At 39.8% G+C, this 277012-nt stretch overlaps 6 protein-coding genes and 1 non-coding gene across 10 annotated transcripts; 2 read left to right on the top strand and 5 right to left on the bottom strand.

The window, feature by feature from the left end:
* Positions 1-71921: 71921 nt before the first annotated feature.
* Positions 71922-103840, bottom strand: tmtc3 (transmembrane O-mannosyltransferase targeting cadherins 3). 3 transcript variants are annotated; one of them, XM_065956930.1, is made up of 15 exons: positions 103697-103840; positions 103005-103218; positions 102042-102260; positions 94517-94616; positions 92493-92608; positions 92093-92265; positions 86442-86694; positions 83514-83662; positions 83206-83326; positions 82880-82991; positions 80957-81060; positions 78575-78744; positions 77235-77461; positions 74378-75163; positions 71922-73823 (listed from the first exon to the last, which is right to left on the bottom strand). In XM_065956930.1, exons 2-15 carry the CDS (start codon positions 103191-103193, stop codon positions 73804-73806), a joined length of 2739 nt encoding a protein of 912 aa, XP_065813002.1. In that variant the 5' UTR covers positions 103194-103218; positions 103697-103840; the 3' UTR covers positions 71922-73803. The 3 variants fall into 3 exon arrangements, with proteins under 3 accessions (XP_065813002.1, XP_020492863.2, XP_065813001.1); XM_020637207.3 differs by adding an exon at positions 103313-103415 and having other exon boundaries at positions 71922-75163; positions 103697-103819; XM_065956929.1 differs by having other exon boundaries at positions 71922-75163.
* Positions 103841-103952: 112 nt separating this feature from the next.
* On the top strand, positions 103953-149490 carry cep290 (centrosomal protein 290). The gene is made up of 51 exons (XM_065956634.1): positions 103953-104462; positions 105369-105446; positions 105538-105607; positions 105713-105759; positions 106290-106430; positions 106614-106667; positions 107431-107451; positions 107576-107722; positions 107971-108153; positions 108431-108520; positions 110583-110705; positions 111439-111459; positions 111596-111719; positions 115568-115740; positions 116048-116210; positions 116344-116444; positions 116540-116606; positions 118096-118205; positions 119850-119925; positions 120094-120233; positions 122546-122710; positions 124238-124387; positions 124488-124603; positions 124702-124804; positions 125384-125614; positions 126208-126381; positions 126518-126629; positions 129414-129619; positions 129906-130057; positions 130338-130449; positions 131035-131490; positions 131627-131791; positions 132433-132540; positions 132665-132799; positions 132910-133179; positions 134112-134219; positions 134454-134653; positions 136055-136268; positions 136490-136627; positions 137153-137374; positions 138835-138957; positions 139057-139199; positions 139850-140005; positions 142324-142447; positions 143695-144450; positions 145428-145562; positions 146219-146305; positions 146827-146877; positions 147390-147463; positions 148211-148305; positions 148493-149490. Exons 1-51 carry the CDS (start codon positions 104355-104357, stop codon positions 148735-148737), a joined length of 7563 nt encoding a protein of 2520 aa, XP_065812706.1. The 5' UTR covers positions 103953-104354; the 3' UTR covers positions 148738-149490.
* rlig1 (RNA 5'-phosphate and 3'-OH ligase 1) lies at positions 149485-154169 on the bottom strand. Its single transcript, XM_020637202.3, has 7 exons — positions 153944-154169; positions 152808-152925; positions 152632-152727; positions 152313-152429; positions 151083-151280; positions 150629-150798; positions 149485-150424 (listed from the first exon to the last, which is right to left on the bottom strand). Exons 1-7 carry the CDS (start codon positions 154031-154033, stop codon positions 150239-150241), a joined length of 975 nt encoding a protein of 324 aa, XP_020492858.2. The 5' UTR covers positions 154034-154169; the 3' UTR covers positions 149485-150238.
* Positions 154170-154785: 616 nt separating this feature from the next.
* On the bottom strand, positions 154786-158950 carry lyve1b (lymphatic vessel endothelial hyaluronic receptor 1b). 2 transcript variants are annotated; one of them, XM_065956715.1, is made up of 6 exons: positions 158772-158950; positions 158102-158258; positions 156933-157087; positions 156397-156780; positions 155582-155660; positions 154786-155292 (listed from the first exon to the last, which is right to left on the bottom strand). In XM_065956715.1, the coding sequence occupies exons 1-6, from the start codon at positions 158854-158856 to the stop codon at positions 155097-155099; spliced, it is 1056 nt and encodes a 351-aa protein (XP_065812787.1). In that variant the 5' UTR covers positions 158857-158950; the 3' UTR covers positions 154786-155096. The 2 variants fall into 2 exon arrangements, with proteins under 2 accessions (XP_065812787.1, XP_020492850.2); XM_020637194.3 differs by having other exon boundaries at positions 156948-157087.
* A 3423-nt stretch (positions 158951-162373) lies between these two features.
* On the top strand, positions 162374-168989 carry LOC136179702 (paramyosin). Its single transcript, XM_065956924.1, has 8 exons — positions 162374-162652; positions 163992-164132; positions 164773-164973; positions 165162-165349; positions 167491-167704; positions 167852-167950; positions 168260-168327; positions 168743-168989. The coding sequence occupies exons 1-8, from the start codon at positions 162386-162388 to the stop codon at positions 168900-168902; spliced, it is 1338 nt and encodes a 445-aa protein (XP_065812996.1). The 5' UTR covers positions 162374-162385; the 3' UTR covers positions 168903-168989.
* A 153-nt stretch (positions 168990-169142) lies between these two features.
* On the bottom strand, positions 169143-257949 carry eif4g2b (eukaryotic translation initiation factor 4, gamma 2b). The gene is made up of 30 exons (XM_065956632.1): positions 257878-257949; positions 256062-256183; positions 255836-255969; positions 255722-255738; positions 255489-255567; positions 253148-253197; positions 252516-252617; positions 250871-250984; positions 249601-249720; positions 246757-246769; positions 183681-183789; positions 181962-182027; positions 180835-180960; positions 178469-178571; positions 178159-178290; positions 177869-177935; positions 177089-177240; positions 176833-176943; positions 176072-176254; positions 175294-175435; positions 174762-174925; positions 174526-174639; positions 174083-174211; positions 173768-173872; positions 172647-172862; positions 172286-172544; positions 171961-172165; positions 171484-171692; positions 170726-170847; positions 169143-170613 (listed from the first exon to the last, which is right to left on the bottom strand). Exons 1-30 carry the CDS (start codon positions 257947-257949, stop codon positions 170548-170550), a joined length of 3603 nt encoding a protein of 1200 aa, XP_065812704.1. The 3' UTR covers positions 169143-170547.
* Positions 174303-174482, bottom strand: LOC114920419 (small nucleolar RNA SNORD97). Its single transcript, XR_003808745.2, has one exon. It is a non-coding gene; the product is annotated as a small nucleolar RNA SNORD97 (small nucleolar RNA).
* Positions 257950-277012: the final 19063 nt, after the last annotated feature.

Here is a 277012-nt window from a genome sequence, read left to right as displayed (position 1 = left end):
TGTCCGGGATTTTGCCAAGGTATAGTTAAAAAAAAGAGATAAAAGAGTAGCAACTTCCTTCCAAAATGGCTGCACCAGAGATAAACCCCCGAAATACATTAAAGTGATATGCCATGATTTAAAACATTGCCTCCAACATTGGTTCTGGTTGGTCAGGACTTTTGTTCACGCTTCTGTTGGTCTTTGGTCAAATTTGGGGCACACACACTCTGCAAACATTTGCTTTTGACAAAATAACTTAGCTGCAGACATGTTGGATGACTGTAATTACCTAAATGCCTCTGGGAAAGAAATCTACAAGTTTCAAACTGTTTGTAGCAATTTGAAAACAAACCAGTTGAACTAGTAGTGGCCTGAAGCATTTGTGAATTTCTATCTTTCAACACCACATTTTTTAAAGGTTGTGATGCTTTGGAAAAACGTTCGTGAGCTAAAGTCCTATAAAGACAATTCAGAGCTCTTGGTTTCATTTTGGGGGAAAATTAGCACCATTTTACACATTTAACACCATTAAGTTATCAAATGTTGTCTACTAAATTAGATTTAGCTAAATGGATAACTTGGATTTTCTGAAGAACGTTTTTTTCCCCACCTCTCCCATTTTTTTCCCATCCTTGTGTAACCATAAAATGCAGGCCCTATTAGATCCATCAAGACTATGACTATGTACTTCATGTTTTAATGAAGCAATAACCCCTCAGGGAGTATTTTAACCCACATCTTTCTGCACACTTTTCAATGGTGTCAATATCACACATTTAAGCACAGCCAAGAGTATATTGCTTTAAGACATATCCAGCGTAAACAAACTGATTGGTATCAATGAGTTTTTATAGTTTGAGACTATTAAAAAAGTACATGTTTTTGTTGAAGGGCAGTTTACTTCGACAGCATTGGAAGCCGTTTTCTAACCACCAATTTGATCACAATAAGATGTATTCATTCTTTGGACATAATACAATATTGGCTGATATCCCAAAATCTGCCACAATACCATTTTGGTTTGATTTAGCGGCATGCGATACATTTTAGACAATTCCATCTACCCAAAATTGGCTTGATCATCTTGAAGTCTGCTATAATTCTTCACTTCAGACTAGGTAAATTTGAAGCTTGTTCCAAAGGCAACTGGACAGTTTAAAGAGCTTGAAAACGTTTCACTTCTCCTCTGAAAGGCTTCTTCAGATCTAAACTTTCTGGTGGACGGAGCTCAGCTAACGACTCTGATGTGAGTCATCCTTGACCAGAAGAATGCTAATGATCCAAAGAGGCTTACATGTCTAGCTCCGTCAACCAGATAAAAACACTGTCTGTGGACTCAGTTAGCTATCATTTTTAGCTTATTATTTGGATTTGATAATCACATTAACATCAATCTTAGCAAAACCCCAATGAACACACCGTCCACTTGTTGCGAGGGTTTTTGCTACCAATTTTAGAACTGCAAAAATGTAGATAATGCTTTGAAAAAACAATAAGTTATACTTGAGCTTGTTAGTTGTAGTGTGGCTTTGCCAGACCACTACCATGAAATGCTGATGATTTTCTCTAGGAAAAGCTTGTGGCAACAACACTTCCTACTTTGATCATAGGGCTGAGTTCACAGAAATTGTCATATAACTCAGTATTATACTATTTTTACACAGATTCTGAATACCAAATTATCAACACATCAACTTGCATCATCACCACAACATGAAACCCATTTATTTGGACAGGGGAATATAATTATAACATATAATGAACTTATGATAGAGCTGGGATTTTTTCAGCACAATTTTGAGGTTGAACAACAGTAATGTTTATAACTTCTCCTTTACTGAAGGGCACCAATGTAGACACATTTTAGTGTCTTGGTCATGAAAGCATTGTCAAAGGGTCTTGAGTTATTAGACTGGCTGAATTTTAAAGTTTTAGATGTGTTCTTCCCTCTTCATACACACTGGTACACTAAGTTCTCGAGAACAATCAATTACTCTTCAGAAGGACCTACACTCTATGGCTGAAAGTGAAGCCTTCAGGTCCAGTTCGGTACACATTTATTGGTATTTCCAACGTCAAAAGTTGGGCAGGGTAACAACATAACTGATACATGCCGTCCTACTTTTTGATACCCTTCTGTTGGGGTGCCAAGCGTACCGAACCAACCCTAAAGGATGGCACTTGACACACTGCAGTCTGGGAATCTTCACTTCCTGTTCCACAGCAGTAATAAACAACAACACAAAATACACCATATACTTTGGATTTGGAGAGAGTCATTTCAGGGCTGATTTTTTTTTTTTTTTTTTTGCGACTATTGTCAGCGTGTAGCTCCGCATCATGGGCCACCTCTGAGATGCAGACCTTCCTAGCAATAGTTGATTTGTGTTTAATTTGTTGCGTTCTTCTTCTTTGTTGACTATATTGGCCGCTGTGAATTAGTAATGTGTAGGGGAACTGTTGGCTGTGGAAACTGAAGCGAGATCAGGGTTTACTGTACCAAACTGTCCTGAACCAAACCAGATCGCTTGTTTGAAACGGAGCTTAAGTGTTTTTAGCTTAATTGTTTTTGATGGTCATCAGGAGTGATATCACTGAATGCAAAAAAATAATAATAAATGAATGGATGTCCATGAGAAAATTACTCTACTTCTCACTTGATTTATCACTTTTCCCATTGAGTTTCTGGTCTCAATTAGCAGTAAGATTTTTTTTTTATACCCAATGATGCTCAATTTGTACATTAAGAATAATGTAGATAATAGAGCATGTTTTGTTTCATGATGTTACTACCTTGTGTTTAATCAGCTTTGTATTTGTGCTTTAATTAGAATCCTAATTGACAAGCTAGCCCAAATGTTTTTCCTGTTATTCAAATGTTAGCGGTCTTCAACACTGTAACACTGTCGTAAGTAACAATACAGCCGCTCCTTTACCTTGAGTCACCGCCACAGCCTGCTTTTTAAATCATCTTGGACTTAAGACAGTGATACATCAGTTCAAGCACACCTTCAGCAGGTAGACCCGGTGAAAGGAGTAGCAAATCTGTGCTGGGCTTGGCTAAAGAGACACCAAGCAAATTATTTTCAGCACATAGCCTATCATTGTAAACACTGACAGTTGCTCTGACTTGAGGAGGTGGAGCCCTGTGGTTGGTGTGCGTGCAGCACAAGCTGGCTCTGCTCTAAAATCAGAGAAGAGCACGTAGAGGACTGGGATTCAATTTTCAGCCTACATTACTTTTGTTTACTAGCCACTGTGGCCGGTAGGTTAAACAAATTCACCTGACACTGCACTAACCACTAGCATTTGGCGGGTGGCAGATGCTTATTTCTAAAATTGGTCAGCATCAACTATGTTTTACACTTAACACCCAAATTTGGCAGGTGGCAGATGCTAATCTCTAACCCTGGTCAGCATCGACTATGTTTTGTCCCTGCATCGATGCAGAATTGCCACATCCGCATCGTAGAAATGATTAATTTCAACACCCCTGCCTACATCAACAACAATATCCACATCTGTGATTGAAGTGTTGTGCTCTAGTGTCAACACAGAAAAATAAAGTTTTTCTGGCTCACTGCGAGCCATTTATCAACAAGCATCTGTGTTGTGATTTGAGTCAGCTGCTCGTTAATACAAGCACCACACATTCATGTGTCCACCTTTAGTGCAAAAGCACTATGTTATTCTCTGCAAAGGGATTTACATAGCAGCGAATTCAATATGGGATGCAGTGTGGTCAGTGTGGGCACTCATACGATTGTTTCACTTGGCCTGTTGAGTGGGATATCCACAAAAGGTGTTCATCAACCATTTTGTTGATGCGAAGGACGTACATCACACTGACTTCAGTTATGATTTCATCTTTGCTATCAGGAACAACAGGAAGGCAGTGAAATGTCCATTGGTCATAGACACAGTACAATGAATGTGCAATTGTGTGACTGTGAATAGGCTTGGCTTTATAAGTGCCATGTGACATGTAAGATAAACAAGTCAACTAACTTTAGCCAGGGACATGTCCTGTATATGTACAACTGTGGCTCAGCTGTTTCCCAGGGTCAAACAAGTCCCCTTTATCATCCCATGCATGTTTAAGGAATCCCCCCAGAAAAAATGATTGGTGCAAAGCGCACTTATTCTACTATGTTTGATTCAATTCCCCCTTAAATAGTTTTGTCCTGGCAGCAGGTTTAGTTCTGTAACTTCAAGCTCTTGAATGTGGATCTTAGGTTTTCCCCCTGTGACTGTAGGAAGTAATGTAACTAGAAGTTATAATAAAGGTCATAGTTGTAAATAAATAGTGCAACAAGCATTTATATTTAAAAAACAACAACAACTGAACACAACTTCAGCCTTGTGGTAACATGTTAGACACAGTAGGCTATATCACCAGAATATGTGAGAAAGTCCTAAAAACAAAAAAGGCAAGTCATGAGGTAGTACCCATAGTAACAGATGTGTCAGGGCAGTTGTATGATGGAAAATAAAACATGCTTGTCAATTAAGATGTTTCCCTTGTTAACAGAAACACTTCCAACACTATTAAGAAATCTTTCAGAATATAACACCCAAGGGATCTGGGGATTGTACAGGATATTTTCATACCCTACCCTAACTCACAGCTCAACACTGAGGAAATGACCAACGTCCCCAGACAGCCTCGATGGAAGGAGTTCTCCTGCTTTCGTAAACATGGCCTAGAGGACTCTCTCCTGACACCAACTTTCGTAACCTCGTTGGTTTCTAACTCACAGTCAGGAGCTTCAGCTTTCCCATCCTGACCCTTAGACGGCCTCGATCTGCACTAACAGATAAACAACACTTATTTAGCAACCACAACTGTTTTTTTTTTGTTTTTTGCGAACATAAGCCAGCTGAACTTGGGCCACAGTGTGCTGGCTCATCAGGCGAGTGCATTTGATGGATCAGTCCCTGATGTAACAATGAATGTATCTGAGATGAGTGTTTTAAAAAGGGGGGTTGTTTTTTATTTTAGAAAAATGTAATTTCAGTTGTGCTTTATCTCTGCCGCAGATAAATGTGCCAAAGTGTTTCTACACCAGTTTGGGTTCAGATGACTGTTCTGAAAACAGCAAGATCTGACAAACTGCAGGTCAATTGGAGTAATTTTGCAAAGGGCTCTCACTATGGATCCAGAAAAAGTCATGTGTGACTGTAGCGTATTAGCCAGACAAATCAACAAAATATAGTTAACACAATGACTGTGCTGAGAAAATGACCAGTCCTTTTGTTCCTTGAGTATTCATTTATAAAATGTAAGTAAAAAGGGTGATTTTCATTGGTATTGAATGGTTTTATAGTTTTCTAATATCTATAAAACAGTGAATGGAACCAAAATCACCTGTGTCACCCTTGGGAAAAGAGGCAGCGTAAACTATGTTTAATCCAAGAGGCAAACTGGTGTGGAAAAATTAAGCCAAAGCAGAAGTGCAAAAAACTGCAGTTTCTTGAGTGTCCATCTGAGCTGCTAAAGCCAAGGAATTAGGTTCCCGTTTTCACAAAAGAAAAAAAACTTGTTTAGAGCCATTTCATTTTTGGATCCCACTGTACAATGGTAAATTAGTTTTTTAAATAAACCATCTGTTTTGATTTTTACTAAGAGTTCCTAACACACTGGGTGTGTTGTAGCCAATATGGCAACTGCCATCCTTAGTTTTCAAAACGCCTCTTCAGAAACCAAAAGGTGATGTCACTGAGACTACCTTTATGTTTTAAACCGTCAATGGTTTCAACTGTGATGAGCTGCAGTCAATTCACCTAGGTGCCTATAAAGGCTTGTTGCGTTAGTCTAAATCTGTGGAAATTGCTAAATATACTAAAGCATCTTGCTTATGAAATTGTGTCACTATTACATTTTTGAACATTTACAGACATTGAATGTTAAGTGGGCTGTGTAAGCTCTATGATTTATCACACTATAAATGTCAAACCAATGATAAAAACATACCCGCATGTCCCATCCAATCAAGTGCAACAAAACTACTCTGCTCCTGCTCAACCTTCATGGTCATGTGTGCCATTCCAGGCTGGTCTACCATGGCATCTATGGTTGAAGATTACAGCTTGTCATGGAAAAAAAGCACTGATGATATGCTGCGTCCATTCACCCCAAGAACGGTTAACCAGTTTTGATAGACATCAGGCATTATTAAATGGCTTCCTTTTACACATACAGAGCAGTGTCCTGTCTCCCCACATCTCAGCCTCCACACTTAAAGCCAACAGTACGGCTAGAGTCGCGCTACCCACTCATTGTCTGGAATTTAAGTTTGTAAAAAAAAAAAAAAAAACACTTCATAAAGTTTATTTTCCAAACAGTATAGAATAAAAGGAAAAGGTCCGCACACTGTTCTGCTCCCAGTGGGCAATTTTATTTAAACAGGGATTTTTTTCCATCTTCAAGATTGTCCTCAGGCTTGAGCTTTAACAATAATCCACATCAAGTTTATCAAGTCAATCAGAGTTCTGCCAAAACCTCACCAAAAACTTAATGAGAGTTGCAGGTTTGGACATGTCATTGAATAATAAACAGTCCACGCTTCTGGCATTGCGTGCTCTGAGGAGAACAGTTTTGATACTGATATCGTAAGCCATAACAATAAAGTTGGATTTGAACCCAGTGTTTTTCCAAAGAATGCCAGTGTCTTTGACGTTTACTGGGATCATAAACTTAGGCAGAGTATCTGAGATGCCAACCACCCTTTGCTCAAGATCCTCTTACATATTCAATTTCACAATATGTTTAGAGTTATGTTGATTTCTTACTTCTATGACATTGGGTTTTAAAGTAATATTGGGTATCTTACATCAAAATATACTAATACCTTTGGGGAAATTACTTATGAACTGCCAGAAGACAGAGTGAATTATTCAGAGTCAGATCAGACGTGTGTAACTTCTTTCATGCACTTGAAACTTTGTAAGTTTATAATCTTTTAAGCAATGCATCAACAAGTGTCAGCATGTGTCACACTGATTCGAATTTTGGCCAGCTCTGTTTGTGCCCGTTTTTCTCACATTTTGTCCTCATGAGTCATGCTAGTGAGAATGGTATGTGGGTGTGAGTTTTTTCGGGTGTGTCCAGGTGTGTAGGTGCACAACCCACTGTGTGTGGGAAGGCAGGCAACAACAAAGTCATTTCAGGCAAAGGCAGTGACAAGGCAGCATGAACGCTCTGCTTACTGTTCTCCTGTGGTGATGCATACATTATCAGCAACACAAACACAAAAAAACGCATTATGCATTCTCTTGAATACATGACAAAGCTCTGTTTCGTCATAAACTGTCTTTTTTTGTGTCCCCTCCCATTCTATCGGTGAGTGTGTGTGTGGGAATCAGCACAGGACCCTAGTCACAGGTCAGGGGCTCTAAGGTTACTAATAGCCCACACCAATAGACTTGTGATCCACGTCTTGCCCTTTATGGGGCTCTTCCCTGCGGCCAGAGGAGAATGCTTTCCCCCCCAGGTGGGGAGTGCGGGCCCGGCCAGCCCCGTCCCGAGAGGACGTAACAGGAGGCTTATCGGTGCGCCGGCCTGTGCTGTAATACTCCTGTGAAAGGTCTGTCAGGCCGCCTCCCAATATTGATTTTTCTGAGCAGGAGGGAAATCGAGAAGGCCCCCCTCACAAGCACAGGAGCTGCGGAGGAGGACACATGTAGAGATAGAAGGTTCAGAGGGGGGAGGAGAGGTGAGTGGTGGAGATAGTAAGAGGAGAGAATAGCTAAGTTTACCCAGCCGTAGGCCATACAGGTTTAATGCTTTGTCCATTTGTATGTATGTATGTAAACAAAGCACTTGGCCAACCACAACTACTTTCTGCTACCATTAGAGACTGAACACAGGTTGTAGATAAACGAAGTGTAATTACTTTTATGATTAACGACCTCAAACAAGTTGTCAAGACTGAACAAACCACACTGTCTGTGTGGTTTTAATTCATTTTTACCTTTCCAACAATGCTGCTGATGTTTCAACTTCCTTTGATCGAATGTCATTGTTACCACAATCTTGGAACCTATTGGAAATCAGCATCTAACAGTGTCTGAAAGACGACACGTCTCTAGGAAATAATGCACATTTCTCAAAAGTTCTGGTAAAGCCAGTGGTTAGCATTAACCACTTTGTATTTAAACATCAACATAAACACTTTCATTGTCATTTTTTGGTGTTTAATATCCTGGAGTAATAATCATTCCTTTGTTGAGCCTCAGTTCAACAGAATAAAAGTTAAAATGTCTGTTTGTTTGTTTTGAAGAGTTTTGTTATCATTCAAACCACAGAGTAGAATCGAGCCTAATTTACTTCACTTACTATTTCACACTGATATTACCAACACATTTAAGTGTTAACCCTTCAGATTATGGTGCCCAAAAAATGCCAAGTTGGATCCTTATTATTATTATCATTTAAATGTATTTTAAACTCACACATATGGAGAATCAGATATTCTTCTTTATCATCTCAAGCATGCACACACCACAAGAAGTAAAAACATGGCACATCAAAAACTATTATTAAAATGATTGCCCCGCCTGAGGACCGCACCAACTCTCATAAACTAACGTAAACAATGCAGCTGGCGGCTAAATTTGATAATTCATACATTTTTTATAATGTTTGGTGCAGAAAGGGAAAAAAACATTTAAAAAAACATTTAAAAAAACATTTAAAAAAACGAGGGTGAAGAAATGGATGGGGGAATTCAACAAGAGCTGAAGGTAAGATTTTTACCATCTAATGCATTCCAGGTGGCCAGAACATCCATACGGGTTTTATCTTGCCTCCGGTCTCCAAGACTACCGTCTTCCTTTGTCTCTTGCAGTTATCGCAGTCATGCCCGACTTTCACCAGATTCTTTCATGTCGTAACCGTCATGACGTGTTTGATAGAAATCGTTCTGAGCAGCTCAGGGAGGTTAATAATAATAATAATAATAATAATAATAATAATAAATTTGATTTATATAGCGCTTTTCTAAATACTCAAAGACGCTTTGACAGGAAACAACAAAAAACTAAGCAAAAACTAAGAGAACAATACAACATAGAAGTAGTGTCGAGGGAAGAGGATGAGAGTCAGTGGTTGTAGGCAGTGATGAAAAGGTGAGTTGTTAGGGATTTCTTGTAGGAAGTGAGTGTGGGGGAGTCTCTGATGTTTTTAAGGAGAGAGTTCCAGAGGGTGGGAGCGGCAATGGAGAAGGCCCTGTCCCCCCAGGACCGAAGGTTGGTCCTGCAGGGGTGGACAGGAGGTTTGCATCCAGGTTAAGATTGGCTCTTTGTACCACACAAACAAAAAAATTATCTGGGCAGATAATCACCACAGCGATGGTTGGAAAGGGGGATTCGGACCTCAAATCGTCATAATTATCCTGTAGTCTGAGCATAACTTTACTGAAAGTAGTATCAGAACAATCTGCACACATGAAAGAAAAATGAATTCTATTTTATCGGTACCATAGTTTAACACATGATGCCAATGGGGTACAGATTCACTAGATTATCCAAATAGATGAAGTATATAGATTAAGTTTAACTGGATAAATCACCCTGAGATATAGTTTACTTTGAAGATAAGGGTTGCCTCAATCAAGTTCAAGATTAAGATATGGTTATCAGTTGAGCTGGAAATTTAACTTAAGGCAAAATGTTGTGTTGCTCGGAAGAATAACGTGCAACTTTAAATTATAAATAAAAGAGCTAATGTGAATATTTCTCGTAAAGGAAATCTGGAATCAAAAACATTCAACATTATATATAAATTAAGGTTAACGTAACTCGTAAAGCTAGTTGGCTAATAGTGATGAGATTAATTTGTCACAGTGATTTCAGGGAACTTTGACTTTATGAGGCGTCATATGGAAATATGATCTTATCTTAACTGTATTAAATTAATTCTATTTTTCTTCAGGGATAAAAAGTAGTTTGATGTATTGAATAACAGTGGGAAGCGTTTATAGACTCTTACCCTCAAAGCGATAACTTTCAGATCCTTGTGTCTGCACAAGGACAAAATGCTATTCTCCCAGCACCAAGCAGTGTGAGAGAAAAGACATATTGACCTTTAAATATACCTAAGTAAACCTACTAAGGAATTGAATTGCTTCTAAAAGAACAATAAACAATTCAAAGAAAACAGCAGCATACATTTAGTGCCACAGTCATTCAAGTTATTTGTGCAGTTATCGTGCGAAGTGTAGCTCAGGTCCATCTGATACAGATCAGTTTGACAGGAGAGGGGGCCACTGTTTGTTCATGATCCTGACAGCCTGTGAAGAAAAAAAACTGTTAAAAGCTCCGGTACCTCTTGCCTGATGGTAGGAGGGGAAACAGTTTGTGAGATGGATAGCGGGGGTCCTTTAGGGTCTGTTTTATGTGTGGTTTTTTGTGCATTTGTAATCTTATTGTGTATAAATCAGAAGTAAAATAAAAAAAATAAAGTAATAATGAATGCTGCTATATAACCATAGGCATCACAAAACACAAATAAGACAAATACCAACGCATGAGGATCAGAAATATACAGTAGCCAGAGTAAATGAAATGGTTAAGCAGAGAGAGTGGGAGACGGAACAAAAAACTGTCGACACAGAAAGACGGACAGACAGTGATAAAGGGAGATGGATGTGTGGGAGGAAGCGACCGAGGGGGGAGGAGGTGTGGGGATGAATTGGTCAGACAAGGGGGCCTTGAGAGCTCTTGTTCTGTGTCACCTCGGTGCAGAGCGAGAGCGCGCGACGATTCCAGCCCCCGTCATCTGATCTAAGGTCACCGCTCCACAGTGTGACTCAGTGGCTCCTGAATACTGCTTTCAGGCCTCTTCAGCTCTACATGAGGATGAATCACTTAACTTCAGCCTTTTATTTCTGGAGAGGATCCCGTTTCTATGCAGCCGAGGTTCCGCTCCGAAGGGAACAGTGGTCAGCGCCTCGCCCCCACACGAGGGCTTGATCGGAGCTTTTATTTTAATCAGAGTCAGATAAGTGAATCACATACTGTTGTACAATACTGTATGCTTTGTACTGGCTTTCTTGTGTCAAAGCCTTGTATATGGAATTACAGAGGTATACAGCATACTGTATTGCTCTACAATGACACAAATACAAGCATCTCAGGCACATTTTGTTAAGTTACCCAAACATTTGATTATTCTGTATCCTTGAAATGTCTTCAACTCAAATTAAATGGTTCTGTCAAAGCCAAATGTCTCCCCAGAGACACTTTATTTGCAAATGCATCGACAAAAGGAGTTGGATGGGTGTAGCCATATTATCTTGACTTAAATAACGCGCCGCTTCCCTTTCAGTCCCCCTTTTGACTCATTTCAAAGGGGAAACATGATAACACTGAAAGCCAGCTGACAAAAAATGCACACAAAAGCGTTCTCCCTCTTTTAGTATTATGACATGAAAGACACCTGTTCTTTCTCAGATGTGGCACAAAAAATGTGTAATGAATACTGTAGATAAGCACATCATCTGGTAGATTGACTTTGAGGTGCTAACTTCTATAGTGCATCCTACATTTTGAAGAGTAGCTTTCTGCTAATTAACTGAAGACCACTTAACAGAATTGAGTTTGTTGACTACACATGTTGATATTTCATGATTTTAGGGAATGATCGGAAATGTTACACGACCCACAGTTGGAGCAACTCTGCGGTATGGATGGACATGAAACTCTCCATGTTGACTTGTTAGAACAAAAGATTGGCAAAGGTGTGAGAATACATATGGTTCTTACTAGAGCCTGATCGATTAATCAGTAAGCCGATAATATTGGCCGATATTAGTAAATTCAGTGATCATTGGTATCGGCTCATTTTACAACAGATATTAGCCGATATTACTAGATGTATTCGCCAGTCAAATAGCATTTCATTTGAGATTCATTGCGTTAAGCTAGCAGTTCTAGTTCACCAGTGGTTTTTGAATTACAAGCATTGTCACTCTCCAGTGTCAAGCGGTGATGCACACGTGTAGTTACTTTCCAGTTGAGGGACCATCTTGTCTTCATTAAACATCTTTTCCAAAAGTGTTTGATAACTGTATTTGAGGGATAAATGCAATAAGTGTGTGTGTGTGTGTGTATTTATATCTGTATGTATGTGTGTGTATATATATATATATATATATATATATATATATATATATACACACACACATTGATCAAATAAAGAAATTGGCTTCTATATTGGTATCAGATTTTTTCTCTTTGTTTTTTTATTGTTTTTATTAGGTGCAATATAGTGACAAACTGGTGATATATACATAACAAACAAGGCACAAAAAAACAGACAAGGTCAGGACAACGACTCAAAAATGCAGTAAAAAATGAAATAAAACAAATAAAGACAGCAAAATACTAAGACATCAATAGACACACATCAGACTACAACCAGTAAAACTACAAAACTATATGAAATACATAAAGGATACAAGAAGTGAAAGTAGCGATAGAGAGAAAGAGAGAAGGGGAGGGAGAGAAGGTGCTTTGTAAGGGGGACTTGAGAGGTAGAAGAGAGTTGAGGAGTTGAGCAGTGTGTGTGGTATGTGTTGAATATGTTAAACAATGTTGTGGTGTGAGAGGTGAAAGTTTGTGTAATGATTATGTATTAGGGGAAGTTGACTGCAGCCGGGGTTTTGGGTTTGGTTTGAGGATTTGATTTGATTGGAGGGGAGGATGGAGGGAGAGGCGAAGCTAGTATTTTTATTTTCTTTGGCCGGGTCCTGCAGCAGCAGCCCCCAGACCCCCAGGAGGGGACTTGTCGCTTGCAGGACCCGGCCTGTTCAGCGGGCACACACGAGACCCAGCAGAGTGAGGCACCCCCCCCCCCCCCCCCCCAAATGCAGTAGCTGTGATATTAGCCTGTTTAAAGAGCACACATGATTTTTTTCTCTTTCTAATATCGATATCAGTATCGGCCCTAAAAATCCTGTATCTGTCGGGCCCTACTGCTTAGATAAAAAAAAATAAGAAGCATGCCTTGATACACAGAACTTTGAAGCACAAGTCTTAACAATCCTAATAAAAGAAGTTCTGCTTAGGACCCCACTTTGGACATTCAGAGAAACAGAACATGTGATGAAGGCTATAAGGCAAGGTGACTCATCACATATCCAACTGAATCTTCTATGGTTATTCACAAAAGCTTGGAATTACATGACTTCAGACTTAAAACTTCCCATTTGCTTGAAATACCACCCAGTGTTTGATACTTGTGGGATAACATTCACATCCCAGCAGCCATCTTGTTTGCTTATGGAAATGCATCAACACTGTTTAGCTATTAATGTATCAAAACCAAGTTATATTAAATTAGTTGGTATTTAATCTGCAAATTTGTGTAAACAGGAGGTTGGCGAGACATATCTGAGCAAACAAACATGATGTGAAAGATTCCTCTGGTTCCCAGGCTAGTTCCCAGAAGAGACAGGTTTTTATGGAAAACACATTCAGGCATGTTAACATGTGTTCTTTAAATGTACTTATTTTCAAGTAGTGATGTTGGTTAATCAATTTTACAAGTTCCTTTGGCAACAGATTGTAAGTGAGCCAACAACATCTCAGTGGGTGAATACAATGATGAGAGACTTGCTGTCTGCAAATGTTCTCCACTTTTTACTTGTCTTCACTTTGAAGGAAATGGTGTTGACTTGTGTTTATTCCCAGGAGAATTAGCCTTACCTCCACTATCTACATCACATGCCTAACCTCTACAAAAATGTGTCAGAGGTTGTGGTTTGAAAAACATACACTGGAATCAGTTTCTATTTTCTTGCCTTCTTAACCTTAACATGTCTGTATTACCCATTGTTGTAATAACATATGCAACACACTAATAGTTATATTGGGAGGACTTTGTTTAAATCCCACACTATGATCAGAGACAACATCCTCACATCAAATGTTTTGTATAATAGGCAACTATGAAAAGGTTGGGGTTAGAAAAAGTGTATTTCACACAAACAAGGGTGGGTTAGATTCAGAGCAACATTAACTCTTTAAGTTTATTAACTTAAACTGTAGAATATTTAGAGAAGTTTGAGACCAATGCCTCACGTCCTCCTCACACATCCTGCCTTGTTGCACATGGTACATAAATCATGAGGTGAAGAGCTGTACCATGTCAGGTTAATTCCTAAGATATTTAAAATGTCCCCATAGGGGATTCCCCATGATCTATTTTAAAGATGTAAGCCCCCACTTTTCTTTCCAGGGCAGTTTTTAAAAAAATGGAATTGCCGTTTGAGTAGCAAGGCGAATTTCTCTGCTCCATGACACACATACACACACAAACGCACGTACCAGTGCTTGTATAACATTGGCCAAAGCACATGATGACCCTCTGGAGCTTAAGAATAATGACCCATGGAAAAAAATAATCAAAAGCGGCAACTGTAGAAAAAATATAATTAAGTTCCAGGAAAAATAACTAACACAAGTTCAAACAAGGAGTGTACGGATTTTGACAACAATGCTCAAATTGATTGTTTTTGTTATCACAATCGAACAGCTTATGTGACGAGACATAAAATCAGTCTGTATCACTGTGTCAGGGCCAAGCCACTGTTCCAAGGCTCAGATGCCTATGGGCATCAAAACCAAAACACAAGCAACCCCCTTCTGTTCTAATACATTTCATTCTGTTTGCCCATTTCATGATTTCAACCATGCAAATACTCTTTATACAACTTAACATCCTGTGGGATGAATGAGCCTGCTAAATGAGTTTTCTTTTTGGTCAGCTTTCAAAACATATGCATATTAAACCTTTATTTTCAAATGTATATTGTGGATTTCTAAACTTTGCATCGTGCACAAGCCAGAGGACTTTCTGTTGCATTCAGATCTCACTTAAGATGTTGATGCCAGGACAGATTTATTCTTACGTTTGTCTTGTGTCTAAAGGTTGGCTGCTGGCAATGCCAAGCATGCATGTTGAGTCTGGAACAAAACACTGTCACATAAACATAACTCTTTGTGACAATCTGTGACAAACAGGGAATGACAGAAAATAAGAGGAGAGAGGGGAAATAACTGATGACCACAGCTGAGCTTTGTACTTGATGTCCTTTTGAGGCACTTCTGGATTCTTCTGGGGAGGACAGTCTCAAACATGTATGGATGAACAGCTGTAGTAAGTTGGAAAACAATTAACAAGGAAATAACGCAGAACTAGCAACAACTTAAATAGTACAGTATAAAATGCTATTACAATATATAAAATAGAATTTAAAAAAATGTAAAATATAAAATATAAAACATAAAATATAAAAAATAAAGATAAAAAACACAAAATGTACAAAAGGTGCAATGTAGGAGCTGTGCAGTGGACTATGAGAAAAACCTTGTGTGTAACTACTCACAGAGTTAATGTAAGAAAGATACATTTTTAAAGTCCAGTGGGCGTTAATGTAACGCATAAAGAACAGTCAGTCAAACAATACACATGTTAAGCTGGCCCTGGTACTGAAAGGTAATTCTTGACAGCAAACTTTTACCTAACTATTCAAGTTTTTCAATATGATAATATTGATAATATCCAGTTCCCAAAGTTTCATTTGACCCTCCTGAAATGACTGCGCTGATTGATTAGAAGTCCCTATTATAGACTCACCCTCCTGACATGTTCCCTCCCAGCAAATTCCTTCACATTTTCAACATGTTTTTGTAAATATGCAGGTCAGACTCTTGGTTAGCATGGGAAGTTCTTTTTTCATCTTTTCATGCCTGACAGACGAAGCAACAAGGATTTTTCACAAAACATGGGATAAGAACGCCGTGATTAGGCCAGATAACCAAACCATGATCCAAAACAATCAAAGACATTCCAAGGAACTGTTAGTGTGGTAAAGAACAAACTGTGGGACAAGAAGTTAATTCATAAGGGAAAGAGCAGAGAGAGACATGAAAGAAAGACAAAGGGCAGAAGATAAAAACATTCAATATTGTAAAGAAGCCAAGTGCTAGAGCTTAGTGTTATCACTACATATATTTAGATTTGACTACGAATGTAACGATACACTTTACTCACAATGGCCTTCATTTATCAATCTGGTGTAGAAACCAGCGCAGATTTGGGTGTAGAAATCATCGTACGACAGAGTCCACGTGGGACCTATGAAACGTGCGTATCCGGCTGATCACAGCGTACGGAAGACCGGGTGTTGATAAGTGTGGCGTCTGGAAACGATCATCATTTAAATACCACGCCCCTATATATTCACGGATTAGCCGTCCTCGCCCCCAGAGTTTACGGCATGGAGATACTTAATATGGCAAAAAAGAGAAACGAGATATGACCTGAGTGACACCATAACAGAGAAAAGTAAAGAGGAATAGCATCGTGTTGTCTGGCAGCTAAAGAGCTTCAGAAGAAGTGCGCCTGCATGAAATCTCAACAGCGTTGTTTTTAAATATAAAAAATATATAACATCCGTGATATGTAATGTACACATCCGTGATATGTAATGTATTATAATATAATTTTTTTAAATACTTTTAGTTTAAAAAACCTGGTCAGACCAAACGATTGCTCCAATGTAGCCTAGTGTTGCGGGTCTTAAAAGAAGCAGCTCCTGGAGCGGACCGGAGGACGCCAGCCGTACCCCACCTGAAATTATCCCAGATCGTGGAGCGAGTGGCTTCCTTCATCGGTTCAGCCTCAATATTAGGCACAAGTGGTGCAGGCAAACCTGCATCTGTGTCGGATAACGTCGGCGGCACTAGCAGCTCGCCATTTATGAGACTTTAAAAGAGAAGAGAAACCTGAAACGTACCTGCATCACATGAATAAAGTGTTTGATCAAACGCTGTGCAATGTGCACTTCTCATCCAATTAACCTACTTTCCAAACATAAGAATTTAACACTTACATAAAAGAAGGTCTTACAGCCCCCAGATTTCTTTATTCATTATTAAGTCACATGTAGTCACTGGCCTATGTGCGTCTGCTGTGCACAATTACGCATGTGGCACATCAGCGTATTTATTATTTGAATCTCCGGACATACCAATTAGTTATGATCTAATGTTAATGTTCTGTATTCCTAAATATTTCATATTTCAGAGGCTAAAAGTTGTATTTAGTATCCTCTGGAAGTTTGTCTGTCCTTTTAAAGTAACTGTTTTTAGTTTTTCTGTTTTAATTTGTCTCAGTATTTTCTGCAGTGATATTCCTGTGCGCTGAACATTTAACATGTATTTACTGAAAGCAGCCTCTCTAATCTTTAATCTTTAAAATAAATCGATTAAACAAACAAAAATTAATCAAATAAAACACACAACTAAAGAAATCACCTGACAGCTCGCGCTGCTCAACATTATTTAAAAAGCAATGTAGCCTACAGAGATCGTTTGAGGTGGAGCGTAATATAAAATACATTTGAGATATCTTATCTAACAGTAAATCTGTGAACCTCTATCTATCCGTCTTAACAAGCACTGTTATAGTATGAGCTAATTATTCTCCGACACAGACAGATTCGCCGCACCGCAAGTCCACAGAGTTGAAAATGTGCGTACACGAACTGAGACCTGGCGTGGGAATTGAGCGTACCCTCCGCTCCAAATTGATAAGTGCCAAACTTTGAGTGGAAATGACCGTACACCCATTTTTCCATGGGTCACCATTTTATTAAGATGTTCAGATTTTTCTAAACATATGAAAATCTGATTCACTTTCAACTCTCTTACAGTTAACATAGAAAATATCCTCCTCGCTGTGTTGCCTCAACCAGGGCCTTACTGTGTGAAGTTTTGTATGTTCTCCCAGTGCATGTGGGGGGGTTCTCTCTCCGGCACCACTTCCCAGATTCCAAAGTCATGCATGTTAATTTGTGACTCTACATTGCCTGTAGGTGTCAATGTGAGTGTGGCTGATTGTCTGTCTTTATCATTGATTGGCTGTCCAATGACAGCTGGGATCGGCTCCAGACCCCCACGACCCTGAATGGGAAAAGTGGTAAAGATAGTGGATGGAATGATGGGAAAAATTACACTGATAATGTCTTTAAAAAATGCAATTTTGACTATTACAAAGGATTCTAAATTGAATCCCAAATGAAAAATAATGTTTTTAATCCTTTTATATAATTAATACAGAAATCTATTCAAATAGCGGTACAGCATGGGATTCTGACTTTGAGCCACAGAAAGCTTTTAAAGGACAATGGCTTTTCTCGGCAACTGACATTATGTCCTCTTATTTAAGTTTTCATTCACATTTTGAAAAGTTATTACAACCGGCTCTAACTTGTTGATTATCAGCCCAATAATCAACAAGTGGGGGGGCTGCAGAGTACTTCAAAGATTCAGAGTTGCATTTCACAACATTATTTTACACACATTGTGTAGTGGTTGTATCTGCTCTCTTAAAGCTATTTGATGTAGCAAAGCCTGTCAACATTTAGTTTGTTACCTTTTTTTTTTTCATTTTTAATTTCAGTTTAATTGAACTGCTTAGGGACATCAACGTAACATGTTGTTCCTAGAAAATCTGTCATGCTTGTGGGGGTGGAAATAAAAAAAATTTAATCGAGAAAAAAAAAAAATATAAATAATTGTTAGTTGCAGCCCTACATCTTTATTTCCTATTTTAGGAAGAAAATGTGACTAGAAGAAGATAATGCAACAGGACACAGAATGTGTTGCATCTACAGGCTGTCCCACAGCACCTGTTTGTTAGCGAACATGCTCGACACTGCATGAATCAGTTACTATGTCTACCATTTGGAGCCACAAAACACACGTCAAAACAAGAGATTTCATTTCCTGACATTAAAGGAGAAATTATTACAGAGTAGGTCTGTAAGTAAACAGAAGAGCATACTCTTAAAACAACTCATTTTTGTAACCTTGGTTTCCCAAAGAGGCGTGATTTAACATCTTTCTCTCTCCTACAGTTAAATAAATACTACAGTGCATTACATTCATTCTATTATCGTGTGCCTCTCTAAAGCCCTGACACTGCAGAGCTAAATGTCTGGATCAACAAAGCAGCAGTTAAAACGAGGAAGCCACATTCACACATTCTGTTTTGTCACCTCAGGCTACAAAACTTTTATTTTTTTAAGTCAGGTCTCTGTGTGAGTCAGTGGGTGAGTCAGAGTGAGCAGCTGATAACAATTTAGAACATAGAAACGCCCTCGAGCTGCACGGTGACCGAGAGCTACTCAGAATGTCACATCACTAAAATCCATCATCAAGAGATCATAGCACTTTAATCTGACGGGGATTACATCGCAGTGGATTAAATAAGCAATGTATTGAAAAAAAAGTCTCACTGATGTCGGAGACTGTGAACTCAAGAGTTCACTTACGGGTACATGCACTGTTGGGCAACTTACAAACGTCAATCAACTCCAGTAAAGGTTATTTTTCTCACGAATGTTTTTAGCTACTATGTCATAAAGAACATGCATATATTATGGTATTTTATGGTGAATAATTGCATTATTTGTTTTCACTTATTGTTCATATTTGCTGTACGGTTATACTTGTGAACACATTCTTAATTGAATGTGTGCTGCAACAATCCTTTTTTAATCAGTTTTAATTTGTCACATTGAAGCTAGTTCACCAAATCTATATAATAAATAAAAAATATCATAATTGGGGTGATGCGGCAAAGTTGACCTGCCTGATGATAATTGCACACACACACTATCCCGGTGGGAATTATTTACCTTGTTTCCATTTAACCTGGCAACACTATGCAGGCAACAATCCTCAATTTCTGACTCAGCGAGTATAACACTAAGTTCTGCCAATCACTGTTTTTTTGTCTTTGCTTCTAGTAATATTCTGACATTTGTTGAAAAAATGTTCCAAGAAACATCACTCTCTCACCTCTTGATGGATTTTTCCTAATTTCCCCAACATGAAGTGATGCCAATAGTTGTGCAGTTTGCACCTGCATCAGTTGATCCAAGTTGGGTGTGACTGGACTTGATAGAGTGTGAGTGGCACTCCCTCCTGTCTCACTTTCACTTTGTTGTTTTTAACTACATTTTTCTGAGAGAGACCAGACCATGCTCATTGTTACCTATGTGGAGCTTTGTTATGATGGACCTGGGCTCTGATGATGCACAGGTAGGTTATTCTGACATTCTGGTCGTTATATGACACAGACTGAATGGGTTTGTGTTGAAACAACTGATAACTATGATGCAAATAAATAAGACAACGTTTATAATGAGTACTCACCAGTTCAACAGCAACAGTGCCAGCTCGGTTTCGGACTTGCAGCCCACTGTTCTCCGAAGCTCTCTCCAACGTGTAAAAGCCTCTCCAGTATTTACTGTAGTCTGGTCTCTTTTTCGGTCACTCTCTTTGTTCTTTATTTTATTTCTAGCTTCATCTGTCAACGTGCTTTTACTTTTAGCCTGCATCAAGCAGTACAGAGACGGGCTTACTCCTAATATTTACAGTCTAGGCTAAATCCAAGGACTTGTAAACTTGTGCCGTAAAGCATACATACCTCCCTCGAGAGAAAGGTACTTAGTGGAGTACTGAGGCAGCGAGCCGCTGTGCGGACGTTGGAGAGACATCATTATCCCTGTTGAAGCAATTACGCCGTTAGACGGATTTACAAGCAAATATTTTAAGGTTGAAAAGTTACATATTGGGGCTTTAAAGACACAATAATGAAAAGTATAATTGTTTGATTCAAAATGTAATTGATGTACACCCAAAGACCCTGCATTTATCTGTAGTCATTTCTTATTTTTTCTTTAAAACTGCATTATTGCCAGGGTCCGAAATTAACAAGCGCCACATGCGGGTAGATTTTCCGTTTGGCGAGTACATTTCAGAGGGCTGTCCGCCACAGGGCGGGTACATTTTTTGATCCAAAAGTCCTAAAAACTAAGCTATGAGTATTAAGCGTGTTTGATGGAGCTGCTGCTACCTTTCCCTGCTCCTCTGTCTGCTGTCATGACTGTCTGTGAGCATCACGGGGCACGCTGAGACACACCAACATACACTGCAGCGCAAATGCACGCACACATACACACATATTTACTTTTTAGTAAAGTAACTACCTACGGCCTTCAAATAATACATTAAGAAAAAAATAAAGGCCAGCAAATATATATTCTTTTTACAATTTCTCAATTTCCTGATCTGATGAAATGATCGAATCTGTGACTTAAATCAGTTATTGATTAAAACAGAACATAATGCCTTCTCAATTAAATGTACTGTAATAGATGTGTATGGGACACAGAAACACATTTGTTATTTTGGCCGGTAAAATTTTTTTTCATCTACCTGCCTCCTTGGCCGGTGAGTCAAAAAGTTAATTTCGGACCCTGTGTATTGCAGAAAAACTAAACGCATTGCAATGTCAGTTTTTTCCCTTTACTGTTCAGCCATAGTTGTTACTACTCCAGAACATTCTTTTAAACTTAGTGTCTGCACAGTGTTATCGTTGGATATTTATTGCTGGGCAATTTGACAGTTACACTTGGTAAGGTATGCTGGGCTGAGGTATTGTCATGAAACATGATCTCAATAAAAACTATTTGGGAGTTTTTTCAGTGACAAAATTTGTGATTTCTTCTTTCAAATTGTAAATCAGATTCATCAACAGCTCTGTGGAGAAGCTTCAAAGATTCAGACAGTAATGATGAAAAGTTTGTGATCTGTGAAAATGTTCACATAGCTAGCCATCCTTTCAAGAGAGCTTTAGCTACATCACATATTTAGAAGTTGTTTTAAGTCTCTCCAGGTGATGTATAAGGGAAGTCTGTGGTTTTGGTTGGCATGTTATGAGTCAGTATTTGTATTATTTGAACACTATAACTGTGAGACTGAAGTATAATAAAGTAACTAAATAGTTTTAGTCTTGAGGAATATGTAGTTTGAATATGAAGCGGTGACATTCAACAAGCTTATATCACGCTACATGAGGAATAGCAAACTGTGGAGCGTTTCTCAATGTGACTATGTGCACTGTTACCATCGCAGCCTTAAACAGAAGAAATGTGTGTTCAGTGTTACGCATTTTGAGTAATGTTTGAACCTCCAGAGGTATGTTCGGAGTATTAAAAAGAGCAAGTTGCGGCATTGGTGGTTGTGTGGTTAATACAAAACTATTTGACTCACTTTGAAATGACGTCTTACAGAATACAAAGTCAAAAGTTTGGATCATATTATTTGTGTTATGAATGACAGAACAAGCCATACCTGCCTGCATGGATTACAGCTTGTTTGAGCTGTGCTGTAAAGGGGAAACAACTTAGCTGTAGCCAGGCAATGAGCACACAGGCAAACAAACATGTTCTTTTGACTTTTGATAAAAGAATGGATCCCACTTTTATTTCTCAACACTTTATATCAATCTTGTTTCAGGACTAGCTCTCCCTGTGTCCCTCTTCTTAAATTGCACACTATGCTCCATGCATAATCCCATTTATTTTTATATTTTTTTTGTGTGGTCTAAAAATGAAAACAATTTTTAGACTGCCGTTGTGAATTAAACAAGCATTGATTTGTTTTTAAAATGCTGCAGTCTTTTACGAACAAGAAAGGCCCTTCATGCTTCTGCTGAACATGAACTGGAGTTACATGCTTATCTTGTGAGTTTATTTTTTCATGTAAGAACATTTTGTTAAGCCAATTTGACGTGCAAAGAAAACAGGAAGAGCTACTCACAGCTGGGAAAATGTTTAAGAATGTATGCAACTTAAACAACACAAGGAGTAGCTTTAAAAACATCTGTAGATTAACATTTACCTCCTTTTCAAGATAGGTTTGGATTTTTCTTCAAGTTAATTAAGCTGCCTTACTTTCAAATATGTGCTAGTTATTGATGTAAACATTCCTCTGACCATTAAATGATCCATGCTGTGCGACAAAACTGTAAGAAATAGGGGACAAAATACAAAGTCAATTTTCTGTGTAAAAAAACAGTCTAAAATTGGACCAAACCTAATGTGAGGATTCAGCAGTTTAATTTGCACTGATCATGTGGGTTTTCTTTAAAAAAGTAGCTTTGTTTTAAAAAGAAATACAGAGTTTGTGCCTCAAGATTAAGCTGTTATTTTCTTGGCTGGAGGGAAATCCTGGTAATTGCAAGTTGCTCTGATTGTTGCCAGAATAAAACTCAGTAAACAGTAAACAGTTGACTATTCATGGGAAAAAAAACATGTTCACACCAAGAGTGGCTTCTCTCTTCCTCAGCACCGTAATCATTTCAACAGATATATTAATTTAACTTTTATTCTTACATCTAAAAATATCCAAACCCATCTTTATCCAGATTTTCACTGATTGATTTTTACATTTTTGAATTCATCGGTAGATGTCTCATCATTTACAGTTGGTCAAAAGTAGATTAAAAGGTTAAAAATGCGAAAATGGTCTGCAAATATTGTCATGTGTGGAAAACACAATATTTGATATGCACAATATTTCTTTTAGTTATTGTTTATTTGGCATATTTCTTGTCTGACATTTTGGCCGTTGATAAGTTTTTCTGCCGGACAACTATGTGATACTGTCTAAAAGCCGATTAATGCTGGCTACTGTAAACCCTGATACCAACATGGTGAACTATCATGATCATGCTATCACAGTACTATCACTATAGTTGAACAATGATTGCCCTCATGGCAAGTACAATGATTGCCCTCATGGCAAGTGCAATGAATTGGTTCCACTTTTACACGTTTGACCCAAGCCATGTTCATCACAGCTGAAACAACCACTCTTTTTGACCCGTATGTGATTCATTGCGTTTTTCTGGCAGGGCCGGTGAAAAGTTTTGGGTGGTTTCAGATTTATTCTGAGACAATTATTAAACTATTTTTAGGTCACAGGTAAAGTGATAGTTCGGTATTTTTGGAGTGGGCATGTATGATGTTCTTGTCAATAGAAAGTATACTATCGATCAGAGATGTCAGGCAGTGTGGCCCCTCTATTTAGAAATTGGCAGGAGTGCAGGGATGAAAGGTAGACTATACATTGTACAGATGGGTACATTAGCTCCACAGATTTTTGCTTATTTCATAATTTCCCAACATAAGGGTAAATGCTAGCTGCTAGCCCCTTTATTTTAGCACTTTGGCTCACCACATAGCCTACAAATTCTTCTGTTGGCAGCGCACTGAAGGACAGGAGAGATATCAAGTTTCCAGGGTGTGCAGGTGTGTAAAGTGGAAGCTCATATCCACGAACTAGGGCTGACGCTGTGAAAGAATTCCCACCGTGGTGATCCAGGGTGGCTCAATAGTGTATGCTTATTTATTTATTTAGGGCTGAGCTGACCAACATCTCTGGTGGCTAACTTACTATTGTCAAGTACCTCATATAACTCCACTTAAAAAATACAGAAATATCGCTTTAATTCAACATACAGCAGCCCAGTTGGGAGCTTTCTATGGGGCGATAAGAAGACACATTAAAACACCCTTTTACCACAGTCAGTAATTCTATTGATTTAAATTCTGCTCTATTGCAAAATCAATGTGCACCTCCACTCTATTAAACAACTAAAGGGGGTCATATTACTTATGAGGGAAGCTCAGATTGCTGGTCCAGAGGTAAAACAAAATACTGAATGGGACTTGGTATGGGAGTCTATTATGTGAGCTTAGTCCCACACATTTGGTGAAGTATGGAGTTAGGAGAAATGAATGATGGGAATCCAGGGAGGTAGGGAGGGAAAATATAAAGGGGCCACTGAGGAGTTTACGCTGTAATTAGTTTACTGTCACTTTGACCACCATGAAAGGTTAAGAAGGAAAGGGAAGTTCTGTTTATGCTTGCCCTCCTTGCTAACTTTCCTTACACTGGACACTGGATAAATTTAATTTCTTATTCTGATACTTCACCCTCAGCAGCACACATTGTAGGACAGCAAATTATGAGCTAGGGTGTCAACCTTAGCTCATAATTTGCAATGTTACCTTTGCAATGTTGAAGGTTAACATAGTGGAAGGACACAGCTTTTAAGTTAAGAGGCTAGATTTCATACAATCAAAGGTATACTTGTTCTTATCCTGAAGACAAACTCGAGTTGTACTGAACATATTTTTAATTTAGTTTAATTTAGTTTTTAACCATTATCCATCTGAGAAAAAGACTCAGGGTGTAGTCACACCAGGAAAGTCCTTTAGTTCACTTTCTTTGTTCCGGACCAAATACAATGTTTCTTTTTTGGTTTGGTGCGGTTCGTTTTCACATTGCACTTTTCGCAAGAGGCCCAGAATTTGTATACAAAACCGCAAGTGCAAAGATCGTTCAATCATTGGAGAAAAAGGTCTGGGGCAGGGTGAAGCGGTAATCGCAAAGGGAAAGTAAACAATTATGGAGATCTTGCGTGCTGCACTCGTTGTCCTGGTATTGAACATTTTGAGCAGCAAGAGCGTTTGATAGGCTACTTTGACAGTGCCACATAATAATGGAGTGTCTGTAAAAACAGAGGTTAGTAAGGCAGGATGTGGCGCAGGGGAAAGTGAGGACAATCAGAGTGCCGCGGGGGAAAGTAACGAAAAGTGAAGTGCCAGGAAAACGTTTCTGCAGCTGCTGTTATGTTCATAGTCTGTGTGGTTTAAAAGTGTTGGATAATGAAAGAAAGGAGCACTGAAACGGACAGGATTATTCTTCCTCTTAGATCCTGGGTGAGATCGCTTATTTTTAAAAAATATTTTTTTCTTCTGGTATATCAGTGATCAACCAACTACCTTTGTTGGATTACTTTTGTTACTTTTTTGGATGGACTGAGACGGCCGCGTCAGCGGATGGCTTCCTTCTTTTTCTGTGGATTAAAAAGAGACGAAAAAGACCATTTAAACTGAACCTTCGTAGATAAAATTGCATATTTTGTTTGTTTGGAACTTTTAGTTTATTTTGAATTCATAAAGGGGTAAATTAAAGGGATATTTTTGTTAGAATTACATTTTTTATTTCATGCAACAACACTGTGCAGCTAACCAAACAATTATTTTCCATAATGTGCGTGGCAACGGGAGCCTGTTACATCCATAAAGGCATATGATTTTTAGAACTGGGTCGGACCGAGGTCCGGTCGCTTTCACATCTCAAACAAACCGTACCAGGGTTCATTTGGAAGCGAACCGAGACCATCTCTTCGGCTGGGTCTCGGTTCAGCTGTTAATCTGAACCGAGACCAGGGTTTTAGTTGGTTTCAAGCGAACTAAACAATGTAGGTGTGAATACACCCTCAGAGACTCAGTTCTTCTATTATTTCCGCCCAGTTTCTACCTTTTCATCTGAAGGTTCATAATTCATTTTTGGGGGGATTTTGGACATGAACACTTAAAGGCAGGGTTGATTCTCTTTAAAAAGAAATAGCATGATTTTGAAAGTAGCATTCCCTCAATGCTTCGTCCACACCCACCCCCTCCCCTCCGTGCTCCCTCAAAAGCCACGCCCCTCACTTACATGTGCAAGCACCACAGGTCCAGAAGGGGACCTCAGCTCATGCTTTGAGTGTGGGCTAGTGCACGGAAGGGGCAGAGTACGAGCAAGGAGACAGGGAGGGGTGATTGGTTCATCAGATCAGTTTCTAGTTTGATTAAATGTTAGTTGGAGATAGTGTTTCCAACATGGCAACCACCATAGTTCAGCTTCAAAATGCCCCTTGAGACTTTTTTTTTCTTAAAAAAAAATCATTGGCATTGCTTTTGTTATGCAAATAAACTCTGAAAATTCACAACTAATTTAAAGTTTGACCTGCTGTTTTGCCGTTAGGTCTAATAACCCTCTGGGTGTACAGCATGCCCCTCTGCTCTAAATAGTTTTATTTTCTTTAAACTAAATTCCTACAGTTGTTCTGGTCTGAACTCTGCTTTTATATTTTAAACTTGACTGGGCCATTGACCATGCCGCTAAATATAACTAATCTCACTGCACACAAGGGAGTCATTTGAAAGGGAAGTTGCAACATCAGCCAACCCTGTTTCTTACTGCTGCACTGTGCCATGGTTTATATTTGTCAAGATGTGTAACGTTGGTTCCAAGTAGAAGATCTTTATCTCAGTAACTTTTGCCAAAACAGAAATACACATTCGCCGTCCAGATGTATTACATACTGACAGTCTATCCGTCATGGAGGAATAAAGGACCTGCAGCCAAGACATAAAATGCATTTCAGCCATCATATTATAGGGCTTAAATCCTCATAAGTCAGAACTGAAGCTATGGTTATTAAAAGTATGCTCATCTTAACATAAATATGCATTCCTAACAGGCCAATATGAAAGAAGTATGCAATGTGCAACAACCCTCCCCCATCCACCATCACACTCTTACTACCATCCAGGTGCAAAGAGAGCTCTCCAGACTCTCCAGAAGGTGCCAGAACTGTGGAAGACCTCCTGCATTGTCAGGATACCAAAAAACAGACGTCCCACCGCTCACATTCGATAGGCTGGTTCTTCAGCATCTGAGGACCCTGCTCACTGCTTTCCTGGACCCGCTGCAGTTTGCATACCAGCAGCACATCTGTGTGGAGGACGCCATCATTTTCCTGACACACAAAGCCCTGTCACACCTGGAGAAGCAAGGCAGCACTGTGAGAGTCATGTTCTTTGACTTCTCCAGTGCTCTTAATACCATCCAACCCTGCCTCCTGAGGTACAAACTGCTGGATATGTATCTGCACCTTTACACCACAGACTGGATCCTCAATTACCTCACTGACCGGCCGCAGTACGTCAGAGTGGACGGCTGTGTCTCTGAGGTGGTGACGAGCAACACCGGTGTACCCCAAGGAACAGTTCTGGCGCCATTCCTCTTCACCCTCTACACCTTAGATTTCCGGTATAACTCTGGTTCCTGCCACCTCCAAAAGTTTCCCGACGACTCCTCCATTGTTGGGTGCATCATGGATGACGAGGAGGAGTACAGAGGACGGATAGAGAGCTTTGTCACATGGTGCAACAACAACCACCTGAAGCTCAACATCAGTAAGACCAAGGAGGTGGTAGTGGTCTACCTGACGAAGAGGAGGTCCCCTGCCCCAGTCATCATCAACGGGGGATGAAGTGGAGAGATTGAACTCTTACAGGTACAGTGGGGTCCACATCAATAGTAAACTGGACTGGTCTAACAACAATGGTGCCCTCTTTAAGAAGGGACAGAGCAGGCTGACTCTGCAAAAGACTCCTGAAGACCTTTTACCAGTCTGTAGTGGCCAGTGCAGTCTTCTTTGTTGTGGTATGCTGGTGGGGTGGCAGTAAAACTGGTGAGGTCAGCACGCTCAACAAGCTGGTGAAGAAGGCATGCTCTGTTGGTGGCCTGGAACTAGACAGTTTGGAGATGGTGGCTGAGACAACTCTGTCACTTTATCTTATAACTGGTCACTTTAAATTTATCTTGCCATTTAATATGTCTCAATGTCCTGTATAGTTTTTAGTGTATCATTAAGATTTTAACTGGTATATAGTTTACTCAATTCTTGCAAATAATAGTTGTAAATACATTGTACCTTTATCTTTATTTTTATTTTTTTCCTATATATTCAAATTGTATTAGTACTCATATGCATGTTCTTTTATTGCTGCAACACTTGAATTTCCCCACTGGGGATCAATAAAGTCTTATCTTATTTTATGAAGTGCAACATATTTAATTCAAGACTGCATAGAAGGTATAATTATCAGTTTCTAATATGTATATCTGCTGTTCTTAATGTTTGACAATACCTTTGATAGGAGATGTACCTCCTGAATCCATAATAAATCTAAAAATCTTTTTTTTCCAACTCTAAATAGACACCAATAAAATTTGACCTTCATCTGAGTACTTCAAAATGGTGTGACAGCATGGTCATCTTACCCAGATGTCCTTCCAACAGGTAAAATCTACACATTCTGAATGAAAAAGCTGTGCATAAAATAATTTTCTTTAGTTGGTGCGATAAATTTGGACATTTGCGATGTGTTTATTGCATATGCTCGCTCACAATAACAATGAAATTGTATTTAAGTATGTAGCCCTAATTTCTAATGTAAAATTCAACTAAGGATTTATATTCAAAATAACTTAAAGGAACAAAACTATGAACCTCTTGAGTGAATAACTTTGATTATAGGTCCATGCATGGCCTCTTCTTCCATTTACAGTCAAACTCAATTATGAGCAAAAACATTTCTAGAATTCCCTTTGAATTCTTACTGAAATACAAAAATGTGTTTCCTTGAAAAGATAAATGTGTTTGAAAACCTTTTTTAAAGTCTTAAGTCTTAAAGGATTTATTTGAAGGGGTCTGTGAATGCTAAGCTTTCTAAGGATAGCAGTATTCTGTGATCTAAATTAAAGTTGCAATGATTTCACACTAGGAAGAAAAAAAGGACATAAAACATAAAGAGTTAAGAAAATGAAAGCTCTCCATATGGCAAGGCCAAAACAATGAGTGGAGTTTACTTTTTTACAACTTCCATAATACTGCAATATCACTATTAGATGACATAAAATGTTATGCCCTACTCAATACATTTTATTGGACATTATTTGTACCCGGGGGGTAACTGCAGAGGCAAGTAAAGCGATACACTTAACAAGTTTCACAATCAAGGAAAGTAACTGAGGAGAAATAAATATTGATTATCCAAACATATTTTTTGAAATTACAACATACAGTAGTGCTATACATATTTTAATCAGCTGATAAAAACAAGATAACATAACTAAGTAAATTGTGCTATATTGGTGTTCACAAATTAGTTAATACAAACGTTCAAGCAGTAAACAACAATGTTGAAATACTGAGTTGAGAACAAAGGCTTGCATATTTAACTCATTTAAGTTACACTACAAAACAGAAAAATTAACTACAAGGATTATTACGGCTCATTTTACAAAAAAACATAGCATCAGTTTAAGGAGAAAAAAACAAGCATTGTATCATTTACTCATTAACCATTTAACCTCATTTTACATTATTGTATATATTTTTTTATTTATTTAAATGATGTAAATATGTTTGATCTGTTTTTAACTACTACTTTTATTTTTAATAAGTATATTCCTGTCCCCTGTTTTCTGGAGCTGCTGTAATGCACAAATTTCCCCCACGGGGGATCAATAAAGTTTATCTTTATCTTATCTTTATCCTGGCAGCACTGTTTTGTATGTATTGGAGCTTCTGTATGCTCATGCCAGGGATCCCGATGAGAAGTGCATTGCAGTAGTCGAGCCTGGAGGAAACAAAAGCACGGACGAGTTTCTCAGCTTCTTAGGGGGTGAGTGAGGGACGGAGTTTTGCAATGTTCTTGAGATGGAAAAATTAGGTTTTGCAGATGTGTTTTATGTGTGAATCAAAGGTTAGATGGGGGTCCATTTTTTACGCCTAGGTTAGTGATGAGTGGTGAAAGATGGATGTCTTAATCAGAGAAGGATATGGTGGTTATGGGAGATGACTGAATTTTGTGAGGTATACCGACTAGGATGGCTTCGGTTTTTGAGCTGTTTAACTGGAGGAAGGTAATCAGGTCCACCCCTACTCATCTATGTTTTACTGTTCCTGGTTATAGCAGGATTTTATAATGTTGTCCATGACATACTCATTTTTTCTTTTTCTTCTTTCATTGTATGTATGCTGAGCTTCTTCCTCCCTTTACATGTCATTTGTAAAAGTACAGATTTAGTTGGACTAGCATAATAAATCAGCTAATTTGAACAACATGTGTATGTACTGACTAACAAATGAGCGACTTTGGCAGATAGCTAGAATTCATCATGTTAATTTCTCAATCAAATGCATTCACCTTTCTGCTCTAAAATGTAAAATTCTATGCGTTTCCTCAGTTTCCTCAAAATATAATTATCTAATTATCTTGCTGATTGTTCCAAAACCAATTCAGCGTTATTGAGACGTCAAGGATTTTATTTTATTACAGACATTAAGTTCCATTTGTCCTTTTCAATTATGCAGGCTTATCAATATTCCTAAGACAAATGCTACAAATATAGTCATGTGAATCCCATCTTCATTTAAGATCAAAGCCTACTTTAAATCTAAACAGAGTACAAGCATATCATAAATACAAATATGTAAAAGAAAGCATACTTTTCTTAAAGTGCAAGAACAGAGTGTAAACCAACAAAAATGTTTTACAACACAGTTATTTTTAATTCTGCTTCAGAAAATCATTAAAGCTTTTTTATTTGAGGAAGCCATCTGTGATCACAAAACTTTTTTGTACTCCTCCTTGCGCATATGTCTTTTCTCTTAGCTTCTGACATGCTCTGCATCCTGCCCCAATGGATTGTTTTGATACACTATATTTTATCAAGGAGGTTTATCTGCAAACATGTCACAACTGACCTGTGTGAAACATTTCAAGAAACTACTGCTAAACACACATGCCATGTCTCTTTACACAGGTAAAGAGATGGGGGAGGAGGAGGGGCAGGATAAGCATTGTGCCTTAAGATGGGGGGTTGTGCTGATAATGCACAGACACATTACTTCTAAAAGGACAGCAAGGTGATTTGTGAACAAACCTTAAAATAAGTTGCAAAACAAACCACAGTTAACAAATACACTATCTTACCTATGTAATATTTATACCTAATATATATATATATATATATATATAGCACAATAAAATGTAATATTTATATTGCTTTACCTTATTCTAATGATAATAAAAACTGAATTTCAGGCCCTGAATTCTATGAATAAATGTTTTTTCTGTCATTTTTGCTCAAGTTGTGAGAGACAATTATTTGTTCATTAGCTGTTTTATTGATTATGATCGTTAAAGTTTCTCTGGGCCAGTCTGTGTCATATTTAACTATTGGTTTGTGATAGTGATTTGTTAACTGAATAAATTGGCTGAAAGAGCTCACTCCACTGTCAAACAAGTTTATCTTTATCTGCCACACTTTATGGAAATAAATCAATATTAATAACAAACTAAATGTTAGAATATGGTTTCCTGAAATAATGACCCTCACTGTACTTTAAAGGCAGGGTTGGTAATTTTGTCCAGATACACTTTTTAATATTTTAGTTGAAATTGTCTTCAGATACTGACAGACATTAATAATTCATGTGCTCTGAAAAAGGAACAAAGAAAATCCATCATCTGTAGCAGTTGTAAGACTATATAAACACCAACCAATGTCTGCCACGAGTACCAATCTAATGAACCAATCATGCCTCCCTGGCTCCCTGCTCGTTCATTACACCTTGCATGCACAAGCCCACACTCAAAGCATGAGCTGAGGTCCGCTTCTGGACCAATGGCGTTCGTGCATGTAAGTGAGGGGCGTGGCTTTTGAGGGAGCACAGAGCGGAGGGGATGGGTGTAGACACAGCACTGAGGGAATGCTACTTTCAAAATCATGCTAGTTTTTTTAAATTTCCAACCCTGCCTCTAAGAAAGAGTCAGTATTTTTTTTCTAAAGAATAAAATAAAGACTTCTAATTAGGGAGCGGGCTTATTTTCCAAAGCCAACGACAGTGAGCAGGTGAATTTAGGTTTCAGTGCGAGGGGTGCGGATGTAGCAGTACAGAAGAGAAAATGTAATCATATAGTGAGGCGAAATGAAAGTGAAAAATGAAGCCAATGCGAGTGCAAAATCCTCCGGATCCTCGAATGTCCGCTTGAGGCTGTCTCCAGGAACACCCGAAGTCACATAAACATGACTGCCAGAAATTAAGTTTTTACAGCCTAAATCAACATGTTTACAACCTGATACAAAAAAACTAAATTCAAAAGTTATTGTCATCACTGGCACACACTGTATGGGTGTACATTTTTTAAAAATGGCTCCGTTTTGATTTTGAAAACGATAAGTGTAACCTGCAGTAAGGCGGGTAGCTGACATGATTGACAGGTGGGCGTGATGTAGTGGTTCATCAATAGGCTTAAAACCCACATGGGTCTGGCTCTCAGCCTGTCGTTGGGTCAACTGAAAGTCAGGCTGAGACGGCATTTCCAGCATGGCTGACGTCACTCAGGCTTCATCCATTATGGGAGAAACGCCAAGCAAATAGACCTCTTTCCAAAACTGGGTTGGCTTTCATTCAGCTGAGTTAGCCTGCTTTCTGTTGGACAAGCAAATGCTAAACACCAGTGGTTAGCGGCTAGCTTTCTAAACTATTTTCTTTTCCATTAAAACAAATGTAAAAGGCTTATTCTCAGGTAACTTGCAGTGTAGCTACAGGCAGTAAATTAAGTCCTGCAGTAAGTGTGCACCTCTTGTGGTGATTAGTTCAGGAGGAGGGGCCCAGTTTGAATGTTGTTTTTACAAGCTGCACTGAACATTTCTACTGACTCCACATTTCAATTAAATAACTTCAATGCTGTTTGTGCACTCAAAACAAACATATGTCTAACATTGATGAATTCCAAGATGCACAAGTGATAATAAAGGAGGAGCCATTTGGGAACAGAAGGAGTCAGTTTAATTGCTGAGCAGAGCCAAATAATCTGCTTTACTAAAATCAGGTGAAATTCTAGTGATTTTTAAGTGTGGCTACAAAACTTGCCTCCCAGCTCAGTGCTTACCTAGAGAAATGTCAGAAAGCACATGCATTGTTGTTTTTGGAAAAGAAGTACTTAGTTTGGTATGGCCATTATATAAGGCTAGCATTTTGTACAAATGACAGCAAGGTCAGTCAGCCATGACCATCTAAGGCACAACAATGATTTCATAAAAAAGAAAACAGCAATACGACAACTGAATGGCACGCCTGAAAACAGGGTTTTGAAAACATGTGCTAGAGTGCAGACTTTTGAAAAAAGAAACTCTGTTCATTCCTAAAACAGACCTTCGACACATGCCCATTGCAGTTACAGACAGTCCCCATGCGTGATAAGGCTATTCATACATGCATAAAAGTTCCAATCAATAGCCAGATGTGAGAGGGTGGACTGCAACAACAATAGCAGACCCCTGGCTGTTTGTTCTATTAAGCCGTTTTCACATCTGCACTCCGGATAATATCTAGATAATTACAGGGGGACCACTCGTGCGGAAGTAGCGGCCGAAGCAACAGAGTCCGCTACACAACGTTATAATGAGAATATTTGCCTTTATATCAATGCTATGTGTAGTCCAATGGAATGACAACATCCACAAAAGAGAGGAGAACAACATACTGACTAACAGAAAACATAAAGCAGCCGTTTAATTATGTGCACAGAGATCGTAGAGGTCGTGTGCAGACACTTTAGGCAGTCACTGTATATAAACGTCATTCTCTTCCCATTGGCTCTAGTTGAAATCTCCAGAGTATATGCTGCCGCGTTCAGACATCAGCTCACTTGTACTTTCTGTGGAAAAATTACTCGGGGTCTGGCCGGAGAAACTCCGGGTAAAGTCTGCGCAAAAAATGCGGCTGTTTGCGTTCACACATAGCCTAAAGCCCCTCCGGGTAGCCTAATCTTTGGAATTTTTCCAGGAGATTTCCGTATGTGTGAAAAGGGTTTTAGGTACACCAAAAGAGATCTATGAGATTGAAATTGGCTGAACTGTCCCAGTTTATAGCAGCATTAGACGCTCATTATGCTGCTTCAAAATTACCAGAAATCTATAAGGAGCAGGTGTCTTTACAAACAGAATGTAATCTTATTACCTCTCAACATATCACCAGGCTTCTACTCTTTTCAAGGTCAAAGTTTTATGAGCAGGGAGATAAAACTAGTAAACTACTGGCTCACCGATTGCGTCAAATATCTACATCCCAGTTAATCCCACAAGTGAAAACAGATTCAGGTGTCACATCAGACCCATTAGAAATTAATAAAACGTTTATGGAATTTTATAAATCACTGTATGCTTCTGACCATTCTCATATCCCTGTAGAACTTGAGTCTTTTTTTCAGTAAGATGACCCTTCCTGTTATAGATCAAACTATGAGTGAGGAGCTAGAGCGCCCTATTACAGCACTCTAACTTGAGACGGCTGCCAAATCTTTACAGAGTGGCAAAAGCCCAGGTCCGGACGGCTTTCTGTCGGAGTTTTATAAAAGATTTTGGAAACAGTTAGCCCCATATTTGTTGGAGATGTTTATTGAAGCTTCTGTTTTTGGTGCGCTCCCTCAAACTTTAAATCAGGCATGTATGTCTTTGCTTCTGAAGAAAGGCAAGGATCCACTACAATGCGGCTCCTATCGCCCTATCAGTTTGTTAAATGTGGATTTTAAACTCTTATCTAAACTTCTTGCTCTTCGTTTAGAGGGTGTCCTACCATCAGTTATCTCACATGACCAAACTGGATTTATTCGCAACAGACATTCCCTTTTCAATCTTAGAAGGGTATTTAATGTAGTATATATGAATGTTGAATGTTCTTCCAATTTTTTCTTCCAATTTTTCTTCCTCTTTCCTTCTTCAGTAATCTTAAGTAGATAGCCTTATTATAGATTTTATCTGGAACAAAAAACCACCCAGGTTTCGATATCAGATCCTACAGCGACCCAAAGAGTTAGGTGGAATGGCTCTGCCAAACATTTTATTTTATTATTGGGCAGCGAACATAAGGAACTTGAACTACTGGCTTTGCTCTGAGAATATTGAGAACCCTCCATTGTGGCTGGTTGTCGAAGCAAATTCAGCTCATCCGGTGACTTTTGAAATCCTTACTATATTCGCCTCTTTTGTCTTTCACTTCCCCTTATTCAAAATTTTTTATTGTTGCCTCCTGCCTTAAAATTTGGACCCAATTCAGACGCTTCTCTGGGCTCCTTTTCTTTCCGGGCTCCAGTCTCAGCGAATCATGTCTTTCCTCCGTCCTTGTTAGACAGTACATTTTCTATGTGGGCTAGGCTGGGCCTAAAAACTTTTAAAGATTTATATATAGACTCAACATTTGCGTCTTTTCAACAGTTAGTTGAAAAGTTTTCATTACCTCAAGGCCATTTTTTTAGATACCTCCAGATTCCATCTTACGTTGTCTCCAAAACGTTTATAAGCTTACAAACCGATAACTAGCATGTATACATATCGCTATTTAGCTACAACCTGTAGATATCATGGTAACAGTTGAATACACATACTCATACTAAACATCGGACTGCAGACATCCAGGTTTGATCAAAATATGGTAATATTACTGTACCTTTTGAGTCGACATGGTTCTTTATCTTTTCACAGCGTCTGTACCGTCTTCCACACCCTCTGCTTGTCAACAAATGCACATTGTTTCAGATGGGAAGCGTAACCATTTTACGACAGTGCAGTTGCAGTCAGAGACCTGCTGTTGGCGCCAAAGCGCACCAAAACTGAAAAGTTACATATTGGGGCTTTAAGTCATTTTCTGGTTTCAACCACAGGCAGCTCAAGACAGTGAAATATCAGGTGGGCCAAGGATTATATATAAACATTGCCGAAGTATCAGTGATGTCACCAATTGGTATCTGAAGGGCCCATCGCTGACAGTTGCCATATTGGAAATGCAAACTCTATCAAACTTACGGTCAGCTTAACAACAGGCATAGAGCTAGAGCTGAGACGGGCCTGACGCCTCCTGACATACCGCTACAATGTGGCTGCTTGTAGTCGGATCGATCATGCCCCTCATCATGCATAACTCGTATCCGTCATAAAATAAAAATGGGTGGGTTTAAAAAAACAAAAAAACATCAAGCATGTGCTGATAAAGAAATTAACTAAACAGACCAAAATATTTTTTTTTGTACGAGCCTGTAAACATGCTTATTTCTACTGTCATTACCATTTGTAATATGGAGTGTGTATCAGATTTCTGTTTTTTTTTCAGAACCAGCCTTAAGTGGACCCTCAATGCACATTGTTTAGCACTTCTGCATTGGCTTTATTTTTTAACGGTGTTCAAAGTCATGTTTATTCTAAATGGCCAGCCTTATGATGGTTACTTCTAATCAATCCAAAGCTCACTGTCTTGAGCTGCCTGTGACGCACACTTACTGTGAGCTGCAGGTTAAGCCACTAAAAGTAAATGTTGGCCACACTTTCAATCTTCTGCCTTGTGGACTTCTACAAGTCTTTTCACATGCCTTCGTGTGAACAGATCTTGATGCTGTATTGTCAATCTGTATCACTGATGATCTGAGAAGTGCTGTAATGTGAAATAATCGCTTCTGAAAACTGCTGTAAGCTAAACATTGAAGGAGCACATGGGTCAATTTTCGCTTCAACAGAAAAAGCAGACATGACAGGATCGAGCAGTGAAAAGTTCCATCTTATTGCTGCTGCTCATGTGGTTTTAATATTGTGTCAAGAGTAGGTAAGAGAGCTATTACAAAAACTGTTGGTTAGCTGTGCTGGCAGACACAGGCCTCTCGTGTGTATGACAATCATTCAACTAAGTGGTGGGCCGTTGTGGAAATATACACCTCCCATGGGGAATTTTACTTTATCTCCTCTGTTGATGTTGCTTTGCCACATTTGTCAATCAAGCAACCAACCCTGCATTCTGTTTTCTCCTCTCAATTACATAATTACCCATATCAAATATTTTCATACTGTTGACACCTCGTGCCTTCACATGTTTCACTTGGTCTCCATTTCACTGTGTTGTCTAGTAGATATTAAAGCTGATTCAGGAACAGTCAGAATGTGAAGTTTCTGCTGTTGATGATCTATAAATAAGCTGTGCAGACCTGACTACAGTAAACTGTTCTTCAGGTAGAAACACAATCAAGATTTCCACTGAAATTAAAAGTAAATATCAATATTTAGTAGTACTAATTACAAAACTACTCTTGGTTGATGTAGGAATAGTTTAGTCTAAAATTATTATTAAGTTTCATGTTCAACAGACTCACAGTTTTGCCAGCTGCATGCTTTTAGAAACATTCAAGGAATGTATCCAGGGGTTACAATGTTAATCCTGGATATATAAATATTATTTTAAAGTAATTGTTTAAGTGCTTCCCTGTCACACACACATTGTTAAAGCAAAATCCAAAACTTGTGAATCACACTGAATATATCATGGAACATTAACAGATTTCTCTTTTTTACTTGATTCATTAATCATTGAACAAGAGAGGTCCACTGGTCTCTTCTGCCAACAAGTCCACATCAAGACAGCAAGAGGAGAAAAATAGGATATACAAATGTTATACTAAAAGCTAGAGCAAGGGTGGGAACCTTTTTCTACAGAGGGCCATACTGACTCAGAAAAGCAGAGCAAATGGTCACTAACTGGACAATTGAATCAAAACATTAAACACATAGTGATGAATGAAAATAAATTGTTTGTTTTAGTGATTTTTAAATTTCAAATTTGAATGTTTCTTTATCCGGCTGCTGTGGCTCAGTTGGTAGAGTGGGTTGTTTCTCAACCGGAAGGTAGAGGGATTGATCCCCATCTCCTGCAGCCACATGTCTGATGTGTCCTTGGGCAAGACATTTAACCCCAAGTTGCTCCCGCTGCTTTGTAGGTGGTGCATGAATGGGATTTGTTACGTCTTATGGTCACTTTACATAGTAACCTCTGCCATCAGTGTGTGAATGTGTAGGTGTCGTGTTAAAGCGCTTTTAGTAATCAGAAGACTAAAAAAACGCTATACAAGCTCAAGTCCATTTACCATATCCCTTTGTGAATATGGTACACGTGACAGATTGGCTGACAGAGGGCCTGGTTACATCTCTCAAAATTCAAGCCCTGCTGTAAGAAAATCTTGAGTCTTATTTTTATAGCTGAATGTGTAAAACTGGGACACTTGTCACAACTTGTGAAATTTTAAATGTGCTTATAACTTGCCAATTGTCTGATATGCGCTACTGCACAAGCTACTGATAAGACACATTATATTCCATTTTAAATATGGGCTTGATGCAGACTGTGTCACAATTGTCAAAGTTGAATTTTTGAAGAGTACATTGAACCAATACATGCAGAACACATTAATATCCACAGACCCTGTGATTATGAACAAATATATAGTCATGTTCATGAAATTTGAATTCATTCTACTCGAATCACATTGTGTTCTGTTGTTACTTGTCTGTGTGACTGTTGTACCTTGTGCCATTTAATCAAAATTTAATACCAAATGCAAAACAGGCCCTGAATGAAGAAAACATCAGGCTAATATTTACTATTCATCAAAACAACACATTAACATTTCCGTTTTAAGATGCAACTGCAAAAAAGACTATGAAAATGAATTACAAATACAAGATATTTATAAATAACATGAAAAGCAATACCCTGCCTATATCCATGTCATTTAACCTAATGGGAAAAGTAAAGCAGGTCACCTCTCTTTGCAAGACCATCAAAGTCAAGTGTCATGTCTGATGTTGCTATGCACAGCACAGAGGACGTGTTCATCAGTCAGACGTGATCTGTACCTGGACTCATTGTCGTTCATCACAGAAAATGTTTGTTCGCAGACATACGTGGAGCTTAACAAAACAAGAAGCCTCTGTGTGTGCCTGTATAGGTTGGGAAACTGTTTCCTTCAGTAAGCTGTACAAGTTTTTCCAGTGTGGATGTAGTGAATTTTCTCAAAGAGCAGGTTCACACTCTTTGTCAATCAGTTGTACTTGTGCATCCAGGGGCACTTTTGAAATGAGAGAGGTGACAACACCAGCTCCAGCTCTCCTTCAATCTTACCGAAGTCGGAGAAACACCGGCCAAACTCAGCATGGAGGTCTGTAAGAGTAGCGGCGTATCTGTCTGTATGGCCAGAAGGCACATCCATGGCAGCCAGCGTTGGGAAATGTGCGTAACACTTGTTGGTCAGTTATCGGGAAAACAGGGTCAGCTTGGCTTTGAATGCTTACACATGTGAATACAGCTTGTGTACGAACACTTTCTCTCCCTGCAAATTTAAGTTGAGGTCGTTCAGATAGCCAAATATATCCGTCCCGAAAGCCAAGTCCCACACCCAAAAAAAACCTCACATTGGTCTACGTTTTTTAAGGAAGCTTTAAAATCCCTTACCGTAAGACAGCCACTCAGACTCCAAAGTCTTGCTTTTTTAAGTTTGTCTGTAAGGTTTATGATCAGGGTCCGAAATTAACTTTTTGACTCACCGGCCATGGTGGCAGGTAGATGAAAAGATTCAATGGCCAAACATATTTTTTTACCGACCAAAATAACAAATTTTGCTTTTGTGTCCTATACACATTCATTTTTTTTTGTTAAATACAGTAAATGAAAGCTTGAGAAAAACAGCAAAGCTGCTTTCCAGAAACAACATGCTATCATCAGGCCCCACAAGATCTCAAAGAAACTACCAAAACAAATCAAGAAAAAACTCTTCACAGAAAAGTTTATATCCATTAGAAAAGATGACCTACATTTTTCACATAATCTGGCAAAAATAATTAGGTTTTATAAAATGTCAATATTGTAGTGTGTCTTAGTCTTAGAATTTAGGACTGTGTGGCTAAAGAGTTCTCATAGAGAGCTCTTTTATTTGGTTTTTAGAGACTTACGGCCTTATTTACTAAAGGTATGAATGTTTTTAAAAGGTGTATGAACTTAATATAACTCGCAAATGTGCAATCTGATCAACTAAATGGCAAGCATTTATTTTTGAGTCTCTTTCAATTATCTTTAACAAACACCATGATTAAACTTGAATTTATTGTGGCCTATGTCTAGCCAAACCAAACTGAACATCCCCTGCTGCTACGCTGTGGGCCTGCTCGGATTGGGAGACCTCATCACTGCTTTTATCCCATCTTTGATCCCTCTTGCCAGGGCATTTATGACCATTGTCCGACCAGACACAGTGATAACCAGAATGTCTGGTGCTTCTCTCTTCTTCCATCTGTTGTTCTTCTTGTTTTACCAAAGACATTGACGCTCTCGCTTGTACTCTCCGATGTCACTTTTTTTTTCGGTATTCTGATATCTTTGCTGTAACTCCAAAATATGCTTACTTGCCTCTTACTTTGCGCATCAAATGTGAAAATATAGAGAAAGCCGTAGCGGGAGCTGTGTGTTTGTTGTGTGTGATTTGGTTTATGACAAAAGATTACAGAGTGTTCTTTTTTTTAATGATTTTAAGAACTTTAACTGAATGGTATTTACTGTTATTTGCTAAAGTTTACAGTGAAATTTAAATATGGCGGTGGGTCTCTCTGGATTGGCTTGATTGAGTTCAACCAATCAACTGAGACTACGTATGGACCAATCACCAAGCACTTACAGCACTCAAAGTCCCTCTTGTGCTGGGACAGTACCTACTTTAAAGCAGGAGGTTAAAAAGTTCCTCCAAATGGGGTCCTAGGAACTAGAATAGTACATAGTACCTGCGGTGCAGAATCAATAAAAAAAGGGGGAGGGTTCTAACTGTTCCGAGAACTATGAAAAAATTCCTACAGTCCGAAAACACCTCTTTCCCCTGAGTAAGGCGCTGACATGTGGGATCACAGGCTAAGCAAACAAGTCTCTAATTGCACAGCTATGGATAGAGGTGGGGGATATGGGAGGGGGGTTTCCTTTTTGCAAAATCACAATCACGATTTTATCACAATTTCTTTCATATTTATCTTAAGACTAATTTGCAAGTTACTGACCAGTTCAACCAAACCTATTCCCTGTATAATGTCTTTAAATGAACAAAAACTGTGCTGACAAGTTTAGTCTATTAAAAAAACATCTTTGTGGGAGGTCTGGAGGTCTAACCCAGAACATTATTAGTACCAGAAACGTCTTTCACTCGATTTGATCAGTATTTATGCACAATGTGAAGGTTTTCTGCAACACTTTGAAATTATGAGTTAGTAATGTGTCCTCTTTTTGTGTTCATCAGGAACATTTTCACGCAGTGATGCGTTGATTTAAAAACATGTAGACTTCAAGTTCTTGTGTTTCTGTTCTATTTAGCCCTGCAGAGTTCCTACAGCTGTAGCTTCATATGGGCTCTGCAGCCTTTTTCTATGGGCTATGTTGTCTTTTATGACATCATTGGACTAATTTCAGTTTTGTTTATATATAGGCCTATAATCTAACACAATACAGAATGTGTTCATTCTGTGACACATGATCAAAGTAAGATTTACTGAAAGAATAGTTTTATTCATAGAGGGGTTATCACAACAGGTGAGCTTCGGGTGGAGAGGCTTCATAGTAACTTTTAAAAACTGAGAGAGCAGAAAAGACCGACAGCAACATTTGAAACACCGGGGTTATAGCTCTCATCACTGACTGTCTGTCTGAGCTCCGCTCTGTCTGTGTCTCAGCAGACTGTTAACGTCTCTCCGGCTCATTGAACGGTTTCTTGTTGCGCTATCTGAGATGTAAACTTAACTGTGCAAACTATACAGATAAGTTAACTGTTGCTCACGCCGTGTCAGTTTGGGACTCATTGTCGTTCATCACAGAAAATGTTTGTTCGCAGACATACGTGGAGCTTAACAAAACAAGAAGCCTCTGTGTGTGCCTGTATAGGTTGGGAAACTGTTTCCTTCAGCAAGCTGTATAAGTTTTTCCAGTGTGGATGTAGTGAATTTTCTCAAAGAGCAGGTTCACACTCTTTGTCAATCAGTTGTACTTGTGCATCCAGGGGCACTTTTGAAATGAGAGAGGTGACAACACCAGCTCCAGCTCTCCTTCAATCTTACCGAAGTCAGAGAAACACCGGTCAAACTCAGCATGGAGGTCTGTAAGAGTAGCGGCGTATCTGTCTGTATGGCCAGAAGGCACATCCATGGCAGCCAGCGTTGGGAAATGTGCATAACACTTGTTGGTCAGTTATCGGGAAAACAGGGTCAGCTTGGCTTTGAATGCTTACACATGTGAATACAGCTTGTGTACGAACACTTTCTCTCCCTGCAAATTTAAGTTGAGGTCGTTCAGATAGCCAAATATATCCGTCCCGAAAGCCAAGTCCCACACCCAAAAAAAACCTCACATTGGTCTACGTTTTTTAAGGAAGCTTTAAAATCGCTTACCATAAGACAGTCACTCAGACTCCAAAGTCTTGCTTTTTTAAGTTTGTCTGTAAGGTTTATGATCAGGGTCCGAAATTAACTTTTTGACTCACCGGCCAAGGTGGCAGGTAGATGAAAAGATTCAATGGCCAAACATATTTTTTTACCGACCAAAATAACAAATTTTGCTTTTGTGTCCTATACACATTCATTTTTTTTGTTAAATACAGTCAATGAAAGCTTGGGAAAAACAGCAAAGCTGCTTTCCAGAAACAACATGCTATCATCAGGCCCCACAAGATCTCAAAGAAACTACCAAAACAAATCAAGAAAAAACTCTTCACAGAAAAGTTTATATCCATTAGAAAAGATGACCTACATTTTTCACATAATCTGGCAAAAATAATTAGGTTTTATAAAATGTCAATATTGTAGTGTGTCTTAGTCTTAGAATTTAGGACTGTGTGGCTAAAGAGTTCTCATAGAGAGCTCTTTTATTTGGTTTTTAGAGACTTACGGCCTTATTTACTAAAGGTATGAATGTTTTTAAAAGGTGTATGAACTTAATATAACTCGCAAATGTGCAATCTGATCAACTAAATGGCAAGCATTTATTTTTGAGTCTCTTTCAATTATCTTTAACAAACACCATGATTAAACTTGAACTTATTGTGGCCTATGTCTAGCCAAACCAAACTGAACATCCCCTGCTGCTACGCTGTGGGCCTGCTCGGATTGGGAGACCTCATCACTGCTTTTATCCCATCTTTGATCCCTCTTGCCAGGCCATTTATGACCATTGTCCGACCAGACACAGTGATAACCAGAATGTCTGGTCCTCCTCTCTTCTTCCATCTGTTGTTCTTCTTGTTTTACCAAAGACATTGACGCTCTCGTTTGTACTCTCCGATGTCACATTCTTTTTTGGTATTCTGATATCTTTGCTGTAACTCCAAAATATGCTTACTTGCCTCTTACTTTGCGCATCAAATGTGAAAATATAGAGAAAGCCGTAGCGGGAGCTGTGTGTTTGTTGTGTGTGATTTGGTTTATGACAAAAGATTACAGAGTGTTCTTTTTTTAATGATTTTAAGAACTTTAACTGAATGGTATTTACTGTTATTTGCTAAAGTTTACAGTGAAATTTAAATATGGCGGTGGGTCTCACTGGATTGGCTTGATTGAGTTCAACCAATCAACTGAGACTACGTATGGACCAATCACCAAGCACTTACAGCACTCAAAGTCCCTCTTGTGCTGGGACAGTACCTACTTTAAAGCAGGAGGTTAAAAAGTTCCTCCAAATGGGGTCCTAGGAACTAGAATAGTACATAGTACCTGCGGTGCAGAATCAATAAAAAAAGGGGGAGGGTTCTAACTGTTCCGAGAACTATGAAAAAATTCCTACAGTCCGAAAACACCTCTTTCCCCTGAGTAAGGCGCTGACATGTGGGATCACAGGCTAAGCAAACAAGTCTCTAATTGCACAGCTATGGATAGAGGTGGGGGATATGGGAGGGGGGTTTCCTTTTTGCAAAATCACAATCACGATTTTATCACAATTTCTTTCATATTTATCTTAAGACTAATTTGCAAGTTACTGACCAGTTCAACCAAACCTATTCCCTGTATAATGTCTTTAAATGAACAAAAACTGTGCTGACAAGTTTAGTCTATTAAAAAAACATCTTTGTGGGAGGTCTGGAGGTCTAACCCAGAACATTATTAGTACCAGAAACGTCTTTCACTCGATTTGATCAGTATTTATGCACAATGTGAAGGTTTTCTGCAACACTTTGAAATTATGAGTTAGTAATGTGTCCTCTTTTTGTGTTCATCAGGAACATTTTCACGCAGTGATGCGTTGATTTAAAAACATGTAGACTTCAAGTTCTTGTGTTTCTGTTCTATTTAGCCCTGCAGAGTTCCTACAGCTGTAGCTTCATATGGGCTCTGCAGCATTTTTCTATGGGCTATGTTGTCTTTTATGACATCATTGGACTAATTTCAGTTTTGTTTATATATAGGCCTATAATCTAACACAATACAGAATGTGTTCATTCTGTGACACATGATCAAAGTAAGATTTACTGAAAGAATAGTTTTATTCATACAGGGGTTATCACAACAGGTGAGCTTCGGGTGGAGAGGCTTCATAGTAACTTTTAAAAACTGAGAGAGCAGAAAAGACCGACAGCAACATTTGAAACACCGGGGTTATATCTCTCATCACTGACTGTCTGTCTGAGCTCCGCTCTGTCTGTGTCTCAGCAGACTGTTAACGTCTCTCCGGCTCATTGAACGGTTTCTTGTTGCGCTATCTGAGATGTAAACTTAACTGTGCAAACTATACAGATAAGTTAACTGTTGCTCACGCCGTGTCAGTTTGGGACTCATTGTCGTTCATCACAGAAAATGTTTGTTCGCAGACATACGTGGAGCTTAACAAAACAAGAAGCCTCTGTGTGTGCCTGTATAGGTTGGGAAACTGTTTCCTTCAGCAAGCTGTATAAGTTTTTCCAGTGTGGATGTAGTGAATTTTCTCAAAGAGCAGGTTCACACTCTTTGTCAATCAGTTGTACTTGTGCATCCAGGGGCACTTTTGAAATGAGAGAGGTGACAACACCAGCTCCAGCTCTCCTTCAATCTTACCGAAGTCAGAGAAACACCGGTCAAACTCAGCATGGAGGTCTGTAAGAGTAGCGGCGTATCTGTCTGTATGGCCAGAAGGCACATCCATGGCAGCCAGCGTTGGGAAATGTGCATAACACTTGTTGGTCAGTTATCGGGAAAACAGGGTCAGCTTGGCTTTGAATGCTTACACATGTGAATACAGCTTGTGTACGAACACTTTCTCTCCCTGCAAATTTAAGTTGAGGTCGTTCAGATAGCCAAATATATCCGTCCCGAAAGCCAAGTCCCACACCCAAAAAAAACCTCACATTGGTCTACGTTTTTTAAGGAAGCTTTAAAATCGCTTACCATAAGACAGTCACTCAGACTCCAAAGTCTTGCTTTTTTAAGTTTGTCTGTAAGGTTTATGATCAGGGTCCGAAATTAACTTTTTGACTCACCGGCCAAGGTGGCAGGTAGATGAAAAGATTCAATGGCCAAACATATTTTTTTACTGACCAAAATAACAAATTTTGCTTTTGTGTCCTATACACATTCATTTTTTTTGTTAAATACAGTCAATGAAAGCTTGGGAAAAACAGCAAAGCTGCTTTCCAGAAACAACATGCTATCATCAGGCCCCACAAGATCTCAAAGAAACTACCAAAACAAATCAAGAAAAAACTCTTCACAGAAAAGTTTATATCCATTAGAAAAGATGACCTACATTTTTCACATAATCTGGCAAAAATAATTAGGTTTTATAAAATGTCAATATTGTAGTGTGTCTTAGTCTTAGAATTTAGGACTGTGTGGCTAAAGAGTTCTCATAGAGAGCTCTTTTATTTGGTTTTTAGAGACTTACGGCCTTATTTACTAAAGGTATGAATGTTTTTAAAAGGTGTATGAACTTAATATAACTCGCAAATGTGCAATCTGATCAACTAAATGGCAAGCATTTATTTTTGAGTCTCTTTCAATTATCTTTAACAAACACCATGATTAAACTTGAACTTATTGTGGCCTATGTCTAGCCAAACCAAACTGAACATCCCCTGCTGCTACGCTGTGGGCCTGCTCGGATTGGGAGACCTCATCACTGCTTTTATCCCATCTTTGATCCCTCTTGCCAGGCCATTTATGACCATTGTCCGACCAGACACAGTGATAACCAGAATGTCTGGTCCTCCTCTCTTCTTCCATCTGTTGTTCTTCTTGTTTTACCAAAGACATTGACGCTCTCGTTTGTACTCTCCGATGTCACATTCTTTTTTGGTATTCTGATATCTTTGCTGTAACTCCAAAATATGCTTACTTGCCTCTTACTTTGCGCATCAAATGTGAAAATATAGAGAAAGCCGTAGCGGGAGCTGTGTGTTTGTTGTGTGTGATTTGGTTTATGACAAAAGATTACAGAGTGTTCTTTTTTTAATGATTTTAAGAACTTTAACTGAATGGTATTTACTGTTATTTGCTAAAGTTTACAGTGAAATTTATATATGGCGGTGGGTCTCACTGGATTGGCTTGATTGAGTTCAACCAATCAACTGAGACTACGTATGGACCAATCACCAAGCACTTACAGCACTCAAAGTCCCTCTTGTGCTGGGACAGTACCTACTTTAAAGCAGGAGGTTAAAAAGTTCCTCCAAATGGGGTCCTAGGAACTAGAATAGTACATAGTACCTGCGGTGCAGAATCAATAAAAAAAGGGGGAGGGTTCTAACTGTTCCGAGAACTATGAAAAAATTCCTACAGTCCGAAAACACCTCTTTCCCCTGAGTAAGGCGCTGACATGTGGGATCACAGGCTAAGCAAACAAGTCTCTAATTGCACAGCTATGAATAGAGGTGGGGGATATGGGAGGGGGGTTTCCTTTTTGCAAAATCACGATCAAGATTTTATCACAATTTCTTTCATATTTATCTTAAGACTAATTTGCAAGTTACTGACCAGTTCAACCAAACCTATTCCCTGTATAATGTCTTTAAATGAACAAAAACTGTGCTGACAAGTTTAGTCTATTAAAAAAACATCTTTGTGGGAGGTCTGGAGGTCTAACCCAGAACATTATTAGTACCAGAAACGTCTTTCACTCGATTTGATCAGTATTTATGCACAATGTGAAGGTTTTCTGCAACACTTTGAAATTATGAGTTAGTAATGTGTCCTCTTTTTGTGTTCATCAGGAACATTTTCACGCAGTGATGCGTTGATTTAAAAACATGTAGACTTCAAGTTCTTGTGTTTCTGTTCTATTTAGCCCTGCAGAGTTCCTACAGCTGTAGCTTCATATGGGCTCTGCAGCATTTTTCTATGGGCTATGTTGTCTTTTATGACATCATTGGACTAATTTCAGTTTTGTTTATATATAGGCCTATAATCTAACACAATACAGAATGTGTTCATTCTGTGACACATGATCAAAGTAAGATTTACTGAAAGAATAGTTTTATTCATACAGGGGTTATCACAACAGGTGAGCTTCGGGTGGAGAGGCTTCATAGTAACTTTTAAAAACTGAGAGAGCAGAAAAGACCGACAGCAACATTTGAAACACCGGGGTTATATCTCTCATCACTGACTGTCTGTCTGAGCTTCGCTCTGTCTGTGTCTCAGCAGACTGTTAACATCTCTCCGGCTCATTGAACGGTTTCTTGTTGCGCTATCTGAGATGTAGACTTAACTGTGCAAACTATACAGATACGTTAACTGTTGCTCACGCCGTGTCAGTTTGGAAAAATATCAGAACAGTTGCATATAACTGGGATGGAGTTGTTTTTGCGGACTTACTTGCTGTTTCATTTTCATTTTCACCGCCACGGAGCAGAAAGGCAAGGCGGCTACGCGTATTTGTAGGAGCATAAACTGCAGCATGATAGAATAAACACATTAGCCCGGCTCTATGAACTCTCTGCTTTGGCAGATCGTCAGCACGTTAAAATCCTTCACGATCTAAGATTGTTATATCGCACACCACTAGCTATGTACATATGGAAAAATGACATCACTTTCATAATCTTATATATTAAGCCAATTTTAATGTTAATTATAACACCCAGATCCCCCGACAAAGACAAAACTGACTTTTAGGGAAAAAGTATTTTTTGCTATAGAACTGAGTCCCTGTCTTTAAAAGCTTTTTCTTTTTTGCAACATCCTAGTGCACCGGCGCTTTGCCTGCAAGCGCCGGTGTACTCACCCTGGAGCAAACATTCTTTCAATAGTTCTCTAAAAGAATTTGCTTTTAACCAAGCCACACTGTACATGCAAATCTTCTCTGGACAAGCTTCTACGAGTAACTGTTTGTGGGTGAAAGTGCTTGTGTTTTTTTTTGTATTGAGAAGAGAGCACATTAAGTCCTGCCAACACCACAGGGGAAAAAGGGGAGTCACGTTCTAACTTTGGAGGAACAAAAAACATGCTTGAAAGCTGCTGTGAGATGTTTTACCAATTGTGTAAAGAACCCCAAAAAAGTTTTATTATGAGCATTGAAAATGTGTTCCATACCACCCACTACAGGACTAATCACAGCTAAGCAGCGGAGTCAAGTGGTGTTTTTATAGTACATTGTTTGCTAGTTTGTAAAACAAAAATCTTGTTTTTTTAAGTTGACAAACAATGAGTCCATCATTTCCCTCTTCAAAATGAATCTCATATAACCATTTAAAAATGTCCAACCTATCAAGGCTAGGAGTCGTGCATAATTTGCAAAAAATAGGGATGGGCTAAGTTGACATGCAGGCAGATACATTGTAGACTTAGAGTCATCCTCAACTCCATATCTTTGCCTGTTCCTAGAAAAGGATTAAAAGATATTAATCCTGAATTGCAATATTTTTTTCTGTCCTAAACTTCTGGTCAGAAGGTGCACACATTATGTACCAGTCAGGGTGACTTACCCTGCGCAGCAAAGGGCCACACAACCTTCGGTCAAATCCCCATCCATGTCAGTCACTCAGGCTGACGGGTCTGACCATCATCATACTGCTGATCTTCATCCAGGTGGTACGCCCCCCCTAATCTCACCGTGTATAACAACAACTGCAAAGCCCCTGAGTACCTCTAAATTGGGGCCTCAAATATCAGGTTTGTGTAAATACCGAGGGGAGTCACTTACTGATTCTCTGGGGCAAAAACTGTCAACCTGTTTCAAACAATCCCCAGCCATATTGATTCTATAACGTCTGCATTGATACATGTATCTGCAAGGAACACAGAACAATTTATTGCCATATCGATTTTTTTGAGCACAGCCCTAGTACCAATGTCAACCTTTTATTTACATCAAACGACAGGATGTGGCAGCAGGCCTTCCCTCAGGTCACATGATTGGCATCACATGTCCTATGATCAGTAGCGGAGCGAGTGTGGGGGCAGAAGGTGCGGCCGCCCCGGGCCCACTGTTGTCTCAAGGGGCCCGCTTTGAGCCAAATTTAACATGCATTTTGTTATTTAGTTGAATTTTCTAATAAAGTTAGTTTGACTAGGTCTGAGTCTCTCTTTTCTTTTGCCGCAATCAAGACACACAATGTATTTTGTAGAGCAGAGAGGGGCCCCCCTCCACTGCCAAGGGGGTTCTCAACTTTGGCAGCAAACGGCACCAGCGGGGTGCTGTGGCCTGTTTGTAATGTCATTGATTCCACCTCTTAGCACCCCCTTTGCTGGGCCCCCCGCTGCTGTCTGGAGTTTTAAAAACCTAGTGGTCTGTCTGCTTTATTTCTGTTTACCTCGCAGTTTTTCGTAACATTAAAAGTGTAAAAAACTAAATAAAAAATGTTTTCTCATTGACAACTCAACCTGACAAGTCTCCTCCCGTTGCTAGCTCCACTAACGTAAACACTACTAGCCAAGCAAATAAACATGTTAGGAGGAGCACCCAGCTAGCTGCAGGAAAGCAACAGTGCTGATGAAAACTTAACTGGTGAGTTAATGTGTGTGGGTTTTATTGTATTGTCTGTGTGGCTGGATGAGCGTCCAACTTCACTGAATGTCAAACTGTAGTTGCCTTCTATCTTTGGTTTCCCGTCCGGCTAATGAAGTCTGCTTTACTTGTTTAATAGGGGGGAAATATGCGCACAGACATATCAGCACTTGTTCTGCTTAAACATCAGCAGGTCACTCACTGATAAGTCCCTGTCTCTGTAATAGCACCCTTGGTAATCTGCAGCGGCATTTCTCTTCGTCCCGCCCCGTCTTGTATCTCCATACAGCCGATATTATACCATAAATGCTATACTATATTACTATATAGGCTACAGCATATGCGATATAGCCTATAGACAGTTTAAGGGCCCACTATTGGTCCCCGCCCCCTCTGCAATGAGCCATAGGCTCCGCGCCTGCCTATGATGTCACTATTGCACATGCGCACATGAATTGCGATGTTAAAACCATATACTATTCAGCCCTATACTAGATTCATCAAAAGTTAGGGTGAGATACTGTGGAAAGGCACAAAATATACAGATTATACATATTATTTAAGTAGGCTACTTCATGTGGGGTCATTTTATTTCAGCAGAGCATGAACATCGTGTGTCTCTGTCCTGATCACAACTCTGCTCTGCTCGCGTGTTCCTACCAAAGGCGAGATTAGTCTTTGACACAATCACACTGACTGACACATGTCCTGTATGGTTTGTTTCAGATACAGCATCAGGATATGAATTTTGGCTGAGCCTGAAGAAGTTACAACCGTTTTCTTTTCTTAAACCATATTCTCTTGCATTCTGTTAAGTATCTAAATAAGAACGATACCAAGACAGCGTAATTCCCCAGCTGACTTTTAACATCTTAATTGACAATGGTGCATAAAGCATGCTGCTCAAAGTGCAAAAACACTATGGATGGTGTAGAGCAATACACCCATTTTCAATAACACAGAGATAATTATGCCATGTCAGTGAACTATGAGGGCAAAAAAATTTCAATTAATCGTGATATTTATTTGAGGTCATATCGCCCAGCCCTAAGAAAGAGCTTGTTGTTCTGTTTGTGCTTTTAATAAAATTCATGAGCAATCGGAGTAGGCTGGAACTTTCAAAACTATCTTCCTCAATATGAAATGCTTTTATGGCTATGAAAAAATATATCTCTCAGTCAATCTAATCAGTCACTGTTGATGAGATGGATAAAGGAAAGATTGTAATTCTTGAGGAGTGCTGCGGAAGTTCGAAAAGTATGTCATGCAGCAGCAGCAAAGAGCGCCTGCCAAGCGCGCTGCACCGTAAGAAAACACTGGTTTTGCTGGTAACGCTATTCTAGCGATGGGTCTCTGTGTGATCAGACCCTTAGTGAATCATGTCCAACTGTCTGCATGAAAGAAGAAAGTTGAGAAAGGCCGGATAAAGTTCAATGAATTAATTTAGCTAAATAAAACATGAATAATGCCACCACCACCAACAACAACAACATCTTCAAGTTTAGCAATAGTCACACTGAAGCTTCATAGAAATCAAACAAACAGAAATAAACTAGTTATCAGTGTTGCTTTTCTTAATAACATTAATTGCAAAAGTTGTCTTGTGAGTTAGCTAGCTTGCAGCAATGAATGCTTGAGACAAGTGCCCTGGGTGATTCTATCTCATAGATATAAACCTCTTTGTCTTTATGGAGGAAAGAATAATGACCCATTCAAATAGTGTGACCCAACTCTGTATGCCTGTCTTTTTCTCTGTCTGTCTGAGTGCATCTGGTGTGTGTGTGTGTGTGTGTGTGTGTGTGTGTGTGTGTGTGGCTCCCGAGGCTTAGCTGATAGCTGAATACTGTCTGTGTCTATCTAGTGTAAGTACAGCTTTTGAAGTAATAGGCTGCACAGTCAGCAGGGACAGAGCCTATGGGGCTTTAAATAAATTTGGAATTTCCCCAATATTTCATCTGTCAACAGGAAAGGCGCTTAATTCACTGTGTATGATTTATGGTTATGCTACAGCGTTAGTGTTACACCCCTGAATAAGGAGAGAAATAATCACGAGAGTGATTCAGTTGTGTTTCCTCATCAAGAGCGTTTAGTGTAATGAGGAAAACACCGCGATTTCTCCTGGTATGTGGGCGGAGACAAAAGCAATCGCTCCCAGATAACCTAACTCAGACAAGTCAGTAGATCACAGATACACATCAACAAATTTTACTTTTAACAATAAAGAATGAACTAAATCATATCTATTAAATATTTCAGCATCTTTAACCTTTTCTTTTAACATAAAACTGATATTTAAGCATTTTAACTTATTTATACTTTTTAATCACTCTCTATATAACTTCTTGTGACTATGCAATGTTTTTATCCACAATCAATTATTTAACCCTGTAACAGATCATGAACTCTGTGTTTTATTCTTAACTGTAAGTGCATTCCTTTTTAACATGTCACATTAGCCTGTGAAAAAGACTAGCATATCTACTGTCTGTTCCCAGGCATCTGTAGTCCCTATGCTTCCCAGCATGATTTCCTGTTTTCATGGTGGAGACCTTTTAAAGGGTTTTATGTTCTCACCCATGCTTTTTTTTTCCATAGGCCAGCTGTTCAATGTATGTTTCTCTCTTTGCACATGTTGTAATCACCCACCTACAGCTTGAAGCCTATTCATGTCATACTGTTCGAAACCTGCTCCCCCAAATTTGCTGTCAAGGCAGTTTTCTTGAATTTAAACATTGACATCTCAACAGTGCCTGAGCATATTTTTACAATTTCAACTGTGTCGGCTTTCTTCCTCATTTTTCAATATGAACTGCAAATATAACTCTTTCCAATCTCTTTCAATATAAGCTAAGGTAAGAACCTTGAAACATTAGATTCACCCAGTGCGGAAGGCCTGCTGCTTTTCAACTTTATAAAGAGTCATGTGTTCTACTAAGAACTTAATATTGTAGGCCCATTCTTTGAGATAAGTACTACAATTGGGTGCATTTGTCATGTCTTTGACATAGCCATAGTATTTTTTCTTGTTTGGTCTCAAAAATCAGTTAAGAGAGAGAATGCGTAAACACAGAAAGTAAGCTATTATTTAGGGCATATATCTTGCAATACTTCACACTCTGTGGTCAAGTTGTTTGATACACGTTTTCATCTAAAGTTCAATTTAGTGCTGTCAAAATTTCTGGTACTTAGGTACTTTTCCGATACCAGAAAACAAGGTAAATTGAACCCTGGTCCTGTGCTTGTTCCGTCTGACTTCAGTGTTTCCCTTGCCCGCCCCCCTAACGCCCCCCTGAAAACTGAAAATCTGGACAGCGTTTTTGAAAATCATCGCTAAGTGAAGCTCCACTGAAAGCAGTGTTCAGTGGACGATAATCACAGTCTATTTCCAACAAGTTCTTCACAATAAAAGTTCCCAGCTTATATGTCGTTGTAGTGCTTTAAGTGTGGAACGTTCAAATCAGGAAATGGCATGTTTTCAGCGGTAATAACTTGAAATAAAAAAAACAGGAGAGAAACAAAAAATTCAAACATCACAGATTCAGTCAAAAGCTGCAACATTCTGAAAACACATGAATTAAAAACATCTTTCTCTGGTCTAATAAACTGAACACACAGTGACTTATAATTATTACCAATACATTACCTATATAATGTATTTATTTTGGCTTACCATGTAAAGACATCGTATGTTGACATTGATGTGTAAAGCACTTACCGTACTAAATAATAAAAAAGGACACAAGGCCACAAGGCCACAACCCCACCGCAGTCATGGTGTCTAAATTTTGACACTGATGGAAGTCTTAAAATCCCACTGTGGTTTCCTAGCTGAAAGATTTGTTGGTTAGTTGTGTTACAACAGTATTTAAAGGTTGTAATGTTAGAAGCTTAAGAGCTGTCGCATGCAGCATCCTCTAATGTAAGACACACTAACACTAAAACAAGTACTGTCATGGTTAGTTTGGCCTGCCCCTGTAAAAAATGTCTTGGTGGTTTAATTGAGCAATGTGAGCCAGCTTGGGTTTAGCCCCTGTGGTTTAAATAGGCCTAACAATATAACTTATAATATAACTAGCTGCAGTACAGACCCTGGATTTTACATGGGCCAGATCGGACTTAAGATAACCAATCATAAAGGATTATATGAATCTCTAAATAGAACTAGAAACTTAAAACAGGAACCTTTTCACTTGGTGGTCCTGAGAAGTAAAAACTATTTTTACGCACTTCCCTTTAAAACACACTCTTCAAAAGACTTCCAAAGAGGGCCATTGATTGGCAGTAGCCAGTAGAGCAGACTCGAGGCTGCTCTGGACTGATTATCTTCCCTGATAATCTTGATGTGTGAGAGGTATAAAGATCCAATCGTAACGTCACTGATCTGCTCAGAGATCGTCAGGGAAGCCCAGATTTACATCAAACATGTTTGATATTTAGGATATATGTTGCAGCCAGAAACTCAGGCGGGCGCTGAAAGGTCGTTTCACTTGTCTTCACTTTATCGAAGTTTTAACAAAGACTCAGTACCTTCATTCACTCTGCCTACGAGTCTCTTCCGCTGCTGAATCATAACTAAAACTTTCTTGCTAACTCTGGAGCGTCACAACAACAACTCTTCTTCAAACCCCTGCATGTCACTGTTTTTCACTCACAGACTCCACCTAGTGGTGTAGATTATGCAGCGCATTTAATTAATAGCATGTCAACATGAACTGCTTAAATAATGTTGCAGTTCAGAAAAATACATTAACATTAGCAACTTTGAAGATGAATTCAAAAACATTATAAACTAAAGAATTTCAAAATGACAAGTACAACAAAAATTAGTCTGTGGGGTCCCTGATAACCAAACAACAAACATCAATGTTCTCAATTGACCTGTCACATATAAAATTTACATTGACAAGCCTAGAATCTTTGATATTTATGTAGGCGAGAGCTTCACAATTCTTTCTAAAATGTGAATCACGATTTTTCTCCCTGATAATTAAGATCACGATTCTCTCACATGATTCTGTTTTTTTTTTGTTTTTTTTTGTTTTGAGTGAAAACTGTATCATGGGGTCTCCCCCAGAAAGTATTATACATGTCTTTTCCTGCATTCTGATTAATTTGTATGCACTAATGTGTGCCTTTTCTGCACAACTTTATGATTAAGATCTCGTCTTTTAGTCCTTTTTTTGTATTTTTCAAATCTCTTTCAGTGTTCATTAGACACATATTCACACAATGAAAAATGTATGTAATGTAAAAACATGTTGACTGGAGAGCTGAAGTGTTCCTGCAATATTCCAGTCCTGCAAAATGTCTAAAGCTGTAGCTTTAAACAAGTAGCCTATGGCTCAGTCCCATTTCAACCACTTAGCCCTACCCCTACGTTTTGCGTGTGCACGTGTAGGGGTAGGGTGTCCCAATTCTTGTTGCAGCGGAGGAAGTGTTAGGGCTACTTGGCCCTTTAAAATGAGATTCCTCTGAGGCGCAATCCAAACAGAGTCATTTCCCAGAATGCACTGCGCATCATCAACGGCAAAATGACAACTGCAAAAGAGACGCACAAATTTAAGTTTTTCCTTCGTTTATGAAATCTGAAAATTATGACAACATTAACATCATCTTAGTTAAATAATGTTCCAATGTATTATGGTCCGTTTCTTTAGAAAAGACGGGAAGAAAATTGTTCGTAGTATGCTGGTGTCTCGATCGCTAACTAGCTAGCTCCGCTCAGCTGACTAACGTTACATTGTTGCATCTCAGTTTGTGCATGACAGTTCAGTATTTTGATACATTCCCATGGCAAAACTCCCCAAGTTTGAAGTTATATGACGCCCGAAATGTAACTGAAGCTAGCAACGACGTTTCTGCATTTATTACTGCCACATTAATAGCAGTAGGCTACAGACGAGCCGAGAGTATCTAACGTTAGCTCACAGCAGGGGCGGACTGGCCATCTGTGTGTTCTGGAGAATCACAGAACGGCCGGTACTCCAGGACGACCGGCGGCCGGTACGCAGTCATCACCATTTTTCACCAATCATCACCAAGGCAATCTTGTAATTGATAACGCTGTCTTATTTCTTGTGTATTTTGTCGCGTACATACATTGTAAACACTGTTATGATATATTTAACTTGAACACCCCTGGTCGTAATAGCCATTTCTGGTACATAACTCTTGTTTTGTTGTCTTCCAGGAGATGGTTGAGTCCACATGCAGCGACACCTCAGGCACATCAGACTCAGCAGCCTCTCCCATGGCTAGCCCGAGTCCCCCAACACATTCCCCCCCCAAAAAAGAACTCCTTGTTGAATTTCCTCATAGAGGAGAGCGCCATGAGGAGAGTGAAGCCAAAACTGAATGATTTTTAGGCCTGTTTGAACGGTTAATTGAAAAAATATAATAGAACTTATTGTTAATAAGATTATTTAGATGTTATATATTTATTTTACTCTGTGACCACATGATTTGCTGTAATGTTTTTTATATGAATATGTTTTTATAGAATGAAATCTTGGAAATATACTTGACTGTAATTGGCCTAATAAAGTGCAATATTTGATACCAAAAGATTCTGAGTATAAATCGCCTTTTATAAACACACCACCAATTCCTGATTCACACTTAAAAGTAATTTTCCAGTCAGATATTTGATCAAGAAATGTTTTATCATGAAAAATGCCAAATAAACCGTTTCAAACATTTTCAAAATATGTTAAACTATATACAACATCTCTCTGTAGCAGAGAACTCCACAAATTGATTCAAACATTTTCAACATATATAAAAAACTAATTAAAAACTGTAGCAGAAAAATCATCTTTATGGGGCCGGCACATGGCCGGAGACCAGAGCAGCCAGTCTGTCCCTTGTAGCACTCCCAGAGCTTTCATTGTTCACCAGTGGCTCACGGGGAGATTGGGGGTCAATGAAGTCCTGTGCAACATCAGCATCTGGCTCTAGAATGTCCCCGTTATCCAGACACACGTTGTGGAGAAAGGCACAGGACACAATAACAAGGGGTGCAAATGTGTGTTGAACCTCCAAGGCACGGAATAGTGTAGACCTGCATCTTTTCTTCATCATTCCAAAAGCCCGTTCAATCACGCTGCGGCCTTTCGAATGGAAATGATTAAAGCGACCCTGTATTTGGCCATTGATCGGCTCCTCGTGTGTCCAAACAGGGATAGCCACCATCGCCAAGAAGGATGTAGCCTGTGGGAGGGTACCGTATTGCCCTGTAGAAGCTGCTATTCTTCATGATTCTTGTGTCGTGAACTGACCCTGGATAGCCAACAAAGATGTCAAGAAACCTTGCATCTGAATCACAAATTGCCTGCATGTTAATAGAAAAAAAGTAATTTAAATAGTCGATCCGGTGCTGTAGAGGGGGTTTAATTCTGATATGGCTACAATCTATTGCACCCACAACATTGCTGAATGCAGGGCTTCCTGATAGTTGTTTACCTGTTCTCCAGTGTTGCTGCTATTTCTAAATAAAAGAATCTTCAGCATCTTTTGGATCCCTTGTGACATTTATGGAGGGCAGGGTTCATGTATAAAAAGAATACATGGCTTAACAAATAAATAAAATGCTGGTAATGAAAGTGAAAATAATAAAATACCTATTAAACTTAGTAACCGATTACATTTTAAAATGGGTAAATACTGTGAAAAAAATCATGGATAACTAATAAGAACAACACATATACATAAATGTCTTTATGTATACTTTATTATGTAACAAGATAAAAGAGCAAGGGCTATGTCTGGTGTTGTGAGTGTTTTCCTGGCCACTTTCTCCAGGGTCGCCCTCCTCTGTGCCCACTTTCCACGTCTGAGCAAAGTTCTCAGTCTGAAGTTGGTCCCTTCTTCCAGCTTCATGTGCTTCCTCCTCATTGTGAGGCTGATTTCTTCAGCCTGGTAGGCATCCATCTCAGCTGTTTGCAGGCTGTTTCTCTTTTGCTGCTGGCGTTTACCCTGCCTGGCAAAGCGTGCAATGTTTGTCTGCGTAATGTCTGTGTGGCCCAGATGTAGAGATGGTGCCAAGTCTGGATCAGTCTCCATAATTTCTTAAGCAGGTTGGCCTGTAATGACATATAGTTTTAAAAAATATAGCATATGAGGATTCCCTGTCATTTTAAGATCTTAATTAGACCTGATGATCTGAAATCTGTTGTCTACTAGCTTGGCTAAACTAGGCATGACTGAAGTTAATTTAGGCAATTTTTAGGCTGATAAATAACTAATCAAGCAACATTATAAACACAACAAAAACGATGTAACTTACCCTTACGCAGGTGTCGAGATCGAACATACATGAACGGAGATATCTTAGCGAACGTGATGTTTTTGCGTCTCACCGCTGCAACGCAGGTCATCCGACGCCTCTTTGATATGGCCTCTACCTGCGGTCCAAAGCCCCTTTTCCAGGTGGGAAACTTTAAAAATCGTGCCTCGTTGTCAAGTGCTTTACCGTACACGTCATGTGACTTATTTCTGCAATTAATCACACAACACAAAAACACAACCATTTCTCCAAAAAAAGGAAGCAAAGCAAGACATGTGTGCAGATGTGACCTCTGATCCCTCTGTAAACAAAGAGCTACTACCGTCAACATGGCGCATATAACCACAATGCATTGCGGTCAGCGTTAGCAATACGTCACCTGACAAAGACCGATATGTTATCTGTTTCATAGTCTTCATGGTCTTGCCTCAAGAGTAACAAATTATAAATATAAAATCATAGTTGATAATATTTTTTAATACAAAATTGACTTGAATAAATTGATTTAACAATTCCTCTTTTGTTAATTAATTTACATTTTATTTTCATCTAGGACTATTTATGGGATTTACAAAGAATAATTATTTTTCTGGTGTGGACCCTGCAGCCTCACACAGCATGTTCTCAGATCTTTGTCTTTGCAATGTAATGTGAAGTTCACCACAGGGATTCCGATGGAGCTGAACACCAGCGTGGCGAACTCTGCCTTCAAAAGGACGAGGTGAGGTGTCATGTTTACTCAAGGACTTTAAAGACTTTTGGTTGAAGGACTGCGCTGACACTTGAATGATGTAAATGTCTTCCATCCCAAAATACCCTTATCAGCCGTGTTTGCAAGTGTCTCATCAATGAGCTACAAGCATACCGGGGTCAAAAGTTACAGGTCAAATAAATAAACAGAGCTGACAACAGTGACCTTTCATCATACAAGCAGAACTACTGTTTGATGGTTGCTGGGAAACTGGAATAGTGGCCACCAGTTCTCCAGCAGACACCCTGCCAACAACTTTGGGTTTGATTATCTAACTATTAGTAGGAACATCGATGTCCAGTCAGGCTCTCAACAGTCATAGTTAAATGATGGAATGCCTCTGTCAGAATTGATGACACTATTTTAATTAGCTAAAGAAGCTACAATAACAATTTGTGAAATTTCTGATTTAAGGACAGTAACAGCACAGCTTGTTTGCCAAATTGGTGTACAACAGAATTGAAATCTCTGTTTAACCGACAAGGAAATGAGTTGGCTGAGAACATCCCTATAAGTCGGCACAGTAGTCATGACATCTTAAAGGTAATGCTGTGGCCATTGTTTACTCGTACGAGTGTCTGAAGGCCAAAAGAGAATAAAGAAAGGAGCCTGTTTTGATTTATTGTCTGGGACATAAGCTCTTGGTTAGGATGTATCATTGTGTGTGACTCAAGGTGAAATGTGGCAGTAAAAAATAACCAACTATAAAACTCTAAAAATATATTAAATAAGAAGCTGGACTGGTTTGTCTTTAAAATATCTGTCCACTAGTTTCCTTGTCAAACAAAACATCCAACAGTAAAATGTTATAAATCAGGAGAGCACGTTTTATCTTTTTAAATCAAATTCTTCAACCTATGAACTTGTCATCACAGTATCAAGTTCCCGGGGCTATACATTGTGCTATTTCATCAATGTTCTCCTGTCAATCACATACCATGGGAGCTACTGTGATCATTTATTTCTCACACATCCTGTTGACAGTTCTGTAGGCACTGATGCTTTTGTGTCTGTTCACCCGTGGCGGCTACATTCCAGTTTTTCCCTATGACTCCTGTGTTTTTTATCAATCTAAATGCATTAACATAGAGAGTATGCATGTAGCAGATTACTTGCAATTGAACACAGCAGAACTTCTAATGATAATTTGTAAAAGTTTCAATCATGTTTGGTAAAAACTAAATTACAACAGTGTCCCAGTTGGAATAAAATAAGACTTGCATGTTTTCAGTGTTGAGTTTTTGCTTTGTACTGTCTCTTGTGTATTATTTGTTCAGTTTTATGTGCATTTAAAAGCCTATCCTTGGACAGGCATTGTAAATTAACTTTAGTTTAAAAGCTTTGTTGTGCAGCATCTATGTATACTCTACATACTTGTGTCTGTACTATTAACAATTAAATAAATCAGACCAAAACTCATGTCAGGAGAATCTCATTACAGTAACAATTCAGACAACACAACTCACGAAAACATGGTTTGATCTGTTAACATGGAATTAACTGAAAACATAAAAGTCAAAGGAAAAAGGAACCGTAATTCAGCAAAGCGTGACTTTCTATTAGTAGCAAGATTAAAATGTAACAGGGTAGTCATGGGGTTTTGAGGACAAGACACAAATGCTCTTTTTTTGGGCCTTGCACTGTGTCAAAAGTATGTGAACAGATTTTTGTAAAAGGTGCACAAAAAATTTACATAATCTCAGTCAATTCTTAAACTCCCTAAACATTATAAACTGTGTGCACAATGCACCCCTCAATATGTCAGATGGGGATGCTAAACAGGGTTCGGGTTTTGTGAGTGGGAACCCTATTGTAATCCAGTTTGAGCACATAATTGCCCATAAATGCCTCAGAATGTTGAACCTCCAGCGCATTCTTTTTCCTCTTAGATTCCTACTTTGAGCCAAAGTAGACACCGTAATTTTGACAAAAGCGCCAGCAATCAATGGTGTTTTTAAAATAGCTCAAGGCTCACTATTAGCCAGGAACATACGTGAAAGCCATACAACTACCTAAGTAACAACTTAGATGACTATCTCCCCCAGTCAATGATACATAGTATGGTTTGATTTACTAAACTTGCATTAGTTTTCCAGATATTTCTACCTTCTTCTTATATTTTCATATTTGAGAGCTGAAAAGTGTGAGCGTAAATTTATTCTGGGTTCTGTTGTGTTCTTTTATCAAAAGCACAAGGAAAGTAATTACTCACAGGAGGAGGGGTGAAGTACGCAGAATGTCGAGGCTTCACTCACCACTCTGACACTTTTATACAGCATCCTAAAGTGAGAAAAGCAAAAGCAAACAGCTGAGTTCACACCGTACCTGGTTCGTTTTAAACAGCTTTAAACTCTGAGTAACTTCTAAAGTAAATGTAATGGCCTTGAGCATTTCCTTCTGAAAGAATGCTCAGGTGATGGACATATGGCCTTTAGCAGTGAATGTTTTAGTAGGGCTGCATACTGCAGGCTTACATTCCTAAAATGTAAAAAGATAAAGAGGATAACAGTCAACCATGAGAGGCTTATAATAGAGGCAGTCATTCACTGTCATAGCATGTTTTTCATATTGTACACAAATTGTGTTTGCATAATTTGTTGTAAGATTAATTGACTGCACCATCTGCCAAGGTTTTAGGAAGTCTTGGGATATACAGTAAACCGTTAAACAGAGATAAATAACTCAATCTGTTTCCACCTATAATTAATACATTTCTATGTTTCCATCAGTGTAAAGGGAGTGAATGTAATTAAGGTACAGTAAGGCCATTTTGCCCAGACTCTACAGCATTCATCATGGATAGTAATTATGGTCATAGAGAAAAAAAACTAACTTTAAGTATTCAACAAGTAATGGCAGTAAAAAAAAACTGCTTTTCAACACTGCTTTTATTGATACAGTATTTTTTTTCAAATGCAGAAATTAACGTAATACTTGTCTTATTCCACAAACCCGATTTTTTTTACAAGAACACAGCAGGTATTGAAATTTTGATACAGATTTTGATGTGAAATATTAAATAATAACGTGAAATAAAATGTTTTTTAAACTGTATATAGTAATAATAAAAAGCATGTCACTATACCCGCTATCATACTGGTAAAAGGTTAACTGCTCCCCTAAAATTGGCTTAATTCACAAAAATCCTTTATCAGTCAGGTTTTTTTTACTGTTGGCAAGACAACGCACAGGTGAATTGTGCTCCGTTACTTTTTACTGTATGTCTTTTATTTGAGAAAGTTTGTACCCCGACATGCATTCTCAAGTTAAAAGATTTTCACCTTGAGCACTCAGAGCGGTGCACATAAAAGGCCGCGCGCTCAGTCAAAAGACGCTGGGCTTTTTCTCCAGGCGACCGGTTTCTGCTCTCTTCTAATTGAAAACAACTGAAAAAAAGACGCTGACGCTTGGAAAAAAAATGCTAGGTGGACATGCAGCCTAATGTTGCAGCTCAGTAAAATGGCACTAAATGCTTTAAAATTACTTTAAAAATAGATTTAAAGAGTACAGCATGCTATAGATGTCAACATTTCCCTCCCAACAGCATTGCTTGGATTTCACATAAACATTGAACCAACATTAAAAAACTTGGCTATGTATTTATACTCTTCAATGTTGTAATACATTTCAGGCTAACATGCTCTGGTTCCAATGGTTCCTGAATACTTACTGTGTAGACTACAGTCTAATTATTTCTTATGTACTTTCATAAGGAAGTGGAAGTGCATTAGAACCAGCCTAAATTCCCAGGTGCCTTCAATTGAATGCTACATTTCAAAAAGAACCTTAGATGATAAGCGCACAGCAGGTATGTGTGATAGCAAACGCCCTTAAGCGAAGTGTTCCGGCCTACAGCACATCGCGCTACATGAAAGGCAAAATGTGACTGACAGCTTGACAGTTACACTCTGCTCCAGTCAAGCTGACAGATCTGGCTCTGGCTACGCTCACAGCGATGACAAGTTCTCCCTTTGATTTCCTGTGATTCTTCACTCCCACTCTGCTCAAAAGTAATTAACAGCATTTTTTATGCAAATTGTGATGGACACATTAAGATTCATTTCAGAGGCTGTATTTATGTTGGCTGTTCCATCTTTTCACTTTGTTCCAGCACGGGAGATCCCCCTTGTCACCAGCTATTCAAAAGCTGCAAACCAATACACGGAAAAAGATGAAGGAGAAGAAAGCAGGTATCTCCTTACAAAACAACTGTCTGCAGGTGACTTATTCTCTGTGTCCTATCTTGTGATTGATATATTTTGTACTAAAGAAAAACATTTAAAAAACATTTTCATTTTTCTATCTGACTTCTAGACAGTGTCTGCAGTGTTTCCCCTACCATTTTTTTTGTTTTGTTTAAAGATTTATTTTTGGGCTTTCTGTGCCTTTATTGTAGGGATAGGATAGTGGATAGAGTCGGAAATCAGGGAAAGAAGTCATTTAAGGATACCTTTCCGATAGAAAAGGACAGCTGTCATTAAAAGTAACACATGAACAATGAACACCAAGATTCCTTCAAGTGTTTGTGTCATCGTATCGCCGTGTCGGCATGTCGGAGTAAGAAGTTTTTTTTATAAAGTAAAAGAAGGCTTTGTAGAGAACTTAAGTATTGTACTTTATAACTTTCACCCACTCAGTCATTGTGTGTAAAAAAAAGTAAACTAGTGATAGCTTGTTAAGCTTATATGACATGTAAGAATTGTGTTGTCAAACGGTCCAGTTTAAAGGTGATTCATGTTGCGTTGCTCTGTGTGGGTCCTGTGTTGTGTCACCTGTTGTCTTGACGCGCCTTCCTAATGGAGTGTGTCCGGTAGCGGAGCACTCGGCGACTGTCTGCCCGGCCTGCAGGTAATCAAACTTGACTGGCGGTAGACTCTGTCATGTTACTGATTATCATTCTCTGTTATTTCACTTTGGTCAGGTAAATAAAGTTGCGCACCGAAGCAAACAAGCAAAATAAATGTCTGACGTTAAAGACAGCAGTTTGCACGTGAAGGTCTCTCAGTAACCCCCATTCTGCTCGACTTTTTTTTGTCTGATTGACATTGACTAAAAATATTACAATTGTGAAATTGACGGAAATCCGTCATGGCGACGGAGAACTTTAATCCCTGCTTATTACAGACACATAAAAAACATTCAGAGGGGTTAAACTCCTGCTCTGTACAATCCACAAACACTTTCTTTAAATGAAGGATTCATAAAAACAAACAAAACTTCCTCAGGTGTTTTATGGAGTTTTTGAAGATACTGTTTCGTTTTGTCTTTGTCAGGTATGGTTTTTTTTTACCACCATCTGGTGACTGATATTGATTTCAGAGTTAAAACATGAAATGAAGTGAACGAAAAAAGAGCTTTGTGCTGACTTTGCAGATAAATCTTCATACGTCCCCAGAAGGCTGCCATCTTGTATAAATAACTCAATTCTACAATTCATTTAGCAGACGTTTTTGTCCAAAGTGAAGTACATCAGACAGTAAGGACAACATAAGCAAAGATCTTAAGAAGAGGAAACGATGTCAGTAAGTGCAAACGAACAGCTATAAGTCTGATCAGACACATGTGCTGACAGGCAGTGTACGCAGAGGTGAATCATAAATATATTGCAGAGCTCCAGACTAACTTTTTGCATTGGTTGCAGTGGTGCCCCTAAATATTTTTTTTCGGTGCACCAGCACAAAATTTAGGTGCACCCAAATTTTTCATTGCGTCGCCTTTAACGCCATAAGGCGACCTTTTTATCGCGCTCCATAACTTTCATATAATGTGAATGATTTTTAAGCAAGAATAAGGTGTAGAGCAGGAGTCTCAAAGTCCTATTGGGTCGGGGGCCGGATTTGTTCAAATGAGACCTCAAGTGGGTCGGACTAATTTTGCAGACATCACTATAACTCAACACATGGATATATAGGCTAATGTATGATTTAAAAAAAAAAGACAAAAAAGGTACTTGTATAGAAAACTGTGTGTTGCATATATTATGTTTTAATATTGTTGTTCAAGTTTATAGAAACTTTGACACAGGTTATTCTACCTGCCCTGTGATCAGTGCATTACTAGAGAGAGAGCGAGAGAGAGAGAGAGAGAGAGAGAGAGAGAGAGAGAGAGAGAGAGAGAGAGAGAGAGAGAGATACTTGTTCTGTGTGTGTCAGGCCACAGCACAGTTTGCACTCATTAAGGTTCATTACAGATAAAACCTGCTCACATGAATTAGTTGTCACAAACACAGAGGCTGTTTTCGACACCGCATACTATACTACTAGTACCAAATGCAGTATGCAGTATGCAGTATGTGAACAACTGCGAGATCTACAGGATGCCAAAAATAACAGGATGTCATACTGATTCGGTAAAATTGTACAGTATGCATCGGACCAGTCTACCTCGCATACTGTTTCCCACAATGCAAAGTGCCAGGTCAGAGATCAAAATGCTGGAGCGCAGCTGTTTGAACTCGTCGGTGGCGGTGACTGAATATCTTGCCACATTATGAACCAGTAACAAGTATGACATGTTCATATATTTATAAGTCTTACCACCTCAGATTTTCCTGCTTTGTAGACTGTACAGTGCATGTGCCACAGCTGGACAAGCAGCTGCAATTACTTGGCTTGCTCTATTACTACAAATTATTCACAGCTAAGTAAAACCAGTTTAACCGGGGCCAAGCATACTGCAAAATAACCGACAACTGGCAGTCATACTACATACTACTGTTGAACTCAGTATGCAGTAAACAGTATATACTGCATACTGATTTAGATAGTAGTATGTAGTACGCGGTTTCGAAAACAGCCAGAGTGTCTTTGATGCAAAGACCGAAGTCATCTTCAGGTATTTTAGTGTGAGGTATTAAAAAATGATAACATGTTTCCAAACCAACAGACTTGAATTGATCCTTCAGCGTTGATCACTGCAGTCTGATCAGCTCCATGTGGAGTGCACATTCTTCAACTAAGTAAACTCAGTTAAACGACTTTTCATATGAGTCTGGCAGTCCGTTTCTCTATGTGTCCGCAATATCGTGATCTAACTCTGTCACTGACTTTTTATGCGCCACGAATCTGTGCCATCTCCGTGCGCAATAAGCATTTTAGCGCTGCTCCGCAGTTAAACCAGCGGACCTCTGTATGATCGGACTGCCTGTGCGTGACATCGTGTTTGGATAAGAATTAAATGTTCAGTTATAGTTATATTTTTATGGTCTGATGAAAGCTAGTGATAAAGGCGCAACAGCAGGCTACTGCATTTAGAAGTGATTTCGTGCTGAAACTTTTAGGTGATCAACACAACAAGTTCACCTCTGGGTGACCTAAAAATGAACCATCTGTAATTAAAATCAGTTATTATTAATTTGAATTTACTGTTTTTACAATAACCAGGGGTAATATAAGTCTATCATCAGGCTCAATGCCGGTGTCCGCAACCTACACTTAGTCTGGATGTGAGGACCGAGGGCTCCGTGTCTTAGCTGGATGGACTCTCAGTAGTGGGGATGGATGGAATGACAGTAGTAGGGCTGGTTGTAACAGTAGGCTTAGTTTTCTTAAACTTTCAATGTTTCTACCCCTCGTAATTTTCCCTCGTTTTGTCGCGTTTATTTTCTTTTTCCGTTTCAGTTAGGCCACTCTGGCACTCAGGTTGCTCACAATTTTTAAACACACACAACTCAGAGCAGTGAACAGGACCACAGCCAATCAGAGGCAAAGACCCGCCCGAGCTCTGTCTCTTATTGGTTTCTCACAATATGATCCTACCGTGAGTGTGAGTTCGGTCACAGGAGAACACAGAGAGATGATGCGCTTGCGAAAGAAATCTATATTTTCACCCAGGCAGCGTCAGGTGCACCAGTGCGACCTAAAAAAAATGTTTGTCGCACTCTTAAAAATTGTGGTCGCACTCTGGAGCCCTGTATTGTCATCGTCAACAGTGATGATCTTATCAACATCAAAACCATCCTAAATATCTTCATCGTCGCTATCATGATCAATATCAATGTTAGTAACACCAATATCATTAAGTGCGTAGGTGTTCATTAAAGGAGATAAGGATCATGAAGTAAAGAATAACTAACAAAATTGTCTGATCAAGAATTTCATCAGACATGACTTAACTGGGGAGCTACAGAGGACTGAAGTGTCTAGCAGGCCCTGAGGCCTTGAAACAAAATAAACAAAAATACATTTCACAGCAGAAAACGAGTATAAATAATCCCTGTTGAATCAATCATGACTGCCCTGATCCACGTGACATTTGGAGGAGCAAACTGCACACCTGTGCTGGCTGCAGTAATCAGCCACAGGTGAATCCACTCTCATCTTGTCCTGCATAATCTCCACTGGCTCCCTGTCCCTTACCGTATTCAATTCAAAATCCTTCTCCTCACACATAAAGCCCTTAACCACCAGGCCCCCTTCTACCTCACGGCTCTCCTTCACCCTCACACTCCTGCACGCAGCCTCCGTTCTTCAAAAGCCAACCTCCTGTCTCCCCCTCTTAGAACCAAGCACCGAACCCGGGGGGACAGAGCCTTCTCCATAGCTGCCCCCTCCCTCTGGAACTCACTCCCTACACACATTCAACACTGCACCGACCCTCCTACTTTCAAATCACTTATCAAAACTCACCTCTTTAAACAAGCTTTTAATGTATGATTGTGATGTATTTTCTGTTTTCTCTAGTTTACCTTTATTGTTATCTTTATTGTTGTTATCTTTATGATTTGTGTGTAATGCTGTGATGTCCGTTAGTCTGTCCTTACTGTGCTGTTCTTTATGTTTTAACTATTGTAAAGTGTCTTTGAGTTTTTAAAAGTGCTTATAAATAACATGTATTATTATTATTATTATTATTATTATCTTAATCAGGACTTTTGTAAAGTGGAGGGGGGCTCATTGGTCAGTTTACCCTGCCACCACCTGTGATCATCTTCCTCTATGAAGCGGTCCAAAGTGTGCCATTCTTCAAGTTGATTAGTTTGATGATGTCACCTATTTGTTAAGATCCTTTTTGGTTTGCTGGAGTACAAAGGCAGGAGAAAGGAGGCAGCCAGTTGCCAGTGGGCCATTTGGCTGTGTGTTCAGGTGTCTTGACATCGAGTGACTTCGGTGCCCTTTTGCTGTCTGCATCTGACTACCCTTAATGCCTTGTTTCACGTCCAATATTGACGTCTCAAAGCTCCTGCCCAACTTAATTAGCTTAAGTCTAAAAACAATCCAGAGAACACACAACTGAAAAGCCCTTTACTACATGTATAGAAACATGAGCTTTAGTTCTGTAAGCTACTGTTGCATAAAACCAATGCATTCGGAAATTATTGCACGCACACACTAAACTGAAAGTGTGTGTGGGACTGCAAAATACTTGAGTCGTGAGCAACAACTACTGAAGCACTGCTGTTGAACACTAGCGGAAATAATACATGTAAAAGAGCAATACCTAGCTCCATCTAGCGAGCAGCTGCTTTGCTAACTACAGCCACATGCTAGCTCTAACAAACCTAGCCCCCGAGGCACATTACAGAAGCATAGACAACCATAGACTGTAAATATTACTCGTCGTCCTCGTTTTCCTCCGAGTTAACAACGGAATGTCTGCACCATGTTAGCAGTTAGCTCCTCTTCGCTAGAATTGGTTGTCACCATTGTAACCACTTGCCTTCTTTCTTGCAACAAAAGTAAAACCGGCAATAAACCGCTGGCTAGCACAAAGTTATTTAACTGAACATATTTGTCATTTGAAGAATCTCCCTAACTAAAGTACTTAATGGTGGTATGCTGTGAAAGCGCTTTTAATGAACTAACCAATTACATTACAAGAGCAGCAACGGTCAAACCTCAACGCCGCTAGCCTCGCTAGCTAAAATCTGTAATTTTGTAGATTAAAACAAATGAATAAAAAAAGCATACTATTTTTAACAACTGTAAGCAAGATCGACGTGTTTAACAATTTATTAGAGTTTTATATCTATTCTATTATTATATTTTTTTAGTTTGAGGGGATGCTATTTTACTGCCTGCACAATAAAAGGAAAATTGTTGTACCGTAAAAATTCTAATAATAGTCCAGGCTTCTATCTAGTTCAGTCTATGAAATTACCCTGCCTTTATTTGGGACAGGTATCAATACCAGAAAGACCTTTAACTATTTTAAAAAGCAAACTTGTGCACAGCAAATGGTATGTTAAAGATTTAAACCACAAAGAATATTTAAAATTGCACAGAATTGTTAAAATAACAAAATTAGAAATCAACAATTTGATCAGGCTTTGTAAGACAGCATCGACACCAACCCACTGTACTGCTTTTTATTTTTACTCTTTTTTTGAATGCAAAGGGGCATCTAATTGAGACGCAGAGGTGTAAAGAGTACTAATATATTCTACTCAAGTATAAGTACTGTTACTTTGATAAAATTTTACTTAAGTACAAGTAACGGTACCAGCTTAAAAATGTACTCAAGTAAAAGTAAAACGTTACTTGTTTAAAATGTACTGTAAAAGTTACTTAAGTTACTTTTTTTAAACAACACATATCTCGTGTGTCATGATAAAAGGACGAGAGGATATTAATCTCAAAGTTTTTTTAATTAAAGGCAAATCTCTGTTTATCTTTTCAGATAAACATTTTATTTTCTACCCCATTGACAAAAACAAAATATACATAATGATGGATAAATAATCAAGGATTATATGTTCAAGTAATCAGCTGCTTTATGAAGAGAAATGTTTAAACTATTAAAGAAAATACTAAAAGGATCTTTGTCTCAATCATATAAAGTGTAAAGAGTATTTTAGTATTTTTAGTTTTATTATTCTGAGGCTGGTTAGTCTCAAAAACAGCCTCAAAGGCTGATTTAGCTGCAACTAAACCTGAGATGAAAGATAATCAATTTATTGTTTTAAAATGAGCCTTTATGAGCTTAAATATTAGATGTTTTAGTCTCTGTTTGTTTACCTATTAGCTACTGAAGCTTCTAACTGAATCTGTTTGGTATGAAGTATTTATTTGTACACATCTGAGATGTGTTAAGTTGCAACAACTTATAACACACAACTTCCTCATACGTCTGCTTCAAAATAAAAGCACATCACAGAGGTGGCAATAATGGACTTTTATTGTGAAAAATCTTTCCGGAACTAAATGTGTTTATCGCTCGGAGATTTCGCGGAGCTGCAGCGGCGATTGTAGTCGCGAACGCTGCAGTGAGAAAAAGCATTCACAGCCACTTCTTTGCCCAAGAGTAAGAGTCACAGACAACTTATTTTAATCATCTTGAACTCAAGACAATGAAACATCAGTTTATAAACACCTTCAGCAGGTAGACCCGCTGTAGTGGAGGAGCTTATCCGTGCTGCACTAGCTGAAGTGGCACCGAGCCAAGAAAAGAGTCTCCGTCTGTCTGCCTCTCGTCGCTCCGGTGCCATGAGGGAAAATCATTCATAGCTGGCCTATTTTTTATTTTTTTTTTACTCAGTAACGGATGTGATTTAAAATGTAGCGAATTACAATACTTAACCGAAAACCTACTTAAGTAAAAGTAAAAGTACAAATTTTAAAAACGACTTCAAAAGTATTAGGTACCCCAAAAAACTACTCAATTACAGTAACGCGAGTAAATGTAATTCGTTACTTTACACCTCTGTTGAGACGTGCCTTTTTTTTCTAAACTTGCAGCAACACCAGGCTAATAAAAAGGCACTGGGCCTAACATTAGGCATGAGCTTTTATGATGTGAATGAAGTTTCACTGTATCTTAACTATTAGTCCAAAAAACACCCCAATGCAAATCCTTATAGGCACCTGATACATCTCTTGTTAAATCTTACATTTCTCAAAACATGTGCAAATATAATCACTTGCATTGTTATACCTAGAGGGAAAGTAAGAATCATACTTTTCTTTTCCCCTCCTCATGAAACTTTCTGTGCAATTTCTCACAGACTTTGCATCTTTGCAGGAAGTCAAATCACAACAAACAACATTATATAGAAAATGTGATCGGTCGGTCAGTCAGGGAGAATAACAACAGGATATTTTTGGAACACTGGATTTCGATTTGAAACTAATTTGGCTTTTCAAATTGGATTGGCACTAGGCATAACATCCTGAGAGGGATGGCAGAGCTGTGCCTGTGGTATATGAAATGCACAACAGTACAGGGTGTATGTCTTCCATCCTTTTACTTCTGGAGCAGAACAACAGGAGACATTTGCTTTACTGAAGATATGTTGCCAAAGTAAAAGCAGCAATATTTCCTCAATAATTAATGTGCCAACCATTTTCTTCTGGTCTTCTTTTAATGTGATCTAAATTTGTCTCCATGGTGTCTGAAGACATCTTGTACCCAAAGAATTTCCTTTAAAAATTTGATATTAGGATGGAAAGGGAATTGTCTGCAATTTCCCCCTCTAAAATGACTAAGTTGAATAATAAGAACAAAAAAGAAATTAGTATTATTCTGCCGTCATCCGACCAATCTAGTAGTCACTGAATGTAGCAGCTATGTTACGCATAAAAAGAAACAAAAGCCAATCATTTTATTTGAATTTATTTAATAACCTACACCCCCACCACCAAGGGCAATTGAATTTTTAAAAAAAATTGTATAATCGTACAAAAATCATTCACTCAGCAAAATGAGACCTAACAGAAAATATTGCAAACGGGATCATTCAAAGCTGTACCTAGTTTTCCAAGTGGACAGATGATTGAATATTTCATACATGGATTAACACTGAAATGGGGGGCTCTGTTAAAAAATGAAGAAGAAAAAACACATCTATGACATGTTTAACAAGTGACACATATTGCTTATTAGTAGCAACAAAAATATGCACCATGACTTTAAAGCATACTGTCAGTGGTAAACAAACAAACAACACCAGTATTTGCAGTGCATATGAAAATAAATAACACTGGATACAAGTACATGGTAAATATATGTACACAGAATGTAAGGGGCTGAACAGTCGCTGCATAGTAAAGCTCCTTAGTACCACCACAGTGCTCCTAACTTAAAGTAATCAAGCTGCTGTCCTCTAGGACACGATGAAGAATTGCACCGAGCAGTGTCGTCGTAATGAAACTAATTATTGCACTGTGAAGCCCACACAGGAACATCACGGGAGCTGTGAAGACGACATCAACAGCGGCTCTCAAAGAAGGTTATTTCTACTTAACATGCTTTGCAACGCGTGCGATGGATTCTGTTCATTTTAAAGTCTCAGAGCTCCTGTCGAGGATACGCTATAAACCATTTGTACATTGAAATGAATGTGTTTTGACTATCAGTTGCATGCCTTTGTTTTGTTTTGTTTTTCTTTTCAAATAGTCATACCTCCTGAGAAGCATCCAATCAGCAGCTTGGTTGTATAGTGGTGTAGTGTTTGAAAAGAATGACCTGAAGAAACAGTAGAAGAAGAGATCTGTGCATTTCTAATACTTAGTTTGTTTGTGTATTCGCTTTTGGAGTCATACAAGTGCCATTACGTACAACTAATCTGCTAAAGAATATACAAGTGTGAGTAAATGTAGCAAACTAAAAGTAATGATAAGCATTTCCATTCATTTTTCCTTTTGCCCATTTATTTCTGTATACATGTTTCCATGTTGCTTTCTAAATGTTTATTTGTTTAATGCATAAACCTTTATTTTTATTGTTTACCTTTATTATTATTTATTTTAATGTCATTATCAAACCAGGTAGGAAGATCCAACCAAGGCCAGTGGATTCCCAGCTTTGCTGTTCAACAAAAAAAAAAAAAAATCAGTGGTTACTACAAACAAATGCAGAGCATTTTCCCTTGGGAGTAATCCCAGCTATAAAAGGAGAGCACAAAGACCACTCCAAAAATGTATCATGGGGAACATTCCAATGAATATTATAATACATCTTAAATCACTGCTGAGAAAGATGAAAGAGTGTATCTGTTTTTTTTTATATGCTGTGAAAAATCTCCCTGTGAAGTGGAAGGAACACAGGGAACACATGATGAAGCCTGACGGTGAGGATGCGTCATTGTTGACCGGCAGAATAAATGGGTTGAGAGTGATCAGTATTGAACAAGTCAACCAAACAAGAAAAGCAGGAAAAAACATTTGTCTCTAATGTGGCTGTAGTGTGTGAATAGTGGGAGGCAGGCGAGGAGATGTGAGGGGGGTAATGTGACAAAGAGGGTGAGATAATCGTCTTCAGATGGAATCACAATGAAATTGTGGAGATGGAGGCAGCTGCGAGCGCTGGAGCTGATGATGCAGAGGCAGGAAGTGCCGTGTGAGATCAATAAAGATTAGAAGATGTTGCTGGAAGAGAGCTGAAGCCTGCTGTTGTTGTAGTGTGGAGGGTTTTTTCCCCCTCTCTCTCTCTCTCTCTCTCTCTGTGGTTTATTTTGAGGTGCAAACTCAGGCGCAGATATCATCCTGCCTTGAGGAAATCTGGGGAACACGTCATTTCCTTTAATTGTCTCATACAATCATTCTGTTTTTAAAAACAATAACACAGGAGTGAGTCACATCTTAGTGAGCAAATATCCAGTGATAGACAATGACTACACATGGAAAACAAAACATATTCAGAACTACTGCAGATCTACGATATGTGAAGTCACATTCAGATGATACACATTGGCATCTACATTGCTCCAGAAGCTTTAAATAGATTTTTCCCCAAATTGGCTTTGTGCTTATTGTTTCAAGAGTTTCATGTGTACATACATTTCCCTTCTTAACATGATTATTGTGAAAACAGCAGAGCCACACAGAGCAGCCTGAAAAATCAAAGAAATAAAATGACAACTGATTAAGAATACACATTTCTAACGGGGGAAATGCAGTCTTACATCGGAGCATTAGAGAGCTCTATAAAAGTAGTCCACCCTATAAAGTATTACAGTGTCAATCACCACTTAATATGCGCTCAATCTCCTCTAGTCTCTTCAAGGCAGCTGCTCTTTTTTCCTCTATATCTTTAATCTCATTAGTTGACTTACCCTTAGTCCGCTTGTCGGGCTGGCTGCCCTCCAAAGACTCCGATTGGTCCACGCCCACACCTTCCAGGCTTTCTGCAGAGGATTTCCGCGCATTCTTCTCATCCCCAACCCCCTTTCCAACATCATCAGCACCCTGCCCTTCCTCCCCTCCCTTAACAACCCCCTCCTCTGCCTCTTCCTTAACACTCCTTTCCTTTTCCTCCTCAGCCAACACGGCAGCTCCCTCTGTTGCAGTAAGAGGATGCCCTGCCGCGCTCATGGCAGCCATTTTCCCTCGTACAATGCTCAAGTGACGGCGCACATACTCCTCGTTCGGTGCCAGGGCCAGAGTTTCCTCGAGACAGCGCTCCGCCCGTGGCAGGTCACGCTCCTCAAAGTAAACCACACACAGGTTGTGCTTCCCTTGCACATTTGTGGGGTCCATGCGTAAGATGCGCTCAAAGCACTCTTTGGCACCATGTGTGTCCTTTTTGTGGTTCATGAGGATGTCTCCCTTCAGGATCAGGCCCTTGATGTGCTCAGGGTGGTGGCGCAGCAGCTCGTCCAGAACAGGCAGCGCATCAATCTCCCGTTTGGACTGAGAGTAAAGCAGAGCCAAGTTAAACAGAGCACTGCGGAAGCCTGCCTGCAAACCGATGGCTTTACGCATCCAGCGCTCAGCTGCTGCGTTTTCATTGGCATCCATGGCCAACATGCCCAGGTTGAAGTAGCCGTTGGCATCTTGAGGCTCCTCTTCCACATAGAGTAGGAAACGACGGTTTGCCTCAGGCCAGAACTTTGGCTCACCTGCCACAGAAAACAGATGAAACTGTTAAAAACGTCAACTTTCATGAAGACCCTGAGTTGACAAACAGTTCAGTAATCAAGTCTCTATATCGAACTACCTCAGAACACGACAACAACAACATAGCAGGATGTTATCTTAAAAAAAACAAGTATGAGAATGACCAGTGTTTACCAGGAGCCAAATTATCCACAGAGGTCTTATCCTCTCTAAACAAACAGACTCAGTGATGAAAAGTGAGAAAAACACAGCACAGAGCTATTCAGTGTTAAAAATCAATGTCTCTCTTATGCTCTTCGGTGGTATTTTGTGGCTTTGAGGAGGACAACTATTAAATTTCACTAACTTGCTGAGTAAAATAAAAAAAAAGAAAGTATTCTTCTGGAGAAGTTGTAATGCCTAGCCCAGTGGCCTGTGCTTATAGAAGACATAGAAATGTGCATCTAACAGATTAATAAGCATGAAAGTTAAGTATGCTGATAAAAGGAGTTTAGTGTAGGGCTGAGCTTTAAAAAAAAGACACATATGAAGATTTAACTACCAAATGTGCTTGGACAGAGAGTTCTGTGTCACTAACAGCCCAAAAACAAATTTGGCCACTGCAATTTTAAATTGATTTGTAAAGGTTAGACGAGACTGTGTCAATGGATGTACCCTTAACCTGCTTTTTGTTAGAACCTCTTTTGGTAATGCCCCCGAAAAAAAGTAAACCTCTTTTAAGCAGACCACCTCAGTCACTGCCAGAGGCGATAAGTGCAATCCAGAAAGTGAACACAGACAGTAGCCAAATCAGGAATGTGAAGAACAACCAGCACATATGAGAGCACAGTTAAAGTTGAAGTTAAATTCATTGTGTGTGTGTAAGCATACCTGGTCAATAAAATCTGATTCGGATTCTTGCTTATAAGTAAATAATAAGCAGCTTGGCCTATGTTCACACCTGTGTGCAACCCGGCCCCCTGCAGCAGTAAAACTAAAAAAACAAGTTAGATAAGGGTAACTGGAAACCTCGCTCTTTAACATTATAAAAGGAGTTTCTGTGAAGCCCTAAGGTCGCTAGAGTCTGTGCTGCTGCAGCAGGCAGCCAAACTGAACCTTTGTTGAACTTTGTCATTTCAGAGAGAGCTTAGTGTAAAATATGCATTGTACAAATAAAGAGCTTCAGGACAAATGTCATGTTTTAAAAAGGTAAACAAAACAAAATCACATGCTAATCGCCTGACTTTCTAAAAGTGTTCCAAGTCCATCATTTAAAAACATGCAATGCTGTGATTCATGTCCATACAATCTCATACAGAGAAGAACAACTTTGATGGTGAAAAGCTACAAACATGGAGCACGATGCGTAACAGTTGCTATCAATCATTTTAAGGGTAATTGTCATTTTATCAACAGTGGAACATTTCAGCTGTATGAAACCTTTTGATTAATGCAGAAGCTATGGCTTTACACCTGTGCTGACATCACGTTAAAGGTTCACAGGTCAGAGTCACACTGAGGCAAGAGTGCTGGAAAACATGTGTTGACAAGAAACATTGCTACCGTGACAAAGTGCCCCTTTGTTGACTTGGTGTGAACCATCTCACAGAACATTCAATGGATGTCTCATCTGAAATATACCTTCATATTGAAACGTAGGGTGATATATATATATATATATGTTTCTTTCTTTGCATTAACCTGCAGCAGGACAGTGCTGACAGTGCAGGAACGGTGTGGCTGTCTCATGCTGTCTCAAAAGCTCACATAAACCTCCAGTCAAACCTGCTGTAAATATAACTGTTGCTTGTTTTTGTGACCAAGATGATGAAGTGCGACCTGACAGATTCTTGGCCATAAAACTCTTTGCCAGTGCACGTAGGGTTCATTGCAACATAATGGCCGATCTTAAGAAACTGGTTACACCCTAAAGGTAATATCAGTTTATTTATTATGTTAGTGTGAGTTGGTGTGAAAGAAGGGTTTAGGTAAATGTCAAGTAATGCTTTCCTACAGCAAGTGGCGCTTTTGATTCGAGCTGGAGGCCGGATTACATTTTACTTCCTCCTGACAGACTTGGCAAGCCTCACTCACCAGACTCCTGCATAAGAAGAGCCGAGTTAAACAGTGCCAGCTTGTGACGTGGGTTGAGCTCCAGGGCGTGGTTGAAGTTTTTCAGGGCCTCTGATGGGTCCTTCATCTCGATGTTGACAATGGCCAGGTTGTACCACAGGTCAGCGTTGGTGAGGTCCAGCTCCAAGGCTCGGAGGTAGGCGTCCCGGGCATCTGAGAGCTTGTTCATCTTCAGCAGCAACTCCCCTCTGAGTCGAAAAAAAAAAAAAAATCCAATACATTTACAAACTTAAAAATAGACCGTGTGACCTGTCGAGGGACTGCAGATTTAAAGTAGCTCTAAGATAACTCTACAATGCATCAAATAGCAACATATACTGTATGTTTAATATTGCACATTGCCCCTTTACACATTAAAATTAAATTACAATTAGACTCCAGGAGTGAAAGTAATTTTGCATCAAAAAGTCTATCTATAATTTTAGTGATTTCTTTCTTTCTCTGTTAATCAAAGCCCACTTCCCCTAAATAACAAAGCCAGACCAGCAGAGTATTGGTCATACTTTGGTGAAATACCCAGTAGAGGAGTAGAAAGGGCAGACAAAAGATGGGATTGGGTAACAAGGAGTTCAGCATTAATTTCTGTCTGTATAGAGTATTATATCTTCGTTGAAGATCTTGCCGCTGTTACTGGAAGAACAGGGAATCAAATCTAAGTAATAGTTTTCTTACTATGCATGTTTAATAAGAATTATTTTGCCATTTTGAACTTTATCCCTGTCAAAGTGAAATAATGTAATTAGTGGAAGTAAATAGATAAGGATGGACTTATATCAAGTCATTGTTTTATTGTTTCAGGTGGAGTTGAAGGTCAGTGCCAATTCCCAATCTTTAAAATATCACACAGACAGCATTAGAGGTGAGACAGAAAATAAACTGGTACACTTTTTTTTTTAAATAAATAAAAAACAGTTGTTGGATAGAACCTTTAAACCTGGTGTTGATCGAACCAAGTTATTCACCTGAAGCAACAATCATAAATGTCTTGTTTTTGGCGGCAGCTACATTGAATGTATGATTATGGACCCTCATTCTCTCAACCCACATCACTTCCACACCCACAAGAGCGTCACCTGCACGACATCAATTATTTACCAGTCACGTCGAACTGTGGTGGCTTCTCTTACACTTACAGATGTACCGCCAACACGACTGATCTTGCACTAAATAGAGATTAGCATTCAATGTTTTGTTTCTCTTCAATAATAAAAGAATGCACGCCACGCAAACAATACATGTTGATAACTCGTGGTCAAAGAATACAATCTGATTGGCAGAAACTTGAAAAAGATCAATCTTGCCTGCTAATGTATGCTTGTTTGAAGTCTGGTCTCATGCTGATTGCTTGTCGATAGAGCTGGTCCGCCTCCTCCAGACGAGATTCATTGGCTCGTATCAGATTTGCAAGGTTTATGTAAACATTCAGATGGTTCGGCGCCACGCGCGTCGCATACTTCTTACCAGGAATAACCTGTAGTGGTCAACAGAGAAGTCACTGTTCACAGTGCAGTGAGGCCAGAGACATCCGACATATTCATATATAAATAAAAAAAATGGACTGACGGAGTGGATGGTGATAATCTAGGTTCATCACAGCTGTCTCTACTTTTAAAACTTAACATAAAACCTGTCTATTCTCCTGAGCGTAACACATAGTCTATTTGTGACCACGTGTGTAATTACCTGTATGTGCAGCTATGTTTATAAAAAAAAAAAAAAAAAAAAATGCTTTCATGCTTTTTGTGTTTGATTGCTATGTGGAATGTCTTGATGTCCATTGGCTGTGAGCTTACGTTTAATGAAATGCGCTCTAAAAAAATATATTTTTTTAATGCTATGCTAACTTAGAAAGCAGTTTACTAAGCTGCCTTTACTTTTTAAAAAGGGCAACTGAAGTTCAAACAGGCACCAAAAGCCCACAGTTAGAGTCATCTATTGGTGACTAATTGAGGTAGAAATGAAAATAAGCCCACACACTAGCTTGAATGCCACAAAAAGTTTTTATTCAATCACAACATTTCGTCCAGAAAGGTGACGATCGCCTGAAGGAGACCTTGGGTCGAAACGTTGAGATTGAATAAAAACTTCTTGAGGCATTTGAAAAAGTTAACCCTGAAGTTACCTTGATAGCCCTCATCTCACTAACTGGAATGCACCCGATGACATGTTTTGACAATACAAATGAAAAAAAAAAAAACAGAAAATCACAATGACAGTTCCATTGAATGACAACAAGTCATGTTCCTGAAATAAACCATAATCCAACACAGTTTTATCAGTGAACCAGACAGTTTTCTTTCAACAACAAATCAGTGGTGGGTGTGTTTAAAATGAGTAATTCCAATCAGATACACTTTTTGTCAGGTTCAAGTGTCTGGTCATGGTTCCGTGGCTCTGTGATATGGCAACAAAGCAGCTTAAAGTGAGCCACACAACAAGGTTCCGGCTAATGGTAGATTGTGAATGTGGACTTGAGCTTGTATAGGGCTACTCAAAGCGCTTTTACACCGCTTTTACAGTTGATAGACGACCAACTTTAACAACTGAACCACAGCCTCCCTAAGAAGCTTCTCTCTATTCACCCATCCTCTCCCATAAGGAGCCGATATACACTATATTAGCTGAATTAAAAACCCTCCCCTATGTAGGCTTTACTTGCCCCCTGGCAGCATACGAGGGGGCTATTCTACACAGCAAGTTCAACATACCCAAATTATCTTTAGGATCTCTGGCTTCCCTAACCCTGACAAAAGAGGTCACGCTAAGCGACCCACAAGAAGCTAGTTCTTAACCTGATCTGTCAACTAAGAGTTTCTATGAGCCCCTTCACAGAATAGGGGCTGTTCTAGCTTTATATAACCTATCACGTTCAAGAAGATCATCATTTTCAAAAACTCAGAGCAAGTTAGGAAATCAAAAAACTTTGGCTAAGTTAAACTCACTATCCAGACTAAAATCACCAAAGCTGCATTGGACAAATGGAGTAAGCAAAGCAGGCAGAAAAAACAAACTAACTGTGAATGGGCAAATTATCACCATCACAGTGCACAATTTGAAAATGTGATTAAGACATTGATCTGAATATAATAACACCCGTTTATTCCCTTTTTTTGTCATATCATACATGTCTGACAATTTAAGGCACAATATTTCATCTCCATGTATATGGGGTTGTACATAAAAATAAATATGAAAACATTATTAAAACCAGTAAGTACACTTCATTTCAATCTTATTGTAGATTTAAATAAAAGCTTCTGTACTGTGTTTTATCTCTGCAGTATGATGATAACTGTAAAGCTTTAATAATATAATTTACAATTATATATTTTAGAGGAAAGAACATCCAGGAAAAACTAAGTGTTTGCTGGTCAATCTCCTCCCTTCTCATGATCAGCTCATGGCGATCTACACCAGTATAAAGGGAAGAAGTCTGAAAACCCTGAGCTGAACTACCTTGATAACCGCAAATCCTGCTTCAAGGTTCACCCCCATAGATTTAGCCAAATTGGTTGTTATTATTAACTAGTCAGCAGAGCATGTAAGCCGATTACAGCATGAGCAAGCAGGGGAAGCAAGGGTATTCATCTATGAAGAGGATTCAAGATGTGCATCTAAGTTACATAGATGAAGAGTCCTCTCGTGGGAACCTTCCCTAGACTGTGTGTAACATGACCAGGTACCTGTGGCATGAGGGATTTGGCAACCAGGTAGGCCTCTTCCGCCTCTTTGGACTTGTTTAAATTCTTGTAGGTTCTTCCGACATTCATGTGAGCGCCGATGTCATCTGCAAAGATATTCATGAGCAATGAAGTCTAAATAAAGAGTATATAAACAGATGATGCATATTTAGTTTCAATGAGCCTGAATGCATTCTGGGAACAAGTAAGAAGAGTGCATTGTTTAAAGGGTCAGTCTGGAAAAGTAGAAGTGATGGTCTATATTAGTACAGCAGGATATCCTCAAAGGGTCACTTGTTTATACTGGTAATCTTAGGGAAACAGTCTTGGGTGGTGAACCAGCAAATGTGTTGATTTCTCAGCTAAAGACAAACTTCCTGAAAAATAAGCTTTGAAGCAAAACAGAAAAAGCTGTGAGATGCTGGTCTTACTCTAACTGCACCTTTAATGTATGCGAAGCAATCTCTGTGTTTATACTTGAGTTATGTGTATGCAGTCATGAGCTTTTTGTGTGGGATAACTGCTTATGAACGGAGTCAAGTTTCTGGAAGGTGAAACGAAAATCCAAAACAAATAAATGAACACAAAGGCTGCTCAACTTGTAATTCAATTAGATGTCCAGGGAACTGGTTTGTTAATTTTGGATGAGTTTGTGTTTCAATAGCAATGCATGTTAGTTTATAAACAGTCGCCTCTTACATTTGATGCTCTTTTCTGCTACTCTTTTTTTATACTGCAATGTTGGAGCAACATGGCACCAGAATATCCTTCAGGGGTGATACAGTTTCATTTGATCTGGAAGTTTTGTTCTTTCTTGTTTCTTTTTCTAAATCAGTCTTATTTCGTTTCTTATGTCACAGAGACGATAAGAGCATCCCTAGAGCCTGAGGTTTTCTTTCAAAATATCAAATTCTAAAAGTATGGGGGCTGTTAACCTGCATTAAATACCCTTTTTTATTTTGGTTTTAAATGAAATCTAGAAACTAAAAATACAATAGATGTAAAAAAACACCGGTGCACAGAGCTTCAGAGGGTGGTATGAGGAAATGTCTCTGTGTTAAACCCTTTTAAAAAAATGATATGTATACTTAAGATCAAAGTATTTCACAGTGTCTGGGGCAAATTTAGGGATTAGGATTTATCTCTTAAATTCCATGAGGCTTGGAAATGCTAACCAACATGTGTACTAGAGGTCATTTTGTCATATACAGTAAGTTTAATACTGACGTTTTATAAAAGTAACCAATGGGAATGCTCCCCTGTTGGTTTGTTTCATTAACTATTGCACCACTTTGTATTTAGAGAATTATTTTTAAACTAATAATGTGTTAATGGGGCGGCAGTAGCTCAGGCTGAGAGACTTGGTTTGGGAATTGGAGGGTTGCCGGTTAAAGTCCTGTAGCGGACCAAGTCCGGAAATTGGTCTGGTCGCTGGAGAGGTGCCAGTTCCCTTCCTGAGCACTGCCGAGGTGCCCTTGAGAAAGATAACGACCGCTACCAGCTCAGGAGCGCTCACTGTGGGCAGCACTCTCACTCTGACATTTCCCCATTAGTGCATGTTCGTGCAGGTGTGTCTATTTCAGCCTGTGTGTGTCTTAATAACAGAGTGTAAAATTGAATTTCCCCTTATGGGATTAATATAGGAGATCTTCTATTAACACGTTTTTTGATTGTTTAACAAATTCAATCTGTACATCTCTATGTGTATAAAATGTATTCTGTGACAGCACAACAATATGCATTATCCTATACATATTTAAGTATTCTTTCTTTTTTTTTTCATTTTACAAAATATTTAATTAAGAAGCGAAGACGTAAAATGTAAGCACCAGCAGATGTTTTAACATCATCTGTGGGATTCATTAATCTCATTTGTCATTTTAAAATATTATAATCATTCAAAAATACCTGATCCATGTGTCTTACCTGGCTGTACACGGGTGGCCTGGAGAAAATACCGGAGTGCCCTTGCATAATTATTTTGGTTCTCTAAAGCGTGGCCAACATTGTTCCACAGCTTGGCATTGTTCTTGTTGACCTGAAGTGACAGACATAAAGTAACAGACATGTAAGGAACACCGCAGTTAAGTCATTCGGGTTTGGTTACACAGCGATCAATCATTATTGTTCTTCGAGTCATCTGAAAGAACAAATCTTTTCACACCTTGTGTCATAGGCCAGATTGCAGTGTCTCACCTTGGAATAGAGCCTATATTCACTAGCACTAATGCTGCCTTAATTATCTTGCTTACCTTCAGGGCTGAAGTGAAGAGGGTATACTCTGACTCCCAATCCCAATTTCTGTTGAATGTTTTCACTGTGTGTGTTGTTAAAAGCACCCCAATTATCAGCCAGGAAATCTTCTTCAGGTGTCTACCAAGAAAGAAATAAAAGGTAATACTATAAAATTCAAAGACTTGGACCGCTGCATTCTTCAAATCCATAAATGTTACAACTGGAAACAAGTCAAAACAGTGTTTCCTCTTTTTGGTGATGATGATGGCTTGTGATGTGTTTCCAAAATATCCAAGTAATTGATTAGTTTTGCTCAAGCACTCACCCTTTCTGTGAGACAATCTTGAATCCATGTGCAACAAGAACGCAGAAGCCCATACTGGGCACATAAAGGACCCGCTCTGCCACAACAAAACCCACGGGGAAGAACAGGTTTGACGCAGGGATGAAAGGCAGGACAATCAAAGACAGGGCCTGAAGAGAGAAAGTCATATCATGTCACGGCAACATTCAGAAAATGGGTTTTAAAATGTGTATTGAAAAAAACAAACAACAACATGCTGAATATGTGATTGTATATACAAACTAGATTTTTTGGGGGCCATTTGTTCCTTTATTGGATAGGACAGCTGAAAAGAGACAGGTAATGTTGGAGAGAGGAGAGAGAGGGGGATGACATGCAACAACAGACTGAGGTCGGATTTGAACCCACGGCTGCTGGGGCGAGGTCTATGGCCTCTGTACATGGGTTGAACTACATAACCATTGGGCTATCCGGAGCCCCCAACATTTTTAGGGCATACAAAAGTAGTGGTAATGTTTTTTTGTTTTTGTTTTTTCCATCAATAGCAGAAAAGGATCAGATTTGCGTCTTCTCTAAAGGCCCTGACACACCATGGAGATCGTCAGCCGTCTGTGAGAGAAATCTTTCTGATTGGCTGTTCGGAGGTTTCATTTATCTCCAGCTCTCGACATTGGCTGACAATGCCAGAGCCATTTTCCACTTTTTAATCAGACATCTGCTTGATGTGTCAGGGCCTTAATGTGAGGATATTCAGCTGTTGTCCGTCATATATGACAGAAGAAGACTTGTTTTCTCGTTTTAGACTGTTGATTTGACCAAAGTAATATATATCAGTCATTTAGACTCATTTACATTTTTTTTTGGGCATTTCCTTAAAACATGTTTTAAATGAATGCTCATTGAAGTGGCCCAGATCTAACCCCCCACGCCCCAAGACTCTCATCCAGCCCAAAAATCACCAATCATGACAGTAATGTCTCTTAATCAAACTTCTGCATTTGACCTTTTTTCTATTTCCCCTTTCATATGCAAACGTCTGATCGGCAGAGTTCTGCAAAGCTTGTCCTTAAAGAAAGTCTGGAAAACCCCTCCAGTGTAACCTTAGATGATTGGTATTTTTTTAAGGGGTTCATATGTTGTTTGTGATCTATTTGTTGCAAATTTGGACGCAAACCAATTCCGTAAAGGTATTCTTATCACAGAAAGATAGTCACAGGTTTCGGCTATTCAAATGTGACTGTTTCCTTTGTCTACCATGGCGATGACTGGAAATCTGGACTGAAAAACAGGCACCAACAAGTTTGTAAATATTAGTCAACCGAAACAGGAAGAGGGCAGAAATGAGCACTGGCTGTGGGAAAATGAAATTCATCATTTTCACTTTTCACTGACATTACATAAATGAAATGTAAAAAATAGTAACGTGTAATCAAAAGAATAATCACTTGATAAAACACTGGTGAAAATAATCAATCAATAGTTATAGCTCAACAGCCAGCGACCGACACGGGTAGAAAAAAGACTTTGGCCCCTATAGTAAAAAAAAAAACAGTTATTTAAAACCATGTCATGTGTCTCTTCCTGCATGTGGGACAGCAGCTGCCTTCAGAAGACGCTAAGTAGGTTGATGTGGTATAATATTGTTATACAACATGTTGCAAAACACTCCCAGAAAACCAGAGAAAACATTGCAAAGGTCATTTATTTGTTTTTTTGTGTTGATGTTTGGTGCCCTTTTCAAAAGTGAAGGGAAGGGCAGGACTGTGAGGAAGTTTACTGACCCTAAAAGAGAGAAAGGGTTGCACAACAGATGTTTCTTTTTACCAGGATGAACAGTGTTTCCCCCTTCATTATCTGTGGAGCTCTCTATATCTGTAGATCTTTATTTGATCTTTAATCCTAATTATTTATCGGTTCGTGAAACTGATGAAGGACAAATATGAGAAACAACAGAAGAGCAAACAGAAAAATAGGGAGAGCCTGAACATCGGCATACAGACACAGGAGTAACGTCGGCCACTAGCAAAGGCTCACGTATAGGAGGGTTGTCTCAAATGTTTTGATCTGAGGCCCAAATTAGAAGGATTAAGTATCATTATCTGCAGTTACAGCAAAACAGTTTATGTGCCTTTTGATCTTGAGGGAGCACTTAAGAAACGTGCTCTTGCCCAAAAAAAATAAAGGCGGTCTTTCATTTGTGAAGCCACTTAAGCCACTTTCAAAAATCTCAGTGGTTTGAAGAGTGCAGTCAAACACATGTAAGCTATGGAGGGAAGGGTCGGGGTGGCCTTTAATCTAAAAAAAAATGAGTAAAATGGAGTTTTTTTTGTTTGTGAACACTTGATGGGATCATCAAGGAGGGATAAAAATGTGCAAGTAACCGTAGAAAGTATTGTAATGAGCTTTGGTTTATCCAAGTGTCTCTTGTTCTTATTTTTACGAGTAATGCGCTGCAAATATGTCTTGGATTGTCATGGTGTTTTACCTTCCCATAAACCCATGGGGCAGCACTTGCCACTTCCCTTTACGAACAAGATGAACTAAACCACTGCATACTAAATCAATGTGGCAATCGGGAATCTGAACTTGGTTACCGGGCAAATATTAAATTCTAGTGTATTTCAATAACCTTACAACACTTTCTCTCACTGTTACGGCCGCAGCCCCTCCTGTTTGTGTGGCTCCTGGGAGGTCTGATTGGTGCGCACACTGCTGTATCTGAGCGACCAATCAGAGGAGAGCATCACAGACATCATAGCCTTAAGAAGCCAGTTGGCGCAGCAGTCTAGAGCTGCTCAGGATCGAGACTGTTTTGTCTGTGCTTCTCACTTTGTTAATTTGTCTCATTGTTCAAGAGTGCAGAGGCACTCTTATAACATGATTTGACCCAAAACAACTGGTTATATCCTGCTTCACTTTTCTCCACACGAGCCGGGTCGTAACACTCACCATGATGACAGTCTTGGCAGAGCTATGTCTGTAGCGCAGGCTGTGGTAAGCTAGCAGGCCAATGAAGGCATAGAACATCAGGGTGGCCAGGTTACGAAGGTCCAGGAGCGACTCCACCAGAGGGATGGTGCCCATGGTCCAATCACAGCACAGCTCAGAGGGATTGAGCAGCAGCCACGCGTTCACAGGAAGTAGGAAGTTGAAGGTCAGCTGTCTGGCAGGAGTGGGGCTAACTGCTGCTGGGTTATCAAATCTATAAGAGAGGACACAGAAAGTAAAAGGGTGAGAAGTTTTCACCTTTTGTAATCTGTCAATTTTTGAATGGCATGAGACTAATGAGCAGGAGCAGTTAGATGCAGCAGTGTTTTGATGGAGATTTTTACAGGAACCCACGGACCAATTGCAACAATTGTAAATCGTCTCGTGATGCTAATCAGCCGATTAAATCTGTGGATGACTCATTTCAATTTTCAAACTTTTTTTTCTAACTCGAGTCACGCAGGTGGGACACAACAATCACAGACGGATCATTTTGAATAACGTGCTATAAATATAGAATTATGCTCAACAACATGATTTAATCTAATGTGGACGGAGTCTTTCATTCTTCCCACGGGGAGTATGCCTCCTACAGGATGTCACGTGACATGTCAAGTTCATTCTCTTTGAAAGAATTACTGTAAATTACAATTAATTTATAGTCTTGAGAAGTCCATTATTTTATTGTTTTCCCTGGGTGAAGTATTAAAAAGACAAACTATTGCAAAACATACAAAATACACGATATGTGATAAAATAAAAATAGAACAGCAGCACATTGCTCTTCCATCATTAAGATGTGTATTGTGGCACACGAAAGGACAATTGTGAACAAGTAGTTAATGCTGTATTCACTCATACAAAAAAACATTTTTTTGGGTCTGAGCTGCTGTGAACACAAACAGCATCTGTTCCGTCCAGCTTTTACATAAAAAGGCACAAGTTTTGAGACTCAAGTTAAACTTAAATAACATACAAATCCAAACTTTGGAGAATCAAAAATACCTGATAAAAAGTAAGATAAAAGATGAAAAAAGTCATCAGATTGTGTCTAAAATGCAACACAGTATAGATAAGAAGATAACTTCCGTGAAATTAGTTAGCAAAACATTGACTCAATTTTTGGGTCATTTTATGCTCCATGTAGGAAATGCCATAGCACAAATTAGTTCACTCTGGGCTTAAAAAAATAAATAAAACCCAGTTTGTTGCAATTCCTTAATGATCGGATCCGGGTGGTCAAAGGTTTGAGCTGGAGAACAAGAGCCATTACACACTGTTCAATGAAAGGAATAGCCTGACTCAACACAAATTAACCCGGGGTAAGTGCGCACACCCCATGTGCGGAGGCCATGGTCCTCCAGGCCAACGGACAGCCCGGGTTTGAATCCGACCTTTTCCTGCATGTCATTCCCCACTCTCTCTCTGATTTCTGACTCTATCGACTGTCCTGTCTCTTTAATAATAAAGCCAAAAAGACCATAAAGAAATCTTGAAAAAAAAAAAACTAAGAAGAAGAAGAAATTCACCCAGATTTCCTCTTGAACCTTGGTTGGAACAAGATTCTGGGTATTCACCTTAATAACCCATAATAAACCCATAAACATTAATTTTGCTTTATACCAACATATTTTGATCTCAAAAATAAAGTGCTGTAACTAACTTGTACCATAAAGTAATCATTTGTAGAAATAATGTTCGGTATTGGAATGAGGCTCAGATTCAAATGAACATGCCTCAGTGGTTTATAAACTTGATTTATCTTATCTTACAGCAATAACACAAGGTTTAAAAAAGACACACCGCTAACAATACATCAAATATCTTTCTGTTCTTTAGTATTTTTAACAGTCTGACCTGAGGCCTTCACACTCATCAATTGCTATAAAGAGATGTCAGAAAACATTGCTTTTTACGTTTTTATTTTATTTTTTTATGAATTTGTTGATAACAGGATCTTCTTTCTTCTGTGGTAGCCCAAGTTTCATCTAATCATCTCTTTTATTAAGATGGATGAGGTATGGTGTGCTAACAGGACAACCACGTATCAAATCTACGGATCTGTGTTTCGCATGGGTTGAGCAGCAGTATTTGGAGGCTGTTTATAGAAGATCTATAAAAACAGAACCTATATAAATTGCACCTCCAGCACTGCAACTCGATCTCCGTCTGCCCAGAGCTAAATATAATAAATCAAGAGGGTATAAAAAGAGACAGCTTTGATATAACCTGTCTATTATATACGTATGGATGTTCCAGTTAGGTGAATCAGATTGATGCTTGGTCCAACTTGTCTCTTTTTTTTTTATCCACCACAAGATATGCCCCTCACATTCGGTTGCCATGGTAACTACCAAACACACATCATAACAGCCCTACCTTTACATGAAGCTTTGGAAAATTAATTCTTACTAAAACCGCCCCAGCTCTCAGACTGTCCAATCGCAGAGGTATAGGCAGACAGCAAACTAGCAGCTTACAATAACCGTGCTGAAATTCATTTTCTACGTTGCAAAATAATATTAAAATGACTACGTAGTTGTGTTAGTATTGAACGCTTCATTATTGTTGTTGAATTATATTTACGGACCGATTTTCACCCTAGTTTGATGCAAGCTCATAGAACAGAGCTCAGACCGGAAGTATGTCACGTGCCCCGTATTTTAGTATGTTGCTAAAGGTATAGTAGCGGTCGGTCGGGCTAGTATGCAGTATATTTTGAGCTTGTTGTTGGCAGTATGTAGAATGTGGTTTGGGACACAGCCATTGTCTCTTCAAAGCTTTTTGACAGGGCTTTCTTTGGGGACTGCGAGCTGAGCTGCCGCTAACTCCAGCTCACCGTGTGATAACCAAAGATGTTGGGTTTCTCCATTTTATCATCTAGTTACATTGTGTTGTGAAGATGTGAAAATGGACTGGATCAAAGATTGAGAGAATAGTAGGCTTTATATGGTTTTCTTTCTGACTGATATTCAGTGCTTTTGGAAAATGTGTCAAACAAGTGTTTTACAAGTTCTGAATTGGGCACAGCAATACATTTAAATATCTGATCCAGCTGAGGCTCCAACACTGAAAATAATTTATAAATAAAAAGCCTTGGGGCGCAAGTGGGCTAGTGGTTAGTCAACACACCCTGTGTAAAAAGGCTACAATCCTCAAAGCGGTCAGCTCAGATTTAAAACCCATCTGTGGCTCCTTTGCTGCATGTCATTCCCCACTCTCTTTTCTCCCTGATTTCATACTCTATCCACTGTCCTGTCTCTGTAATAAAAGGCATAAAAAGCCCTAAAATGAGTTAGTTTTTCCTACAGTCAAAATTACCATACAGGCTGCTTCTAGTAACGTCCGGCTCCACATCATTAACTGATGTTCTCTTTCTTCTGTTTAAGGTAAGAACATCTCATCTCTCTTTGAATCTTAAGTCCTCTCTTGGAGCAGGTAGTCCAAACTTTTAGAGGATGGCTTCTTTGGAGACTAATCACTACTGGCATGTTGATCATCTTAAAATATCCCTATATTGTTATGGCTTGACGACACAAATTATCTCAGACAATCTGGAGACGTCTTCAGGATTATGACGGGAGGACTAGCACAATGAGGGCTAATTGTCTGGAATTTTATCTTAACGATCAAATTCCTTTCGGTCAAATCTGCGTGGAACCTTGTAGCGCCAAAATAGTCTATTATCCACAAAAACTTAATCCAATTGAACAAATACAAGTCATGGGCAGAGTATTGTCAATTGTTATTTAGTTGATCTGAATCTAAATCCATATAAGGAAACCTATAGCAGCGGTAACTCCCTACAAGATGTCTGTCTCCTACTCTATTTCAGCTTTCAGACATTTTGCACACAAATTGAATTCAGACTGGTACATTGATTTTCTGCTCTTTGCTTTGTTTTTTTTAGTTAAGTTAGTAAAGATCAGCGTAATGTAGCACGTGGGCCATCTCTGCTCTGTTGAAGTCAAGACAAAAAAAACCTTCACTTCAGAGGAGTAAGATTCCCAGAGCATTCTTTGAGTCAGAAATAGTTTTTATCAGTATTGAAAAAAACTACTGAAGGTTACATTTGTTTTAAAGCAGTACCTACATCAAGATAAGAAAGTTCTCAAATAGACAACGCCATGAGTTAGTAGAGTTATAACTCAAGACCGGAAATAACTCGTTACCATCACACTGCGCGTTTATTGTACGCAGTGAGGCTCAGACATTCTTCCCAGGTCGCTGCAGATGTACTTTGTGAAAAGATAAACAAATAAATAACCATAGAGTCCAAACTTGGAGTACAGCAGAGTGTAGTCCCTACCATGTTACACTTGACTGACCACAGTCTGAGGCGGTTATGTCGATTCGTCAACCTTAAGTTGCCAAGACAACCAACATAAAGAAATTGTATTTAAAGAAAAAGTACCAGCGATTATGACACTGTGTACACGGATAAGTAATTAATCAATGTTAGATTAGGCTTTGTAAAGTGGCCATCAGTATTAACTAATCCCATTCATACACATGCATACACAGCCGATGAAGCAGCGGGAGCAATTCAGGGTTAAGTGACTTTGTGTCGGCATCCGTCTGCCCGCGATTAAGTCTAAAACCAACATAATCACCACAATGAAGGTTATATCAGCTGCTTAGGATTTATTGAAAAGCATTTATGGAACAAAAATGATTAAAAAAAAAAAAAAAAAAAACACATCAGCTTTCTCTCTTGTAAGCGCATTACAAAATATTCATAGTTGTTATCATGTTTGATCTTCCATGATCTGCAAACTGTTTGCATTTGACGTTAGAAATGTCTTTGGAACAACAAGAATAACAACACAAATGCATCTTAAATTGATTTGCACGCTGAACTCAATGCCCTACAACATGGATATGGGCCTGTAGTCACAAGGCCCATACCACAAGATTTCCCTCTTTAATAAAATAAATACATTATGTAAACTATTACATAAACTGAAAAAAAAAAAATCAGACCAGTATAATGTGTTTATATAATCCTTGAATCCATTTACATTTTAATCATGACTTTGACTGTGACAAATTGCCCTTCTGGTCCAGTTGTGCAGATAAGATGCAGAAGCTATAAAGAGAGACTTCTTAATAGACGATTTGACTCTGATGTGCCAACAAACTGAGGGGATCACGTTCAGGAATTCTCAGTCACACTGATTACTAAAACCAAAAACCAAAGTACCATTTTAAAATCTTTATCAATAAAACCTTGATTTCTGGAATGGCTTAAAGCCCGCCTCAGTTCCATCTCTGATCCTGTGGCTAGATTGGTCCAGAGATAGGTTGAGATAGCATTTTCAATATGACCACCGCCACTGTTGCACTTCAAAACGCCTCTTCAGACACAGCTGGGTGACGTCACGCTGTCCCACTCCATTCTGTTTCCATCCCCTATAGCTCTTTTGAGCTGTGGTCAATGTGAGACCATGTCCCTAAACAATCTCATGGACAGCTTAAGTCAAGCTTCAGCACATCTTCTAGCAAACAATAAAAACAACTTTACACATCTTTCATATCAAGCCCATTTTTTTGCACCAAACTGCAGATACAAGAGTTCATTAAAAAATCCAAACAGTACACATTCTGCCTACCTGGTGAAGACAGGAAGCTGGGACTGGATGACTTGGACCCTGATTATGACGAGCAGCAGGGTGCTGATGACAAGGACAATGAGCTTCAGGAGAGTTTGCAGGACAGCGTAAGGAAAGCCGTCTTTACCCTGCAGGACGTGCCGCAGTGTGTCCAACAGCAAGGGCAGGGTGAACTGAGAGAAGCAACGGGAAGAGGGCAGAGAAGGAAGGGTTAAATTAGACATTTTGGGGTGCTAAGTGCTATACATGTTACATTTTTTCTCGGCCTTATATACTGGACAATATTTTTGATCCAGGTGTTAGCTGCTTGTTCACACTTCCTCTACATCTATGATGACGAATAGCGAGACATGCTTTGATGTCTAACAGGAAAAAGATGGCCATGGTTTCAGAGCCTTACCCCTTGTGCAACGAACACTTCATGGACACAGCAGATGCCGACGACAGTGATTCCCTGCTCCTTGCACAGAGTTGCTGCAGCCACTAGAACAACTGTCAGAGCAATAGGAGTCCAAACTGAAAAAAGAAGACAAATATGTCTAAATGAATAGCAGAATAACTAGTTGTTGTTTTTTTGCATTTTATGCAACTGGGAAAAGTCTTTTTCAAAAGATTTTACAGCAAACCCTTACACAACGCTGCAGCCTTGGCAACATATAAGACATAACTTAATACTTTGCAAGCCTCAGTTTTCAGAATCCATGGTTAAATTGAATGTTCAGACAAAACACATCAACACTTGGTCTTGAAAGGCCATCAATAACCAAAAAGAAAAATATCACTCAAACTTTACTATTCTAATGAAAAAGGCATCATGGTGTGACTATAATGGGGGCCAGACTTTGCCTGGCTTTATAAACAGCATGAATGTTGAAGATCACAGAGCATTATAGGGAAATGAAAGTCAGATAATATATCTCCCTAGCACAAGATTGGCAAGCCATTCTGTCATACTGTTTCAGGAACGCCGGAGCTATTCTTTTTAAAATCATTATTTCCTATGTCTTAAGTGATATTAATTCTCTGCTGGCCTCATTTTGATTATAAACTTTGAAGTATTTGACTTAAAAGAGACATGCATGAATGAACCATCAAATTAGGAAAAGAACAGTCAGTTCAGCCATCGGGGAAGATTCACCCTCTGAATTGGATCACAGTTTAACAGGAACTGACAGGTGTCTGAAGAAACAGTGTTAACAGACGCTTGGCAAGCTGCAGTAGATATACAACACAAGGGAAGAGAGACAATCAACAAGAGAGGACGCAGGACCAGAACCAAATGCACACATGAGATGTCTGGGTTCAACACGGGCCAGCCCCTTTTACAAAGCCTCGTTTACACTGGAAAAATTTGGTATATGGCATTATGAGCATTTATAGAGCCTGACCGATTAATTGGCCAGCCGATTATATTGGCATATCAAGTGACTATCCGTACTGTTTAATTTTATCACAGATGTGATAGTTGTCTTTCACCAACAGAGTCGGCTATATTGATTACAACAGCAGTGACTTTCTAGCTGAACGACTATCCTGTTTTCATTTTGATCTCTTCCACATTAATAACTGAGTTTAAGGGATCATTGCAATAAATATGTATCTATCTATCTCTCTCTCTCTCTCTACAGATCAAAGACAGAGCTAAGAAAAATATCGGCCGCTATATCACTATCAGATTTTTTTTCTCCCTAATATTGATATCAGTATCGGCCCAGGAAATCCCCTATCGGTCGTGCCCTATTATATACTGTAGCAGCATGGTCTGTATGCAACTGTGCTGAGCTTTTTCCAGCTTCCTCACGTACTTCAAAGACTTCCTAATTAGATGAGGCAGATAAATGTAGAAAAGGAGATTTCCTGAAATCCATGCAACACAGAAGATATGCACAGAAAATAGGTGCACAGACTGGTAATCAGCATTGGGTTTTTTTGATTTAATGTGAAAGCATACAGACTTCAGCAGCTAGCTACAGACTAATGCTAAACACATTTTTATTTGTTGACGATTGGGGGACCTATGACAGCAGTTGCATTCCTCCTCATCACAACATGATGACTCCTGGTGAGCTGCACTTTAGGCGACAGCTGTGTTCAACACAAGTCCATAAATCATGCTTTGGCTGACAGGACTAGCCTTTGATGGTATATACCTGATATATTGATAGATAATATGAAGACCTCAAGATAAATGTTATTTAACTAAATAAGAGTTCTCATCTTGTGTTGCAGCAAGTGGGAACAAACATACAGTGTTTTTTGTTTTTGTGAATCATCCCAGAAGGTTGATCCCTGACAGCTTGCCATGAACTTTGTGTTTGACCCCATCACACCAGGGAATTTGGGTTTCCGCCTAAGCAATGCTTTAATGGCTAAATGGCTTAACCTAGATGACGAGAGACAAGTGAGGCACATCATGAAACTTACCAATGGAGTGGTCTGCACCTGTTGATTTTGTGTAGGCCAGGAAAGCAGCCAGGAGGAAGATCGAAGAAAGAAGTTCCGCTCTGCCGACCACACCTGTTACCTGATGGATAAGAAAGCAGTCAGTTCCACAGCCCATCCCTACTTACTTCTGTTTATCATTTCTTCATTTTAACTCGCATTGAGGTGTGATAATAAAGCTGTAAATTGATGAAAAAGTAAGCTAAAAATGATGCTTGTTCAGACTTAAAACATTTCTCTCAATATTAGACAACATTTTATGAAAGCAGTATTTTCTGCCTTGGACTCCTGCAGGTGTCAAAAGCCTCCCACCAGCACATAAACCTCCACCCGCACAGGTCAACAAAAACAGCAATACATTTTCAGCCTGCAGGAAGTTTTTAGTGACAGAGGAGCTGTAGCAGATCCTTCAACAGGATATTCCTAAATTCAAGTTTAAAAAAAAAGAAAAAAAAAAAAAAAAAGGAGCAGCGTAACGATCTTCTCCACTCTTTGGGAACATCACACGTGTCTACAATTGGCAAGCAACCAGAATACACATGCTTCAGCCCTTGAATCCAGCTGTGAAAACAGGTCTGTTCAAGTAAACCATCACAGCAAATGTTGCAAAGACATACATATTTGTAAAGCAGTACTTCCTGACAGCAACGCCCAGGGTATGAAATTAACATTTTGACTCACCGGCCAAGGTGGCAGGTGGATGAAAAAAATTCACCGGCCAAACATATTTTTTTACCGGCCAAAATAACAAATTTTGTTTTTGTGTCCTACACACATCTGTTACACTACATTTAATTGAGAAGGCATTATGTTTTGTTTAATCAATAATACATTTAAGTCACAGACTTGATCGATTCGATGTCATCTGATCAGGAAATTGAGAAATTGAAAAAAATATATATTTGCTGGCCTTTATTTTTTTCTTAATGTATTATTTGTAATACCCCCCCCCCCCCCCAACATTACAGACTAAAAACAAAAATCCAGAGAAAAAATATATATTAATACTCAAAACAAGTTTAATCCTGATTTAGCTTTGACAATATTAGACTCTTATAATAATCTTAATCTGCCTGCTCATTAGTGGACGTATATCTCTGACTGCTCCTGCTGCACGTGAAGGAAGGGAAAAGTGGAGCGTGCATTCAGCGTCCGCTAGGATACCTAAAGTGTTTGTAAGCGCTGTTTCACAGAGTCTGTGTGGAGATGTTCACACACTTATTATGATGCTATCGCTAAGTTAGCTGCAGACACGGAGAGAGTGAACGCAGAAAAGTCGACCGCAGTGTTCTCGTGCTTCAGCACTAGAAGTAAACGGGTGTGCGTGGTGGTTGGCGCTCCGGTGTGTGTGTGTGTGTGTGTGTGTGTGTGTGTGTGTGTGTGTGTGTGTGTGTGTGTGTGTGTGTGTGTGTGTGTGTGTGTGTGTGTGTGTGTGTGTGTGTGTGTGTGTGTGTGTGTGTGTGTGTGCAATTGCGCTGCAGTGTATGTTGGTGTGTCTTCAGCGTGCCCCGCGATGCTCACAGACAGTCATGACAGCAGAGAGAGGAGCAGGGAAAAGTAGCTGCAGCTAGGCTACATCAAACGCAATGAATACTCATCGCATAGTTTCTATGACTTTTTGATAAAACATTTACCCGCCCTGAGACGGATAGCCCTCTGAAAATCGACCCGCATCTGGCGCTTGGCGGGTGTTAAATTCGGACCCTGGCAACGCTTGTCATTTGTGTAAATGATGAGTGCCCTCGTGTGGAATAAATAACATTCTCACTTGTACCATGACCAAAGACCTGAACATAAATCCTAAATCAGCTCATAAAAGTCCAAGTCTACAAGGAAGAGTGCAAAAACAAATCTGGAGACTCCACTGTGGGTCCCTGAAGGACCAAGTAAACATGACGACTTCAAATAAATTGTTTTCTTACAGTTTAAGGCACTGTTCTCTGGCTGAGTTATCAATTAGAAGAAAAGGAGTTGATTCACGGGATTCACATTTCACTGGCAACTAGTACGTATCATTGTCCTTTGAATAGTGTTGCCTTTAAATCTCTAAATACCTAACCACATTCACAAGATCAGGCAGACACATAAAGTCATAAGTTCACTTGATGAGGTGAAAAACCTCTGATTCAGGACCAACAAATGAAAACAATTTGAAAACTTCAGTCTTTCTGTTACCATGCATCCAAACTACAAAACCCCCTACATATTGCAATAAGCAAGCAAGTCCCTTATGACCATTTTTTTGTTAAAAACTCTTAAAAACTTTTCAAAATTTGTGACATTAATGTAACCAATCGTATGACACTGGCCTGTGATAACATCTCAAATCACAAACATGCACAAACAGGAGCTGTGGACATGCATTAGTGGAGAGAAGTCAGAGTGGGGCTGCTACACACTGCTACAAAAGGATAGCACCAGAGCTGTTGAGGGTTTGGTGCCTTGCTCAAGGGCACATTTTAGTACTCGGGAAGTGACCTGGCACCTCTCCAGCCACCAGACCGTCATTGAACCGGTGACCCTCCGGTTCCCAACCCAAGTCCCAACAGACTGAACTACCTTCCGCCCCCTGTGATTCAAAAACTAGTTCTCATGCTTTCTTTGTTTAAACGACTTTCACTTATTCTACTGGTGATTGTTTTGTTTGTTATTCATGTATTGCTTTGTTTTATCACATAGAATTTGTACTTGTTTAATTTGCCTGCTTTGAGATTTCCTCAGTTTTCTCCACTTTAATGTAAAGCACATAGAGTTACTCCCATACAGATAAAGTTCTTTAATTTGATTTGCTTAAAGGATGCTAAAAAAAAAAAAAAAAAAAGAGCGCACGCACACGCACACGCTACATTCACTGTTATTTTGATTTCAGGGACTGCTTTTGATTCTGGTGAAGAGCTACTTTGTCTGATAGGAACAGAACTACTTTATACTATGTTTTGATGAAAGCTGCTGTGAGCCTCAGTCAAAGATCTTGGTTGTTTCTCGGGATGCTGTATTCAGTGCCTCTTGCATTTTGCAATTTGACCGTGTCAGCTATGTACTTTTGTCATTTGTCTTTTTACTGTCTTGACCTGCTGTCCTTTTACTGTCTTGCCGCAAAACCAATCGCCCTTCAGGGTCAAATAAAGTTGAAGTTGATACTACCACCTGTCACACTGGCCATAAGTTAATGAAGTGATTTGGTACATAACATTCAAACAGTCAGGGAGGGGTGCATTTACATATACAATCTGAAGTACAAGCAGTACATGGGCTAACAGACACAAGTCATGAAGAAAAAAAAACACAGAGTCAGTGTAGTGTCAAAGCAGAGGAATCCAATAAGCTGAGCTAATTTTTGTTGAATTACTCAGACTATGAACCCCATTTTCTTTATGCATTTGTCTCTATGCAGCATTTTGTTGCAGCTTGTTCGTGAGTTACTCAGCCCCCCACTCCCTCCCTCCCGTGCCCTTGTACAGCCCTCCTGACACTCGATAATTTGTATTTGAAAATACTTTAAGACATTAAAATTGAAGCCTCTATTCAAAGACAGACAACTTAAAAAGAAAAAATGCAGGGACACACAGGGACTCTTTGTACGTACTTATCATGAAGGGACCTTCAGTGCTTGGAGCATGACTCAAAACAAATGATCCGTTCAGAGAGAGATTCCAGACGACGATAACATGAAGGGCATTCGCTGGACTAACTCTAAGGGCTCATTTGTGAGGCAAATTGTTTCCATTCAAGAAGTCTGAGAGACTCTGCACAGAAGAGAGGACACCACGAGGAAGATTGGCGCAGTGGGGCATGCTGTGTAACAGTAGCACTCCACCCCAAGAAACAGAATGTTTTCTTTGTTTTTCTACACTGGTCAGAGCCTGTCTGGTCATCAGTTCAGCTATTCCGTATAGGGTGAGTTACATGTCCTAATTGGGGGTGTCTTTTCAGACAAGCCTTGCAGAAGAGAACCAGATCAAGTTCAAATGATAAGCTGAAGGTTTTGAGTTTCTGTTCAAGTTCAGTAAACATTGTGGTCCCGATAACTTTCAAGATAAGTGGTTGTATCAACATAATAAACATTTAAATCAGACCCCAAAATACAAACTTGTTTTATTACCCAGCTTTGATGAACGCTTAAATCTGATTAACTGATTACAACATTTTGCAGTCTTTTATTTATGCAATTAAGACAGCTGCTATTTATTACAGACCATTGCTACAGTCCCGTGGCATTTTCACAAATGCACAAAACTCTGTGAAGTTTCTGGAAATTTTCACGGTGAGGCCAAATGTTTCCTTGAATTTCCCACAGAATTTTCCCTGACAGCCCCCCACCCCCCCCCAGCTATTTTACTTAGCCTAAAACAATTAAGGAAAATAAAAAAGGAAGAAGAAAACATCCCTGCACAACTGCAAGGTTAACTTACAGAAGGGGGCTGGATGACAGTGAAAGGACTTAAGAGACACAAGGAACACAGTATGGACTGATGCTGTGTTTAAAGACTCATAAATCAAGAAGTCAAAAGAATTTGACAGTTAGGAGGAAGTAAGGTCATCATGGTATCCTGTTGACTTACTTCACCATCAATGGAAATGTTTATTTACTTAATGTGATTTGTAACAGCTGAGTAGGCTAATATTATTACTATTAATACTCAACACTATTCTCATAGTGACAGTTTTTAAAGCATTAGAAATTTTCTTAAAAGGACTATTTTAAATCAGTCAGATCATTTCCAAACTAATATTGTGTCCAAAATTATTGATTTCTTTAGTAAGTAGCAGTGAATTGTACAGAACCAGCATCAATCCTGTCAGGATTCATTTCTGCAAACGTCCAACATTCAGAAAAAGAGGACTGTGATTCCTTCCTCATGAGGAGTATAAAAAGAACATTTCCAGAAATTCCAACCTGACTTTACCCAGATTTTGTCCTGCTAGCCCCATAGTAAGATTTCTGCAAGAATTGGGGGTGAGCCGATGTATGAACGCAGAAGGAAAAGTGCAGGTGAGCAGGAGGGAGTGGTGACATTCAAAATATTTTTGAAGCCCAAACAAAAAGGTCCAAATTCAGAAGAAGAGGACAGCCATTCCTTTGCTCATGAGGACTATAAACAGAAGGGGTTTAAGAGTATTAACAGTAGGGGTTTTAAGTGATGGTGGCCTTAATCCCATCTAAGAGTCAAAAGAATGCAAGTAAACAAAGTCCACAATAAGAAGGAAATACCTTGCATTAGGTATAAGATCTGACAGTTTATCACTTCCAAATCACTTTAAAATTATAAAGTTGAGCAATTGTGACTTGGCTTCTTTCCCAAACGATGGGTTGGAGAGCTTTTGTATTAACCCTGTGAGAAACTGTGCATGGAGACAGATAAGAGCGTAAATACAGCCACCTGTTCAGCAAAACAGACGCAATATCTGACCCCACCCTGCACACAGAGCTGGTGGGCATGTTGGAACAATACTGAGGCAGCGATGTTATTGCAGTATTGTAAACAGCAGATGAGTGATTTCCTAATCCCTCACTCACTGTTCAGTGAGGGCATGTACAGGACGTACATAAACACATACACTGGAGCATTTTCTTCCAGCTAGCTTTACATGAACACAATGGACCTAAAAAGTGTTTGCTTTTCCTTTCAATAGGAGCACCCTTTGGCTGAAGCCTGATTTATATTTCTGCATCTATTCTTCTCTGTAGCATACATCACTGGTTTACTTAGCCCTGTAGCTAAAGAGAAGCCTACGTAGCCTGACGTGCAACTCCTCGTAAGCGTTGAATCAACACAACCATATTTGTGATTGGACCGCTGGATAGCATTGTATTTCCTGCATTTAAAAGTTCTGCAAAAGGAAGATCGCTACAAGCCAATATAATCAACTGCTGCTCAATATTTATCATTTCCAACTCCAATTTAAAACACTCAGGTTTAGTTGCCATGGTTTCCTGTAATGTAGCAGAACTGAAAAATGCCAATATAACAAGCTGTAGGTGGAGTATTGCCAAGCTATGCAGACACACTAACGCACAAGTATTAGTGCTCACAACAGCGTAGCCCACTATGGTGTAGCCACTGCATATATTCCACACAGTATAAACCAGGTTTTAGTTTTCACGCAATGTAAGGACTCTTCTATGCCGTGCTGTGTATTTGTGAATCGTTGACCGTAACGACATGGTCAGCGTTCTTTGCTTGTACATTTCAAGATTGACGCCTGCGGGAGGTTGCCTGTGTCTGTGGGACAATGAATCTTTTGTGGTTGATGAGGCAACTTCAGGGTGAACCCTGGGGTTTCAGTACTATGATGACAGTTCATGTCTGACCTGTGTAATTCGCTATGGCAACTTAATTATGCCGCACGCCTGTACTGTGTTGACGCAAGTTGTGTTCAAGATAGGACTTCAGGGGTTATAAAAATACAGCTCACAATCAATTCTCTTGATCCCCGAGCTCTGTGAATCAACGTACAGAGAGAGTTGAGGAGGGCGAGAGAGTGAAGAGGAAAGCAAATCAACTTTTCCTTCTCTAGATGATTTTTATATGACTGACATTCTTTGTGCATTTGACTGTTTTATCCTACAACAGAGACTGATTGAGCAAATATAATTATAGTACATGTAAGGTATGAAAATGAGCTTTAATAATACTTTGAACAATGTTTGGGATGACTTGCGGTGTTCCTAATTGGTGCTGTGTGACTACTTGACTCATTTTCTGAGGGTTTTAACAATTCCGATAAAGAAAGGATATTCTGTGTTATGAACTCTTCTCAAAAAGACATCTGATTTGAAAATTATAGTGCGGTGGAGCATTACCTGAGCAATTACCATCAAAGAGAAAGGGGCCTCTATTTTCCTTGAGACTAATTGGTGGGTATTCCGTTGAAATTAAGAACTCGTAAATATCCAATGAATCAGGTGCTTTAACTTGGTAAGTGCTGCTTCATAGAAAACATGCTGCATGAGTTGTTAAATCAGAAAGTACAGCGAGTAAGGTAAGACACTCCTTTATTCATCCCACAATGGGGAAAATAAATATCACAAATTAATTTATGTCCTAGCCTCAAGCAAATCAATTTGAAGTTGCGGTAGGTGACTATGAATGAAAACAGGAAGTATGGGCCAGAATTTGAAAGAAACCAGTGTGAGAAATTTCCACGCTTAACTCCCAAAAGCCTAATTAAAACACCCTGCTTCATTCGTGCAGACGGATGAATCTACTATAGTGCTTTCACTCTTCAACTAAACTCCTGAAAAACTCCTGACATTTACAGGAGGAGCCGCACGTGTGTACACAAACAGCGGGATGGTTTCCCGCCATGAGGTGACCCACCAGATTAGGATGATTTTAGGGACAGTCCTCCTGAAATTCGCTGAAAATGTGCAGAATTTCATTTGTGAAAACGGCTGTGTGGAGTGTTGAGACGCGAAATATTGTGAAACCTTACCACATATGAATATCTTTCTCTGCCATTAGACACATTAGATGAACTTTTAACCAATCAAATGTTCACTCACAGCTTCAGTGTGGATGGGATGGACCGCAAACAGCAACGCTGCCACCAAGCCAGAAGTCCTGTCCAGGAACAGTCGGCACACTCGCAGGAAAAGCACGCATACAACTGCGTGTAAAACTACGTTGAGCAGATGGTAGGAAGCTGCATTCAGCTCACTGAAGAGGTAGTTCAGTCTGAAGGTGAGCACTGTCAAGGGTCGGTAAGATTTATGGCTCCGCTCCTGTAGTTGGACATACAGAATAAAAAAAATTATAGTGTTAGATAGCATGGTGTTACATTAGTTTTAGAGATGTGGGTTAGTTGAGTTATTGCCAGATGTTAAGGTCGCCAGATGTTAAGGTCTGAGAAATGATTAGCAAAGTTTAGGAGTGACCTGAAAAGTAACCTTAAAGTCAAAGGTAATTGTAGGGGTTCCAAATGAATTATCTAAGTGGGCACATGCAGACATGTTCATAAAAATGTAGCATTGCTGTAGTTTCAACTACTCAGCTGTGAATTAGTTGTGCCACCTAGACCAGCTGCTGTATCACTGAACAGGCTTCTTCTTACATGTCAACTACATCTACAATTAAGAATATTTCACTTTTGGTAACTATCCCCAAAATACATTTTGTTTTAGTACTGTTCAGGTGAATTTGACTGGAATTACTTGTCTTGTCTCTTACTTGGTTTGTATCAAGGCTAGATGAGACAAAGATTTATTTTAAAGATAAATCGTGTTATTTCCTTGTTAAAAAAGCAGCTTACAACTTAAAAAAAAAAAAAACCTTGACCCACGAATGAATTATCATAAAACTGTTCCCCACGGCATTAGTTGTGATTTCCCCAAACAGTACTAAACTATAACATGTTTTACTGACCAAAGTGAAGACATAACACAATATAATATGGTACAAAAGATGTGAATATTTATGTTAATTTTCAGGGAAAGGAGATGGTTTTTTTTTAAGGGACTATGATGTACCTCAGCCATGGGTGTTCCCCAGAAGTCATTGAGGAACAGATTGCGGAGGGGAGTTGAGGGCCGCAGATCCTTGTTGTCAAGAATAGCCGAGACATCATCAAACGCGAAGCCGCACGACACACTGTTCCAGTAACATCCCACCACCAGTCCAGTCAAAAGTAAAATCTCCTTCCATGACACGACAGCCATGGCTGACCAAAGCCGTCATTGATCACTGTACAGGACAAAAAGTAAAAATAAAAAATAAACAGATGTTTGTCATATTAATCCTGATGTGAAATACACTTTTAATGCAACCATCCACTCACATTACAATGCATAGGATAGCACCACCTTTCCTTCATCTTGTGTTTGACTGTGTGTGTTATTTCTCATTCATCAGCAGCTTCTTTTCATCTCTACATTGAGGGCCTTCAAAACAATACAAAAACGCAGCAGCGCGTCTTTTAGAACAAACAAATGTGCTCACATCACCCCGAGTTCAGCATCCCGCTCGACTCGACTCTTTACAATCACTTTTAAAAGGCAGAACAAACTCTTTTAACGCAGCATTTCCAACCGGCTAACTGCAACACAACGTTAGCTGATGGTGAGGCTAGCTCAGCAGCTAATGCTAACACGGCTGATTCAAGTCTTTTAAACTGGATAAGGCGTGCGCAAGTGTATTTTAACGCCTTCCTTGAATTTCTTACCTATCGTGTCTATGACGGGGCGGACGGTGACAGCTGAGGTGACACGAAAAAAAAGAGTGTTTACGAACTAAACAGTGCTAGCTTCCATTCGTTTGAGGAAGCTAACGTGAACGCGTCTTCACTATCACTTCCGGTGCAGAGGTCAGCGCGCAAGTTACACTGAGATGATTGTTTTTGATAAATTTACGTGTTCTCTGCCCATACAGAGTCGTTTATAGGTACAGTAGTGACAGCGTTTTATCCGTCAAGTGTCTTCCGCCGGGTAAAGTTTCCTTTCCGGGTCCATTTGTCTCGTTTTTACTAGTTTTTTTTATTTCTTGTCGGCTAGCTTTGTGAGCTAACTAGCACTGTTCGTTGTCGGTGGTAACCTAGCAGCCAAAGCATCATAACACGGCAAAATTAAGATGTGTATTTACTGTAATTTTGACTTGAGATCAGCCTTTGTTCCGCATCTGTCATGTTATACTAATTTCAGTAAAGGGGAAGCATATATATCGGGTTCAAGTGTTTAACGTTTAAGCAAAACAACAAGACACCTGATGCGTTAAAAAATATAAACATTGAACAGCACAGCAGTGGTTAGCCACGCAGAAATAAGACAGATAAGTATGTAGGAAATCTGAGGCTCTTTCTGCTCTCGGTTAAATCTCTGCTCAACATGCCAGCTGCTCTTGAGTGGTATAAAGTGATGGGACTCGACCCGGGGAATCTGGAGGACCTCAACGAAGAAGAGCAATCGGGCGAGATCTTCAACATGTTCGTTTCGGTAAATGTCAACACTTCATGTACCTGTAATCACTTATTTCCACCTGAAATGAATCTCAACCACTCACGCCTCCCTGGTTTAAGATGACTATTTGATTGCATTGTTGCTGTGAGTTTAGCAAAGACTGCTCATCTTACAAACAATCGATCAATCAATCTTTATTTATACAGCACCTTTCAGACAAATTCAATTGCAGTTCAAAGTGCTTAACAAGAGTGCAGAAAAGTTATTGACAAAAAGTAGTTTATAAAATCATTGAGAGACTAATGCACACCAATAAGAATTAAAAATAAAATGTGTATAAAAATAAAATACGACACACACAAGCAACAAGATATTAAAGAGGAAAATATTTCAAATTGTAGTAGGATAAAAAAGACAATACAGTAATGTTACGATTTGAAATGATATAAAACACTATATAAAAGCCAGACTGAATAAATGAGTTTTAAGACTGCATTTAAAAATCTCAATATTCTGGGCTCCTCTCAGACCCCCAGGAAGGTCTTACTGTATGTTATTTGATTGTATTGCTTTATTACTTCAACTGGATTTCAAGATCTGCCGGTTGTTTCTTTTAATTCATTTTGATTGCATTTATTGTTTCTTGATCTTTTTGTTATTACATTTTGATCTTACCTTATTGTTGAAATTTAGTGGAGTCAATAGCGCTTACACACCTGATTTTAAAGGTGCTGTATATTTGTTTGTTTCTTGCCATTATGCTGATCTGAGATGATTGTTCAGCGTATTAGTTGTTTAACTGTTTTGCGTTGACAGACCATCTTTTTTTGTCGCCAGTATTACATTATTTTACATAAGTGCTGTCTATTTACCGGAAAACTTCAAGTTATTCAGACTCTTGCATTTCACCATTTTTCTAATGAAACTATGTTGTCCATGTAGGCTGAAGAATGGGAGGTGAAGGGCAAAGCTCCAGAGGACATCACTCAAGTCCTCAAAGTGTTTCAGGCCCTGTTGAAGGTGCACAATCTTCTTCTTGCTATTCAGTTCTCTCCAAAACACCCATGTTGCAATTTTTGACATACTTGTCTTCTCTCTGTCTTCCTGGTAGAGGAAAGATCAGGAACTTTCTCGCACCCATGACTTCATTCATAACATGGGTTTAAAGCAAGTCAAAACAGGTTAGCACACATTTAAATCTTAGTAGTAAAATGTAGCAAATATTTAAGTTTTGCTTATGAACAAAAATGTAATTTGAATTGTTGATTATGACTTCTGTAATGTAGAAAAGGAACTCATCGCCAAGGTGTCTAGGCTGGAACAAGAGTGTAAGGTAATGCTTTTCATCTTATCTGTGTTGCTTTTCTGCAAACTTACTTTAGTGTTATTAGTTGGATCTTCTTTATCCCTGAGACTACAGTCAGTACCGTGTTAAATAAGGAAACAAAACAATTAATGTATAATCTGATTTGAAATCTCTTTCCTGAGTCACTTCCGTAAACAAAAGCAACAACAACTTCCGTCCAAGTCTTTGAGCCAATCATAGGGGGTAACCCCAGCTACACACGGATTGGTTGTATCGACCACTGGATGACAACGCCTAAGAAGATTACTGTTAATACCTTGCATGCTCACTCAGCTATTACTTTTCTAACCTTCTTTATTACATCTCAGTTTCAAAGAAAGTTTGCTTGTTACCTGAAATGACACTATGATCGTTTGTTAAAGAAAGTCCTTTTTTAGGTACCTGTGTGACAGTGTGTGCATTAATAGTCTGTGAACAGATGGAGATGATGGAGGACTAAGAGGTTTCCTGGTGGGGGTTGTTTGGGTGTTTTTTTGTGTCTTGTTTCCGGTCTGAAGGCTAAGCCAACCGGCTCAGGGCCAGACACCCGCTTTCTCAGGGATGAGATCCGTCAGCTCGAGAATCAGCTGGAGCAGAGGGAAAAGGAGTTGACCCAATGCAAGACAGAAATGGGCAAAGACAAGAAAACCAACATGGAGGTATGAGCATGTTACCTTGAATTCCCCTGCATACAGTAGCATAGGACCAAAGAATTAGGATTGAGACATATTCGAATCCTTGGGCTTCCAGTACACTAGAGCAAGTCTATTGCAAAATGCACATGTAACATTTGTTAAATTTAGACTTTGTTTCGTGCGTTTTGTACTCTCTCTTTCCTATAGTTGGTTGCACAAGCAGAGGCGGCGGAGGAGGAGGTCAAGAAGCTCAAAAGAGAGGTACTTGGCAGCTGGCACTACATCTTACAGATCATAAAAAATCTTTTTTTTATTCCTCACTTCATCTTTATTCATTACACCATCTATTCCAGGGGCGTGGCTCAGACTCAGACTATAGGAGTTTGAAAATCCTTACAGCTTTTGAAATTTGGTTGCTTCATGCTCTTAAGGATACATTTCCCAGATGTTCTTCCCTCTAACCTTCAACATGCACCCCCTACAAAATCTGAAAATAATTAAGTTTTACAACACAGGAGTACTTTGAAGATTATTGTGTTTGGCAAAGGGAGCAAAAAAGGGGGACTGATTTGGTGCTGTATTAATTCTTTATGGCAAGAAATAAAAACAAATGAGTGTGGAAGGAAAAACATTCAGGTACAGCTGGTCTGTAGCTACAGCTGGTTTCAGTTTCAACATCTATCAGATATATTATTCTAACATCTGGCATAAGTGCTAACAATCATTAGGGGCTGCGTCTCTCTCTCTCTCTCTCTCTCTCTCTCTCTCTCTCTCTCTCTCTCTCTCTCTCTCTCTCTCTCTCTCTCTCTCTCTCTCTCTCTCTCTCATTGACTATTGATCACTCAAAATTAAAATCCCAAATATCAAACATACTTGAATGTATCATGAGAGAACATGGACCAAAACTCCTGTAGTCTGGACCTGGCTTTACCTCCTCAGTAACTTTTGCCGCCTCTAGTTCTCTTAATGCCTACTTCTAAAATGTCATCATCTCTTTTCATCTCTTTCTTTTCCATCGTCTAAGATAAAAAAGCTTAAGAAAAAGGTAAGAGATAGAGGTATTGATGTGAAATATGTTGTTGTAGTGTCTCTAGAGTAGTGTACGCTCATGGGACAGTGTATCAAGTTTCCTCTGTGAGACTCATTATGTCCTTCCTGCACCGCGACAGAACGAGCAGCTCCAGCAGGATGTCGACTTCTATCGCGGAGAGCTGGAGCAGAAGGAGCCGGCTCCATCCAAAGACGAGAGCGCAGAGACCCAGAAGAAGCTCATTTTGGCCAACCGGCAGCTCTACCAGTACATGGAAGACATTCAGGTACTTTTAAAGCTGTTAATCTGCTGAACTCTGTACGAATGAGGTGACAGAACGTTATATTGCACACGCGGTGATACTAGGGCTGAAGTCTTTGAGAAACGCCGTACCACCAAGGCCTTTGGCGGAGGAAAAACCCTGTACCTGCCAAAAAGAAATGCCAGATCATGTTGATGTCAATTAGTACGTTTTATGGTGTTCATTTGCTTTTATTATTAACTGCTGTTTTCAATGCTTTTGTTTCTCACCAGCGCGCTGAGGATGAAAACGCGCTCCTGAAAACACAGAACGAGCAGATGCAGAAGAGTTTGGAGGAGTCTGTGAAGGAAATGGAGAAGATGACGGACGAATACAACAAGATGAAGATTGTCATACAGCAGACGGACTCCATCATGGACCAGCTCAGGAAAGAGAGGGATCATGCAAAGCTCCAAGTAATGACCCTCCTCAATGAAGTAGTGTTTGCACCTTGAGTCAGTGGTGGGGCTTGGAGCCAGTGCTCCCCATAAAATTAGTCACCCGACACTGTTTATCACTTAACAAAAAGGTTATCACCTACATCACCTACGGGTGTATCTTTTAAAAAAAAAAAAAGAGTCCAGGCTTTCAGCTGTCGTGTTTATCGTGTTTGTTTTTTTACATTTGTGTTTGATAGATATCCCTGAGTTACATGTCTGTGTGTGTGGGTGTGTGTGTGGGTTTAATTTGCAGGTGAGAGAGTTGACAGATAAGATTCACAGCATGGCTGAAGACGATGATCCAATTATGGCAGCGGTAAATTCCAAAGTGGAGGAGTGGAAGGTGGGTGTGACTCAAACAACTCAAACTGTAAAAAAAAATAATAATAATAAAAAAAAAAGGGCGCCTCTTGACTTTGCTTTCTTTAAGTACAATGTAGTTTAAAAATATTTGTAATAAAGATAGAGAGGGGTAACCTATAGAGCAAATTCTAATACTTTATTAATCCTTTCTGACTGTAGAAATGTATACAGCCCCCAGGAACCTTTTTATGAACTCGTAAACGTTATGACTACAGGAGCCTGAGTCCAAAGCCCTTGAATTGTACAGAAGCTGTGCCGTTATGCTAGCTTTGTTATATTACACTGCGCTGAGAAGACGATCAAACTAATTATCTAGAGGAAGTAAAAGTCGTAACAAGGTTTCCGTAGGTTAACCTGTGGATGGATCATTACCGGTTGAGATCCCCGCACCCGAGGCCGCGTGGCCCCTCGGTGCTGGCGGCGGATCGTCACTCAAACTCTCCCTCTTAGTCCCGCGAGTCTTTGATGTAAGACAGGCGTCTAAAAAAAGTGAACAACTGCACAGCACGAGAAAAGTAAAGGTTTGTATAAATAAGGACGCTAAGTATCAATCATGACTAATGAGGAAAGGATGGGATTTCATAAGTTATACTACTTGTAAATTAGGTTAACTAAGTGTTTGATAATGTCTTTTAAAAGAAACTTTTCATTTACATTTCTTTGTTTTTAGGTTTCTTTTTCTGTTTTACACGTTCGAAATAAAACATTTCAATTAAATCCCATCCTGCCATTAAAGGAAGAATGTGCAACTTTTTGATCCAGTAGATGTCGCCCCTTGAGCACCAGCATGAAACCAAAACAACTCGCGTTGCATTGTTGTTAGCATGCTAATGCTAGCGCTTTTTAGTTTGCTCGTATCTTCACACTGCATGTAAATTTAAACGAAATGACCGTGATCTAAAAATGCTAACGTGACATTCAAATAAGCAGTGAGTACAGTATTCTTCTTTTCTCTAGTTCCTCAATTAAACAACTTTTATACGTAAGGTTATATTATATTTATATTTAAGTGTGAAAAATCACATATTCTACCTTTGATACAACCCTGTCTACCTGTCGTCAAATTATTGGACATTCTAATGAAATGAAGCACATTTCATGGTAAGCTCAATGTGCTTCACATGTCAGGGGAATACAAAAGTCATCATTTACCTCCACAGTCATGAATAATATGAAGAAATCAAATCAATAAACCAAGCACCCAGCACACATCAGACACACCACAGCAGTCCATCACCATATAGCACCAAGACAATCAAATAAAAACCACACATACAGACACACAGTAACTACTCGTACGCTGGGGAGAATAGATCTGAGGCTTTGTTTTGAGTTAAGTTTGAAAAGTGGCGACAGTTGTAATGGACTTATAGGACAACAGGCTGTTTGTTCCAGAGAGAGGGAAGAACCACAGTAACGAAAGGCCCCCCCTCTCCAAACTTTGACTTAATTGTTGTTACAACTAAAAGACCTCCACCTGATGACCTGAGGAACCTGGCCCCTTGGGTCATGGCTTCGGATTCTGTTAACAGGTTCAAAATCTACTGGGGAGCTGAATCATTGAGTGCTTAATGGAGTGATAATAGGATTTTGAAAGCAATTCTGTACTGTACTGGGTGAGCCAATGAAGTGTTTTTAGGCCTAGAGTGACATCAGAACTGATTTTCTTTTTGTTAAAGAAAGCTTCTGTTTTTCTATCTCTATTTTTTGACATGCCCAAATTTCTAAAGTTTTAAAGGTCACACAAATCCTCCTTTTTCAAAAACCTTGAATACCTCTCAGAGCTCCCAAAATGATGTCTGTGAAGTTTATAGACGGACAAGGGACACATATTAGTGTTAGAAAAACATGGTGAAGTGTATATTAAATCATATTTGACCTTTAAGAGATGAAAGGAGCGCCAAAATGGATGCTCAGAAGAGACTCTTTTTCAGTTCCTACTGCCTCATCATTGATTTTGGTGTGGTCATTGTTAACCTTTTCTACAGGTGCATCAAAAGCCTTCTAATGCTCTGACCTGATCTTTTCCTCCTCACCCTCAGAGAGTGCTCTCTGGAAAGGACGACGAAATTTTGGTGTACCAGCAAATGATCCGTGATCTGAGGGAGAAGCTGCGTTCGGCGCAGCTGGACTTGGATAAAAGCAACATCCTTGCCTTGCAGCAGGTAGTGCCATGATGTCATTCAGATGGATTTGTTGTTTCATGTGTAGGGCAGAAAAAACTCAATGCACGACACATGAAAGCAGCATACACACAAAGGTTCTACTTCTGACATCTTCTTAGGAGATGTGGTCATATTTAGAACATATATAGAACTCTGCCTCACAAAATTGGCTTTAAATGGAGAAAAAAACTGTTTTCCCTTTGAAACACTATAAACTCGGATTTCTTTAACATAAAAGAACAATTAAAATGATCCCATTTATATGTTGCTGTAAAAATATTTAGAAATGAAAGCATTCTTTTTTTTTTTTGACTTGATTCCAGCAAGTGGTGTTATGTTAATATATCGCAGTTATAGCTGAAGGACATATGGATGTTCGGGATTCAAATCGTTTATTGTAAAGCAGTATCATATGTGTTTTTTGGCACTCATGTCAAAGAGGATGTAACCATAACTGTGGGCTCACGATGTAATCCGTCTATACGCTACTTACCTAAATGGGAGGGCGGACAATCCTAATTGCAATATGGAAGGGGTTAGTTTCTGTTTATCATGTGCACTCAAGGTTATGTGTGTCCACCGGAGCAGGGAAGTCCTGACCTGGGCATGGATTGTCATTTATCTTCTTTCATATCTTCTGTCAGTTTTCCTACTTTCTGCTTTCTCTCTTTGCCTTTTTGTGTTTCATCAACCTGTCCTCCTTTTCATCTCGCTATCGCTGTCCTGGGCAAAGGTCATATATGAGCTCTGCACCGTAAGTTTCATCATGTGCCTCTTACCCCTATCCCCTCTAAGCATTCATTTCATACATTTCCTTAATGATGGAAGTGTCAATGATTCAGTGTGCCTTTAAGTAGAGTTTTTATTTTTTTTGCTGGTGTATGTTGAAGGCCGTCCAAGAGAGGGATAATCAAATCAAGATGCTGAGTGACCAGGTGGAGCAGTACACGGGGGAGATGGAGAAGCACACGCTGCTCATTGAGGAGCTAAAGACATCCACTAAGAAAGACAAAGGTGGGTTACGATTTCTGATTGAACACCTTCGTACCAAAGAAATCAAGGTCAATACATGTTTTGTCCAAAGTGATCTGAACACTTTCACTTTAAAGTCAATAAGTTAAAGCAGTTAAAAGTTACTTTACTGAGTGTCCATTTTAATTAACGCTGGGGTCAAAGCTGTATGTTTAAGTTAACCATGGCGAGCTAGACAGGTTGAAGTAGAGCCAGCTGTGTTTGTGGCTGATTGGCCTTGATTAAAACCAGGTGTGGGGAGCTTCTATATATACTCCTGGAATTCAGTGCTCTGTGCTGTCTCATAGGGTGTGTTCGAATTGTCCCTCCTATCTCCTTTCACTATCCTCTTCACCTTAACCCCCTGAAGCATTTAAGTGGCGGCCATGGTAAGAGCCATTCGAATTCTCTAAAAGTTAAGGAAAGGTGGGTCATTACTTCCTTTATAACCTCCTTTAGCATAGGATACACTGGACCATCCTTTACGAAAGGAGATGAGATATGACGCCCCATAATTCCTTGCGGCCGCAACATTTAAAGCAAGTCGCGCATCCGACCGTTCACGGAAATGAGCGATGATCGTAAAGTGACACAGGTCATGTAAGAGATAAAAGAGACATTTTTATCCAGATGATGTTTTATTCAACATATTTCATTCACTTATGAATGCTGTGTAGTTGTACATTTGTATGCTTAAAACATTATGTGTATCTTGCAGAAATGTAACAATTAATTTCATACAATCATATTTATGTTGATGTTGATTTATGAGTGGACAGGAAACTGATGGTTTCACTTTTGTTACTTGTAGCCTGGTATTCTATATTTATTTTAGTTCAATCCCAACCTTGTGGTGATTAGGATTATTTCACCGGTAAGAAGGCACAGGGGAAAGTTTTTTTAAATGCGTTTTTTGTAGTCCATTTTCGGAACACTGTAGTTTCAACACGGCAGACCCACGTCATTAACCTCCGCCGGCCCGTCGCATTTAATGACGTGACCTAGTGGAAAATGCGGTCGGATTGTCAGAGCAACGGGATCGCCTTTCCCTAAATCCTTTATGAATTCTTCTAACATCTTTCCTTGACCTCGTGACGTTTTTGCGGGGTTAAGGTCAAGTGGATAGTGAAAGGAGATAGGAGGGACAATTCGAACGCACCCATTATCTCACCTTCAGAGGTAGTGAGAGGTTCTCCCTGTTGTCTCTTGTTGTCTGTGTGTTCATAAACACAAACAAATACCTTTTCTGTGTATTTGTGTCTATTGCCAAAATAACTTGGGGTGCTGGGTAGTTGATATACCCCAGCCTTTTGTGTTGAGTTTTAAGGCCTCCCTGGCAGCCTTTACTTTCGTGAATTGTTTCTGGGTCTCCCGGACAATTTAGTTTCGAGTCAGCTGCCTGGCAGCAGTGGTTTAGTTGATAATTTTCGGTGCGTTAGTTAGGAGTGTTTTGGCTCTATACTATTTTCATTGTTCCCTACCCCCCCCTCCAATCTATCGCTTGCGATTTTTGTGGTTATCCTTCTTGGATAACTTTAAGACATCCCTGGGTCCGCACCTGTGTCCCACTTTCCCGTTTTCCTGACACATCTTCATTTGTTATACATCTCCCAGCTCTTTGCTTCCTTCCCAATTTACCAATTTTATCTTTACCTCTGCTTTTTGACATTGTCAGACTATTGCTGAAAATAATGTTCAGTCCATAGTTAGAGTTATTATGGCTGTTTTCTAACGAATTCCCACAGCTGTGTGACACAGATAAAGCTGGGTTCAGGAGTTAAGTCTGTTTCAAAGGCCTGTAATGAGACGGCTACAGGGAGGGTTTTTTAAAGGCTACACAGGGTGAAACTCTATTAAATCACACTTCATTTGAATCAGTTACCATCTTTGCATAGCGTTAATGCACTTGAAAGGAAAAAATGTGTGGCAGTTCCTTAAATCCAGATGTGCTTTGTTGGTACAGATGTATCTAAAAACATTCCACAACTGTATGAGATAGGGGAACCGAAGATTTAAAGGCTGATATTTTGTTTGTTTCGGTTCCAGCTTCAAAGTGAAAGGATTTATCTTATTTAAGTAACAGAAAGGTAGTGCTTAAATAGCGCAGGTTGAGTGTGCACTTGCAAAATAGAGTTAACAAGATTGGAATTTGGGCGTCTAGACTAGCAGTTATGTTGTGCGCCCCATATATAGAGGCTACAGTCCTCGTCGCAGCGGGCGTGGGTTTGAATCCGACCTCGCCCCTTTGCTGCATGTCATCCCCCGCTCTCTCCTCCCTGTCTCTCTTCGGCTGTCCTATCTAATAAAGGCAAACCGGCTGAAAACATTAATATCTTTAACAAGATTGGAATAAAGGGGTTATATGAATGGAAAATAAATAAACACATGTAACAGAGAAAAACTAAAAGGTAGAAACCCAGAAGGTTAATATGATACACATTCAAACTGTCTCCCATTCTTCAACCACCGCTTCATAGGAAGGCAGCATCAACAAGGTATGAAAACAAAAGTAGAGGTTATTTGAAGGTCAAATTAAAAGAGTTCAGGCAGATCTAAAAAAGGCAGAGAAAGTCATAAAACAATAAAAAAAAAATATGGTCTCATATGAGAAGACAACATCCTGTCAGAGGAAATGAAACAGACATATAGATTGGGAACAGTAATATGAATAAAAGAGAAATAAGTAAATAAATAAGAGCAGTAAGTACAGGAAGCGTAGGACCTCAGAGGAGGACTGGGAATAGATAAATATATTAAGAGCAGTAAGAAGGATAATGGAAAAGAGATTCAAGAAAATGTCATTAAAGCAACTGGGTTAAAGAAAGTTTTAAGTAGTGATGTAAAAGAAGTTGCTACTTCTGAACGCTTAATCTCGTCTTTCCAAAGTCGAAAGCCCCGACGGAGGACTCGCAGTCACCTTTCATTATTTGGAGCAAGAAGCAGACAAGCTTTAAAAGTGAAGACGGACAAGGGAACAAGGGGAGGGGAGAAAGGATTGAGATGGGGTGATGGTGTCTGTTAAAAGCATAGTGCATGGACAAAGTGTGAGTGACTTCACACATCTGTTACGGCAGTGGGGCTCTGGAAATGCTGTCTCAAACTGAGGTTCAGTCAACCTAACGACAGGCTGAGAGCCGGAGCTGAAGTGTGATTTAAGCCTCCTGACGAAATGTTACATAACGCCCACCTGTCAACCAGGGCAGCTATGTGCCTGGCTGAAAAATCCTTCCCCCGAACAGTGTGTGCCCATGAGGACAATGACTAATCAGACCTGTAAACAATTTCTGCTGTAAAGACTGACATTGTTGAATGTGGTGTATTTGTGACTTCTGGGGCTCCTGAAGTGGACAGTCGACGCACTGCAAGATTTTGCTCTTCCAGATTGCTCTTCTTTTTTCATCACCAGAAGTTTCCGTTAGCTTAAAAACCAGTAAGAAGGCTAGCTGCTGCATTATGGGCCATTTGGAGGCAAGAAAGTGATGGCGATGTACTGGTCCAGTCAAGAATAGATCATGATTAACTTGTTCCCGGTCGTCTTGTGGCAGATATTGTTCTAATTTTGGAGATGAATTGAATGAAACAGGAGAGAGAGAGGGGAAGCCAAAAAATAATCCTAAATTTCGAGCATTGTGTGTGATATTGGAAGATAGTGGACTGAGGGAACCATCAACCTGATTGATATGTTGGCTGTAACTGTTGAGGAGTAGGATTTATGATTTTGAGTCACTGAGCTGTAGAAAACGTTGGGCTGTCCAACATTTAATATCCTAAAAAAAAAAAGCAGCTAGGCTATTTTTTTTTGGTTTGGTTTTTCAGGAATTAAAGTTATTATTTTGTTTTTCTTCACCCAGGCTTACCGTCAACCATACAACAGAGAAAGATGGAGGATCTGAAGTCCAAGCTGGAAACCGCAGAGGCCAGAGCGGTGGACGCACAGCGTGCGATGAAGCTTGCAGAAGCTCATGCTGAAGAAAAAGACAAAGCGCTCATTGAGGCTTCAAATCGCTTGAGCCAATATGAGTCTGTAAGTCTTCAAATGCCCTCTTCTTCCTCTTAAGTGCTTATTTTGATTTCATCAACTTGTTCTTCGGTCCATATAAAAACAAGAAAGGCTTGTGTTTGTTTTCTCATCCACCGTTACATTAAAGGAGACATTGAAAGGACAGTGTGACCAGTGTTATCAACCTTCTTTTCATTCATCCACAGGCTCAGAGTTTTTTTTTTTGTAGCCGTGTCCAATCATGTCCTGGTTTTACCCACAAAGCTTAAGAGGCGAAACAAAAGGGGCCTGTTGATGAATATTTAATGTTTGCTTTTTTTGTGTATTACAGGGCACTTATGGCCTGGAAGCGGCCATTTTGGAGATCAAAGAATGTAAAAATCTAATTCGGGTGAGAGATCGTGAGGCAGAGGCCATGACCAAAGAGATCAACCAGCTGGAAATGACAATCAATGACCTTATGGATGAAAATGAGGACTTCAGAGAAAAACTAGGTCGGATTAAACAAAATATACATCTTTGCTTATTCTGTATTTTAGTATATTTTGACAACTATGACTGACGTAGTCGCTGAGTAATTGTTTTTTTCATTTACGTTCATCTCTGTCTCTTTCAATCTATCACAAGGTCTGGGACCAAAGCAAGAAGTGGATCTGACAGAGTTCAAGCGAGCCAAAGAACTCAGACAACGCCAGTACAAAGCAGAAAACCAGGTCCTGACCAAAGAGGTAAAGTGTGATTACAAAAAAGGTGAAAACAACTTATTTTATAACCACTGGGGTTTTTTAAACACCTCTCATCTCACTGTTTGATTTCCTTCCAGATTGAAAGACTGGAAGAGGAGAGACTCGAGCTAAAGAAAGCGGTCAGACGAATGGTGAAAGAAAGAGGTGATGCAGATCTCACCGAATTACATAACACCATTTTTCTTAGATTGAACATTCTTCTGCTGTGTGTTTTTCAGCAGGAAGATTGGAAAAAAAAAATGTTGCTTTGGGTTTTATTCCAAATTCTAACTTGAGTTTGTATCTTAGACTGAACTGTTTTCTGTTTGAAATTTCCATGGCAACAGTGCAATGATGATCGATTTAAAACTTCCAACAGCAATGCATTTTCAAGGGAGCAGTGTTATTAAGCTGTTGACGGCCTTTGAGGTCAACCAGAGAAAGAAACATTGTTCTGTTATTGCCACTGGATTTGTGAAAAGGCGTAAAAGTTTTGATTTCTCAAAACTATAGCAACAAAAAACAAAACTATCTGCAAGACTGAGACTCAATAAAGAATTGTGTTTCACCCTGACAGGCTTAGGTTTTGCAGGATATAGCAGTGTGTGTTATTCCAGCCAGGAGGACACTGTGCCACCTGCCAAACCAAAATATATCAAAGTTGTATTATTTTTAAAAACATTTTTAGTCTAAACTATGATTGCATCAAGAATGTTTTGTTTCTCAAAAACGTAATGCATGATGTTGGGTCGTGTTTGATTTGAATCTGTAGGAAAAGTGGCTGAAATAATAATATTAGCGCTCACCACGTTGATGTTATGTTGGTTAATTTGACAAGTTATTAAAAATGAGGTAAAAGTCTGCAGGGTAGTCTATATGCAATGACATCCATGCCCGCAAAAAGGTGCAAAACTGTAATGGCTTGATTTACTAAGGTCCCAAGTAAGTACTAAATTGTCTGTTTGGTCGTAGTGCGATTTACAACTTCTTTGATCGTGCCTATGTCTCCTCCTAACTACAATAATAGCAGCCTGTTGTGCGTAACACTGGGCTCCTGCTTTAGCACCTTCCTTTAAAAGGTGTTAAATACAGACACCGGCACAATAACAGCAATTTTTTCCAGGCTTGGTAAATCGCAATGCGTGTACTAACTTAACTTCTTTCCATTTTCTCCTCCCAGTATTTTGCACGCCAGGGCAGAAACACCTCATATTGCATATTCATTCAGAAAAACTACGAAATGGACAATGCGAGTTGTTTTCTCATATGAAAGACGCAATACTCACTGCACATTTGTTTGCGGATGGTATCACATTTGCTCACGTTTTAAGACACGCAAACCTTCAGTAAATCAGGCCCTGAGAGTATCTTCTGGTATAGATGATCACAAAGAAAATCTAAATCACCTTCTTTTTTGTTGTTGTAACAATCAAGAGTGAGTTCTGCTGTGGATTCAACGTTTTGCTCGATTTAAGAGAATTAAAGATAAAGTGAATCACTTTATCTTTAATTTATCGCTCACTCACTCAGTTTTCCTCTTATGCCAAATTAAAAGTAAAAAACTTATCCTTGGAAATGTTTTACAGACAGAGTAATGTTCCATATTTAAACTCTGCTTGTCTTAAGCGGTAACAACAATCCTCTGTGTTTACAGGGATCCCACATTCAAGCCTGCAGCTGGAGGACGACGTCTGGTCCAGCAGAACTGAGCGGCTCTCACGCAAACAGAGCATCACTGAATCGGATGAAGAAATCCGACTGAAAGTAAGTTCCTGAATAATCACGTGATTTATGTTATCTCACCTTTAATCAAGGCCAAATGTTTGAAAGGCAGACCATTGACTGAAAAAGTAAAAACAAATTATTCATTGTCGCTATCATTGAGTACAACCAACAGAAAGGATTTGTTTGTGCTAGTCTTTCATATGATCTGGTTCTAATTGCACTGGAGTATCCTGGTTTAGATCAAGGGGTCCCTCTTCTTGTCGGACTTTGTTCCATCATCAGGGGTTTTCAGACCAAACAGTTCTCTTAACAGGGTTCTAGGAACTAAAGTAGTTCGTAGTTCATAGTCCCTGCGGCGCAGAGTCAATACAAAAAAACAAACTGGGGGAAGGGGTGTTCCAGCAGTTCCTAGAACTATGAAAAAGTTCCTGCTGACTGAAAACACAACATAGTGTATCGTGTGTGACGATTTAAAAAAAAAAAAGTTAACATCTAAAGATAGAAGGACAGAAAACAGGCTTCAGGATAGAAGAGTTCATTACAGGTTTATTAATGAAGCAGCAAAGCTCAGGTTGATATCTACAACACTTCGAAAAAAGAGGTAGTTAATATGTTTTTTGTTTGATAACCTTTTTCAGATGGTAAGTGAATTGTAGAATATGCACACCATGTAGGTGCAGGGCAGCGCAAATTCAGCAGGCAGAGGAAAAAGATGCACCCAGAGGTCTTATTCAGGCGATAATTTATAAACAAAGGGGGGGGGGGGGGGACAGATATAGATTTCAACACCAATAGTCTGAATGGCACTAGGATGGCAGGTGTGATCAAATACTCAAAATGTCCGAAGGTGAAACACATCTTTAGTGATCACCTTTCTTATGTAACACACAAAGACAACTTATATATTGTCATACTGTTAGGCTGGGGTGTTTCTTTTATAAATTATCAAAGAGGAAATTGCAAAACAGACTATGGATAATCTTAGAATTTATACGCCCAAGTTCAGCAGCAGCAGCAGAACACAAACGGCTAACAGAGTTTTCCATGTTAACAGTGTTGCTTGTATTCTCGAAGCTACAACCTACAAATTCCTTTCTATTTGGATACACTTCCAAAAGGCTAGCAAGGTGACATTACCTTGACTTGTAAATGCCGGACATATACATATCAGTCTTGTTACCTTTTAAGCTCCAATCCAAATATAGATCTGCTGCTATGAGATGTCTCACGCAAACTGTTCCATCTACACAGACCTAGAAGAAGAATTACCCTTCGATGGTAGACAGATTTATTGGTACATCCACAGAATTACCAAGATGAATTAATTCATGAAAATTTGAACACATACCCGGTGTCTACAACACTAACATGAAGCTGCTAAGGAAGCTATATCCTGTGTTGATTCAAGTAAAAAACACAGAAACACTGGGGCAGTGGTTAGTGCACGCTCCCCCAATGTATGGAAGCTGTGGTCTTCCAAGCGGCCCAGGTTCAAATCTGACCCGTGGCTCCTTTCCTGCATGTCATTCCCCACTCTCTATCTCCCTGATTTTCGACTCTATCTGCTCTCAAATAAAGGCACAAAAAGCCCAAAAATAACATGTTTGAGATAAAGTTCCTGACATGAACTCTCTCTCTCTCTCTCTCTCTCTCTCCCCCCCCCCCCCCCCCCCCCCCCCCCAGAATGAGTACCTCGAAAAAGAACTGAGCAAAAAGGAGAGAGAGCTTGAACTGCACAAGACCCAGTTTCATGTCAAAGGTAAGTACAGCCTTTCATTCCAACTTCAAGTGGACATTTTCCCAATTATGGTTTTGGTCTGTCTGGCAACACTTATCACAAGATATACTGTAGGGTTCATAATTATAATGGGATATAGTTTATGACAAGCTTTGCTGATTTTGTTCTTGTCTGTACTTTAACTCACAGTGGATGAACTGTCAAAAGTCAAAAGCGACCTTGAGGCCGCCCTCACAGATGTTCTTCAAGCACTGACATTAAACCAAGAGAATGTTCCATCTGGTGCTGCCCTCAATATCCCCAGTCTGGAGGTCCCCAGGTTGGCTAATGTAAGTGATACCAATGTGATGTTAAACACAAATGTTTGAGATTCCGTTGTCATGACTAAGAGCAGGTTTAGGTCAGATAATGCCATAACGCTTATTCTCTTTTACACAGAAGTCAGTTTAACTTAAATTAAACATGGCTGAGATTAAAGGGTAATTCTGGTGGGTATTTTTTTTTTTTTTTAAACCTGGGCTCAATTTTGAAATGTATTATAGTATTATAGTTTCATTTCTGAAAAGTGGAGCTGGCAAAAGATGGAGTTAGGATGGCCTTAACTCTTAATTGGGGGGTTTGTAGCCAGACTAGGGAGACATTTAAATGTTAGAAAAACATGGTGAAGTACTTTGCGTTAGTTTGTTCAGTTGTTTTGTTTTACAAGTTCTAATGTGTGTTATGTTTTGTGTCATCTGAGCTTTTATGAGAAACTTTGTATGTCTTTCATCATGAAACCATTCAATGGAAATTGTATAAAGTTCTCTAATTAGTCCATAGTATATACTATTCTTCTATGTTCTATGCCAAGTTATTCTACTTTATAAGTACCATATTTTCCGCACTATAAGGTGCACCGGATTATAAGGCGCACCTTCAATGAATGGCCTATTTTAGAATTGTTTTCATATACAGGGCGCACCGGATTATAAGGCGCATAGAATAGAACGTGTTTACAACTGAACAAGGCTGGGAGATATTGTGAATATATAAATATAGTAGTGCATTCACAATAACTCAACGTTGTTCAAACGTTAATGTGCATATTCACAATATCTCCCAGCCTAGTTCAGTTGTAAACACGTAAAAGAAACATAGTCTGATACCGCTAATTCAAACGTTAGTGCATAACTCAACATTGTTCAGTTACGTATAACACGTAAAGCTCACTTTTTCAGTTCATTCCCCGTCCACGAATCCCTCGAATTCTTCTTCTTCAGTGTCCGAATTGAACAGTTGGGTGAGTACGGCATCCAACATGCCCGGCTCCCTCTCGTCATTATCCGAGTCAGTGTCGCTGAGCGCCGTGTACAACCAGTATGGATCAACCAATTAACCAGTTGATCCATATATAAGGCGCTCCGGATTATAAGGCGCACTGTTGTTTTTTGAGAAAATTAAAGGCTTTTAAGTGCGCCTTATAGTGCGGAAAATACGGTACATGAAACTTTCAATGAGAACGTATTTTCTTTTTCTTCAAAGCTGCTCTGTCTTTGGTGACTTTTTTTTCTCTCATATAGGCAGGACACATGCATCCCATTTAAACTAGATTACTTTGAAAGCATGGAAATTTACAAAAAAGATTAAGGAAATTTTGGCCACTGAACACAGATTATGTATGTATGTATATTATCACATTTAACCCCAAATTTTTATTTGGGGTTAAATGTGATAATAAATGTGATAATACCAGATTGCTAAACAATTATTATCACATTTAACCCCAAATTGCTCCTGCTGCTTCGTCGGCGGTGCATGCACATGTATGGGATTAGTTACTTCTGATGGTCACTTTACATAGCAGCCCCTGCCATCAGTGTGTGAATGTGTAGGTGCGACCTGCAGTGTAAAAGTGCTTGGAGTAGTCAGAAGACAGCTGTACAAGTATTGTATTGTTGTTGTAAGTCTGTTTTTCATTCAGTCATGTGAATCTTTTTGACTGTTAGCCAGGACTCTCCTATGAAATAAATAGTGTATCTTAATAGGAATTCTCCTGAGGGAAGACACAATAATAATAATAATAATAATAATAATAATATATCCCCCCATCTAAGATGAAGAAAAATGTGATTTTTAAGTTTCTTTGAAAGTTACCACATTTTTCCAATCCATCGTGTAGAGTTTTGCCGCCTGCTGTGCTGCAAACAATGGGCATACACACCTCATAGGTATTTTAATGGTTTTTGTACGTTGAGGGAAGGCTTGTCACATACCAACCTAATTAACAACAAATGCAGCGAGTCAGAAAAGGTAGATCGTAACCAAACCCTAAACATTGAATAAATCTACTTGATAGTCAAACTAGAGCCAGATGAGGTCAGTTTTTGTTTGACTTCCATGTCACACTGCAGGGCAAAGGAGGAAGTGACAGCGGGGAACAGGAGCAAGCTGCATTACATTTAATATTTACAGTAAGCAGTTTGATTTTGGAAAACAAATAACATTTGTTTTTACGTAAAACAAATGTAAAAATAAGAATACATTGGTATATCAAATACTCTTAATACAGGCAGGGACTCTCTTGGACGTTATTCATTAATCTAATTAATCTTTGGGGATATCTTTAATGACACTTTAACTGAGCTTTTCCTCCCTGTTACAGGTTATAGATGTGAACAACATGAGTGGGCAGTCTGAGTCAGCTCTGCACCTGAAGTCCCAAATACATCAGCTGCTGGGGAGGAACGAAGAACTGAGGCAGGAACTCAAATCTGCCCGCGAGGAGGCCACCAGCAGCTTCAGTCAACTAGCTACAGCCAAAGAGAAGGTACATCCAGCTGTAAAGTCAAGGTTTATAAGACAATGCTGATTTAAAAAAAACAACAACATGAATGGTATTATCTTGATTCATTCACTTTCTATCACAACCTGTGAATGAGCTAAGAGGGGTGACACAACACCAGATTGCTAAATTTTATACCATACTAGTAAAAAATCTAACAATATTGATGTTGTATTTGTATAAAACAACAATAGCAATACCTTTTTCAATACTACAGCAAAAAAATACAAAAAAAATTACACCTCATAGGCCCCCAATTATGGGATTTAAAAAATTTCAAGGGATGGGGTGCTGGTGGCCTAGTGGTTAGTTTGCGCGCCCCATGTTAGAGGCTGTAGCCCTCAATACGGGCGTCCCAGGTTTGATTCCGCCCTGTGTCTCCTTTCCAACATGCCTTTCGCTACTCTCTCTATCCACTGTCCTTTCCCTCTAATAAATGCAGAAATAGCCCCAAAATAAAATCAAGAAAAAATGCATGCAAACAGTTTTCAATTATACTCACAAAAATATGGTCAACAGACATCCTTTTTGGAGCTAAATCCCCATTTGCAGTGTAATTCACTTTGTCCGCTTTTTCTTATCAGAACATTTAAATATAATTTTTTCAAATCACTCAGATCCAAACAGTCTGGTTCCAGTCCGCTTGTTACGGGACAACATCAAATGCTAGCAGCTGCTTGTGAATGTTGTTTCGTAAATCAACAAGATTACTTTCTAAATGTCTGAAAGTTCTTACAAGACATGTTTAGCAATTTACATCATGACAATTGATATAGGACAAAATTTACACTCTATACCTGTTAGTGTTGTCCTTGGGTGTGTACTGACGTCACATTTTAATCAAGCGGCAACCTCCAGTGTTGAAAAATGAAGCAAATGCAGAAGTTCAAAAACCTGCAGTTCCCAGAGTGTCCACTTGAGGCTGGCTGCAGAAGCCCAGGAAGCCACATGCACACCCCATTGGGGAAAAAAGCCTTTTTTCTACAGCAGAAATTAACATCTTGACAGCCTGGTTCAAAAAACTTTATTGGGTCTGAATAGCTTATTTCCTGGCTGGCACACACTGTACGGGTTGTGAATTGTGTTACATCTCATCCGTTTTTAATTTGAGAAGGATAAGAGTTTTTCATAATTACTTGGCTGTCACAACTGACTGACGGGCAGGCTGTTTGTCAAAAGGCTTAATATCTGCCTCAGCCAGCTCCAGCCTTATGCCTGCTGTAAGGTTGACCTAAAGTAAGGTTGTGACAGCGTTTCAAATATGGCCACCCCCATCGACAGGCTTCAAAAGTCTCCTTCTGCAACCAGTGGCTGACGTCACTGAGTCTTCGTCCGTATTTATATAGAGTGTATGATTTTTATGAACACTTCTTGAGCCTCTCAATTTAAAAATCACACTTATCATTTTACTATTTCAAGGCAAATTTCCAGGGGCGCCAGTAAAGAACCTAGGATTATGATGCTCTTTCCTTTTTATTTGTTATTATTATTATTATTTTTTATGGCTATCAGGTGAGCCAACTGAAAGATGAATTGGAGCTGTTAAGGAGGTCAGGCAGCGGTGGAGTCGTCTTCAGACCTCTGACCCTCCCAGAGGATCTGGAGCCCAGCAGCACTAAGGTCATCAGCTCTCTGAATGAGTACTGTGTCCGACTTCTTCAGGTCAGTGTCTCTGCCTTCTTCAGACAGGGGTTGCAAAATCTTCAATTCAACATCATGTCTCAATTAAAAATGAAAACCCTGTAATGCTGTTATTTATTAGGAGCTCAAGAACAAGGAGGAACAAAGCAAGAAGCTCGTAGTAACACTGGAGGAATACAAAGAGAAGTTTTCCATCATTAGCCACCAACAAGGGCTCCTCTACAAGGAATATCTCAAGTTGGTTAACAAGAGAGTTCCTCCAAGGTTGTTATTGTTTTGTAGCCTCACAAAAATTTGAAACTGTTCTGTTGGTGTTTTTTTTTTTTTGTTCTCAGTGAAAAAGCAGAGTGGCAGAAAAAGAAAGAGACATTAGCAGAAAAGAACAACCAGCTTGAGGAACAAACGCAGGTGGATGCTGTTAAACTCCGAGAATTCAAAGTAAGCCAGACAAATAAATCTTTATAATGTTAATCGGACCTAAGCGCTGCAAGATGTACTACTTGAATGATTTAATCTTTACCTGGAGGACTTTATCACACACACTGACACAGATCAGTGCTTTTGGATGTTTAATGCTCGCAATGTGGAACATGATCTGCCACGCATGGATCTTACTAAAACTCCTTGTTGATTTTTGCCTGTCTAACATCCTTCAAGTCATTAAATGTGAAACAAACATAAGGAGAACAGACCCCTCTGTCTGTGAAGCCGTTTAAAATACGAGCGAAACCCGCGAGTATATTAGACACATATTGCCTCACAGCAGGAAGGACCTGGTGTTTAACCTTGGTGTCTGCACATGTTGGAAAGAGGTCCAACATGTTGTAAATCCCAACTTGTGTTTTTTAAAAATGATTGAGGACAAAAGTGAAAATGGATGACACATTTTAAAAGAAAACCAAAGAACATGTGATGGATATTCCTCTATGAATCACTGTCCTTATCCCACCTCCTGGTGGGTCCTTTCCTAACAAAAGTTTCATTAAATACTAATCATATGCGTCTCCCTCACACAAGGAGCTGCTTGACACTCTCCAGAAGGACCCAGAGGAAATCAACAGGCAGTTGAGCGAAGTGTTGCGCAACATGACGGTGCTGAAGGTCAATGAGAAGAAGCTGACACGTCGCTACATCACCCTGCTGGAGCAAGAGCAGCACCTACGCAAAGAGAACGGCAAGCTGAGGGATGACAGCAGCCAAATGCAGGCATCTGTCACCCAGAGGATGGGCTACCTGCAGAGATTCAAGGTAGAGAGACGGGGAGTTCAGTTTCATATGAAAGAATCTTTTGAGTGTTTTAGAGTAAAAAAGCAAAGGCTTAATGAGTGTGGCATATTTCTAGAATTAATTCAGTGGTAAAACAAGGCTTTTTATTTCAAGTTCGACTTGTTAACTATTGAAAAACCATTTTTTTTCTAATGTAGACGTGATTGTCAATAGTTAAATATGGGTCCATGGCCTGACAAACTTAAACTTTTGTCTACCAGCAGATAATAGATAATTAATTACATCATATCAACTTTAATTATTCCCTGATGTCCCTTCATTGTCTTTCCCAGTTCCTGATCTGCTGATTTTCATGATGAATCTGCAGACTTTAAAATAAGGAAATGATGCCCCCCCCCCCCCCACACACAGCAGTTTAACAGAAAAGAAGAAATAAATAATTATACCTCCCATTAAAAAAACAAGACTAGTAAAGAGTTTAAATCATTAAAACAACTTCTGAGGAAAGTATTTTCACACTCCCACCCTGAGTGTGATGTCAGAGATAAATGACTGCAGTGTGAAAATGGTGAATTATTTCCTCTTAACGGGATTACGTTATCCTTCATCCTAAGGCAATGGCTGCTTATAAGATAGCAGCACTGCAGAAGGCTCTGGATGATAGCGTGCCCTCATCAGACCTGGAGAAGGCCAACAAACAGTACACAGAGCTAACAGTCAAATACAGAGACATGCTGCAGAGGGACGGCCGCCTGATCCAGAGGACCACAAACCTCGAACGCCTGGAAGTATGAAAACACATCGACTGTCCAAACATTTTTCTTTAAACCTCCAATACCAACACCTTCTGTGATATGTGGCTATGTACTGTTACTGACTGTACCATGTATGTCTCTCTTTCCCCCCCTCCTCGTGATCTTTCAGAACGAGAACGAGTCTCTTCAGGAGCAAATATCTTCCATGAATAAAGAACTGGAGATCACAAAGGAGAAACTGAATACTTTAGAACAAGCATGGGACAACATCAGTGCTAATGGTGAGAAAAAGCTAAAATTAGAAACCGCTGCTTCATTGCTCTCTTTAAGGCCATCACACTCACAGTAGAAGGGACTTCTTTCATATTGCTGCCCAAGTCAGTAATCTACTTTGCATTATTGTATGTTATGTGCTATGCAAGGTGAATTCACTGTTTTTGTCTTGTAGCCTGGTTGCAAAGGAGAGAGCCATTTAACCACTCGTTATGGTTTAAAGATCTTTAACAAAAGAAGGTATAGCTAAGTAAGGATCTTTTTTTGTAATGTGTCCTACTTAATCAATGCACTGAAAAAAATCCAAAACCTTTTGTAACCAATCAAGCAGCAACCTCTGGTGTTAAAAAGGGAAGCCAATGTGGATGTGCAAAAAAAAAAAACTGCAGTTCCTCAGGTTGCCACTTGATGCTAGCTCCAAAAATCCCCAAATTCCCAATTAGGTTCCCATAAGAAAATACCCATTTCTACAGATGAAATAGTCATATTTATAGACGGCCAAAGAATACAAAGAGGAGCACGGACAAGCAGAAAAAACTGAAGACATCGTTGCTAAACTGTAGGAAATTACAAAACACTGGCAGCTACCAATGTCTTATCCCTATAAGCCACTGCTAAATTTCTTAACAAAACGAACAAACTGGGTTACACTCACCGCAATAGTGAACCAGGTAAATTTGTTGCCGGATGCCAAACACTAGATTCCAAAACACAACTAGCCAACACACAAACACAACTTCCTCAGAACCTGCCTAACACAAACTTCCCTAACTAAACTGAGGAAGCTTTACACACTAAAGGCTAGAAAAAATGCATCCCAAACAACTTACCATTATATTCACAAGCGATACAATATACAATCAAACTAAGCTTACAACAATTCCAAAGTCTTTTGGATCCCGGACGAGCTCCCAAATAGCTGGTGCTAAATGATGATATCGGCTAATATTAGTATATCAAGTCATTTAGATTTATTCACCGGTCAAATAGCATTTCTTTTGAGTTTAATTGTATTACACTAGCAGTTCTCTCTTTAACCAGCAGAGGGCACTGTATGGATTACAACAAGCATCATCACTCTCCAGAGTGTCGAGCGTTGACACACGTACATGCGCAGTTGCCTTCCAGTTTGGCGACCATCGTGTACTCGTTATATATCTTTTCCACAAGTGTTTGATAACTGCATTTGAGGAATCAAGGCAATAAATGTTTTTATCTATATCTATCTATCTCTAGAGGTCAAAGACAGATATAAGAAAGATATCGGTTGATATATTGGTTTTGGATTATTTCGCTCCCTAATATCGATATCGGCCCCACAAATCTCATATCAGTCAGGCCCTTATATTGACTGTGGCAACCACCATCGTTCAGAGGGGTGATGGCTCTGAAACAGCATTTATGTTTTATAACGTCTATGTAACCAATCAGTAATTTCAATCCTGAACTATATACAAATAGAGCCAATGTTTAAGAATGATGGAATTTCAATTATTTCACAATCTGAATTTATGACGCAGAAAGTCTAAGTCCAAACACCAGAAACAATATAATTGAGGGGTCTCTATAATATAGAACTAGTGATAGAGACAGATGGAAAGAATCAGAGAAATATCACAGCAATGTGCCACACAAGTCCAGATATAAATTTAATGTAAATGGAAAATACGCCGAAATACACTATAGAATCATCAACTGAAGGAAAGATGTCGACACCAGAAAATGACACGTATCTGAATGTTGGGCACTTTCCACAACATGGAAAGGCAAAATACATTATCACATAATCAAAGATACCCGGAGTGATAGACTCATCATAGAAAAGGCATCAAATCAAATTCTTCGTTTAACCCTTCATTTAAGCGGCGGCTGTGGCTCATGTGGTAGAGTCGTCGTCTCTCAACCAGAAGGTCAAGGGTTCCATCCCCAGCTAAGCAACATGTTTGATGTGACCTTGGGCACTTAACCCCACATTGCTCCCGCTGCTGAATGGATTAGTGTTTTACTTACTCTCTGATGTACGTCGCTTTGGTCTGCTAAGTGAATTGGATTCAGAACAATCTGAACTCATGGACTCATCACTGGGGACTCATTGTTCTTATCAACCTTGACTTTGGAGCAGTAGACAGAGGCCCAAAGCCCAGGACTTTAATGAACCAACAACTTTGAAATAGTTTTTATCTGATGTATTAAGGCTTTCTGTGTAATAGATTTACTGATGTGACCTGGTTACATGAAGTTTTCTTCTACATTTGTGTCTGGTGGTTATTACAGACAGTCCTTGCTACATTGGCCTTAACTTTCGTTGACTAATTTGAGTTAAAAATATGCTCACTGACATATTTGCCAAATCTCATGTTCTTCCTTTAATTTGTATATTTTAATGTCTTAATCTTCCTTGATGTCATGTCTCTTTTTAATTGATGTTTTTAAATCTGTAAAGCTTTTTAAATTGCTCTCTATCTATGAATGCTGTTTTATAAACAATATGGCTTTACATAATAATATTGCCTTTAATTGCGGCTAGTTGGGAGAATTGGGATGATGAGTATACATCAAGAAGCATGTAGACTTTAAAGAAAGGTGATAATATTGCAAGAAGAATCGAAAGATAGCAAGAAGGATATGCATGGTGATAGCTTATTAAAGGATTGCTGGCAAAAACTGCCTCATGTATGCAATAAGCCTTGATGTACTCAGGGTTTAATCCTCAGTTGTGAATATATCTCTTCACATAAATATTCAGATTTTTAGCTATATTTTTCTTTTCGATTTTTTTTCCTGAACATTAGGAGGAGAAAACAGCATGGATAAGGCGGACAAGGCATTGGCTAACAACGAGATGGTATCAGCCGCTAGGCGGATCACAACTCTGGAGATGAAGGAACTGAACGAGAGGCAGAGAGCTGAGCACGCTCACAGAATGTATGAAAAAATGAAGAACTCCCTCAGGCAGGTGGAGGATCGAAACTTAGAGCTGGAGTCCAAGTTTGCAGAGGTATGAACACCCAAAGACAGCGGTTTTTACTTTGACGCAAATGAGACTTGTTTTTGCTCAAGGCACTAGTTGTTGTTGTTCTAATTAATGTGCCAGGTGTAAAAGGCTAACAGTTCACCTGACAGATGTCAAATCATAACGATACATTTTAGTTTTATTTCTCAATGTAAACAACAAACCCTACAAAACAGCTTGAGCCAGTTTTTGCTACGTTCTCACCATTTTTACCAGGTGTCTTCTATGAAAGGAACATCTTGAAGCATTAGTACCTGTGTTTTTCCCTCAGTTGACAAAGATGAATGTGGAGGCCCAGAGGGTGGAGCGGGAGCTGAGGGACGAGCTAGCAGACAGCATCAGCAAAGCTGTGAGTGACGCTGACAGAGCCAGGATCGCAGAGCTGGACAAGGCTGAGGCTGAGCTCCGCATTGAGGTTTCTAAGTATGTGTGCCTCTAAATATAAGAACTCTGAAGTAAATGATACAAGCTAACTTTTTGGGGGTGATTTGATTTTAATTACATATGAAATATGTAATCAAACTCATAATACTAATAATGAAATTGAGAATTTATTTCTGTAACAAAATTCTCCTTCATTCTTTTATATTTATCACAAACACTCGACACTCCATGCCATGTTGTTTGTCTCATCTGTTAAGAAGATGACAAATTACTTTTGAAATTTTGGTGTAAATAACGGGAGATTTCCGTGTGTGTTCAGGCTTCAGGAGGTGTCTGATGTGGCAATGATGCAGGCCTCTGCTCTGCAGGCCAGACAGCAGTCCAAAGAGAAGGAAGTTGAAGCTTTGAGGAGACAAATACTGGACGTCCAGGTAAAGAGTTGTTTAAAGGTTAATTAAACTTCATAAGAGGGCTAATTATTACCTTTCCTATTCTCTTCACTAGAAGACTTGGGTTTTCACACTTTAACATTCATACAAAACTAAATGCACACATGCAACACTTACCCTGCATATTTCTGTATATTTATTTTTATATAAATGTCTTTCTACATTTTTTTACTGCCTGTTTTATTGTTCTTTTCATTACTGCTGACTCTTCAACCATTTTTTATTTAATAGTATTTTTTTTACGATGTCTCTCATATTTAATATTATTACTCCTATAAATCAAACCAATCTGTAAAAAAATGTCCACATGATTTTACCCACATTTGGAGTGACGATCATCACACATCATGATTCCTGACTCTTAAAAAAAAAAAAAAAAAAAAAAAAAAAAGTCAAAAGTTTTGGAAGGATAAAAACTAGCCCTTAATCACGTCATTAGTCACCAACCTTTTAATATTGTTTGAGTGGTAAAAGTATGAATCCAAACACAACCACTCCAGCAGTCAGTGAAGAACATTAATGAGTCTGTTGAAATAGTAATGAGCTAATGTCTTGTCTTTCCTTCAGTCCCAGTCAGATGAGAAGGCCCTCATTGCCCAGCTCCATCAGCACATCATGGCTCTGCAGCTCAGTGAGTCGGCGGCTTTGTCCAAACTTGAGGCTGCCAGCACTCGCATTCAACAGCTGGAGGTCTACAAGCTTCGTGCTGAACATCGGCTGGATGCCAGCGACTCCGCCCTTTTCCTCGCCCGTCAGGAAGGCAGGAATCGCTCCAAGCACCTACGGCAGACCGTCCAGTCACTTCGTCGGCAGTTCGCTGGAGCGATACCTCTCCCTCAGCAGGAAAAGTTCTCTTTGACCATGGTGAGCCTCCTGGAGGACAAAGCAAATGCCCAGGAGGAAAGGAAGAAGGCGGTAGAGGAGAGGAGGAGGGCTGAAGGAAAGGCGGAGGAATTGGAACTGAGACTTGGTGGCCTGGAGGAGCTTATATCAACACTGAAGGATGTGAAAGGGGCGCAGAAGGTTGTTCTTGTTGACTTAAAGTTACAAATCTTAAAATTCAAATAAAAATACACGGTTTAATCTCTTGTATTCGCCCGACCCTCGTCAAAATCTGCAACCACTAAAGAAAAAAACTCAATCTATGGACATACAACAGGTTATCGGGTGGCACAAGAAGATGGAAGAGGCGCGGCTGCAGGAGTTGAGGAAAGGCCGGGAGCTGGTGGTCCAGAAGGAAGAGATCAGGTACCTGAAGAACCTGGTGATGGAGCAGGAGAGAACCATCTGCTCGCTGGAAGAGGATACTGTGCAGAAAAACATGGTGAGAGAAACATTTTCATAATGCAGACACAAATTTGACAAAGCTGTGAGTGACGCTGACAGAGCCGAGATCTCAGAGTTGGAGAAGGCTGAGGCTGTGCTCCGCATCAAGGTTTCTCAGTGTGTGTGTGCCTTAAATCCAAGAATTCAGACTTAAATGATATAAGCTTACTTTTTTTATAAGGTCATTGGAGTGTAATTACAAATGAGAGATTCGATGAAACTTGTTATATTTACTTTATACATTTTTAGATTTACTTTTATATTTATTACAAATTAATTAGACACAAATTTACAAAGCTATGCATAGGCTGGAGATAATTAAACACAAACTTGGCAAAAGGATATAATTACAAAAATGACTATTTTGGCATGATCGTGTTACATCTATCAAAGAAAAGAGTAGCTTTGAAAAACTCACAGTTTTAAGTAAATCTCTTGATACAGTCTCATCAGAATCAGAAATACTTCATCTATAATGTGGGTGTACAGTTGCTTTTATACATAATTTAAGCATTAAGAAATAAAGAAGTATGTCACAGAAATAGGACTACGGTAATAAAAATAAAGGTTTGAAACATTGAGGCAATTGAGGGAAAATAAAGTCAAAGTAATTCAGAAAACTCCTCTTTTCATGACAAGCTCCAAGATGAACGCCAGCTAGCGTGGGATCAGCGTGAGGTGGAGCTGGAGCGCCAAGTGGATCAGTACGAGAAGCACCAGAACAAGATGCTAAGCAGTGCTGAAAAGGCAAACATTCTATTGATGATCAAATTCATGCTCAAACAATGTCAAGCTAATCATACTTGTGTAAAAAAAAAAAAAAAAAAATGGAATATGTTTCTTTATTTTTTTTATTGTTTGTGGTTTTCAGTTTGAGGGTGGGACAGGATCTCTACCAGACCCAAGTCTTCCTGTGGCTCATCAGTTAGAGTTTGCTTTGGGAAAAATCCGAGAGCACATCCGCACTATCATGGAGACACAGGCCAGCTGTAAAAGTCTGGATGAGGTATACGTTTCAGTTCCTCTTCAAACATTCAATACCCTCGTAAATCACATGCCAAGCATAGTGTTGTCATTGTAATCCTTTTTTGTTTTTTCTTTTTTTTTTTGATGCAGAAGTTGAAAGAGAAAGAAGCCGCGCTGTGGAAGGCCGAGCAGAACATCGTGTCCCGAGATAAAGTCATCAATGAGCTGCGTCTTCGGCTCCCAGCAGCTGCCAACAGGGAACGACTGCTGGCTGATGTTTCCAAACATTTAGAGGCCCAGTCGGATTATCAACCCACCCTAACACTGGCTCACCAGACCATCAAAGACCTCCATGGTCGGCTTGACAAAAAAGAGGACGTTGTAAAGAAATACCAGAAGCAGTTAGCCCAGGCCACACAGGTACAGTCATACAGGGAAAAAAACTCTGACTGAAAGAAGTCAGTTTTATTGTTGCTTTTTAGAAGAGATAAGCCAGGCATGTTTTAATTAGTGCCTATGATTGGATGGGATCTCAAACAGATGAGATCGAATAGATATGAGCACACACATTCAGGCAATTCATTGTTTTACCAAGTAGTAAAAGTCTTTTTTTTAACAGGCCCTGAGTTTCAATGATAACACTTTTACAAGTTTTGAATTGCCCCCCGGGGACAAATAAAGTTCATTGAATTGAAGTCTCTCTTTCTACTTCTAAGGTATTTTAATTCCCCTGTGCCTGTTACAGCCTTGGACAGAGATATAAAGCTGTCTGATTTTAGGATAATCCATCCCGTTATCGTAAAAAAGGGATGTCTCACAAACAACTGGAGTTACTCAATCATGAACAGATTAGAAGTGGGCTGTGAAAAGTCGATGACAACGTTGTCTCTTAGCAGTTGTTTTGGCCGTAACTGAGGAATTCACTCAAGAATGAAGTAATGAGAAGTTTTCGATCAAGGTTGCGGTCACACATCATTATGTCATGAGAAACATTTTTTAGGCGCCCCCCCCCAAGAATGCCTCTGTTAATTTTTCACAGATGTTGACATGCTTTCTTAAAGAGGCAAAGAATAAGGAGCAAATCAAATACGAAACACAGAGAGTGAAATTCTCTAGTGTAGTATGTTGATCCTGTAATTGGTTTTGGTGTGACCTCTATTGTTGTTTAGATTTAATGGTCATTTAAATTTGAATTATTTGAGGTCAAATCATTTCCTTTACTTGCCTCAGTTAAGCTGTCATTATGTGGGGAACACTAATGGATGTAAACTGCATTTTGACCAGTTTATGGAAACCTTGAGACGGTGACTTTTGTTCCTTGCTTCATTTAAATAAACCTTGTTGTCCTCCAGGATCAAGAGGAGATGATAAAGAGACACCAAGAGGAGCTGAGATCGCTGTATCAGAAGTTGGACTTCCACATGGACAGCTCCTTGGACACCTTTAAACAGACAGCAATGGTACGCATGTATCTACATGTCTGATGATTTAATTTGTGTTTTGGCTTTTTGAGGCTATGGCTCGTAATGGAGGTTAAATTTTTGGCCATGACGGTAATTGTAGACATCGTATCAGTTATATCTATCAGCATACTGTATGTTATTTTCACATTTATGCAGTCACTCTGGCAGAAAAACGTACAATCTTCCAGATGTATAAGCGTGTCTTTAAGGGTTTTTTGTTTTCAACAACAGAGTTTGATGAAGAAGCCCACTCTCAAGGTGCCGACCACCAAGCACCTGGAGCGCCTGGCAGAGCTGGAGCAGGCCGTGGCCGACCAGGACGTCTCGCTCTCCTCCGTCACAGAGAAATTACATCGGACCACTGCGGACCGAGAGCGACAAAGGGTCGCCATGGAAACGCAGGCTATGAAATACACGGAGGAGATGTCAAAGTGATTACACCTTTTATTAAACCTCATTTCTCGATTAACAGCTTTTCCTTTTATATTCCTTTATTTTAGTTTTTAAAGTGAGTACTTTAACCAGGAACTGATGCAAATACTCTCAGCATCAAACATCAAATATTTAAATTATACATCTGTGTAAACGACACAATAGGACTCGACACAATATGATACGACTCAACCCTTCACAATATGATAGGATATTTTTCGATACAACACGGTATGATTCGATACAATGAGATATGATTAACTTTATTGTGCCCTTGTGTGCTGCACACATTGAGCTGCGACCTACAGTAAAATGCTGTATTATAGGCTTTTAAAGGCCTGTTGTACTTCAGTCCATTGACCCTAATGAAATCTCTTCTGGATTCATCCTGCATAAGTCAGACAGCTTGTTCATGAATATATACAGATGGATACTTTCAAAATGTACCTCACTCCTTCCTATAGGTTTATCCAAAGTTTTGTACCCCAGCCTTAATCCCAGATTACATGTGAAGTGTAAATTACACAGAACTAAACCAACTGTAGGCAATTGGTTAATGGAGATCACAGCGGGGATTACAACTGATGTGGGAAAAGCTCCATATAATGTACTGGTCAGCAGGTACAAGTCAGGGAATGCTTCAGATCCCTAAACGAACCCTGAAAAAGTCCCATATTCTTTACTCTTACGTGGAATAAGGAGGATCTGGTTTTATATTCTTGCATCAGTGTCGAGGAAAAACAAGCTGATACTGTCTGACAGTGTGGAGTTAAATGAGTGTAAGCATCCTTAAAGCCACTTAAGGGGGTAATTAAAGGAGACTGGATGTAATGGGGTTAGTAGTTTAATTAAAAAAAGGAAGCCCCAGTAAAGCAGATTGTAAAAGGCTTTTAAGAGTTCAATAGTTCATTAGGACATGTGGCATTTCAGCCATATGGGAGTGAATCTATCCACCTGTGTGTGGTAAAAAACGTTAAGATCGAAAGCACAACACTTTTCTGGGATAAAGGACAGCCTCTCAAAGGAAACACTGAATCAACACATATCAATCCTCAACAAAAGCTAAAGAGGATGCAAGATGTATTGAACAGTAACAAATGCAAACAGAAATGTAAAAATATTTCCCTACATGTGTCAAAGCAAACAAATAACTAGCCTCAAATGCCTTGTTTTATAGACTTTACCGTGTTTGTCCGAAAGACTTCCAAACCAGAGAAAAATACAACACATCTCCCGGCTTAGTCGAAAAATGTCTCCCATGTTGCTAAAATGACCCGAAAACCAGAAAAGTTTCCCACTCAGTCTCGGATTATATGTATTCCTTTTTAAATTGTTTATTTACACTGTTTAAGAAAATCAGGTTTCAAGCCAGGCTAACAGTCAGAGGGTATTTGTTGCAGGCTGGAGGAGCATCATGCTGCCCAGGTGAAAGCTCTGACAAGGGAACACGAGGATCTGCAGAGTCAGGTAGCCCAGATGGAGAAGGAGATGATCTCCCTCCAGACCGAGCTGGCGGGCCAGAAGGAGGCCAACGTGCGCTCCCCCAGCAACACCATGAAGAACCTGGTTGAACGACTGAAAGCACAGCTCGCCCAGAAAGAAAAACAGCTAAAGGTTGGTCTTTAATCAATTAAGTTGACTCTGGTCTGGTAGTTTTCCATCAGTGGCCGTTTGTTAACCATAAGCACTTGTGTGTGTGTGTGTGTGTGTGTGTGTGTATGTGTGTGTGTCGGGGGAAGTAGCTCTTGCAGAAATAGATAAAGGTCCATTAACTGTAAAATGTTGTTTGGCCTTCACTGCATTCATCATCAGCTGACATCTTTTTGTGTTCTCAGGCTCTCAGTAAGGTTCTGCTGGCGCTGCGGAAGGAGATGACGTCATCCGCTGAGCAGCAGGTCATCGCCAGCGCTGCACAAAGAGAGGAGAGTCTCAACGTTCAGATGTTGGTTGACAGACACACCAAAGACCTAAAGGTGAGATCCCTTTTTCATAATAAGGTGCTCATTTTTAAATGCATGTTTTATTTCATTTCCATCTTTTATCAGTAGCATTTGAGCTTATTAACTGACATAGAGGAAGACTATTTGTTGCCTTTAAGATGATTAGTAAAATATTTCACAAATAAAAGCAACGGGGGCCCCCATGTATGGAGGCTATAGTCCTCAAAGCGGGTGGCCCAGGTTCAAGTCTGACCTGTGGCCTGCATGTGATTCCCCACTGTGTCTCCCCGGTTTCCAACTCTGTCCAGATAAAGGCATATAATCCCCAAAATCAATCCTAAATAAAGAATAACAACAAATATAAATTCAAGGCAGACACTAACATTAAAGGTTACTGAAATAGGAGTACATAGTGAACTTGTATTAGACTATTCATATCCGCAGTGTATTACACATTTAGTGCAATTGTGGCAATTAATGGCAACAGGAGGGTCAAATTAATCCTAAGGAGTATCACTAGATGTATCTTTTAATCTGGAAATCTGAATCTGTCCAAAGGTGAAGGTGCAAGAACTTAATGAAGAACTGCAAGCTGCAAAGGAGTCGGTCAGAACAGCCAGAGGCCGAGAGAACACCCTGAAAGAACAAGTGGACAGCCTGAACCACGACCTCCAGAGGACTCAGAAAACCCTGAAACGTGTGCAGGCCGAAAAAGAGGAGAACGAGCACGAAATCCAAGAGCTGAAGCGACAAATCAAGAGACTCAGCAACGCCCTACAGGTAAGATCCAATTAATCTCCCGCTTGATACTACACTCACAAAGGGTACGGAGTGTAAAGTTAATCAGATGAGTGGTTCACAAAATGTGCAAATGACACACAGGTATGAAAGGATATGCGCTCAGTGAAGAAAACCCCCGTCCCAATTCTGCCCTGATGCCCTACTGATAGGTGTCATCACCACCTACCTTATGGCCCTAAAAGCATGCATTACAGCTTGGTTTGGCCTTGATTCAAGAGTCGCTGGAGTTACAAAGTTAACGGCCCTCACACTCCAACACAATTAGCATAACGTCAACCTTGAAAACAGCCAAATCTCCCGACTCAGACAAGACATGCAGACCCTAAAATTGATGAAAGAACAACGCAGTGATCGTTAACCACAAAGTGTTTTTGTGTCATAACTCATGGATTCATGGGATCAGATCATAGGACAAAACTTCACTCGTGAAATCTTCACAGATGGGAAAGTGATGGCATTTTGGCGCAAACAGTGGTGGGTCCACTTCCCTTTGACATCATGTGTTCCTGGAGGGAAAAAAACACTTTCATGCCACTTCTTAGGTAATCAAACTCCCTCACACTAAATTTAACTCATGGCTGTCAGTGTTTTGTTGGTACTAGACGTTAGGTACAGCTCTTATATCAACCCTACATGTTATTAGACACATCAACAAAGAGTGGATGAGAACACCCCGGGAAAAGAGTATGAAGCAGCTTTATTAAGGGCTCGACAATCACACCTGAAGCTCACTGGATCCGTGATATTTAAACATCATCACCCCAGTCTGCTCCCCCCATGGTGAATTTAAAACACAACAAATTAATTAAAAACACTTGAGGAATTCTGCAAGACACAAATCTGACATTCTTCTTGGACTTAAGATGTACTCCTCCTGAATATATGTGTTGATTTATTGATGCAGGTATTCTTGTGGGCCAGTGAAAGCATGTATATTTAAATTTAAATCCAGATTTGTTTGAGGCCTTTGGCTGCCTCCCTGTCTCTCATCTGTAAAACGATGCCTCACGATGTTGTTGTCATGACCGTTGCGTTATTAGTGCCTTATATTTTGGGCAGCTTTGGCTCAGTTGGTAGAGTCGTCGCCTCTGAACTGGAAGGCTGAGGGTTTGAGCCCCAGCTGGGCAATATGTCCAATGTGTCCTTGGGCAAGACACTTAACCCCAAATTGCTCCCGCTGCTTCAGTGGTGGTGTATGAATGGGATTAGTTACTTCTGATGGATGATACTACATAGCGATCACTACCATCAGTGAGTGAATGGGTATGAATGGGTGGATGTGACATGCGGTGTAAAAGCACTTTGAGTAGTCGGAAGACCGGAAAAGCGCTATATAAGCTCAAGTCCATTTACCATATCCCTATTTGACTTTAGCAGGGAATGGGCTGTCTTAAAAAAAGTAAGGTGCAATGATATTCTTTTTTATCTGTGTTGATCAGAATCAACCAGAAGCCGACGGGAAGGGGCTGACCATCGAGAATCTGCAGAAGAAGATCCGGAGGCTGGAGTCTGACTTGGAGAAGAGAGCAGAGAAAAAAAATGTGAAGGATGATTATGGAAAGGTGTGAACATGACACATTTGTACGACAGATATTCTGCTATATTAGCATTATTGTTAGCAGCATTATTAAGGTTGACTTTTTTTTTTTTTCCACTGACAGACCAAAGAGGAAATCGTGCGTTGGGAGGAGGGGAAGAAATGGCAAGCGAAGATGGAGAAGATGAAGAATTCAGTGAAGGAGAAGGAACGAGAGAGTGAAGCCCTGACGAAGCAGCTCAGCACTCTGAAAGACCTCTATGCCAGGTCAGACAGTACATTAGATACAGGCGTTCTGACGTTTTCAACCTGGTATTCATGATAGAATGCAATAAGCAATAAATCTCATGTAAAGGGAAGACGATAGAACGAGTGGCGGACGTTTGCTAAACTTGAAACAGAAGAAAAAATTAGCAAAATCAGGCACTTCACTTTTTGAGGAGCTGAGTCGTTAACACAAGGTATGATGCACAAAGACTCGCCATTGACTGTAAGCAAAAGTGAAGAGTTGGTTTGCAGTGACAACATGCAGCTGATCCTGTAAAGCCTTGGTTTAGTTGTCGAGGAGGGAGGTTGAAGAGTTCAAATTCACTGAAAATGTCATCCAAGCAAAATTCATGAAAATAAACACCTTCAACGTTAGTGGTGAAAGTGCCTGACAGCTCGCTTCATTACCATAAAGTAACTATACTATACCACACTATGCTACTGATGATAGTGCATTGTTATTAATGTGTTTAACATAGAATATGTGTACATAACTGTTTTGTTACATCAGGAGTTTTTTTTCCAACTATACAAAGCTCCAGACAAATTACCTTATTATTATTATTATTATTATTATTATTATTATTATCATCTCTTCTATTTCTTCTCTGTGTTTTATGGTGGGTGTGTGTGTGTGTGTGTGTGTGCAGACTGGAGCAAGAGAAGAGTGCGCTGCAGAAAAAGCTGAAGGCTCGAGGTGTGACTGTGGATCAGGTGGTGGGGGTGCGGTCTGCTGAAATGGAGAAGGAGGCGGAGGAGCTGAAGAAGAAGAATTTAGAGCTGGAGACAGAGATCTTCACCATCAAGTAACTAACCGTCTTTACAAACATTCGCTAGTTGCCCTCAGATTAGAGTCTTGTATAGGCTCAGTGTAAAAAAAAAAAAATTGATGATGACTCAGTGTACTTGTGTATTTTCATCAATTTAGATAATAAAAATACATTTTATTTAAAGGCGCCTTTCAAAACTCTCAAGGTCACCTTACAAAGCAGAGATAAAAACAGCAAAGTAACAACACAACGATAAAATTAACATTTAAAAACACAAATGTACAGGATGTAAAGGATTTATGAGACCGGATGGAGAATGATCAGACTGAATAAGCTAGTTTAAAAAGATGTGTTTTGAGAAGAGACTTGAAAATGGAGAGAGAGTCGATATTACGGATTTGTGGTTGGGAGGGAGTTCCAGAGGTGGGGGGCAGAGCGGCTGAAGGCCCTGGACCCCATGGTGGACAGGCGGGCGGGTGGTGCAGTGAGTTGAATGGAAGAAGACCTGAGAGTGCGGGTAGGTGTGTTAATGTGCAGGAGTTCAAAGAGGTAAAGCGGAGCGAGGTTGTGGATGGCCTGGTTAAAAAAAAAAAAAAAAAAAAACGAGAAGCATAACAATCTTAAACGAAATGCTTTAAACCAAAAAACCCTCTGATACACACTGAACACCAACGCCTTCAGGAATACACCCTGCTTCCACAGAAGGAGTAACACTTCTGCAGAGTAGCACACAGAGGCATGGTCCACTGAATGTGCCTGCTGCCTCCTGCTCTTTATACTCTGTCACTGATTGTACAGTGGGCATAGGTGTGCTCGATCAGTGGCTGAGGAGCAAGTGAGGCAAGGAGCAGAACCTGGAACGAGCACAGGAGAGAGAGAGAGAGAGGGAGGAAACAAAAAGAACACACACACACACACACACACACACACACACAACACTATGGCACGTAACCTACTAATTGAGCTAATCAATGCAGGGTGAAGGGTGAAGGGATACAGGGTGGGCTGAGTTTTTTTTTTTTTTTTTTTGGCGAAATATAACCCTGTGGTAAAACGGAACGCCCGACAGAAATATCTCGGGAACTGGAATCACATTGATTCTAATCTAAATCAGCATACAAAATAATGACCATACCATTTGTATCTCCACTATCTTCAGTTTCATGGAATTCTCTTTTATTATCTCTCACATTGCATCTCAGTTATGATACACATGATTAATTTTGGCCTTAGTGTCTAGCCTGGTGTTAACATTTATCTGATGGCGGGAACGAAGTATGGTTAATGTTTAATGAGGACAGTGACGATATCGGTGAGGGAAGTAAAAAAAAAAAAAAGTAAAAGTGGCTAGTATTTATTTATTACAAGAACATATCTTAACTGTCTTGATGGGAAAAAAAATACTTGAAATGATAACATAATGTCATAAATAATGATCTCAGTGCTAGAAAGATAAAGAAAAGTTTGAAGAGAATTCATCAAACAGACAGTACATACTCATAGGAGACCCCCACACACAGACACAAACACACACATTCAAGCAAACATTTAAGATTCAAGATTCAAAAAACGTTGTCTCTCACAGTGATAGAAAATTACTTTTTGGTCGAGGCACAGCAACATAAAAACATTCACACATACAAGACACAAAGTCATAAAATCACAAAAGCACATAATGCACAGCATGTTAAAAATAATTGTTTATCTGGCCTTGTTTAAAATGCGAATTGAAGTGGGAATAAAATCATTTCTGTAAGTCATCCGATAAAAACACAATATTTTAAATATTTATTTTTTGGCTTTTTGTGCCTTCATTTTGAGAGATAGATAGAGAGTGGGAAAGGAGCCACAGGTTGGATTTGAACCATGGGCCGCCCGCTTGGAGACTACAGCCTCCATACATGGGGCGCACTGCGCCACCAGCGTCCATGCTTTCAAACCATTTTGATGCAGTCAGATGAAGCTAAGGCTAACTATAAACTTCCTCTCTGTTTTATTAGTGCCAATTTAGTGAAGGAAAAGCACATTTGGGGGATTGATTTTGTATTCAGGAGGGAAATGTTGCAAAAGCAGGTACTGTATAAAACATGAAGGACAGCAGATTGACACAGAAACTTAGTTATAGCTGATATATGCACTCTAGTTTTTCTGAATTTATAACTATTCATATTGTTAAGTAAAAACTGCATGATAATATCGCACATTGCATATTTTTCTCTCAGACTGACAAAAGTATAAACCTCCTACTACTTGGTTTTTAAAGTCTGTTATTTTGACTCTGAATTTTTTTATAAAACAGAAAAGATAAATCTATCAGATATGAGGTTGAGTAATGTGAAACTCTGAACTTACAGACAGCAACAAGCTTTACCTCGAGATGACGCCATGGAGAGCCTCACCCTGAAGAACCGCTACCTGGAGGAGAGACTGCACTCTTTAGAGAGCCAGATATCCAAAGAGCCTCCATCAAGACCCTCTGTAAGTTGTTATCAGCATGCACAATACCATCACTGTAACCCTTTTGCCTGAATGATCCAGATACTCTTAAGTGGGAGCACTTAAGAGTGGGACACTCGGCAGAGCAGATGAACAGATGTCTGTACATTTCATCCTTTTGAATGAGATTTTCCAGGAAAAGCATGGAGAGACATTCTTCAAATTTCGCACAAATGTCATCTGGGACACAAGGATGAACTGCTAAGATTTGGGGGAGGTCAAATGACTTTTTGATGTCTCAAGGAACATTTTGTGTCATAAATCATGGGATCAGATCATAGGACACAACTCACTCTCACACACATCAGTGTGTCCCCTACCATTATATCAGGGGGGTGGCCCGCCACTTCCCTTTGACATCATGTGTTCCTGGAGGATAAAAAAAAAACAGCTCTGAAAAAAACACTTTTATGGCAATTCTTGGGTAATCAATCTCCCTCACACTAACTTTACTGGCAGTGTTTTGTTGGAACGAGGCATTCATCAGGCAATCAGTTTGTTACGCTGTTGGAACAAATGTTACGTGATATTTAAACATCATCACCCCGGTCTGCTCTCCCATGGTGAATTTTGAAGAATATTTCCTCCTGTGTCCCCACATCAACACACCCCGACTTCACATGGAAATGTTACAGGAAAAAGTAGTCTGCTTGCATGCACACGTGCAGCTCACCAGGGGTTTTGTGCATGTGTGCAAGCATGTGACGACTCGACACCATCATATCAAATCTTATTAAATGAACCAATAAATAACCAGGTAATAGTTGCAAGCAGCCCTCCTTTTTTTAATGCCTGTCCCTCTAACATCCTGTGTCCCTGATGTGTCCTAGCACCCAAACGCTGCCAGCCATAAATGTATTTTTTGGCAGGTCAGACTGCTTCGGTTTGCATTATTTTCTGGATTTGTTCCTCTCCTACACATCATACTGGTGAAATGGATGTGCGATGTATTGAATAAATTATCTGTTATTCAATAATGAAAACAGTAGACATTTCATTGCAAAGATTAAAAGACCTATCATTTCTTGCACATCGTACACTTGGCAGTCCAGAGTGTTCATCGCTCTTTTTGTCGTACGTGTCCTAAATGTACAAAACATCCTCACCTTTCAGTTTGATCCAAATGTTTCCCTTTCCCTCTCTTCATTCATCATTCTTCTCTCTCTGTCTCTTCTGCGGGTCTCATCCTTCCCTGGCACTGGATTTTATTTGATTAATTACCTGTTAAGGGGGAAAGTTCTTCCCCCCATGCTTTGAGAGAGATTTCTTCTCCTACTTTTGATGTCGTGGATGGGTCATGTGAAGGGAATGCAGCACAAAGCCCTGTTGAATTCTGCCATCTCTGTAAAGCTACTGAAGGCCCCGCTGCCCAACAGGGTGAGCCAGAGCAAGGCCAGACTGCTGGAGAAACTCAATCCAGCATTGATGGTGCAGAGGATGCTCTCCCTGAGCGATTAAGTCCAGGTGTGGAAGAAAGTGTGGCAGCAGACGAAACAGACGTGAGCAAAGAAGACGTTGACACAGATCATATGCAAGACAATGTGACAGAGACAGATGTTATGGAAAGTACACCAGATATGCCAGGTGATTCTGAAGTATATATGACTGAAGGAAAGGAAGAACCACAGGACGAAGAAGGAAATTACCCAGACCCTGGTGATCCATCAGAAAGACCAGGATGTGTTGTGTCCTCCTTTGAGCCTGCTGCTGCTTCTGCAGCAAGAGGTGATAATATGAGTGATGCAGTGATTAAAGAGGGTGCTGGTGAACGACGCGATGGAGCTGATGATGTGGGAATCGGGGAGGAAATGCCAGATGACACTCAGCAGCACGATGAGACTTTCAGGGAAGCATCAGATGAAGATAATCCACAAAAGTCTTGCTCAGCAGATTCCAGCTCCATACCAAGCAAAGAGCCGGACTTGTCCAAAGAAAGGGATCATGGTGTACGAAGACATGAAAGCAGATCTTACAGATATCTGAAGGTACTGCAGGCCTCTGTAGTCCCTTTGCTGAAGTAGTAGTGCTGTGATTGCTTTCCAGTAGATGTGGCAATGAGCAAAACTCCAGGCATGAAACATGTAGGCTTGTCATAGTCTCAGATTTTAAACTTTGATACGAGTCGAATAAAATTCAAACAATTTTGATACCTAGGTCGATGCCAAATAAAAATCGAAATCACAGGTACCTATGATTGGGTAATTTCTTGTTTTTTAAAGTCCAAAAATCTTCTGCAAACTCGGAATTGTACAAATATGTTGCCCTCTTACTCTTTCTTTTGCACCTGCTTGGGTTAAAAATATGATTAAAGATCTGAAGCTTCTGCACTTATTGTTATTAATTTATTATTGTATTACTGTATGGATTTTGCATTTATTAGGACAATACAGCTGACGATAGACAGGAAATGTGTGGGGGAGAGAGTAGGGGGGTGACATGCAGCACACAGCAACAGTATTGAGAGTCAAACTTGCAACCAGTGCAACAGCCCACTGAGTTTACTCAGTTTCCCCACTTTTCAATCATTAAAATAACCAAGATTTTAGTGTTTTAAAGCGTGTCGTTTAGGGGCGCCGGTAGCGTAGTGGTTGGTGCGCGCTGCCATGTACACAGGCTATAGTCCTCCAACAGACGGCCCGGCTTCCAATCGGATGTGGCTCATTTCTCGCAAGTCATTCCCTGCTATCTCTTTCTCCCTGATTTCTGACCCTACACACTTTCTTAACTCTACAATTAAGGCACAAAAAGCCCAAAAATACATCTTTAAGGAAAGACCGTAGTGTTCTGTTGGTCGCTGTTTCCCTAATAGGCAGAGTCTGTTATGGTCCCCAGCTTGTGTGAGACAGAATTTGACTAGAGCTTTGGTTTCTAGAAGTAAGTAATAGGGTTAGTAATAACTCCCTTCATGGCTGTGTTTTTCTACTTTACTGTGGCTAATTTTGTGCCTCTCGTTTTCCGACAGACTTCAGGACGAGGCACAGGCACTCCATCACAGAGAGATCAAGACCTCCAAAAAGAAAACCTCAAGCTGGCCTCCGAGAACCTGGAGCTACGTTTCCAAATTGAGCAAACCAACATGGACTTACCAAGACTCAAAGTAGGCCTAAAGTCAATTAAAAAGTAGTTTTCTTGTAAAGTAATACCTAGGTAAAGAGTATTCTTACTGGCCCTCTTGCCAAGTGAGAGGAGAAGATATTCACCATTCTCATATTAAATATGAAGCTGCAGCCAGTAGATAATGCAGAATGAATGAATGTTTTTAGCCAACCCTGAGTGACTCCATGTTGTTTTGACTCTTCAGCTTAGTGCACACTGTGTGTTTATAAGTGAAGATTTAAACAGGTTTTTAGTCAGATTGTATTACTTTAGACCGAGCCAGGCTCTCTTTTTTATTTTTAAGTTTAGCTAATCTGCTGCTGCCTGGAGCTTCATATTTAGACAAGAGGCTGGTCATAAAACCTTCATTAAAGTGTTGGCAAGAAAACAGTTGCAGAACGAGCATGTTTTTCAGAACTGGATTTTCTACGTTTTGACATTCTCATCCTCTAAGAAGCAAAGTACTTACTACACCATCCACAAAGAAATGATCGTATTCAGCTTTAATGAAAAGTGACTTCAGTTTGTGTGTCATGAAGTCTTCTTTGTTTGTTTTTGTATCTTGATTATAACTAAACAATCTTCAGTTATGGAACAGATGTTTTTGGTTCATGTTTTTTTTTAATCTAATTTATTTTCTCGCTGTCTTTGTCACAGAATCAAGTGTCGGATCTGAAGGAGATGTGCAGTGCGCTGAAGAAGGAAAAAGCCGATGTTGAGAAAAAGCTGGCGCACATACGCGGAGTAGGTTTAACCTAAAGTCGCCTCTCTCTCCCTCTAATAGTATTGTGGTTTTGTACAGTATGTATTTGATTGTGGTTAAATGTGCCCTCCTGGCTTTTATTATTAGTGCTGAATACTTAGTGTGACCTGTTTATATATTTTTTTTCCTGCAATTGAAGCTGCTTAGAGGTTCGTTCAAGGATCATGGCTGCCTCTTACCCTCTTCCTTTTTACCTCATTAGCTTTCTACATGTACTTTGTCTCTTGCCTTTCTCTGTCCTTTTAAGCAATCAATCAAACAATTTTTATTTGTATAGCACCAATTCACTACAGGTGTTAACTCAAGACAATTTACAAAAAGCAGGTAAAAGACCTTACTTATTGCTTTGTTACAAAGACCCGGCTTAATCTGTTATGAGCACTTTCGAAAAAGGAACAGTGGCAAAAAAAAACTGTCCCCGAGGTTAGTAGTAGTTTAATTCACCACTCTTCTCTTCTCACTTCCCATAGTAAAAAGTGCTTTTTAACTTGTTTCTCATCAGGCTGGTCAAAGTGACACATCACACACACACAACCTTGGGTTCCAAACCCAAGTCCCTATAGACTGAGCTACTACCACCCTGCCACTAGATATCGGCCCCAAAAATCTCAAAGTGGTCGGGCGCTACTTTAGAGCAAGAGTTATCTAAGGGCTTATGTGAGCCAGCAAAGACATGCAGCATTTGCAACATGCCACCTCATAAAGAAGGGGACCTAATCTTTCTGTAGATACGAGTTATACAACAATATCTTTTAGATGATTATATTTTTAACTCAAGGTGATTTAGGGACTGATGAAAACAGTAGATCCCCATTCCCCCAGGGGATTCTTCCCGAGCTATAAGATAACCGTGATGATTGGTGAGGCAAAAGAAAGCTCCTCTAACAGAAGTTCAAAGGAGGTGTTGAGTAACCGTTTCCATACAGTGAGCTGTCAGTCTGTTTTACTGCTCTTCTAAGTTTTATGTCTTGTTAAATCAGTGGAGACACAGATCTGCCCCCTAACTGTGCAGAATGCTTATATGACCATGTAATCAAATTATCATGTTTTGTTTCTTGTTTTTAGGTTGACATGCTGAAGAGGTTTCCCACTGCTGCAAAGTCAGAGGGAGGACTCTCTAAGGAGTTCAAGGCAATGAGGTCTGTTTGAATATTATAAGTAATAAACTCATAATAACAAGTAGTAATATGAGGGCTTTACCCATATATTATTATTTAAAAAGATATGGCAAAAAACAATAGAGTACAATATTAATGATGTTGTTAGTTTAGAGGAGCAGAGGTGAAACGTCTTCAAGATCTTCAAACTAAGTCTCGTTGCCTTTTGATCAAGCTTTGAACTCACCATGACCTCCATGACTGAGAACCTACACACGAGACACTGTTTTTTTTTTTATCAGTTCAGTTGTTACACAAGTGTTTTTTTTTTTTTAAAGTGTAGATGTTCATTTTTGTCTTCACAATTCAGTTCTTCTGAAATGATATTTATTCACCACCAAGCTAGAGTAAATATAAATGTGTCTTGAAGTTTAACTTCTGAACCTGCTGCAATAATTAACAATGACTTTTTTTAAACTGCTTATTAAGCAAACACTTTGATTCATAGGGGCGGCTGTGGCTCAGTTGGTAGAGTCTGTCATCTCTCAACTGGAAGGTCGGGGGTTCGATCCCCCCCAGCTCCTTGTCCTTTTGTGTTGAAAGCGCTTTGAGTAGTCAGAAGTCCAAGTCCGTTTACCATTTATACAGTATCAATACAAGTGTTTGAACTTTAAAAGTTGAGCAGTTCTCCAGTGGTTGAAAGCAATCATTTCCCATTGTGATCGTGTTCTCTTTGACTGTATAAAGTGGATACTCGTTTAACTGACATGTTGTTGACGTTTTCTTCAGACTGGTTACCGCCGAGCTGCAGCACGAGAACACAGAGCTGAAACAAAGGCTGGAAGAGTACAGCGCGCGATACGGTGAGACGACGTCCAAACTAGGTAAGATTTTTTTTTTTTTTTTTTTAACGCACTCTGGTGTCTTGAAAATAAAGCTGCATGAGAGTTATACTTTCTTTTGTAATGCTGCAGAATGTGCAGCATTATCATAATTTGATATTGGCAGCTGAACATCTTTATGCATGTGATAATATGTGTGATATCGGTTCTCTGTCTTGTTTTCCCTCAGACCCCGGGAAGCTCAGAAACCTCCTGCAAGCCGCAGAGAAGGAGAAAACAGCTCTTCAAAGCGAGGTGACGAAGCTGAAGAGAGAGCTGCAGAGCTTTGACCCGACATTCTTTGAAGAGATTGAGGACTTGAAGTATAACTACAATTTAGAGGTGAAGAAGAACATTCTGCTGGAGGAGGAGCTGAAGAAGGTGTGTCAGCAGTTTGGTGTGAAGGCGGACCTTCCCAGTGTCTCCATCAGTTAAATCAGGGTCGCTGCTACTGTGCCTTTAAATCAATCAGGACTGAAGAAACACTCACTTACATGTTATTGAATTAAAGGGCTGATAGCCAAATACTTTGTTGAGGCTCATGCTGATGAGAAGACAATTATTTATCTTAGAAATGTAAAGAAAGCACAAAGACGCATGTTTATTTTTATAACGTGAGCTTCCACGGCTCCAGAATGAAGACAAACTTAACTGTAAACTGATAACGTTAGTTTTTCATCGTAGTACATATAGATTCACGTATAACAGAACTTAATTTTTGGACTGGTGCATCAACTGGTCTTTATCTTTGGACAGCTTCTGATGTAAAGCTAAATTGTTAGAATTTCAGTTTTAAGGCTGCTTGCATTAGGTCGGTATTTAGGAGTTCAGTTATTTAATTTGCTGCATTAATTCATACTTCAGTATAACAGGAAAATGTAACTGAAGTACTACTGTAAAACTGTATAGTCAATCTACTTATGAGTAACTACAGTTTATTTTATTTCTTGGTCCAAAACTGAAAGGAAATGTCTGGTAAATAGAATAAAAGTACGTCATATTTTCAAACTAAAGTTTACATTTAAGAGGTGATGTCTCTCCTATCAGGCAGCTCTTCTTTTGTTCACGTGTGATGTCATCACACGTAATGTAGCTTATGTCTCTATATGTGTACAGTTGTAGAATAGTGCTTGTGTATTTGTCAATAAAGCTGTTTCCATATTTAATGGAAAATCTTTTAGATATAAATATTTACAGACTTGCTGTTTATTCTTCACTTGGCAATAAAGAGCTCTTTTCAGTATTTACAGTAAATTAATGGAACATGTAGAGTAAAGGACCTGACACACCAAGCAGATGGTAAAGAACTACAAGTCTTGGCCAAAAAGTTGCACTTGAACACACCGCAAAGACTTCAGACGACGGCCAACCACAACGTATGTTCTGTGCATGTGAGAGGAAATAACTCTCTATGCCAGCAGGCGGCGGTAGCTCGTTATGACCATATTCACACTGCTGTCACTTGGTCTTTTAGTGGAAAAGAAGAGGTGGAGGCGACAAAAAGAGAAACCGCACTAATGGGTGAAAGCATGGAGACTACAGTGGCATGCTCAAGGGGCTTTCCCGAATGTGAGAGCTGGAGACAAATGAAACCTCTGAACAGCCAATCAGAAAGATTCCTCTCACTGGCCGCCGATTCAACATGTCGGATCAGCCAAAAAAAGGCCGATGGGTAGCAACGGAGACAGACACAGCGCACAAACTAGGGCGACGGCCGCTCACTGACAGCTCATGATCTCCTTGGTGTGTCAGGGCCTTAACTTCAGTCATTTTCAAACTGACGCTGTACACATTCCTCTTTAAGTAAACATTAAACTGTCACCATGCGGTCGTATACGCCCTTCATTAAGTATGGGTGAACAGATCTGCCAGCTGTCAACAGACTTACAAACCTTTACAGAGTCACAGCAACAGACGTTTGATCCTCACTGACTGTTTACAAGTCTAACTGTACGTCCTGCAGTCGGCTGAAACATTGTCCATTTAATGCAGCGAAGGATGAAAACAAGTCCTTGCTGTTGTTGTATTCATCAACCGTCCCGTCGACATGAACGAGCACCGACTTTTCAATGAGGCAGGTCTCCCCGTCGGGCCACCTCAGTCCCAGGTGATGACGATGAACCTGCAGAGACAATAAACAGTCACAGTATTACATCTTAAAAAGAGCATATGTAAGTGTTTGACTTCCAAAAAAAATAGTTTTTACAAAGATCAAAAAAATACTCACTTAGAGTCTACAGCTATATATGTCCATGTCTGCCATTTCATGGCTACACAGCGATAATTTGAATTTAATGCACAAGCTCTGCATATCGAGCCTTATCACCTTAACGAGCGTGCCGTCGTTGCAGTGCCAGACGATGCCCTCGACTCGGCCCTCTGGACTCTCCTGGAACCAGGAGCGGACCTGTTGATAGTCGACCAGTGGAGGGTTTCTGATTCGAACACTCCCGTGAGACACCAGGAAGTGAATCGGCTGCTTCTTACTCCCCAGTCCTGTGGAGACCATAAAAGTTTGAAGACTTTTGTTGCATACAATACAAGTGTGCCACAGTGATCATCACTCACCTTTTGAAAAATATACATGATACATAAACATTAACATCTGCAGTCTGTATCAGAAACATGAAACCCTGACAGCACAGATGCTCATTTGTAACATTCTGCTTTTTCAACATTGACAAGCCAAATCTTTAACCAGCAAGTTGCTATAAAAAGAGGATCCTCCATGAACACAAGCTTGCAAAAACGTTCAAAGTTAATCCTCAGTAACACATTACCGTAAGGGTTTGCGTTGACGTTGGTCCCGATGAGCTCCAGTGTTTGTTCCAGGAGGTCAGCCAGCGGCACTGCAGCGATTTCTAGCACATCTTCATCATCAGCGCTGGGCCTGAGAACAATAGCCGCCCCGACTTCATAATCCACCACAGAGGAGTGCCAGCAGTACTGTTTGTTGTCACTCTCCACGGGAACCCAGCCTGAACATTCACACAGGAACAAATCACATCAGGCAGCACCAATCTTCAGTGACAGAAACATTTAATCTATATGTGCCGTGTCAGAAAGGTCAGTGTTGTTGTGTCTCATTGAAATCCAGGAAACCGAACCTCTTTCATTCGTGTCTTTGCACACTAAATTTCAGAGGTCTTTCAATGTAAATTTAAAAATCTGAAGCCTAAGTCAATATACGCCAATTAGCTGCTTTGAATTTGGTGATATTCTAATGTAGGTCCTTACTTTTAAACTCCTCTATACCCTGTATTTGCAGGAGTAACACAATTAAGCAGGAATTATCCTTTAAGAGGAACTTGGTGCGCTCCCAATGCAGCGAACAAATATCTATGAAAGAGCAGGGATTTTATTTAACCCTCCAAACGGTCGCAGCTGAAGGTGGAGTACTTTTAATGTTTCAGATGTTGGAGGGGTGACTTGTGGTGCTGAACATTTGATTTGGTTGATTCTACAGCATCAGAAGACCAGCAGAGCAGCTAATAGTTTACATAGGCTATCTGCATACGTCGCCGTACAATGCTTGAATATTTAACATGCGACAATTTTATTTAGTTAGAAGAAAACGTCTTCAGTGTATCCTCTGGACTTGGGAGAATCAGGTGTGATTTTAAACACAACACAGAAAATGTAGACCAATCTTCAAGGGTCTTTAGACCTCGGTGGAAACACAGACAAGAGGCTTAGAAACTCCATTTGGGAAAATACTCTGATACTCTGCCCTACTTTACAGTAAATGCAGGACATTTCAAATCCTATTAAACCTATCACTTGTTGATAATTCTTGTTTTATTGTACGTCTCTGGTTGCACTGCTCTCGGCTGCAGGATGAGGAGAGTGTAACGTCTTCATATTAAACACAGCTGTAGCGTCTCTCTACTGATGTTTCTGTTTGAGTCATAATGAAAGGGCACACAGTAAAGCTTGTGAGGTTCCACTATCTAATGTGTCTAATCAGAAGTATCCTTAGATCCATTTGAGCACAGGTGAGACTCACAGACCTGGAATGTGTCCGTGCTCATCAGGCACTGGTTGGTCATGGTGGTGTTTGACTCTGTGGGCGGGGATCCACGCCTCTGGCACCGTCTTAAAATCTTCCTCTACGTTCCATGTGAATCCTGACAAAGAAAAGAAAGATTACAACAAGTAGTCCAGCCTTCCTTTAAAAATACAGCAACTGTTCAACATGTCATTCATTTACTTGGGTGTCATCCCAATCTTCTATCCATCGGGCTAACTCAACAGTTCTTTCCTGAATCTCTCCTCAGAACATCCACATATATTCATGTGGGGTGCCCTTGTGTACTTAAGTGCAGATACCTTTACAGCTCCTGTGGGCATGCTGATACTTTTTGAACCTCTTCTCTGCCTGCTTGTTTGGTTTCCTGTCGAGTCGAGCCCAGAGGTAAGGTTGCCCTACAAAAAACAGACAAAGTACCAACATCATCAACATTCATTTCTTCTCAATAAGAAGCAAATACAACAGAGGTACCCACCTTTATATAATGTAACGTAACAGCAGGTGCCGTCAAGTTTTTCTGTGGCCAGCGCACAATCAATGTTGGCCTCCAGGGCAACAGGGTTCACACTTTCACTGGCCACAACCTGAAATTGCTGAAGAGACAGAGATGTTTGAAATTAAGTGTCAAGAGAAACACTATATAGCAACTGTTAATCCTGTACACCATGATCTCATTATTAGTGCAAGGATTAATGTTTTTTTTTTGGGTCTCTTCTTCATTGTTTCAGCACGTCATCTTAACTTGTTGCATCTTTTATCTGCTTGTGCTTCTCTCTGAAGTCAGTATGATTCAATCTGATGCTGTTTTCACTTTGTGGTTGTTTGTTCGTTCTGTCTGCTCCATTTTTTTTTACAGTTGTCTGCTTAACTTCAAAGTCAGTCGATTTCAGCCGTTTTACCAAGATCCAGAGAGATTGACTGGAAAACCAGCGTCAAGATCTCAGAAGAAGAAAAAACAATATCACTAAACAATGGGGTAAAACAGAATGTATGGAAATACATCTACTGAGGGCTTCATGGGTTTGTCTGCAGGTCAGAACAGGACCTTTCATTTCTAATACATTTTGCTACAATAGTTTTCCATGTTGGAATTCTCCATCTATTTTGTCTTTTGTTCATATTTGCGATGCATTGTTATTACTTTAAGTGTAATATTCCGCTAATAGATCTATGAATATGAGGACTGAGGTAAAGAAGTGTAGCTGTGACTCTCTTGTTTGAGTCTGTAAATGATCAATGCTTCTTTAGGATTCTGGATTATTCAACACATCTATTCGTCTTTATATCTACCTTTAAATAAAGGTAGATATAAAGCTGATGCACACTGATAAAGCTCTAAAATGTTACATCTATGTTTGTAGACAAACTCTGTATTACATAGATCACTATTTCTACCTTTGGCCATGGGAGTGTTTTGTTTACACCTGACACTGCAGGAGGATTCACCTGTATAACTGACGAGGAGACAAGATGCGTCACAGCTCAAAAAGAAAAAAAAAACATTAGCACGTTCTCCTAATAAGCATGACGTCAAAAAAGATGTGTTGTTTCCAGGGCAACAAACTCTACAACAGTGCGTTCTGTTAGCTCCATGCTAGCATCAGCACTCACCTGACAGTCCCGTTTTCTGGACGGTTCTTCCTTCACCTCGGTCAGGAACACACACGGTATCTTCTGCTGAACGGAGCCCAGACGACGCATCTTTTATAATTCAACCCCCGCCTGAGGCTCTCAGTTTACCCGGTACGTGTGTCGCTGTGTTACAGCAATGATTTTAAAACATTGTTTCCAGCATGCGCATGGATGTGGGCAAGACTCACGTGACGAGCTCACGCTTCTCCTTCTTCATGTTTTTGTCAAACTTTGAAATTGCTCATTAGCGCCACTAAGCGGTGAATATAGAGTACTACCTCGTTTTCTCACTGACAGTAATGTGACAGAACATAAGAGGCCCAAATTAAATGAGAAAGCTGGACAAAAAGTCGGGTTTTCAACTAATGTTACATTTCCTTCACATTTATTCTTATTTTGAAAAATATCTGACTGAAAGCTAAGCTTTATTTGTACAGCAAATATTATTTATATCCTCTGATTGGTTAAGTTGTATTTTATAAAGCAATGAATTACAGTTTTTTATATATTTGCTTATCTTAATGTATCCCATGTGTCTTTTATCATGAGTGTATTGGTTGTATAATTAAATTGTTAATAAATTGAATTGCTTAAAAACATTTTAAAGTGTAACTGTGTTGTCTACTGCCCTTCACCTCTAAGTGGGAAAGCAAACGTAAGGTTTGATCTCTGCTTACAAATCAGGAGAAAACCTATTACTAAAATTGTTATTTAAATGTCAAGCTTCATATCCTTTTCTTAACTTACTTCATTCATTACACTTTAAAATAGACTTCAACAACCTTTCAAATAGGACACAAACCTGCCGACCAACTTCAGTGTCCAAATAAAAAACGACGGTTTATTTCTAAATTATCCAAAACCTTTCAAGAGTCGACTCATTTATTCTCACACACAAACACAGGGAGGATCGCCGTTTTCTACATCAATCAACAAAGACAACATTTATAGAAAAACATAAAATGCACAAGTATATTTACAATCCTTTTGGAAGGCACATTAAAAAAAAGTTAACCATCCTATGGTTTGTAAATGACTTGTATTAACAAACTAAATACTGGGATCAGGCTGAAATTACTCAATCCACATCACAAATAAAAAAGTAAAAAACTCCAAAAGAGTTAACATGAAGCTACTCTGAAGAGTTTGTTTTGGTGTCAGGATTCACACAGAGCGTGATGTCACTGGAGTACTTCCTGTCTGATTCTTCGTCTTCTTCTTCTCCGTCCTGTAAACTGTGCAGGTCCATCTCACTGCTGGTGTGCTTCCACATCTCTGTCTCTATGTCGTCCTTCTGCTGCGTCTGAGACCAAAAGGTGAAAATATTCCTTTTTCCCCAAAAAAGAGAGAAAAATATTACATCATAAAATATCAAAAACCAAACTTAAATCAATAAAAACATTGATCTGTGACATTAAAGACAATACATCTCTATACTTACGAGACATACATGATTTTCTATCAGTCAGACTGGATGAGTTATAATGTTTTTCTTTCTTTTATTTATCTGTATTTGATCTCTAGAAGCTCTTTTTGTTTAAAAAAAAAAAATCACGTTTTCTAAAAAAAAAAATCAGTTTCAGACTTTTTATAGTAACACAAGAAAACACAACTCACAGTTTGTAGTACCACACCACGCCTGCTGCTGTGAGGAGCAGAACAATGACACAGAGGATGATGAGTGCTGTTGGTACGTCTGTAAAACAACCACAAATAAAGATTTAAAACTGACTGCAGCTAACTCTATATGGATTGTATTACATGGTCTCATGCGTAAAGCCAAGCTCAAGCTAAAATCTGTAATCAATAATGTAGTTTGATGTGCTTTAAATCACTGTTAAATCACACGTTCTTCACCCCCTAGTGGCCAAAATGTGAATAATGCAGATTCAAGTGTTTAAGTTTGAAAGCTGCATATTTGCCGAATATAGTCTTGGCTAAATAGTATATGGATAAATAAATAAATACCAAATTCAATCAGAGAATTCAAAATTTTTTCACGATTGATAAATGAACTCAGGCTGCTGAGTGTTAAATACCTATAAGACCTTATAATTAATTATGGTTTTGAGATGTGTTAAAGCATCCTCATGTGTTTTATTTATTTATTAATTATGTATTTTATTTTCTAATTGCTTCATTGCACCATATCTTTTTGTAAGTCTTTGTAAAGCTGTCAAATAAAGATGATTAGAACAAGAGTTTTCTTACAGATTAACACACAGTTACACAGATTAATGTTACATTTACTGGTAACAAGAAGTGCAATGAAAACAATGTATATGTCTGGATTTATACCCTTTAAATCAAAAATAGCACCTAAAGTCAGATTTTCATGAAAGAATGGAATAGTAAGTTAATTAAAGTAGAGGAAGGAGACACTATAAGACCAAAAACATGTCAATCTAAAAATAAAGGAGACAAGAACGCACCTCCTAGAGAAGGTTTTTCAGAGTCTATCGTTGGTGTTGTCACTGACTCTGACGTGAAGGTGATATCTGAGACATGATCTAAGGCGTAACTGAAGACTGTAGGTTTTGAGGTGTTGACAAGGCGAGATGGAGACGTAGGAACATGAGTGGAGAAAGGTTTATGAGAGGTGGGGATGGAGGTGATCCTGCCTGAAGGTGTTGTGTTGACGTGTACAGCTGAAGTAAATGATGTCAGCACAGAGGCTTTTATTGTTTTCAGCTCTCTTGAAGGCGGAGACGTGGTTGTTAGAGTGAGCCCAGGCGAAGCAGGTGTGGAGGTCGGGGTCACTGCTGTCTGTGTGGTGGAGGACGTGAAGCTTTGTGGGCTGGATGCTGACATGTCGTCTGCAATGTGATGACAAGAGAAGCCTTACATCTTCTTCTCAGGAAGCTTTAGAGCTCCACTTACGCATGCACACAATGGTCATAACAAAAATAACTAATTGGGAGTGCTCATTCAGCTTCAATAATTATAAGTTAACATGAAACATACTTACTCAAATAAACCGTACCTGTTGCATTGAAGCAAAAGACACCAAACTTTGTATCTGTGTTTGCAGCCCATGGCACCACTCCAGTTTTGCCCCTTCCACATTTTTCCTCAGCAGTAAGTCGTGGGACCACAGCCACCTTTTCAGCGATCCAGCCAAATCTGTTAACACAGGGAATCAAGTACAGATAAAGGAATCAATGGACAGGTAAAAAAAAAAAGTGTTCATAACTGTATAAACAAAAACAAGAAGAGTTAGAAAGACGTGAGAATTGCAGACCTCTGCAGTCCAGTTTTGAGGTTTTTTGCTTCAAGCACAACACCCTAAAGATTGCAATTTTTTCAGCCCCACAAGGAACTCACAATTATAACCTTTGACAGAAATGTTTTAGAACAATGATGTATGGGGAAATACTCTCAAAGCCAATAGGGATTATTTGTGAGGCTGCAGTACCACAAGTGACCACTTTGAAAAAACTGTAGAGAAAGCCAACAAGCCCAGTGATCAAGTAGTACATCTCAATATAACACACCCCTACGTTAAACTGCACGGCAACACAAAAGCTCTTATTTTGTGACTTCGATCTCAATCTGTATGTCTTTGAAATCATCCAATGAAAGTATAATGACTCAGGCGTACAATGCTTATAAGTAATAAGCCTTTGTCTGCTGTCCTCCTGATCAGCTGTGTTTGTTAGCAGGAGAGAACAAAATGTTCACACTGGAAAGATAAACGAGATATTAACTATGTACCATATGAAGAAACAGCATTCATAGTTATGGCTTCAATTGCTCTTTCAAATGACTAAATTAGCAATAAAGTGATTTGTGTATTACGTTAATTTAACCACAAAAGCTGTTTTTAAAGCTTTACAAAAGAATTGACCCAACAAATGCCTTAAGTTGTAAATCAGTTACTGGTGCTTTAAGTATCAAATCACTGCTCATGCACATATGTCGTCCTCAAACACACTCAAATAGACAGATAGGGTTTTTTTTACTTAATCAGAAATCAGTGTTGGTTAGACTGTATTGTATGTGGCACTTGATACTAAAGTGTTTATTTAACCATTAAGAAGCTGTTCAATAAATCCATTGACACTTCAAAATTGGTCAGCATGCATCAACAGGGTTTTATATCACTACCAGAACCATCACCAAATGCTTCCAGCCTACTTGCACGTCTCCAGTCCATGCTGCACTGCTCGCTCCACCTGGGCTCTTGTCGCCATGGTGACGTTCAGAAATAGGCAGGCATCTCTAGCAGCAGTGAAGTTAAAGGTGTACACTCCTCCTCCTTCAATGAGCAGGAAGACTCCAGCTGCTATGTGATCTTGATTTAGCAGCAGGTATGTTGTTAGAGACAAATGATTTGAAAGCAAAAGTCAGACTCTTAGGTTGTCTTTTTTTACACAATGATTTTAACTCTCTTCTAAGTATGAGGGGTATTGATATATCTGTGCAAAACATTTTTTTAACTTAGGTGAAAAAGCCTCAGACTAACCCCCTAGCACATGGGTACAAAAACACGTAAACAAAATAAAACATGTTTACATTTGGCTAGTAAAAATATCTGATGATTTTTATGTATTTTCATGTTTTTTATACTTTCTTATTTGACCGTGGAATCCGTTTTTATCACATGAAAAAAAACAAAGCAGAGTGCACAAGTTAGATCCTAAAATCCTGCAAATATTACTTTTAACATTATAGATTATGGGTGAAAGTAGTGTTGTACTTTCATGGTTTCGTACCAGAAAAATAAAATATCAGAATACAACACATAACTGATTCAGTTCAGGGACTAAACGTGATGCTCCATCGACATCTGAAACATGTGACTTACCTTTATTCAGACTGGAGCCAGAGGCAAGCAAAAATGCTGGAAAGAACCAAAACAAGGACAGAGTGAACACAAAAAGTCTTGCCATGTTTTCTATAAAAATCTAAATATGCGAGGTGTTTGAAAGTGAAGAAGCAAATACAGCGAACACACAGAGGGAGCAGCTGTCAGGACAAAATGTGGTGTGGACGAGGAAACAGGAAGACGAGGTCAAACCTGCCCGATGGCCCTGAACGAGATAAAACATACACATCCACATTATTTTAAAGACCTTCACGAGAACTCTCTTTCATCAAAACCTTGTTGTTTTGCTTCCAGAAATGCAGATATGTGACAACAAAAACAACCCTAAAGTACTTTAGAATGAAAACAAATTGAGGATTTCCTGGAAATAATAAAGCAGTAAGACAGGACACATTAAGTGGCCTTGTGAGCGATATCAATAAAAGAAGAGGATCCTTGTGGGTTTGTTAAAGAGGTAATTAGTCATGTTTAAAAAAACAAAAAAAACAGATGAAGTCAATCGCTTTAAACCTGTTTTTCAAAGGTTTTCCCTGGGTTAGAGATTTTCTGCTTAGCCAGCATCCATTCTTCAGAGGTATGTTTGCCCTGATGGGCCTGTCGGAAAGGGAACTTCCTCCACATTGTCCCTTGTGTCTTCTTGTGCCTGTTTTCTGTTTTATATTCACTTTAACCCTTCTTCTCTGTCACTATATCAAGCTCTTCTGTTCTCTGTCAAACTGTTGTATGTTGCTGCTGCACTGCATTGCTCTCGGGGCTAAAGTAAAGGTTGTTCAACCCTCTTACTTTTGCTTAAAACCCACACAGAAACAACAGCATGCCCCATAGCGTACATCAAAGAAGCCAGAAACTACAGGCAGTTGAATGCACAGTGTCTTAAATGTTCCGAGTAGGAGTCAGATTGGGTGGAATCAAACCTCTAACCGTGACATTACCAGGTTAAGGTCACTTTAAATGCATTACCAGTCATTTGAACCTTTTAGTTTTCTTTACATTGCCTTTAACTATGTTTCTCATGCTCCTACATGTGTGAGCTGTATGTATCATATTATTGATTAGAATGATTAATAACAACGCTAACTGTTGAAAAGTTCATATCTAAATGACTTGAAATCAAAAGGTAATACGCATCTTTAAAGCTCCTGTGATGACCTTGTAGTTTGTGTTGGTTTTGGCACCCCCCTGTGGACAAAGTGGTACCTCGTAACCATTTTGTCCCATACATTTGTGAGTCATGATTTTGCTTTAGTTTTATCGCCAAATGTATAACTTATCAAGAATCTTTGCTGTGGAAAATGTTAAAAAAAAATGAAAGTTAATGCAGCGTGTTGTGTATCACTGAGTAATAAAATAATCTTGTTGTGCTTTCTTCAAACACATCACTCACTGTCAATACTTGCAGTGGAAAAATGTCTGCAAAGTCTGTCTCTGCAGCATGCTATTTGTAGCTTTGTCTTAAACATACCCGAAAGAAGCAGTTTCAGTCATTAAATCAAGTATAGAGAAGTAGTCAGTCTTGATGCATATGGTCTTGTTTGCTTTTGTGACTCATAAAGAGGCATTGACGTTAAATTCATCCTGTTCCATGACTAGCTAAAAAAAACCTCACAGTAGCTTAAATCTCTTTTTAGGTCTTATGAATGAGGTGTGGAAAAAATATACAGCCTTAAAAAGCAATAGTTTGACATTTTGCAATATACTGTATGCACTTCCTTTTGTTGCCTAAAGTAAGAGGAGAACATCAATAATACTGTAATATCTGTCGGTTAAGTATGAAGCCACAGACAGCAATCAGCCTAACTTAGAATACAGTCTGGAAACAGGAGGCAGCTCAATTTATTGTCACCTCTAAACCTCTGAACACTCTTAATTCTTACTTTTTTAATCACCACTTTAAATAAAGTATCAGATGGACTAATAAGAGGTGTCTATACAACCTTTGCTGATGATAATCATGGTTTTAGTTTGTCTTTAGTCAGAGTAAAGAAGCACTGTTTGCTGCATGTTTGTCTTTACTTTGATTCATCATGCAGAACTCCTCTAGATCCAACCCTCATCATATCTGCTCAAGTAAATCTTAATATTTCACATTAGAAACCAGGCGATGCAGAAATGTTAGGATCAAAAGCCTGCCTGCTTCTTTAATCGAGCATGAAAGCTCAATGTGTTAGTAATTCATGCCTGTTAGCATGAGGAGTCACCTCCTGTGTTGGTCCTCTGTATTTACAGTCACTTGCTGACAGCTGTGATGTTTTAATGTATGGTGGTGCTGAGGGAGAGAGTTCAACATGTCCTCCTGTCATGGCTGAGTAAATAACATATAATTGAGCTTCCTCCATGTTTCAGGCTGCAGGGTGCAGGCACACACTGTACAGGAAGGGAATTTTTTTTTACAACGCATATGTTTTGATTTTATAAGTAATACTTTTTATCCATAGTAAGGCTGTAGATGGCCTGATTGACAGGTGGGCGTGATGTAACGGTTTGTCAGGAGGCTTAAAACCTGCCTCTGCTCGAGCTCTCAGCCTGTCGTTAGGTTAACTAAATGTTAGGCTAAGACAGGATTTCCAGCATGGCCAATGAGCCTCTGGAGCGCCCTGCAGGAACAGATGGTGATGTCACTCAGGCTTAGTCCATTCAAATGTACAGTCTATGGTCAAGACCAGTGGAACTCTTACTTAATCCATTGAGAAGAAAAAGCATAACTCATGTAGCATCACTGCAGAAAGTCTACCTCATGGACATGAGATTATAACTGAGACCTGAACATTGAAAAATATACTGTACCTTCATGTCTGTTTTTTACTGTTTCTCTTTGATCTAACTAAGTTTTAACAAATAATCATTTCATGACTGTATTTTTATGGCTGACAACACACATGTATAATTAACTGTTATACATGTATACGGTTGGTATGTGAGTGCATTCTGTTTGTTTTTTAACACCTCACTTCTTATGGGCCTTGCTCACTGGCACCTACACAGTAACATGAGGGATAGGCAACCCTCCCTGCCAGTCTGGGAAGACAGGAGATCAGAGGCTTTAGTCATAAAGTTTCTTGGACCAACATTAACACCCTTGGCTTTTCTTACTTTCAGATTGCAAACGTAAAATAGCAAAGGAAAGCCCCTCATATATTTCCTGCGTCTATAATTCCAATTTAAGAGGAAATGTCTTTGCCTTGACTTGCTATGCAATGCTGTATTATCAAAGATCTAAGTAGCCATTAGCCCTACCAAGGAGCTTTGTTTCTTGCTTGCTCTATCACCATGAAAAGGCCAGAAGATAGCCAAATTGCATTTCCAAATCTGACCTACATTTCTCACTTTAAAAGATGAAAGTTTCCTTCATACCAAAACACACAGACTGAATGTTATCCCGTGAAGGTTTGTCCTATCATGTTGCCTCATGAATTCTTAATGATCCTCGCTTGGTGATCGTATCCACCCAGTGAACTCTGCGTGAAACTGAGAACGCCATTCACTTCCCACCTCTACATTATGAACACAAAATAGTGCTCCTGGTTACTCAACAACATCCTGACAAATACAGTGAGGCGTCACTCTGAAGTCAACTGCACCAATCTGGCTTTGAAATGTCACTCAGAGCCAAATCCCACTCAGATCTGCAGACGGTGGGGAAGTCCTCGATGGACGACAGCCTGTACACGTCCTTCTCCATGAGCAGCAGTAACATAAACAGAGGCAGCCGCTTCGCTAACGGGACGGTAGAAGAAGTCAAAGGTCTCTGCAGACCGTCCAGGAGGCCTGTACGGCTGGTCCGGCCTATCAGCGCTGTCAGCTCCAATGGATCCTTTCTCCAGATCAACCACCTGCAGGGAGAGCTGGTCAGAAAGAGGAAGGTGAGAGGTAGAAGAAGACACTCTGTATTGTACTTTTTTATTTTCTTCTTTATAGCTGAGTTGCAGGTGTGTGTGTGTGTAGTAATTGAGGTTGAAACAAGGACTGTTTCTAATGCGGGTATTAGTCTGTAAAACAGCTAACAGTTTTCGAGAGGCTATGACATCTGTTTAAGTGTTTCTTTCATTGTTTACAAAAGATTGGACGGTCAAGTGTAATTTCCATTCAAAATGCTTTGTTGTGTTTTACCAGCACGGGGTAAGATTAATGGTTTGCTTTCCAAATCAGGGTAAATCCTGTCAGTCAGTTGGTGCTCAGCTCATAGTCCGAGTGACAACAGAGTTCACCTTTTTGTGGTCACATGTTTTTAAGCACAACAATATTTAGCTATAACCATTTTGTGCCTTTGTGTTGAAGCTTTGCAAACTAATTCCTCTTAGCAGTGTGAGAAGCTTTACTTTTTAATTGTATTGTAAGATATCTGTATATAGATTTACAGAATGAAAATAAACCTGAAATAGCTGCTTAAAAAAGATTCTCCTTGACTGCTAATCTCTTCTGTGGCCTACGTGAGCGAATGAATTTGAGTTAGTTGAAAGGAAGAGATATAAGAAAACAATCTCATAACAAAGTCCACTTGGTAGATGTTGTTTTGAGCTTTTTCAACAAAAAGAGTTTGTCTGATTCCCATTTAACAGAGAAACAAAAAACAATCCATGAAAACAGTACAGAATTCATTTGCATCACTGAAAACTTGAGCAGCTGCTAAATGGACCCTGTGTGATTTTGTTGATGTTGTAGCTTAACCTAAACCATTTAAAGGCAGGGTTGGTAATTTTAGAAAACTAGCATGATTTTGAAAGTAGCATTCCCTCAGTGCTCCATCTGCACCCGCCCCCTCCCCTCTGTGCTCCCTCAAAAGCCACGCCCCTCCCTTACATGCGCAAGCGCCATTGGTCCAGAAGTGGACCTCAGCTCATGCTTTGAGAGAACGAGCAGGGAGACAGGGAGGCGTGATTGGTTCATAAAAATGGCACCTCGTGCAGACATTGGTTGAAGTATTAGATAGATAGATAGATAGATAGATAGATAGCAAAACTGCTATTTTCAAGGTCAAAGAAGGAGCTTTGTTGATGTATGAACTGAGAAATGTCTTACCAGCCCCAGTCCAAACCTTTGAAACCTCAAAAATACAACATTCTGTTTCAAAGCATGTTTACTAAAGGTGATTCTTGAATTCTTTGTTTTATTTAATCAATTTATGAGTTTAAGGACCTTTGAATTCATTTCTAAAGTTGTTGTTCCAAATGATATATCATGGATAATGTAAGCATTCCTCAGGAATGTGAGGATCTGAAGAAAGAAAACAAGTACCTGTCAAACGAGATCCACATGGAGCGGATCATGATGCGCACAGAGAACGAGCTGACCATGAGGAACCTGAGGAACCTGAACCAGGAGCTCCAGGCTCAAGTCAAAGAGGTAAGAGGACTCAGATAGTGGAGACGGCTCACAAACATTTCATCAGACAAGAGATATGATTCTTAAAAATGATTAAAAGGGAGGCAAAGGTTGTTGTTTTTTCCAGTTCCCACCTAAGTGTGATATTGATTTTATACAACTGTTATACAAACTGCAAATAAAAGTAAAAAGGAATAGAAATAATGAAAACCAAATAGATATTTTTTGTCCACCAACTCAACTAGTTCCACATCTTCACTGAAATGGAACTGGAAATGGTTTGTTTCCATGGTTACGACAGACTGGCTACTTATTTTTATGTACATTTATTTGTATGTTGCAAATTAGCATGCAAACAGTGCTATGTGATTCTGATGTATCAATTACATTAATCAAGGCAAACACCGTCTCCTCTTATGATAAGTAACTGTATTACATGACTGTACAACTGACTCTGTGAAATTCATAGTTCGTGAGCTTGTTTGTTAGATTTGCATGTTAACCTATATCCACACACTGCAGCTTAGTGCTGACCCTCATTCTGTCTTGGAGTGCTAGGAGTTATATTACATCTAGAAACAAAGGCAGGCCTCTACTGTTTCCTGTCTGAGTCACTAAAGCATACACACCCACCTCTCTGTCTGTTTTTGACCCCCATCAGCTGAACCAAAAGCTGTATCAGAGCCAGCAGAGGGCGACACTGTGCTCCCGGGCTGCAGGTGAGGCAGAGGAGTCCAGAGGGGAGGCGGAGAAGAACAGGGCCCATGCTGAGGCTCGGGCCCTTGGGTGTCTACGGGACAAGGAGACAGCAGAGGCAGACAGGAGCCGCCTGAGTGAGGAACTACAGCAGCTCAAGAAAGAGGTACACACAAACACACTGAGTCAGAAGATCACCTCAAAACTACTGGTTAGGGACACCTCAGTGATAGTTTGGGGAAGCAATTAGTGACCATAGTAACATGTAATAAATATGTTCCATGTTTTTTCCGTGAGCTACAACGATTAAATCATGACCTGTGATAAAAATAAAGCATCATTTTCTTCTTTTAGCACACTGATATGCAGCTCCTTCTGGCACAGACAGAGAAGAGTTACTTTGAAACCAAGCTGAGGCTGGACCGAGTGTCCGGGGAGAAACAGGCTCTGCTGCAGGAGAACAGGAGCCTGGAGGGGGACAGAGACGACCTCCGAAACAAGCTGAGACGGATCACAGAAGAAAATGTACAACTTAAAGGGAGGTGGGTATAATTCAAGGTCACATGAGTTTGTACCAAGAGTAGTTTTTTTGGACTGTAAAGTTGCACATGACAAAAAATGTACATAAAAATATACGTTAACATTTAAACAGGCCTCTAAATAGATATTTTCCCATACCAACAAACCAAGGTGTAACAGATGCACCCAATTATTAAACATACATGTTACATAGTGTTGCAAGCATAAAATTGAATTAACAACATGTGGGAGAATAAGTGTGCATTTTTTGTGGAAAACTAAATAGGACTAAGGATAGAGCCATGAGGAACACCAAACTTAAGCTTAATGTGAGCTACTGTAGCAATGTTTCTAAAGGAATTTATTAGGAAGTATTTTTTTCACAGCACTACTCAGTGTTCAAATCTACAATTTGGAAAGATTGAAACAAGTCTTTTTTCATAATAAAATGACTTTTAGGAAGGGTTAAAATTAGTCTTTTTTTCACAATGAAATTACTTTTTGGAAAGATTGAAATTAGTATTTTTTCCCCACAAAACAAATACTTAAACTAAACTTATTTATTTATCATTAACCTTTGTATGGAATCCTACTCTTATTTCTGCATAAATACGGTGTATTGTACTCTCCAAAATAAAGTGTTTGGTCATGGTTTATATGCTGAAAGTGAAACAAAGCAGGCGAGAAATCAGAACACAGTGACCTGTTCACAATAGCTAGTGAAACGTGAGGCCAAGAGTGCTGAATACCTCTTTTATAGGGGAAGTTGAAATGGAGTCAAGGCCACCAGAGGGAGGATGTTATAGGTTCACAGTGTCACTTCTTGCATGAAGATAGGAAGAGCACAAGCGCAAGGGTAACTGTAAAACCTGTTTTTAGCTCCTTATCAAAAGAGAGAACAGTGGCGGGGTAATCTGCCTTTAGGAAGCGATAAATCATCATGACACAGCAAACTATATGTAACTGTTGGAAAAGTCAGAGGGGGGTTCATTTTCATGTTATTATAAATTACATCTTATGTTTTAAAGTCCCTCAGACAGTTGGGTTGAACCACATTTGATGCTACCATTTTTATTGCATTTTCTTTACAAAACACATACGCTCTAATTAAGCTACAAATTGTGAATAGCCAGCTGTTTTGTTTCCATTAGAAAAAAACACCAGACCACTTGAACTGCTTCACAAGTACATCTCAGAGACAAGTAAAAAATTTGCATCAAACGAAATGGTAATGAACAAAAAGGAGAAAGAAAAAAAGAAGCTGTGTTCTTAGTCATTAAGGTTTTTTCCTGCCTTTTTGCTGATAATCCTGGTTAAAAAAATCAGTGGCAAAGACAAGGCATTTGGTATGAATCTTATTTAGTAGGACTCAAGATGTGAATATAATATGCATTTGAATGATGGAGTCCTTGAGGTCAGTCATAGTGAACGTACCATATTGAAAGCAGCCGTTTGAGCGTTTGTCTGCTGAGAAATCAGGTCAGGGCTGACTAAATGTTTCACTATTACAATCGCTACACTTTTTAAAGTCAGAAGCCAGAAGACTAACAATAACAAGAGCTTCACTGGAGATAAGCTGACAGGGAAGAAGAAGATATAAGGGAGGCAGAAAGTGACATCAAAGCCTTAAAGGAGAAAACCAATAACAAATATGGAAACCTGGAGAAGGTCTGTGATATTCTGAGACAGTTTTCAAAAGACATATAGTGGTTTGAAAAAGCGTGAAACCCTATTAAATCACACTTCATTGCCTTAATTTGAACATATTGACCATCTCTGTGTAGCATTAATGAACTTCAAAGGAAAAATGTCTGGAATTTCCTTAAATCCAGATGTGCTCTTGTTGGTACAGATGTATCTAAATGTACTTCATGGTTGTGTGTGACAGGGAAACCAAAGATTTACAGGCTCGTATTTTGTTTGTTTTGGGACCTGCTTCAGAGTTAGCATTTAAATGATTTAAAGCATTCAAGCAACAGATATGAAGCAATTAAATAACATCAGTTGAGTTTTTTCCACAACAGAATTAATTAGATTGGAAAAAAAGAAATGAAAAGAAACCCAAATGTAACAGCTAAACAGTAAAAGTTTCTTTGTCAGATTACTTGACAGTGGAATCTAAAATGAGTTATTTCGGGATGTAATTTCAGATTTGTGTTTTCAGTGAGATGAATTCAAGGCACAGGGCGATGGCCTCAGAGGAGGAGAGCAAAAAGGCCAGCCAGGCTCAGCGGGAGGCCGAGGCAGAGAGACGGCTGGCCGAGAAGGAGAGGAAGGAGAGGGCGGCTGAATGTTTGAGCTGGAGGGAGAAACATCAGGAGTTAGCCGACAAGTTCAGAGCTCAGGAGGACCTGAAGGCTCTGAGGCAGAACAAAGCAGTGAGTAATCAAATATGACATGCATTCTTGTTCTAACACCTTTCCTAACAGCATGCAGGTTGTGAAAACATAACTCATAAAAAAATCCTTAAAATGTTGAGAAGCACATTAATAATGTAATGTAAATCATGTTTTGGTTTTCAACAGTGTCAAGCCAACATCAAGAGTTATTTCCTCTGCATGACGGAGAGTGATCAGAGGGTGAAAATTCTCAGAAATCAAGATGGCAACCCAAGAAATTTTACGGTGAGTTGACACGGCTAATGTTAAGTTATAGGATAACCTTTTACTGCAGTCTCAAGTGATATTGAGAGACCATTGAGTGATGACCCTTATCTAAAATGGACTGAATTAGAAAATCAAATAATGCAAGAATTTCTGCACATGGGTTGGGATTTGACAGATAAATTAGGAAAATTAACAGGATTAAAGATTAGTAAAAAAAACAACTATAAACCTGCCAATTAGGGTAAATGACTAAGAAAATCCAATTTAAGAAAAAATATTTATCTTTATTATTAGGAAAATGTATGTCATTCAATCATATGGTTTCAGGAAGGTGACCCTGTGTACATCTCCACACCTGAGTCCAGTCCAGAGGAGACTGAAAGGAGTTCATCCAGGTAACACTGCAGCCACCAGGGGGCAGTATAAACACCACCACTTACATTTACTGAACAATCCAACCTGTTCCTTTTTTTTTTGCACAGGTTGAAGCCATTTTTTTAAATGTACAGTATTTACATCCAGCCCTTTAAACATCTAATCAGTTGGGCTGAGTAGTAAAGAGAAATCAGTTGAGACAAGAGGACATGACACTTAACAATATGCAACCAAATGTCATTTGACCTGTTAAAAAAGAAAGCTATCCTTTCTAAACCATTTAAACTTGTAACAAATGTTTTTCTTCAAATAGTGAAAATAACTTGAACTGATATGTTTCATTTATATAAATCCCATCCTAGGTTATAGGGCCAGTTTCCCCTTAAAATTGATCAAGTGCATAACTGTAGGATAATTAAATGACTGTTCTCTCAGGACCATGTTGAGGGTCTCTGCCCCCCACATGGGGAGGGATCTGGGTCCGAGTCACTTCGATGAGCTGCCCGCTTTCGGAGGAGAGCGACCCGACTCTGCTCCTCAGCGCAGGAGCAGGAAGGTGGTGGATTACTTCTGGATCCCTACAGACGAAGAATAGTAGACGGCCGACTTTTTGCATTCGCCCAGAAACAGCAACACAGTCATCCTCTTGATCAGAGGAGAGGAGATGTGTTCCAGGATTTGTATGAGAATTACAATAGTGAGAAAATAAAGACACAAAAACTGAATGTTTAAGCCTTGGTGAGGAGTCAGACAGTGGTTATCGTAGATGAGAGTGTTTGTAACAGCGTGCAGTGAGGAGTTGGAAGATGTGAATAAAAGTGAGAACTAGCTGTGGTGCTCATGTACTGGTCTTTATTGACAGTAACGCAATAGAGGTGCACAGTAATTTTGAACACGGCCTGTGAGCACAATTCTTCGGTAAAAGTTGATCATTACTTAGCAGTTAGATGAGTTTTTTTTTTTTTAAGCAGGAAAGGGTCATTTACAGCCTATCTGGATGGTTTGCTTTATCTGTGAATTTTAAGAAAATCATTAAAAGCAACTTATTTCATTAACCTTTTTGAGTATTTCTAAATAAACAGGCCACTCTGAATTCCCGATTTTTTAACAGTTACACTTTTCAAAGAGGACCCTCTTTAAAAAAAAAAAAACAACTTTTCCTAGTTCTTCAACATTAATACTTGTAAACCATGTTAAGCTTCACATCAACAAATCTGCTTCAATTCTTTTATTGTGCAATTATAGGCCAGGACTAACTCAAAATACTTGCGTGTGCATGGGCTCTCGCTTTTTTTTTTCCCTCTTTAGTAGATTTATTATCCCAACACAAAAAAAAAGAAAAAAAAAGCCCATCTAACTAAGAGGTAGAAACACAGGCAACTTTGAAACTTTACGGCGGCACACCAATGATTACAACTTTTGTAAATCTTGTTACATTTGGAGGACCATGAGTATTGCAATCACTCAAGTAATAAAAGACGACAAGGAGGGACACGTAAAAGAGAAACAGTCAAATCAAATAGGATTCGTTTATAAGCCAACTACACATGAATCTTAAATACTTCTGGAAATATCCTGCCAGCTTCTGCTTTGCTCTCACTCCAGCGGGTCGCCTCTACCGCCCATCACTCGTTCTGATTTAAAAGCAGAGTGCTGCTGTGTTTACATCCTCTCTGCTGTTGATTAAAGAAGACACCCGAGTGTGATTGAAGACAAATCCAGGCTGGGCCCTTACAGAAGATCACAAAGCAGGTCACTGATGCAACCTTTTGTTAATGGTCTTAAGCTAGCATTAGGAAAGAGGGCTAATAGTTTCAGGGGGACTCTTTGTTTCCTAACGATTGGGAGCGTCAAATCAGTAAAAATTGAGTGGAAATGAAAAACATGCAAAACTGAAAAAGTTACAAACTCAACACATTAAGAGCAAAAACAACAGAAGAAAGTAAAACACGTGGATGAGCCACTTCAGAATTCATAGCTGATCAGGACACAGATCCAGAATCAAACATCCATCAGGCAACAGATCAAAAGATGCTTCTCAGCGTATCGTCATGGTAACACATGAGGCCCTCTACAGATACAAGCTTTTTTCTTTCTTTTTTTTTTAGATTTGCAAGCCAGAAGTAGCCGAGTGCCATGTGGTAGTGGTTAACTTAAGCATGGAGTTTAATAAAGAAAAGGCGACTGTAATAATAAAGATGAGGTCGATCTTCTACAACATAATGCTTCTGTTTGGCGTCTCAATCGGCGTCGTCCTCAGACTCCTCCTCCTCCGCCGTCTCCAGCCAGGTGAGCCACTGGTTGACCTAAGGGGTGGGGGGGGGGGGAGGAGAACAGTCAGAACAGACTTCCCATCTTGTGAGAGAACAACATCATTCAAAGGTGGACTTCAACTGCATCATTCTAAACGTCCTGTACCTGGAATAAAGCTTTTCCTTTTCCAGGGAATTCTTGAGTAATGTCTTCTTTCCATGCGAGGAAGGCTTCTTCTTCAATGATCTCCATGTCGTAGAAGTTGACAAAGTAGCGCAGCAGCATGCCTAAAAAATAAATAAAAATAAATATACATAATGAATATTTCCAAAATAAGCAGTTCTATTTAGCTAGGAATGTAAGATAAGATGCTTAAACTATGATTTGTTGTATTAATAACTTGTATTAAAGAGGACATATTGTACCCCTTTTCAAACAGTTCCCTGTGGTCTAAATAAAATATCTGTGCTGTGGTCAAAATATAAGATGAATCAAGCACCAGAAGAGGTCTGTGACCCTGTATAAAGCAGCTCTCTCAGAAAGCTCCGTTTTGGTGTGCGTGTCTCTTTAAACGCAATGAGTTATCCCAGTAGACATCAGTCCTTTGCTAGCGAGAATAAAAATGGTGGACCTGCACAAAAGTTTTGCTCTAGGCTGGGGTTGGAGTCCATGGGTGGAGATACAGGGGAGGGGAGGGTATTTTTTTTTTTTTCAATCAGAATCCCACTGTGACATCAGAAGGAGATCACTTGGGATCAAAATGTCCAGCACATGCTAGAATTGTAGCAAACCTATACCAGTTCTAAAGCTATGACTTATATCCATATAAGTCATATATCAATATATCCAATGTGAAGTTAAGATAAAAGCAGCTCTGTTGGTCTAGCTCTGGTTATTGTCCCTGACTTGGGGTGTCACTGTACCTTTAGGGAAGGTGCTGGTGTTGCAGTGCACCTGCAGGGCGTACAGGGCGCTGACCTGCAGCTGGGTATGGTCATGCAGGAACTTCTGCATGACGGGCTTGAAGGCCAGCAGCAGCTGTTTCTCCTGCTCCAGCTGCTCTTTGGAGGGGGCCGCCAGCTGCTCGTCACCCTCCGCCACACACAGCTCCTGTGAGATGTATTGGAGGAAACTGGGAGAGACCAGAGGACCAGTCATTTAAAGTGGAGGCCCTCACAGTCAACGCAAGATCAAGATTTATGTACAAACTTTCTTTGGTCAAAACCTTTCAAAATACTATATGCATGTGAAGCTAAAATTGCTATTTTTTTAACTGGGAATATAAAACTTTCCTAATAAAGCAAAAGATTTAGAAAATAACGTGCAAATGAGACAATAAATGATCCATGGGCGCCTCAGTTTTCATCACAAGAAGCCAAAAACACCTTCTGCATGTTTACCTGGTCATGAGGATGTTGACAAAGCCTTTGTCAGTGTGAAGCTTGGGCGAAATGTTGTCTTTAATCCACTTGTAGATGGACTGTGGAGAGGGGTCTGCCGTAATCTGCTTCAGCAGCTCCTTCTCCAGCTTCAGCAGCGGGAAAAGGAAGCTCAGGCCCTTCCCCTCCAGGATCTCCAGCATGCGGTCCTTGTTCTGATCGATTTCTGCAGAGAAAATCTTGTTGGTTACTCAGAGGGGACTCAGATATAAAAAAAAAAACTGCTGCCTGTGTTGTTGTATATGCCTGTGCTGTTGAGAGTTCACTGAGAGGATGCATGGAGTACCTGGGAGCATCTTCTGCATGTTGACCTTGCTCTGCTGGAAAAGGTCGGTCAGCCACTCCCGGTCCTTCAGCTTGGCCGTCTGTTGCAGGCAGAGCAGGAAGAGGGGGAAGTGGGTGCCGTTCTCCAGGGGGTGAGCCAGCTCTGCCACGCTCACCAGCTCTGCGATGATGGCCCGAGCTGCAAACTGGGCCAGGTAGGACTTCACCAGGGGCACGTCCAGCTCGATCTTAGGGCACTGGTCCAGGACGGTGAGGAAGGCCTGCAGAAGCAGCAAATAATGAGACACAGGGCAAGGATTTGTCTTCTACCCATGCAGGTGATCCTGTGCAGGATTTAACAGATTCATTTCTGGCGTGTGTACCTGCATGAAGTTCTCTCCGGTGATGAGGCCTTCAGTACGCAGTGTGTGGATCAGAGTGCTGGCGTGCTCCTTGTCCTCATCAGGGCGGTCCAGGGAACAGACGATGATCTTACTCAGCATCTCAGGCAGGAAGTGCTTGGGAGCCTTCATCTCTCGTACAGCGCTCACAGCCTCAGTCAGGTTCTTACTGTTTAAGTACTCAGTCATGATCGCCTCCTGACGTCAGAATTCAAGCACAAAGAAATGAGCTGTGGCCAGTTTGGTCACAACACACTGAAACATGAAAACCATGAGGAGGCTTCAACTGCTGGGTCTTCTGTTAGATCTGGAGGTTATGTGGTTCAATTTGTTGGCAGATTAACCATCTACAGGCAGATGCCTTCGATCAGTTGTGGACCAGTAAGCACAAAGAAATGCTACTATTAAAGGTAAGCATTCATTCCAAACCAAAGGACAAAGGTCAACCCAAATAATTAACAAGTCTCTTCAGAGAGATTTTGTTTTTCTTTTCTTTCTTAACTCATGTTTAGAGATCTGCAACAAACCACAGTGGTGGTGCAACATTTCTGTAGTGCTTATTTTATGTATTTGTGACTATGATAAACTACATTCTCTAAATCAAACTGCAACATATAACTACTGTACAAGTCAGTAATCCAAGGCATATAAGCACTTACAACCTCCACTAAACTGACCTGACCTCAGTCACATTGTCTTTCTTTTAACTGGAAATGTTGCATGTGGGCTGGTTAGCCCGAAACCTTTAGAACAATGTTAGCCCAGCTCACTTGTCCCTTGTCTAATGCTGAGTCCATTTCATTCTGCTATCACGCTTAAACAGTTTTCTTTTTGCTTCTTGGCAACGAGAGATTTGCAGTATGTAGTTTATGCAGGGGTTAACTACCTGAAGTTATTCTTCAGTACTGTTTGGAGGGTCTGTGACATTACAGAGAAAGTCTACCAGTGCTTAGAGTCAAAAATGAAAGTTTTGGCTAAAGGTTGTTTAAAATTAGATTTTGCACATTAAGGCTTGCAAATAATAAATGTCTCCAGTATTCACATATAACAGTAGTAATACACAGAAAGCAGACCAGGATGTGTAATTTTTGTGTTTTGCCTACCGTCATTTTCAGCAGCTCCTCCCGGGCAGGAGGAGGCTTCTTGTTTATCTTCTGAGGTTTCTCTTGGATGGGTGGAGGGTTGGTCTTCAGGCCAAGCTGTGGAGGCTGAGGCAAAAAGTCATGATTATATCAGAGACATGAAGGAGTTCTACTAAGAAACAACGGCATAATAGGATGTTATGGATTGGTAAGGCTTGGTAAAGTTTTTGTCCTTAAATCTTTCTGTCTAAAATCCTTCAACACATTATTTTATTCTTTCTGTGTTGTAGTGTTTGTCAAACTCACTGAGTTAGACGAAGTGAGGGTGTTCCTTACCTGTCCCAGAGGGGGGGTTTGAGTGCGTGGGGGCTGGGCGCTGGGGGGCATCATGTTGGGGATCTGGGGCTGGAGCTTGGGAACCTGGTTCTTGTTGAGGAGGAATGACTGAGCAGGTCTGAGGCTGATCTGCAGCATCAGGAAGCGTCATGAACACAGAACATACACTATGATTGGTCACGTGCTTGGAAAACTAAAACTGTGCACTTTATCTGAATCCATGCCCTCATATCTCATAATCGCAGTCAGCGGACCAGCTACCAGTTTTGAAGAAGAGAGGAGGAGGAGGAGGAGGAATGAGAGAAAAGAGTGAGATCAAAGACAGAGTCAGAGGAATAAGAACGACTGGCAGCTGGTTGTGTTCCTCAGAATAACGCGTCTTTTTATAATCACTGGGCATGACGTTGATAGATGTTTACACATCCATGCTGTGATGCAGCTACCTCGTCTGCGTTGAGCTGTCCTTTCTTGCTGAATCGTGGAGGCATGTCCTTGGACTGGACCTGCTGCTGGGCTGTATGGTTCTGGTTCTGGTTGATGAAATGCTGGTTCTGAACCTGTCGAAAGTCACATCGGAGGGATCGAGGATTACTTTTCTGAACTCTTGAACTCAGGAGCTGTGCACATCAAGCAGTGTTAGCATAATTCCCACATCTTGTTGTGGCCCTGCGAGGATTACCTGGTTGGACTTAACAAAAGACTTTGGCCCCATTTCGAACTGTGACTGCGGCTGAGGGGCGATGTGGGCGCTGTGGCCGTTGAAGAGCGGGTTGGTGCGATGGCGTCCCATAGTGGGCGAGTACCTGTCTTGAATAACCCCCGGGCCAGTTCCAATCCCACTGCCTGAGAAAAAAAACAGTTTCAAGAATATGTTGAAACAGATTTTACCAAAAGAAGAGGCTCTGACCGTGAGGATTCAGGCATGTTACTGGACTAAAAGGCTGGAAATGATGCAGAAAAACAAGCCTACTGACACATAGTCCAACATTTCTGAATGATGTCTGAGAAACAGTGTAAGGCAGCACATCCATTGTAACTGGAAAAACAGCCTTTGTTTGGATAATAATCTTAGTTTATGTCAACTAGACAAGTCTCAAGAATGAAACAGCATAGAAAAAATGAAGAATTTGATGAAAGTTTGAAAAGATTCACAGCAGTTATCGCATGATGAGATAATGCTCCACAGAACTCGACACCAACGAAGCACATACCTGGCATCTGTCCAAACATATCGGCCAAACCCCCGAGAGTCTCCCTGTCCAGTTTCACTCTGTTGGGCATGAAGGGGCTTTCCAGGAAGAAGTCCATCCTCATTCCCTGAGACATGGGTGCTGGGATGAAAACCCCCAAATCCTACAGGGACACACACACACACACACACAACAGAGCTGGTTACAATTATTCATAAAGATGATTAAACATGAAGAACATTGAAATGATGATGTTTACTGTAATGCAGCTTGTGTAACTATTTAACAATAATAGTAAAAGCAACAAAAACATTTTTGTTGGTGCACTGGTCTTGGTCAAATCAAGGCAGAGGCACAGAAACCAGAGAGGACGTTGATGGAGAAGAGTACTGATGGCCTCATCACTGGAGAGAACTTTAGTTAGTAATATTTGTGACCATAAGCTGCCTCGAGGAAAAGAGAGGGAGCACTGTCTCATTTGCTTAAATGTTGCATGTAGTTTGTTTGGAGGTTTTGGTGAATTACTCAGCATCGGGTGCTCAGGACTTTTATTTATGTTGCCATGGTATTGGAAATGGTAGAGAATTCTTTTGTTAATATCGTTTGTTTTTTTTACTAGTATCATATCCAATCTGATATTGGGACAACCCTGCTCCTCACAATAGGGTACTTGCTGATGTGCAAACACTGTAGTTTCCAAAAGGAGAGAGGACTTTATTTATGCAGCCCTTTAACACAGGCACTCCTCAAACTCGGCTTCAGAAAGTTGGACCGTGAACATCGTTGTCACTGGACTCACTTTAACTGCCTCCTGACGGATCTGGTTAATCGTCTTTGGTCCGTTGTCGATGAAAGCCTTGCGGGGGACCCAGTTGTTTTCTCGCAGTTCCACTGTGTCTTGCAGCAGGAAGCGGATCCTAGCAGGCAACTCCTTGTTGTTCATTAAGGAGCGCATACGGCCAAAGTACTGATCCATTAAAGACTGGAGAAAGTGGGGAGAGAGCAGACAGGCGGGGGGTTGAGTGAGGACAGACAGCCTGGACCTACAGTATAGCAGAAGGGTTTGTGTAAACACTGGCTCTAAGCCAAGTGGGGCTTTAGGTGAGTCTGAGAGCAACATGTTCAAGAGCTTAGCCAGGACCTGAAATGACTGCAAAAGACCGGCATGAAAAATGTCTGGTTTGTTTTTACCTCTGTGTTCATTTTCTCTGCAAAAGCTTTTAAGGATTTACATTTGCATGAAACAGCAGAAGTGATTTGCTGACCTATAAAAAGGTTATACTGGTGGGGCAGTGGTTAGTACGCATGCCCAGGCAGCCCAGGTTCGAATCCCACCTGTGGCTCCTTTCCCACTTGTCATACCCTACTCTCTCCACTGTCCTATCTCTCCATTAAATGCAAAAAAAGCCCAAAAATAAATCTTTCAAAAAATAAAAATAAATAACGTTATACTGAAGTTTTTGACAGAATAATCCCCCTTTGACAAAGTAAACACACAAGAAAAGGAAATATTCAGCCTCTTCTGAAGATCACGGTGCCATGAAAGGCTGGAGCGGTTACCTTTGCTTTCTCATGGTCGAGTCTCGGCCCCACTGTTCTCATTATCTGACAGAGGCACTCCAGATCCTCTCCCATATCCTTGAGCTGGACTCTCTTCTTCTTTTCCAGGAGCTTCAGTGAAGTTTGTGGAGAGGAGGAAAGCAGGAGGTCAGACACGGTCCTCATTGAAGTGTGCAACATTTTCTTTAAGTTACACCGTGCTTTCAAACATTGGAAGAACCTGCATTTCAAACACTAATAATTATAGTGCACATACTGTTTTGATGCACTTATGAAGGATAGATTCGTGGATGAGGTCGAGTTTGCCAAGTTCCCCGATGAATTTAATGTTGCCAAGCATCTTGATCTTGGCAATGTTACGCTGCTCCTCCTCTTCAGAAGTAAGAGGGTTGTCATGTTTGTCATAGACTGAAGGGAGAGGATAGAAACAGAAGTTAGCAGCGGACTGGCTCAGGTGAAATGCACAAAGAGAAAATAAGGCTACACCTAACAGCAACACAGACATACACTTTATCAGTCAAAAGGAAGTCTGTGTAGTTATTTCACTTAAAGCAAATGTTCTGTTTTACATTTAGTACTTCGTTGTGTGTTTGTTGTTATGATTTGGCCACAAGAGAAATTCACCACTACCTCAAACCAGAGTAACAGTAGTTTATTATAATTAAAGGATTATTTTTAATAAATTGTCATATATTTTCACTTAATGTAAAATCTGGTCTATAGGACAACCTTTTTTTAAACCATCTTTTTCATCAAAAACTTGGCTGCGTCTTATACACCAGTGCGACCAATATACCAGTATAAAATGCAGACATGGGTGCCGTCATTACTGAGAGTGCAGCTGCCACCATCACACACTGCATGCGACCTGACGAGATTGACAATTCATTTGTTGTGTATTGTAAGTTGGGCTGGGAAACATCAGGCTGACAGCCCTACTTTCTGATAATCGAGCATCGCTAACTCACTATGAGGAAAAGATTCAAGAAACAAACAGAAATCAGACTTCACAGGAAACACAAAGACATGGACTCACTTTCAACATTTCTGGTGCGGTTTTCAAATTCATCTTGAAGTTTGGAAATCAGCAGTCTTCGGAAGGTCTACGAAAGCAAAATAAACGTTTATTTTACTAATTAGCCGCTTAAGAAAAATGACAACAACTGATGTCAAAATGATTATGTAAGAAAATCTTTAAGAAGTTGCTGAGAGGTGTTAATAACGACAACAACAGAGCAGTCATGGCAGCGTTGTCATTAAAAGGAGGGGGGGAGGGTGTGATCTTTTTTTAAAACTGTGCAGCAGAATGGAAACAACCACACTTACTGTGCTCTGCTTTTGGGATGTTTGGATCTCAGATGAAGGGCCATCAAAGTTTGGTGCGTCCTCTGCCAAGCGCAGACATAGCTGAGCATAGAGCGAGCTATACTTCGGCTCTTCTAGGGCTTTGTCTACAATCTAAACCACAGTGCGGAAGGGAGCAGAGGAGGGAGGAAACAAAGAGAGGGACCACTCAGGTCATTAGAACGTGGAGTGTATGAGTGTGACTCACTCAGAGAAGCCGGCCAAGAATGCATGAATACATTTTCCATTTAGCGAGAGTACAAGAGAAGGAGAGAGAGAAATGTACACTTACCAGCAAGATGATTCCTTTAAGGACGAGTTTTGAATCTACGCCCACGTTCAGGAGCTCAAGGCATAGCTTGTCAAACTTTTCAGGCGTGAGTTTGTTGAGTATGCTGAAAAAAACAAGAGGGGGAAGGGAGAGGCAGCAAGAGGAGGAAGTCAACATGAGTATGCAGGATCGAGATGCTGCCATGAGATATGTTATCAAGAAGGCTTTCCCAGCCATCACGTGCATGAGAGGCAGTGTGCTAAATTCTGTCAGGACAACCCCATCAAAACAACAAAACAAGCATTATAATAAAGTTAAAAAGAAAATATAACCTGACAAGAGAGGGCATTCAGTTTTTGCAGTGCAGTCCTATGAAATGTTTAGTTGCCTTGTGAAAACTAAAAACTATTAGAGCTCCTATTAGCCACAACTTATTCTCTCTCACATCTCTCCTTCCTCAGCCAATGTGCTGGCTAACCAACAGTATGCAGCTATTTCTTAATAAAGTACATTTAGTTGACCTCGAGCTGGTCGGCCTGCACTGTCAATGGATGACCACCACGTTCACATTAAATATTGTTTCTTGTTCATTAGACTATTATGCATTTATTGCACATATTCATGTCAAAATGACGATGATTACAGTTTATATTCACTAAAGTATTTAGACTGTAAAGCTGTTAGTGAAGTAGTATTACTAATTCACTGAAAACAAAAATGCAGGACGAAGAGGTGTTTAACCCTTTGAGTTGAATTAGACAGCAGCAGCCTGAAGCACAGCTGCTGAGAAGCAAGGTAACATTAAAGATCCATTTAAATGACTGTAAAATAAAAAATCTGATCAGTCCTCTTCATCAGCCTGCTTTACCAAATAATCTATTATTAAGACATTTGAACTGACACAAGACAATGATATCTGCTAAGCAGACATGTTGATGAGCAGCATTCTTACTAATCTTCTTGACGGTCACTCGAGTATCTATTTTGGAGATTCTACATAAAGCTTGAGACAAAAATTGGGCAGCTAAACTAATTTGAGCTGCCCCATTTTCAACCACCTCCTCTCTATTTAAAGACTTATTTTGGGGCTTTTGCCCTTAATGAGAAAGGACAGTGGATAGAGTAGGAAATTGGGAGAGAGTGAGGAATGACATGCAGGAAAGAAGTCGCAGGTCGGACTTGAACCTGGACGGCCCGCTTTGAGAAGTATAACCTCTGTACATGGGGCCTGACCTCACCACTAGGCCGTCAGCGCCACAAGGTTAACTTAATCCATTATTACTGTTCATATAAAGTTGTTTTTCAAAGAAACCAACTCTCGCAACAAGAGGCAGACTATAAACAAAGGTTTACTGACTGGAGTCTTTAAGACATCAAGTAGCTTCTATAAACAGCATAACAATCAACCAACCACTTTATCATTATTTGCTAGCTAAAACACCGCTTCACACACACAACTGCAGCATCACTTGTTTCATGACTGAGTGCAACAGAGAGAGCATTGGAGATTTTTAAATCCACAGCCTGTGTTAAACATTTTCACTGAGAGCATAGGATTCTGTCATTTCTGATTAATTTAAGAAGAAGCATCAACAACATGAGTAATCATGCCCAGCATAGTGACAAGGATCCCAAAGTTGCTGCTGAACACATTTCATAAAGTTTTACTTCTTTTTCAGGAGGATTTCACATATTGTGTGCAAAACATGAACAGGTTAATGTAAACCAAAAATCCCCCAAACTCCAGCTTGATTATTGTTTTCATGACCAGCTGGCCAACATTCCTGAGGGAAACCATCACGTCTTCATCTTTCGTACTTGTAAACATCACCTGACTAAGAGGGGAACAGGACTCAAGTGTCTTTAGCGAAGCACACGTCATCTTAATGACATCAAAACAAGGCAGGATTTAACGCTTCCTACACTCTACAACGCTCACTCTCCAGTAAAACAACAGGGTCAACTATTCATAAACACACACAAAAACATGGTGTTGATTATCTTGCTAGACAATTGGTTACCTTAGAAACCTCCAATTAAGAGAAAGTAGCATCATGCTTCTTGATTTCAAACTGACCTCAAGTCTACGACGTTTCTATAAACTTCAAGACTATTGTTCAAACTCTTTAGGAGAAATCTTCTGGCAACCCCGAGAGAACAGTTAAAGGCTGAACAACCTTAAAATGTTGATCTTGATGGACTTTGTACAATTTGGACTCTGCCAACAACTGAGAATATTTCTAAACTATTCCTGGGCTGCTAAAGATCAAAATGTGTGTGCTATTTTTGGGTAAGAGTGAATGAAAAGCAATTCAAGGATGTGGTAGCTGATTGGGTGCTTTTCGTCTCCATGGATGGATAATTAACTTTGAAATCTGGACTCTTACCCCCTCACTTTCCTGAAGATTGCATCGTGTCGCTCTTTTTCGTTGCTGGAGTTGACATCTCGTCTAGTGCTTCGTGAAGGAACCCATCTCTGAACGCTTTGCCCTGGGGTTTTCCCCAGGAACTCGCTGTACAAGTAAAGAAAGAGAGACTGAGCCCCACAGAATCTCATGACATAAAAAAAGAAAAACATGAATGCCTGTGCAATCCAGTTTTTATCCTATACTACTAATTCTGTAGGTGTATTTTTCTTGTTGATGTCAGACAGTAGAGGTCTTTTAAGAAATTAATCTTTTTGCCTCAACTTTAAATAAAACTCACATATTGTTACAATGTTACAATTCACTTAGCAGAGGCTTTTATCCAAAGCACTGCAGGGTTAAGTGTCTTGCCCAAGGACACATCGGACATGTTGCTCAGCTGGGGATCAAACCCTCGACCGACTGGTCGAGAGGCGACGACTCTACCACCTGAGCCACAGCCGCCCCATATTGAGTGTGGATAATCACTTTTATTTCATAAAAGTTTTAGTGCTTTGTAAGAACACCCTGTCCTTTTTTTTTTTAAAGGTTTATTTTTGAGGACATTTTAAAAGGACAGTGGATAGAGTCAGAAACCTAGGAGAGAGAGAGAGATTGGGGAACGACATGTGGGAAAGGGGCCACAGGTTAGAATCAAATCCGGGCCGGATAACTGGAGGACCACAACCTCTGCACAGGGGCTGTGCGCACCAACCACTAGGCAACTGGCACCCCCATTTACCCTGTCTTTAAAGCGATTGAACTATTATTACTCCAGAAATGGTCCGCCTCTATTGACAATTTAGCTTATTGTGATATCATTTACTGAAGAGTTTTTAAAGTTTTAACTCCAGAACTACAGGACTAAGTATGTCAAACTTTACTTATCGATCAAAGTATTTATATTTTAACAAATACTATGTTTCATAATTGACATGTTTTGTTATATTTGTTTGATAAAAACAAAGCATATCTAAAGAATTACTCTAAATCAAAACCCTTTTTCTCCCAGTGGGATTCAACTGAAATAAGTCAACCGTGCAGCAGCTCCACTCATGACATCACTAAACATTCATCCTGTTGTAGCGTAATTATGACAAATGACAAACCTGTTGCCGACAGTCTTGGGATAGTGCTGAGGTGCACCCCTACCACCTCCTCCCCCCGAAGAAGCACTGAAACAAGCAGACACAGAGAGAGAGAGCGAGAGAAACTCATAAGTGCATGAAGCACTCCATAACTCATGGGCACAAGATAAACAGTACTGCTTATTTATTAATTCAACCTTTATGAACGCTGAGGACACTGAGAAGTAAGAGCCCTCGCTTACAATTGAGATGAATTTACAGCTCGGGGGGGGAAAAAAAGCATGATTGGTAAACGTATATTAAAGAATACAATCCAATCAGCCACCTAAATAAAAAAGGCTTTATTTAAGGTGCTATAAATTGAACTGGTTACTAGGTTCCTCCCTGTACTTGATCACTGTGTAGGGCCATTACAGAGATTTTGTAGGGATAGAAAAGGTTAAAACTGTCGGGTAAACTAATATAAATCTAGACATTTGAAAGTAGAAACTTGGAATAAAGTCCTGGCCAGTAACTTCATGAATAAACATCACAGATGTGTTTCTTAAGTGTCACAATCAGTTGCTAGAGAGCCACAAATGCAGCTTCAAGAAAGACAATGCACATATTTATAAAGAGTAACGCAAAATGTGGCGCCTTTAAGGAGACAACGTGTCCATTTATTCGGTGCATTAAAGTTAAGGAGACTTTCATTTGGCTAACTTACAACAAAGGCCACACTTGTCCAGTTGCACTGTTTCGTATTTCACACTGATTTATTGTTCTGGAGTTACATGTGTAATGTTTCAACACGTAAGAATGTTATTCTATTATACATTTTATGTACATTGTACTGTAAAAAGTTTGTTTTCTTTTTGACAGATTTGTAGTTTTTTGCATCACCTCTGCATTCATTTCTAACTTTGAAACTTGCCTCTGATCCGTTGTTGTAATACCTATTTTATTGATGAACCAGCAGATTGTCTGCTACTGATTCACTGCTGCAAAATTTCATCAGCATCAGTGATCTGTGGCTTAACTTCTCCCTAAATGTGCCTTGCTGTGATGCTAAATATTCAAGAGGGTAATTGTACAGAATACTAATTGGGAGTGTTGAACATTAAATCAGATGCAAAGCAGACACCATGACCTGCTAATGATCAAATTTCCAGTGCATCCTGTTCCAATCATGGCATCATTGTGGCACGCGCTGAGACTGATTACTTGTATTTTCAGAGCATCTGCAAGCCTTGTGAGGTTGCAGTCAAAGCATCTATGAAACATTTTGATGATCAATACAACCAATTAGCCAGCTGTCAAATGACCTGTGAAAACAGACTTTTTTTTTTTAAACAGTCTATGAAGATCGCACCCTAAATGCTGCATCCTAAAAAAAAACTCCCCAAGAGACTTTTGACAATTTTTTGAAGCCTTAAATACTACATGTTAAATTTCAATTCCAGGTTGTGTGACATCTTGTTTTCATTGACTCTGTATACACTGTGAGTGAACTGGGTGTGCGCTGCCGCCCCCAATATTCACCCAACAGAACCAAAATCCTCTTAAGTCTCATTATGTCAACCGACCCCCCCCCCCCCCTTTTTTTTGCTAAAGGTTTCACAGAGAAAAATGTCTGACTGCCATTTTGAGCTTTCCCACATCCTGCTTTGTTCTTAGGGCCGGAAGTCCCTGCCCAGACCACTAGTGAACATAACATGGGTGAACATGGAAAATAACTAGAGGCATAAGTTCATGTATTACCTGAAACGAGAAGCACCCCCTTCTGCAATCACACTCTCCACTTTGGCGGCTTGACAATGAAGAATACTCAAAAGAATAAGAATAATAGGAGGGGATGGGGAAAACGGTGCTGAGGAGGAGAAAAAAAGGAGGGGCAATTAATAACTGCATGGGGGTTTGGGGGGGGGGGGGACAACACATACTCAGGCTACATCATTAGCCACACAGCTGAAAACAGGGTCACCATGTTGTTTGTTATTCAATGACAACATCAGGTAGCCAACTTAGCTTGATAAACACTACAGTAGCCAGGTCTTTGTTAAAGGCCAACAACCAAGGCAAACCCCACACTGAGATTTATAACATATACAAAGGGTTATATACAAAAAACTGTATTTTTACGTTGTTTTTTTTGGCAATTTTGGCACAATAACACTATTTTCCAAGCTGCAGGAACCCGTACTCCTTGTTGCTATGCTACAACAAGGCAAATATGCGTTAGCTGACATGCTAATGCTTACAACTTGTACAGTACTGCACAGCTTGGATGCTGAACAGTGAAGTTTGCATCCATATAAAACAATTAACATATGGGTCAATTTGGCTGTATGGCACTGTATGAGGGGGGGGGAGGAAAAAATAAATGTCCCTGTCCAGAATCCTTTTGTCGCTTTGTGCAGTTTTATGGAGAAACGGAGTAAAAGGTACGGGTGTAAAAGCTTCATCTGTGGTGCAGTAAAATGGGGCAGGGCGTCGTGGTTAGCCGCTAATGTTTCCAGACGACTGAGCTTGTACCGCCATCCCGTCATGACAGAGCTGACAGGATGGTTACAGCCCAGTCATGGTAACACAATCCCGTGTATCGTAACGCGTGTTGCATTTATACCAACCCTTACACGATAAATCACTGCCTTGTTTGTTTGTTTGTTTCCGGTCAATATTAGTTACAGTAGCTGGGCGAAGACGCCATTTTCTACTTGAATGTAAATCAGCTGAGCTTATTATCTGCCAGTGTTACGAGGAGAAGAGAAAGTGCATGCACCTCGCAGGACCATGCAAAAAAAAAATGTTTGCAGACTAAATTTCTTACATTGCATGTCTTACATTTCCTCTGCAGACACGTCAAAGTCAAACACTGTTTGCAGGTCATATTTACGCACACGAAATGAAAATGCGTCTACTTTTCTTGAGTATAAACTTCTCATCACTTTGTCGTCACTGATCTGACAACTTTGTCAACACTTCCGCCGAGGTGCAAATGCAACTCTTGGCAGGGACGCATTTCTCAACGTAACACCCAGCTTATGCGCTGCCATTAGCTCAGGAGAGCTGCTGGTAGACATTGGTGTTTAGCTCGCTGGCTAACAGGAGCCATTTTGGATGAGCCGGTGCAGTTCTGTAGGGAAGGAAGGGAAATCTGTCTTACCTTCACAAAGGCAACTTCAGTTTTGTGTTGTTTTTCGACTACAACAGAAGAAGTAAGACGTTTGTAAAGAATTGCTGGTTTTGCTACGGATATTAAGAGAGCTAAAAGCAGAAAGATGACTGCACATACACACATCAAGCCCCTACTTGTCTCTTGGCTTGTTTGCGTTAGCTAGCTAGTGGAGCTCAGGAGCTTGACGGGGACAGAGAGAAGTCACCAATTTGCATTGGATGCGTAATTTGTTGCCATGTCAAGACCGACCAATCACAGTGAAGACACAGTTTTAGGGCGTTACCAGTTACATGTGTTATCCAATGAGAGGCATTTTAAAGCAAGAAGGACCGCCTCCTTTGGATGATTGACACACAATTTAACATCTGCAGTGCAGGAAAATAAATCGGTACTTATAGGCTAATAATAATACTTTTTTTGTAAAACGCTTTTCAAAACACAATACAAATCACTTTACACACAATTAAGAAACATTTCATAACATTTTACAGAAATAACACAGAAAAAAAAAAGCATGTCTAAAATAGTAATTTACTGTGATCTCACAGTGTCACTAAAATAGTCTTGAACAAATACAAGAGAGAAATATTTGAGGAAAATTTGACTTGGTTAGATTAAAGTAGCCTACAATTAATAAGAATGTACAAGTGTAGGAGACAGGATAAATCTGTAGGGAATCTTAATCTTTATCTGAACAATATCAATATCTTTTAAATGAAAACATGTTATCAATGCACATGACTAAATTTCCCTTATTTCCAAGTCCTGATTTCCCTTGTTTCAGGAAGACTCTGGAAGGAGGACAAAATGCATCAGTGCAATTGTATCCCCAAAAAATATGTAGGCCTAATATGACATGGTGCGTAACTAGTTTTAAGTAGTTTAAAGTGGAATAAACTAGTTGTCCGTTTCCCATTTTAAAGAGAATGTGTTTTCCAAACAATAAAAAAACATATGTGTAACATTTTACACGTTTTAGAAGTAGTTAATAGAAAAATGTTGCACAATATAAACCCAACTAAAACCCCCCTAAACTTTGCTCATTTTTATTCTAAAAAATCAAGACTTGGCATCAATTTTTGAAAGAAAAAAAAGGAATTAAATAGATTACATGTCAGATGCTTGAGGCTGCAAATGACCCATGAGATATATGTATCTATTATTATGTTGTTTTTCTCAAAATCCAATTCACCAACTCAAGCTGCAGGACCTTCTGTGCAGGAGCTCATTCACCCGGCTCCCTCTGTGCCAATCAAAATCTACCGTCAACTATCAATAAAAGTCCTGTCTTCAACTGTTATTACTTCATTTTTGACTCCATCCACAACTGCCAGAGTTTGTCAGTCCCAGCCAAGGGCAAACTGCAGCACATCACTCAATCTGCTGAGAAGGCCATGGGGTCACAACCTCCTCGTCTCCACTCAGCCGGGAAAATAACTGGGGACCTCCATCACCTTAGATGCCCCAAAATGCTGCCTGGCTCCTCCAACTAATCAATCCTCCACCTCTTCACCTTTTCCTGCTGCAATGTTGCACAGAAAACATCTGCTCCTCATACCACTGTTGAATAGTGTAAACTATGTTTATAAGTTGGTAAAAGATTGTCAGCGATGGTGGAAAACATGAACCTTAATGGTAAATGGACTTGAGCTTATATAGCGCTTTTCTAGTCTTCTGACTACTCAAAGTGCTTTTATAGCGCATGTCACACCTACACATTCAAACACATTCACACACTGATGGCAGAGGCTGCTTTGTAAAGTGACCATCAGAAATAACTAATCCCATTCATATGCATCCATACGCTGCCGACGAAGCAGCGGGAGCAATTCTTGCCCAAGGACACATCGGACATGTTCCTGCAGGAGCTGGGGATCGAGAGACGACGACTGTACCACTGAGCCACAGCCGCCCACTAATGAAGATTATTCAGAATGCTTCTCTGGGATCATCTGGACATTATATTCAATATTAAATCCTTCAAAGTGTAATTAGATGTCATCTGGTGTAGATCTATGAAGTTAGACTATATCGGAAACTGTCTACTCTCAAAGGCTGAAATGAGTCTTAAAACATTAGTTAATACATTCAAACAAGGAAGAACAAAAGCACATTGCTTTTCAGCACTCTGGCACATGTCTCTAAAAGGTAATTTGGGGTCTTTTAAATTCTTTGATTTAAATGCAAATTAAGAAAAATATAATTGCTTGGTTTCATAGAAACCAAAAGCAACATCAGCTGGATTGATTGCTAATGAGTGTAATCCGCAAGTAGCTGCTGAAATATATATAAAAAATAACAAATATGTCATTAAAGCTCGTTCAGGAGTTTTCAGCTGGTAGTGAAACAGATTGAAATCAATACTGATGCTTTCCATGATGTACAGAAGCAAACTAGACCATCAAGAATTTTTCTATACAGAAATTTTATATGCCTGTCACCCCTTCTGCAGGGTAAGTGTTGGATGAGGAAATTAACTGCAGAAACAGCCCTTTTGATCCCCCCCCCCCCCCCCCCCCCCACACACACACACACACACACACACACACACACACACCGTGAGTTGCATGTAAATCTTAAAGTAGGATGAGATTGTTTTTTGTCAGAAACACATGCTTTCTGGCCCTGGTCCAGCTCAGTTAGAAGAGCAGGCGCCATGTCCCGATCCTGGTGCTGTTTGAATGTGTCTGAATGGGATTAGTAAATACGGATGGTCGCACAGAGCAGCCTCTGTTTGTAAATGGGTAGGTGTGACAAGTTTCATTTTCCACACGCACACTTTTGTGCTATTTATTTGATGGATGCAATCACAATAAATAAAATAATAGTGAAACTATTCAGATAAACAAAAGCCAATGTGAGAAAACTCTGTCAGCTGAAGTCTGTGAGCTTGTTCTTATAGTCATCATTTATTCTACCCCAATAGGGAGGAGAAGTAAACCTCTCTCCAAACGTAAGTAAGGAGTAATTTTTTCCACCCACCAGGTATAACGGTGGTCTGTTAAAAGAACAGGGTGTATGTAACATGAAGAAAATACATATAGGTTAAGGGGACCAAAAGTTTATGGAGCTCAAGGTCTGTTTCGTTCGTTACTGTTATGCAATTAAGGCTGTATTTTGATATTCAGAATATCACACATCTGCATCTTATATTACTTGCATCCTTAATAAAACGCTCAGAAAGTTTACAGATTGTTTTGCCAGGATTTCTTGTCACTTTTTTGTTGAGCCTCTTCATATAAAGCAGCTAAAGAAGAGCAAATGAAGAGATTTTAATTACACAGTGATTTCACACTTATATCTTCTGATGTTGAAGGACGCATTGGGACAAATGTGCTCCTTTATTAGGAACAAAACTACTCCAGATGGTAACAATAATATTGAGCTTGTGCAAATGGTTATTATGAGCATAAAATATGTAGAAATTAAGATAAATTAAACATTAAATGAAACCCTAATGTGCTAAGAAATTTACTAAACATCAGGTAGGGGTGCAAGTTCATTCAAGTCTCCACCAGAGGGCAGACTGAGCCTTTAGTTGAGAATAGAACTCAAAGATGTTTAGGAAAAGCTCCTCTACCACGCCGTCCTCCTCAGTACTCATTGTTACTGTACTGTATCCGAACACAACCACTGACTCTAAAGCCCTCAAACAATATAAAACCTGTGTGCCGGCCCCTTCAAGATTATAATCTTGTTGTTCTCTCCAGCCTCTTTGTGTCTCTCTCTTCATTGTTGTCCTCCCATCCTTCAGGAAACCCTTCAGGTCTGCAGTGACCCATCTTATTGCTTCATGAGGATAAAGATCTCCGACCCAATTAGCTGTCTTTATTAAATATCAGTCCACTGGCCCTCATTGAAACCACCAGCCAACGCCTTTGTGTTTTTTTTTACAAGTACAAAGTGATTACAGACTTAATTAGCTTGTTGTGTCATGATATCCAGCAGGGGAAATGAAACATAAGTTAACTGCGGCTAAGTCCACACCTTTAGGTCATTAAAAAACTTGAATCACCATCCTAACAGAAACACCCCTCAGTCGGAGTTGGCTTATTTGATTGTTTTACTCTGGTTTGAATTGACATGAATTAGTTTAAATAAATTGATGTAATGTATGCTTTCTGTAGGCGTGAAAACTGTAGAGGAAAATCACAAGAATCCACTAAGATGACACACAGAAATAAACTGCCCAAAAACATCTTCATGTCGCTATAAATAAATTGAAACAGAACTACTCCGGCACTGAACAAGTCTGGCTTCATCTTTGTACAAGTGGAGGAGGTTGAGTTGTGTTGTCCATCTTTCTATACAGTCGATACTTGAAATAGGTTGACTGTATAAGAAATATACATAAGCAGCATGTATGCACTTGGTTCAGTCTCGACCATATTGGATTTCTACATGCATGTGTGTGTCCTTCAACGTGCACAGGGTTCATAACTTTTGAATTACATGCAAGCCCTTCTAATTCATCAAGGACATGAAAAGTATGATTTGAGTGTTGGCATGGAGCTCCATAGTGAGGAAGGAAAAGATATGACACAGGAGTTTAACTTTCTGACCTGCTCTATTTGATTGTCCAGGAAGGTGATACTTTTCCTCTGGTATCGGCAGTGAAACCTTTTACTGCACCCTGGTGAAGAAAGTTAGTCATTGCAAAAAAGGTTTCTGCTGCCATAAATAAACAGCCTCTGACTGAGCTTATGATTTACTTAAAAAGCTTGACCGTGCATGTACAGTAAATGTGTATAATTGGGGTTATCTCCTCAATTGAGAATGAAGCCTTTCATATCGAGTAAAGCCATGAGATGTCACTTTAATTTGTGTTTCTCTAAACAGGATTTCAAAGGAGTCTTTGAGAAGTACTGTCAAAACCCTGCCAAAGCTTCAAAAACAACAACCAGTGTGACCTTTTCCAGAGATGCATTTATCGCTCAGTGACAGCCACACAGGGCTATTTTCTCATTTGTTCTTGCAGCTTCTATTGGTTAAAGGTCTGTCTGTGCTGCGAAGGTGAATGATGCATAAGGGAGATCTGACAGTTTAAAAAGAGAGAAGAATGAAAAATACAAATAATGAACTTTGTCTTCCTTCTTGTAGCAGCACGGAGAACTGTCTTCTTAAATTGAACTTAGTCCACTGAAATCCATTAAAGACTTGCAGTAACTTTTATCACAACAGTTTAATCATATTGAGTTTAGTAGCGTAAACATCTTGGGGGTGACAAGGTAATACGCTGCACACTTTTCCACACTGGCTATTTATGCTGAGCTCACCTTTAACCTGCCCTCTCTGTGGATTCAGCCTTGACCTTCAGAGAACGCAGAAAATATGAATGAAACACTCCTTTGCTCCCCCCTGAGATGAGTGTGACCTTTCTCACACATTTCAGAGCCTCTATTTATCCAGGGAAGGCTTCTCTCAGCATGCTGCATGCTGTTTTTTTCCCCTTTCGAGCTCCACAAGCGCTGCGTTTCTACAAAATTCACTTCTGAGAAAATGCCCGATACCCACTGCATCCCACACTCCCGGTGCCCACAGCATCCACACAGGTGAGAAAAATATCTGCACAAATCATTTTAACACGCCAGAAGAAAATGGGAATTTACATCTCATTTTGTATTGCGGCACAGTGCTCTAATCCCTAACCAATTTCAACAAAAACAATATTTCAAGGCCCCTAAATGAAGGGTGATAGTAGAAAATTGTTAGGTAACATCAAGTTTCAAGATTCCACTTTTCCACAATGACATTCAATCATCATTCAAGGAGAAGCCCATCATTGTGAAGGAGGAAGCAGCAACATCGTTCACAAACAGCAGTCTCCAGAGACCTTGCTGAAATACAATCATATAACATGTATTTTAAGTCAAGGGTAAGACACGCTTCTGTTGTGTACTGGGGGAAAAAAAATCCCTAGCTCTGCTGTCACCCTCCGCCTACAACTTCACACCACATATGTGTGCGGATTGTTGAAGGGTATTCTGGGAATAGTGGAAAGAGCGAACAGAAGTTTGGTGCACTATTTCGGAAAATTTGGCATCCAAAGTTTATTAAGAAAAACCTCCTGTTTAAAATCAAGGATCACAGATTGATGAGGACTTACACTTTAAGATCTTTGTAGCTGTGCTTACTAGTATGAGCGCTGAGTTTTATTGTAATTTTTTCAGGCTGAATGCATAAACTTTGTAATGAAATTTGTTCTCCATGATGAAGCCTTATGGTTTTATTGAGCCCCTGAATAAGGTTGACATTTTGTTTTTTGGTGGTATGTTTCAGCAACTATTGGAAATACTGCTGAAAATAAATGTGCAGACAATGAAAGACAGTTGTTATCCAATTGGATGCACTAACCTACGAGGAGACAAGCCCGGGTCATACTTCTGCAGAATTGAAACTAACTAAAATAACCCAGAGAGGAGGAGATTGTGGATTAATGCTCTGAGACGCTCTGCTGCCTCTGAGAGGGAACAAAAGAACAAATGTCTCCTAATCCTGCCTTAAAACATTGTGTTAACTTGATCAAAACACTCCTGCCTTGTTGAACCAACATTACTGCCCCAGAACACTGACTGAACGGGACAGCCGACAGTGATCCTGATACTTTAGGTAACCTTTAATAACTAGTCTTAGCTAATTAACACTCCCAGATGCTTGGATGATGAAGCATTTCTTGTCTTTCACTTCCCATATGGGCATTTTTGACCCAGCCACATCAAAAACACACAAAACAATCCGTACTTTTGTAGACTTTATCCTGCTGCGACTTTCATCCTGCTGTAGCATTAGGATAGGATAGGGTACGATAGGATTGGATAGGATATGATACATATGGCCCACAATCCAGTAACATTATGATGCATTGATTCTGCGATAATTGACAGATTGCAAGCCTTATAGCGCTTCATTTCTAAACTTCTTTTCACCGCAGTCCGATATGATCCTGATCTCTTCTTCTTCCTCTTTGGCCATTAACTTCCCTTTAAGTTACCCTCATTAATGCCATCAGCAACAATGAGAGGAGTAAAAAAGAAAAAGAGACATGGTGGGTTTAAAATTGGCAGGGAAATCTGTTCAGAGCTCCCAATTTTTTAGATTTTTGAAATATTTTATTTGTCACCACCAATACCATAATTGTATCGCATGAGTCAGGATGAAGATATATTACCGTATTGATATTTTGTCCCCCCGCCTCCCCCTATTCATAATACAGTTTATGATTCAAGCAAGCGACCTTCTGATCATAAACACTCATATGTTATCCTGAGCTAATCATTCGTCTCACCTCCTCCTCTTTACTGTGATTTATATTGAGACGTTTCTGCTGGGATTGTTCTGAAGTCACAAGAAGTTGCATGAAAACAATAGACTGCGCAACCCTTTATTCCTTCCCCCTTTGTCCCCTGAGGGTTTTAAAAAAAATGTCTCCCATTCCCAGGCTGTCTGTCGAGCTGCTGATAAACTGCCGTACATGTGACCCTCTTCACATGCGAATCAATAATGCACTGTGATATCTTCTTTTTAATCTCCCCAGTCAATAACATTGTACCTGACAGGCTAATCTAAAAGAAGGCATTACTGTTTGAGCGGCCTGTGGCAAAGGGTATCGCTGACCATATAACAAAAAGAAGCTTTCTGACTGTATGAATTAGAGTGCAGAAAGTCAAACGACTTCATATCACATTTCAGACACCACCAGAGACGGCCGAGAAATAATTCACTCCTCACCGGGAAATCGATACGAGACCATGTTTGCAAAAACTTTCAGTCAATTTCTGCTTCATCACAAGCTGGTGATTTGTTCGGTAGACTTTTCCATAAACTTCTCTAAGTGGAACAATTGATCATTTGTCAGCTCCGTGTCGGAGTCTAGAAAGCCCTATTAGGACTTGGACCAAATAAAGTTCAAGACAATTACTCCTCTAAAAACTCCAAAAAGAGCAGATTCACAAGCACGGATACGTTTTCTCAGAGGTAATATACATACCATCTGTTAGGTTTTTTTTTTAATGCAAAACTTCTCTGCAACTTTTTTTCTTCTTCTCATGGAACGAACTAAATCTTGTTTGTTTGTGTTTTCCTCTTCGCTGAGTTTCCCTCGCCGTCTTGGGAATGCAGGATTAAAATATTAGCACTTCCTATTCAAACTTTTCCCTCTAGTTCAAAACAAAAATCAATACACGCTCCATTATGTAAAAAAATGTTCAAAGAAACCCGCTCCCAAGGGTGGGGTCGTTCTTTGTGAGTATCTTGACTCGAGGATATACACATACCCTTCTGACAGAACCAAAGGCTGCCTTTGGATTGCAATCTTAAAAGGAGTTCACTTGAAGCTAACGCCTTTTTTGTTGCTGTTTTTTTTTGCATGAAAAACGAAGCGGGAGATATTACATTTGTATAGGTTAATGTTAAGTATTCATAATGCATGTGTTAGTGTTTGAATTCTAAAGAGCAGCTCCTGGGTGTTATTCGGTTTGTATTTTGTTTTTTTTCACGCAGGAGAATGTCACTTTCCATACAGTATTTGCTGAGGGGCTGCAGTGGTCCGGTCCCTTGATGCTGGCGGTGGAACATATGGAAAAGTCTATTATTAACAGCCCACAGTGGGACTTATCTCCAAAAACAAAGAGTGCAAACAGTAAATCAGAAGGAGCCGACCGGGTAAGGCTGTGAGATTGATTGCCTCGCACCAATATATTCATTGAAAGCTTTTCTGTAAGTGGACAAAATGAAGATTTGTGTGGTCCTTTTTTTTGCTGTGGCTTTAAAACAGCTCCTCCCTGCTGACATTGAAGAAAAAGAGCCTAACTATGGACACAATAACCGCACAATAAATCTTCTTTTATCCTTCAGCTTGTGTTAAAAAAAATAAGAGCAATAAGCAGCACAAAATGGCCCTCAAACACACCATTACTCCGGACCTCTGCGGTGATTTTGCACCATGCCAATTACCACGCCCTGTCATTTGTGCCATCCACACAGTAATGGGCAGCCCAACACAAGAGAGAGCTAAAAAAAAAACAAAAAAACATCAGTATGATTTCTTGCTGTAAAAAAAAAAAAGGAATGGACCAGTGAGCGGGAAAGTGCCCTTGGTGCTAATTAAAACAGCTGGCTGCTACGAGCCGATCCCCTCCCTCATTAAAGCCTGCGGTCCACAAAGAAAGACACCGAAGCAGCAGTCAGAGGTTGGATCTAAGAAAAAAAAAAAAAAAAAACCAAGGCGGCTTTGTGGGGGATGACATCCAAACCCGAATTAAGTTAATTTGAGGTTCTGCTGCAGGCCTGTCAAGTCCTCACAGAGTCAGGACTCCGGCAGACAAACGGCTAATAGGCAGGATGGCTCTGTGGAAGAAACACTGTGAGCTCGCAGAGTGAGTGTCACACTCTTTGTGTGTCTCTGCTCGCTCGTCCCCTCGCTGACACTAACCCTGCATGACATTTTTCTGGAAGGAAATTATAGTTAATTTGTTTGATGTACATCTTGTTTTTTTTTTTTTCAAGGGCTTCTGTAAACGCTTTGATGGACAAATTGTGGCATTTGTGGCTCCTTATGTATTCTCATTAGGAGAAAGATTTGATTTGTTGAATTTCTTTTCCACAATTTGGCAGCACAATAGATGGGACGTAAATCAACTCGCCCTCTTTGGATTTATATTCAAATGAGCCATATACAGGAAAATAGATTCCTTGTTAACTCCCAAAGGATTTTTTTTTTCAGATTTACATCCAACACGTATATTAGAGGTGATTCCTCATTTCTTTAGACTTCTGTCTGAAGGTCTGTCTAAAGAAGGAAGACACCAACAATGAAGCACATACAGAAATAAAAAAATGACTTTCCTATTTGTTTGAGCTGTTATTAACCAACATGTTATGACCTTGCTACTTTAATATTTACTGTTATTGTTGTTCAAAGTTGTTATGAGAAATGCAGTAAACTCTCTGAGTCGCAGTCGAGTAAGTCAAGAAAAGGGTAAGTATACAACACATTCTCACCTGATACGTCCTTGAATGCAAAAGTATGATTTATAACAGTGAAGGACAGTTCAAGGATGGGTGTTGATTTTTTTTTCTCTCCACATCAGCAATAAATAAATCTTGCTGCCAGGCGATTGTATTCTGTTCAGATGCATGCTGTTTCCACTTGCAGTGCAAACAGACGCTTGATTTGAGTAATGCAAATCAAGTGTCTGCAAACGTTTCTGTGACTTGTTCTTCCATCGTTTCTGTGTTCTGTCCTCCTGGAGAGAAGCCGTACCCGAGTGGCTTGTACATGGCTGTAATTAAGATGTGGAGCTACGATAGGAAATCTCTCAGAAAGTTTACAAACTGAGGCAACACGAAACACTGATGTTTAATTTATGTCTTTGCCTTTCAACATTTAATGATGTCCTCAGATGTTCTTTAGGGGGGAAAACACACATATTTCCATGCAAATGAGACCACAAACACAAACAAGTGTGCTAGTCTCGTGGATCAGCGCATATCACACAGAACCAGGCGCCCAGATTAGCCAACGTCTGAACAAATATGCCCTTCTCTTCTTTGTTGATCACTTTTTCTGTTTAGTTTGTTGCCTTGTTTGTTTATGCAGAGAGTATCATTTGGTTCCGGCTGTTACCCCGTCCATATTGTCAGGCCGCAGCCAGTTTACCCCTCAAACAAAAACCTGTCTGCTGTGGAGACTTAGAAAAATGTGCTGTAATTCAAATAAAATGAGACTAATGTGCAATTAATCTCCAACAACAACCAGAGGATATTAAACGTCTCTATTCAGCATGAAAAGGTGCGATGGGAGATTAGGTTTAAGTGGTACAATGACACACGGATTACCGCAGGGGGAGTCAGTGCCGATAATTCTTGTTGACGATTAGGCGGGCTTATCCGATGTCTGATAAGCGAGTGTTGATTTGGTTTTGCAATTGTTGATTGGAACATTTCAGGTCTTTTCAAGAGCAGAGACAAGACATATGTAACCTGGAAAATGTGCAAAAGTGTGCCTAGTTATTTCTGGTTTAAATTTTGGTGGACATTGGTAAACATCCCCTAAATGAATCCTCCCTGTCAACAACTTTCTGCAAAACAGCTGTCAAGATGTTTCACCTGCAGACAGAGCAACACATGCGCAACTTTTTCTGTCTTTTCAGTCGTTGGCCAGGACAAGAAGCCATTTCAATCCTGCACCCACAAACCTGACACAACAATGGGAGCCAGCGTAATGGATTCCAGAGGGATTTCGAGGAACGAAGTGTTGAATTCTGTAGATCATTACCGCCGAGGCCACCGTGTGCTCGTTATGTTTGCGCTGCACAAATTCAGTTTGTTTTTGAGTGACAGAAAATAATGAGAGAACTACAACAACTCAAATAGGAGTGCCTAACTGCAGTCTGCAGCACAAAAATGTGCAAAGTTCTGACTGCTCTACAATCAAGCAATCATTTCACAAGTCAATATAAAGTACAATATACATTTTCTGTTGAGGGGAAATTTCACTGCATGTCAGAGGGCTTTGGAAGTTTAATTTGGCTGTAAATGAGTGTGGCAAGTTTCAAAGCTGCAGCTTAATTATAAGCATCATGGTTCCAACAATCATCTGGCCTTGCTTTCTACAAAGTCCAGTGCCAAAGGAGTCAGATTTTTTTCTTCTCAGAAGCTGGTGGAGACCAAAGCAGAGTTAAAAGGAGAGTAAATTAACATTTAACTCTGGATGCCATGGCTCCTTTCTGTAACCATCTCTTCAATACATGAAGTCTAAGATTTATTATAAATGAACTTAACGCTTAGGATATATTTTTAGCAAAATAAAAGTATTTATACCCCAGCTATGTCGCATATAAACATACTGACAGTGTACTCTGATACATTAATAAATAAACTTAAAAAACAGGAAAAAGCTGTTTTCACACTTCTGCAAATTTATAGATTATTTCAGGCCAGGCGGCTCCTAGAATCTGCCTGACTTGCCTGTTCACACTTCTTACTGACAGCGGGAGACTGTCTCTGTCTGACAAGGAGGGGGGGGGGAGTTGGAAGCAGGAAATGATGAATAAAAAGGATGACGTATATGGCGGAGGGAGCAAAAAGAGAACAATGTCATGTTAACAGTTCATACCCTTTTTAATCAATGCTATGAGTGTATGTTGTAACATTATCAACAAGAGAGTGAAGAAAATACTTAGCTTGCTATAGCATCAGTTAAATGGCGCCAGTATAGTCTAGTGGTTATGTTGCACGCCGGTGTGTGGAGGCAGTGGTTCTCATCACAGCTGCCGTGGGTTCAGGTCCCTTTGCTGCATGTCGTCCCCCACTCTCTCCTGCATAGATTATTTCCTGTCTCTCTTCAGCGGTCCTCTCCAATAAAGGGAATAATGACCGAAAAAATATCTTTAAAAAAACAATAGCATCAGTTAGTCTTTCGCCTCATATATTCTACTGTGTGCATTTTAATGAATACAATTCTGAAAATTGGATGCAGAGGATTAATGGTAGATTTTTGTTCCTGATAATATATGAATCTGCCCATGAGTAAAACAGTAATTATAGCGTTGTCAAAATTCATGCACAGGTACACAAATGAATGTTTTTTTTTGTATCAGAACCCCAAGGAGAAACAGCCTGAAAGCCCACTGAACACATGGATGATAGCTTTAGCTCTTAATTCAACCATGATAAAAAACAACGTTATTAAAACTGCAGCTTCACCGTTTTTTTTCCACATCAGCATCCCGTCATTGCCCTCTCAGCTTTATCATCCCCCTGAGTATTTTGATGTTGTTTCAATACCGTCAACACAACTGGCAACACAACTGTCTTTATGAAATTGCACCTGGCGAGTACATTCACTCGTCTGCTGTCTAAAGAAGCATCATGACTGTTGATGAGTTGGAGTCATTATATTCAAATTTTTGCTGCCATGTGCCGCGAACCATGCAGGCTCATTTGGAAGCCAGTCAGCGCTGGCTGCTATTTGTTATAATAGCTTATTATGATGGGGCATTCCTCGGTTAATGAGTCATGGTGCACTATTGTGTTTCTTGTTCTGTCCTGATTTATCATGTGAGAGTAAGAGTTTTGGGAAGAGGGGGAGGGAGGGGGAGGAGGGGGTTGATATTTGCTCTGTTGTTAACACCAGGCTGGTGCACACATCAGACTGCAAAGCACAACATGTCTCTACAGATCACAACATTCACTGGACCTACTATATCCAACTTGCCACAGGAATATAAACTATAAACATAACAGTGTGCAGAAACTTATGACTTGTGACATTTTAACCTCTATATTTCAGCACAGGGATTAGTTTGTTTGCCTTCAAAAGAACAGCGATTACCCCTGACTCCTTTCGTCAACACCTGATTTTCATGGTATTTTTTTCCCCCCTCCATCAACACACTGTGTTGTCAGAGCGACATGGCAGCCCTGCAGCAAAGTTTGCAGAGCATCGCGGGGAGATACCTTCAGCCTCAAATAAGAGATCACAAGCCCGAGTTCCTGCTGTGCGCGAGCATAACAAATAAGCAGCGGCGCGTTTGGAGGAAAGACGGCAGGAGACGTGACAAAGGTTGGCAACTCTGAAGGCAGACGACGGCTCTGTCTGTGTCAAGTCTGAGCCTAATGTCAGCGATCCACCTGGTGTCTCGTTTCAGGGAGAGGTCAGGAAGTCACGACCTGCACAGAAAAACAGACAAAAGATTAATCACAAGAGCTAAGCAGGAAAAGATGGCAAACATACTCATACACATGATGGCTAACACGTTCAGCAATCTAACCATAACAATGACAATTCATTTCCAGGGTTTAAGGGAAACCCATAATAGCAAATGCGGAAGAGGGTTGTCTCATTTGGTAGGTTTAGCAGCCAAAAAAAGGCAAGTCACCTTCGGCAAATTTGTTCCTCAAGAAGGATTTAGGACTAGCTTTTGTGCTAATTCCAGCGTGTTTACATAGATGCGTGTATTGCTGATAAACGATGTTCATGTGTCCTAATTCAATAAATTCAACAAATAGATAGCACTTAATGTTGGCAATGTTAGCACTGTTGGCTAGACAACTCTACAAGGCGTCTTTAAGTCATTATGGTTATCATTAAAGGAGACACACTTACAATCCTTCTCTAATCTCTGTCAATAAAAAATACTATGCTCGATGCATTCACAAGTCTGGCTTCTCATTTCTAATCACTCTCAGCGATTGCAGGGCACTTTGTTAGCGGTTTAGTGTTTGGTAAAAACCATGTATGTGTGTCTCTGAGCGTGTGTGAAAAGAAGATGGTGCACAAATTGAGTCTCCAGGGAGCATATGAAGCCTCCGGTGCTGGCAGCTGATGTCTCACTGATGAGCTGGACTGGAGACGTTTTTCTGCGCAAACTATTAAAAGGCAGGCCATGCCAACCTACATACCTACAATGCGACAAGAACACACCTTAACTTTAGCCACCGAGGTTTTACACAACAGAGGTCACCCAGGCGGCCGAGATCCCCCGATATAAAACTCCTCATTTAACAACTCAGGCAGCGAAGCGTTTTCACCGGAGCAAACACAGTCCTGAGAGAAGTTTCCAGAAGGGTGTTCACCAATGCAGATGGTGGGCGACTTTCACCCAAGCCTTAACAAATGGAAGGAGTAAATGAAGTGGACAGTTTCTCCCGACCGGAACATCCAGAAGGTTCTACAAACTGGGGAGGAAAAAGGGATTTACAATAAGTTTCACTGGTCAAAGGAAATAATGACACATGAAAAAGTGTCCTGCAGCTGCTAACTTTGTTGGTAGAAAGAAACCCTATAGACCTAATATAAGTCAGACAAACTTCCCTCTCCCTCTGGGCATGTGTACACAACAGATCTATTGTTATTTGTTTACTGTTGTTTCACTAAGGTTCACAGAACACGCCTTAAAACTGAGACTGATCCATATTTCTGTGAAGAGAGACAACACAAGACCAGCTTCAGAATCTTCCTCATGCTGCTGCTTGCATGATTCCTGTCGGCTGATTATGAACTTTTTTTTCGAACAGAGGAATCACACCGAGTAAGGCAGTCTGGTAATTAATCAGGATTTCAATTAACAAAGTGAAAATGTTTGCATTATCTCTGCCGCTCCGGATAAAGCCGGGGAGCAAATTAAACGAGGATCAGCAGTTGGATGTGCATCAGATGGAATGCTAATGGACAGTGATAATTACACTCCTGCAAACTGTAGATCGTCAAACGTGTGTTTATGTGAAGAGAACAAAAGAACGAAAGGAGGAAACAGCAGCGGAGGGTGGCAATGCTGAAGATATCATTCTAGCTTCCTGTTTTTAAGTTAACGATCGGTCTCAAGCAGTCATTCATAGTCGGATGTAATAAACAGATTTTATAATTCGAGCATCAGATGGTGATAACTGGAAGATTTTTATGGCACTGGTGTGTTTCCTAGATGGGATTTGGCTCCTTGCATTCTCCAACTCCAACATAATTAGGCACAATTAAAACCACCAACTTGTAAAAAGGTTCAACTTATTTCTATCCTGTTGATGTGAATTAAGTCTTGCCTGCCCATTTGCTTATATGCCTCCAAAAGTTTTTATTTAATCTCAATCAGAGGTCTTCCTCAGGTCATAATGTTTCAATAAAAGGAGGCCCACGATCATATATAAATATATATTTTTTCTTCTACCTCTCATTTATCCCTCTCTCGCATGCTTGCCCGTAATTCCACTGTCATTGACTTGGGATGTCATTACGTCATCAGCTGTCTCATCAGCTGGCCTCATCTAACCAGTAGCATGGCGTCTTCCCCTCATCGTTAGCCTATCATCGTTCTTTCTCTGTCTTTAGTTCCTTCGTTTTGACGTTTCATGTGCGTCTCCACCTCCTCTTCACAGCCTGTCCTTGCCGAGTCATCAGCCATCAATTCGTCACACATCCAGTCTCAGGAAGTCATCAGCCGCCACCAACACCACCAGCGTCTGGACGCCATAGGGGGGATTTATTCTGTTTCCCTTCTATCACAAAAAAACTAACCCATCTAATCCAAACACCAAAGATCTTCTGCCGAGACACATTTCCATGATAAACCTATGTGTTGTAACTAATACATTTTCTTTATTTACTTGTCTCTTCTGATTGAAATATAGTTTGCCACTTAAAACAAAGCAATTCTATTTCAACACAAATCCTCCAATGTGCCTTGGATTGCTTTTGAAGGACAGTTTCAGTTTGTGGTTTTTGTTTCACAAGATTAATTAATAGAAACTCCGAAAAATTCTGCAGTGAAAAATGTTTGAAAGACGTGTTTTCTACTTGAGTTATATAAAACCTTGGTGCACCACATGTGTGCACCACATATGAGCTGTTTGTTGACACAGCCGGTATAAGAAAAATGATTTTTATGGTGAGCATGGCCCCCAGAAATTTATATTAGCCTCTGTGATCAATAGAGAGTTTTAGCTTTATTGCAATCAATACGACCAAAACAAATGTTCATTAGATCTCATGATAAATTTATAAAACCCAGGAATAATAGCTTATTGATTCTCGCTGAAGTTTTATATTAGACATCTTAATGTGGAACCCTTGTAGCTCTCACAAACCAATACAAATTAACACAACAGACAATATTCATTGCTCATAATTTCTCTCAGAGCTACAGTATTTTTTTATTGATTACAGCAACACTTGCAAAACAGCATTTGATAAATTACCGCCCATGGCTGCAACAAAAGATATCCGATGAATGCTCAAAACAGCTGACAATAAAAGTGGAAGGCATAACAATGAGGGGTTAAAGGCTAAGTGGGGAGGTTTCTCTGCAGCAAACTGCCGGTTGACCATGTTGTTGTGCAGATCCAGCCTGCCTGCACCAGCCAATCGATGCGGGCGGATACAGACGATGAGGGAGCACAGTCCAAGGGGAGAGAAGTTGAATCACATGGTCTCCGATCGATACTCAGCAGTGCGTTTCACCTCGGTTAAGACACTCGCCCACGACGGTCTGGAACACACACATCTCACCAGCTTCAAAGGCTGCAGATTTGTGGAGCTCTTTTTTTTTTTTCTTTCTCCTTCCTTCACAAATTAAACATTTAACTCCTCTGACATGTTGAGTGTGTGTGTGTGTGTTTCCCTGCATGCATCTCCCTCACAGGAAAGATTAAAGAACACATAAGGAAGTCTGACCATCTAAATTTGAGATTTTTTTTTAAAGAGACAGGGCCACAAGTGAGGATGTTATCTTCAGAGAAACTAATCAATAGAGCCAATCTCACACCCAGGAGGGCTTTACTGCCAGGACACTTATTGATGCTTTCACAGTTGTGGCCCAAGTGCACATAGAAACCCCCTTCAGCTCCTTCTTTTCGCCTCCCTTCAGGAATCAAACACACACACAAAAAAATCCAAACTCTGAAGATAACATGTATTTCTTTGCTAAAGGCGTTTGATTTTTTTCCCTTCACTTTAGAACCATTTCCCACTCTAGTCTACACTGACAAGTTTTGCAAAACAAAAACTCCCAAGCTAAGTTGTGTTCTGCTCAGCCTCTTCATTTGTCCTTTATGTGAGAGCAGAGTCCAGGTTTATCGACACAGAGAAGTTTAAGAGCTGTTTGTGAGGGGGTATGTGTGGGAGCAGAGAAGAATGCCAAGAGGTGCACTCATGAAAAAAAGAGGAAGATACACTTTTATTCTTTCGCTTTTGATGTGGCTTAATGTTTTATTTCAACGCCAATTATAAAAGGAAAAAGAGGTTGGAGTAGAAAAATCAATGCATCTTAAATAAAAATGACATCTTTCCTTTCACACATCCTCAACCAATCTTCCACTCACATTAACACACTCAGCGTTACATAAAAACAGTAATGCAGTAAGCCCATCTACCTCCACAGAAGAGGTGCACTGTATAGACAAAAGCATACAGATGAGCTCGCCAAAGTGCTTTTTCTTCAGAGTAATTTTGATCCCAGGCTGCTGTTGAGGGTTGTGTGTTAGTTTCCAATAAGAGAGGAGGCTTTTGGATGAAAAGCAGCGAATTCACATCTATAGTTTTATTTAGGGTGTTAAATAATCACTTTATGCTGGATAGTTCAGGTGTTCACACATAGCAGCCAATACACTGTGATGCTGCATTAAGAGCTTGTTTAGAATGTGAGTATTGAGGTTAATGTGTGGAATCATAAAGCACTGGTGGTCCATTAGCACAACTAAACCCAAGCCAACGTATACACTTTAACTTTTTATACCAAATAAAGCTCCGTCACCCTCCTGTGAATGGGGAATTTGTTGTATACAACCTTCGATCTATTCTTATGCCTGCTATTTTTCTCGTCAATTTGAAGTCACCTTGAACTAGACTGGGTAACAGATATGGGGAAAACCTGGACAGGTCTGTAAGTGTAGTGGTTTGCTACTTACTATTGAGGTATTGTTAAACATACTAAAACTAAACTAAACTAACATACTAAGATGCGCTGGAAATGCTGTTAGAAAATAGCTCCAGGTCCATTCCAGAGAACTCCTGTTGCCTTTCCTTCACTTGCATCCTTATTATTGACTTTAAATTTTTTTGGGTAAAAGCATAAACAAAGTCATATCAGTCTACATGCTTGAATCACTTTAATGGAAACCAATCCAATGACAGTGTTTCACCAGCATTATGAATAACTATATAGACCTAGTCTATCATATGATGGTCTGGTTTGTTTTTATAGAGGCATCATTATTGAATTCAGAAGTTACTTTACCAGAAAGAAATTCCTTATTGGAGCTTTAAATAATGGTTTGATTACATGTACATGTAGGGGCCTGGAGCACCTCATTGTGAGCTGTGTTAATACTCTATCAAGATCGAGTTAAGTATAGTTTATACTATCTGACCTAACACCTGGCCTATCAATTTTGATAAAATCCCTCATGGCATCTATTTGATATTAGTAACCAGACATGGATCGGCCAATTGTTGCAACAGAGAACAAAGAAGAGCAGGCTGGGCCTCAATCTTCTCAGTTTTAGTTCTGCTGGACTGGTTTTTGTGCGTCCAAGATGGTATGATCCCTTTGGCCCCAACATCCTTCAATATCTGAAAGATGGGAAACCCTGAACATGTTATAACCCCAACACCTTCTCCAGTGGCTCAAAGATTCCTGTTGGCCTCGTCAACTCTGTGTCTGCACAGAGCCAGAGCAGAGCATAATTTGGATGCTAAATTAATTGCACCACAGGGTGTGACTCTAATTAAAGCTTTGAAGGCGATACAGCTCTTGTATGTGGGGAATCTTTCAGAGTGGAGGGTAATTGCCTCTGGGCATCTGAACCCTTTGCATTCAACAATAACCCTCACAGTTGGGCTGCACTGCTAGAATTTCATGAGACTACTGGTCACACCTGCTCCCACGTCATCAAGATTTGACCTGATTCCTATAGGTACAAGTTAGTTAACTCTTTGTACAAGTACTCACTATGAATATCTGCCAAAATCCTGCTCTCAATGGCCAGCAGCGCCCTGCAGGCAAAATACGAAGAACTCATTGATAAACTGCTTCTTACAACTGGGGCTTGGCCTCATAACCTCTTTTTCCGAAGTGAGACTTTCAATCCTTAACTGATCTCCAAAAAAAAAAAGCCAAGTTTGGATAAAACCTAAAACACGCTATTTCACAAAGGGTCACGGTAAGGGTAAGACTTGTTGACACCAGTTGCTCCAACTCATGAAGTGTTTCCTGTTTTTTATGAAGTCAGTCCGATTAAATAAAGCACCCTGGTGTCACTTTAAGCTTCATACGTTAGATTTATTTTTAAGATTAGAAGTTCATTTAAACATAATCACATTTTACAAACATTAGGCTGACTACATTAACTATGAATTAGAGGTTATATCATGACCTGCTTTGGGCTGATCAAGTCAATTTTTTCTCACATACACTTTTTTCAAACACTGCTTTTTGCAAGCCAAAATTCGCCTTCCAATCAATAATACAGTGACAGTGGCTGCACCGTGCTAGACAAGCTATAACTAGTATAAGCAGTTATGGTAATTTAGGATTAGCTTACACCGACTGTACCTATTCTAAAACGCCAACCTCTCATCCAAATATGGTCACTTCTGGCTCCAATATAACAAGATGGTGAAAGCCTGAACGCTTTGAGGTTTGGAATTGTAGTCCATAAACCAACGGGTGACGTCAAGGTTGATTGGTCAATCTTTTATACAGTCCCAGTCTGACTGTTAAGTGTCCTTCTGTGGCATAGCTCAGGCCTTGTGTGCAAGGCACACTGGGGGTCACAGAGGTAACAAGAGGAACTGAGTCACCAAAATCAAGTAAATGAATGCCACAACACAGCTTGAATGAACAACATTAGCCGACTATGAGTCAGACAGGAAAACTCTTAACTGCTACACTTAAAAAAAAAAAGAAAAGGGGCAAGAATATTCCGAATTTTCCTCCCCCAAAGCCTTGCTCCCTCCTGCTTGTCTCGCTAAAGCAATTTGTAGAGCCAGATTGCCTCCATGCAGTATGACAACGAGAAGTGGCTGTTTATCAGACGAGCTGGTATTTAACTTTGTAGGACACATTTGTATTGATTGGGCTTTGTAATTTTCTCCTGAGTAGATTGAGCTGCTGGTTGCTTGCTGGCATGCATTAAAATTAACAGGATATGCCTCCAGCATGCATGAATAAGGCCACAGTGAAGAGAGTTCTGCGTGATTCTGACAGTCATTTATACAATTTATACATTTATAAAATGTACCTTTTGATAATAGTATACAGTACATGGCAAAAAAGCTGGGGTGGCATTCAGGGCCCCTCTTGGTTAGCACTGTTGAGGGACATTGGCATTTATTAAACCTGCCTTCCACTTTGAGTCTTCTTTGAATTTGTACGTTTTCCCTGTATCTCAATGTGCTGTTATTAAGGCGTCTGTTTCATCTCACAGTCCAAAAACATCGATAATTATCAGCAGAAGTAAAGGAAGTAATAAAATGAGATAAGGCGGCTTCATTTTAGCAAACATAGCCTGGCTAGCAGAGGAGATTTTACAGAAGCCGAAGAGATAAGAGAGAAAAAGATGGACAACAGGGCAGGGTAGTGATAAAGGTAAATGTGAATATAGTGAAAATGTGAATCTGGTCTTTAAAAAGTCTATTTTACATCCATGCATCACTGTTTAAACAAAAACAGTTTTGGTACCCTGTTTACACCAAGCGGTCCAGTACAGTACACATTTATTCCACTATCAATAGTTGGGAAGGGTACCAAAATAACTAATCTGTACTGTCCTACTTTTTTGGTATCTGTCTGTTGGGGTCCCAAGCGTACTGATCCAACCCTAAAGAGTAGCTCTATACACACTGCAGTCTGTTGATTGGCCAAAAGAATCTTCAATTCCCGTGCAGCAGCGGTTAAGTACTTGGATGTGGATGCTTTTCCTGATATACATCTCATCTTCGTAGACTGGGGGAAGATGCAGCAGTTCATGTTGTGACACTTAGTTTACTTTTACTCTCTGCAGAGTTCAACTTGTCAATTATATGTGCTCGTCGCAGTTCACTGAATCATTCCAGGTAATTTCCATTTGAGTGGAGTTGTGATTACCATCCACAGCAAAGCGAGAGGAAGTCTTGATGAACACACAGGGCTCCCTGCTGAGAATCATTATCTCCATCTCCGCCGTTGTGCCAAAGGTCAGATTTATTTCTACACATGCCCACACAGACACATTCACACAGACACACACTGGCACAATTAATGAGTATTTTTACCAAGCCAAATTTTGAATCTCAATTTCATCGTACTTCTGTGGAAAACTTAAAAACAAAATTTAAGCTTAGGGTGATTATATATTTAGGCCGATTTAGGCCGATTATATATTTAACAAAAAAATAAAATAAATAACACATTTTGCATAATCAGGTATACAATTAATCTTTTTTAGATCCTTTTTTTGAACATTTTAACATTTTTTGAAAAAGTAGATAAATAACTCATAAGGAAACGCAAATATGAAAATTAAATCTGAACAACAATATCAGCTGTTGTATGTGACACAAAGAGACATGTTTGAAAAGGAGTAGAATGAAGTTCATACTTATTTTACCTGCACCCCATCTGACTTTTAAACCCTATAATACAAATATCTACCCAGATTCAGCAGAAGAGACAGATAGATACACGAATACACTGATACATTAGATATTCTATCACAATCTTTTCTCTTCTCTATGTCAAATAAACATATGTTTCATATATTAGGCAGATGTTATCTTTTGCACAACAAAGGAAACCACACCTTTTCAAGTAAATATCAAATTAATTTGCCTACACTCTCAGTATGTTTAAATGCTCAGTTAAATTCAGCTACAGTTAAAGTTCAATTTGGCCATTTCATTGGAGTATTGTCCTCCTCCCAGTTTACATGCAACCGGGAATAATCAATTTTGTTGACGTAAAAATGGCCGACTCTACTATTGTAGTTGGCGATATGCCCCTTATATTATATACAGTAGGTGAGTTAGTCCGACTTCCAGAAATTCAATTTAGTAACATTTCAGCCAGACTAACATGTTTACATGATAATAAAGGTCCAGATAAAACACCTTTTTCTAACTGCATATAAATGTAGATGTACTGATTTTTACTTTTTTAAATATGTATTTTTAGACTTTTTTCCCTTTTTATTTGATAGGTGCAGTGGTTAACCCTGTTGTCTGACAGCAATGAGGTTCAGATCCCAGTCGAACAGTGTTTTATTGTGTGGAGTTTTCATTTTGTTTGCTTGAACAACTTATGAATTTTTCATTCCTTACTGCTTTAAGATGTTATCTTGTTACGCTAGGATGTTTCTTTTTTTTTTTCTTATTCCTGTGGAGAAGCTTTCAAAAACCCTAACAGGCATTTATTAGGAATTTGCATTCATAATCACCCTTTGCACCATCGCTGTAACTGCTTCAGTGGTTTCAGAAAAGGTGTTAAACTACTCGGCCCCCTGAGAGACCCTAACAGACAAGAAAACTGACAAAATATATACAGACGTGTCCTCGGGGGGGGAGGGCAGCATGAAAATCACTATGATTATTTTGCTTTCATCTCCAAACGGTTTGAAAAAAGTCACAAGGATCAGTTGCATTAAATGATCTTCATTAGAGGTGTCGTCTGAGTTTAACACTTCAGTGGGTGGTAGAAAAGTTTTATAAGCTACTTAAACACTCAACTCAAACTCCCAAATTTAACTGAGCAATGAAAAAATTCATCATTTGAAACATAATTTAGAGCCAAACTCCATTGTGTTTTTCTTAGTTATCTTTTTGAGACTTACAGTCACATGAATGCTTGCTCACGTCAGAACAACAAATTGGAAACACCGAACTTGAAATTATATTCATCATCACATGCGTTTGGATATGTTTTTTTTTTTAAATGTTAAGGTTAAGGTAAGCTTTTGCTCAATTATAACTTGAAATAGTGACAGTGACATTGTTTGTTGTTGTTCCGACTTTCCGAATTGATAGCAGGCGAACACAATAAAATCGGAAGAAAGATTTCTCTACTCCGAAATAGCGACCACACGAGGAGCACATGAGTGCAGTGAGTGAGTGGGGCCCTGGTTAATAGTTGGACGTGATACAAACCAAACGGAACCAAATTGCAGTTAAAGTAGATCATATTTTGAGCCGAGGTTTGTTGGGTTTGCAATCTGCCCTTCAAAAATTATTCATAATTTCAAGCAGGACATCATTTTTTTTTAACCATAACATATAATTCTGTTTCATCAAGATCCCCAATCCCTCTCTGATTGGCCCAAAAGGTCAGGTCACAGGGTATTTAGTGTGAGAGCAGACTGGTGGATGAGTGTCACTTAGAGGAGAGCCAGTTTTCATATGTTTGCCTGTCTTCACGTGGTTTGTCTGCAGAAGAAGAAGCAATTCCATTGCATGAATAACCTGTTGGAAAAAAGAGCCATATTTAAAAAGATGTAAGGAATGTGATAGTCTAACAATGAAGGGGTGGAGCAGTCCTATTGGATAGATGTGAACAGCTGATGATTGAAAAGAGAATGAGTGAGCATGTGTGCAGGAGCAAGAAAACGAGAAAGACAGAAACAAGAACGAGAAGGCTTAATGGAGATGAAAGCAGCAGATGTGATCGCTGTTTTAAGGAAACAGGAATGAAGAAACACAGAGAGGAGGAGTACTGTTGTGTGGATGCATTTTTGTTATATGGGGCATTTCATATCAGGAAGGTAAATGAGAAGGAAGGCCTGGATATTGCTCAATCTGATCGTACCTGCACTCGATCATCCTCTGGCTCTCAGCTACTAACAAGGGATATGAGTTCTGCTTCCACAAAGCAGGTTACAGCAATCCCAGAGGTCCCTGCAATGCTGGGGTGGTCCCTGGTGTAAATGTGCAGTGCGTGTGCAGGGATGTGTGAGTTTATACGATGCATGTGAGTGTGTTTTTGTACGTACATGCACCTCGCTGCGTAGCTAGGTGTGTATGAGCGGCTCAGGGTGGAATAGAAACTCCACTAATAGCCCTGTCGTCTCTGCGGGCTCTTTTCCAGGCGTAGGCCGACCTTGAGCGAGGGGGGTTCTTAGAAAGATGACATGCCCGGGCTTTCTACTCGCGCTTGGCCCCCGAAGTTTGGAGAAATATCACGTAAAACCCTTCCATTAATCATGCAACTCCTGGGTCATTAAGCAGCTCAAATCGCCTGCTGCAACATCTACCTTTACAGTCATGCCATCTCCCCATAATGGCCAGGAGCTGTGACATTGCTCTTTAATAACAACCGCACACACACGCTCTTCTTCTACACACAAACACACCCGCCTTGCTTCGCTCTGTCCTTCCAGACTCTCCAGCGCTCTTTGGGAGTCTGTAATCCTGCTTGTTATGCACGAGTGGTGTGCTGCTAATGCGGAGAGACGTGTGTAAATCAGAAGATAATGAAAAGTACGGAGGCCTGGACCAGCTCCGTGTGTTAATACCTCTGCTCTCTTCACTGGAGGCAAGTGCCAAGACAGATGTGATTTCATGAGGCACAGAGCAGTTTGCCTCCATTCATAGGTAATGATAAGCGAGGCACTTCATGGCATGATGGGAAATCTGTTGATGCACAGCGACAGTCGGAGCACCATTGAAACTGGGCCACACGCTGGATCTTGTTGTTCTTTCCTGTTAAACGTCACCGGGATCAGAAAAAAAAGTGAATTTATTCGAGCATAACATCCAAATGTTAGCCTGAATATTTTGAGCCACTTTAAAAGCTACCACCAAGTTTTTAACAACAATGGATTTTTACTCAGTTTTATTGTATATCCCACATTTCATGCATAAATAGGGATGTCATTATTTGTGGTGTTGTGGAAAAATGAGCATCCTTTGATTATTCTCCCATGTCTGTCTACACATTAAGTGACTGTATGTGACTTTCCAAACCGAGTTTACTGTAAACTGGGGCATAAAATGTGTTTTTTTTATTTTAAATGAGTGCTGCCGATCAATTTATAAAAACAAATTAATTACAGGCTTTGTGATTAATTAATCGCATATATTGTTAGTGTGAGGGTAAGATTTACTGCATAAGGCCCCGTGTCCACCTAGCGGTTTTTCCGGGCAGAAAAGCATTTGTGCTCTAAAATGATAAGCGCTGCACGTCTGTCCTGTCTCTATGACAACAGTTTGTTGATAATGGCTGCTGCAAACACTTTTATAGCTGGGTTTGCAATCTGCCCTTCAAAAATTATTCATAATTCAAGCAGGACATCATATGTTTTACCCAGAACATATAATTCTGTTTCATCAAGATCCCCAATCCCTCTCTGATTGGCCCAAGAGGTCAGGTCACAGGGCTGTCCTATTAAAGGATCCCAGAAGGTGTTGAACCTTTGGATGGATAAAATAATAAAAATCTAGGAAAAATCCCATGACATATAGGATAAATTAAGTGCATTCATCAAGTTTAGTAAGCTGCTGTGGACGGTTGTATGATGGGTGACATATGACATCAGAGATTAATTACCTGGCCAGTTCTTTTGATCCATTTTTGGTTTGTGATAAATTCATCAAAGATAAGACGTTACTTTGACAGCCCTATCTGCTGTTTTTGGATGGACGGGGATATCAAACCTGGGAGAAATTTTAGGTCATTTTTTATTTTATTCGGAATCTGTGGTTGAGTCTTTGAGTTAAAAATGTTTTTAAAAACTTGTTAGAATCAGAGTAAGAATCAAAATCATCTTTATTGGCCAGGTATGCTCACACGTACAAGGAATTCTAAACTCTTCAGTCTGAGAATTTGCTTCATTGTTTCCTTGATTGCATCTTTTACCGGTGCCATGCTACAAAAAAATCTTCCTGCTGCATCTGAAATTTTCTTTCAAATGCATCAATCGCATATTTGGAGAGAATTGAACATCAAAGCCTCTCACAGAATTTCAGTTTTATTCACATTGATGCATTTTGCACGATTTTTTTTCGATGTACGATTATACAAAATAAGTTTTCTCCAACAAATCCTTTCCTCAGTTGCTTGTCCCCAGAATCATCATACACTCATAAGTGATGCTTTTTGACAGCAGCCGCCTGTATTAAAAAAATCTGACAAACAGTGTCAGAATGATTAACCACTGACTTGTTGTTGCCATAATGCCAGATGGAAACCTGTTGGATTTCTCTGACCACAGCCCCTCTTCCCGTTTTCATGCAGGCTTTACCATCTAATTACTTTTGATAACGGAAGGGGAGAATGTGCACAGCACCTTAGCAACAGGCAGTGCGAGAGCAGGATTGTGGTCTCGCCAGTGGGTGATGGGGAGTTATCGCGCAACAGGTCTGACGTGTGGTTTATGGATGACTTCTTCTGGGGCCTCGCAGGGATCCTCTGTCTGTGCGCGACTCCTCGAGGGCTGAATTAGCCCCCTGATCCACTAATCAATTTGGAGAGGAAGGGAAAATTAACGTTGCTTCTCCCTCCTGGAGTCGAAGAGGAAATATATTCCTCCTGGTGCTTATAATTTGCTGCTTGTGTGAAAGACATGCCAATATAAAGAGCAGGCCATTTGTGTCAGAGGGCTTGTTATTATTGCTGTGTGATATATAGGACATGGTTTCGGTTCTTTTTTTTTTTTTTCCTTGAGAAAGTCTGACTCAGATTCCTGGCATAGACATCGATCATTCTTGAGGTTAATGATAACCGTGTCAGGTCTTTGTGATCAGGGTTATAAAAATATTTGAGCACCTAGCACGACCTGTATAAATCATATCCTGTGGCATATTTAAAGTATTATGGTGCCATAATGAAATATTCAAATGTGGCTTTCCTGCTTCCAGCACGACGGAGCAGGTAAGTCTGTAATGATGACATTACGGCCGGGGAGGAATAAATGGGATTCGAAGGAAATGAATCAGAGTCACTGAGACGCTCAGTGTGACGGATGAGGCCAGAAAGTGGGTCAGAACCACAGGTTGGTTGGCTGCACATCTGGGCCGAGACACAGAGCCCGGGGGCAATCAGGCATCCTCAGACAGGCTCGCTCCACGTTCAGCTGCTCTGATCACACATCCTGAGGTCAATTATAGATTGCAGCTTACAGAAATCAGGCCTTCAGATGATAAAAAACAGAGACTAAAGGATGATTTATTTCACTTTTCTCTTTGGAGCAAAACAATTTTTCTCAAGAATCCAACCTTGGCTCACTTATGACGACTTCTAAAACTCCAGCTGTCTCCCCCAGCCAGAACAAAGCGCTGTCATTTGTTAATCAAGGGAAACTCGTTTTTTGGCCACCTTTGACTAAACTCTGAATTTTCCACTAAGTCAGTCATATTTTAATCACACCAGCCCTGCAATTAATCATGGAGCTGTTAAGTGTGATTGCAATGAATATTCAGTTACTGTCTGAGGTCTTTCGCCCCGACCCTTCCTCTCCCATCGCCTTAATTATGTTCTGTTCGGTGGCTCCTGTGGTGGAGCGGCGCCTGTTTGCCTTGCTCACCCAGCCTCCCCTAAACAGTCATTAAGAAAAATGACACAAGCGCAGGTAGTCAAAGTACCTCAGTATGCAGAAATGAGTTTTTAGGCAGATGCCATGCAGCTCGCAGGAAAGTAATCCCCTCTATCTGCCCGCGCTCGGTGTGGAGAGTCATAAATCACCGCACGCGACTTCCTGACGGGTGAGAATCAGAGCGTTGTGTCTTTGAAAGTGTGAGGCCCGGGAACATTAAACTGCACACCTGCTCCTTCCTGCCCTTCAAAACCTTCACGCATCCAGCTTGGTGATATTTTGTACTGAGAGTTAATAAGGCGTTGATAGGGAGGTAGCTGAGGTTGACTACGTTCATTGTTGAATTGCTGAAAGTACATGAAAACCTAAATCCACAATAACCTACAAACTATGTCATTTAGGGTTAATGTACATAGACTAATAGTTAAAATCTGAGAGTGAATGCTTAATGAGACTCCTAACTTAAAAATACCAAAGATGCATTTCTAGTATTTCAAGCCATATATCCAGTGGATTTAATCGATTTGATTAAAACCTTTATCATCTACTTAAAATATTTCCACCAACATTGAGTTCTGTAAGTCTAGCTTTGGGGAAACATGTTTCCAGGTGTTAGATCTCTTCAGCTATGTTGAGAAAAATGACAGAAGCTATAAAAGAAATACCATATTTGCAAATTCAAACCAGAAATTCTAGAAGAGATGAGGGTCAAACCCTTAGATGCACGCTCCTCACGTGTTTCCCACATGTAGTGAATGTCTTGTGCTTTATCTTGTGCTGAAATAAGAAACATAAACAAAAGTTACATCTATGGTGTAAGAGTTTGTGTTCATCCAAGTGTGGATGAATAGTTTATCTTTAAAAGAAGCTTTTACCCCTGAGGGAAAATGTTGTTTGTGTCTGTAACCCTCCGATATCTCCTCCTAACCACTGCCTCTGCCTGTGCAAATGAAAACACACATCACTTCTCATTACTCTTACTTTCCAGATGTCAGATTTTTCCTCGGATTGTCTTTGTCACATGCTGGTGGCCCTTTACAACTGGCGTTAAAGTCTCACCCTGCACCACATGAAAAGACTTGTTTGAGTCTTTTTGAACTTTTGACATGTGCTTTGCTCCTAATGTCGACATTATTCTGCCTCTAACTCAGGCCCGCTTCTAGAACAAGATGACTTAGGGTAGATCTCACACTAGCAAAGTTGTCCTGTAACCCGATTAAGCATGATTGTCCCCCCTCCCCCCATTCCCCCACTGGCCTGCACTCACACTGCTCCAGGACTAACCTGGCCTGAGCATGGTTACCTCTTGTACATAACGTCGTAATACAACACATGCATGGCTTTACTTTATTATTAACTGGTTTAGTTTACAAGACAGGTGGACGCGAAAATAAATGAAGAAAGAAAAAGGTAAGCGTCGGAGCACAACACAGAGAACATGACAGCTACTTTACTGACTTTGTGGCTTATTTTGATGTTAGTCAGATACAGCCAGAACACTCCAGAATGAATGCTGTCAACTTTGTGTAGGGGTGAAGCAAGCTTGGGCACGATACGGATTGCCTAGTGTGAGTGACCGGCAACAGCAATGAAAAATAGCCTAGTAGGTGTTAGGGGTCCTGCATGTGATCCCTGGTGAATAGACAGGTCACGTGCACCTGTCATGACCATCACATCATGGATGTAATAAACACGATGTGAGTCACTGTTTCATTTGAAAGCCTTTAGTACTTAGTGTAAAAAAAATTGGGTTTTTTTGCATCCATTCAACTGAGGGTGCAGAGATTAAAAAAAATAGGGTGCAATGCATGTTTTTGCACCCTCGTAGGACCGAGTCTGCTCTTACTAATGGCATTATTAATAGATTAATTTATTATTTTGAACAAATTTACATCAAAATGCTTTAATATATGCACAGTATACAACAGCAGCCATCCTTAGACTCTGTGCTTGGATAAGCAAAGGAGCTTTTGCCAAATGTTTTCCGCAGAAAAAAGACTGATGTATAAAATCCTTTTGCACAAGTACGCCCTGAATAAACTGCCAGAGATCAATCTTGTCACTTTATCCCTCTCTGTATTATAATCTGATGACATTTGCAGTGTGTCTCATGTCAGATGAAGGTCATAAATGTCTACATTTAAATAACACTGATGGCTTTTTAATGGAAACTGCATGGTGCGCCATCTCTCATTAAATCTGCCCTTCAACAATAATATTGGTGCTTAATGGAAAAAAGGCCACATAAGAGAAAAACTCTCAGGGATGTCAAGGTCATGCATTGAACTGTTAAATATAGTTTTTTATTATAAGAGCTAATGCATAGGGAGGAAAGTCAAAGAGGGGACTAATGCACAGAGGTAAATGTACATCCTGTAATAATGCAGGAGTAGTTACACAATACAAAGTAATCAAAAGTTGTTCACTAAATGAGGGATTCAAGTACAGTAGAGGGAATATTAGTTTGTTACAGGAGTTTTCATTCTGACTGAAATCTCTTTTATTTTACCTTTACATCATCTGAACGTATTCATTTATTTTATAAAACATATAATGTATAATATTCACAGGATCAAATTTCCTTTTGGAAAAAAAAAAAAAAAAAAAGTTCCATTTACAAAAATAAAAAATCTCACTCATCAAATCCTTCAATTGAAGACGCTGAAGTCAGAGAATAAAATTTGAGCTTGGTAAATTAAAGTGTTGATTTAAATCATGATCAATAATCCAATGACTAATCCAACATATTTATTGTTGATCCGTGTGATTTATAAGTTGTTTTTTAGCATTCATATTTTGTCTCTTGCTGTTAACACATTTTACTGGTAAAGTCCCTGAATGCAATCAGAGGAACTCAGCTAAGTTTTAATTAGGGGTGTTACATCAGCAAACAGGCATATACAAGTAAATGAACAACAGTGTACCCCATGCACAGCCAACCTATGTTCTCAGGTGGCACTCGGTTGCAGGAACATGAAAAATAAATCAATAATCCGTGGCACTCTGAAAATGACTTTACTGTCAATTTATTTTGTGAGTGAACAACGCGTTTCGCCTTTAACTTCTTCAGGTCCGTCCAGCTGGGTGAACCTGAGGAGGCTACAGGCAAACTCTTGGAGCACCTTTAAAACAGGGACTGATTGTTACATTTGATTCACTCACGTGTGTTAGCTGTCTTGGAGCATATTTCTTGATTTTCCAGTTATGCATTTGTACATCCACACAAAGTTTAGGGACTGCAAAGATTTGGTCAATGTCTATGTGTGCTTTAATGCTTTGAGCATTTATTCTTCTGAAAAAAATATTGACAAAGCTGAACAGAATTACATTTTAGTGAAACGACAATGGAAGGTAATTTGACTGTTTAATGGTTTAATTCATATTCAAAAATATGACTCTCCCACTAATTTCCTTGAGTTTCAGCGGATTATGTTATGTTGGGCCTTCTGCATGTGCTCCAGTTTCCTCGAGTCGTTGAATTCTTCTGGAACCATCTGTTCACTGAGGCAAGACGATCCAGCGACTGTGACCACTCGTGACTTTATTATGATAAATTAAGTCCTAATGTTGGTGCTCTGGAATTGCTGTCATTACATTGCGTTGTGTTGCTGCCTAATGATGCACGGTGACTTGTGTGGTAAACAATGTATCTGTCCCTATGTAAATATGTGACTCTCTGCAAGGTCAATAACGACCACCTGTTCAGTGATGATCATACTCATCTACCTGGGCATCACATGTCTGACTAATACGCAGATGTAACCATAAAGAGGAGCTTGTTTTGGTCTTCATTTTTCAGCACAAGCAGAACGGGGCAAAAATACATTAAAGGGTAATTCCAGCAAGATTCATTATTTGTTTTTCTTCCCCTTTAATGATGATGGTGGAATATTTGACATGTATGAATCACAGTTAAGGAGCTTTTTAATGGTCATACTGTAGTCAAAGATTCCCCCTCTCATGGAGGTCCACATTAGAAGGGAAGACAAAACCAAGACAAGACTCATCTTGTGTGCTGGGGGCGTGTCACTCTCTTAGACATTAACAATGGGAAGGTTGCGGCCGTAACCCGGGGAAAGGGGCGTTTTCCTTCTAATCAATAATGACGTGGAAAAAAGCAAATCAGTGGTGGTCTTGACCGGTCTTGATTTCAAATCTGGAGTTCGCCCAGTATGAGACCGAGTAAAAATTATTTTGATTCCGAGACGAGAGCGAACCCTTTAGAAAGTGGTCTCAACACCGGTCTAGAGACCAAGACGGATTTTGAGTACCAAAACACTAGTGGCTGCTGTTTAATTATTTCTGCAATCGAGACAATTTTAAATAAAGAATGATACATGCTTCACATGCTATTATTTTACATAACATTTGAATCACCTTATTGCCACTTTATCTCGCCCCTTACTGAAACTACTACTTGTTATGTTTCACTCTTTTAATGTGTTTGATATTATTTCCAGTAATTTCCAGCGGGCGTGGTTTTACCTTACCTTACCTTACCTTTACCTGTCCAGTTGTGTATCTGGAGGCTCAACAAAGAGGGTGAGTGAGTTTGCATATTTTTCCGTTGAGCGTCCAAGTTATCCTCATCGTCATCATCATAATTATCATCATCTTTTGTACTTTTGTTTAGAATTATTTTTCACTCTTTCATTTAATAAATCAACAAACTTATTTTATTTAGATATATGAACGAGCCACAGGTACAGACCCACTTAGTCTCTGTGCTGCATTCTCTTTTAAAGGTTTATTTTTGGTCTTTTTGTGCCTTTATTTAGAGAGAGGACAGTGGATAGAGTCAGAAATCTGGGGGACAGAGAGTGAGGAATGACATGCAGGAAAGGAGCCACAGGTCGGATTCGAACCCAGGCCACCCGCCTGGAGGACTATAGCCTCCTTTTTTTTGTTTTTGTTTTTATAGGTATAAACTCAGATATTTCCAAAAGCCACTATTGCGTCCATAAGCGTAATAAAAAGTCCTCGGTGTTGAAAAGACTTTCATCTTCATTTTCTGCTTCAGCGTCGATATAACCTAGGTGTGTTTGCTCAGGATGTGTAACTCTGCTGCTCGAGTGATAGATGGTTATTGATCCCGTTCTGGCTCAGACTGAAGGACTCGGAGTGTGTCAGAATGTCTTTCCCACAGATAAGATGTCCTACAGAGCAACAGAACTAGAGCAGGCGATCGATGTGAGAGCATGCCAGTAACATACATCATCATTTCCACGCAGCATTGGGAGAAAGAAAAGAATGTCAGATGCAAATCTGATGACAGAGCAGGTGTGTAAATAATAGATGAAGAACTTAGAGATGCAAAGATGTCTGTTTTTCTGAATCAGCCCCATAAAGAACTCAGCTCAGAAAACAGTATAGATCAGAGTGCATCATAAATCAGGCATCCATACTGTATTCATACTGCAGGCTTAACAGAATACGATACTAAATATTAGATTTTATTGCGGATCATTTTTATGAAACATACTTTTTAGTTGTACAAAAAAAAACCTGACAGTTAAAACATTAAATATGGGTCATAAAGAAATACGTTACAAAAAAGTAAAGTCAATAATCGTATCTCCAGGCGCAGACCCACCTGCTGCTCTTACCTAATTGAGATTGATTAAGGCTCACTGTTTGCTCTGTCTGTGTGCGCACACGACCATAAGGCACCGTGGAAACCCCCCACCCAGGGGTGCTGTGGTGGTAAAATCCACCCACAGTCGTTACAGTTTGACATTGCACTAATTTGTTTTGGAGAATTGTGTTGGGTTTGTCAATAAAAGCAAATGATTACTATAAGGAATCAGCTCTGCACGCACAAAAAAGATAAAGTACATACCTTTAAAAAATATATATATTTTTGATATATTGATTTTGATTTTGATTTTTATATATATTTCATGGATTGAAAGATCAAATTCAGTCATCCAAAGTTTCCCATCTGAAATCTTTTTACATTTCCTGACTGGTGTCTCTACTAAGGTCTGCAGGTTGGTGCAGAGGGAGGTCCCTGGTTCGAATCCCAGTCGGGAAGGGCCACTCTGTGTATTGCATGTTCTCCATGTGCATGCGTGGGTTCTCTCCGGGTAGTCCGGATAGTTTGTGACTCTAAATTGCCCCCTCGTCACATTGACAGCTGGGATCGGCTCCAGCACACTGTGTCCCAGAACGCAAAAACGAGTATAGATAATGGATGGATGGATGTCTTTACTAAAACAACATACATCCATTTTCTATCAGTATTTCATAACTACGGGATGAGCTCATAATATCAGCTTTTAGCACCACATCACTGTTTTATAAAGTCTGGCCTGAAAAGAACTCTGCACCGCTTTAATGTGTGCAAATTCGACCGCATCTTTTGGTTTAAAGTAGATTAAAGGATTGAACTGGGAGAAATGTTGTTCATTGAATGTAATGAGTGAGGTGTGTAGGAAAGCATTTTTAGATAAAAAACTACAGCCACATATAGAGCTGGTGCACATCAAGGAAACCTTTTTTTCTATGCAAAAGGCCAATTAGGATAAAACTATTACCCTTAGAAGTTAAAGCTTCTTTGTGGTCTTTTCATTTAGTGTCAATCCTGTATCCCTGTGTGGACAAAGTAGTACATCTTATACATTCAGCTGATCCGGTTCTATTCATGCATAACAAGTATTAAAAAAACAGCTTGCTGTCTTTAACTGTCAAACACATCACTGACTGTGACTGTTCAGTGGAAATGTAAACAAAGGCACTTTGAGTCTTTGCATTGTATTGTCAGTGACACTTATTTTGTCACTCTGTCCAGACTCTAAATGTTGTCTCTTTTCACGCAATTATCTGTAATTTCTACTCCTTACATTTTGAAAATAGCCTCGTTACTCCTATTTCATTTCGGCTTGTTTTCATTACGGCTTGTCATCGTTAAAAAAAAAAAAAACAACCTATCCAGATAAATTGCGATTGATTGTGGTTGGATGAGAAGTATAAACATATACCATTCCGACACCCTATTGGTTTGTACGCGATCCATCGCACCTGCACATGACACAAATCACATCACAGTCCATCAAGGAAATAGCAGACGTATGTAGCCTAGTACGAAGATGTCTGTGGCAGAGACTCGAGAGAACTCGAGCGAAATGTCCCAAGTTTGTACATTTACATTCCAATAAAGGCTATTGATAACATGCCTCTGAAGTTTGACTTTTTGCACCATTACAATACTTATAGACAACTAGTCATCATATCTTCCTCTCCATGAAACACATGTTAATGCTCAGTAGTACACATATATGGTTCTTTAATGTATTGCATTGTACTAAAATGCGTTCATTTTCAATGGGCATAAATGCCCATTGTTTCTTACCTTTGTCTCTGTTTCTCCTCATGTTTCCCACCTTGTGTGTCAGCCCCGCCCTGATTGTACTTACCTGCATCTCGTTATCCCCTGATTGTCCGTGCTTTCAGTCTGTGTGTGTCCTCAGTTTCTTGTGTTTTCCACTTAAGAGGGGTACACACTACAAGATAATCAGGCTGATTTTGGGCCCGATTCCCCCCTTCCGACCAAAGTCAGCACGCCCATCCATAAATCCATTGGTGTATGTCCTTTTGTCATATTTATAAAAAATAACTATATATATAAATAATCATTTAACCAGCTAAAGACTTCTCATAGGAGCTTTAAATCAGAAAAGGTCATGATGTGGACGTTTTATCTTCTCTAACGCACAAACGCATTGAAACAAGAGTCAAAAACTGAAGTTCTACTTTAGGATCAAACAAATGGAAACAGCTGTAGTCTCTGTGTATGTCACAGGAAAGACATTAAATTGGATAGACAGATGAAAAGTTTCTCATTGTTAAAACATCAACGACAGCTGGCAGACACAACTTGGGTTTTCAATTGCGCATACATAATCAACACACTCAGTGTATGCACGAGATGCATCGCAGTGCATGAGTAAAATGCAGCAATAATTAACATTCTCATGACGCAGAACAATCAGCCGTATAAATGAATTAAAGAAGTTTTAAATGATTGAAAGACGGCTGTGTATTGATGTTTGGTCACTCTCTAAAGAAGCCACATTTGTGGATGTTTGAGGGACATTTAATCTTTTCAGGGAAGTAAGTCAGTAAAATGTTTAAAAGCCTTTAAGAGTCTAGATTCAAAGATTCAAAAAACTTTATTGTCTAGCACATAGTGACAGAAAAGTGCCTTTGATTAGAGGCTCAAGTAACATAAAAACATTCACACCCATCAGACTCACATAAAATCGTACTAAAGGTTCAGTAAATCGGTAAAAGCGCAAGAACAAGTAGTGTTAAACTAACCTTGATTAAAATGCATTTTGCTGTGTGAATAAAGAGTTTCAGTAAGTTTTCTTTTTAGCCAATGGTACTCTGAAACAGCTGCCTGAGGGGAGCAGTTAATACAAGTGGTGAAGGTGATGTGAACAGTTGTGTAGTGGTGCCTGAAGAAGTTGGTATACTCTAATTTTTAAATAATTTTTCCCTAAACTGTTTTTCCTTGAATATTTAATTCGCTTAAAAAAGGGCTTTTTGTAGTTACACATAAACACTCAACTTCCGCTGCTTAACTAAAGGTAGGTATTGTTATGTTATTAACATAAACCACAAAACGAGAGCAGGTTTCATATTTCAAACTGGCGAACAAACTACAGGCCGAGACAACTACATAGTCCCTTTAACATCCTAGGGTAAACAAATTGCGGCATACCACTGAATATTTTGAATCAGAGGGGATTTAGAAGTTGTGTATACCCGGCACTACAACACTGGATGTGAAGGCTCCTCATTGATCCAGACTGCTCTCTTTTCTGCTGCACGCATGTAAAGTTCTGACAGTTGGATTTAGGTGGTGCCGGTGATTTTAGCTGCATGTTTGACGATATCAGTGAGTTTTTTCTTGCATTTTCCAGTGAGAAAGTTGGACCAGGAAACAATCTTAAATGTGAGGACTGATTCAATGAGTGACCTGTATAATGCTGTTAAAATGTTCGATTTTTTTTTTAGCGTCCTAAGGAGACACATGTGCTGTTTGGGCTTTCTTATACGTGCTGTGTGAAGGACATCGACATCGACATGAAGACATCGACCTGTTCCACCTCACCACATCACAAGTGGTCCATGCAGATTGTGATTGGGAAGAGTCATAATGGCAGGTTAAAGGACTGTCACCTACTGTCCTTTCAGAAATGAAAGTTTAAAAAAATCAGTGCAAGGCAGCAAGGCGTGCAAATCAAATATCCGTTCACCACACTATGGCAGACTTGAAAGTGCTTACATACAATCACAGATGTAATTATTACAGAACTGTAACACTTTAGATTTACTTTAAACCTGAGAGTTGGCAGACGTCTCCTCTTGACCTTCTGACAACATAACGGCTCCCTTTTACAAAAACATATTCTTGATGAATTTTTCTCACCAGACATGAAAGTACAAGATGACACATACTCACATAGAGGAAAGGAAATACAAGGCTCAATGACCCGCTTTTTAAAAAATAAATGTTTCAAGAATGACAAACTTTAAAAGTAACAAAAGGAGAGCTAAGTCGACATCTTTCAGACGTGACAGAGGGGCATTGATCTGTCCCGGTATAACAGACCCACAGTGAATAGGACCCAGAATAAGCCGCTTATAGGCTCTGCTGCCGCTGTCGATTTAACAAGAATTAACACGCACTGGGTCGCAATTCTCTATAAGAACATTTAAGCTGCATATATTTTAAAGACTACCTGATGGACTGAATATTTCAGCACGTTGGTTTCTTTGACCACGCCAGCTGTGAAGTTACAGATATGACCTGCCATCCATCCATCCATCCATCCATCCATCCTGTTTCATATAAACTGCATGAAACCAACAGGAGACCAAACAGGTGTTGCAGCGATGGAAGCTGGCAAGTGAAGGGGTTCAGATAAAACTGATTCTACCCGACGTAAAAAGACTTGGCATTTTTCTAATAAGCCCCACGACTAGAAACTAACATAAACATTGGAGACACAAAAATGGAGAGAAGTTAGAACACAGGAAGGTTTCAATACCGATGCAGAGCCGCCTAAACACTGAAGCTTCAGTGTTTTCGACCTGGCAACCTGTGTTCACATCGACTGGGTGGAGGCAGGAGACAGCTCTCTTCAATGTTTTGAATTTGGACTGCAGTAACGATTTTAAACGCTAGGTGTCAGAGTCACAGACTGGTCCTTTAAGTATAGTGTTTGGAAGTTTTGTCATTTGATCCATTATTCAGATAAACTCCAATTTTGATACACATTTTGAATTTTGAAAAGCAAAGGTCAAAGGTATCTTTATTGTCCCCACAGGGAAATTTGTTTGGAGCCAGAGACATACAAAACAACAATACAAAAGCAACACTAACTAACAATATTTGTTTTGGCGTGAGCCTATATTCACCTTGTTTATTTTGCATGGTCCGAGTCTAAAGCCTGCAGTCTACAATGTTTAAACGGTTTTGGAGATGGACATCTTCTGTTGTTATGACAAAAACAATCTGAAAGATATAGAACAATAAATAATGTAAAAGCAGTTTATGCAACATTAAAACTTATAATTTATGCTAACAAATTAAAATAATATTAAATCTTGAATTATAATAAGAACTACGGGGGATACAAGGGAAGGTGCTGAACAGAAAAATATTCAGAATCCTTAAATGCACAGCCTACCTCATCAACATTGTTAGACAATCTGAACAGTTCCTCTTTGTGGTGACAATCATTGCTGTCGAACACACAGCGAGCTGAAGTTGAAGCCTATTCAGCCATGCTGCTTTGTGAGGGCCGGCTCTGCTCTCTAAACTTCTACACAGCTCACTGAAAACTGTCGACATGTCAATCTCTCCTTCTTTTTTTATCTACTTCATGCAATTTACAAGAAAGTCGGCCGGGTATGTAATCCATTGTCCCCATTCTTTCACATCAGCTTCCTTTGTACCTTCCTGCTATTATTTATGATTGTTGGGTTACAGGATGTCACAGCTCCACAGCCTCCACACGTCCCTCTTCTGTAAGTCGGAGCATCCAGGAACTGAAGATAATTCTGCTGCACACATTGTAAGTCATTCTGGATAACAGAGAAATGACTCGCATAAAAATGCAAATTCAGTGCCACTCAAAGTTAGAGCTTCTTAAACATTCTGGAGGAGGGGAGGGGCGGTGCTTTGCTTTAAGGGCTATAAATATATGTCGTCTTTGACAGAGAGGTGATAATAATGTTGTTAATGTCATAAAAAGTGACAGGCGACAGATGACGCACAACTGGACTGTGTGTGTGCGTGTCCCAGGAGGTGATGTAAATGTCTCTGAACACCCAACACACACTGACTCATAATTTTCACAGGACACACAGCTACACAAATACACCTACTAACAGCTACACACACACACACACACACACACACAGACAGACACACACACACACACACACACACACACACACACACATGTAAAGAAACAAAGAAAAAATGACACACCAAAACAAGCCTTAAGTCTGGCCCACACTAACAGATTTTAAAATCTTATCCGACACTGAAAATGTGAGAGACACAACACTTAGTGACAAATAATGATAGACTGAACAGTTTTATTTCTATACGGTGTGGAGAGCAATGATATGATTAAAACAGAACTCTATACACTAACATAATCCATTCACAAACATCCACAGTCCAGTTTAAAAAACTGGAAATCTTGCAAAATCTCTTGTTGCAAGATTTTAAACAAACATGGCAGACGATGGCCAGGAAGAATTGGACTTGTACATTTTTTTTTATATCAATAGTATTTCTTTAAATGCCTTCATTAAATTACATTTTAAGACATGGAGCTACAGGTTTGATAGAAATCCCGACTGCCTGCTTTGAGGACTGTAGCCTCTGTACATGATCCATGCAAACTAGCCTCAGTCTAGACCACTGGTGCCTGGCTTTTGGACTAGTATTAACTGAAGTAGTAAGTAAAGTAAAGTAAAGTAAGTAAAAATCATTAAGGATAAGGTCAATGAGGCAGGGGTGTGTCTAGAGGGGTGGACAGGGGTGGCATGGGCCCTCTTAAAAATCTGATTGGCCAGCCCAAAAATCCTAAAGAGTGATTGTGAATTTGCCCTGCCAGAGGCGGGACTTATGTAAAAACCAACTGTTAGGCCTTTTTTGTGCAGAAGGTTGCTATTAGTTATCTTTACATATACATTTTTATTAAAAACTTAGCACATCTATGTAGGAAAGTAATGCACTCTGTCTTACTTGCAATGAACAAATTGGCGTTATGTTAGACTGTGCAGAAGTTTGCATATACATTTTCAAGTATTTTGAACATAAAGCTTCTTTTTGTGTCATTAAAAAATCAAGCTTCCTTCTTCAGTCGGCTTGTTTGCCATTCGGCTTTCTTCTCGTTCCATGTGAATATCCGCAGAGTGCGTGCCCTCAGGGTTCCCTCGACACAACAGGATATCTGGTTATAAATAATTGAATAGTTGAAATAGGTGCATGCCCAACATTCTTCCAAGTAGTATGGATCACTCTTCACACATCTAACGCCTAAGAAAAATCGAGTCAGCTTGACTTTAGAGCCTTAAAATTGGAGCTGTGCTCCGTCAGAACGGGCGAATAAAGCCCAAAATCAGCCTGATTATCTTGTAGTGTGTACCCTGCTTTATTTATGATTCCTTTTTACATGCTTACACTGCATGAAATAATTTGAAAAATATAATTTACAACACTGAATATGCTTATATGCAGCATATTAGTGCATGAATAATTTAGTTGTACTCCAAATGAGTCATTAACACTTCAACTAGCCCAAACCAAAGAGTCGCTCTGGTTGCAGTGACGAAGCTTTTTTCTCTCCAGTCTGATTGAAAATTCAAAGTGATTGTGATGTTCTTGGACAGGTGTGACACTTCTTAATGAGTTTGTCTTTTTTAATCTTTCTAGGAAGTGAAACCTGCATGTCACTGTTAATCACCGTGTCTTTTCTTGTCTTTTTATTATTGAAAAGGTTTTTTATCTGCACTGTGAAGACTCTCCTGTCACCTCTCAGTCTGTTGACAGCTGCATTTTTTAGACATCCTTAATGATTACACCCTGCAGAGAAATGCAGTCTGGCAGATTTAATAACATCCAAAAATGATTGTATAACTCAAATAGAAAAAAATAAAATAGCTTGCACTAGAGTTAAAGGAAAAGTGTGCAACATTTTACACATAAATACAGCAGAAATCCAGTATATCCTGTTTAAATGTCCCTGTGAGTCATGACTGTTTACAATGAGTGAAGCTTGAGTCCTGCCAGCTGTGTTGTTGTCAGAGCCATGTTTACATCATGTTTACATGGACGGGACGGCTTTGTGTATAAAGCTGTTTTAGTCAAGGACTAAAGAAAAGAAGAACATACTTTCTGCTTATATGGATGTGTCTTTACATCTCGGTCATTCTGTGTCAATTTATGTGCAATATGAGACTATAGGCCAAAGTGTGCTAACATTAGCCTGCTAACACAACAATGCAAGCCACAGGTAATTGCACCCCGAGCAAAGGATAATTTTGTCTACCGCTTGCTCTGAATGGTGCTTAATTATGGTGTGTTCCAATAACTCCTTCGTTTGAACGTGAGTGGAGAGGGGTTGAAGATGTGTCGTTGGAGGAGAGCGGAGGATTGACAATAGCGGAGGTGTCGCCGAACAGCAGTTTGCTTTGCTTTCATGCTGGTGCTCAAGGGCGACATCTACTGGATCAAACAGTTGAACATTCTTCCTTTAAAGCACACTATATTAATAACCGAGACCTGCAGTTGTTCATGCCATTTCCCCTCAAATCTGCCATTTCGCTCTTACTCCCAACCCATCAAATAAGGCAGCATGGTACAGCTTGATGAAGATATAAGATAAGAAATAATTGCCATAGGACTTTTAAGATGAACTCTCTGTAAAACATTTTACATGATGCAACTTTGTACCTCCAACAATAACTAACAACAGAAAGTATGTTGCAAAAGGTTAGCCTTGTGGTTAAGTTTAGGTATCAGAACGAATGAAGATATGGAGACCCAGGAAGAGTAGCTACTGTTTAATACAGAAGCTAATGGATATGTTAATCATCAAACCAACAAGCCAACAAACGCCACGAGATGGTAAAAGCTTATGCCTATCAAACCTTTTTTCCATGTCGGTTGACCTTTCAGTTTTTAATTTACTCCTGTAACTTTGCTATCAGGTGGAAGCCCCTTTTGTGTTCCTTCAAAATAAAAGTACTGGTAGGTAAAGTGATAAAAACAACTGCTGTTGAGTACTTCAGTACCTCAGTTATCTACAGGAAAATGAGTTTGAGTGTTTTGCAGCCTTTGTGAAGCACTTTGCATCCTAGATTCTGAGACATGTGGTTTAAATAGATAACGGTTATTTTTATTTGTATTATCGTTGTGTTCATGACAGCACTGAATCCTGGAAAAGGAGCAGGGAATAGGTTATAATAAAATGGGGCACTTGCTTGGTAAAGCTTTTCACACCATGAGAAAAGATGTTCAGAAATGTCTCCGGTTGCTCCCCCCCCTCCCTGCACCCAGATGACACACTTCTTCCCTGAGACAAGAGGGAGTTTCATCATGTGCCACTCCAGAGTTTCACAGAGCATTCATGGCACATTTACCTTCACAGATGTCAAGCCAGGTTTGCCATGCATGTCACACTGCCAAACAAAGCTCAGCCTTTTTGTTTTTTGTTTTTTTTACTCGACACGAGCGTCTCCTATGGCGCTGTGCCGCTCCTCAGACTCTCTGACCTACCTTCACGTATAAAAAGGATCTCCGCCTCACCTTTGTGTGCGAGACGAGATGCCTAAATCATTTGTGACACGCTTATAAATGTTGCATTAAAGGAAAGAATTTACTCCACAGATCTCTATGCACACACTCTAATATGGAATTTTTCAGTGGCAGCTTCAAAGTGGGCTGAAAATAGAAATCTACACAGAGCCCAGACTGCTATGCATTTGACTTTTAACTCACACTTTTTATTTGGGAGTCATATTTTAAGCGCCTCGATGGAAAAAAGAGGGAAAAGGCTGGGTTTCAGACACTTGAATTTCATCCATGCATGTACAAGAAGAGGAGTGGATTCATCTTTCATCTCTGCGGGCTGAATTTAGACTAAAATCTCTACGTCTGTTCAAGGCAGAGGCCCCATAATTAAGCAGGGCTTGGAAGTTTTATCTATAAAGAAAAAAAGCTTCAAGATGAAAATCATCGCTGTGGCTTAAAAGCAAATGTTTACTTTAAACGAGAACATATTTAAAATATAACTACAGGGCTTTTCGGGGGCCATATATAGCTTTTACAAAGTGATAAAGTCACTGAAAAGTAGCTCCTGAACACCACTTTTTCGAGCAAGAAAACTCTTGCAGGCGAATCTGTTGGGTCAGCTCTTTTGTTAAAGTGGAAATCCAGATTATTCTAACCAAAGGTGACTGCCCCTGCATCTGCTGCCCCAGCAATTAATGAGATGGGTCTCAGGAGTCACTGAGGCAGATCCCCGGATAGAGCTGTCCACTTTATCTTAGCCTACATAGAAGCGTTGCGGGCCAGACAGTGATTTAGTGCCCGGGCTTCCTAGAAAGGTCACAGCTTCCTGTACCACACCGCAGGACCTCCCCTACTGTACCCAGCCAGGAGTAATGGGGGCTGACTCTGCATGCTCCGCGGCTAACATTAACATTTTTCTTTTTTGACATGCTTGAGAATTCTTCACACTTATGATACTGTTTTCCCACAATCCTCAGTGATGCGCTCCGGGAAATGCCAAGCACAAACAGAGAGTTGACTTTCAATAGGGTGAAACCGGGGTTACTTTCACACCATGAATTTGATCATTCGTTGGGTAGAAAATAAAGCAGTGAGTCTTGTAATCTGATCTTCTTGTGGAGTATTAGACACTCAACAACTTGATCTGCAGTGTGATCTGCGCTAACCTCAAAATGTGCCGCAGAGCAGAGCGTCGACAATGCGACCTTGATGTAGATTTAGACTTTATAAATGTGAATCCAAACAAAGCAACCCTTGGCTCATCCATTTTAATGCACAACGTTGAAGGAAAACACTTGTACACTCTGCACATTGCAAAACAAATCCGAACATACAAGACAGCATTCAGAACTTATTTTACAACAATTTGTAGACCAACTTATTCAGAGTATAAGACCTTAAACAGAGCCTAAAACAACATATCGGAGGAGGAAGGGTCAAAACTTGTCCTTTTTGTTTGTGTGAACAACTTTTAATTTTAACATTTTAATTTCTAACTATATATCCCATCATGCAAGGGAGAGTCTCCTCCTACAATTCCTGAAAACATTTTTTAAACTTGACATTAGGGAACTTACTTTACTATATTCTCCTCCTGATTCTGATACCCAGACTTGAGTACTGCCCAATACAGAGTACACCACTGATTCTAGTGCTATAAGAAAAACACAGCATCGGTGAAAACACGACAGACTTTTTGCTAGCTTTGACAAACAAAGAAGAAGAACGAAGAAGATAGAAGATTTCCCTTTATTAATCCCAGGAGGGGAAATGACTTTGACACTCTGTTACTGAGACATGCTACACACACGTATGGGTGAAATACACACACGCACAAACAGCCTCCTGTGGACATGCACTAATGTAGAGATTTCAGAGTGAGGGGGCTGCACATGAAAGAGAAGTTGATTTTTTGAGGCTATCTGGTTATGGTCATAGTTATTTGGCTGAAGGCGTCAGATGAGTATTCCTACACAGTAGTCCGGTTACTTTCCTCAAATCAGACAAACCTGACTGTGCAAGAGACTGTAGGAGCATTTGAACTCATATGGATCATCATCTGTGACAGAATAAAATGGCTCAGAGATAATGTGATGTTAACATCGACATTCAGCCACACTGCTGCTCCTCCACTGCTTCATGGTGGGAGTCTCGTTCATGGCTGCGAGGAGGGCCCAGCTCACTCATGAAACCACTCACATCGAGCCATAAAGTGAGGACAACTCTGTGGCTTTTTTAGAGGGAAAGCCTCTCAGGAATGCTTTGAAATCCATTTAATGTAATGACTACTACGCACACACTCACACACTGTTATATGAGGGCAATTCTACAGCGGCTAAACGAGGCTGCTCACAAGGTGCTGGTAAGGAAAAGTCTTGATTGCACTGAGATCTGGTTGTCACCTCAGGTTATATAATGTGCACTGCGAGCACAGATGGTTGACAGTGCAGTGTAATTTCAACAGTTCAGACTGTTGATAATGCAAGTTAAACTAATCAGCTCGTACCGAGCAACATGTGCCTTTCCTAGAAATTTCGGCAACAAAACAAACAGAGATACGTTCAAATCCCATGAACCGCAAACGCTGTCTTAATGAGATGACCTTGAGTCGACATTGGAGGGTCGGAAGCGATTGACCGCTCCTGTTTTTCATCTTCATCTTTGATCGGCTGCCATCGATCTCAGCTGCCTGTTAAATGAGCCGGGGACACCATTTATTCTGCGGCTACTTTCATGGAAGATAGATCAGTCATCCGGGGTCATCGGAGATGGCCTCTTGGAGAGATCTGACTGAGGAGATACAGAGGGGAGCGATTAAGAGAAGTTGCTCCAGGAGGGGAAAGACTTTCCTTCCAAAGGTTACTAGGTTCACACTGTGCACAAAGAAAATCCTTAAACTTTACCAGCGAGACCATTAACCCTCAACGCACTGCAAAAAGGACAATTCAATAAAGTGTCATCTTCAGTTTTATTGACCTATTTGGGTTATTATCTTTTTTTTTTTAAATTACAATGTCTGATAAAGAGATTAATTGAAGAAATAAACTAAAGTATTTCTAGAAGAAGATCCATCTTTAAAGGTGATCTATTATAATCACTTTCACCATTAATTATGTCAGTCTAGGACACCTATTGAGTAATGTAGCTCAAAAACCTCCTTATATATCTGACACTGGTGTCAGTTAAATCCCTCATTTCAACCTCGTCCTGAAACAGTTCATTTCAGCTGCTGTCTCTTTAAGGCCCCTCTCCCCACTTGCCCATTGCTCACTCTGTTTGTAGCGGCATGGGAAATTTGAGTACGCTATCGGGTGGGCGTGTCCTCAAAGAGCTGCTGGGGTGGGCATGTCCGATAACTTTGCTCCATGCTTTGCTCTAAATACGCTACGTCAACCTGACGTCATGTTTGGGCCATAATGGATCTTTGAATTGTCATTGCAACTTTGATTTTTCTTCAAAGTCTTTAAGATCATATACTTATTTGTTTTTCTTACCCTGATTTCATTCAAGTAAAAAAATATTTTAGCCGTATTCTGGGGTCGTCAGCTTAGTAGAAACCTAAATTTTCAGTGATTTTTCACAGCCTCAAATGAAGTCAATAATTGTGTATGTGACAGTGTTTAAGTGTTTGTGCAAAAGTATTCATCAAAACCTGCAGTGTTTGAGAATGTGACCATGAACGTGTCTGCACTGAACTGATAGCGCGCTTAGCTTGAACCTATAAAAAAACCCCTACACAGACAGCTTTTAGACTTTGATTCAGAGGAACCCAGACCCGGTCTTCACCAATCCCACACCCTCCTCACATCCTGCTGATTGTCCGATCAAACATTTTACTAAAAAGGGTTCCTGCAAAAATTCTCAATTCTCTTCCATTTGTCATATTTCTTCAGCCATATGCGTTTTAGGTCACAAACCCAGAGAGAAAAGGAAAATGATTTGAAAACTGCAATAAACACCGACAGGTATGGCTGAACCTGGCTGGCCTTATCTGTGAATGTCACAGAAAGCATTGGCCACAACAATCACAGTGTATAAAATGCAGGAGAAGAATAAGACTCCATTTCTCATGCACAGTCCGGAAGTTTTGGAAATGACATGAAAGTGGATCATGAAACATGCTGAACCTATGAAAGACCTCACAAATCCTTTAAATTAAAATGCTATGTGTGCACATGAAGCAATGCAGCACATCCTACTGCGATAAGAATTTAGTATTTTGCAACATTCACTGCACAAGCGCTGAATCCCTGATGTTTGTGTCTCACCTATTGAATTTTTTTTCCCATATTTTTTAATTGATTGGGATCAAATGTCACCTAACAGGAAGGTTGTCTTAGTGCAGAAGCCTTTTAGAGGACCATATTATCAAACCTCCACATACGGACACATTAATTCAAGCTCAAACCCACAGGTATGAGCTCATGCTACAATTGTGTCTTTTCATCAGTGCACCATGGAAAGTGCTTTCAGCTTTTGAAAAATCCTTTCTCCCAAGATCAACCAAAACTTGACAAAATCTAATTAGAGAAAACCAGTAAACACAAACCACAAGGATTTCATTTGTGTAGTGGAAAATTATTCCTTTATCTATAACCAGATTGGTGACCTTCACTTGTCTATCAATATTGTAGGCTAAGGTGGCCTGCAGAGCATCCCATTGAAGATGGTTGTCACAGTGGTTCCTCTCACTGAATTAGGTTACAACAGTGCGACTTAACATACATGGAGATATGCTTAATTTACCTCATTAGTGTACCTTATCAGTGTCATTAGTGCGGGCAATGGAAACTCTTTTATCCGAAATAATGAGATAAAAGAATTATTTATAATGGGAAAACAAGCTTTGTTATCCTGTGATAATGAGAAAAATAAGTTGGCAAGTCGAGTAAACAACTGAAATGGACTCATTACCATTGGAATCTGCTTTGTCACGTCGAGATAATGAGAAAGATAGGTTGCGATCTGGAGAAAACAACCTCAAATTACTTGTCGTCATGGTAAATTGTCCACTTAGGGCCACCTTACAAAAGAGATTAGACTCCAAAATTTAAGACTTTTTAAAGACCATAAATAACTCTGTCAGTTTTTTTCCTTCTGCCAGGATGTTCATGGAGCGTCTCATTAGCTGGTGTGAGTCAGAATTTCAGCATGTTTTAGTTCACGTGTGAGGATTGTTAGCGGGATAGAATCTCATCACAGGTCATCATCAACTCTGCCTCGTGTTGAGATGTTTTTTCACCTGACGAAGACAAAATTCACAAACACTGATGTGAAAGAGAGAAAAAAAAAAATCTTCCTGAGGAAAAAAGATAGTAGGACGGAGTGAGGCAGACAGGTTTGTGTCAGCATCAGCGCTCAGGTAATTGGGTTGTCAGCATGAAAATAATACGGTTGGGATCAGGTGTTGCTGTGTTTGTCTAACCTACAGTCCTGCTTGTTGTTTGTCCAAACATCCTAGGAGTGGGCGGTTCACTCCTTCTGAGTAATGATATTTTAGACAATGTTGATGATTTACAAACTAAGGAAGTTGTGTTTCGGAACTGGGAAGCATGGGTGTTTTAATTTTCCACCTAAGTAGACATACTGGTCATACTGTGATTTCCTATCAGATGCTCTGATGATGTGAGCCAATGGGCCTGATGGTTTTTAAGGATGGCTACACACTAGTCAATTTTCAATATCTTAACCGATTTTCAAACCTGGGAGGCCACAGACATGAGGACAGTTTCACCCAATTTTTCACATCATAATCCTCTGAAGGACACACTTTTGACGATTGGACCAGTCCATGAGACCCCACGCCTGCCGTTTGTTGTAACGATAGAAATGTTCTTTGCAGCTTGTAAACACAACATTCAACCTGGGCCCCTCCTCCTGAGCTTATTGCCACCAAAAGTGCAGGGTGTGCAGGGTTAGCATACGTTTATTGCTTGTAACTACACTGCAAGCTACCTGAGAACACTACATTTGTGTTATGAAAAAAGCTTGATCATTTAAGCAAACTAGTGCAGTGTTTGGTACCTGCCTGTCCAACAGAAAGGAGGCCTTCTCTGTCTCTGCAGGTAAAGGCCACCCTCGTTTTGGAACAATCTTTCTCTGCTTGAGATTCTCCTCACTATGATTATATTATCTCTTCTTTGCTGCTACATCCATGTCCGAAATATTCGCAGGTTTGAATAGCGCCTAATCGCTGAATTGTATCCACCTGATCTGAGTGAAGCAAAACATCAAAATAAAGGCAGAGGACAGTGTCTCTGCAGACACAGTCACCACCACACATGTATAGAGGCCCATAAGTGATGATTGAGCAGCATTAACTTCGAACAAGTCTATATTTATTTTTATTTTTTTTTAACTGCTGACTATTAAAGAAAGTTTTGCAGTCATAGGTAAGTTCACATTACAATCCAGCTCTGCTTGTTAGACCCACAGCAGTGCTCCTACTCCTCAGTGCATTCTGTGCAATAATATACAGTTAAGAGGGGTGATAATCTGAACAGAGCACAGGGAGAATGTGATCTATTGTTTCTCCATCTTCTTCATTATATTACTTTGGCTTGTAGCTGTTCTAGGGATGCCAGAAGACAAGGACATGCTAACCCCACCTCCCCGTGCACACCTCACAACTGGAAGACATAAAAAAAACAACCACAACTACAAGTGCAACCGACAATCATGCCCACTTACACTAGTACTGACTTTAGGTTGTCCATAATACATACAGTCTTTTATCTTGTTTTTTAGTCTCTGATTTTGTTGTCTGCTTGTTTACTCTCTGCCTGTTTATTTAATTGTCTCTCTGCTTTTATTTTCTGTTGTCAAGCACTTTGTTACTTGTATAGAAAAGTGCTATACAAATAAAGTATTATTATTATTATTTTACTAAATATTTATTGAAATGATCAGTATGTAACTGAAACCTAGCACTCGAAATGGGTACTGCAGTGCAAATTAATAACATTGGAGAGAGCTGTCTCTCTTATTAGAAGAATGTGGCTTTTTAGGTGCACAGAGTTATATATGAACCAGTTTGTTTGCCATCGCTGCCACACATGTTGATTTGCCATTTGCCTGGAAAACGGAGGGATGTCCAAAACGGCGTGTGGGGGTGCCTTAAAACTGCCTACCATCTGTGGTCAAAACAAATCCAGACCATTCAGGAGCAGAATATAAACATTCTGTAGGGGGAGGACATGCTGCCTCTGCATTGTTGTTAGAGAAATAAGCACTTCAACATAGCATGTTTCCTTAATGTCTGATGATACAGTAAGGTCATTTTATGATTTACGTCAGTAAATATCTGACATATCTGTCCATTAAGTGCAATACACAACAAGCCCTGCTATCAATTATTTTCATATTGTTGGTTCAGTTTGACTTACGAAACGACAGAACATATTTAAAGGTCACATTACCGTATTATCCTGCTTTTCAAGGTCTGCAAAAACATACTCGTCATAACTCTTAGAGCTCCCCAAAACATGACTGTGAGGTTTCTATTTCTAAATCCACTCTGATCCTGTATTTGATCATGTCTATAAACCCCTCTATTTCATACCCTATTGTTTATGCTGAGAAGGCAGACTCAGAAGGTAGAATAAACAGCTAGCTGTGGGAGTGTCTCCCACCTGGGGGAGGGGTTACTGCCCTTTGTGATGTCACAAATGGGAACTCTCCAAACGGCCTTTTGGAGCACACATTTTTTGCAAAGTGGAGCAGGCCAAAGACGGAGAGGATGGACTTTTCTCATAATTGATGGATTTGTATTATGCATAATATGGGACCTTCAAAACTTTAGGAAAAAATCTTTAAATTTGTTTTAGTTGACGAATAAAAAGACTGGCATTAGTTATTTCTCTATTTCTCTGTATAACCCAAATTTTATTTGTTAGTCTTAGTAAGTTTGAGGTTTTCCTCAATCTTTTTGTCTAGTTTATAATTCAGTGTAAGATGATTTCTATCTAAAACCATTTTTTTTGTGTTGTTTTATGTTTGTTTACTGTAATACTGTGGTGCTGTTTCTTAATTTGAACCAAAATCTTGGTTTTGGATTGAGTCTGAGGGAGCGGGCCTCAGCATGCACTCACTCTGCAATCAAAACAACAAAAGCTGTTTAACAATTTGTTCTAATTTCGAACTGTCACTCATGTTTGAAAAAACGGTTGTACAGTATCTCAGGCTCCTCATAATTAGCTCGTTCCAAAGACTGAAAACACACACAGTCATCCCTCAGACTAGTACAGGGCCTTCAGACACGCCTTGAGGCAGCTGTGAGCGAGCAGATGAAAAAAGTTGTACATGTTAGTCAGTGATACAGTGTTGTGGTCTTATGGGAGGTCTTTCACTGTAATATGAATAGCTGTGACCTTTCATAGAAGCTCACACACTAAATCACTGTCTGTGCTCTGTGTTTCTATGGAAGCTAAGATAAAGCAGACAGATCTGACCCTGGATCAGCCTCAGCAGCTCCACAGAGTGCTCTCATTAATTGCCGGGGCATCAGGCGGTCACCTCGAATCAGCTGATTAAACTAATTGAAAGCATGACACTCTAAGAAGGACAAGGATTGTGTTGGTTTTTAAAGCTGGTGCCTCATGGGAAGGGTTTGGTTAATATTAAATGACAGAAAAAACGACATTGGTTTAATGTGACCAGGTTTTCACATCCTTTCCATGCGAGGCAAAGACAAGCCAGGATCACAAACAAAAAGAGCACAATAACCAAACGTGAGTTCTGTCCTGCCTGTGTTCGCTTCACATTGATTTTAAAATTCCTTTGTTGACCTTCTAGTTCTTGAATGACCTGGAATTCTCATTATATCCAAGACCTCTTGACCCCTGTGAGCCTGATTGCTGATAATCACATATTTTCCTGGCGGTTCTTGAGCTCTCTTGTCTCGTGGGTTCCCCATTTGTCCCTATCCTTCTTCCTGCATCTTCCTCTATCACTTTTCTGACTCAACTACATTACGTAATGAAATGAAGAAAACTGATTTGGGAGTGTTACATCTCTTACACCAAAGTGTCTCTATCACTTCTGGTTATTTATAGGACATGCTGTCAAACTTTTGCATATGCAGACACATTTCTGTCAAGCCTTTTAATTTAGTTTCTGGGGTGAGCACCATAGGCTGTCAATGATAGTGGACGAAGATTGAATGACATCACCCGTCACCAGTCAACCTAATGACAGGCTGAGAGCTGGAGCTGAGGCGGGTCTTAAGCATCCTGGCAAACTGTGACATCACGCCCACCTGTCATCGGGTCAGCCACTATGCATAACTCTTATCCTTCATAAAATCAAAACAGATGAGTCATAAGAACATTCACCCCCCCCCCCCCCCATACATTGTGTGCCAGACAATATCAGACCAATATAATTTTTTGTACCAGGCTGTAAAGCATGTTAATTTCTGCTGTAAAAAATAGCCTTTTGGATAAAGATGTGTATGTGACTGGTTCAAGCAGACACTCAACACTTCTGCATCGGCTTTATTTTTCAACACCAGGGGTTGCCGCTCGGTCAGCACCAGAAATAAAAGATGATTATTTGGCGTTGTACAACAGAGAAAGCAGAAGCATCTGAGACATTAAGAGCTGGATATCTAAAATGAAGCTGCACAAATTCGACCAAACTATCTGCATGACTAGATAACACATGAACTCTGCATGTCAGCTTTGGTTAGGAAGATTCCTAGACATGCTCTTTAATCATTATTAAAAGTGATTTTCGGCTATTTAAGAGAAAATGTTCTGCTGTATTGCTTCAGAGGGGTTTTGTATAGCTGTCACTGACATTTAGACAGTTCTGACGCGCTTATTATACAAATGTGAGCAGTATTTAGAGTCATTTTCATATCTCTGTCTCAGTATGACAAGTGAAATGAGGCTTATTAGTCACATTGTTCATATTGGATTTGAAAAAGTGTTGCGTTAAATGCTGAGCACTGAGCAGCAGTATGATCTCTGCTAAGCAGGGATCATATTCAGAGAAAACTCTTTATAAAGTGAAATGTTCACTTGATGACTTCATTGTTTAGTGAGGCCACAGAGCTCAGCACAAAGCGATGCAATTTCAGCTCGAAGAAGGCTGCAGAAGAAACGGCCTTCATTACAAGTAGTTTAGCCATGATGGGCGTCTTCATGGACTCTTAAAAAAAACAGCCATGATGAAACACACGCTGCTCTGCCCGAGCACAAGAGCACTTGAGGAGAGAAGGACTGTCTGGGCCGTTTCACAAATGGGGCCCTGTTCGCAGTCGGCTCCACCTGAAACCAGGCCAGATACTTGTGCTTTTCTCTCAAGCTGGGAGCACTTGAAGTGATGTGCTCGGGGACCGTTTTAAACTAGTGCTCTGCAGTGATAGTTGCAGTGTTTAAGCAGCCATTTGAACTGCAGTTTGCGCCACAGATGGAAAAATGGGAGTGTTCTACAAGCTGCTGTCATGACCACTTTAAAGCTGGCTAGGTTCTCAGATCATTTAAAAAAAAAAAAAATTGATGATCTGTCCTCAGAGGGACTCCTTTCAATTATTTTGGCAGCATTCGAAGCAAGAAGGGTGCTATGCTGTCTAGTCTCTGTCTGCGCTTTGAGATTTCGCTCATACTGTGCTGTTACACAGCCACCATGGCGCATTTGAATTTCAAAGTTTGCTCTTCCCAAGGAAACTTTCCAGAGTGACTTTCACATAAAAAGCTGTGGAAAGGTATCTCTCTCTCTCTCTTTTTATTTTTTTTTATTACTCAGTCAATCGAATCCCAAGAGACATTGTTTGTCAGCGCCAATTTAGAGAGAGTCTCTTCACATATGGTGCTTTAAAGCTGGAGGAAGCTATTCAAACTGATCCAGTCCCAGGGACTGAGAGATTTTAAACAACACTGCCATACTGTTTTGATGCAGTATACCATTTTTCACTTCCTGTGTATGACTAACTGGACACCATTTTCATTACATTTATTGTAAAACCTTTGCTATTTTTTATTTCATTTGGAGCAACAATTCAAGTAAAGAAAAACATAAATCCCAGTGCTCCACTTTTTCTCTCTCGTACAATCAGGTGTATGAGCTAGTGCCAGAAAATAATTTGGCAAAACTTTATTTAGGTCTGCGACAAAACAAAAGGTACTGCTGATGCTGACAACTTTATTTATTTTGAAAAAAAAGGACACAGTTTCAACTATTAGAGTAAAACATAGAAATTAAGACACAGTGCAAGGATTGTAGTCCCTGAGGAGTGAAGTATCACTTTATCTTGACTTGACACATTCTCTCCTTGTGACTTTTAGTGTTGATATTTTAATGAAACATTTGACCCTGTTCATGTTTTTGCCTTGGATAACATTACTGTAAGATGTAAGGATTTTTGTGTGTCACATTAACTGTGTGCATATTGAATTTTACAAAATGGTTATATACAATGTAATAAAGTCTAGCAGGGATTTTAATTGAACGACTCTAAAGACACCAAAAAGGAGAAAACTAAACAAAGGCAAACAAAAAGACAGATCAGTGGTCAGAGTAAAAGTCTCATTCAAGTATTCAGGATACACTCTGCTGTGGCAGATGTCACGCCGTATTTGTGTCTCATGTATTTCTTTTGACAGGACAGGTGAGCGTCAAGCAGTGCCCCCTGGGTAATGCAGTTAAATTAGGAACATAATTAATCAGTACGAGTATGATATGTTTGTGTTCACACTGATCAAATGAACCAGACTTTGGGGGACAAGCGTCCTCTGATCCAGGCCCGGGTCCCTGTTGTGAAATCACCCTTAATGATTATTTATGACACAAATCAGCTGTTAACATTCAATGAAAAAATAATTATTAGTTTCAGCCTTAAGGAACAGGACAGTGTTCTTTGTTATTTCCAAAATGTTGACAGATTTTTGCTTAAATGTGTCCAAAGCTACTCTCAAAATATTCAATAAAGGTTTCAAAAGGACTTGGACTCAAAAAGCAGGTTCAGTTCTATCTTTAGACCCCACAAAATGCTCCCCCAGCCAACTCCTGGCCACATGAAAGGCTCTGTGTTGAATGTCAGGTGGATGTGCAGAGGGCTGATATGCACCACCAACTATAGGAGCAACATTTTCCGTAATTGGGAAAATAGCCCCTGTATCCTCACACCATTGATTTTCTGTTTATTCATCCCTCAATTCCTGAAATCCAGCGGCCACAGAGGAGACACAGCTCCCAGAATCCTCGTCTCCTCTGGGAGCAGCTGTGCTCTGAGGCAGTAATGTTCCTGATAGAGGCTGCTGGTGTGGATGTGAGTTTGTTAGTGTGTGCCTGCATTAACGCGCCCTGGCTTCATCTGTCTTGCTTTTCATGTTGTAAGTGCAATGACTCATGCTCCAGCCAGGGCCGGGACACAAACACGGCTCAAGCTGCAGACCACCTGCCAGGCCGGAGAGCAGGGTGAGGGGGAGAAGAGGCTCTCGCTGACATCCATCTCAGCTCTGATTCATTATCGTCTTTATATGAGCAAAAGGTTTCTGTCTGTGGATTCTGGTGAGAGAGCATGTGATGCATTTGTCCGCCTACTTTTCCCCAAAGGCTCGGCAACCTTTCCTTCGCTCTCTGCCAACTCTAAGCACGGTTATTTAGAGTGATGCATTTCCCTCTGCCTTCCTGCTGGAGTGGACTCTCCATCACCTACACAAACACAAACTCGCACACACCGACAGGAGGGGCACACACATGCCCACAAGTGTGTGAAAAACAAACACATGGATGCTAACACAAACAGACACAAAAACACAAACCCACGCACACACATGTATACCTATGCCACTAGTGTTTAGCGCAGGAATTGGAGCGGACGCTTCACAGTGTCCAGGGGCAGCAGATTTTCTCCTGTGCAGAATAACTTGATTTCAGACAGGCTGTTATTTTGTTCGGGCAAAATGGAAAAGTTCTGCCACTCTCACTCTCTCAGGCTGTGCTCACACTAGAGCACAAAGTGTTGCAGTTCAGACCGCCCTCCCCCAAGTATTGCAAATCCAAGCAGTACAAAAGTGGAAATGCATGAAGAGTAACATTTCCTTTGAATTCTCAGCCAGGTCACATACATTTGGAAAAGAAGATACCCTATAGAATCAGGGCAAAAAGTATGGTGTTCACAATGAAGCAAAGCCAAAAGTGAGGATACAGAGCTAGGTGGGCGATAGCTTTGCGAGAAAACTGGCTTTCCTGCACCTTTCAAATTCCTTGCCCTAGTTCTTGGTTTACATTAGGGATGGGAATTTTCAGAAATATAAACATTCGAGTACACTAATTTACTTTTAAGGTAGTTGATAAGCTTTTTAACCTTTCGTACTGAAATACAGAAACCTGCATTTAACTTTAATGTGGAATCTGTTCCTTTATAATCACAGCTGTGTTGTTGGTAGGGGTTGGGGTATCTTACGTTGTATTTTTTGAAGTTGCCACAGCCAGTGCGATGTCACCAGTTGGTTTCTGGACTTCACTTTTAAAGAATTGAGTTTGTACTTGGTACAGTAACTTCTCGTTCTGAAAACAAGTTCACAACGGCCTATTTGGACAAGAGGGTAGATATGTATTGATAAACCTTTAGGCTGGTTGAAAAGTAAATGTTGCTGCATATTTTCAATCACAAGGTAGCCACACAGTCATTCATACTCTGCTGTAACATCTATTTTCCTAAATTGGACCATAAGTTACAGAATAAACATCAGGCTCTTTTAATAAAGACTTGAAATTAGCTTTTGAAACCTAAACTACTTAAGGAAAATATATACTTAGGTAATAAATCATATAGAAAAGTATAAAGTATTTCTGGTACACTTACTATCACACCTCTTTTGTATGGAGTGGAGTGTGCTCCACTGCTGGTCATCAGAAAGCATGTAGGCTTGGGGCACTTTTGCATTGGTTTATTTTTTTTGTTTCTATCTAATTGGTGGGATTTCATGCCTTCATGCCTTTATTCATAGGACCGGACAGAGGATAAAGTGATAATCGGGGAAGAGAGAGTTGCTGATGACATGCAGGAAATGGCCAAGGGTGGGAGTCAAACCTGGGGCCACCGCTTCAAGGGCTATAGCCTCTGTAAATGGGCTTCACTTTCAAGTTCTTTCCACTTCTGAGAAAGTTTATTTTAAGAATGTAGGACTGATTTTCCACTGAAATTATTTTTTCATTATTTCTGCCATGCTGAACCGACATTATCTCTATAACAAGATACAGAGATGGAGAGACAGCCTAAACTGGCGAGGCTCAAATACAACAAAACCTCATTGCACAAAATAGAACCAAATAAGTGCTCATTAAACGCAGTTATTATGTTACGTCTACAAACAAAATTTCCCATTAGTTTCTCTCTTTAAACCATGCAGGTCTTTGTCTATTGTCTCTAATCTGGAATGGAAATGGACCGACGCTGAAAGAACTCTGATACGAGCAGAAAATTGGACATGACTGTAAAGTCTCGTAGAGTGAGTGCTTCAGTATTGGTTCCACTCTCTTCTTCTGTTCTCTGTCCTTCCCTTCTCTCCTGGTTGAGGATCCTCTCCATACATCCATATGGACTCATCTGCATTTTCAGGGTCTCTGGCAGCCAACGAGACTCTCTGAGGCTCCTACTTTTAATGTTTCAGTGTTCAGCGGCCCGGCTCCATAATTTACCAGCAAGTGTGGCCAGGGGAGCTAAAGCGCTAAATTGCTGTCTGGAGGTGTTCAGTGACTCTTAAAAAAAAAGAGACCCACTAAAATGGGTCTTGTGCAGGACTGCGCAGCTCAGTGCATATTTAATTCCTGGTTAATCAGAGGGGGGTGATAGCGCGTGTTAGCAGATTAATCCAACACCTTTTCATCCATAACAGGGGGAGATCAATGTCCGTCCATTTAGAGGGAGAACCACTGGCATGTGACTGGACATTTAGCACATCATTTACTTGCCAATGAGATTAAAAAAAACATTACTCAACCATTATCTGCTAAATTCGGACCCCTTTCTGCACATTTTCCAATTCTCATGGACATAGCGGTTATTCAGTTTGGTAATCCAAGTCATGGTTTTGTTTTCATAAATCAAGGTAGTCAGAAAATGATCTTAGTTTGAGAAGGTACACAAGACTAAACCCATCAGAGCGTCTATTTAGTGGTTTTCACAGACTATCAGTGTCATGAATGGTGACAGTAAATCTGTCGTCTCATTTCTTTTCTGCAGAGTCTCCTTGCACTCAGCAGCGATGTCCCCATGCTCCGAGTTCAACAGCGTGTTCTTGATGTCACTTTGACCGTTTGTGTCAATACAACTCAGAGAGATTCCTCCACAGTGATGAATTACAGTGGGACTGTTCAAATGTTTCAGAAGAAGAACTGTCTCTTTCCCATAAACCTCAGTATATTTTGATAACTTAGCTCTAGCTCTTAATGTTCTCATCTACAGACTGTGGAAACCCTGACTTTTATGGGTCACTTTCCAGCTGCCCTTGTCTGCTCACTCGGACAGAATTCGTTGCTCACTGACTTTATGCATAACACTGTACTCTCCAGCATGATTGTACAATCATTATTGTAAAATATTTTTTATAACACAGTTGAAAGAGGCCAAGGACATTCAGGGAGCTCCTGTGTTTTTTGAACATGAATCCTTATTCTGCTTTGGATGATCAACTGCGGTCAAAGTTTACAAGTTGGTAAAATAAATGAGTGCATGACTTTTGTCATTTTTGTCATTTATCAGTTCATGGGTGCATTAAAGACCAGATTATACTCAATTTCTTTTACATTTGCTCTTATAGAGAAACACTTAGGTGGAATGAAAAGAGGCTTCAGTGAGAAAAGGTTATAGAAACATAACAGAAGGGATTTTTTTTACAGGGGAAAATATGGAAACATTTTAAATAACGACCAAAGTTAGTGCGTTTCATCTGTGCTGGGATGAATACTGTCAATCAAACCCTGTTGCAGACCAAACAACAGTACCAAGACCGCCTGAAAATGTACAGGTCAAAGTCTGTTTTTTTTTTTTCAGACTCTGTTATGGTCCTTTTTTAGTAAGAACAACTGACCTCGCTCTGACCTAACTGCAGGAAGCAGCCACAGTGGGCCTTCTCTGTTCATCATTGCTAAACATGTGTTAAAGACCACAGGCATATCTGACAGATCTACAGAAACAATCTCGGTGGATAAGCAACTCATGGTTCAGGACGATTAACGTGGGCCTTCTACTGAACTGTCTTGATGAGCCTCATGCATTACACATTATGGTCTGCTTGTAAATCTCTCAGACCAAACACAATCATTGACTAGAGTGGCAGCGTAAATCAGCGCGCAGCGCTGACGGACCGCGGTGCACACAGAGTTTGTGGAAAAGAGGGGTCAGTGTGAACACAGACCAAACTTGAGGTAATAATGCAACAATGTAACAAATTGGTCCACGATTCGGACCAGAGCAAAGAAAGCAAGTCCCATAGGTCAAAAAGAAAAGAAGTCAGTGTTGACTTTTATTTGTTTTTGTTCACACTGTTTTGTTGGTGCGAACATGTAACTCTAACCATTTAAAAAGTCGTGGTCATTTCAAGCAGTAGTTTAGGGAGAGCACTCTCTTCTCTTAATTACATTTTGTATTCAGTGCAAAGTTTAAAATAAGCCACCTGAGGCTTATTTTTTTCGTACCCATTACGTACCCATTTTATTGTAAAGGTGATTCCAGCAGTGAGATCATTTGGCTTCAATTGCAGATGGTGGTAACATGTAAGGTATAGGATAACAAGGGCTGGGCTTTAAAAAGTCCTTAATGGATGTAATGTAAAGAAATAATAGAGAGCTGACACTGTGTATATCACTTTCATTACCGGATAATTCACCATCAGCTCTCTAAATGAACTCATAAAGCACAGATAATGGTTGGCATCTGGTTAAAGAGCCACTTGTCTGAACATCCGAGTCTCTCAGAGTTAATTCATCTCTCCCAAAGCCCCCAGAGTCCTCCGACCACGAAGAGTAGAGGATAAATATGCAGAGTGCTGCCAAGTTCCCTTATTCTAATTTCATGCCTTTTTGTGTGAGTGCCACCAAAAATAGAACTGTCAGATTTCTAATTTTAGATGTTTTTATCCCACGAAAACACACCATTTTGTTCAAAAATAAGAAAAGAAACCTTGGGTGGCTCCTCCTTAGAGACTACAACTGGTGGATGACCGGAAAATATGCAGGAATATGATTAAAACCAACGCAAGTAGCCAGGGTCAGAAGTTGCTTCACTTGGCAACTGAATATTCATCAATTTCACCCTTAAACTGTGCAATGATTAATTGAACCTCCAGTGTGATTAAAATATGAATGAGTTCCTTTCAACGCCTTAACTCTCAGGGACGGCACTCCCAAACTGAGCAGGTCATGTTTAATACATGAAGCACTTATTGGTTTATCTTCTTGAGACCACTTTCTGCTGCCAGGTATTCTCTTTTCACCGGTCGCCTTCAGGTTTCAGATCTACAAGAGTTATTTTCAGACAATAGATCAAAAGCTTTTAAAGGGTCAGAGTTTTCTTTGTTTGTTCTTACTTTCACTCTGTCTTTGGTTCTTTCTCCTTAGAAGAAAAGCAATACAGGAATCAGTGGAAGCAGGGTTAGGGAGTTGTGATTCTGGGAGCTATGGGGGGTGGACGGGGGGGCTGGACTTTTTTATAGCAGGTGCTAATGATTTTAATCCAACAGAAAGTAACAAAATGTCACTGCAGGAAAAACATGCAATTGTCCTGGAAATACAGTTAACTAAATGTTGCACACATGAACAAATTACTATAGACAGATACTTTTTAGATGCCGAGGGAAATTCAAATCCTACATCCAGTAGGAGTTTACAAAGACAAGAATGACATGAAACGTTTGTTACATCTAAACATCAACCGCTGTCCCCCCTACTATATGAAGAAGAGTTCAGAAGTCTGTCCATGGAGGATTGTAACAGCAGTCTGCCACTGAACACACTCCTCTGCCTGGTGAGGACAACTATCACGAACAATCAAAGACAACACAAACTACCTTTGTATTTACAAAATGATGACGTTATGAGCAAAATGAATGTAGCACTACCAAAGATGGGAAAAAAAAAATGGGTTAAGGCTAAAGATTCAAACCCTTACCTTGACCAAAATTCAGCTAGCACCCTATGGAAACAGAAATACATAACTACTGTTAGTTAGCTGCTGCTAGCCAGATTTAGGTAAAGTTAGCTGGAGGCCAAACAACAACCTCACTTCATTGTCTCCATCAATCTTATTAACTGTTCCACTGAGCCATACAGGGAGCCCATACAGGGCTGGATCAGATTCAATTTCTTTGAGCCTTCAAATCATTTGGTCATCGCAAAACAGTTAGTAGTTAAGGTTACAACTAACAGGAATTTAGATGAGCAGTAGCATTGTGTACGTCCACGATCAGCAGAAATGTTGAAGGGCTGGACATAAAAGATCAGTGCAGGGGCGCAGAGGTGCCAAGCGGTTATGTCATGTGCGTCATGTGCAGAGACTGTAGTCATAGTCTCAGTAACCGTGGGTTCGAATACCAACTTGATCCTTTGCTGCATGCCCCACTCTCTCCTCCCAACATTTCCTGTCTCTCTTCAGCTGTCCTATCTAATAAAGGCCCCAAAAATATGTTGGCAACATTTGAAGAAGGCTATATTTGCAGAAACACTCACTCCTTTCGTTGCCCCAAGCTTTGTGTCTCGGCCCATTTGTGCATCCAACCAACCTGTGGTTTTGACCCACTTTTGGCCTCATCAGTCACACCGATGGTCCCAGAGACCCTGATTAATTCCCCAAGAATCTCATTTGTTTCTCCCAGGCTGTTATGTCATCATTACAGACTTACCTGCTTCATCGTGCTGGAAGTAGGAGAGCCACATTTGAATATTTCATTACGGCACTATAATACTTTAAGTATGCAGGCAGATGTGATTTATACAGGTCAGAATAGGCTTTCACACCCTTCTGTGAATGAGTACTATTGCTGCTGGTTGAACTCAGAAACCTGACATGTGAATTGATCTTTAAGCGATCAATAATCAACAGACGGGAAAAAGGTACGACCGAGAACAGCATGTCTTGTTCTTATTGGAGACAGCAGGTCAAGCAGGAGAAGGAGATGAGCCTTTTTTATGTTTGAAAACTGTAAGCTGTTGGAGTTTGGATATTTGGGGGAAAAGTGTAAAAAATAGGCCTTGAGCAAAGTGTTTTTTTCTTTTTCTCTCCAAATTGATTAGTGGATCAGCGGGCTAATTCAGCCCTTAAGGAGCAACACTTAGACACAGACTCCCTGAGAGCTCCAGAATAAGCCATCCATAAACCACACATCACCCAGCGGTTAGCCAGCCTGTCCTCCCGCTCCACACACATCAGCTGCAAGCCTGCTGGGGAAAGAAATGGACCTCTAAAAAATGTAATGTACTAAGAAGCCAGAGAGAATAAAAAAAAAGGCAAATATGACAAATAAGAGATGCCATTAAGACAAACCACACCCAATGACTGTACGTTTCCTCTCACAGTTCCTCCTCTACTCTGCAAATCCTGTATGATGCTAGAAGACCTGCATTTGTCAACTGAGACGCCAATCATAACTTTACATCTGCTCTTTTATGCATCAAATAACTATGACGTGCGGTGCTGCCCTCTTGGCCAGGTCACCCTTGTGAAAGAGAGCTTGATCTCAATGGGTTAATTACCTGGTTAAATAAAGGTAAAATACAACTTATTAAAACTAAACTTCTTATAAATGTGATCTCTTGGACAGAAATCAGCGTGATAAGAAGTATGACATAAAAAAAAGTGTTTAAAAAAAAAGTATTTGCGTGTATTTAAATTTTAAAGTCTGCCCCGGGGGATCTCGACTTATAACGCAGCCAGTCAGCAGGGGGAGCTCTACATCTTATGCCTCAATTCATAGGAGCTCTTGTGCTGTCCACGTTTCAAATAGTCTATGATATTAACAATAATGTCTGCGAAGCAGACGCACCTTTGGTACAACCAACCGGTACCTGCTCCTTAACTAGACTGACTTGGATTCAAATTGTGTTGACTGTTAAGCAACTGGTCATGGACCGAGCTGATGGCCGAAGGGGAACTCACACTCAGTGAACTCCAGAAGATTCATTGGTTTTGCCCAAGGACACTTCAACATGACAAATGTTGCGTGGGTGGATGGATTATTGATTTTTTTGTGGCCACCAAACCTGAAACATTTTGGTTGCTGAGGCTTTGTCTGGCAGAGGTTCCGTACTGGAAAATTAAACAGCTTCTTCCAATCAAAGTATCAGATGATTAAAAGGAACGATTCCCTATTGATTTCCTGTTGGAAGCACTCAGAGACATGTTTTGTTTATTGCTTTTCTGCAAATCAGCAGAGCACAGTGGGAAGAGAGAGAGCAATTACAAATGCAAATTCCCAATAAATGCCTGGAAGGTATGTTGAAAGGTCCTCCGAAGGATATAATTACAGCCTGGCTTGATTACATTTAAAGGGAGATGAGGGGGAAATATTACTGAATTATTCAAGCAAACAAAAAACACCCTGCAAGCACGAAGGAAGTGAGAATCAGTATTCATCTGACTAGAATCCTGTCTGTCTTCACCCAAGAGATTGACATTGTAGGGGACCAAACTTTAACCTGCTTGGTCTGCCTGCCTGGAAGCATAGCCAATAATTTGTCTTTAAAACAAATCTACCATTCCTCATCAAAATACTATTTCTGCTAAATAATAACAACGGTGTCTTTTTTCCACATAATGACGCTGAGAATGGAGATAGTGTGAGACCAGTTATGTGCATTATACATTTTTAAATAGAAGCCTCTCCGACATTAGCTGAGATTAATGTGAAGTGGAGTGATTGATTAAACTGCTTTTTAACTGGTCAGATGTCATCATTAACCTCTATACGCTGTAAAAACAAAAATACATTTTTTAATGTCTAATTTAGTTTTACTTCAAGTCTATGAAAATGTTGTGTTAACTCAATATTATACATTTATGTCACCTCAACTAATTGAAAGCTTTCCAACTTTGAAAAGTGATTCATATTAACTTAAAAAATAGTGAGCTCTGTCGAACCCACCTTGCTCACAGAGACAGGTGGTCCATACATCTGTTAGTGCAACAGAGGGCGCAGCTGTTGTTTGGGCTCATCTGCACATGGGATGGAACGTTGTCACAAGGCTTGAATACTTTAAAAAAAAAAACATGTGTAGCGTGGCTCTACTACTTCATATGCATGCATAGTAAATTAGAGCCCCAGCTCTCTGAGAGGCTCTGAATTAAGGTGTTTCTATGGGAGGGGTCTCGCGCGAGATTTCTCCTGAAGCTCCCTGTCTCTCACACACCTGAGTCTTTCCCTCTTTCGTCAAAAGCCAAAAAAGAGCAAAAATGAAAGCAGAAAAAACAGCAAAATACACAGCAAATATTGATGATTTTGTGTGTACATTTTGACCAAACGGTACATAAAAAAGACTAATGCAATCAAATCAACTTTGTTGCTTGGCTTTGACATATCCAACACTCTAATCACTATTCAACTTATAAACTAGCATTTACAATACTGAAAATAATTGAATGTTTGGTAGTTTTGAGCAAGTCGGAAGTTGTTAAACTTCACAGCAGAAAAATATAAATACATTTGAGGAGGACACAAGGGGTTAATGTTCCAGCAGTAGTGTTGTTATACCTTGATATACTGTAGAAGAAGCTCGTCACGGGGCAGGATACTGCTCTCCACTGTGGCAGCTATCAACTCTGGAGCCGACTCTTTGTCCAGCATGAAGAACTCCACACCCCGTACACTTCCCTGTCAAAGTCAGTTCAATTAGAATGATTACAGCCAAAACCAGCTTCAAATGCAGTTGGAAAAACATCAGTGATAAACGTATAAGATGGACGAGGCACCAAAGATATATTCCAATACAGTTTAATTCATAGATACACCACCACAAAGCATTATGTCTGTCTTAAATAAAACTTGTAAACTAATTATAACTTATCGCATCCCCAGTGGCGCTTATGACATTAGTGAAAGTAACGTTAACAGAGTTAATTGAGGACAAAATGTCACTTTGTCACCTGAACCTTCACTTTTTACCAGAGGTGGGACAAAGTCATTGCTTTGCAAGTCATAAGTAAGTCTCAAGTCTTTGGTCTCAAGTCCCGAGTCAAGTCTTAAGTAAAGACAGGCAAGTCCCAAGTCGAGTCAAAAGTCCTAACCTTTGAATTGAGTCCTAAACAAGTCATTAGCACTCTTCACCATATGAAATGCCATTTTAACAGATTAATAATTTGTTGCAGTTACACAAATCATGATTGCTTATTTGATTTTATTTAAAATATGTGTCAGCCCGCGCATGCAACATGCAAACAGAAGAGGAGCAGCAGCGAGAAGCTGCAGGTATACGCGTGTAAAACTCCTCATATTTTATAAAAACACTTGGTACAAAAACATAGGGTTTTTAAATAAATCACACCCACATGAGGCAAATCCCACGCTATCCTGTACTCAGTTGAATATATTTTTATTGTAAAACTCTGTGATTCCGTCCGTGTTTTGCGCATCGCGGAAATTATATATGGGACCTAAAATAACATTAAAACCTCAAGTATTTTAGAGTCATTAGGCTCAAGTCCAAGTGAAGTCACGAGTCATTGGTATTGAAGTCCAAGTCGAGTTGCAAGTCTTTCATGATTTTGTCACGTCGAGTCCAAAGTCATCAAATCTGTGACTCGAGTCCGACTCGAGTCCAAACCTCTGCTTTTTACAGTTTCTTGAGAACAGTTCTGTTTGATTGTAACAGTCCATCAGCTTTATACAGTTAAATGTTACATTATGAGTACTTAACTGTCAGAAGTAGATATGAATATCTAGTATCTCATCATGAGTTCACCTGTAACATATCTTATACACTTATTATACTATATTGTAAAATGGGTTTTCACAAAAGACACACCTTCTCAAAGACTGAAAGTCTGCAGTTGTATTTCTTGTGCAGGTCCAGGAGCTGATGGAGGTGGGACACCAGGGACTTGAGATTCTCCACCCCTTTGGAATCATAATTATCCTCCTTAAAAAGAACAAAATTAAAAAATTAAAACATAGGTCAGGGTAGGCTATAGGGCTGTGCAAGTCAGTGCAGTTACATCATTATCCCAATGAAAGGATTTGCAACAATCATATTGCTATAGTCAGAATTTATCGCAAGAAAATTTTTATTGCGTTCTTTTTTTAATCCAAAAGTATTGTTCAATTTAATAGAATCCTACAAAAAAACTAAAAAAAAAATAACTCTGGAACATGTCTCACTAATGATGAATGTAAAACCATTTTTAATACAGTGCGATGTAAAATAAAGTTGAAATAAATGTGACTCAGAAAATATCCTTCTTCCCAGAGTAACACATTAATACATTTTTCATTACAGTGTATAATAAGGCCGAGATAGACAGACAGACAGTCAGACACTTACCTCTAAATCAAGCTCAAATGTGATGGAAAACTTTTCAGCCTCTTCAAACATGTGTTTGTGAAGAAGTCTGGGAATCAAAGAGAATTCAACCAAGTCAAAATAATATAAAAATATTTTACAAAATGGAAGAAACATAGAAATGCATCCAAATAAAGTTAAGTACCTGTTCTCGGACAAAGCCTCTGTGAAGCATCTGACAACAACAGAAAAAAAAAAAAAAATCGGCTCTCTTCAATTATTGTTGAGAAACAAAAAAACAAAAAAAAAACAAAGACGGCTTAGTATGTTAAAACTTTTGTCACATTCTTGAGTAGTCATTGTGCAGACAAGGAAAGTAAAAACAAGATCTGCACAACAAGAAGCCCCTGTTTGAAGGATTTATTAAGTGACGTTTCGAGCCAACTGAGGAAGAGCATGTTGGCACTATGGCGTCTTGGTGTGCGAAATCAGAAGGAGTAAAATATGTTACTTAAATGTGCAGAAATCTTTACATTTAATGCACGCAAGATCCCTTCACCACTGTAATAAGTGTTAATTGTTTAACATGTTTATTTTTGTCTGGACGAGACAGGAGACTGAAGACACATCCAGAGAGTAACAAACAGTCATCGAGGGCAGAAATCGTATTTGCAGTGAGTTGATCTGAAAAATCATAAAGCTTTATGTTGAGTTCAAAATATCCTCGTGAAAATCCTATATCACAGTTCTTTAAAAGTGTTTGTACAAATACCTGAAAGTCGTCTTGTTTAGTCAGTCTAATCATCTTCATGTGGCTTTTGTCTTGGTTGTGAAACAGATATTTCATCATTATTTGAGTCCCATTTCTCTGTATAAATCACAGCTGTAGTATGTTTTAAAACACTGATACATACGCCACCATGGAGGCAGAGTCGCACTATGTGGTGAGTTCAAAGTCATGAACAGCCAGATCGGGCCAACAGTGAATCATGACCAGGAAGTGAAGTTCCCAAAGACTCAGGGTATCCTTACGCAGAAGAAAAGACAACAAAAAAGGCTCAAATACTTGTCCAGATGTGTATCACAGCTTGAAGTGAGAGCACAGAACTCACCTCACTGTCAAGAACCACACAGGACATGCTCCGTCCGCTACTTCCGCATCATATCTTACCTCAGGAGTCCCCAGCTCCCCCTTCCTTCTGACAGGGATAGTCTCCCACTGTGAGGAGCATATGTGAACAGCCAGGTCAGGAGAATCTCTGAAGCAGTCTTCCTGAAGTTATCGAGATATTTTCAGGAGTGCATGTGTGCAAATGGCTATAGAGAATAAAATATAAACTAAAGCAAGTGCTGACGAACGGAGCCAATAAACAAATAAAATAAAACATCACCATTAAAAGTAAGAAGGCCTTTTGATAAGTCTTTCAAGTGGAATTCAAAGAAGATACTCATGTTGCAAGTCTGAGATCCTCAGGAAAGTCGTTCCATAGCCGTGGAGCCTAACAGCAAATGCTTGACATCCTTTGCTTTTAAGCAGATCTTGGCCTGATAAGGGTCCATCATCCAATGAGTCAGAACAATTTCTTTATCACCCTGTGAAGAGATTAGTGTTATAAAAATCTACACCAAGACATACAGGATGGTTTTCAATTTATCCAAAATTTCAAAGAAAGACTTTATTTAAAAGCATACATTTAAATTAATTCATCATAATTTAAGAAAGAATGTGTGACCTTTGAACCAGTAGATGTCACCCCCTTGAGCACCGGCATTAAAGCAAAACAAACTGCTGTTTGACCTCACCTCCACTATTCTGAACCCTCCGCTCTCCTCCATCGGCACACCTCCAACCCCTGCATTCACACGAAGGAGGTATCAATTAGAACACACCATTATTAAGCACCATTTAGAGCAAGTGGCGGACAAAATTGTCCTTTGCTGGAGGCTGGAATAACCTGTGGCATGCATTATTGTTAGCAGCACATTTACGTGACATCCAAATAAGCAGTGAGTATGTTATTCTTCTTTTCTCTAGTCCTTGACTAAAACATCTTTATACGCAATGCCTTCCCATCCATGTAAACACAGCTCCGACAACAGTACAGCTAGGGCTTCTTACTAATTGTAGACAGTCATGACTCAGAGAGACATTTACAGAGGATATACTTCATTTCTGCTGTATTACAGTTTGTGTAAAATATTGCACATCCTTCCTTTATCAAAACTCCGGTTCCCAACCGAAGTCCCTACAGACTGAGCTACTGTCACCCAAACATTAGCATATTTAACTTTCTAAACATGACTAGTGAATGAAGAAGCAATATAAAAATGTGTAATTTTTTTTCAAGCACTGTAATAACACAGTAACTCACTTTTACCCAATGTATCATAATTACAGGCGGTAAAAGACACTGGCCCCGATCACCAAGTGGATTTCATGGCCCAGACTGAACATCACCGCTGTAGTATCATCTACAAACAGTAATGTCAAGTTGGAACATTTTGCCCTGAATGATGCTGCAACACTCAGGACAGTGATAACAGAACTAAAGTCATCCACATGTTCCCTTGACCCAATTCCAACATCCCTTTTAAAAACCATTTTTAATTCAGTATCAGAAGATGTCCTCGACATAGTAAATCACTCCTTACAGCTAGGTGTCGTCCCTACTGATTTTGACTGTCTTAGTTAAACCTCTTTTTAAAAAAGGGAACCTGAATATTTTAACCCTTAGTAATTTCAGACCGATTTCGAGAAGCCAGTTTTTAAATCAGTTGAGTGCCTTTTTAAACTCAAACACTACATTAGAAATGTTTCAATCTGGCTTTAGGGCACGCTACAGCACTGAGACAGCCCTGCTAAAAGGAGTTAATAATATCAGACAAAACCTAGACAATAACAAGCCCTCCGTTCTGGTACTACTTGACCTCCGTGCTGCTTTCGATACAGTTGACCACCATATTCTTTAAGACAGACTAAGTGAGCATGTAGGCCTTTCTGGAAATGTTTTTAACTGGTTCACCTCTTATTTGTGTGACAGAAAATGTTTTGTATCTATAGAAGACTGCACCTCTAAACAATATGAGGTCACCAGTGGGGTACCACAAGGATCAATCTTAGGACCGTTACTTTTTAATTTGTACATGTTACCCCTGGGTGGTGGCATCAGACAAAACAGAGGTTTCAATCATCGGTTCAAAGGCCCAGAGAGAGAAACTGACACCCAAAGTCAAGAAGTACGGAATTTTGGGGTGATCTTTGGCTCATTAATTTTAAGACTCATGTGAAGGGTGTTACAAAAACAGCATTTTACCACCTGAAAAACATCAAAGTGAGGCCATTTCGCTCTCTAATGCACACTTTCATCACTAGCAAGCTGGACTAACGCTCTCCTTTCTGGTCTACATAAAAACACGGCTAATCGGCTACAGCTACTACAAAACTCTGCCGCATAAGTACTGACAGACTCGAAGGAGACCACACTTCACACAATCTTTACACTGGCTGCCTGTTAGTTTTCATGTTGACTTTAAAATTATTTTATAAAGCACTACATGGCCTTGCACCAGACTACTGCTCAGAGATGCTTTTAGTTTATGAACCAGGACAGCTACTCAGATCCTCCAGTTCCTGTCTTTTGGTTGTTCCATAAAGCAGGATAAAGTGAGTGGACGAACCAAAGTCTATCTTTGAGACTGGAGCTGAGTGTGTGGAGCGGTGGGATTAAAATTCTGCTTATCAGAAAATAAAAATGAGCACTTACAGAAGAGGGTCTCAACTATCCTCTTTCAAAGATCCTACATCTATATTTTCTACAGCTGCAAAGACAAAAAGAGGAATTCATATTTAATTTGGTCAACAATGAGGCTGCAATAAAAATCTAAAATCTCTTTAATAACGGTCTCGACCTTTGCCAATGCAAGGTTTGAAATGTGGAAAAACCTGGGAACCTAGGAACACATTGTATATCACTGTTGACAAAAACAGAACACATTACCATTACGTCACGCCGACAAAACCATGCACAGCAACGATTCAGAGAATAAACCTGAAACACAGACGGATCAGATTGTTATTTCCCCCGTGTTACATTGCATGGCTCTTTTTTTAAATTCATACAGAGTTTCTCATATAAAAGTTTACCTTCAGAACCCTCATATTTCTGTGTGAGGAGATAGCAGTACTTTTTCTTGACACCACTGGATGGTTTCTCTACCAGAGCCTAAAAAAGAGGAACCCACATCTTAATGTAGGTAATCCAATCCATTTGGATTATTACAACTGGTGACATCATCAAAGCCATAGGTGAAATCAGACAAACATTTCATGGCCAGACACAGGCCTTCACTTGTAGTGTGCTTTATAAACACTCTTACCCTGGGAGAAGGATTCCCTTGTGGGGGACCAAGCAATAAGGACACAGGAGTAAGTTTAAAGAAAAGGTGGGTTTTTATTTTACCCAAAAACAGAAAACAAACGAGTCGACAAACCACACGGGCCTTGTGAGCCGTCTCCAAGGTGAACCAAAGGCATCAAGGAATCAAGGGCCAATTTGATACCGAACCTCTCTGGGGAACAGTTTCTGGCTGATGTAGGCGACTGGATGCCGATGATCCTGATGTCCCTGGAGTAACATAGCTCCCAAACCCTTGCAAGCATCAGTTTGCAGATGAAAATGTTCATCAAAGTTTGGGCAGTACAGAACAGGTTGCTTACTTGCTGTATATCACTGAAAGCTGCCACTGCCAGGACTTCTGTTGCTGCTGGGCGTCAGCCATGTGCGATTGGGCCAGCTCACCCATTTTCTCCAGCGGCTTTCTCATCTGGATGACATAGATCTAGGTGGGGGGCAAGGGGAGGGTGGGATCTGCTAACGTTGTATCCTCTCAACAGTGCCAACAGCCACCGAACATCATGTCTATACGAAAGTTCAAATGGAAAGATACCAGTGGAGGATTGGGATACTTCTCTGTATGCAAAAAAAGGAGGTAGGTCAGCCATTGATCCCAGTCTGTACCAGTGTTGTTTACAAACTTCCAGATAATCTGTTTCAGGGTCTAGTTAAAGCGCTCTGTTAGCCCATCCGTTTGAGGATAATATGGTGTGGTCCTGAGGCTCCTGATACCCAGTAACTGGTACACCTGTTTCAGCAGAGTAGACATTATGTTAGTTACATCAAGTTAGTTCCCTGATCAGTTAATATTTCACAAGGGAAGCCAACCCTTGAAAATAACTGTACCAAACAGAAAGCAACTGCTTTTGTCTTGTATGGCTTTTAGTGGAAAGACTTCTGGATACTTGGTAACATAGTCTGTTATAACCAGCATATAGCGGTTTTGTGCTTTGCGTCTCTCTACAGGACCAACAATGTCAAGCCCAAGGCGCTCAAATGGGGTGCCAATAATGGGTAGTGGTTTAAGTGGAGGTCTGGGGGTGTTTTAGCAGATGTTATTTGGCACTGAGGGCAACTTTCACAAAACTGAGCAACATCTCTGCGCAGGCCAGGCCAGTGGAAATGGTTTTTAATGCGAGCTGTGTTTTTGTGTTCGCCCAGGTGCCCAGCCTAGGTTACTGAGTGCCCCAAGGCAAGTATGGTGTTTCTAGCTGCTTGGGGAACCACTAGGTGCACCACTGACTCTTGTTGACAATAGAGGATGCCATTTTGCAGGATATACTCATCACTTGATGTGCAGTGTTTCCCCTACCATTATATTGGGGTGGCGGCCCATTATGTCATCGTGTCGGCATGTCGGCTTGTCCCCACCCCCCCAACGCTGTAAACCTAGGGGAAACACTGATGTGTATGATGTCCAACTCAGTTTCCGGCTCCTTCTCCTTTGCTTTTTGAAAAAGAGAGACTAAAGATGGATCAGTTTTCTGCAGATCACTTATATTACCTGGAACTTTAAACCCTAGTGGTAACTCTGGCTCATTGCTGGTTGATGGTGTCACTGCTGTCTTTTGGAATTTCTCCTGCCTTCTCTCTCTGCGGGTTTTCCGAGACTTCCCAGGTGTGGTCTGCAACTCTTGAATTTTCTTTGGATTGCTTGGCCTGCATTCAGTTTACCACAGCGTTACACTTTCTGCTTTGTTCTGGCTCCAACAAATCAAAAATAACTGGTTGGACGCTTTGTAGAACAGCATCAAAAGGCAGATTATCAGCAACTCCAATGTTCAAAAGTTAAGTTTGACCTTCTACCTTAATGTACATGTCAGCTGTTGGATAAGGCTTCTCATCTCCATGAACACAAGAGATAGGGATGGTGTCACTGTTGCTGACAATATTTGGCGGTACAAACTTCCTTTGTACCAGTGTTTAATCACTCCCAGAGATGAGCAAGGCTGTAAGAGTGGTTTCATTTACGTCATGTTTTGCATTTTAATAGAAAAATAATTTTTAAGCACATATCTGTCATCTTAGCTGAGATGGATTTAGTATGGCCTTCAAGTCCACATAGATAACAAGTTAGCTGTTTGCTAGAGGGTTTTGTTGGCCTGCTAGCTGGCTGGACCTCCCACATGGGAGGCTTACCCGTACTGGTTGCTTCCCCCTGTTGGAACTGTTGGGCTGGTTTTTGGCTGTCCTTTGTTGTCCTCCATGCATTGTAACGCAATGGTTGGCCTTTTTTCCGTGCAGCCACAAAGACATCGGCCAACATGGCAGCCTCAGTTGCTGAATCAGATCCTGCACTTTGATCCATACCTGAAGCTCAAGGGACAACATTCTCAAGTATTGTTCTGGGATGATCATATCACTTTTTTTTGGATGCTTTTACCTTTTGGCTGGCTCCATTTCCCAAAGAGCTCCTTGAGCCTCTCGCAACTCTTTAGGGCTCTCATCAGGGTCGATGTCCAGGGAGCGGAATCTTTGCCTGCAAGTCTCAGGGTTAATGTCATTTTTAGCAAGAATGGCAGACTTTACCCTTTCAGAATTAAGAGAGTCATTAATGTCCATATTCACATAAGCACCTCTAGCCTTGCCAGTAAGGAGTGGTATTTAGTTGAAACACAAGGACCTGCAGAGGCCTCAGCTGGGGCAGAATGATCGTGCATGGAAATCAAACAAAACACACTCTCAGCACTCATTTAGTACCCTTTAAACCTGACTAATGGCACTTTTGAGCCACCATACAAAAAACTCTTCTTATACTTATAGGGAAACTTCACCTGTTGAAACATGAATCTGTATTGCCATTGGGTCATATATGTAGTAGAAATGTGAAATACATTTTGAAGTTGGTGCCTTCTTGGCTGTGAAAAGGCAGAAAGTGTCTTTTTGGCTCATGTTGATGAATAAAATTCGATCGATACAGTTTCTCCAAAATTTACAGTATAGCAGTAGAAATATAGTAATAAAAACATTTACAGACATATTTACTTCAACACGAGGCCATTTCCTCAACTGATTTTGAAATTTCTTCCAAAATTGATCTTGGTAATTCCTGGCAGAAAATAGACTGTGTCTGTGTCCATAGGCAAACAGTGAGAGCACCAACACTACCAGTCCACCCCAGCTCGAGCCGGCCCCGGGCCCTCGTCCTCACCGCCGCCGACAGGCAGGCATTATGTCTCAGTTGCTGCCGACAGGCCGGTCTTGTGTCGCAGTGGCCGGGCTTGCAGCAGCCAAAACACAAGACCAGCCCGTCGGCAGCAGCCGTCTCGCCGCTATATTTATATTTTTTCGCCATTATCAGCTTTCTCCATAGAGCCTGTTAGCACAGCTTCCAAGCAATATGGTGGACGTTAAGGTTTGATTCTGGGAGTGAGTTCCCACCCACTGATCTGTGGTTGGTCTGTAGCTTCAGTGGTCGAAAATATGAGGAACTAGTGTTGTAGTTTCACCCTGCTAACCGCAACAGCTTGCATCACTGGAAGCTCCTTTTCAGACTTAGAAATACAAAGAGTTCCCATCTCAGGAGAAAATGAGGGCGGGATGCACAACCATTCAAAACTACTACCAGGTTTCTAATGATACAAAGCTTAATGCAAATGGGTGAAGTATCCCTTTAACTACTTGGTCATCAAAATACCTTGAGACTATTTAAACTGACCAGAAGAAATAACCAGCTATTACTAGTTCACTTTAAGTCCTTAAATCCATTAGAACACATTAATACACACTTAACACTTTAATGTGGGCCCACACACAAATAACAAAAGGCATTAAAATAAACAAAACCCCCATTACAGGCCTAAATTGAGTTCAATGCAATATATGAACATTGACAGCACACCGTAATCACTCACCCACGTCGAACAGTCAGTTCAAACGTTAATTGTCCATTGTCCGTACATGCGCTAGCACAAAATTAGCACTCGGGCTAACAAGCATTAGCCGAGGAGGTTACAGTTAGCTTTCACACAAACATATAAATAAAGCTGGTAGCTGTTTAGCACCTTACTACATTCACTTTATCCAACACTTAACTCAGTTATTTAGCTCATGGCTAGTCAGATAGAAAACACACACGCAGCGGTGAAAAGAGAGCTCACGTTCCCTCCGCTTCTCGCAACTCTCTCCTGCTTTCGTCTTCTGTCCCGCCCCTCGACCAATCATAAAACGTGATGTCGCTCTAAATTTACCCATTAGAGAAATATGTGTAAAAAATGTATATTTTAACTTTAGTTTACTTCATTTTAACACTGGGTTACAGGTATACAGAGGAGGAGAAACTGAGATATCTGGTTAAATTGTCTTATTTGTGTGTTTATTTTCTCTGGTACGATAGTTGTTGCTGTCCGTCTTTTCAATCTTTGACCTGGCGCTTTGCATTGTGGGAAAGAGTCAGCGAGAAGACTGGTCCTATGATCTTCTCTAGAGAAATCAGTACGTACTCAAGTATAGATGCTTCACAAAGAGCCTGATAATTTGTTGAACCTTCTTTCCGATACGGGCCCCTGACAGATAGCAAACAGTGAGTCAGAGACGAGAGGAACTTACTGAGATGACCAAAGTGAAGAAGCAGCAGGATGATTTGATAACTCTGATCAAAACAGGATAATCATCTTATCAGCAACAACACTACTCCAGTTTGAACCACTGGAGGAGGGGAGACTGGGATCTGCCTGTACCTGAAAAAAAACAGCATTTCACAATTACAAATCGACACACTAGTGTTCACATTGATTGATTGGACTTTATTGTCAGACTAAGTCTCTGCAGACCAAAGCTTGGAATTTGGAGAGGTGCCATGTCACTTCCTGAGTACTGCCAAGGTGCCTCTGAGCAAGGCATCCTCAGCTCTGACATCTCTCCATTAATGCATGTCCATAGATCATGTGAGTTATTCGGTCCTATCTGTGTGAGAAGCATGTCTCTCAATTACACAGGGGGATTAATAGAGTATGTAAAAGTAAAAGAAAAGTAAATAAAACATTTGGGTGTAACATTGTATTGTACTACAGTAGTATTTTTTTAAACTCAGGGAAAAGATGCCCCATAAAGTCTCAATATAATTCATGTTAATATTGACATGCATTACCTCAGTGGCAGTAGAGATTTTGACCAGTGAGTCCACCTAGTACAAGCCGCTCCCATTTTCCTCCCCTGACACAACGGCAAGACAGACAGTGTTGGTATACTCGTTCATGAGAAGTTCGATGTCGCTCCACATCGCCATTTCACGAGAACAAATGTCTCCTGGCTTTATAGAGGGCCCTATTTACAAAATGGCCACCGCTTGGTGCAGCACAACTCTAATAGTGGTTTTACACTTTTCTCTTAAAGCAAATAAATCTAAATAAACCCTCAAACTGACCTCAGATCATTTACTCAACTAAACTTTCATTAATTAAATTACCTCATACCAGTAACTTAAACATGAAAGAAATGATTAGAAAGAAAACATTTCTCAAAAATAAAACCCTTTCAGATGGTCTGCCCCAGTGATGTAAGCGATGACATCATCAATCTGATGAATACCCAGGAAGTGCTGGGCCAACCCTTTTAGCTGCATGGGACCACATGGGAAACTGAACAAACAGAGGTAAGTATGGATGAGAGACAAACAATGATATTTTACAATTCTGGAAACTAAATAAAAATGACTGAACTAAATCAAGACTGTGTGTTTGCTTTAAGTTAATTGCTACTTTGATGTGACTTTTACACACCTATGAAGTACCTTTGCACACCTTAATTTCTCAGAAAGGTGGGCTCTGATCCCGACATGGCAGCCTCTCTTTTATACCCATTTTCCTTTCGACACTGCCACCAATGTTGACAGAAGAATCAAAGCCCTGATTTAAAGGACTTGCGCTGCCCAGGGGAAATTCAATTAGACAGAAAAAAACACTAACCACCTTCTAGTGATATTGCAGAGCAGGATATAGCAGCCTTTAATTTCAGCTCTTCACTTCTGCTCAACAGAAAGGAAGAAGCCAACATGGATGGGGTGGGGGGGGGGGGGGATTAATCTCTGTAACCCATTTTGAGAAGTGTGTCTGTCTATGCGTGACTGAAAAAAAAAATCAGTGTGACCTTTGGTGTAACTCTAAGAATGCTGATAATGATTCTCAGCGGGGAGTCTCAAGTGTAAATTAGGGCTGCTCTTCACTTTGTTATGAAGCATAATCAAGACTCTGCTCTGATGCCTCTAAATGGAAATTAGCAGGAAGGAGGCAGTGAACTGTGAAGGGCTGGGGCATTACAGGGACAGGTGCTTGCTCATACAGATAAACTAACTCAGTGATACGCTCCCAATGTGCACAAAGACACACTAAAGTCGCAGTGTACGCACACACTCTTGACCTGTGTTGTTCAGCAGACGAGTTCATCCGAAGCACTTTCCAGTCCTTCTCAGTATAAACACTTTAAATATGGAGAGGCCTCCGACTGAGATCAAACCAGTAACCCTGCTGCTGTTTGTGTCTTTCCTTACACACTGAACTACACAGGCCGACTGTCATCTCCAAGCAGCTATAATCAGCGGTACAAAAAGTGGCAAAGACAAACTCACAGTAAACACAATGAATAAATAGCTAGGGCTCTCAACCGGATACTAGAACAACTCTGAAACTGAAATATTTTCAGCTAAAGTATGTTATCTCATGCTGCTTCCACAAAATCAACAGAAATACGGAGATTTGATGATTTGAATAGAAAAGTAGGATATCATTTGTAAGGGTGTCAAAAACTGCAGTTTTTCAAGTGGCCACTTAAAGCTGGCTCCAAGATGAGTCAATCCCAATTGCAATCCCCATATTAATATACCCAAATGAACTGCGCAAATAAACATGTTTACTGCCTTGAACATATCCACTTTTTTTTCTCTAAAGGAAATGTCTCGTTGATGAAACCGGTATGGAGTCAAACTATGGGCTATGACAATAGGAAAGATGAGGTCTTTTATCATACAAGTAAAATGGAAGAAACATTAATATCTGAGCCCCAGCGATGCCTACTCCCTTTGAAGACTTGAACTTTTAATACATTTGAATCTTCAAGGTGTCTTCAACAAGATGGCTATAATGGGTGGGATCAGATGAAGCCCCAAGCAGGAGTTTGTCCAAATATGGACCATTTCAATTGCAAAAAAAAGGGGCCTTTAAAATTAAATCAAAAATCAAATAGTGACTCACCTCCTGTTGTGTGACTCTTTTGTAGGTCCAGTCAAAATGATTAGGCTTACCTAAATTAAAATGCTGCAGGGGCTGAATGCTTGACATATTGTAGGTGGCGCCACAGAGTCATTTAGCCACGCCCCCTCATCAGACTTGTAGCAAATATCTGACCTTCCCTCTGGGCTCATGTCTATACAATTGTGTTAGTGTACCTGTATGTTAAGCCCCTCTAAAAATAATTTGGTGGTTGCCATGGATACAGGATTTCAAGCAGACCTTTAAGCCTTTTAAGGAGAGGTTTTTAGAATGTTCTAAACCAATTTGTCAGGGAATACGGTCAATCTTGTAGGAATGGTAAGTTGTAATTCTGTTGCAGTGACTTCCTGTAGTCAATAGGTGGGGCTATGGCTATTTAAAAAATGGAAGATATGAATGTGTTGTCATATTTATTGGTTAAGCCAAGGGGCTGAACATTTCAATGGGGCGCTATGAAAGCCTTTTTGTCAAACCCATTCAAGAGAGCGTAACAACACGTAAATGTCACATACTTCTATACTGTATGTGTGAAGTTTGGTGAGTTTGTGGCAGGTTAAAGCCAGAATTTCTTGCACTCCAACAGGGTCCTCACATGGCTTACAGAAATACATCATGCTTATTGCTTTACCTTGACTTAAGTATACAGCTAAGAAAAAAAAGCCCATTCTCTCCAATCCAAGGCCCAGTCAAAGTGCTGTTTGCGAGTTTTGTGCTCAAACCCCAATTTGGTGATGGTCCCATGACATTTACGCTGGCGTCTCTCTGTCTTTACCTTACACTAGAGAAATTTCAGCTCCCCTCTCCTAGAGAACGTTCATAGGTAAGCTGAAAGGTATAATATGTAGAATTTTATGACAATGTTTACATTCAAATATCTAAATAATTAAAATGGACTAAACCTATGTCATATATCTTTTGAGCCGCCATTACAGACACAAATTTTTTATCATTGCCAAGGAAACACCGGATGTTGCGTCAAAGACAGAATCACTCCCATGATTCCCAGCCTCGACATCATCTTTTGTCATTGTTTTGATTGAGAGCCCCCTTGCGGCGGATTTTACATACTGTGTGTTTAAATTTACATTCTCTTTCAAAGGAGAAAATCCTCCAGGTTTTTTTTTTTTTATTGTTATTTAGAAGAAGAATAGAAGAAGAATATAACGTTATTTGTCCACTAAGTGGAAAATTGTCTTTGCCTTCACAAGAACAAGACAGAAAAACTTAACTTATTTAAACCTAGCTTTGCAGCATCAGCACAGGCTTGATTTAAAATGGTTTCATTGAATCTAGAAGCATGAAACTTGCTCTGCCTGTAGATGATCATGTAAACTGTCCAGTCGAGTTAAATCTGTGACTCCCAAGTGTAGCTGTGTGGAACAGTATGAATACAAAGCAGGGCATCAGGCAGAAAGCAAGTGCCTGCTCAGGAGTCTAATTAATAGGATAAAATAAAGCTTAATAGTAAGACAGATGAGATGGTAAATCAACAGAGATTTGAAAAAAAAAACACGTCATTCACACATTCACACTTCCTTTTTATCAGCTGCTCATCAAGAGTGTAACCCCACTCTGTGATGTGACGCTGCCTGGCCAAGGATCAAATGTGGTTACAAGCTGCCCTGCTTTCATCACCCGTCATGTCTGCGTATGTCTCAGCGTCCAACACCAGCAAACCACAAACCCCAAGCTTCACCATCCCAACTGCCAACTCCAAATATCCCTCTTCCTTCCTTCTGCACCTCCAATTTGAACCTGTTACATATGGCCAACTGCTAACTGAGCTTGAAACAATTTCTGCTCTGGGTTACAGCTGCCCATCTGCATCGCTTCAGCATTTACTCGCTACAGAGCCGATTGAAAAGAAGGGAATGCTTTCTGCTGTGTCTCAACACTTTCTGGTTTGAAGACCTGATTTGTCGGCCTGCCCTGCAGCATCTTACCCAACAAGGACCCTGGGATGTTGTGTTACCAAAGGTTGTATTTGAAGCTTTGAGTCCTTTTGTTTGTGACTTTTTCTTCTTAATCTCTTTTGGAGATTAAGCTGAGGGGGAACACAGAGCATGGAGTGGAATGTAAATAATTTTTTTCGCTGGGCAGAAGTGGATTTCAAGCCAACATTTGGGTCCAGAGGTGAGGATTTTTACATCACAAAAGGCCAGGGATGGATTAGGAAAAGAGCTACTTCCTGCCCAAAGAAAAGGGTGGATATACACTGTGGTATCAGAGAAAACGAAAACACCTGTACAATGTTGTACACAAAAATAGATTTATTTCTAACCTAATTCACATGTTAATCTACTCCTTTATTTATACAGGTATGTAATCAAGTTAATGGATAATTTAGAAGGCCAAGAATCAAACAGATAGTCTCATGACACTCTCCATATAGAGCGATTCTACAGCACTCTTTGTAATGTTGTTCACAAAGAGACAATATTAATTTAGTGTTGGGCAAGCACTTAGAAATAGGGGCAAGAGAAAGCGCCTCTTCACCAGGCAGAAAACTGTTAATATGGTCTCAGTTTTGGATCTGGATTTTTGGAAGTATCCCATTTTTATGTTCTGTGCAGAACTCAGGTAGTCGCGGCCTCAACTCGTATCACCAAAACAAACATGGCGGCAGCAGCAACAACTGCGTCTTACTTCTGGAGGGACAAAGAAACTGAGCTTTATCTTTCAGTAATGAAAGTATTAAGTATAATTGGAATTTAATATCTATTTGTGGGCCTTTTTTATTGTAGAGATAGGACAGTGGATAGATGGGGAAGAGAGAGTGGGGAAGGACATGCCGTGAAGTAGCCACAGGTTTGATTCAAACCCAGACCATCCGCTTTGAGGACTACAACTTCTGTACATGGGGCTCATAACCAGGATACTCAAGTCAATGTCAAAGCCCTCAATAATGAACAGCTATCAACTTCCTGTCACACTCTAGCCTTGACAGGTTCAAGATAAGAGTGCTGCCATAGCCATCAGCTAGCCAATAGAAGAACTGTGATGTGGGGCACTGGTTGAACTAGCGATTAGTTTGCGTTCCCATACGAAGCTGCTGTCCCATTTTTTTTCTCGCATGTTGTTCCCCACTCTCTCTCTCCCTGGTTTCTGATCCACAGCCCTATCTGACTAAAAGCCCAAAAATAAATTCCTTAAAAAGAACTGAGATATGTCTAGGGTTGCTTAAATATTTACAATTAACTTTTTCTTATTCTACACTTGTTACTATTCTACAAAAATGCACATATTGCAGTTTGCCGGTTTATGTGAGATAGATTGTAGTTTCAGTGTGGAATATACAGAGTTGTTATTTGGCTCCCAGCATCTGACCTTGTCACTCTCCAATCTCTGCACAGCATGGGAGTGTACAGTTTAAAATGTGTAGCAACAATTACAATCTGCCACCTATAGAGGAAAATAGAATCTAATCCTGTGCTGGGTTTCATTGTATAATAAACACCACTGTTGCACTTTAAGTATTACTATGACTATAATCTAATGTTAGAATTTGAAAATCTTACAGTGCTGAGGTGGATTTAGGGAGAAGTAATGGAATCATATTAACACCTGCCACCTGCAGGGTAAGCACTGGCTGTGGCAGGTAAAAATATCAGGCCGTCTGCCACCATGACATATAGGCTTTTCTTAATTTAAGAAAAACTATTTTTAAAATAGCATGTTTTACATGAAGAATAATCAGGGATTAAAGTGACATGAGTTATTCAAAATAAATCCATTGTCAGGTATCTCAGACTCAGTGTTTACGAACCTAAAATAAGTGTCAAAATGGATGAAAAATAAATCTTGGGTAGAAATGCTCAGTATGATAAATGGTAAATGGACTTGATCTTGTAGAGCACTTTTCTAGTCTTCTGACTACTCAAAGCGCTCTTACACCACAGGTCACACCTCCACATTCACACACTGATGGCAGAGGTTGCTGTAACCGTTTTCACATAAACACTCCGGATAATATTTAGATACCGTAATTGCAGGAGGACCGTTCCGGAGATTCTCATGACCTAGCCGTTCACATATGCTCCTAACAGCGGGGGGACTATCCCTGTCAGAGGGGAGGGGGCTCGGGGGATTTCCTGAGGTAAGACGTGACGTAAATAAACAACGCGGAAGTAGCGGCCGAAGCAACAGAGTCCACTACACAACGTTATAATGAGAATATTTGCCTTTATATCAATACTATGTGTAATCCAATGGAATGACAACATCCACAAAAGAGTGGAGAACAACATACTGACGAACAGAAAACATAATGCAGCTGTTTAATTACGTGCACAGAGATCGTAGAGGGTGTAGACACTTTAGGCAGTAACTGTATAAACGTCACTCGGGTCCCATTAGCTCAAATTGAAATCTCCAGAGTATATGCAGCGGCGTTCCCACATCAGCTCACTCGTACTTTCTGCGGATAAAATACTAGGGGAGTGGCCGGAGAAACTCCGGGTAAAGTCTGCTTGAAAAATGCGGCTGTTTGCGTTCACACAAACAGCCTAAAGAACCTCCGGGTAGCCAAATCTTCAGAGTTTTTCAGAAGATTTCCGGATGTGTGAAAAGGGTTTATGTAAAGTGTCCCATTTATACACATTCACACGCCGCTGATGAAAGCGAGTTTTTGCCTTTGTCTGATCGTCCCTTAATGTTTTATATGTTTTCCATACATTCATTTAGGCTGTGGTAGAACAATAACGAGTACAAAACCCAGCTGAAGATAGTTTAGGGAGCCGGGGAGAATGAAGCATTTCCAATAACAGAGCTTCACTGTCTCGTCACTCAAAATCTCAACTGAAGGTTACAAAGGAGAGACGGGCAATGCTTAGTAACACTTGAGAACACTGCTCATAAACGATGGCAATTTTGTACAAAGAGTAAATTATATATTACTGATGGCAACCATGTTATAACTCACAGAAAAAAACAAGGCTCGACAGAATTCCCTCAGTTCTTCCACTTTGAACATGTGCCATGTTCTTATTCAGAAATGTCTTTCACTAAGAGCTTTGTTTCAGGAAGAAAACCTGTATACACATATTAGTATCATGAGCTAAAACAATGGGAGTATCATGGTCAGTGCCCTTTTCTCTCACCTTAAGGAGCTACATTAAGTTGTCTTTTTATTTAGCTTTCAAGTTTTTTTAGAGACACTGCTGCTCTATCCAAAAAGGAGAACAAGATAATTTTCTACTGTGCCAAAACTTTCATAAATAAAAGAGCAGGTGTAGAAAAATAGTAGTAACTGCAGGCTCGTCTGGCCACAGCTGTTTGTTTTTTTTTGGTCCCAGTGAAATCTGCATCAGTGACATGAGTTTTTTTACCCATATGTTAAGGGTACATGAAAAAGTGGTGTATAGAAGAGATTGGCTCTGATTTGATTTAGTTTAATCTAACAATGCAGCTGCCATGGACATCGCCAGGGTTGTCAAGTAGGAACCTCCCTTCACCGGTGTTTCATCCGATTAATCCCATGAAACCTTGGGAAGGGCAAACAGTGAGCTCTGGTGTCCCACAGCCATTCATTGCAAAAAAGAATTGATCATATAACTGTGGGACCCTTAGTAATGCCTTAGTAATCTTTATGGACACTTGGCACCCCCCATTCTCATGTTTTATTTTTACTTTTACTCGGCCTTGTCTCGGTCTCAGACTGGAAGGATACTGAATTTTAAATCAAGACCAGTCAAGACCACCATTGACAGGCAATTTTCTACCTCATGACTTTGATTAGAGGGAAAACGACTCTTTTTAAAAGAACAAATAACTTTAATTCATTCATAATTAAATTGCACTTTCCGGTGTTACGGTGAGTGTCACGCCCCCCTACAGACAAGATGATGATTTTTCTGTGATATTTATGGTCTTGGTCTTGTCTCAGTCTCATCCTGCCTTGGTCTTAGTCTTGACTGGGTCTCGATCCCTAAATGTCTTGGTCTTGTCTTGGAGCACTCTGGTCTCGGGTTTGCTCTTGGTTAGTGTGGTCTCGATCACAACACTAGTGATATCTCTGTTGATGGGCTGTTGTCTCTCTGAACATCTGCTGCTCTTTCATGGATACATTTTCCTTTTTATTTATTTAACTGAATAATTACTGGCTTCATCTTACAGAGAAAACAGCATGATACATTTTGCAAAAGCAATCCAGTGGCCTTGATGAAATGACTGAAAATGAAAAGCTCTGATTAAACATAAAAAAACTCAGGCCTATATTGTATTGAATGATGCGCTAATAGCAGCGGTGATGGGGTGGTAATTGAAAGAAGGGTTAGCATGAAAGATGACCTCTTTTTATAACCACCTCTTTTATATACACATACATTTCTTATTTACTTTCATCTGGCCCGTAGAAACTTTGCTATACACATAATACCTCATTAAGATCATCAAAAACATCAATATTAGAAATATATTCTCTTGAAGGACCTGTCTGTTGTAGAAATGACCTTGATCTATTGGTTACAGGAGGCCTTCAAGTGTGTTATTTATTTGATACAGACAACTCGAGGGTTTCAGGGGAAAATAAACACACTTGAAAAATGGTACAAGGACAAATTGACAGCTCAAAACACCTCAGAAACATGTTCACGGAATGATTTTTTCACTTATAGCACTCGTGTTTCACAAGCAAACAAAAGTAGAGACATTTCTTCTCAACGTGTACAGTATGTGTACGTGTGTGTATTAGTTTTGTCTGTGCACAGCTCTTTGTTAAAGGTACAGTTTCCCACCAGTTAATCAGCAGTCCTTCGAGAGTTGGAGAACCAAAAGAACCACAACAGTGCAGGGACTTGGTTCAGAGACCTCCTTTTATATAAGTTTTCAACACACGTAAAAAATGACATAAACAAAAAATGAAAGAAAACTCATGTAAAAGAGAGGGATCCTAAGCCAACCCACAACAAGGTTTTACTTCTTCTTCTGTGTTTTACGGCAGCTTGCATCCACATTGTTGTATTACTGCCACCTCCAGGATCCATTCTCCTCATCGTGTTAACATCTCAAATCTGCTTGTCAAGTCCAGTTATAGTTAAATATTTAACTTCTCCTATCCTCCCTTGTTCACATTCTCCTCACTCCAAAACGCTCTTCACATTGGATTCCACCCGTCCTTTTTTATTTGGCTTGACTTTGCATTTCAAACTTAGCCTTAAGTACTTCCGTTTTAACCACATTGCTGCTAGCAAGGAAAATGTTCTGACTATTATAGCTAATAAAATACTGTATAAATAAATCTTTCCATTTAGGGATTAAAAGAACAATGACTCTACAATAGAGTCACCCTAGAGTTTATTTTTTTACGGCTGGTTTTAAACTCAAACAACAACAAAATAATCATTTCATTTCCCCCGCCTGTCAAAAGTCAAACATCCTACAGTCCAAACTTTCAACACCTGGTGTAGCAAGGTTCATTCAAGTGTGCGTGTTCATGATAGCGTCGTTCACCCAGCATGTGGGCCTTGGATAGAAACATGTTAAGAAATCAAAGCACCCAAGAAACAGGGAAACATAAACATGAAGGATGTCATAAATGAAGCTCATGTACTGAACATCTAAAATGGATCCCACCATTAACTGGTAAGCCCACTACTCATAACCAGATAGAACACAACCAAATAATTTCCTTAATTTATTAAGCAGTTTTTCATCCGACCCGTGAGGGAGTTAGACAGAAAATGGTGCTAATGAAAAAGTCATAAAAAGCTTTAATTGTAAACATAAAGTGTAAAGATAACAGCTCCCATACGACAGACAATAAGTATACATGTTTTAAACTGTTATAGAAGATGTCCTCTTTTACACCCATAGGAGCCTCTCTACAAAAAAAAAGAAAAAAAGCAAAAAAAAAAAAGCACCTTTATTAGTGGTAGTAATCGTGTCCTCATATCAACACGTTCATTGTGATGAACATTAGCTTCGTCGGAAGGATTGGTAATCTCTTGGCAATAACACAAAGTTGTTGTTTGGGTTAAGCCAAAAGAGATAAATAGAGTTTATACAGTATGGCATAAGTGATGTTACACATGCACTGAACCCCCTCCTCTACCACCCACACTGACGTTAAAGCTCTCTATGTTAGTAATTTTCTATTTCTCTCTTTATTAATTGTACTCAAGAGCTTCAACTACGTCCATTTGCCAAGATTTTCAATGACCTGGATGACTGAGAACCTACACAGACAACTTGTGCATTCACATTTCCAGCTATTTGTACATGGTTTGTTCAGTGAAATGTTGTGATGTTAAAATATGTGTTTGTGTGTTTGTAAGTGTGTAGTTGTGGGTGGGGGGGGGGGGGGGGGGGGACACCCTCTGACATAATTGTCCTTGACAGCTCTTGGAGCAGAGCCCGGCCGTGAGCCACGTTAACCGATGTGTCAGGTGTTGGCATTTTTTTCTACCATCTTGCCTCAGTTCAGATCAGCAGAGAAGCCAAGCTGATCCAGACCGGGTCTTTTCCACGCCACTGCTTTCAGCACACCAGCCGCAGAACTGGCCCTTTGTCAGAGCATCAACTACCCCCCCACCAGTTTGTTTTTAGCAGCCTGCCAGTATCGAGCTCGAGGGAGGGCTAAAAATGGCAACAAGTTGGACAAGTTTCTGACTCAGCTGCTGAGTCAAGAGCTTGATCGAAAACCATGTTAACTCCAGTACACAATACTGAGTAATATATATACTACTAATATAAATACTTACGGGTAGAATATTTACTCTGTAAATCATTTAGGAATTAACAAGGATACCATAGCCCCATAAAAAGGTGCTTGAAGTAACACTGGATAAAAATTGATTCAGTCTGTGATCATCAATAGATTTTCCTCTATCATTCAACCAAACTACAGCTAAAACAGAGGGATGATGTTATTACTCTACAAAGAAAAATCTATATCCTGTTCCTAAAGAATCTGCTAGTGCTGTAGAAAGTGACTGCAGTCCTGAAACCAACAAAATAACCAAATAATTCACCAGTGTAATGTGATGAAGGACTACATTGTTTTCTATTGTATTGATTCCAACTACTGTATCACTAACCATTCCATTGGGTTATTTCCTGCATTAACTTCCCCACCCTAGATGTGAAAGTGTGCGGGATTGTCACGCAGACACCCTGAAGCTATATTGAGGGTAGTTATAATTCATAACAGATGAACAGTGTATGCATTCTAGTCCTTTTTTAAACATAGTACGACAAAAGAAATTGTGGAAAAAGTCCGCCAGAAACATAGTACTTGTGATGCTTCTAGTAAGTGTGATGACTCAACTCCAGACCTCAGAGACAGAGCAGGTGACGTTGATGAAAGTGTGGAACAGGCAAAGACAAAATCCATTTAATAAACAGAATAATGAGCAGAAATGGGGGAACGACACACACTGTGTCTAAGGGAGAAATACAAAAATGTTCAATTAATGCCTCAGATCAGGCAAAATGTACAGTTAACTACGTGTGACAGCTCAGGGTGTTTTTTTGTTATTAACCACATCTGCAGGGATAATGTTTAACAAGGTAGCTGCAACTCTTAATAATAGATGCCAGTCTTGAAATAAAACATTTTCTAATACTTATAGTTTTTGGTGTGAAGCTGACACTTGGCATTCGTCACTGTCCACATACTCCATGACTTCGAGGGGTTCTATAGAAAACAAATATCTTATAATGAATACAAAATATTTATTTATCAATTCTCATGTTCACCCACATCGCTGTTGACATCAGTAAATATAAGACACAGACAATCCTCTTTTTGTCAGAACATTAACAACCATGAACTGCATGCATTGTAATATTGATATCTTCTGGATGTCTCACATATTTATTTACAGTCTATGGTCTAACAGTAGTTTTATCAACAACAACGAAAAGAAAAAAGACGCCAAAGATCTGTCTTTTATTGTTTAAAATAGACTTCTTATCCTTAAACATGTAATTACACCCAAGTAATGATTTGTAACACAATGTGAGAATTTAAATGTAAAGATTAGCCTCAAAATGTTTCTTACATTTTATGACAAAGCTTTGCTAATGTATTGCTCTGCTAACCCGCACAAAGTCTAGTAACTGATCTGACAAATAACTAATAACCATAATTGTATATTTAAAAAAGTGTAGTTTTAAGACTTTAATTAAATATTTGGGTTGAATATAATTAGTTTTAAATGTGTTATAGAAAAGTTAAATGTTAACTTACTGTTTATAGAGTTTTCTCAGGACGAGCAGGAATAGGGATGATAGCAGCAGTAGCCGTTAGCTATGCTGTCAAGTGGACTGCTAACATCGAGCTGAATGGGCGGAGTTAAGTCCCGCCTTCCTGCTGTTGCTAGGTTGATCCGAAGTTAGGTTGAGACTGCAAATCCAATATGGATGCGGCCGTCGATTGGACTCATTTGCTGCCTACGTAACAGACGGGCCAGGGTTTGTCCAGTAATATTTACAGTCTATGATTGGAACAGCCCTTCAGAGGATGCAGTCCCTGGTTTGAGACACAGCCACAGTCACGGCACAGGCACACTCTGCTCCAGATTGCTAGCTACACCTAGCAACTCCCTGGTTGGCTGTTGGGGGTGAATAAACAATGATTGCAAAATCACTTCAGCAGCTTGTTGAAACTCAGCTGTTTAGACTCTCAGATTACTCAACAGGCCTTAGATTTGAGGTACTGAAGCACTTTCTGTCCTGCCGATGATCCATCCCCAAAGTGCACATGCATGTACCTATACAAACAGACACACACAAACATGCACAGGCCCTCTCAAACTCTCAGGGAAACACTCAGACCCACACACACAAGCACACTGTCCTCATTTATCTTTCACCATCATGAATACAGAGTGCAAACACAAGCATGAGGAGACACTCGCTCATTTACAATCTCTGTGTTCTTGTAGATGATTCGATGTCCTGAGAGCCTGTCATTAGATACACAGCTTCATGTGAACGCCGTCCTGAGGATGAATAATAACGCAGCACAGTGTGCGGAGTGTTTCGGCTCACAGCAGCAGCAGAGGCAGCTCAGCTCACGTTCAGAGAGCCTGTCAAGGAGTCAGCATTTATCTTGTCACCCGACAACACCAACCTGCTCTTAACGCAGATGAACATAGACAAGTATTTGCATCAGTATACATGTGAGGGCCTTTAGTGATTACATTTACACCCTAAACACTCACCCGTTATGTTCCCTTGCCGCATTTCTTTCTCTTGTGCATCCAACCTGCAGAACATCTGTTTACATTGCGTTTTGGCTTGTTCATCTGCCCTTACTTATACTGACAATGTTTTATTTTCTGAAATACATGAAGTTCAACAACCTTATAGAGGAAAGTCAAAGGCTAAACATTGAAATGTAAATCTAAATAAACAAGAGCATTTCCAACTCTGCAGCTCCTGTGGTTTGTTAACAGTCTGCAGTGGTTAACACCTACCAAAAATTGTCCAAGGAAGGGAAACAAGTGAATCAACCACATGGTCAAGGGCAGTAAATGCTCACTAATGCACATGAGGGTCAAAGGTCTGTGTGCCGATCCAACAGCAGAGCTACTGGAGCTCAGATTGCTGAAAAGGTTATGGCTAGTTCTGACAGAAAGGTATAAGAACACGCGGTGTATCACAGTTTGTTGCATAAGGGGATGTACAGTGTATGGGGGTCAGGTTGCAGTACCAAATGTAACGTACTGCACTTTCTGTTTTCAATGTAATGTGTTTATTGTTCAAGCCTTGTCAAAGGAGAATTTCTGTCTCTGTTGGGACAGACAATAAAGTCTATCCATCTATCTATCTATCTAAATCCAAATGCTAGGTGTCCAGGTTACATATTGCTCCTTTAAGGAGTTGAATTGACCACCAGATTCAATGTCGCATCTGAGGGATTTGCTGGACAACCAACTCAGATACATGGATGCTCCACCTCCTGACTGACAGGAAGGAAGGATCTACTGCTGCCAAAGCACACTTTCAGGGGTCTAATGGAGTCCTATAGTCATAACATTATGGCTGATTGACGTACAGCCATAGAACAGCATTTTAGCTTCCTAATTTAACTTGTTTGGACCCTCAACATTGACTGTGATTAAGTGTTGAATCTTAATAATTACATGTGGGTCTTATGATTGATGGAAATAGAATTAAATGAAGTTGACTCTATTATATCGTGATTGCTAAATGTCTTACCTGTTCCTCTGCTCTTAACCTTGGCATAGTGTATCTTTATTCTGTCCAAACTGATCTAATTTTAAAGGTTGGAAACTCAAGGAGGTTCTCAAAGGCTAAGTAATGACACACACATACACATACACACACACATGCTGTCTGTCTTTCTTGGCCTGCGTAGGAGGCAGGCTTTCACGATCTCTTGTTGGCATTTCAAGGTTGCGTCCTGCTCACATTGCTGCAGGGCAAAGTCTTTGTGTCGACAACACAGCGGAGTTCACGACATTAACGATGGAGCCACTCACGGTGCAACATGAAAAGCAGCTGGGTGTCTATTAGTACATACAGATCATTTTAAACACCTGATGAATGAAGGGCTGCATTCTGCTGCAGGGGGGGAAAGTTTGCAGTAAAGCCTTTTTATCACCTGGGAGACATGACATCATTTCCAGCTTATTGCACCATTTTTATTTTCTGTTTTTTAATTTTAACCTTCAAGAATTGTCCCCAGCTTTAATTTAAGTGAAGACCTTTAATTATTACATTTTGAAGATAAACATCCAGTGGTTATATAAAGCTATATAAAGCAACATACACCCCAATGTTATCCTCTAACAAACACAAATCGTCATGGCAGCTGTAAGGAAGTAAACAAACTTCAAGTTTATCTAGAAGTAACAAACAAATGTTTTCAGGGCACTAAATTTCATTATTTTGTGCAAATGTGTTCAACTAAACATCAAGGTTGGAGGGTACTCAGTAATTATACAATGATACTATTCTGTTATGCAACCTTTTCCAATAATATATAATTTTCCCTGAGTAAACATCATCAATCTTTTGCTCCAAGCATGTTTACAGAAAGGACAGAAATTACAAAGGAATGAAGAAACCATCTGAGGCTGGGCCTGTGATTCAAACAATAATGATTTCCGCATCTAGTGAAACAAAAACAAAAACACACACACACACACACGCAAAATAACAGAGGAGAAGTTTGCATCATCTGGTTTCTTCAGCTCCAGGCGTCTTCTCACATCATTTTCTAACTTTTAAAGGTGGCACAGCTGTTGGAGCCAACAAAACTCCTCAAGTGTGTAAGGAGGTGATTAAATACACTCATCTTCCTTAGAAGTGTCTCTGACATGAGATGAAGTTCATCTTCGTTCAATGATCCCCGGGGTCCTTTCAGAGAAAATGTTGAAAATGGGTCATCATGACTGCTGAGACATGAGTTAAAACTGAAAAAAGGGATTTTGAAACACGAAGATTGATATAGTATATTTAATGTCTTTATAATGGAAACATAGCTGTGGCTATAACAGTAATGCCATAGTTTAGTAGTTGATCATTAAGAATGTGTTAAGACTTAAAGCATACCTGCCATCATTATGGTGTGAAAAAGATCCTCAGTGACACCGGCCCAATGTAACCCCAAACCACAGATTAATAAATGAAAAACACGATGAAAGACAAATTACTTACAAAATGTGCAAAAATATGAGTTTCTGAATGAGTGAGTGAGGAAGTGGGTGAGTGAGTGAGCGAGTGAGTGAGTGAGTGAGTAAGGGGATTGCTAGCCTGCCATGTTTACATGTGGCTAACTAGTCACGTGTAGTGCTTCAGCGCTGCCCGCTGAATAGTAAACTATTGTCAGCTTCACGCTAACCTCTCCACATGGGATGCATAGGCTGAGGAAGCATGAGTAAGGGGATTGAGGGATGTTGTGACTCCCTATTGAAGTGTTTTAGAATCAATAAAGTCTTACAGAATGATAACTGAACATGCCTCGTACTGAACGACAAAAACAGAGTTGTTGTGTTTGTTTACAAACAGAGGCACTGGAGTGAAATTTGGAGGCGTATTTTTTCTTTCCTTTTTTGGACGCGGTTCAGACATTTTTGGCAGCGAGGTAAGCGGAGCAA

This window comes from Labrus bergylta, chromosome 7, assembly GCF_963930695.1.
Source record: "Labrus bergylta chromosome 7, fLabBer1.1, whole genome shotgun sequence".
NCBI classification, from domain to species: domain Eukaryota; kingdom Metazoa; phylum Chordata; class Actinopteri; order Labriformes; family Labridae; genus Labrus; species Labrus bergylta.
This window is presented reverse-complemented; position numbering and strand designations above follow the sequence as displayed.

Coding starts and splice junctions, on each gene's coding strand:
- tmtc3 (XM_065956929.1), bottom strand. CDS start 103,193: ATGGCTGTCGTGTCATGGAAGGAGATTTTACTTTTGACTGGACTGGTG. Junction 82,992..83,205: donor TCTTCACTTCAGCCCTGAAG/GTAAGCAAGATA, acceptor CTGTCACTTCAG/GTCAACAAGAACAATGCCAA. Junction 75,164..77,234: donor TCTTCTTATGCAGGAGTCTG/GTGAGTGAGGCT, acceptor TTTCTGTGGCAG/GTGAGCCAAAGTTCTGGCCT.
- cep290 (XM_065956634.1), top strand. CDS start 104,355: ATGCCAGCTGCTCTTGAGTGGTATAAAGTGATGGGACTCGACCCGGGG. Junction 104,463..105,368: donor TCTTCAACATGTTCGTTTCG/GTAAATGTCAAC, acceptor TTGTCCATGTAG/GCTGAAGAATGGGAGGTGAA. Junction 116,607..118,095: donor ACGAATGGTGAAAGAAAGAG/GTGATGCAGATC, acceptor CTGTGTTTACAG/GGATCCCACATTCAAGCCTG.
- rlig1 (XM_020637202.3), bottom strand. CDS start 154,033: ATGCGTCGTCTGGGCTCCGTTCAGCAGAAGATACCGTGTGTGTTCCTG. Junction 152,728..152,807: donor TTACGTTACATTATATAAAG/GTGGGTACCTCT, acceptor TGTTTTTTGTAG/GGCAACCTTACCTCTGGGCT. Junction 150,425..150,628: donor ACGACGGCACGCTCGTTAAG/GTGATAAGGCTC, acceptor TTGTCTCTGCAG/GTTCATCGTCATCACCTGGG.
- lyve1b (XM_065956715.1), bottom strand. CDS start 158,856: ATGGCAAGACTTTTTGTGTTCACTCTGTCCTTGTTTTGGTTCTTTCCA. Junction 156,781..156,932: donor AACAGGTACGGTTTATTTGA/GTAAGTATGTTT, acceptor ATCACATTGCAG/ACGACATGTCAGCATCCAGC. Junction 155,293..155,581: donor GTGGTGTGGTACTACAAACT/GTGAGTTGTGTT, acceptor TTGGGGAAAAAG/GAATATTTTCACCTTTTGGT.
- LOC136179702 (XM_065956924.1), top strand. CDS start 162,386: ATGTCACTCAGAGCCAAATCCCACTCAGATCTGCAGACGGTGGGGAAG. Junction 164,133..164,772: donor TCCAGGCTCAAGTCAAAGAG/GTAAGAGGACTC, acceptor GACCCCCATCAG/CTGAACCAAAAGCTGTATCA. Junction 167,705..167,851: donor CTCTGAGGCAGAACAAAGCA/GTGAGTAATCAA, acceptor GGTTTTCAACAG/TGTCAAGCCAACATCAAGAG.
- eif4g2b (XM_065956632.1), bottom strand. CDS start 257,949: ATGCATGGAGGACAACAAAGGACAGCCAAAAACCAGCCCAACAGTTCC. Junction 175,436..176,071: donor TCCGTCAGGAGGCAGTTAAA/GTGAGTCCAGTG, acceptor GTGTCCCTGTAG/GATTTGGGGGTTTTCATCCC. Junction 172,545..172,646: donor CCGGAGAGAACTTCATGCAG/GTACACACGCCA, acceptor CTGCTTCTGCAG/GCCTTCCTCACCGTCCTGGA.